The following is a 226,294-nucleotide window of genomic DNA, read 5'->3' as shown; positions in this document are numbered from 1 at the left end:
TGTCGCTTGTCGTAACCGACGTGAGATACTATATTGGGACGCTCTTGCAACTAAGTAGCAAGCTAAAGAGTAGCACTCGAATGCTACCCGGCCCGAAGTCATTCGAAGTGGGCTGACGGCGGGAGCGACCCGTAATCGCCCAACAAGCGTTCGATTGCCCCCAGTCCGTCGCCCCCTGCGGCTACACGGCTCGCCTTCGGAAATTGGCACGGCTTGGCAGCTTCTCATGGACCCCCGGTAGTACCGGGCCGATGCAAATAAATGTCCTGGAGAGCGCACTTGCTTGGCTGGGTGCTGAACCCGTGCTGGTGTCCAGCTCTTAGTCTTCGCCATGATGCAGAAATCGCCAATAAATCAGCTGCTTCTCGCCTGGCTTCTGATCTTGGGCGTAGCGTACGCTGACAAGAACACGATTTGCGACTCGATCATCGTCCATTCCCAGGTCGACATCGATTCTGCTATCGGATCAGGGTGCAGTAACATTGACGGCGATGTCGTCCTGGCCAGCGACGCCACCGGCGAGCTATCTCTTGATGGAATCAACTCCATTGCGGGTGCGCTGCGCAACGAGAACGGGTCGCAGGTGACTGCGATCCGCAACCAAAAACATGGCAAATTGACGGACAACTCATACTACGGGAAATGCCCAAGCTGGAGACTGTTAGTTTCAGGAACCTCCTCGCAGTCGGAGACTGGGCTTCTTACAGAACTACCGTGGGCCAGGTGGCCTTTGAAAACCTGGGTGCCCTGTCCAGCCTCGACTTGTATGAGTTGAACATTCTAGGCGAGTTCCACCTCGTCAATTTGCCTCTCCTTAAGAACTTCACGCAGCGGGGTTCCGAATTTGGCTCCAGGCCGCGCACCATTGAGCTCCGCGACATCGGCGTGTCGAACCTGATGGCCATGCGGCTGCTCAATAACGACTACCGCCGATCCAGCCAGGCCGAGTCCGTCACCATTAGCAGCAGCAGTACTGCCGAACACAGCAACTCCTCTCCCCCGGGTGGCCTCCATGAGATCTACATAAGCCACAACTACACAGGGCGCATCGACCTGGACCTGGACGGCGACGCCGACGTGCATATCACCTCCAATTACGTCGACCGCGCCGCCGTGTCCGGCGCGCGCAACCTCTCGATCGGTGCTAGTCACGCGGTCGGTGAGCTTGTGGTGCGGGACAGCCCCCGCCTCACCACCATCAGCCAGAGCTCCGTGGCGAACCTCGACGTGCAGGACTGCCCGGCTTTCGAGCGGTTTCGCTACATCGGCAACTCCTGGTTCGACTGGACTGCGCCGACAGGAAGGCTCGCGGATGCGGTCGCATCTAGAAGCCTGGTGCTGCGCAACCTGACGAGCATGTACCTTCACCCGGACACGACGCACCGAAACAACGCGACGGACATCGACGGCGCTGGCCACGAGGTTTGGTCCAATGGGTACTGCAAGTACGGCGGCGAGTGCGACCGGTATTACCAGGACTCGAGCACGCGCTGCATGGGCAACCTGACGTCGGTGGTGCTCGAGGGCAACATCACCAACGACTTCTTCGAGGACTTCCTGTTTGCCTTCTGGTCCCGCGGCGTGGCCAAGAGCTTCTTCAGCGACGACGCCAAAGCCCGCACCGACATCCGCTGGCATGGACGCGTCACCGAGCGCTTCGAGATCACCTCGACGGACCCGAGCTTCAACTGCACCGCCATGGACGAGCTTCGTGACGTCGGCTTGTTCCCCGGCAAGTACAGCTGCAATGGAAAGACAGCGCCGATGAGTCGGGACGCCTGGGCCGAGGCGGGGAAAAGGAGCAGTGCGGGAGGAAGGAGCGATGAGGTTGTGGGTAGTATGTTGGGGCTTGCAGTGCTCCTGCAGTTGCTTTTATTGTTTTAATGCTTAGGCTACACGTTTACTATTGGCCATGGTTGATTGAGAGAGAGAGAGAGATACCCCTATAATTTGTTTTACGATGATGTACATTATTGCCTGTACCGGGCAATGACACTATGGTATAAAGCACTCTAATACACAGAAGCTGACCTTCATGACCATGCTTACTAGCGATGCCAGGCGTAGACGGTGATCAACTTACGACCACAGTCGATGGAGTGTTTAACGGGGAATGATCAGCATCAACCTGGCCTGGACCGGTATAACTCGAAGGTAGAGGGCTATTTCTAGCCCAATCCCGCTCCTCGGTGCAATTCGAAACGACCGTGGGTGAGTTGGAGAGCGTATCGCTGCTTCGGCTGGTAAACTGTGTCTGCCATCTCCACACGTTGCCACCGAAGCACTGAGGAAACGTCCATGATGCCAAGGCAAATCCTATGTGCTTCTATTTTCGCCATCGTACGCATACGAGGGGAGACACCAGGATGCATAATGCAATGAAACATTGCCTCTTTCAATTCAACCGTATGCCTTTTGTGTTCTGGATATTAAGGAACCGCCCGGCTAAATTAGGCGAGGGACAGCCAGAGGACGGAAAAACACGACGATGCAGAATTTCTCGCTGCAGAACAATATCGAACTCCAATACTCATGTCGATTACTCCAAGATATAATACAACATCGGGAGATTGGGCACAGGCCTCGCGCGCGTCCAAAGCGAACCGAGGGCTGTCGAGTAGCCATATATAGGAGACGGCCCAATCGCTAGCACCGACATGATTACAGCCTTGATCGATACCTCTGTGACAATTGTCTCGTTGAATGTTGCCATATACTCGGCCTCTGACAACATCAATTCTATCCTCATCACAATAAGCCTCATTGCCACCAACATGCTTCCTCAGTTCTCTCTCGGCGTCGTCTTGGCCTACCTGGCGACCGGTGCTCTCGCGGCCGTGAGCCCCGACGGGACCTGCGGCCTGCTCAAGGGCGGGGCCAACAAGGGCTACACGTGCTTCAAGGAGAAGGCGTGCTGCTCGAGCAGCGGCTACTGCGGCGCCGAGGACGCCTACTGCCTCACCTCGGCGGGCTGCCAGGGAAGCTACTCCAACGCCACATCGGCCTGCCGTGCCCCCGTGCCGGGAACCACCATCTCGGTCGACGGGACCTGCGGCTCCAAGGAGGCGGGCAAGTTCGGGTACAAATGCCCCGGAACGGACTGCTGTTCTGCCGCGTAAGTTTCCCTTCTCTATCACCGGCTAAGGTGTATGGCAAATGAAACACAGTTGACTGATTGCTTCTGGTCTGGGTGGCAGTGGATGGTGTGGGAATACCAATGATCATTGTTCGGCGGCGACTGGCTGCCAGGCGGGTTTTGGGACATGCAAGTAGTAGTAGTGCGACAGGGCAGACAGTGCGACAGGGCAGACAGGCTGCCCCTCAACCATAGTCTCCGTGGCGGCCAGCGAGTGCGCTCGACCCATCTGATCTGAAAATAGAAGTATTTGACCTTGGACCAAATGACGATCGTGCCTTGCAATCCATCATAGTCAGGAACATGCGTTGGTGGTGTCGCGCCAATGCCGTCTTTCACTCACAATTACTCGCGTCAAGAGGGCCTGAGTTGTTGCCTTGGCCAAAACGATTGTCGGTAGCCGCGATCGGACTTGGCATCTACATACAGCATGCCTGCTCGGGCCCGGATTTGCATTTGTTCTGCCTTTCCCCAAGTTTGATTGGAGATCCAAACAACACAGATTATAGACCATAGATGCCGATGCAGGGAAATAAAGCCTTCTTCCTGATCTCCATACAGCTGCCCTGATAACCTTCCCCTGTTCACATCATCCATCGCCGATTTGCTTGGCAAATATGGGTCACTCTCCCCTTCCTGCTATATTCCACAATGGCCGCTTCTTCACAAGCCAAGGCACCAACGGCCGTGCCCATGCCTTCGCCGAATGCATCGTGACGGATGCTACGGGAAGAATTACGCATGTAGGGTCGTTGGGCGACCTCGAGGTGGCACAGGCCCAGGACGCGGGGGCAGTGCGACACGATATGCAGGGCCATGTGGTACTACCTGGCTTCATCGAGGGACACATGCATCTCCTGCGTCTAGGCCAGTCCTTACAGAACGTAGCGTTGGATGGTTGCAAGGACCTACAGGGCATCCGGGACACCATCCGGCAGTATGCCCGCGCCCATCCGGACGTCCCACGGATATGCTGCAAGGGTTGGATGTACGCCATGACGGGTGGAGAGGCGTCGACAAGCCTGTTGGACGACCTGGATCCCCGGCCTATTTACATTGACGAGAAGAGCCTACACTCGACGTGGTGCAACACAGCCGCTGTGGAGGAAATGGGCTTGCAGGACATGTCGGATCCACAAGGTGGAAAGATACATCGCGATGCCTCGGGAAAGCCTACCGGCGTCTTAGCTGAGTCGGCCGTCATGCTTGTAGTGTGGCCTCACCTTGCCAAGGCCGCATCGATGGAGGAGAAGCTATCAGCACTGCGAGGGGCAATCGCATCTTACACTAGCGAAGGCTACACCGGCGCCGTGGATATGGCCTTCGATGAGAACATGCTGGAGGCCGTGCGGGTTTTGCGCCAACAAGAAGAGAAGCTGCCCATCCGACTGGCAGCGCACTGGCTCATTACACCGCGTACGTCAAAGGCAGAGAACTTGGCCCAAGTGGATCGGGCCATAGAGCTGTGGAAGGAGTTCAAGAATGAGTCCGACTTCCGCATTGCCGGCATTAAGATCATTTGCGACGGCATTATCGACGCTTGCACCGCGGCACTGACGGAGCCCTATTCGGCCAACGGCGTCGACTGCGGCCCCCTATGGACCGTCGACGACATCGTGCCCGTGGTCCAAAGGGCCGACCAAGCGGGGCTGCAGTGCGCCCTGCACGCCATCGGCGACCTCGCCATCCGCACCGCCATCGACGCTTTGGAACAAGGCACCACCGCAGGCGGGAAGCGGCACCGGATCGAGCACCTCGAGTTGGCCAGGCCGGAGGATGCGGCACGGCTCGGCAAGCTGGGCATCACGGCGTCGGTGCAGCCCGTGCACGCGGACCCGGCCATCCTCAAGGCGTGGCCGCGGCTCCTGGGTGAGGACCGCTGCGGCCGAGCGTTCGCCTACAAGGAGTTTGCCGACGGCGGCGCGGTGCTGGCGCTGGGTTGCGACGCGCCGACGGCTCCCCATGCCGCGCTCCAAAACATATACATCGCGGCCACACGCCGCTCAGCGCGCGACCCGGCCCTAGGAGAGACGCCCATGATGAACCCGCACTTCGCCCTCGAGCTGGCGGCGGCGGTTGCGGCGGCGACGGCGGGGTCGGCGTACAGCTGTTACCTGGACCAGTGGGCGGGCAAGCTGGAGGTGGGACTCTCGGCGGACTTGGCCGTCGTGGACATGGAGTGGGATGCGGAGAAGCTGCTGGAGGCCAAGGTCAAGCAGACTTGGTTCCAGGGGGTCAAGGTGTACGACGCAGCGGCCGCCTCAGCATGAGTGGATAGTCACAACCGCCCACACGTCTTGCCTGCATAGAAGAGCCGATTCTGAGAACGGCGTTGCTTGCTACATGAATACTCCGGACTTGCCAACATGTACATACGTACCTATTTACTTGGATAGCTCAAATGGCAACACTATTGCTGATCAGAATCGGACGATTGTCTCGGTCACACACCGAGACAAACACCTACAAGTAATCAATAAGCCCGATCATCCAACCAAGCCCAAACTGCCATGGAATGACCAAGGCTTGGAAACAAGGGCCATTCTCGCACCTCACTGGCTTATCACCAACACTAGCCTGCTGCATGAGCCTCCCTCGCGTATGCACTTTTTAGGGTCTGGACCTGCCCATTGCGGTCGAGGGGACATATGGGAAAACATGCACCCCCAGAATGACTCTCCGTATGTGCATGGAGGCTGGTGTGGAGGAGGGGTTTGCTCGATGCCCCGGATCCGTCGCGGAAGACCGATACGTCCGACTTTGGATGGGCAATGGCCCCCCACTGTCGGAGCGCCTCGCGGCCGGTTGCTCTCCTACCAGCCCCTTATCTGCCTTGAGCATAGACACCCAGAAAGAAAGCATCAGATTATGCGGGTGGTGTACGATGGGACATTATTGGCCTGGCGATGGCTTTCCTTCATCGAGAGATAATTACTCCATCTTGACAAAGACGCATACATACATTACATGTATATGCACCTCTTCTATCACGCGATGACCCCCCAACGTGTACCGGGCTGATTTGTCAGTTTCTTGATCCAGGGGAAGCAAAGGATAGCATTCGTACAAGACATTTCCCCTCCTCGTCGGCAGAACCAAGGCGGACGACGATGCTGCAATTAAGTTATCCTGCCTCACTACCAAGAAAACCAGTCCACAATAAACGAATGACAAGCCTTTGTCGTCAAGCAATCACCGTTGGCCTCCGTCTCAACAGCACATCATCACATTGGCAGAAAACAAAACAGGAAAATGGGGCCGGGGCCAAAAGAATGGGAATTGAGCCGCCAAGCGGCGCCGTGGTGGATTCGCACTCGTCGGCCAAGCACCAAGGGAAACCAGAGTGCGGGGGCGCTGGAATACGGGGGATACAGAGGCACTGCCCACTGCCCGCCCAGGAGCGTACGTAGATGCATTTCATACCGGCCATGCTGCGATGCGACTTGAATGACTCCCATAGTTGACGAGAGAGCGATTTCTGCACCTTCGCGATTCAGCTGGGTGGTCCGTCCGTGTCCACGTCCAGGTGTTGGGACGGAGTTGGGTGCTTGGGTGCTTGGGTGCCTGCCTAAGCGACGGGGGAAGGTTTGGTTAGTGGTGGGTTGGGGGAGCCGGGTTCTGGCCGGGGAAGTATCACTTGTCCATCCTATCTTTATTCCCATCGCGACTTCGGTTCCAAGCAACGACTATTGGTTTGGCACAAAAGCTTGGGCATGTAACCATAAACCGGCGGAAACATACAGACGGGATGGAATGGCCAAAGGCATGTAGAAAGTTGGCCTGTCGAGTCAGAGTGTTGGAAAGTTCCACCGGGCAGCACAGCTATTCACCATTCTCAGCCATCGCCATCGCCATCGCCCTCTCTTGCCAGAGCCCCGTACCATATCGCCTCACAATTGAATTGGCCGCATCATGATGGAGTAACGGGACATGGAGGCTTGACGACGACTTGACCACGATTGGAATCCCTCCTGACCTTTGCGCCTCTCCAAGAAACCCCGGAGGTTCTAGCGCCGCTTGGCAGTTGCTTGGAACTTGACCGTCGCTTCTGTTTCGCCTCGCTGCCACGGTTCACCCGCACGCCCTCCCTCCCTGCAGCATGTAGCCCATTGCAAGCCGCATTCTTGCTGATGACGCAGCACCAATGAGAGCAGTCCCATCTCGCCGCTCTTCTGCTTTCCCCCTCGATACACATGGGACGACGTACCTTGGCATCACATTGGCAGCCAGCCACATGATGAGCTCCCCAACTCGGCGGGAATTCCCATTATATTTAGACCGTCCCCGGGTCGGACTTCGACGATTACGCCTATCCCGTTCCATCCTCTCTCACCTCTGACTTCTCCTTGTCTATTTCTTCCCTCTTCTCTTCTTATCACAGTCATCCTTCGTCTAGGAAATTCAAACCACAGGCATCAGGCTGTGTTGCAGTCATACGTGAATGGGTGAAACCGACCAAATCATTGTCGAGGAGTCGACTGAACCTCCTATATGTGGTTTAACCAATGCCACGTCCTCTCCCGCTGGTCGCCCTAGCCAGCAAGACCCAACAACCCTAAACACCCGGGACCCGAGCCACCTTACCGGTGTCGGCGCCCCGTCGCCCCTGACAGAGAAGGGATCTGTCTCCACCGGCGGCACCATCACCACCACCACCGGCCTTCACAAGCCGTCCCTGTCTTTGTCGAATGAAGCTCCCCAGAAACACCCCCACACCTTTTCGCTTGCCGAGTTAGAGACGGCCTTCGGCACCAGCTTTGGCTATGGGCTCACCGGCGCCGAAGCGGCTCGTCGCCTGGGCCAAGATGGGCCGAACTCGGTTAAGGGAGCTAAAGGGCTATCCGTGTGGGAGATTCTCTTAAGACAGGTGTCCAACAGCTTGACTGTAGTACTCTTCATTGTCATGGCATTGTCCTTTGCCATAAAAGACTTCATCGAGGGTGGTGTCATCGCCGCCGTCATTCTGCTCAACATTGTCGTCGGGTCAGTTTTTACTCTCCTTTAGAGCTCTTTATCGAGAACCCAACTTGCAAACAATGACTTGCGCTAATGACAATATCGAGTGCCTAGACTCATCCAAGACTACCGTGCAGAGCAGACGATCCAGTCTCTCTATGCGCTGTCCGCTCCTACCTGTAAAGTAATCCGCCAGCAGCAGATCGAATCGATCAAGGCTGCGGACCTGGTACGGGGCGACATCGTCGTCCTCAACGTCGGCGACATTGTGCCCGCGGACCTGCGCCTCATCGATGGGTTGAACCTGTCGACAGATGAGGCCTTGCTCACAGGGGAATCCCTCCCCATCAGCAAGCACCCCGAGGTCGTTCTTAAGGAGGTGGACGTCCCACTGGGTGACCGCATCAACATGCTCTATTCGGCTAGCACCGTCACGCGCGGCCGCGGAACCGGCCTTGTTGTGGCCACGGGAATGACCACTGAGGTCGGCAAGATCGCCGAGATGCTCCGTGCCAATCCTAGGGCGAAGACGGGGCTGTCGGGTCCCGCCCGCTTGCTTCACCGGTTCAAAAATGGCCTCCGTAGCATACTGGGCCTCGAGGGAACCCCGCTTCAGGTGAAGCTCAGCAAGTTTGCGCTGCTCCTATTCGGTCTCGCAATCCTTTTGGCTATTATTGTATTCTCGGTGAGCCTGTGGGACGTCGATGACGAGGTGCTTATCTATGGCATCTGCGTCGGCGTCGCGGTGATCCCCGAGTCGCTTATCGCGGTCTTGACGATCAGCATGGCCGTCGGCACCAAGGCCATGGCAAAAGGCAACGTTATCGTCCGCAAGCTCTCGGCGCTTGAGGCTGTCGGCGGCGTCACCAATATTTGTTCTGACAAGACGGGCACCCTCACCCAGGGCAAGATGATCACCCGCAAGATCTGGCTCCGTGGTGGCAGCCTTAGCGCCACTGTTAACGACTGCACTCACTCGTTCGACCCCTCGAGCGGCGCCGTCGTCTGGAATAACCCTAATAAAGAAGAAACCCTCTCGCGGCCTCCTTCGTCCGTCTCGCGACTGCCCGACGGCGCAAGGACCTTTGTCGAGTGTATATCTCTCTGCAACAACTCTACCGTGACGGACTGCAAGTCTGCAGCCGCCACTGATGACGGGGGCGAGACCTCCACCATATCCACCTCGGCACCCGCCGCCTGGACTGCTGTGGGCGAGCCGACCGAGATCGCCCTGAACGTGTTCGCCATGCGTTTCGGCCTGAGTAAATTTACCGTCTCGCACTCCAAGGCGTCCGCCCTTCTCGCCGAGTTCCCCTTTGACTCGTCGTGTAAGCGCATGAGCGTTGTATATGGACAGCCCCGCGGCCAGACCGTCGACATCTACACCAAGGGCGCCCTCGAGGCGCTCCTCCCCCACCTCAACGTAACGGAGGCAGAAAAGGAGGAGTTGACGACCAAAGCCGAGTCGCTAGCCGCCGAAGGCCTTCGTGTACTCTGTATCGCTCACCGGACCGCCCCCCTTTCTGATGAATTCGTCAAGGAGCGCGACTTCGCCGAGAGTGACTTGACTCCTCTCGGCCTAGCTGGTCTCTACGACCCCCACGTGTCGAGACTGCCGGTGCTGTGCGAAAGTGCAAGCGGGCCGGCATCTCGGTTCATATGCTGACAGGCGACCATATCAAGACGGCCACGGCCATCGCCCATGAAGTCGGCATCCTCGGGGAACACCTTACGTCCGCAGAAGCCGCGCACGCCACCATGCCGGCCAGCACGTTCGACGCTCTGAGCGAGGCTGAGATCGACGCCTTGAGTAGTCTTCCGCTCGTGCTGGCCCGGTGTAGCCCCGCCACGAAAGTCCGCATGGTCGAGGCCATGCACCGTCGCGGCGCCTTCTGCGTCATGACTGGCGACGGCGTCAACGACTCGCCGGCCCTGAAGAAGTCGGACGTGGGCATCGCCATGGGCCTCAACGGTAGCGACGTTGCCAAGGAGGCGGCCGATATGGTCCTTACAGACGACAACTTCTCTTCTATTGTGACCGCCGTGGAAGAAGGGCGGCGACTCTTCGACAATATCCAGAAGTTTCTCCTGCACCTGCTCGTCTCCAACATCGCCCAGGTCTTCCTGCTACTGATCGGCCTCTCGTTCAAGGACGCGCAGGGCGAATCAATTTTTTCCCTTGTCGCCCATCGAGATCCTCTGGGCCAACCTAATCACGTCGTCGTTCCTGGCGCTGGGTCTGGGTCTTGAGGAGGCGCAGCCTGACATCATGATCCGGCCGCCGCACAGCCTGCGAGTTGGCGTCTTCACCTGGGAGATCATCGCCGACAAGATGGCGTACGGCTTCTTTATGGGTGCTTTGTGCTTGGCCTCGTTTACGTCGGTCGCGTACGGGCTCAGTATGAACCCCCACCCTTCGGCGCTGGGCCAACACTGCAACTCAGACTATTCTGCGGGTTGCGATGTCGTCTACAGGGCGCGCGCGACTACGTTCGCCACGCTCAGCTTCCTGTTGCTGGTGACAGCATGGGAGGTGAAGCACTTCACGCGCTCGCTGTTCGCCATGAACCCCGAGATCTACGGCAAGGGCCCTTTGCCGTGTTCAAGACGGTCTACCGCAACCGGTTCCTCTTCGGCGCCGTCATGGCCGGGTTCGTGATCACGTTCCCCGTCGTGTACTTGCCCGTCATCAACCGGCTGGTCTTCAAGCACGAGGCGATCGGGCGCGAGTGGGGCGTCGTTGTTGCTTGTGTGCTGGTGTACTTGGCCCTGATCGAGGTGTGGAAGGCGGGCAAGCGTCGGTTGGGAGTCGGGGTGCCAGCCTATGCGACGCCACATGATGTAACAGCAAACAACGAACCATGATTTGATCGATCGCGAAAAGGGTCTGGTAACTATACAGAAGAGGGGGATTTCAAACTAGTCTCCCTCCTTCTTTCCTGCTCATAGCAAGATGCCGAAATGGTGATATCGGATTTCGTCTGGAGCGGGAATGATCGCTTGTTTACATTCGCTTCGTTGGGACTTACACATGGAAAACGTTGGTGGGCGTGGCGGGGTTGGATGGTTTGGTGGTTTCATTGCTTGGCAACAGACAACAGAACAGAACATTGGACGGTTCTGGGTTGCTTGCGCACTCGTCTTTCACTTCGATACACTCACTTTGTTTTCTCTGCCTACGGCCGTGTCAACAACTAACTCAAAAGTTTCATACATGATATGATATACGTAGATATAGCATTCGTATACTGTCTTCAATCGAGCAAAGCAGTTGACTCGCTTTTACGGAGGTGATTGACCCTGGAACTGGACTTGATAGCCGTTTGTTGGTGTGATGCTGGGAGTTACATAATACCCCAGTGTAAGGAAGTCTTAGGAAACTGATACGCGTCCTAGTATCAGCAGTAATGGTTGGCTGCTCACCCTCCACAGGCGTTGACGGCCCATTCGACGCCGGAGAGCAGCTGCAGGTCAAGCCGGTGGCGGAGGCGTGCATTCCGCACTCCTCTTGCCCTTTATTAGAGTAGAGGGGGGACGTGGGGTGTTAGTTCGGGAGATTTAGCTACAGATCGGTTTCGCTTTGGGGGCGGGCCCAGCATTGGAAATCTAGAGCCTCTGGGCAATCGTGAAAAGTTACCAGAGAGGGGGAAACCGGAGTGTTGGTCTTGGTGCGCAAGCGCTGCTCTCTGGCCTGCAGGCATGGAGGTTGCGAGGTTGCAGGTGACTGATCAGCTTATGGGCTTTGCCTACTAACATGCTGGCGTGGGCGGTTGTTGAAAGGAGGCGAAGGGATGGACGAGTAGAAAGCAGCGCTAGGTGATTTGAAATCCCACCTCGATGGTAACGGTCTGCGGGCGGTCTGCTGGTCTGGAACTCCAGCTTACCCCAATCATGTATGGAGGGAAGGAAGCACGAAGGGAAAGGAACGCCCCCGTCGCGACACCGCACGCTGCAGGTTGTTTGCTACGGCTGCTTGGTGCAAGTGGCAGATCTGGCTGCGCCTGGCCGTTCAAGCCATTCATGATGTTTGGGCGGGCGATCCGAGGGCGTGTGAGGGATTTTTCCCACTTAGGATGGCGGTTGATTTTTATATCCCCCGTCATCTCGTGAACAGGAAACGAGAAAGAGGTCAGTGGGTTGGGATAGCCTCCACCAGACGGAAATAAATGGCGTAATAGTATATGCATATCCAATATACGAAGAGCTAGCAGCCAGGCCTACTAGCAGCACAGTAGATGTTCACTGTGGCAGGCGCTGCTGGTGCTGGTGGTGCTGGTGCTGGGTGCTGAAGGCCCCGCAATGCAAGAACCCCCCACTACCCACCGGCCACCACCTACAGGAAGATAGTGGAAGTTGGAAGAGTCTACGCGAAACAGTCAGTAGCTACCCACTAGCCCACCTGCCCATTCCGACAACCGATAGCCGACCGATAGAAGGATGGACAGCAAAGGAAACAACAACAACAACAACTCGACGCGGGCTTCATGCTTGCTTTGCCCCGTCCTGGCTTGGGCTGCCCCAATCAGAGAGGAAGCTCGACATATCTAACGTATGATGATCATCATGTTTCGTGAAGGGTGAAGATCATGAAGCGTGGACAGAAGCGGCAAGCCGTCTACCGCCCAAGAAGGGACGAAATATATGCATATGATATGTATGCATGTGTGACTCTACATGCACATGCAGCAAGGCGACTTGCGGGCGAACGTGCGAGTGCGTAACTAGGGGAGCATGCCAATTTCCTTGATATCCCGAAGACGCCAGGCAAAAGGCCAGGGTTCAGTACATACATATCTTCCAGCAAAGGGTCCTTCCTGCAGGTTGGGGATAGTCGGCAAGTTAAAGGCGGCGTCCAGAAATCGAGATGTTTTGTGTGTATCAGGTGGGAGGTGGTTCTTGCATTGAGCCGCATGCTTCCCTGCTAGACCAGCTGTGTCGAATGAGGCCCTCGGAAGAGAGAGAGAGATAGGCTAGGCTAGGCTCGGGGGTGCACAGAACGCACTCTGGTAGGTTGACCTGGAAGAACTGGAGGAGAATGGATACCACGTATTAGAAGAGGAAGAGGCGCGGCGGTGAGTGGACTGCAGTCGCAATGAGTGGCCAGCCCCTGGAGATTGCTCACAGCTTAGCTCGGTTGGCTGGTTGGGAGGAGCAGTGCTAGCCTCCCCTCTCTAACAACCCTGGAAAGCTGGAATGGCAACATTGGACTTGTGAATGGCAACACTTGTAGGAACTAGGAACCAGGACTGTCGGTCTCGAGGTTCAATACTGCGGGAACTAGAGCCATAGTAGGCTCGTGGCCCCCAATGTCTGGGATTCTGGAGGGGCGCTGGGAGAGCAGGAGGGGGAAGCTGATATGTGTTTCTTAAGCAAGCAACCACACACAACACGAGACGAGACGACGAGGCTCCCGGGCCGGCGCAGAGACCGAAGCAGCGACAGAGCACCTGCAAGCAGTTTCTGCAGGCAGCACCTGAGCAACAACCCGAGGGGCGAGGGCTGATCTGAGGTTCTGAGGTGAAGTGCCGGCCTGCTGCTTTTGTGGTTTGATGCAGACAGACTATCACTTGCTGGATGAGGGAAGGGCTTGACCTAGTCGCCGAGTCGCAGGAGGTCTGGTGGTCGGTCGGTCGGTCTTAAGCGCTGCTCATCTTCCTTCCCACTTCCTCCTGCCACCTGCTTGTTTACCTACTATGTACATGCTAACGTGGTAGTATTGTCGTGCATTAGCTCCCATGGTGGGGACACACGATAGTCCCAGGCCAGACCGTCGGCAAACTCTGCGATCTCGGTGCACCTGGCCTAAGCTGGGACCGCTGCGAGACCATCACGCGGCAAGCAGGGCTATCTGGGACCATCTTCCAGCATGGGACGGACCATCGTGGGTTGACACATAGCAAGACAGTATGCGCACCCGCCGCCACTAACTGTAGTCGGACTTACGTCACGTTTGGCTTAACCCAATCCATTCACTTTTATCTCCGTCGCAATCAAATCAGGCATGCCACGGACAAGGGTGTGCTATCAAATGATTTACATACTGTACAACTGTATCAAAGAGTCGACCGAAAGACCGAAGAGAGAAGAGGAAAGAAAAAAAAAGAGCTGCCATCCATCTGGGCCCAGCCAGCTAAGGTTAGCAACCGTTTGGGTGTACCAAGAATCGTGCACATTCTGACCGATCTATATAATTGAGACTTGTCCTGCCCTTTTCCCCTAACCCTTCTCTCTTTTCTTTTCTTCAGTGTAAGTGACGAACACGAACAACTTGGGGATATTCTGTCTGTGATCAAGCGCGAAAGAGAAACGAGAGAAACGAGAGAGAGCTATCCGTGTATTTGTTGTTGTATTCCTGTATCTGCAAGCAAGCGTGTGTGCCTGTGTATTTTGGGTGACACAGACAGAGCAACAACCGTCGTGACTAACTGCAGCTCACCAGCCAAAGACCTGCCTCATCTCGATCCCGGTTTTCTGTCGGCATCTGTGGAAAACGAACAAAAGCAGGAAGGACATAACAAGAAGCGAGACGCCCGCGCAATTTCTTTTCACGTCGTCTCGACTGTACATACTTATTGTTATATCTATTCACCTGTTCCTCCGCTGATTCAGCGCGAGTCGGCCTTTTGCTGCATCGACTGAAAAGTCTTCATTCTCGAAGTTCTCTAACATTCAAGGAAATTCCCCCATTGAGAATCCAACTTCCAATCAGGTGTTATTCTCGTTCCCAGACGGGCCCCGTTTTGAGCGCTACGATTGAACATCCAAGTCGCCGAACCAGTCGAAGAACCAGCAGCCACTATACCACCAAGAGGCAACACGACAACGACTTTCCATGTCTCTAGCCCAACATCTCACAGCGCTCGAAGGTGTCGACCGAGAGGAGCCCCTCGACGTCCAGTCTCAGATTGCCGTGGAAGATGAAGACCTCGAGGAGTGCGCGAGCAAGGTAGGCGGCACCTGGCGCCGCGGCAGCTTCGATGCTTTTGCGCCCCCGGAGACGACCGCTCTTCTACCCCTGGACCCTACTACCCCGCATGTCGCCGCTTACAACATCTCAACGGCCAGGCGTATCGGTAAGTTTCACAACCACCACCCTATCCCAACGCTCCCCCAGCCCCCTGCACTGCCTACATGAGGACGCATTGATGTAAAAAGAGATGCACACTCGAAGCAGATGGTGTCCGGTCGAGATCATGGCAGTGTACACAAAACACAAAGCCATGATGGAACAAGACAGGTTCGACATGCCCCAAAAAGTAAAAGCCAAAAGATTGCTAACAGGAACCTTGCGCCATCAACAGCCCAAGTCATCTTCGCCATCATCGCCTGCTGTTTCGCCTCGGGCATCGTCTTTGGCTTCGCCTCGCTGAAGCCCATCCTCATCGCCGAGGGTGTCTACAGCGAGTTGTGCTACCCGAATGAGCAGCAAGTAGGAGGGGTCACCAAGCGAAGCACTGATGGCGACGCGGTCCCCTGTCCCGAGCAGGACCTGCGCCTGAATCTTTTCTTCATCGCCGCCTCCATCACTTGCAACATGTCGTCGCTTCTAGCGGGTGCCGTGCTCGACCGCTTTGGCCGTCGCTGCTGCTACACCGCGTCCGCCATCTTCATGGCCATCGGCTGCGTTCTCATGGGCTATGCCTTCAAGATCCCCGAGTTCGACGGCTACCTCGTCGGCAACATCTTCCTAGCCCTCGGCGGCACCTTTCTGTTCGTGCCCAGCTACCAGCTCGCCAACGCCTTCCCCAAGTACTCGGGCCTGATTGTAGCCGTCATCACTGGCGCCTTCGACGCGTCAGCCGCCGTCTTCTTGTTTTACCGTCTAGCCTGGGAGGCGTCGGGCGGTTCGTTCGAGCCCTCGCAGTTCTTCTTCCTGTATTTGGTTGTACCCTTCGGCATTCTAATCGGCGAATACACCATCATGCCCGCCGGTCCTTACCACTCAACCCCTCAGCTGGAGCACAAGCTCGAGAAGGTCCAGGACCCGATGCGCGACTTCCACGAGTCGGACGAGGATATGAGCGACGGCGAACTGTACCGTGTGCGCAGCCTGCGGGCGGACAAGCGCCGCGCCAAGCTCGACCGCATCGAGCAGGTGTTTGGCGACCGCGAGGAGCGCGAAGAGCGCGCCCGCGAAATCGAGGACCGCCACAATGCCGCCGGCATCTGGGGTGTTCTGCACGGCCTGCCCGCGCACAGGCAGATGCTGACTCCCTGGTTCGTGCTAATCCTCTTGCTCACGGTCTTGCAAATGCTGCGCATGAACTACTTCATTGCGACCATCCGCTCCCAGTACCGTTATATGCTGGGTTCCGACGATGTCGCCGAGGCCATTAACCACTTCTTCGATATCGCGTTGCCCATCGGCGGCATTGCTGCCACCCCCTTTATTGGGCTCCTCCTGAACAACATGAGCGTCGCAACCATGCTGCTCGTGCTGAGCGCCTACATCGCCGTTATTGGCGTTCTGAACTGCCTACCCTTCGTCTGGGCCGGCTACGCTACCGTCATCTGCTTCGTCCTGTTCCGCCCCCTGTACTACTCGGCGGTCAGCGACTACGCCACCAAGGTCTTCGGTTTCGCCACGTTCGGCAGAATCTACGGTATGCTGACGTGCTTGTCGGGCGTCGTCAATTTCTCCCAGTCCGGCATCGACGCCCTGACCCACGGCCCCCTGCACGGAGACCCGACCCCGGTGAACATCTTCATGGGCGTCTTAGGCTCCATGATCGCCGTCGTGCTGGCGGCATTCGTATACATCCGCAGCCGCCAGTACGAGGCCTCGCTCGTCGTGCCCGAGGAGGAGCCCAGCCGGTTCCCCGACCAGCGTCTGCCTCTCATCCGCGAGTTGACGGCTGAATATGGAACTATGCCTGGCCGCGCTCCAGCGCCGCGCGACGACTAAACTTTGATTTGGCAAAGGGGAAGAGATGCCGCTTTGTGCTATTTTCTTCATACATCTATGGAGTCCAGTGCCATGAAAGAGGGAAATGAAAGGAAGGGGATGATAGATGTGGCTTTGGCCGATAAAGCCAAAGATTTGATTTCAAGGCGTTAACTTTGGCGGTGTCACCGGCGTCGGATTCAATGATGACTGAGCTATGATCTCATGATGGGTTTTTTGTAAGGCGTTTTGGGTGTTACTATACTGGGAACGACAAGACTTATTATGTCATGATGAATTGCATGAGAATAATGCAAACACAAGAATAATAAACAAAATAAAATACAACACTTTGAATTATCATCAATAACTGCTTTCCCTATACCTCATCCTACATCCAGCTTGTCTGTTGCCCATGGCATTTCTGCATAGTCTGAACCAAATCCCGTGGAACAACCAACTGCCTGCCTCACTGCCTGCCGCGTGCCGCAGACTCTGGCTTAGGGCGGGGTCGGTCCGTCCCGTTGGTGCATTCCGAAGTCACGAATGGTGGCTGGCTGAGATGTCTCACTTTGAAATCTCACCCAGCCTATCGGGAACATGGAAACATCCAATAATCGCATGCGGTGCGGGGAGATATATATGTACACATTTGCCGATCAACGAGTTCTACGCGCCCGCCTCTTCAAGCAGGGGATAGGGCACCCAGGCTACGGCGGCAACTTGGGCATATATATTTACACGGAAGAAGAAAGGCTTGTCCTTGCGTTGGTATGCCCGTCCCGCCTTCCGCAATTCTACGCAGAAAAGGAGCTCCTCGCACACGGTGAAGGAATGACTGGGAAACATAGGCTATCAAGCCGGCATCATGGAGGGAGTATGCAATCTCCAACATATATACCGGACTGTCAAAGACAAAAGCGAAAATCCGATCTTGACGTTGCGGTTATCTCACACGGATGATTGTACGCAGTATTGGCTGAAGATGGCAGAAACAAGCGACAAAATCTGACGAAAAATTGCACCACCACACAGAGCAGCAGTGGATGGCGACTGGGCCACTGGTATATTTTGAGGTAAAAGGTTTTGCAGACAAACCCTCTCCTAGCCAGTGGGAAAGTTACAAATCGTCACGGAGCGATAACAAACTTAGATGCACAAAAGTGGGATTTCTTTTTGTTATGTACAAAAGTTGCGACAGTCAAGCAGGTCACAAAGCTTGGGAGTCACTATCTACTTTACAGGAAGTTGATGCCAACACCTACACTTAGGCCCTTTCTCGACTCCTCGCCTCTTCGTGTCACCATCGGTAAACTAAAGTTAAGCTCGAAACGAGCTACGGGGTGCGCATACACAAGACCAACACCGGCAGAGAGGCTGGGGAGGCCGTTGCCGAGCTCTTTGGTGGCCGCTGTCATGCCGTTCCAGACAGCGCCCGACGACATGGTCCGGCTGTTGCTCTCCTTGCCTTCCTTGCCGCCCTTCCCCTTGTTAGACAACGCCACCGAGCGTCCGCCATTGGCGAAAAGCTGAAGCCGGAATGGGCTGTCGGCGCCAGCCCGCGGGAGGGGGATCAGCATGTTGACGCTGCCAGCGGCAAACACATCTCCACCGAGAGCGTCGGCGCCGTCCCGGGGTCCAAGTCCACCCAGTGTGAAACCACGGACATCGGTAGGTCCACCCAGAGTGAAGCGGTCATTCAGCCGGCTGGGCTTCGCACCACTGCTGTAGCCAATCGGGAGAGGGTACAGCATTCCTGCTCTGAAGCCAGCCCCTATGGACACGCCGGAGGGCCTCGTGATGCCTGGCACAGGGACAGGTAAAGCCCCCGAGAATTCGAATTCGCTCTTGGAAAATCCAACATCTCCTTGCAAGGGGCCGCAACCTGCAAGTTCCCAGGCAGTCTTGAGCAGATAGCCGGCTTGCGGAAGCATGGGGTTGTCCCTGTGATCTCGCTGGAAGAGGTATTGTATGGAGCTCTTTACTGAGTCCCCGGCATCGCCCCGCACCGAAGGCGAGGCCTTCTCGTGCAGGCCGGTGATTTGGCGCCAGGCGCCGGTGTAGCCGATCTGGTGCTTGTCGCCCGCGGGGTTCAGCCAGTTGAGCTTGACGCCTCCACCCTTGATGGCCTCCTCGTGGCTGGCCCAGGGCTTCTGAGTGCTGCTGGCCAGCCCCTCGAAACTGAGGCGTAGGTCCGGGTTGCTCAGAACGGGGGCGCTTAGCTCGGCCGTATAGGCGGACCGGGTGCGAGTACCGGCCGAGGCGTTGAGAGCCAATGTCTCGGCGCCGCCGAAGACGTTGCGCCAGAACATGGTGCCGTAGGCCGACCCTTCGGCGTTGCCCAGGTCAGTGCCGGTCTTAAGGTAGATGCGCGATTTCTCACGCACGCGGAGGGCGACGTCGAAGTCGGTCGGTGTCGAGGACGGGTCGGCCTGCGAGGGCTGCGAGAGGTGGACTTGGATGTTGTCGTGGAAGATGTCGAACCGCTGCATCCTGCCTACGGCGTCGCTGATCTGGGACAGCATATCGGCCAGTGTGTACTGCTCATTCTTGCGGCTGTCGACTAGGGGCTGGAAGAGAGGGTCCAAGAAGGACTTTCGGGTGTTCTTGGCTCCATGGATGGCGATGGAAGAGAAGGTGACGGGCAGGGTGCCATTTTGGGAGAGCTGCAAACGTCTAGTTTAGCCTAAGCCGGCCTTGTCTCTATCAAGGAGGCGAAGTAATTGGCAGTACGTACGATGTCGAGGTTGCGAGTCTCGGCGTAGGCTTCGGCTCGTTCTGCTGCCAGCTTCTGGTCGACGGAAGCTGTCTCTTGCTTGAGTGTGCGTTCGAAGGCCTAGTAAACAACATCGAAGAAAGTGGGTGACATCAGCGCAATCGATCTTGCAGGTGCCATTATGAGCAGCACAGAAAAGGGGCAAACACCAAATAAACTCACATCGCTGCTATCAGCAAATGCTTTTCGCGCCATCTTGAAGGGCTGGGCTACCGAAGCAGGTTCAGCTCTCGTATCGAGCTGGAGGTGCTTTTCTTGGGTCCAGCTTCAGTCGGGATCTCGGGTCTATCAATGCCTCAAAACCAATTCATAGCAACATCCGATTAACAGAGCTGAGCCCAAAGCTTGGGTGGGGTGTGGCTGATGCGGGGACGGCGAGAAAATGCCATGTGGCTGGTGCTCGCTGGACTTGACAACTCAGCCAGAGACAGAACCAGAGACAGACACAGAGACACAAGCCAAGTGACACTCAACTCCAGTTCCCTGCGTTTATCAGATCGTCAATCAACTCCATTCCAGGCCCTCTGCAAAGTGGAACAAGTCTACTTCTCCGGATTTATGCCCATCGCAGCCAGTCAGGGCCGGTTTCTCCAGTATCGCCGACGGCGCCAAGTCGCGTGTTCCCTGTCTGTTACCAGCATCCTTGTCGCTCAGAGGTTCATAAGCGGAAGTCGGGTCGTCGCAAGCTGGCTGCTGGTAAGGTAACAGGTATGTATGTTATGGGTCATGCGCCGTCACTCTTCCCTCCTTAGCCCGTAGCAACACAAACGTAGTGCCACCACCCACGCAGAAAGACCCTCCTACTTTACGGGTCCCAGGTCCGTCCCCTACTGAGGTAACGCCGACGTATCACCACCCACCACTCAACAACCATTTGGGACAGCAGTCTGGCTCAGCCTCAGTCATTAACTGGTCGTCATCCTTTTTTTTAATAGATCAGATCAACCAACTCACAACACTCGCCAACAGAAAAAACGCTGCCTCGTTTTTAACTTCGTCCCCTTCAAACCTTCTCTTCTTCGAACCACCTGCATTCCTTTGAATCGGGCGAAAAAACAACAGGACGATCCTATTGTCCGAAAGCCTCCTGCTCCACAAAGAGTTTGGTTTGGACAACAACGTAATTGTTCGGGGCCGACGTCACCTCGCTTTCCCACGTTCAATAACCTGCTATTTCTCGACTCGCCGACTTCTCTCTTGGCTCCCAAGAACCAAGAGTTGACCCGACTACCTCTTTTTTACTCGACGCTTTGAAGATATCTTTGTCGCAATCGACTCGAGAAACCTAGTCACCGATAGATCTTAAATCTCGTCGACACGTCCACCTCTTTTCCAATCGAAAATATCCCAACAACGCGGCATCGTCCAAAACATCGGCAGTGCAAATACCGATACACACCCATACAGATAAACCCAAACGAAATAGCCTTGAATCACCATGGCTAGCAAAGCGGCGCACAAGCGTTTGACGCGGGAGTACAAGTCCATCTCCCTGAACCCTCCCCCTTACATCGAGGCGCATCCATCCGACAGCAACATCCTCGAGTGGCACTACATCATCACGGGCCCTGAAGAGACTCCTTACCATGGTGGCCAGTACTGGGGGACGTTGATTTTCCCCTCCAACTACCCCTTCGCCCCGCCAGCCATCCGCATGCACACGCCGTCCGGCCGGTTCCAGCCCTCAACCCGACTATGTCTCTCCATCTCCGACTTCCACCCCAAGTCCTTCAACCCGGCGTGGGAGGTGTCGACGATTCTGGTGGCGCTACTGTCCTTCATGACGTCTGAGGAGATGACGACGGGCTCCGTCTCGAGCACAGAGCGCGAGCGCAAGTTCCTAGCGGCCCGGTCGCGCTGGTGGAACTCAACGAGCGGTGGCAGCCAGAAGGGCGCCGGCAAGGGCAACGTGAAAGCTGGCGACGGCGGTGCCAAGTTTCGCGCCGAGTGGCCCGAGGTCGACAAGGAGAACTGGAAGTGGATGACGGAGCACAAGATCGACCCGGCCAGCGGCCTATCCGCCGCCGCCGCCAGCTGCGGCCCCCAGCTCGGTATCGCGGCCGGCAGTGGAGGTCAGACACAAGCGGTGGTGGACGCTGTGGTGCAGCGGCGCGATGCAGCTGGTCGAAGCTGGCTGCGGAACAAGTGGATAATAGGTACCGGTTTGATCTTGCTGTACACAGCTCTGGCCCGGTGGCTGGGTTCTGAAGGAGAGAACCAGTCTGGGTCACTTTGAAACGTTTGTATTTCTTGGAAATGGCGTGGCTCTTGGGGAGAAGACAGTAAACAGGAGCAGCAGCATTGATTGCTGAGATAGTTAATGGAAATAGACGGCACATCTAGGCGGGTTGATGAAGGGAAAGGCGTGATAGGATTTGTCACAGCGTGCCGCCTTCATTATACCATATGACAGCAAATGGGTAGCATACGGGAGGTACAGCGCAGCGTTTCTTTACTTTTGCAGCGCGGCCATCTACAAGCAGGCGGTGGCCGAGTTCTTCCTGTATCATTATTTGGCAATGGGTCACATAGCCTTCCTTGCCTTATTCAACATTATTTGAGGTCCAATGTAGGATACTTTGTCATCCATGCCTGACGTGAACAACATGGAAGCTATCTTGTGAATTATCAACGTATGACTACGGAGGCCGCAGCGGCAGCAGCATACGAACATTACTTGTGCATCTCTGTTGTCTTCACCGGCGCAGCCTTTGTCTCTACCAGTATTCAAATGCAGACTCATCAATACTCTTGCTTGCTCGTGTCTTGAAGACAATCAGACCGTGCCATCAACCACCCTTCCAGATTAGGACAATCACTGCCACAACTGCTTCACTGATCCAAGGTATGTGCTCATTATCTTCCAGGCCCCAGAGGACCGAGATGCGGGTACTGCTCCTTCCAACTTCCTGCTTTCTGGGTTTGATTGTTCCATTGATCCCAGAACAAGTGCCTGCCTGCCCACTGAGGCGTTAGGTAAACCTGCAACATTGAATGGAACAATCTCCTTCAGCAACTTTTCATTCACAAGCACTGATTCGAATCTGCCTACTTAAGGTATTTCAGGTGCCTACTGCCTTACATTTCCTGTTTCCGCCAACGTCTCCCTTGGTCAACCTCCTCCGACCATCTTCCCATTCACAACCTCAGCTGACTTGGCGCAGCAATCACACAACCTTTCACTTCTTGAAACAGGAAGGCTCCCTCACTGCGAAAGACTCTTCCTTTCTGGTCTTTTAAGATCATATTCCGACTTCCATTCTGCCTACTACTTGTCAGAAGAGCAATCCCATCACTGTTGTTGCCCATCCTCGAGTTTCGACCAGGAACTTCTTGCCTTCACTACTACCAGCTTGCACTTATCCAGTCTGCAAACACTGGGATCTTTGATCAGATCATTACTGCCGTCTGATCTGTAACCATCTTCACTAGGTACGTATTTTCTTCCTCGTTCGTCATTTTCATTTCATTCACAAATCTGAATTTTCCAATCCATTCCCGTTGCTTTCTCGGCAAATTCTTGTACCCTCTACATTACCTCACCACTACCACCACATCACCACCACTTCCCTTCCACGCGTTGCCACATGAAAGCCGCCGTCACCTCTGTTGTGATTTGTCTCCCTCACTTCCTCCTCCAATGAGGAAACGCCAAACACGCACATGGGAAGGCGTGACCTTGCAAAACACATATTCTAACACATTTCCCTTTAGATCACTTGAGCACTGTCCGAACATTTGTCTCTTCCTTGTACTTGATTCTCACAATGTCGTCTACTCACGTCGAATCGACGTGTCCTTCCCCCAAGAAAGCCGAAGAGCTTTCGCTACCTCATTCATCTGAGACCGCCCAGGCTGCAGACAATGAGGACACGCTCATCGTTGTTCACGATGCTGCCGATACTACCCTTGTTGTGGAAGGCGCCTTTGGTGTTACCACGTACAAGGTCTCCGGCATGAACCTTGCGACTGCTTCTGATGTCCTGCGAGCTTTAATCTACGGCAAGGGAAAACCGAAGAACTCGCCTGGTACAGATGTCACCTTGGATGTTGGTGATGTAGACCCCGAGGCTCTCAACATCTTGTTGAGAATCTCGCACTTCGACTTCGCGGAGGTCCCCAGCGAGCTCAGTCTGGATAATCTCTGTGCTGTCACCACTTTGACATCCAAGTTTCAGTGTACAACGCTCATCATGCCTTGGGCCACGAAGTGGCTGCTTCCTCACGCAGGCCTGCTGAAAGATGAGTCATGCAACGCACTCAACTTCAAGGCTGCCAACATCGCTTGGGAGCTTGGATCCACCAAGCTGTTCCGACAGATGGTCAAAGATATGACAATGAGTGCCAAGGTCGACTCTGAGGGTTACTTGGTTCATACAACTGGCACTAAGATCATGGACTTGGTTCTGCCCGCCGGAATCTTGGGTACGCATTTTTCATCCATTGTCTATTTAACTCTCCCACTAACTCCAGACAGATCAAATCGTTGCAATTCGGACCGACACAATCGACAAAATCCTGACTTCTATCCAAGCTGCATTTGATAATGTCACCAAAAAGACGGGTGACATCAAGTATTGCAAGACAGGCATTGACTCCGAGAAATGCGAGACAATGATGTTGGGATCTGCAGTCACGCAGCTACTGCAAGCTGGCCTGTTCCCAGTCCCTAACGTTGCAATATACCAGCAGAGCATCAATACGTTGGTACACTGCATTGATGGCATTACACTCCATCACTGGGAAGGCAAAAACTACGCTCCCCATACTTCTCATACTGGCTGTGATCTCCAGTTCAAGGAGAATGCAAAGGCGGCCACAAAGGGCATGACTGATCCGCTTAAGGAGGCACACCTTGAGCACTTGAAGAAGCAGTCCGCTGCTTCCGGCGTTGTGGATGAGGAGGAAACGGAGGTTGAGTGGCAAAGCAAACGCACCCGTGTCGTCGATACCATCAGCGGCTCGGGCGAGTTGCTTTCGCGTTCTCGCAGCACATCTCCCAAGGCCAATAGCTCTAAGATTACTGCCAAGAAGGAGTGTGAGAGCGAGTCGTAGACGATGAGAGGCTTTAAAGGAAGTGGGAAAGCGTTGTCGATGTAGAGACGTTGGCTCCCATGATTGATGGACGCCTGCTTGCATGCTTTTGAGGGCGGATTGATAGAGCTCCGCTGTCGTAATCAATCTCAATTTAATTGAGAGCCTTGAGAACCTCGAGAACCATGAAACCCTATTCTGTTATTTTACCTGTGTTGTTATTTCGATCTGGCAATGCTACCTAATTGCGGCTCTGTCATTACGATTTATACTTGATATGCCATAGGAGCTGAGACCAAGGGTGGTCAAATGTGATCTTGTTTTAGCTGTAGGCTATAGGCATGCACTGGCTTCAAACGTGTTTAAACGGTATGAAGAAGCATAGCCACGATCAAGCAGAGGGAGTAAAGTATCAATGACCTGACCTTGATTGAACAAGCGGCTGAATTGGGTCTGTCGTCACGTGGTGTAGACATATTGAACGCACTATGTAGACAGAATATTGATTTCAAAACCATGTGCAGACTAGAAAGCGAGGGTGATGGATTGGAGCTTACGGCAAGACCCAGGTGACGACACTGTTGGCGAGGATCTTCCCGCTCCACTGCTCGCCCTTGGCAGTGGTGTTGAGGGTCAAGTAGATGTCGTTCCCGAAAGTGTTCTCGACGACGACGGTGCGGGTGCCGTCTGGGTTGCTCGTGGCGACAGACTGGATACCAGCGCCGCTGTCGGGGTAAGTGTAACTGCCCGTGCCCGCCAGGACGGTGGCGCCCTTGGGCATGTATCTGGAGTACTGGGCCATCATGTAGTAGTCGACGCTGAAACTGTAGGTCTTGGCGGTGGTGTCGACCACGACGAGCCCGCGGCAGGTGTCGCAGCCGCCCAGGTACGGGCCATCATTGGTGTCGGTGCCCAGGGTCCAGGCCAGGGAGCCCTTAGCCCAGTTTTGCAGCGGACCGACGGTGAAGCTGCTGGCCTGGTGCCAGGGCGTGTGCTTGGACGAGGTCCAGCATTCGGTCATGTACTGGGCGGCGTCGGGGTTCTTGGCGTGGAAGTCGCTCAGAACGGACCATTGGTTGTTGGTGGCGTAGCACTGTGCGGGATCGGATGTTAGTAGTGTTGATGTATTGAATTGGAGGGATGATGATTTAGGATGAGATTGTATGTTCTAGAGGAGACCTCAACTTACGTGCCAGGCGACGGCGTCGATATACTCCTTGGCGGTATCCAGGACCGTCTGGGGATAGGATGGTTGATCTAATTTTAAAAAGTAAAAGACGTCAATCACTAAGCCATTCGAGGCAGGAAGGTTGACCAGTCGTTCGGGGAGCCCATCGAAAGGGGGGGGCGGGATACGGAAAGAGAAGAATGACATACCAGTGTTGTGGTCATAGGCCCAGACGCTGGTCTTGAGCCCGGCCTGCTTGAGGGCGGGGCCGACGTTGTCGCGGATCAACTTGCCGGACTCGTCAGCGTAGACGTACATGGTGGGCATGCCAGACTGCGAATTAAGCGGCTCGTTCTGGAGGGTGATGGCATCGATGGGCGCGCCCTTGGCCGCGTAGGCCTGGATGTACTTAACAAAGTACTGGGCGTACTGGTCCACGTAGGCGTGGTCCAAGTTGTTCTAATATGCGGAGAGAGTGGTAAGCGATGATGATGATGATGATGATGATGATGATGATAAGTCTCCAGCGAGAAGCCGTGGCATATTTGTGCGGTTTGATGGTGATGATGGTTATGACGACTTACCTTCTCAGTCCCGCCCATCAGTTTGCGGTCCAGCTGCATCCAAGCTGGAGGTGCCCAGGGCGATCCCAAGATGGTCAGCTCGGGCTTGAGCTTCTTCATCTCGGCCAGCATGTCCGCCATGGCGCCGCCGCGATCGCCGAGGCCGAAGCTCTGGAAGTCCTTGTCCTCCCGGTTGCCGTCGGTGTCGTCGTAGGTGTAGGCGGGCAGCGCCGACAGGTCCGAGGCGCCGATGGTGTGGCGCAACAGCGAGAAGTCGGCGCCCTCAGACGTCATGAGCTCTTTGAGCAGCTTGGCCCGCTGGTCCGCGGAGAGAGAGTTGATGACGGACACGGTCGCGTCGGTCACGGCGGCGCCGAAGCCCGTGATCTGCTGGCGGCGGCCGGCGGGCGTGTCGTCGATGCTCAGCTCCCACTGCGAGGCGCCGGCGGGCGGAGAAGCGGCGCCTTTCACGGGGGCGTCCAAGGTGCTGAGCTTGTACTTGCCGTCGGAAGAGGAGCAGAAGGCCTTGGCGCCGGACTGTTGGCGGGAGTCCAGGGCATGGCGGCTGGGGACGGCGGCGATGCAGGCCGCATTCAGAGCCCAGAGGGCCAGGCTGGAAGATCGCATCGTCGCGCAATGTTGGACCGAGGAAGACGGACAAGAAAAATGTTGGGGTTAATAAGCTCAACTCCCAGCTCCTTCTCGCTCGCTATCTCGAGAAACCAAGGAATCCATGCCGGCGGGAATCGGACTGTATTTAAGCAAGCAGGCAATAGATGGGGTGCGTGCCCAGAAGGAGGAGGAGCTGAAAGTGAACTAAGGCTAGGGCGCTGTAGTAAGACCTAGGCGGACGGATCGTCAAACCCCCCTTACCCCCAGCTTCTAATTTCATCATGTCAAACCCCGCTAGGGATCGGCAGAGGCGTCCGCCTAAAAAGAGATGAACCTTTCTAATAATAGACCCTCGTCACTGCGGCTAATAAATGCAGATTCTTTGAGTCCCTGCATGCTCGTACCACCACCAGCGCCCGTCGCGGCCGGCGGGGAATTTCGGCAGCCTGTCAGGACCGGTCTGATAAACACCATCCCCGTCGAATAGGGGAAGAGGTATGTTTCCAGCGACCCGTCTCTGGTCATGTTGGTCAATCCGATGCGTTCGAATTTCCCCTTCCTCCTCCGCAAAATCATCTGGCGGTCCCCAGCGAGGCTCAGACCTTCGGCAAAAGCCCCGTTTCTATGGCCTTGTTCGGAGTCTCGTCCTAGGGAGGCTGCGTAGTACTCGTCGTCATTAAGGGCAGGCGGTCCGTCCCAGTCGCAACGTGCGCCTGCGTAGATATCGTTCGTGACTTGGAATAGAACATATGTGTTGCCGGAACGTCCAGCAGCCGCCAGAGTAACCCGACAAAGCCTCGTCGTCATGGCCAAGCCTTTTGGTTGATCGATGCCCTGATAGTTCTCTTCGTACAAGGCCTTGGGAGTAACCTCCAGGCCATCATCATCCACAAAGCACCAGTTCAGCTCTCTCCCAATATACCGCGGAAGCCATGTGACCTCGCCGGCCCACCCGGCCCATGACCAGCTTGGGAAGTCCTTCCGTCTCGTTCCCTGTTTTCTGTGCGTCCAGGCCAGGTCTATAAGTATTTCCTGTGAATCTACCATCTTGTACAACGGAATCCCCCACAGATGGGTGACAGTAACGCCACCAAAGTCGGGGTGCCTTGCCCTCTTGGCAAGCTCCATGTAGTATTGCATCACCCCCAGGACCGCGTTGAGCGAGTCTGACGGCTTTGTCAACTGACGTGCAGTGTACTTCTGTATATCGCTCCGCAGCTCACGGGGGTCAAGCCACGACGAACGGCGTACTTTGGGGACGGAGGTGCCGTAGTCTCCCATGGGCGCATTACCCAACGACAAACCCCGAGACGTGGAAAGACTCTCTGCTTCTCTGGACTCGTCACAGAGGTACAGCACCTGTTGTTTGGTGAAAAAGAGCCGCCGCGGCGAGAAGTAGCTCTCTTGGTAGGTCCAAGCTCTCGTGGCCCATGTCGTCTTTGCAATGACGCGGTCATCGAAGGGGAACACCTGATTCAGTCGAAGATTGCCGAGTTGGATGTTGATCTGTCTTGGTCGGTCAACAGACACACCGGGAAGTCCGCAGTCTGCATCAGAGCCTGCTGCAGCCACAATGGTAACAAATGCTTTGGAGTACACGCGATGCATTTGGTTGAACATGTGCTGTTGGTGCTTGTCGTCTTGATCGATACACTAGGACGTGTGTAAGTAACTGCGTGTTCACTGGTATGTGAAACATCATGGGTTCAGTGTTGACTTACGTGTTTATCGACCCATAGGTATTTGCATCCAAACTCTCTGGTTACAGTGATACTGTCCTGCACCACCTTTGAGCGGCCCTTGGCATCACCGGATGCTGCGGGTGCCCCCCATACATACGAAAGTGCAAAATACTGGCAATCGGGCGGTGCTTCAACCACTTCCTGTGTCTCGCAGTCTATGACTCTCAATCCTTCGGCCTGTTTCTTCTGAGATGCCTGACATCCCTCGTGGCTTGCCACACAGTTTTGGACGATCCCCTTGAGATATTCCACGTCGATGGCACTTGGCAATATGGTACGGGGGTAGGTGTCACCCCGTCTCCCAGCCGCGTTGATAGCCAGGTAGCCCCAGCTATGAATGTTCAGGTGGTGGTAGCCCCATTGGAGGTACCTGGTTGGCACAAAGTGCAGCGTCGGGTATGGGAGTGCTGATCCAGGTTCGAAGACATGGGCCGAGGATGTGCATACCAGTGACCACGGTCCTTTGTCCGCTTCAGACTCCTCAACGGGCATGAGGCCAGGCAGTGCCTGACAGAGTCTGCATGTAGATGCCAGAAGCTCAGATACAGGCCGCACCTTGAACGGGTGCACTTTTAAATTGTAGTCTGTAAACGGACACGGTTGGAACCTTTGGGTCTTCCGCAGCGACCGGCGCAGTATGCTTCTGCAGGTCGTGCAGAGGCCGGTTGTGTCGTACCGACGACCAATGTTTGGGCGGATAAGCTGTCGTATCCTGGCTGGCCATGTTTTGAGGCGACAATTCGTCGTTTCTCCTTTATCTTGTTGTGATGCCATGCTGTGATATGGCTCCTCGTCGACAAGCTATTTTAACAACTTTTTGATCCTTTTGTATTTCGATCCGTTCCATACGGCTGACTTTACAAAACCACAACATCCGGAAAGGGGAAGTGACACCCTCTTGATATACACCCCACGGCTTGAAAAAGCCCCAATCAGAATGATTCCCACGATTTGACGCACACAAAGGGGGGATGACGAATGGGGTATCTGAGTCAGCCGGTACAGGCGACAAGCAGCTTTGACAGCGGCTCGCCCCCAGCCCCCAGAAAGAGTGATGCAGTTCTCAGCTACATGGACTTAGCTTATGACCTAGCATCTCTGCAACGTCCTTTTTCTTTTCTTCGTCAGCACTACATCTGATCTATCAAATCCGCCTTCTTATTCACTTCCATTTGCTTCGCCTTCGTATCAAAACACCCAGCGGACGAAACCCGGCGTTGCCTAAGCTAAGTGGCAAGCGGGTTTATCTTGCCGCGTCTGCCTTTGTATCAAATCAAACCTCGTAACTTCTAGCTTCCAAGGCTAAAGTGTTGGCCTCCCACTCGTAAGGTTTTCGACCGTAGACGATCCAGATTTGATAAGACGCAACTGTTAGCCTCATCCTACTCACTGTTTGAAAGTCAGAAGAGTACATAGGAGGCTTCCTTATACGTACGTGGGGAAGTAGGCGTGTATAGCCGGATTCAGGAGGTCGGCGCGATACTGAGCGGTGAAATCCCCAATACGCTCCTCGGCGAAGCCCAAGCTTTTGAAGAGCTTGTAAGAAATACCTGTGATGTTTTCGTAGAAGCTGCGCCCCCCCACGCGACCTATCTCCTTCTACCGCAAACTTTTGCACCAGGGTCATACAGGCCTGGCTATCTTTCGCTCGACTACGTTGACGACTGCGGGCGCGGCAGGTGTAATCAGTACATGCAAAAGTCAAGTGGAACAAAGAATACTTCCTACAAATGATAAGAAATTGGGCAGAGGCTTACAACCGATTTCTTCAAGCCATTGCTTATAGTGTCTGCTGACACGAAGGTCTCGACCATTTGCTGCGGCACCCTCGTCATCAGCTCGCCCCAACGTTCAAGGGTAGTGCCTAGAGCATTCCATATTAGATAATTTCGCAACTATATACGTTGATTGGGTAGCCTTGTTTGGATTAGTACCTTCGGTGCTTCCTCCATGGACAGTACATCAACGGATGAGTCCTGGTACTCGATCCATCCGCCAGGAGTGAGGTTCTCGAAAGCATGCTCCATGACGACCTTGGGCTAATCGAAACAGCTGCACACATATCTGGTGTGGACGAAGTCGAATTTGCCAGGGCCAAACTCCCGAGGCTCCTTGGAGTCATCCCGAATGAACTGCAGGTTGGCAGGTGGGTTTTCTGGCTGTATCTTGCTCAAGTCGGCGCCGATCACGTCACATTCAGGGTGATCCCGAGCTGGTTTCACCTTCTTTAGTACTGTCTTGCGCAATGGACCAATTGATACCTACCAAATTCCATGGCCCATATGCCTGTTCCTGTGCCAAGGTCCAGAAGCGCGAGGTTCAGGCTGTTGTGTAGCATAAGTCTGCTGGAATAGTGCAGAAAGTCCTGGCGATCCTGTTCCACCTATGGTAAGGTTACATGAGTCGCCGTATACTCGTATGTTACTCCTGTGTATTCTTACTGCATCATTTAAGAGGAAGTATTTGCCCTCCTTATATCCATGATAAGTCCGAGCGTTATCCCCTACGACCGAGTCTGGTTTATTATCAGATGCGCCGCTGGACTCGCGATACCATTCAGACGGGATCCAGGCCTCCTGGGCTACTCCACTCTGGTTTGACGGAACTGTCACAGGCGAGACGATGCCGGACCTGAGATAGTTGGGATCGATCTCTGGATAGTCTTCACTGAGAATGTCTCAAGGCCCCCAAAGCTTGATCTTCACAAAGCCCGACCCTTCCACTATCATTGACGTGAGGCCCCGGTCCACGCTTTGACCCGAGCCATCCGCAGTCTCTTGTTTCTTGAGTTGACTGCGGTAGAATATATTTAAACAATTGGCGGATGTGAAAGAGAAGCACGAGACAAGCTTGAGAGTCTTACAAGGAAGCCTGAACCATCGACTGCGGGGTTTGTGAGTCCTTGGATTTCTTATTCGCTGAATAGGCGACGCGACATATGCAGGGAGGCTGATAAAACCTTTGGTAAGCTGCCAATTGTCACTGCATGAACCCGATTACTGCCCTTATTGCGTGATCTCACAATCCATCCAATTCCAGATAGCCAACGTAGTATCATGAGCAGAACATGTGCTGGATTATCTACCATAACCAATCAACCCCAATAGTGATTCTGCCGCCATCCTCCCATTGGGCAATATACGACCTTCGTTTGACCCTCCCATGTGCTTTGTCGCGCTCAATGACTACCGCGCTCTTTCGCCTTGACTACGTTTCCGAAATGCCTAGTGGCGAACACGCCACCCACGAAACAGCCAAACACCCACTTGAACCAAGCCAAGCTGAAGAGGGGAACGCCGTGCTTTCGGAGAGGCCCCGCGGCGAAGGCGACGGCCTCGATGGCGTGCGCGCCGTACAGGAAGTAAAACAGGCCGTTCTGGACCCACCAGGCGGCATTGATGGCGGTCGGGTGGCCGGAGAGCGCCGTCTCGTACAGCCACGAGCCGGGTGCGATCAGGCCCGGGCGCGCCGAGGCGTACATAACGACGCCCGAGATGATGGGGCCCCAGAGGAGCCGACCCCCGGCGGGAAGGGGGCAGGTGGTGATTTTGACGGGGGCTTTCGAGTTGCTCATGGTGAATGTCTGCAGTTGTTTCCTGGTGAAATAAGACAGTTTGTAAGTTAATAAGGAAGAGGTAGCAGAAAAGAAAGCATCTTGAAAGAAAATTCCAATTGACCCATTCGCCTGCCGAGGTTGTCCAACTAGCGACATCCACTTCGTGCTTCAAAGCGACGACGCCCTGACCACAAGTGGAGAGTGAGATTGGTAATCAAGCAACCAACAATAAGTAATCGGCCGAGGCCTTGATGGCTAGATATCCCGAGAGCACGCAGTTATACGTCGCCAAGATCCATCTTGGTCCGATGTTTCTATACCCAGAGAATATGGAAGTCAGCCAACTGGTATCCGAGTACGTGGTATCATACGTGAATTCCCGCAGTCCAAAGTTGGCCACGCAACTAGAACGTGGACGTGAAAGTTGCAGCTATCGTACGTGCGACTGTCTCTATAGACTGATACTCCTGTAAAGAATAGTGAGATACCATTCATGGCTCACCATCAGAATTGTACCACAGCCTAGTTTTATAGTACCTCAAACTTGAATTTACTCATGCGATGTATAGTGGGCAATATACCATTCAATTCTCCCTCCTTTGCATTCAATCCAGCTGTGTCTGTAACGTTTATAAGTTGATTCTATGTTGGTTCAGGCTGTTTCCGTTCCATATTGTTACTGCCAAACTACTCCTTGCTTAGTAACAAGTCGTCGTCTTCATTCCCGACTACCAAGTCTCTTCAAATAGGGACAGATCTGCGTTTACCCTACATCTGAATAGCCATTCGTCAAGATGCCCAAGCCCAAGAACAGCAAGAAGCCGAACACTGGCGGCGGCGGCGGCAACAACCTCCCGCCTATTCGCGACGTCCTCGACAGCGATAAAGGCTGCGGCACCTATCGTGGCCAGTCCAACAGCATCTCCACCGTGGGAGTTGATCTCCCCGTGTACAAGGATAATAATCCTGCTGGTTCTGGTGCGAAACGCAGCACACTGGATCCCAAAACGTCGACTACGGAAAACAAGACCAAGTTCAAGTCGATGTGAGGCCACTGATTCTCCGTACATCAAACTTTCAGCGGTAATTAAACAGACAGGGGCATGATCATCTATCCTACGCCGTTGTGCTAATTCTCTCCATTGCATTGTTAGGAACTGAGATGAACCAATTCTCGGCCATCGGCAAGGTTACGAGCAGGCGTTCTGGCGTACAAGGGGTGTTTCTTAATGGGTTCATTCGTCATCTCAGAGTCGATTTAGCTTTAGCTGGGGAGGCTTGATCCATCATCTCCTTCCAGCGTGGAATAAAGGCGCGAATTGGGTGTGAAACTTGAAGTCTGCTACATGGTGGCTATGTAACAAACTGCGTTGGCGAACGTGATACACCCATTTCTGTTCTCTGATTATACCACGTCAATGTGAACGCTGTGAATTGTATGACTAATTAACGCTTTCGCTTTTTGCTTTCTTTAAGTTAGCTCTGGATTGGTATTACTTACTCGTACTCAGGTCCCTCAGGTCTGACCGTTGCGACAGCAGAGATGTTGAAAGTGAATGGCCAAAGTGTACCAGGTTCCATAACCACTTCGACAAATATGGATATGAACGAAGCACTACCTCCAGATTTAGGCTTTTTTTCAAGTCTCAAACTCTGTAGTGCTCGCTTGAACCTCATGAGCCAGTTCTATATCGTATTCTTGCGCACCTTGCCCCTAATCCGAACCTATCTTTGCCCCCTTTCCCAGCACTGCTGTTTCTTCCACCGTGCCAAACCCAGCCCTCTTCAATTCGCCTGAGCCGTGTAGTTCCCCGAATCTGACCTTTGACTTCTTTAACTCGTCCGGCAGACTCTGATAGCCGCCCAGGCAAGCCCGGCTCGCTAAATGCTTCAAAGCCTCCGAGCTCCCCACTGTGGTGCACAGAATCTGGAAGAACCCACCACCCGTCGCTTCGACGCCATTATGCAGCAGGGCCGCAAAGCCAATCATAATAAAGGGAAGGAATGCTAGGAGAGCAGCGGCGTAAGCAGCGATGAGACGTGGTGGGTTCTGAAAGACATAGGATTGGATGTAGAGCGTGACTGCGATGTTCGTGTTCCCGTCAGTGACCGTGTCGGCATCGTTGAGCGCGGAGATCGTAATGTTTGTCAGCAGATCTTGGAGGATGGAAGGCGGTAGGGAAAAATAGATGCCATCGTAGTCCATTGCTGTGGCGTTGTAGATGGGGACGGCGAAGGGGGTCCCTGATCATAGTCTTGCCGATAAAGGAGGATTCGCCAGTTCCTGCCAGCAACCCCCAGTTAGTTGGTGCCAATCCACTCCCTGTGGAAGTTCTGGGTAATATACGCACCAAATGACGAGATGACACCTTTAAGAGGAAGAACGAGGGTATCAACCAGGGTCTGCATCTGACGCGCGCTGTATCTGTAGTTCAGTTCCGCGTCCGAGTGTAGGGAGAAACCCGATTTCCCGAGGCGGATCTGGTCGCCTCCGGGCTTCACCCAAACATCATAGAACTCCGAGACGACGGGCAGAGCGGTGGAATTCAACGGCACTCCATCTCTGATCCGCTTGACGGCCACGTTTTGGACTCTGTTTACGTAAGTAATATTGGTGTCGTAAGTAGCCGACATGGAAACGAAGCTCACGTTTAGCAAGGCTTTGGACTTCTGTTCCATGAAGCTCACTGCGAAGACAAAGTATTGGTATGAGCTTGGTCCCAGGAACGTGTGCTTTGATTTGTACGAGTCGGCCATGGAATTGGCAGAGTCAGCCTGGAACTTCGTATTGTAAGCATCACTTTGGTTCAGGTCGGCAAACTGTCTGAGCAACCGCGCCTGATCCTCTGGACTTGGTTTCGCCTCTCGACATAGACAGCTCGGTCCTTTGAAGGAGATGTCGTAGGTGCATTTAAGCCCACAACGCGAAGGATTTGCTGAATACTCGCCATCAAGCAAGCAGCGTTTGACTATCCTCGAATGAGGTGTTTTTTGGCACCCTGAATGTTGTTAGTGCTATATGCGATTACGCAAGTGTTTTATGTTGATTATGATGATGGCAATTCTAACATACTGGTAGGCACCGTCGGTGCCTGCCACAAAATAGGCGTTTGCGAAGAGATCTATAGGTGTGTTCTTCCCCCGAAAACTGACATCTAGCGTCGGAACACTCATCGCCGGGAAGTTGCCGAGGAAAGGTAACATCTGTACCTCCAGCGCACCTGGAGGGAAAGTAGTCGCCACCGAAATCAGCGGGAAAAAAAACCCGAAGAACCACAGTACTGGGAGGGTGCACAGAAGTCCAATATGACGCAATCTCGCCGGACTTGTATTGAGCGAAAAGGCAGCGTCGATATTCTTTAGAGCAAGAAGATCTATGCTGAGATATCACTAGAGAAACTGTACGAGCGCGTGGGATGCTGAGGCGGCGAGGGCCATGCTGAAGACCCGGACAAGGCCGACCGATATATTGGTATTCCAGCTTTGTGGCACCGTGGATGCGATGGGCCAGCCATTAAGGCGATCGAAGTAGACATAGTTAACGACGGCTACTAGAATACCGAAAACGAAACGTCCGATGATTTGTAGAGGCGTTTTCAAGCCAACGGACCATTTGAATGGCCTGTCTGGCGTGACCTCTATCGGAGCATCCTCTTGCACATGACTCAAAGCATTCGGGGCCTTGCTACCACCATAGCTTTTGTGAGGATGGCCGGGCTCCGTGTCTGGCAGTTCGGCCTGACGCACTTGATGATATTCCGGTGCGTGCTGATTGAGCGAAGAAATGCCATACAGTGAAGACTTCGGGCTTAGACTTGATTCAAGCAAAAAAAGAGCGAGTTTGGGCACAAATATACGTGCATGTCCTGTGATATCCCACATTACGACAGGCGATGCGCTTTGCTGGTTTAAATAAGTTATCCCGTGACGAAGTGTACCATCAGTATGCCCAACGTGACAATATCAGAGGCCACCGATAATTTCCACATATCTACCACCAAGTAGTCTGTTGTGTTGGAAGAGCCCAACCCCTGAGATCTCCAAGATTCTAGAATTCCGCCACTGTTGAACCAGTCATTAGTCATCTGTGATTTCAAGTTATGAGGCACTCTAGGAGACGGGGACGATGCTCTCTTGGGCTGATTGAAACCGGAGTATTCGAAGAACACGGACTGCTGGATCCTAAAGTGGCTATCGAGAGCAGACGCTGCAAAAAGGGTTGGTGGGATATGGAACACGGAGGATGATAATAATTATTCTCGCTCTATTCAGCTCCCTTCTGGGATGTCGACGAGCCGAGTTACCATGTTGCAAGCCCCAAATTCCTGTCGTCCCGGATTGCTTTGAGGCTCTGCTATGGAATTGCCAAGAGATGGCCTGTATCGAGACGCCGTTATAAGACTAACGTCTTCCGTTTTTGTCTCATCAGACTACCAAATCAAGCGTGTTATTGGTTCAAGCTATGGACGGTGGGAGGATCATGAAACCGGGCATCTTCATATGACCTCTCATTACCAGGTGGAATGAGGCATTAATACACGATGTCCACAAAAGTCACTTTTACTGTCGACTGTAGGCGTCTGTATGTAGGTAGTTACTTAAAACGGGACTTCTTGCGAGATGATGGCTGGCCGAGACCGGTAGGGTTGCATCGAAGTATTCTTTTTTCCACGAAGCTGAAAAACCAACAATCAATGGATTTTGGCTTGTCTATGTACCAATAATGCTGTCGACGCATATGTAACTCTACCCCACCCAATGAAAGCGCCTGGAAATTCCTGCATCCGTGTAGTAAGCAGTAACGGCCGGCGCGTCCACTGTGATGCTGATTTCGTTATACACGGTGCAATTCTAGGGTGCTCCGAATCGGTTGTTTCAGCGTCTTCGGTAGGTCGATCGATATCAGGCTTTGATTTTGTTAAAGAGGTGGTCACATGTCAAGACGGCCGTTTATTTCTTGCCCTTGGGATGCCAAAAGTGCCTTTTGTTCTTTGAGCGGAACAAACATGAGACGTCGTTGGCGGGGAAAGGAGAGAATGCGGCGCAATAACATCAGTCGGAGTATAGAGCAGGGGAGGGCACCCGTAACCACGGTTGACGGGCGACAGGCTAGGTGGTTGGTTATATTGTAATTGTCATATCGCTTCTTTTTGTAGCATTGGTAGCGAAGCTCATTTATTGGCGGGAAAGGCTGGCCTTATGGCATGTTGCAACATTGCTCCCTGCTCCCTGGCCAATCGAAGGGGTCTAGACCTGGTTGGAGAAGGGGAAATGTTACGCAACCGTTTTTCACAGTGCCATCCCTGTCCGATCCGCAAAGGGCATGGGCCGAATCTCAACCCCTGGAATCCATGATCGGTAAGAAGTGGAAACCGTTTGATATAGAATACCAGACGAACCATTGGCCAACAACGTCCCGCCCGCCAGCTAAGCATGCAGACGGGATAGGTCAGACATTGCGCCCGAAACTTTCGAATGAGACGTGGTATGCATAACGTAACGAGCTGCTTCAACCAAGATGTCGTTCCTTTCGAAACTGGTATCTGGTCCGACGGGTAGAGTGCATTGGGTGGTTGCGGTGCGGATGTGCTGTATGTTGTGTGGATGCTAGCCTTACCACGAAGCGTAAATCTGCCTCTTGAAATCTCGCCGAGTGGTGGAGAGTCTTTGCTTTTTTTTTTGTTTCTGATCGTACGATGACTTGTGGATCGCCGGGGCTATGGGCCATTCTTCCGGGCCCAGAGGCTCGGGTGCTCCCCATGGCTGCCACGGTGAGTCTGCACATTCCTCTTTGGAGTAGTCTTGCCCAGGAGAAGTCGGCCCGAGGGCTTTCACATGGCACGAGGGCCTTCCCACAACAGCCTGAAAGTCAGAGAGGCCATTGCAAAACCTGTCTTTCCAGCACTTTGATGTATGCATCGATAGTAGCAAGACCTACAGCTGAGCACGTATGTACCAACAGTCTATTAATATCCAATCTCTATGAGAAATAAGTGTTCAAGTAATATGTACGAGCGCTTTTTTGCTTTGGGTTCATCTATACCCTTCTGCATGGGTAGACGAATCCCCATGCCTAGGAAACATTGTGGGCACCGTCAAGGCAGTCCAATCGATACTTTTCTCGAGCAACAACGCAGGAATCAAGTCCCTTCTGACCAGCCTAGTGTAATTGATGATCCTTGCTTTCGTGGTTGACCTGAATAGTCTCCTCGTCGACTGAGGAGTCGCTTCTGGCGCGACGGCCGATAAGGGGCTTGAGACCCGGCAGGGACACAACAGTGATGGCAAGCGTCATCTCGAGCATGCTGAGGGGGTCTGGGTGTATCATCGTCAGCTGGGTTACTTTTTATCAAGTCGCAGAGCCACTGCTACGCTGGCGACCAAGACTGAAGGACACTGGACTTACAGACGAGGTTCTCCTGACCCGTGCCGATCTTTAGGCTCGCGAAGCGGACCACGGTAGTCAGGATGGTCAAGGTACCGAAAACGAAGGTGACGACGAGACCAGTCGATGACTTCAAGACGCCCTGGACCAGCAGGATGACAGGAATGGCATAGACTAGGATGTCCGTCAGCTCTGGTTCTGTTTCTGCATTGCGATAGGCGTTCATCTGGGGCATGGAACTTACCGGCGAGGTAGCAGGCCAAGTTGAGCGTGAAGTTGAGAATGAAGGGCTCGGGTGCATAGAACACACTGCAGGCGCCTTCCTCCTGTGACCACTGCACAGACACGTCCTTGCCACAGAAGAAAGTGTCATCCCAGAGGATGGCCAAGTAACACACGCACACGAAGGCGGAGATGCCGTAAAGGGTCCTGCGCATGCCCGAGCTGATGCTGCTCCGGAAAAACGCCCAATAGAAGGCCAGCATGCTGAGCTTGGGGAAGCCCATGCCAAAGTCGTAAAAGTAGTTGGAAGAGAAGGAGATCTGTTCATCGTTGATCAGTTCCATTTTGCTCATGACAAAGGGGTGTTTGCTCTGATCCCCTGACCCCTGACTGGGGTGGCCGTTGCCAAACTTACCTTGGAGAGCTTCTCAGAGGTCTCGTAGTTGTCGAGCACGCCCATCTGGTAGGTCAAAGTGTCGCAGATGATCAGGCCGAGCGCAATCCCGGCCGAGGCCAGGAGCAGGTAGTCGGACCAGTCAAGTTTCTGGCGCAGGCGCAACAAACGGGTATAGACACGCAGCGCGACGAAGACCAGAGCGACGATGAGGAGGATCCATTCTGATATCTATAACGTCCGAGTTGCGATGTGAGTCCAAGCGTGCATAGCAAAAGCAGTCACACGAGCTCACGCGACATATCACTGGCAGAAGTCGAGGGGGCGTTCGCGGGAGCGTCACTGCTGCTTACCATAACATCCTTGCCATCGATGAAGTACGCCATTGTGATCGGCGGGGTGCTCGCAGGCCGTCCTTAGACCAAAAGAAAAAAAGATCTAACGGCGGCTGCAGTAGGGGAGGGAGGGCGATACCACTAGGCGGTGGGTAGAAGAATCATGGAAGCTAACACAAGATATTTAACCGAGGGGGACAAAGTGCTCGAGATCAATATAAAGTAGTAGAAAAGACGGGATCAACAGACGTGACACGGACGCTCCTCCAGGGTCTCCAAAGGCTCTCCAAGTCGTCCAACCCACACAAGGCCCCTGCAGACAAGGGGGTGTGGCAACAGACGACATTGCCCGATAGTCATGGGAAAACTCGAGCCGGCCACACGAAATACAGCGCTGATCAAGCAGTTTATCCGGGGCCAATGGGGCAGCTATGCGGAGATTTGGAAGCAGCTGCACCGAGCTGCATCCAGGTCGTGTGTCTTTCCAGCATGTGTGTGTGTGTGTGTGTCCTTGTGTCTTGGTGTGCTGGCTCTGGGAGCAGCAACGTGCCATTGGGCGAGGATGCAGGGCGCGCAGGGGGACCCCGACTCCCCTGCGGATGCGACCCTCTCTTCTTGTCAGATTGTTCGATGACCCAGAAGAATTAGCGCAACGGCCAGCACTAGGCACCCATCAACTTGTCAACAACTTGCCAACAACCTGTCAACGCCCAGAAGCCTGGACGTCGTAGAAGTGCGAGGCTCTGCATACCCCCCGACAACGTTTTTCCATTTTTCCGTGCGCGACGCATCGCATAGCCAGGACGGCCGACAGCCACAGCCACAGCGACGACGGCAGCCACCGGTCAATCAATCTCGGCCGACGCAGCCAAGCTCGGAGGACTCCACTGTCTGGGCGCATCGAGAGACAAGCTCACCAGGGTCCGTTTCCACTCGTTCATTCCTGGCCCGATGGCCGTGTCGTCTCCATTCATCAATCTATGTACATATGTAAGCCCTAAGCACGCCGCCGGACCGACGGCTGCTCCCAATCCGTGAGCCGTTGCTTCTTCCCCCCTCCCCCCTCCCATCCATCCCATAGTAAGACGAGCGAGAAGCGAGCAGGCGAAACATGATTGGGATCAATCATCCCACACACACCACCGCTGCCCTACTAGCTCTGCCGTGCCCACCCCCTCTGCATCCCTCCGATATCCTTGTCCGCTTACTCGTTACACACCGGCATGGGCTCGCTGAGGACGGGAAAAGGAAAGGTTGCGACGCCTGGCGGGAAAAGTGTAACGGTTCGCTTGACACCTGCATATAGGAGTAATTCATGCATATTAGGAGAGATGAGCGAGTGCCTGAGCTCTCTGCCTGAGCTCTCTGCCTGAACCCCCCAGCCGGCCCGAGGGGGGCGTGAGCGAGGGAAACGGAAGGGGGCGCCCTCGCTTCCTTGCCGCAGTGGGCACGCCGACGTTTTAGCGTACGTACAGGTGACGGACAAGACAGGCCTCTCTGCCAGTCTGCCACTCTGAATGGTTCAGAGAAATTCCTCTTGGGGAGGACGGAAAACAGATGACGACGGACGATCGCATGTGGTATCGTTCGAATTGAGGGCATATTAGAAGCCCGGGCAACCCCATGCTCGTTGGCATTGGCATTTTCCTGTTGGAATGCCATTGCGTTAGAGATGTGGTGATAACTCAACTTAAGCCTCCCCTTCGCGCCTCGTCGTCGAACGACGACCCAAATACGACGCTCCTTTCTATTATTGTATCCTTATTCGTGTGCGTTAATACTCCCTCCCTATGGACCATGCCATCGATGTGAGGGCCGTTGTGGTAAGCAGTATCCAACTTCCCCTTTTTTTCCGCGCTGCACCCTCGATCCGATCTCTCTCCCCGTATGGGTCGGATCAGATCGACATTCTCTATTACCTACTCAGGACTGGTGCGTTCTCGAAAGCTGACATTCATGCCGCAATGGCTTCTCCCCACAGCCTGTTGAAGCCACGCTCATGGCCATCGCCATGGTCTTCGTCTCGATGCGCCTGTTCCTCCGGCTCGGGCTACAGCGGACCCGGCTCACCATCAGCGACTGGCTCATCGTCGCGTCGGCCCTCGACCTCATCGCCCTATTCGCGACCGACGTCATGGCGTACAACCTGGGCGGGATGGCACAGACCTACAACCCGCGCCAGCCTATGGACGACCAGATTTCACTGCTCAAGGTGTCGTTTGCTGGCAACTACTTTTACGACTCGGGCGTCTATCTGCCAAAGATGGCGCTGATCGCCTTCTACTACCGGCTGGTCCCGCCTACAATGCCCAAGCTGCGCAAGCTGCTATACATCACAACGGGCCTGACCTTTTGTTTCTTTCTCACGACGGTCTTTGTCGACACGTTTTGGTGTGGTTCCGATGTCACGGTCAACTGGAATCTTGATGGCACCTGCAGCACATTCGACTCGATGACAGTGACGCGCATTGACTGGACATTGAATCTCATTTCGGACGTTCTAAGTAAGCCGCCCCCACTGTGATGCGTTCCATAAGACTGAGCGAGACTCTAACTGCCGCTAAACAGTTTTCTCGATCCCTTTCCCTTTATTACCCGGCCTCCATATCAACAAATGGTATATGGCCGGTCTGGCAGCGACCTTCTCATCCGGTATCATCACGCTGGGCACGAGTATTGGCCGGTTTGTTACCATGCAGGTCACACACGCTTGGACCAATGTCTGTAAGTAACTTTACCCCTTTTCCACCCAGACCCACCCAAGTACACAAAATCACCCCATGGTAACTCACAATGCTAATCCCAATGTCCTCCGACAGACGTGCTTTCTATGGCCGAGCTGGTAGCGGCCGTTGTCGTGGTATGCCTCCCATCCCTCAAGTCGCTGGTACACCATGGCGCCTCGATGAGCAGCTCGGCGAAGCGCAGCGCCGCCGCCACCAGCCGCACAGGCAACAGCCACATGAAGCTGTCATCGGGCCGGGACCCGTACCTCGTCAGCAGCCAACGTACCAACAACGGGCCCAGCATCATGGCCGGATCGGTGGACGATACGGGCAGCGAGGTCGAGCTCAACAGCCTCGAGCGGCGGTCCGGCGTCATCTACAAGTCACAACGCGTGAGCGTGACGTATGCCAAGCGCGACGACATGGTTTGATATCTGAATTTTGGGTAACTCTTTTTATCCGTTTCTGCGCGTTCTGTGGCCAAATTATTGGTTGGGTTTCAATAAATAGGCAAGTGAAGCAAAAGGAAAGAAAAAGTTTCTATATTAAATGGCCTATATACATCTAATTGTGTGACATTGCTACATTTCAACATGCCTCATCAGAAAGGAAGGGAAACAATGGTGATGAATGAACTGTTACTGAGTCGGCGTACGTGACGTTGATGAAAGGATGGCACTGCTGCCTAAATATACATCTGTTTAGTAATATATTCACCCTCTCAACGTCAGACGGGCTTACATTGACGACTGACAGCACCAGCGAAGCGAATAGCACTGTATTTATGTCACAGTTAGTGTACTGGTTTGATTGCTGTTATACGATGCGTAGCCATTAACCTTTGTCATGGCCAAACACACATCCCCCTCATGTAAGTAGTACATCTACAATGAAGCCCCTACCTTATTTACTTAAAGAGTTAGGAGAATGTCACTGGTGTATTGCAACTATAGAGATAGTTTCATTTGTTAATATCTGGAGTTCTAGATTGTACATGACAAGACACATTAATAGAGTAAAAGGGGGGATGAGAAGAAGTGCTTTTGGTACTCCAGACTCTCCTGTAATATAATAAAACCTAAAATACGTACTAAATAGATTATTATTGAATAAAATGTATTCAATGCTGACACAGGCATCTATGCCAAAAGTTTCATCTACGATACAAATCGTACCTGTCCATTCCTCACCTGTTCACCTGCGTAGCGCCGCTGGACCACTTACTATCCTCATCCCCTAAATGCTTGCTCGCTTTATCGGCTGCAAATTGCGGGAGCCATTGCCACGGGGCGACATCTGTTATTCCAGGAATCCCGAGCCGCCCACCACAATCGTGAAGGTGTTGATGCCGTGTGGGTCACCGTGCAAAATGCACTGGAACACTGCAGCCGCTAGCTGTGAGGTCCTCAAGAACTACAACGCCCTATCCGCTGGGATAGTCAGCCTCCACGAAATAAGATTCGGGTAGACGCACACCTGCGCTGAGCAGTTCTGGTGCTGGATGGTAGTAAAGTCGGTCTCGCGCCTGTAAGCGGCTTGGTGAAAGAGGGCCAAGGCTACGAGATCGGGGTTCGAGCCTCCCTTGAAGAAGATGAGGGAGGAGTTTGTGCCACTGCTGGCTGGTGAAGAGCAAAAAGTTTTGATTGTCGTAGCCCAACTGGTCGACTAGCGAAGATGAGAAGCGTGTTACGTCGAGATGATCTTAAAGTCCGCCACTCCGGCGCCGCCGAGAGTCCTGGGGCATTACTTCGCCGTAGCCTCTCCTAGCCTCGGTAGTAGACTCTAAACCTAGAGCTATGGCACAAGTCACAATTGTGCCGTGTTATGTGTAATTCCAGTAGGTGGGATCGTTATGGTTGACGCTTGCCATAAACCATACGGTGACGGATGGGCACTACCCATAATGGGAACGGGGCCTACGACTGGTATTGCTCGGCATCCAGCAACGGGAACATTATAAGAGTTCAACTTGGATAAACACTACGTTTCGACTCACGGTCAAGGGGCGTATGGAGCATTGGACGGCGGAGTCTGGGACTTGACTTGCGACAGCGAGAAGTTTCTTTGCATTGCGACAGTAAACCGCTTTTTCCGAGCAAGACTGGTGACTTCTGTAGTATGGAATGGTAAAGGATTAGTGGAGGGGTGCTTCGGCATAGGTCTGCGTAAGTTTGGGCTTGAACAGCGCCATGCTTGTTATGAAACTTTCCCTTCTCATTGACTGGGTTAATGATACAAGACAGCAATAGCTGGAGCTAACACTATCTCTTAAAAATTCACACGTCGGAGCAATTACACATGCGCATTTTGCCATTATGATAGATACAATACGGTGTATTAGTCAAAGGGGCCCATAGCTTCCCCTGTCCGGGCCCTCGATTTGTTTTTTTGTGGGTGAAAGCTGAGGCAGCTGCACGACCTCTAATCACTATAAGTTAGGTTCTGTGAAGATGATTCAAGATGATTCATCGGTGATAATATGACGATTATACCAGTCGTGAGAAAGCTGGGCAACTTCAAGAGTGAACGGCTTGAGAAGCAATAGATGCACCGCATGGGAAGTGATGATGGTATTGCGGATGGTATGATGCTATGATGGTACCCGGTATATCAGTGACGAAGATATCACAATCGATGGGAACTAGAGACATGTCGCGAATCATGACACGGTCTAGAGAGTCTGTGTCACTGACGTGGTGGGAAGAGGTGTAAATCGAATTGGTCCCAGTACGGTTTACGGCAACTGTTGCCGCCCAAAAGTGCCTATTTCGGTCTTTCCCAGGACTTTTATTCACCGTTCGATCCGGAAAATAGGAAAGAAGTTGTAAATGAGACATCGCAAGTGCCGGGCGGTGGTTGCCTCGGGAGGTGAGATGGTGACGGGTCTCGGGAGAAATGGGGAGGACGTGAGGACGTGAGGTCGGTCAAGGTGAAAATGATTGGACAGAGTCGAGATCCGGGTAGGACTATATGACCAGGATCACCTGACCAAAAATCCTTGATCATGCACATGTTGCCCTACCATGGGTGACTTTGGTGCACCGTGGGTGACGAAGCTGTGAACCAGGGACTGAAAAGACTCCGGCCGATATGCAACCAATTAATGCAGCGTTTGGTCGGTTTATGAAACAAAGAAATAATATGGCAGTAGAAGTCTTAGGCATCTTGTGGCTTTCCCTGCTTCAAGTCAATAATTCGCGGACCGTCTTCTACTGTGTAAATCTTTGCATGCAATTCCAATTCCGTGCCTGCCTGCTTTGGGTCTCACTAATACTTTTCGATCTCTTCAATCCTAATCCAATCTCCCACTACAAAAACCCCCTCCAATAACCCAACCTCAGTTCTGCAACATCAAAACAACAATCCCTCCCCAACACCATTCAGGAAATATTGTCATCTTTCATCTTCCCTGAATATCGTCTTCGATCACTTCACCGGATATAATTTCCCTCTACCCAGACTTTCTGCAAGCAAGATCATCATGATTGCCCTCATGTTCTGGTTCTTGACCACCTTGGCCAGCACCCTGGTCAGTGGCGCTGCTTTGCATGTGAGTTTTTCTTTTGGCCGCAACGCATTTCACAATATCTTGAGGTAATATTTATCTAACCATGGTTTCCAGCCTGGCGGCAGTTCGAGCAACTCTCACGGCATGATCTTCAGTCCAATGCAGTGGAGTGGCAATATCACTGTTGACGGCCCCATCTACAAGTTCAATGGCACTGTTCAGGTACGTCTTTATCGGGATCAGAAAGAGAATGGCACGCAAGCGGCTTGTCAAACTGACTTCGGCTTCTGCACACAGGAGATTCACGCCCAGATCCTGAAGGCCAACCCCGACTTCAAGCTCATGGATGTCTCTCACAAGGATTCGGTCAAGCCCCATCAACTCACGGTAAGTGTCTTGAACTGGAGACTCACAAGACCTCGTCTTGTTTTTTATACAAATGAAAATCAGGTTTGCTGACAGTTGTGCCTTCGCATCACAGATCAACGACATCCAATGCAACACGCCTCACGATGGAAACTGGGGCTATGCCATTGCCAATGAAATCCAGGACGGTATCAACTACCTCCGGAGCCTCACTGGCGACTGCACTGCGACACCTGGACCCTGCGGCCGCGTCAGCTGCTCGTGGAACAGCGGTATCGGGTATGTGGAACTTGATCTGACCTCGAATACCTACTCACTCCTCTTTGCAATGCACAAACTGGAATTAAAAGCCCACTGGCAATAATTTGCCTCTTCCACTCCAGCTGCTATTCCACTACGGGTGTTTGGAGGGTCATAATGTGGACGTTTTTATGCACCTTCTCTGTTATAACTATAGATTGCTAACAGTTGCGTGTTCTGAATAGATGGTGCTGGAACCAGCCTACCGGTTCCTATACGACCAAGTGCGCCAACCTTGCCGACTACGCCCAGGTTGTCCACGACAAATGTCCTTACCGTCCCAATGAGGTCTGGGGCGAGGCCTACGACGACGCCGGATTCAGTGTCTGGTGTGCTGGCATGGACCATCTGTGTTAAACGCACGTCGTCATTCGTCTCCTTTCACCTACGTCTTCCATGCTTGAGAAAGGGTTCCCGATTTCGAGATTTGCAGGGCCAAGTAGGTTGGTTTGACATACAGTGAGCTGGTTAGATTGTTTAGGGACATGGAACGGGCATGAGCTGGGCCTCTAATAAGAGAGGCTCATCATCATCTTCCCTCATTTGCGATGGATTTGCGGTTGCGTTTTGTTTTTCGTATCAGAAAGTACACACTCCCTTGAGTTCTCTTGAGAAATGACAACATGAGGATTCACCTAAAATACACGCATACACAGTGCAAATTTTTACTTTTGAGATGAAAGATGCGGTGATCTGAGCCAACGGCTCTTGAAATGACGTAAGCCAGTAATTCATGACTCTAGGCCATTTGCATATCCGGTCAGTTAAAGGTTATATTCGGCAAAGCGACCGAGCTGTCGTTATTGCCTTGTCTCTGGAGTGCGGCGTTGGGGTCGGCGGCAGGTCCGATCGTCTTTAATTATTCAAGCCCTTGCCCGGCAAGCCAAGCAGACGGCAACCGGCAAACGGCGGCGTTTCCTCCCCGTCGGCAGTCCTATGAATTCACTCGTCATGTTCCTTGCCGACGGTACTTCCCTACGCCAACCTCAATCGTGGCGACTAAGCCAATGTGGGGGGCTGCTTCCTTCCTACTAAGCATTTTCAATTGACCGATGCGAGCTTCTCGTGCACATCCTGTGTTGCAGAGCACTACTGTGTGTGCTGCTGTCTGGGGTAACATTCTGATCTTTGTGATTGGTTCATCTTGCCATCTTTAGCAAGCAGGCCAACCGTCAAGTCCTAGCGACGTACCTGAATGGTGAAATCCTTGCACCTGCAGGTCTCTGAAGCCTTAGCGCGAACTACTGTCAGGGCCCGCCTGTGGCCTTCCAGGGATTGTGAAACGCCGTTGTTGAACCCCACCGCCAGCAGTTACAGAATTGTTTTGACAAGCCCTTTGGAAGTTCAGGTGGCAAACGAACAATGCTGTTTGTAAGTCAACTCCGGGTTGCCAGATCACAATCGTCTAAGATACGGAAAAGGAAATGATCTGTAACCATCTGAATCTCGGACCCGAAACAAACAACAGGTACATACGGTAGGGTACTACAGCAGCACAGCCAGCCAGCTTGGTCCCGGCTTTAGGTTGCACGGCGGTCACGCGAAGATGATACCAGAAACCGCGCGACGGAGCCGACGCCCAAGACGGTCCACGATCTGCCTGACTTCAGCCCGCGATTTGATACACGGTCAAACCATGCCCATCATGGATGGCATTATCACCCAGGTGTACGCCACCCGGCGATTGGCATAAGGTAGACGCGCTGTCAAACATGCAGAAAGGCGGTGATTGACAGAGTGCATTGGTCAGTCCCATCTCGACGTTGGCTAGGTTGGAATAAGTCGAGACACCATTCACCATCCCTGGCCCCCGCCTAGCCCGCCCCGAGCTGGCCAATAACCGACCGCACCGCCGCTAGCGTTGCATCGAGTCCCAAAGCGAGCCCGCCAAGACTGAAACAGAAGAAAAGGATGGATAATGGAAACAGACCCTCTCCCCGATGAGGGCGACTTGACGATGCGTACTTTGGTTCGACCCGATTTGGGGAGCTGCCCGGCTACTTGTATTGCCATCTTCTCTGGCTGGCTGATCTCCGCCTTGTTTCTTCTCCTTCCTCTCCCTTTTCTCTGCAGGACTGGCATCCATACTGAAAACACGGCACCATCACTTGGCGTACGCACTTCCCGACGTGTATTCTCGGAAGCACGCTTCAAAGTGTTTATATATATAATACATTGATTTTCACTTTCTTATCTTTGGGAAGCTCAATTCGATCACCCGAAAGATGGAGTACAGCAAACAATCCGGCTACCAGAATGTCGCTCTCGCCGAAGACAAAGATGATCCCCGGTCGAGCACGGAAGTTGACGAGTCAGTCATGGGCGACGAGAAGCACTGGCGTCAACACGAGTGCCATCACCACTCTCACGACAAGGAGTCGACGGCCAGGAAGTACATGACGCGTTTCCGACGCTACCGGTGGATCGTTGACACGCTGCTGCTCTGCGTCAACATCTCGCTATCACTGCTGCTGGTCCGGGATTTCTGGAAGGAGAAATCTGTGTCCACGATTCAAGTGGGCGGTGATGTGACTGGACTGGGACCAGATTGTAGGTTTTCGCATACCGAAATGGTTGAACACTCCGTTGTGCACGAGCTAAACTGCGAATGTAGTCCCGACCAAGATCGTCAAGTTCAATGCGGATACGGCCTTCGTGCCCAATGACACGTCCAAGTTCTTCACCAACGAAACGATATCCCAATGGAACACCATGCTACCCAGTATGTCCACCATGCGTATGCTCGAGTGCTGTGGGACGGTATGAGCTAATCGCATCACAGTTGGTTCCGGATGGGGCGAGGTAACGGACGAGACATTTTTTACGACTTCGATGACCCATCAGCTGCACTGCGTGGTGAGTACAACTGCTTATACCCCTCGTGGTAGATGCAGAAACGCTTACATGAGACCGAATAGTTCATGATGGCGCGCATCTTTGCCAGCCTGGAGGGCAATATGACCGAGCGTTTGCCGAGCGACTACCACAGCCATTACCTGCACTGCGTCGACTACTTGCGACAGGGTATCATGTGCTCGGGCGATCTGGCCATGGAGCCGCACGATCAATCCGACTCGGACGACAACGGCCCGCTCGACGGAAGCTGGAACGGCCATCACGTATGCAAGGACTACAGCCATGTCATTCCTTACCTCGAGGAGCAAATCGCCGAAGGCATCCGAAAAGTCCTGCCCATTGATGACTAGGTACTCATCATACCAACCAATCCTCACTTCAATCACTCCTTGTTTTTCGCATAGCGTTTCTTTTTGCATGTCATATGGGCGTACGGTCTTTTCTTAGAAAGAAATCATGCATTCAATCAGCAATATTGCTGCAAGCCAGGATAGCAACCTATCAAATATCAGTTTAATGCAAATAACCAATTGATTAATCTCCCTTTGCCTTTCGCTACGTGGTGTTAGCATCCTATATGGTACACGATGCGTCGCGAAGATGTCTCTTCTAACTGGTACCGGAGGGCGCAGACTCCGAACGCCTGATTGCACTGAATGTCCAATTGTGGTGGATCACCGACGACACGCCCAGGCCGTTCTTACACGAGCTGGTGAAGCAGTCCAGCCACTGGAACTCCTCGGTGTACTATGCAATAATCGGAGCGTATTGCAGATGAGGAGGGCAAATGAACCAAAAGGAAAAAATTTACCAAGCAGGTCGCTTTGACAGGGAATAATAAGAAAAGGAAAGTTGGCCAGCTACGTGAATCGAACTAGAAACTCGCACGTTCCCCAAGTCTCAGTAGTGGGAGAAGGGTTGCGGCATTCTCACCCAAGAACCGAACCGAAGGAACGAATGAATATACATAGCTTCTTCATTGAAAGAAGAGAGGTCAGTATTGAACGTCACTGTAGCAAAAAGGGAAATGCCCACTACTGGAATCGAACCAGTGATCTCATCATGTCGTCGGCCGCGTCCTGTCCTGAGAAAGGCACGATCCTGCTACTAGTGATGCGCTTTACCACTAAGCCAAGCGGGCTTGTCAATCTAATAGCCAGAAAGGTTAGAATTTTGACCTTTACAACACAATATATCCCACAAATTTCGGCGGGAATCATTCTCTCCTATCCAAAACTAGGTTGTCACTGTAACAAGTTCATTCTGATATCAACTTTCCTAGTAGTGTACCTGTATACCTACCTGTATTACAAGCCCCCACCCTCTCCACATTTTAAGGAAACTATGGTTACCGTCATTAATGCACCTGTAGTTTGAGCCAACTTACTACACCCACAGGAACTATACTTGCCCCTAGAAAGTTCGATTTCAATATTGCAACGAGAAAAAAAAAACATGAGTCTATATGCAATGGACCCGGGAAGATAACACTTTCCAGCTTTCGCATACATTCCGATAATTCCTACTACAGAACCAGCAAGTAGATCAATTAATGTATCCGCCCAACTGGCAACGCTGGCAGACCTCGTTTAGTTAAAGTCATGCCACGTTGCTGGTGGGAAGGTTTGCAAGTACGGTCACCTTTGTTTACAGGAACGGTCAGTTAAGATCAGTGTCAGGAGTAATATTTCGGACTGTTCATGGAAGAGGTTGACTACCAGTCATTCACCATTGTCAGCCCTCCAAGTGTCTTAAGAGCTCCCGGCCACGGCCATCTTCATTTTTGTGTCTATGTGTGGCGTGACGTTGTTGGCACCTAGAAGTGGGCCGGGGACTCTTTGGGAGGTAAGTGAAGTGATGCGAGGACTTGAAGCTGAGGTCACCGTCTCGCAGTCACCATTGACTCAAGCCACCCATCCGAGAGGAGATGAATTACGTACTACGCCATCCGTCTGACAGACAGCGTAGGCTTAGAGGCAGCATGGAGGTCGTCGGCGTAGATCTTACCTTTGATTCGGGGCTGGGAAGAGCCTGGTACCAAATTACACTTACCAAGCTATTCCTACCCCCAATAGCAGTTGGCAATTCACATGTTTAACTGCTCATTCACAATGAACTCATGTTTAATGTCTAAAGGTAAGAGATTGGCAGCTTGGCCAACCCATATCCCTTTAGCAAGATTATTGCTTTCACTAAATCGTGCGGTGCATTACGCAGACTGGGGATATCGTATAAAATTTGCATAGCGATGCTTGGATGGTTAGCTTCATGGGATATACTATACCCGTTAAACTTGCTCCAGAAACAGTATACCCATGCTACACAGCCTGTATTATGGATGTATGTATTATACGGTAGCATACTAATATACTGGAACTTACAGGGAGCTGATGTGCCCATGTCTTTCAGCTTGGAGCTAAGACCGATTTTAACTCACATAAGCCAAAACCATGGGTTATTCAAGTAAAGAGTACTCGAGAAATAAATTAACCAGCTTTCACGGGCTGATTAAGGATTGCTGGTTGTGTTGAATGTAAACGGCGTACAAACATTCTACCCTCACAGGGGCTAACGTTGATCCGTGCCGGCGACATCAACGCCTGCGCTCACTCGCTGACTGCCCACTGCTTAGGTGTCTGGCCCACTAAAGCGTACGTACTTACTGGCTTGGCCGTAGGATCTGGCGCGTCGCGCATTTCCCGGGCCACTAATTGATAGATTGATCTGGCGCACGCACCTTCGAAGCTGTCTGTCTGTACCTGACTTCGATGATAGCTTCACCACATCCCCATCTTCTTTGCATCTTGTTCACAGCAGACATGCGAGAGTCGCATCGCGTCAACGACACACGATGCACATCATCAAGCCATCATGGCTAAGCCACCAGGGTGAATACAATTGACTGATCCACGAATGTGCTTGGAATCATGCGTCTCTAACTTTGCGCTCCAGGCGAAAATAAAGATTTCGAGGTCTACAGTTGTCATGTGTCGCCCGACGGCAAGAGGTTGGCGACGGCAGGCGGAGGTTCGTTATAAGACTCACTACCTACTCTCCAGTCGCCGATATGCAACTAACCTTAATTTAACCTAGATGGAAACGTCCGAGTCTGGTCGACTGAAGCCATCTACAACTCCGATGACCGAACCTACACGAAACCGCGGCAGCTCTGTCATATGAGTCACCATCTCGGCACGATCCATTCCGTACGCTTTTCGCCAAACAGCCGTCTACTCGCATCTGGCGCCGACGATAAGATTATCTGCATATACCAGCTTGAAAGCGGCCCACCTACTATAGCAACCTTTGGCAGCAGCAACGAGCCCCCTCCTGTCGAGAATTGGAAGACCTCGCGGCGCCTGATCGGCCACGACAATGACGTGCAGGATTTGGGCTGGTCTTATGATGGGTCTATACTGGTATCTGTCGGTCTCGACTCCAAGATTGTTATTTGGTCGGGTCACACGTTTGAGAAACTCAAGGTCCTGTCGGTACACCAGAGCCACGTCAAGGGCATCACGTTCGACCCAGCAAACAAGTTCTTCGCCACGGCCAGTGATGACCGAACCATCAAGATTTTTCGCTTCACTTCTCCGGCGCCTAATGCGACACAGCATGACATGATTAACAACTTCCAGCTCGAGACTACCATCAATACCCCCTTCAAATCGTCGCCCCTCACGACCTACTTCAGAAGATGCTCTTGGTCCCCGGATGGTAACCACATCGCCGCAGCGAATGCAGTCAACGGGCCAGTCAGCTCTGTGGCCATCATCGAGCGATCGAGGTGGGACAGCGAAATCAACCTGATCGGCCATGAGGGCCCTACCGAAGTGTGCATGTTTTCGCCGCGCCTATTCCACACCAAGAAGCCGGCTGAGAATGGCGCAACCAATGGTAGCTCAGGTGGTTCCCTGGTGACAGTGATAGCGTCAGCAGGTCAGGACAAGACCTTGAGCATCTGGAACACCAACACGTCGAGACCTGTCGTCATCTTGCAGGATCTCGCGGCAAAGTCTATATCCGATCTCGCCTGGACGCCAGACGGACAGACACTTTTCGCCGCCAGCCTGGATGGGAGCATCATTACGGTCAGATTCGAGACAGGCGAGCTAGGATGGGTGGCGAACTTGGAAGAAACGGACAAGGCGCTGTCCAAGTACGGTGCCTCGAGGAAGGCTATGGGCATTGCGGAGGACGTGGATGGTCTGAGGCTCGAGAACCACAGCAAAGAAGGGGAGCGGAAAGGTGCAGAGTCGCGTATGGGAGCTCTGATGGGCGACTTCCACCCTATATCGAAAGACTCGGACACACCTGCAACCAACGGTGTCAAGACTGGCACAGCCACACCAAGTAATGTGGCAACCCCCAACGCGCAACTTGAAGCCGAAGCTAGCAAAGAGCCGGAGAAGGAGAGCACTTCAGCAGCTGCGGAGGCGTCGGAGAAACAAGATAAACGAGTCAACGAGCTCAAGTCACGTGTCACGGTCGGCAAGGATGGCAAGAAGAGGGTCGCTCCCATGCTGATATCTTCATCCGGCACTGGTCAATCCTCTCTTCCACAAACCCAGCTAGTCGGCTCCAGCACCACCAAAGCTGCCCAGAGTGATGCGCCCCAGACCGTACTAGACTTGTCAAAGCCATTTGATGGCTTGCCGGAGGGCGGCCTAGCTTCTATGTTGCTGGGTAACAAGCGCAAAGCAATCCCTCTAGATGACGAGGAAGAAGAGCACCCCGCTAAGCGAGCAGCGACAGGACCTCGGCCTATCGTACGAAATGGTGTCGAGGGACTGGAGCCGGCTATACTCGAACCCCCAAACACGGCCTTGTAGCGACACCGGAATTTCTGCGACCAGCAGTGCTCAACCCGTCCATTGCCATATCTCAAGTCCGACTTGCCGTACCGAAGGTGAGGTCACATATTGTACGACCTCTTGAGCGTGGGGTGTTACTTGGTGACACTAGCTTGGAGGATGCCTCGAAGATTCCAGAGAACGTGATCTTGGAAGCAAAGAATCCGGTTTCTATCCGGGACCCGTCGCACATCACCGCTTCCAAGCGCGGTGATGTGCTCTGGCAGGATTTCCTTCCCCGAGCCATCGTATTGGTGACCGGTAACAAGAACTTCTGGGCAGCCGCTTGTGAAGATGGCAGCCTCTACACGTGGTCGCCCGCTGGCCGACGTTTGATCAACGCCATGGTTCTGGAGTCGCAACCCGTCATACTCGAATGTCGAGGATGGTGGCTTCTGTGCATCACAGCCGTAGGAATGTGCCATGTTTGGAGCATCAAAGGTTTATCATCGCCCCACCCACCTGTTTCCCTTGCACCAGTACTCGAGATCGCCATCCATTCTCTTCAGCCCCACGCCGCAATGCCGGCTCCTGGCGTGACGTCTGCTCATCTCAACTCCAATGGCCACATTATTGTCACACTGACGAATGGTGACGGTTACTACTATAACCCCAGCATGTTCTCCTGGCAGCGCCTGTCTGAATCATGGTGGGCTGTTGGTAGCCAGTACTGGAACAGCAACGATTCTTCTATTGGCTCTCTCCAATCGACCGCTGTTGGGCCGACAGCATCAAAGACCTCAAAGGAAGAAGAGGCCAGCGTCTCAGCCGGCATTATCCCCTTCCTGGAGCGACACACGACGAACGAGTTTTTGCTCAAGGGTCGCGCCTACACATTGCAGCGCATTGTCAAGTTGTTGCTGTCCAAGGATGGCTTCGAGAACTTCGAGTCGAGCGTCAGCATCGCTCACCTGGAGAACCGCATTGCCGGCGCCCTGACACTGGGATCAAAGGACGAATTCCGGCTGTATTTGTTCATGTATGCTAAGCGAATCGGAGCGGAAGGCCTAAGAAGCAAGGTCGAGGAGTTGATGAATGGCCTGCTCGGTGGCATTCTGCAAGACAAAGCAGAGCCAGAGGATGAGGGCAAGGGTTGGTTCAGCACAGGTGACGAGATCTGTGGATGGGACCGCAAAGAACTCCTGAAGGGAGTAGTCATGATCCTTGGTAAGTTCATGCCCCTTTAACTGCTCCATATTGCACGATCACGATGGCTAACCCACCTTCACAATAGGCAAGTTCAGGGAACTCCAGCGACTTACTGTACAATATGCGCGGGTGCTTGATTTGACGGAAGAAGAGGACGAGAGCAGCGACACGATGATCGTAGAAACTTAGATCGATTGCTGCTGCTGCTGCTGCTGCTGCTGCCCCCGCCCCTTTATCATGGCCGACGATGTCGTGGCAAGATTTGTCTTAATTGCGGGCGTTCATTTCCATCGTTTAGTCGTAGGGGAAAAGGGAATGATGATACCTGAGCAGTGCTTCCTTTTGCCTATACTTGTATGTAGAATATGTAGCTGCACAGAGAGTAGCGACAAGAATACCACCGTGGAATAACAGGTTGTCAGTCACCTCCCCGATGCGTGACCTTGTGGCTACTGTGACGCGGATGCCGTATAAGTCAGTGAAGATCTGTTGCCCCATGGCGTATCTCAGTGTCAGGTGGCCATTCCCATAGCCATCGGTGTTTGTAGTCGCCATTCCCCGCCTGTTTGCTTCCCGGGCGCCGCTTGAGGCTTCTGAAACTCGTGCCTGCCCCAAGTTGTTGCTGCTGATGTACCATTGCTAGGCTAGCATCTGTGAAGCTTCAGCGTGCCTACCTCTGCTGGCCTCCGCTGGCCTTCGCCTCCCCCTGAGGGCCCAGCACGTGGTAGTAGCGTGATTCCCTCCATCCACGTGCCCACCACGTTCTTTCCACCCGCCATCGGATGGGGCCAGTAGCCAGACATTCACACATTGTCATCTCTGGAGTCCATCATCTTCGGTGTGGGAAGCCAGCCTTCTCTAGGTAAACTTCCTTGCCAGCATAACCTCCAGTCACTCGTTCACAACCTTCCTAGACCTCGGCGTCGCGAACCTCTCAGCTCGTCGGCGTGGTCCTTGGACTTTCATTTTCATTCGTCACATCATTCCCTACCCAGTCGCTCGTTGATCCTAGTTCTTTTCTTCAAGCTGGACTCGTCTGGCCTTCGTTCTTCTGTTCCCAACGCTCCACATCCCTTTGCCAGTCCTGAGGCGACTGACAGCGCACATCACTCTCGACCTCACATCGACCCAAGTGCACAATATCATCAACGCCTCACGCAGCATCGCTGCCACGTTCGTTTCGCGACGTCCTATTCATTCTTTTCTATTCCTTCAGCATTTCGTGTCTCGACGACTCTTGTTCTTTTCCCTTACTTCCACAAGTCTACTTTGATCGAATTCGTCCAACCTTGGAGTGCCACCTGCTCGTCGCACAAACCACTCCAAGAAAGGCCACAACGTTTCCTTAAAGAACTGCAATTAGCGACAAACAGGAACGCAACTATGCCGCGATCTAAAGGAGGCAATGTTATGCCTCGCCGACCTCAGGGTGTGTTCCTGAATGGCAACAGGATCGCGCTTGTGGACTCGAAGTCTTACACCGATGAAGGTGCTGGTAAGCCTTATTTCCTTGACCACAGAACACTCAACTACTTTCACTATACAATGGCGTCCTTCAGATGCTAAATTGCATAGGTCCCGTCCTCGTCGGTGCATCATCGACTGCCGATGCGCGAACCACTATCGGTTCTTCTCGGTAAGTACTATCATATTGCGGTAGTCGGTTCACTGTTAATGATGTCTGCCTGTTGATAGCCCCCGCGTGCTGCGTAGAAGTTTTGTTACCTTCGGTACCCTTCTGCTCATAGTATTCATGGTCTCATACTTCTCACGCGACGACCCAATGCTGCCGGGTGTGGCCTCGCCTGTGATACGCGTTAATGATGAGCCTACAATGTTCATGCAGCCTATCCCCGAACGCCCCGATGGCTATCACGACGACGGGCGCAAGCAACTCGACCCTCTGAAGTGGCTTGAGGACAACAGCTACATGAATCCTGCCAAGTTATCGAGCGGACGACTCCTGGATTTGCAGTCGTCCCGACCCAGGGCGGCCATGGTCTCTCTTGTCAACAACTCGGACATTGTCTCCATGGTTCACACCATTTCCCAGCTTGAGGCGCGCTTCAATTCACAAAAGCTGCATCGCTATGACTGGGTCTTCTTCAACAACGAGGAGTTCAGCGAGGAGTTCAAGGCTGCAGTCCTTAATGTCTCATCGTCTCGTTGTTTCTTTGAGCGTATCCCAAAGGACCATTGGAGCCTCCCCGGTTGGATTGATGAGGCCAAATTCGCAGTTGCTCGCAAGTTCCTGCAAGACACTGGCGTCGGAAAGCAGTGGCTCGAAAGTCACCACCATATGTCGCGATGGAACGCCGGCCTCTTCGCTTTGGAAAGTCGGCTCCAGGACTACGAATGGTACTGGCGAATCGAACCTGGTGTAAGTTGCCAAATATTTCCTTCTCGTCGTTCTGCACAATACATCCCACTCTTTACATCCATGTCCATTATGCAAAATCCTATCATCGTCGACCCGTATAAGACATTCCAGTTGAGTGTCTAATTTTGCTACTTTGTCTTTTTGGTTCACTGCATCTAGTTTCGATCTACCCGCATGAGAATACACTCTTGAGAGGAGTTTGATACCCAGGTATCTATCTTTTTCCACTGGTAGATTGCATCAGCTAATTAAACAACTCGACAGGTTCAATACACATGCAACATCAATTATGATGTCTTCCGATTCATGCGGGATAACAACATGGCCTACGGGTTCAACATGGCTCTTCTCGAGGACACCCGCTCCTTTCCTTCTCTTTGGGACAGAACGAAGTCCTTCAAGCTGTCGCACCCGAACATGGTTCACCCGGAAGCCGATATGAGCTGGGCTCTTCATAAGCCTAAAGATTCTCAACACATCATTCGCTCCGCCTCCACGCCTGCCGGTTACAATATCCTGACGGAAGAAGAAGAGCACAACAACTGCCAGTTCTACTCCAACTTCGAGGTTGGTTCCCTGGAATATTTCCGTGGCCAAGAGCACCAAACCTATTTTGAGCATCTAGATCGATCCGGTGGCTTCTACTATGAACGCTTTGGCGATGCCCCTGTCCACACGCTCAGCGTCAACCTGTTCCTCCCCAAGCGACGGGTGTGGTATTTCCGTGACATTGGCTATACACATGCTTTCTGTCAGAACTGTCCGCCCCATGTTGAGAAGCTGATGTATGGCCCCGAACAAGATCTAAAGAAGATTCGAGTTTCGGAGTTCAGTGCCAGCCTCCGTCGTCACCGCAAGCAGTTGGACGAACACCGAAAGCATTTTGAGAGAGAGCGCGACGCCCCTAGTCTCTACTGTGGACACACCATTGGTGGTCTGGACCGTGACAACTCCCGTTTGGTTCCATACGACTACAAACAAAAGACACCTTTCCATACCTGCATCCGACTGTGGCTTGGAGGCAAGTGGCTTCTTAAGAAACGCGGATGGTCACGCCAAGATGGAGTTGCTCTTGGCGATGACGGGTATGGTGGCTATCTAGTCGACGGACTGGAAACTGACCTCTTCAGACAGAGCAACACACTCGAAGGCGACGGTTCCGTTCTCTCACCCTCGAGCCAGTGGCGCCCACCTGTCGATAACTCTGAGTCTGCGTTCTCTACCCGACTCTATTCGTGGCTCTACTTTGTCCTGATGACTCTCATTGTGGCCACGATGGCCTAAGATGGACAGTCACACTTATGTCCTGGCTTCTTTCACTCCCATGTTGTCTGATTTGAGCTTTCGAAACTTGTGTGGAAAGTTCACTGCTAATATTGCAGGGTTCTACAGTACATGATGCGTGCAACCTGGCGGCTGGACCATCCTGCGATTTGTATTCTCATCCCACCGGATTCACACTTTGGATTCTTGGTACATTCTGGTTCTCAACAGGTCAGCAGATGAACGTGGTTTCTGTGCCAGGGATAGGCTCATCGATGTATATAGTGATGCATTACGCGAACTTCGAACTTAATGACCTCATGAGAAATGAATGAACTCAAATTAAACATTATTATGTCCTTCACTCTGTGATAGTAGTTACTCCAACCCTATGTTCTCAAATTACAACGCCTGTTCTGTCTTTTAGCAGCGTATCTAGTTTGCAGTCATGTGATCATCGTTGTCGCCAGTAGTGTGTAGATATAATCCAGATTATCCTTTCGAAGGAAAATGACGTGTCATGCCAAAGGCACGCCGACAAAGACTTACCGAAATCCAGATGACAGGTGAATGAAAGGGCACTCAAGATCCGTTGACAAAGGGTTTTGTGCCAATAAGATATTTTGATACGTCTCCCGCTGCCTGGTGGGCCCTGTCCGTCTCTGTTTCTTCGTGTATCTATCTGTCCTTTGCAACAACATCTTGTGGTTGTCACACTCCTTTTGCATTCTGCTTCTCCTCAAGTCGCTTGGTCGACATCGTTCCTTTTTACAACAACACTGTTATCAGTCATTCATTCGTTTCCCTTATTATCGCTCAGTATGTCCCGTACTTCCTTGGACATTGGCAGCTGCCATGCCACCAATAGCGCGCCCTGGCTATTCTCGGACCCTTATGCTTACCAGTATGCCGACATTCCGAGCCATATTCGCCAGATCAGTGCTACACGCCAGGAGCCCCGCAACGCCAAGGAAGGCCAGGCGCTATCTGTGGTGACCACGGCGGTCGAGGCGGGCAGCGTACCCGTATTCGAGATGGAGGGGTGTACGCCGAAGACACCGGCGCCTCCGAAGACGAGCGTTTTGGGGGCGGAGAATACGGAGGTAGATTCGGGCTTGCGCTTCGAGCTCGGGGATAGTAGCACTATCAATGTCGTGGGGGACGGTCTTGCTAGGCTGACGATTACGCCCTCGGTTACGGGAAAGTGCTCACCGGGGTTTCCTGCCTTCGCTGCTGTTTCTTCGCCCCAGGCGCCTGGCTGCCTGCAAATAGGGGGTGGCATCAGGAGTCCGCTTGTGCCGAGTCGTGATGGCGACGGTATTGAGCTATATGTGCCTCCAGTTAGAACCAATACTCCATCTACACCTACTACTCCCACCGGCTCGGGAGGGCTCCTTCGACGCAGCACGGCGAACCGGGCGCCAGGTGTAGGTTCGCGCAGGTTCAGGGCAGTGACCACCATGCCGTCGGCAGCAGTCGCAGAAGCCCGTCTCGGGACTCCGCCGCCTCCTTACCCGACAACGGTCATCCCACCACCGCTGAGCGCCCTGCCGCCGCATCTTCGCCACCACAAGAGGCAGAGCTACTCCGTCTCGTCCCCCATCTCGACACCAACGTCGCCTGCGCCAGCCTCCGATTTGGCCTCGATTCTGAACAATATCCAAGAGGACCACCGACGGGCACGCGACTCAGTCTACGTGGAGGATAGGCGACGCGGGTCGCGGGGGTCTCGGGCTTACCAGAAGTACTGTGATAACAATTGAGTCCGTGTATGTAGGGATACTCTTGGGTATTAGGCCGTGGAAAGTTAAAGTACATGTAGTTAGTTCGTTCGGTTTGATGCAAATTCGATTCCAATTCAACCCTCTTCACTTCGGTTCATGTTTAGCTATTCCATCCAGGACCAGCCTCCTTTTTCTCCGGACCCGTCATCCTCTCTAGACACACAAGCTTCATTGCCGAATCCACATCATTCGAAATCTGGCCATTCTCATGGGTTGAGTTGCATAAGTATAAACATGGGCGTGCGGATCTCGCACCAAACGATTCGGGGCCAAGCATTATTGCATTTATTTTCGGTCAGCAACGACCCATATCCAATCGCTAGCAACCGATCAGCTGGTCATGTATTGCTATGAGTCAGAAACAAGCATTCTTCCAATCACTTGCGCCCAATCCCCCCCCAAAAGTGTTGCTTCTATATTGTATACCCCTATTGGTATCGCTCAAATGCAAGTCAGACTCAATGCAACCCCATCTTGGTATCCGGTGATGCCCGAATGCTTCATAGGGATGCTACTGCTGGCTGAACCATACACTCTGCGAGCCTGATGTCGCCATTTCCAGCCGCAATACGGCCATGTCAGCATTGACGGCTGTTTTGACCGGAACGTTTCATTGATGGCAGCGTGATATAAAAAGTCTGCTACAGGACCCGGCTCCCATCAGAGACCTGAGTGACTCCCTGTCCAGGCGATCAGTCGTTTCATTGCGCTATTTTGGCAAGGCTGAGTCTATCAGAACAATCGTATTACACATCATATTCTGCTCATTGCGTTTAACCACAGACATCTCCAGAAAAGGGAAAAAGAAGAGGAACAAAATCTTCCAAAAGATTGTCACCCAGCTGCCATGGCGTCCTCGACCCTGTACCGAAATGCCTTGTTCAAGTTCCAAAACGAGGCACAAGCTCAATACACCGATGCAAAGACCAAAGGGCTACTTGCTCAGTTCCTCTCGGAGCGCGGGACCCCAGAAGACAGTCTCACTGCGGCTGAGAGACTAAGGCAAAACTCGGCCCAGAAGTACGGTGATCGTCACATCAGCCAAGAGACCAAGATCCCAGGAGTATGGATCCAGAACATCCTGACCAACATCAACAGCTTCATCTCGGTGGGCAACTACGCCATGAAGGGTGCGCCCGAGAGCGTTGGTTTGGCCTGGTTCGCTGTCAAGTTGACCCTGTCTGCGATCCAGAGCAATTTTGAACTTTACGGACTTTTCGGTTCGGGACTCACAGATATCACCGAGATCATGATCATCATCCCCCACTACGATCGACTCTACGATGAGCGGTCGAAGCCAGACTGGAAGCCAAACGAAGTCGTCAACAAGCTTTTCGACGATATTGTCAACGCCTACACAGCCGTTCTCCGCTTCGCTTTCTCCGTCAAGCGGCATATCGAGGGCGACAAGCTCGATAAGCTGAGACATGGCTTCAAGGACTTCTTCGGCGTTTCCAAGGCCAAGTTCGACGGGAGAATCGCCGAAATCGCCTCGCTGAAGAAGAAGGTTCTCGAGGACACGCGGGCGGCGTTTGAGAAGCGTTCCCTCGACTCCCTTGAATCTCTTGGGAATATCACTAGCAGGATGAAAAGCACCATCGATGACATCCACAACTTTCAGCCGATACTGCTCAACCTTCAACAGAGCCAGTTTGAAATCCTGAAGGGCTTCGAGAGCAAGATGGATGGGATTATTCACAAGATGAAAGCGAAAACGCCATGGGACATTGCCGTGCAGGATTTCGAGCGTATCAAGGACCGCCTAAAGGTCGCACCAAACAACACGTCCGCCGCGTTACAAAGGTTGCTTGATGCCAGATTTCCAAATACATGCCGGTGGCTCTTCGGGGATGAAGAGTATCGCTGCTGGGAAACCTCCGGTTCCAATAGCGCCCTGTATCTTATTGGAGCGAAAGGTAAGCTTAGGATCCTGACACTGGGCGAGTGGATGTGAGCTGACAGTTTCTAACTACACTTAGGCAGTGGGAAATCTACCCTTCTGGCTTCAGTTCATGAGCATCTAAGCAGCCGCTCTGGCACAGACCGCACTGCCATTCTGTACGCCTCTTGTGAGCTTGATGCTGGCAGTTCCAAGACCAACAAGGAACCTCCCAAACTTAATACCATCTATTACGCCTTGATACTCCAGATTATTCAGCTCGCCGTTACCGAGACTGAGGATGTTTCACTCCTTGAGAGTTGCAACAAGTTATTTGACATTCCCAAGACCAAATCCGAAAAGGATTCCAAAATCGCCAAAGCCACGATCCAAAAGGATGATTACATACCTGAATTCGAGGACGTCATAACCAAACTTGCCTCCTTACTGCGAACCGATGTTTATATCGTCTTGGATGCCGTGGAGAAACTCGGAGAGAAAGAGCAACGGAAACTTTCAATAGCATTAGAGGCAATCTTCGATGTTCCAATGCATACGTCAACTCAGCGGGTGCGAACCATTGTGGGCTGCTCAGCATCCATGCCATTTCGCTACACGACGAGTGCTACTACCATTGATACCAATGCTAACCATGAAGCTGACATGGCCATGAAGGTCACCGATGCTCTTATGGGCATACCGGGTCTTTCAGAGACTGAAAGGATGGAAGCATGTGACGTCGTTCTTAAAAAGGCTTGCCACAGCTTCGGTTACGTCGTCGACGTCGCTGTTCCTTTCTTGCAGGAGCCCTTCAACAACAGTCTCTCGGAAAGACTAAATAGCCTGCCAGAAGGTATGAAGAGCACATACAAGCAGGCCCTGGAGGCTTTGCCGCCGAACAAGGCTGGTCTTCTTCGCACTGCTGTATCATGGACCCTCTTCACGCCTGGAGGCGACTTGCCAACTCTAGAGGAAATCAGTGATGCTTTCCATGGCGCTTATGAGGATACGGTCGGAAAAGACCGCCACGATGGCACCTCTGCACCCCCTGGATTCCCCATTGTTACCGAGCTATTCCGGAAGCAGATAGAAAATGTCGGTGATCCATTCTTGGCTATATTCAATGAAGATTTCGTCAATCTGCAGGAATGGGATCATATTCCTGCTTTCTGTCTCGACGCTGTGGACGAGCCCCCAGACTACAACGACAGCCACTCGTCTGGGCAGTACTGCGATCGCTGCAAGACACAGGTTTCACAGTCAAACAGCTTGGCGTTCACAAGTAAAAACGAACATCTACAAAGGGCGTTAACCTGCCTTCGTCATCTCAACAATTCCTTGTTTCAAGAGCGCGCTGGACTCCTTGAAAAGTCTGCCGGGACTGAAGACCCCGCCGCCAAGTCGGAACCAACCGAAAACGATATGGTTGTCAGTGAACCCGGCGTCGAAGCCTTCGAGGAACATGAGGAAAATGATGACAACGAATCCTCATGCGATCAGATACCAAACAGCGGTCCCGAACTTTATGCCAAGAAGCCCGGCAGCGACGTAGCCACTGAGACCCAAATCCAGGAAGTGCCCGAAGATAAAGACGACTTGGGTTATCTCACTGACGAGTCTCAGGATGAAGAAGACAAAAAGGAAGCCGAGTCTGACGCAGAAATGGACGTGGCTGGGCACAGTTTCAACAATCTAGCCAATGACGGAAGCCATATACGATACGAGATAGCCCATTGGCCCTACCACTTCCATCGAGCAGAAGAGTTGTGGAACCCAGAGGAACTGAAAGACAACTCCACTTGGACCGAGATTCTCAGGGAGCTTGAGACGCTCACAAACAATACAGTCGCTTTTGAAAATTGGCAGCGCAAGTTTTACACTGCCAAAGTCGACCAAGCCGATTACATGTGTGATCCGGTAAGCCCCCTGCATGTGGCGGCCTATCTAGGGCTCGTCGGCTGGGCTGAGCATCTGATTGCGGAAGGCCATGATCCGAATGGACTATCTGGCGGTCGGACGGCGCTTCAGGCAGCTTCGGACAAGGCCAGTTGTCGCCCGATGCTAGAGCTGCTGCTCAAGAACGGTGGAGATGTCAACTTCGAGTCGGGCGAGTGCGTGCCTGCCTTTCATTGGTGGCTGAGTACTGATTCAACTCTGGAGACAATGCAACTGATACTTGATCACGGTGGAAATCCCACTCTCGTCACTAGCCCAAACCATGGGGGATGGGGTCTGCTACATTATCTGGCCTATAGCGGGGACAGTCCTGAAGCCCTCACTCTCCTCCTCGATCGCGTGCCGGCCGAGTCGAGGCTCGACTTGGTCAACGCCACAACATCAGAAGGCGTGACTCCGCTCCGGATAGTGTTGCTATGGAGAAAGCCTGTGCCCAAGTTACTTCTCAAATCCTTTTTAGATCATGGTGTGGATATCAACTCGGACGACACCGAGTCTGCCAGGGCTTTACAAGTGGCCTGCGCTACTGGCGAGCTCGACTGTGTCCGGTCAATCTTTGAATTTAACGTCGAAGAGATCGACGATCCTGACAACGAGGAGAGATACTGCCCTGCACCAGGCATGCCTCAACGGCCATCCGAAATGTTTGGATCTTGTGGCAGAGAAAGGCGCTGATGTTAACCGAGCGAACCACGTCAAGCGCACGCCTCTACACGACGCCGCCAAAGGGGGTACACTGAATGTGTGAGGATACTTCTCCAGCGGGGCGCCATTGCTCACTGCTTCGATATTCACGATCGGACGCCTTTCTTCGATGCCTGCCAGAGCGAGTCGCAAGAAGCAGCCCATTTGATTTTGACTAATCTTATCCGTGAGGAGGTACCTGCCCTTGAACTCAACAAGCCTACCAAGGGGGGCCGATCCCCATTACGCCAAGCTTCTTCTCGTGGGTTCAACGAAATAGTTGAGTTGGTAATCAATGCTGCACGTGAAGAAGGAAATATCGATAGCTTGGATATTGACAAGCAAGACAACAAAAAGGCCATGAACGCGTTACAACGGGCGTCCATGCATGGCCACGCTGAATGTGTCCGTCTTGTGCTGGGAATCGGAGCGGACGTATCGCTCCGTACGAATGAGAGCAAGACTGCACTGGTGCTCGCATATGAGAGCTGGTCCAAAGTGCTCGACCAACCGGGTTTTGAAGACATCATCTCCATGTTGATTGAGAAAGATCCGGAAGCTGCCAAGGCCGACGCCGAGCTCCACGCCATATGTGCAGTGAACGGCAGCACTCGATTACTTGAACAGCTGCATAATATAGGCACCGACCTCCATCGCCAGGACAGCTACGGCTGGACGCCGCTGGAGTTGGCACGGAACGCAAATCAGGTTGGGGTCGAGTCCTTCCTACGCAAAGGTGGCATGCTACCCTCGCGCTGGATGGCAAATGACGATCTACTCTCAGACAACGGGCTAACTGTCACGCTCACTGCACCGAGAAAACATCTTTGCATATCCGCGGACAAGCCACTGCCCGCTAACATCGAAAGATATTACTTTGAGATCAAGTTCCTTGGTGCGGCCCATTCTGCAGCGACCAGTGGTGACGATGCCATCTCAAACGGCCGCGGCGGAAAAGATGGCGCCAAAAATAGTAGCATTTTTACCAAAGATTCCCAGGAGGGGTGTCCTATTGTCGCGATCGGCTTCTGTACCCTCGGCGGGGCCCCTATCAGCTTCCCAGGCTGGCCAGCGCGCCGCGACGCTCCCTCGGTGCACTCATGGGGCTACCATGGCGATGACGGGGGTTCTTCTCGTCGCGAAATGGGTCTGGGGCCGCTGTCCATCAAGGCCCTACGTACGGGCTTGCCGGCGACACGGTCGGATGCGGAGTTGATGTTGCGAAACGCACAATTTGGTTTACACACAACGGGAAGCGACTGACGGAGCACGAGTTCACCGGCGTGCAGGGACGGTTGTTTCCCGTTCTTGGGCTGCAACATGCGATTCGGTTGGAGACGCGGTTTAAGGGGCCATTCCTGTATGGTGATAAGGCAGTGGTGACGGCGGAGGAGGTGGTGGAAGTTGATGAAAGTTCTGGGAAGGGAGATGATCAGGGGGCGGTGGCTGCGGATGAGGATGCGTGAGGAAATCAAGACAGTAGTTGGGCTTCCACTGTATGGTAAGGCTTTGTAAACAGCAGCCGCACGTTCACGAGTGCAATTGTGATAAATACCTTGTTCTTAACCCCTCTGGATAGGCCTCTTAAGCCTATATCACTATCAATTGCATAAGCTAATTGTTTATGCTGAGTATGGTGGCTTGGCATGTAAAAATCGTATAAAGTGCTGTACGTCTGCGGATTTCATTCACGCGTTGGACAGCTAGTACTATTTGAGAGCAGACTTGCAGATCTGCCCAGAAGATGACACGCCACGTCAGAACTCAGCTGTGTATTTCGTTTGCGATCCGAAGGATACCCACGCCGTAGCCTGTGGTTGGAGACTATTTCACTACCCCTTTTAGCAGACTGGGATGGAAGGTCGAACGTACTTAAAGACTTAATGCCCGGACGTGGGAGAATATATTATTTCGTCAAATCTTGATGCCTCCTGAACTGCTGAAGTGATTATCGGATCTTTTAGGTTTCCTCATTTTCAGGGCAACCGTTCTATAGCGATTTCGAGGTACCTCTTACGAAAATGTTGCTCTTTACATCTCTCTGTCGGCGTTTCAGTCAATCGCGTTAACTAAATTCCAGCAGTGGCGGTCCGGAACGGAGGGGGTCGGATCGGTCTCTCTGCTATACTTCGCCCTCTTCTTCTTGGCCCAGTGCGCGATTCTCAACATCTATGGCGCATTCATCTATCCTAGATTTGTCTCTCCTTTACGTCGTATACCTGGCCCTGCCGTGAGTAAGCCCCAAAGTTCCAGCGGCGCGTGTTTCACATTGACGTGCTATGTGATTCAGGATGGACAATTCTTCTTCGGACAGGCTATCAAGCTCTTCAAGGCCCCTACCCCGACCTCCTTATACACTGAGTGGAGTAAGCAACACCCGGAATCGCCCCTGATTCGTTACCTTACAGTTGGTGGCGGCGAGGTGGTGGTTGTCAATTCCCCGGACGCATTCAAGGATATTATGCAAACGCAATGCTACTCATTCAAGAAGCCGGACCGACTGCGGCATATGGTCAAGGAATTTACCGGTAAAGGGATAGGCATGCTTGAGTTCGATGAGCATAAAGCCCACCGTAAAATGCTCAACGCGGCTTTCACGCCTGAAAATGTCCGTCGGCTTGAACCCATTTTTTCAGCAAAAGGCATCCGAGTTTGGGTCTCTGCTCGATAGGGCCATCGATGTTGCCATCGCCGGTGGAGACGGCAATGGTGTTGCCAGTGGCATCATTGATTGTACTGAGACCTTCAACAAAGCGACGATGGATGTAATCTGTATGGCTCTCTTCGGCATCGACTCGGATAATATCGGCGGCGATGAGAACATTGTATCTCCGTGTGTCACTGGCAAGAAGCAGTACAGCTTTCGTGATGCATACCAAGCCATATTTGCGATGAGCACCATCGAAAGTGTGCTGATGCTGGCTGACAGCTTCGTCCCTCTGCGCTGGTTACCGTGCGAGGCGAATAGGAAATTCAAGACGACTACGAACTGGCTGAACGTGACACTTCATCAGATCATCCAGGAGAGGCGCAATACTATGCTATCCGCCAAGTCTACCGGAAGCCATGAACACTCTCGTGACATCCTGGCACACCTAATCGAGCAGAGCTTGCCCGGAGGTACTGCAGAGGGGATGACGGACGAGTATATGGTTGGCCATGTGAGTTAGGTGTTCGCGGAACAATAAGCCACTGCGAGAATATTCGCTAACCTCGGGGGTTGAAACGACGCTTTCAGCTTCTGTTTCTTCTCTTAGCCGGTCATGATACGTCCAGCAACTCCCTATCGTGGAGCGTATACACGTTGGCGACTCAGCCCGATATCCAAGAAAGGCTTCGCCGCGAAGTACGCGAGCTATCATTTAATCGAATTGCTTCTAGCCCACCATCCTTTGCCGAGATCGATGCATTGCCCTACCTCCACAACGTCGTCCGCGAGGTGCTCCGTGTCTACCCGCCGGCCACCGTCATGTTCCGCCAAGCTGTGAACGACGTGACGGTCCAGGGGTTCCGACTTCCCAAGGGAACAGCAATCGACCTTGTACCAGCCGTAACTTCGATGAGTCGGGCCATTTGGGGGAGGACGCCGACGAAGTGCGGCCCGAGCGATGGGACGCGTGGGAGCCGAGTCCAACCGGAGGAGGGGAAAAGAAGCAGAGGCAAACAGCAGCCCCGTCGCCGTACGCTTACGAGGTCTTCGGGAACGGGCCGCGGGTCTGTCTGGGAAAGCAGTTTGCCCTCATGGAGATCAAGATGTTCTTGTTCGCCATGGCCAGCCGGTACCGCTTTGTGGGCGTCGAGGGGGAGTTCACGGTGGCGAATCCTTCGTTTGTGTTGAGGCCGGCGATGATGCGGGTTCGGTTTGAGAAGCTCTGATAGTAGGAGCTATAGGGGAAGATGAAACGCTAGATAGGAATAGGTTGAGGTCAAGTCGACTTGAGCGATGAATTATCGGCTGGGCATGGGCTGGCAGCATCTAGACCCCTTTAGTCTCCGAGCTGTAGTCTAGCCATGACATCACAATGGCCTGATTTCCCATCGAGTGGTTGGAATTGGCAACCGCCGGGCCATTTTAGCAACTATCAATTGCTGGTTCCGCTTTGCTTTGGCGTTAAACAATGTCGTGTTTTTGGGGCGGCCTGGCAGGGGCTCAGGGGTCAGCCCTACGGCCGGTTTTTAGGGCGCGGCTAGGCGGGCTCTAGCACCGAAGTCCGGAAAAAAAAGAATTAAGACCCCTGCTGCCTGCGTGGCCAGCAGGATCTGCAGCTGGGGTTGGGCACCAAGGAATCGCCCGGGGCACAGAGGTTGTTTGCCCATTCGCTGGCGGGTAGCTTCGCGGTGCCCCCTTGACTGTCACTCATACAGTAGTAACAAGGACCCCTCTTTGTGGTGCTTAAACATCACTGTCTGATGAATAAAGAAATATGCAACATTTGGTCGCCCGTCTTGTTGCGAAACGGTTTTCACGTGCGAACTTGACATAAAAAGAAACGACTTCTTGAAACGGCGGTATCCTTTTGGTCATTTTCTCGATGACTTAGATCCATGTAGAAGCAAATCTATGCCTGAGGTATAAGTATCCGGTAGGCATATATAGAAGGCAGGATTGCCGCAGTAGGGAGCATTAACAATTGCTCGTCATAATAAGGGTGGCGGCTTGGTATCACTTTTCAACAGACCTGATATGTCTCGCCAAACTACCAACAACGATGGCAAAATCCTCATCGCAGGAGGAGCTCAAAACAATGCCAACTGCGACGTTAACATGTCAGGTACCCAGACATATGAGGTAGATATATATCTGAAAACTCTCCTAGAAACAGTTAACATTGACAGTGGCAGGTTTCCATGATGCGTGACAGGCCTGACGAGGTTGAACTGGAAGCTGCAACAACGTCCGCCAAGCCAGAGAGGCCCATGATCTCCATTCAGCAGTTCCATACCAAGGAAGGCATGCTTGTCAAAGTCACTCCACCAAGAGAGCCGACGCAGCTGAAAACAGCCCATGTGCCCTGCGACATAGTTCTCGTCCTTGACGTCTCCAGCAGCATGAACGCCATGGCAACCATCATCGACGAAAAGGGTGGCCCCAATATGAACACCGGCTACACCGTGCTCGACATTGTCAAGCAGGTTGCCCGAACCATCGTGCAAACACTACATGAGAACGACCGGCTGGGTATTGTAACATTCAGCCAAACGGCCCATGTGTTGCAGTCGCTACAGCCAGTGGCTGGTGCGGACAAGGATGGAATTAAGAACGAAATCCATCGTTTGAAGTCCCAAAGGGGAACAAACCTTTGGGATGGCGTAAAGACGGGCCTGACACTATTTAATGCAAATTTGAACACTGACAGAGTGCCTGCACTCATGGTTCTCACAGATGGCGAGCCCTTTGAGTAAGAGAAAACGCCATAGCCGGCAAATCCAGGTGTAAATCTAACATATGACCAGTGAGCCCATCAAGGGCTATGCAGACGCTCTTCGGGCACAAGGTCCTCTTCCGGCGTCCATTTATACACTTGGATTCGGTGACCATATCAAATCTGCTGTATTGAGCACCATAGCAGAGATCGGAGGAGGTTACTATGGGTTTATACCCAACTCCCAAGTCGTGGTAAGTTGACCTCGAGGCCCGCTCATCCCTTGCCAACGTTTCCGACAAACACTGACAATCTCCAAGTGTACCGTGGCTGCGCATGCAGTAGCACATATACGATCAACATTTGCCACTACTTGCCACCTGGAACTGCGTGTGCCCCATTCCGCAACAGGACTTACAATGTCGACAGACCAGGTATTGGTCACGAATCAAGAGCAACAGCTCTTCGCCGGCACATCGTGGTCCTTCCCTTTGGGGAACCTCCATTACGGGCAGTCTCGAGACATATATTTACGCTTCAACGGAACATCCGGTAGCAAAATCCACATCGAGGCGCGACTAACTCAACCATATACAAAAGGGTTCAAACATGTCGAGGCGTTCAGCGTGTGGGCGGCACCGCCATCCACTCTGTCCGAAGACGAGATGTCCTTTCACCGAAACAGAAATCAGATCTGCGAGCTCATTCTAATGCTGTTTCCACAAGACAGCCAAGGATCTTTTATCGAGACAAGCAACCGGGCTAAGCGCATCAACTGGTTCGAAACCTTTGTGCAGCGCCTCGGGGTGGCAAATCACAACGACAAGGGCAACAATCTTCTCATCGAACAGATCCAGGGCCACATCCGAGATGCGGTGTACGCGCACGACGAAAAATGGAAGACCTGGGGACGGCACTACCTGATGAGTGTCTGGTTCGCGCATGCCAAGCAGCTGCGCACCTCGTTTCTGGACCCGGGCGTGGAGATGTATGACGATGATAGCCCGCTGTTCCTCGAGTGCCAAAACAGACTGTTTGAAGCGTTCCGGCACCAAGTCCCGACCCCCCAGCCGAGCCAACCGGACAAGGCGGACCCTTCGTTTTCCAGCGGCTCCCGGACGCTGAACATGACCTCGTACGACGGAACCTCCTTGAAGGGATCACGCAAAGCGTTCCAAAGTACCCCCAGTTCCTCAGGCAAACAGTTTATTCATTGGGAAGTCTTGGAAAGAAATGTGTAGATGATTGGGGGGGAAGACTTTTCGGCTATTGACGGAATGAAAGACCAAAATGATAAGTTGACTGGCGGTTTTGACGAAGACGATGAGGGGGCTATGAGGGGCATGAGCATGCACTAGGAAATAGCGCACCTCTAAGCCCTGAAGCCCCTGCAGAGCAGATTCCACCCAGGGAATGAATGCGTCGGGAAATGTATCGGGGAATTGATTTCGCCCAAATTTGATGGGTCATCGCTATGCTCAGCTTTGGTAGAATCGGATTGATGTATGGATATGACATGACACCAGGTAGGTAGCTACGTGAAGAGTCTGTTCTGTATCCCGCGTTCCCGAACTGTGCCTCGTTGCAGTGGGCTAGCTCGGCCCTGGTTGGGTTCGTCGAAGAAACGGCCGGGAAGTCTAGAATTCGGTCTGTCACATCGATGTAACCGTTTCTCTTTTTAGCTTAAAATGCATTGCCGACGTAGGCTGACGGGGGTGTCGCTAATTGAGACTCTGTGTCTTGGGCACTTCTGGGGGCAACGTGAAATGCGTCCTGAGTCTGGGAACCTTAATATTTTAAAAGAAAGATCTTCGTCTCTGCGCTGCGTCCATCCTTGGTTGAACCTGCAGAAAATGGTTATACGGCGGACAAGCAGTTCGGCACGCCAACCGATTCGTGAAGTTGGCCCATCCTGGCGGTAGAGTTGGACAGAGCTGGGGCGGGAGATCGACAGAATATGCAAGTGCTGGGCCGCCCGCCCGAATCCTTCTTCGGATCGTGAGATTGAAGTTCAAATAAAGAAAAAGAGAAGAAGGTCGCCAAGTCAGCCTTAAAGTACTCGGTGCATCTCCCGATCCCCGAAAAGGATCCCAAATCATCACTTGGCCTGACGAATGTGGAACAGGGAGGGCGAGCCTTGGTGGTGATTGACAGCATGGCGCCAGTTCTGGCCAGCGTCCCGCAGTAAGCATCGCTGCAAGATTCCTATTCTGTCTAGGTCTGTCTGTCTCGTCTGCCCGTATCTGCAGGTCAGAAAGGTGCGAACCCCACTGCCCACCATCCCCTCCGCCAAATCCCATTTGCCAAAAAGAAAAGGCGACTGGACATTCATTTGTCAAGCCCACGCGAATTTCGAGCTGGCCAGCATAGGTGTCGATGGAAACGGAGAGATTTGGGTGGATAAGCCGAAGACGCAAGAAAAGAGATCGCGATCGTGGTGTCGAACCCTCACAGCCTTGGTTTGTGCCAGGCGTGTGCCAGGGTGCGTTCATTGGCGGCTCTTGTATTTTCGCTGCACTAGCCCGCCGCACGAGGACCAGTCTAGAACGCTCCGTAAGGCACCGGCGGGCGTGGTGGCGTGCGCAACGGTCGCTCGTCCCCATTCCCTCTCGTTTTGCGACCGGCGAAAGAAGCAGAACAGACAGAAGAAGAAAACAATCGACTCCCCTTTCCGTCACACAAGATAGTCCAGGAAAGATACAGCACAGCAAGCAGGGCGACGAAAGCAGGATCCCCGAAGCCGCCTTTTCCTCGGCCAATGCAACTTACAGCGCTCTGCGCCATCCACCTCATCTCGGTCCGAGCTGAGTTCGTCGCAATCCACCACCGAGCACGCTTCTTGTGAGGACCACCTGCCATTTCGATGCGCTTCTGACACGGAGTCTTGCTGGGTCGTTATCCCTCCCCCTTGTACCTGAATAGTAAACATTCCTTGACCTTCGACAAGACCATCTTCCGGCCTTTCACGGCCTTTCCTCAATGATATCTTTGGTATCGCGAGACGATGAAGCCTGGCGTCCTGCGGAGGCAGGGGAACTCGGTGCCCCTGTGGCGCCAGGGCGCCCCAATTTCAACTGGCTCGCCAACACTTTTTGTCAGGACAGCTTGACAGAATTCCAGCAATTCGTCCTCAACGTGGACTGGGCCAACACCTCCGTTGGCCCCATCGAACAATGGCCCCAGGAGCTGCGCCAGCTGCTGCGCATGGTCATCGTCGACTCGGCCCCTTGCATCATCTACTGGGGCGAGAAGTTCACCATCTTCTACAACGAGGCTTACATCCCGCTCATCGGCGACAACCACCCGACCGTCATGGGCAAGGACGCCGCCGACGTCTTCCCCGACTTCTGGAATTTCTTCGACAAGATCATCACCAACCAGCGCCTGACTGCCGAGCCCGCCTCGGGCGACGCCTCCATGCTTCTCATGGAGCGACACGGCTTCCTCGAGGAGACCTACTTTGACTGGAAGCTCGTGCCCCTCATCGGCGAGAACGGCGAGGTCATGGCATCGTACGGCACGCCCCACGACCTCACTATGCACGTCATAAACAAGCGCCGCAGCGACTGCGTGCAGCAGCTCACCCACATGATCTCCCGCATTACGAACCTGAAGGACCTCTGGGCCACGACGCTGGTGGGGCTAAGCCAAGACGAGAGAGACCTTCCGTTTGCACTGCTATACTCGGTCGACCAAAAGTCCAGCATGCTTGCACCCCCATCCCAGCCGAATCTGACTTGCCATCTGGAAGGCTCGATAGGGGTCGACCAAGACCATGAGCTGGCGCGTGAATACCTCCACATACGCCAAGATCTAGACGGCTTCGGCCCGGTCGTGGTGGAAGCCCTCGAAAAGGGCGAGATGGTCGTATTAAACTCGGACCATCCCAGTCTCTCAAAACAGCTGCACGGCGTCGGCTGGAAGGGTTTCGGTTTGCCGAGCGGTCAATTCGTCATTGTCCCCATCAAGCTTGAGAACGAGATCACTTCCTTCTTGATCGTCGGCCTCAACCCGTACCGACGCTACAATCAGGCCTACACCGACTTCCTCCGCTACATCGGCGAGGCCATCGCTTCGCAGATCTCCAAGATCCGATTGGGTGACGAGGTGAGGGCTCGGGCCGAATTAATAAAGAAGGCAGAGATGAACTTCGAGAGGAGCGAATGGCGACTCACCAAGTTCGCCGAGCGTTCGCTCGTCGGACTCGCGATTGCCCAGCCCGACCGAGACGTAAGACACCCATCCCATTGGGCCTGACTTCTCGCTCCCCCACCTACGTGCTGACATAAGAACTTATAGATACTCTACGCCAATGACGCGTGGTATAGATTTGCTGGTGTGCCGTCTGGCACAAAAGAATATCCCAAGTGGCTCGAGAACGTGGTCGAAGAGGACCGGGCCCTGGTGGAAGAGTGGTGGACCCGCGTCGTCACCGAGAAGACGGGGGGCCAGTTTCAATTCCGAGTCAAGCAGCCCTTCCGGCAAGGCCATATGCACTCGGAGTATATGACAATCATGAGCGCCGTCTATGCTGACCTGGACGAATGTGGCGAAGTCGAGTCGGTCATGGGGCTTACTATCGACATAAGCGAGCAGAAGTGGGTCGAACAGCAACTCCTCATCCGCACCAAGGAGCTGGAAGAGTCCGAGGGGAAATGGCGGAATTACGCGGAGCACTGCCCTCTGGGTATTGTACGAACCGACAAGGACGGTTACGTGGAGTACGGCAACGATGCTTGGCATGAATACTACGGTTTCACACGTGGGCAGGTCCACGGGCCTCAGCCGTGGTTGCCATTTGTGGATGAAGCCTACGTCGAGCCTTGGAAAGAGTGCTTCCGCAAGATCAAAACCGAAGCGAGCCCTAGCTCGATGGAGATCAAGCTCAAGGACAAGGTGTTCCGGATGGAAGACGGCGACGAGATCGTCGAGAGCTCGGTCTGGGTCCTGGCAACGGGCTTTAGCGAGTTCAAGGCGGACGGTAGCGTGGACTACATAGACTTCTGGGTCACCAACATTAGCGCACAGAAACTGGCCGAGAAGATCCTGACGGACAAGATGGATGAGGCGATCCGGCTCAAGACCCACCAGGAGCGGTTCATCGACATGATCAGCCACGAGATCCGAAACCCCCTCTCGGCGGTGCTCCATTGCGGCGAGGAAGTGGTGGAAGCAATGCAAAAGTGCCTGGACGATATTTCGAGCGTTTCGGATGCGTCCGCTACGTCATCCGACAACGCTCTTGTTCTCGACACTCTCCGTTCGCACCTGGATAGCGCGATCGACTCGGCCAACACCATCATGTACTGCGTGCAACACCAGAAACAAATTGTCGACGACGTGCTTACCTTGTCGAAGCTCGACGCCGACCTCTTGGTGGTCTCGCCCATCCCCGTTCAACCAGTCACGCTGGTCAGGACATCCGTGAGGATTTTCGAGCCGGAATTGAAGATGACCGGGATCTCGCTGACGATCAACGAGGATCCATCCCTAACGGCTCTCGGGGTGGACTACATCCTGCTGGACCCGAATCGTTTCCTGCAGATTGTGATCAACCTGGTCACGAACGCCATCAAGTTCACCAAGAACGCGGCGGTCCGTAACATCGACATCACGGTCTCAGGCCTCGCCACCCCGCCGACGGGCAAGGACCTGGGCGTCCAGTACGTGCCGCGCCGTTACGAGCAGGCCAAGCCGATCACCCCCTCGCACGAGAACCATTCCGAATTTGACGTATGGGAGGAAGTGGTGTACCTATGCTTCAGCGTGAAGGATACCGGCAAGGGCTTGACGGAGGACGAAATGAAGGTCCTCTACAAACGGTTCGCGCAGGCATCGCCCAAGACACACATCGAGTACGGCGGCACGGGTTTGGGTTTGTTCATCTCGCGCCAGATCACCGAGATGCTGGGCGGGCAGATGGGCCTGCACAGTAACGAAGACGAGGGGTGCACGTTCGCCTTCTACGTCCGCACACCCAAGGGTTCCGCGCCTCGCCGCGCTTCGGTTACGGTCGAGCCCATTATTCAGATGACGCGCACGCTGGGCCTCGCGACGGCGGCCGCTCCCTTGGTCGTCGCGCCCGATCAGGACAGCGATACGCCAATCGACTTGAAGCTCGTCCCGCCCGGACCGCCGCCGGGGCTAGCGTTGAAGGAAGTGAAAACGGATCGAATGTTGCTGGTGGTGGAAGATAACCTGGTCAATCAACGGGTCCTATGCCAATTGCTCCGGAAGCGTGGCTTCGTTGTCGAGGCGGCGAATCATGGCGAGGAGGCGCTCGCGTTACTAGGACATGCCTCCTCCTCTTCAACCTCCTCGCCCACGCTGTCACTCACGCCACCCCCGACCAACGACGCGGAGTTACCAAATGGCGATGACGGCGGAGACAGCACGGGTTATTTCGAACGTGACGTTTCGCTATACACGCGATTCGAAGTGATTCTTTGCGACATCGAGATGCCCATCATGAACGGAATCGAATTCACTAAGGCGGTCCGCTCGCTCGAGCAGAGGAAGGAGCTGCCGGGCCACAAGCCCATCATCGGTGTCACAGCCAACGTGCGGGGGAAGCAGATCACGGCGGCCATTGAGTCGGGCATGGTACGTTTTCCCAATGCAGTGGAGCAAAAAGCAGCGAAACTAACAGGTGAACAGGACGGCGTGACGACAAAACCGTACAGAATCGATGAATTGATCGCGCATATCAACCGCGTCTGCGACTCTCAAAAAGCGAAGGGAAAGGGAAAGGGATGAGGTACCACCCGGGGGCCTAGACGGATTTCAAACAACAACAGCAGGACCTGGTCGCTCTCGAGTACACCACATCAAATAAAGCTTTCAACCGACAGAAGTCGTCCACGCACACGCACGTTGCAGAGCCGTGCCCGAGCATGGTGGGCTCAAGTCCACAAGCAATGAATATTATTCTCCCAACAAGAGAACACTGGCGAAAAGGGCTTTGTGGTACTGCCCATCGCATTCTCTTAAGCTCCAAGGTATTGTTTGGGTAGCGATTGGAAGCAAACCCAACCAACTAAGCGGCAATTCAGAGCAGGGGTTATGAACAGGCCAAAACAAGAAGCTATACGTATACGATATGGTTGCGCATAACGAAGGGGTAGATGGAAAAACACCGAGCGAAAAATACGCGTGGGAAATGGGAGGGTCCAGGGTTATGTATTCTATCGGAAATGAAGTCTGCCACGGAGCCACAGAGCTCAGAGCACCAGCGCACCGATGAAAGGGTATGCGCAGAACACCAGCGGTCGGAAATCGCATTATAGAGTGGAGAGATCTCAGGATCTTAGCAGCTATGCATGCATTATGGGTCGCGATACCAAAAATTCTCCCATGTTGGGTATTGGGTTGATTGCACATGTACAAGTAATGAGAGAAAGAGAGAGACACTACATGGGGACAAGACAAAACTTCCAAGGCACTAGAAACATTTCAGTACTGATTCTAATAATACATGTCAATGATACTCACCAGTAGAATTCCTTGTTTTTGTCTTCGCTACCGCCGCCTGTCTTGGCAACCTGAGAAGGGTTCCGAAAGTGGTGATGCAATGGCGTGTGTCCACGGGCGCTCCCGACGCCACTAGAGATAGAGATAGATCCCAGCGCGCGCCAATCGAGCCGCATCGTCGGTTTCTTTTTCCAGGGTCTTTTGCAGCACGGATGCGCGCCATGAACGCGATCGCATACCGTCATAGATCGAGCATGACCTCAACATGATGGGTGCAGGACAAAGGATAGACAGCAACCTCTGCTGGGCATAAATTCCCGAAGACCCCGTAGGCTTACTTACATTCACATGCAACAGTTTTCCTCAGCAGCAAAATAGTCAACAGTATAACCTCAGAATACATCATCAAAATGGTTTCCAGCAAAGGTCGGCGAACAACCAATCTCTCCCGTGTCTAGTTGTACACTGTCCGCAACCATTTGAAACTGACATTCTTTCCTGCCTTTCCCGAACAGGCAAGCCCACCGACCCAGAGCTGCGTGAAGAGCTCAAGAAGGAGATCAAGGCGGAGCCCAACAAGTCCGGCGGTGGTGAGGGCCAATGGGCCGCTTGGAAGGTGGGTGGGCTTACTTTCTCCGTACATCTGCATGCCCCTGTCCACCCTATAACATGCCCTTTAAGGTCGTGTTCTCTCAACAGCACCTGAGTAATCATGCGAGGGCGCCCAGGAATTCAGATTTCGCAGCCGCCAGCCCTTATAGCTCAGTGGTAGAGCGCGTCACTCGTAGTAGGATCGGGTCTTTCTCAAGACACGACCGAAAGACATGACGAGGTCCGTCGTTCAATCCGGCGTGAGGGCATCAGCACTTCGAAACTCTCTTTTTGCCTTTCTGTTTGTTGCTCTTTCCTTGTTCCAAGTTTGAATGAAAGGGAGGAACGGGAGATGCGACCGGAGAGGAGTGGGGCAGACCCAATTTCACGGTTCGGTTTTCGAATTGGGGTTGGGATGGACTGGTTGATTCTTTTTTGCCTGGCCCACATTTGAATCTCCTCCTTATTCTGACACTGACCAAAAACCACACACAGGGCGCCAAGTTGGCCAAAGAGTACGAAAAGCAAGGCGGCGATTACGAGAATGAGGCTGGGTCCAAGAACCAGCCGAAGAAGGGCACGCCTGAGGCCAAGAGCGACAAGCAGAAGAATAATGAGTCGTGAGGCTACAATCACGCAACAAGCACATGAGATACCGGGTTAATTTATAATAATACAATTCGTATAAGAAAAGAATGTCTGATGAGTTGAATAATGATAAACGATGGATTTAACCTAACAGCATTACGTCCCGCGTTTCCCTTCGATATAATAAAACAACAGAAGAAGCCATTATTAGCTGTCGCTGCTCGATGAACAAGCGAGTACATTCCATACTGTGTGTTACTGGTGGAGGTGCCGCCCCATGAACCCGCCCTCCTCACACTCTACACCGGCAATGGAAGCTCTTTCGCTTGAAGCAGCACGTCTAGATATCCCCTTCGAGATGGCGAGGGTTCTTGCCCTTCGACGCACCGGCGGCGGCCTGGTGGAGGGCTAGCGTGCCGTTGCGCCACTTGTAGGTGAACCTGGCACCAAGTCCGAGCTGCACTAGCACCGTGAGCAGTGTCAAGATCGGCAGGATGGCGCTGTAGGCAGCGGCCGCCGACGAACCGAACGAGGCGGCGCGCGCGAGACAGACGAGCCAGAAGACGAAGCGCGCCGCGCCAAGGGACAGGACGAGCGGGGGCTCAGGGCGCGGCGCGCAAACAGGTAGCACTCGGCGGCGTTGGCGAAGACGGTCAAGAGGGAGACGAGGATGAAGTAGACGCACCAGCCGGCAAACTGGGCGTCGCGCGCGAGGCGGTGGCCTTCGCGCCGGTTCCGGTCGAGGACGTAGAGGTTGAGGATGTTGGTGACGAGGTACCAGAGGGAAATGCCCCACTGCAACACCCACACCGGGATGAACCAGCGCTTCTGCCAGATGTTGTCGTATACTGCCATGATTGGTTGGGTTTGTAATGGTTGTTCGTTGCAGTTTGGTATGTCTTTGAGTTACGGATAATAATGTCTACAGGAGCTGATCGAAGTAGGAAGTTATCAATAAGCAAAGAAAAAGTGTAGAACAAATTTAGTTTGATCTTAACGAATAACTATCTTGCTTGAGGTTCCTGAAGGCCCTTGCCTACCCAGATAGAGCTGTGAGAAGAACTTAAATACTCAATATAGCAAAAGGGGGAGAATGGACAGTTAGCTAAGCAAAGGAATACTGCCCCTGTTAGGCAGCAGAATTAAACAGTTTGGTATCCTTTCTCCCAGTAGGGCAGTGCTTAATGCTAACCTCCCTTCGCCTGCATATGCATACATAACTGGCTGTGATCGACCTAGCAGTGCTACCGACAGTGTCACATCGCTCGCTGGTAAGCACTGCCCATCACCGTGAAAGATGAAGACCTAACAAGAGGCTGTCAATGTAGCCATTCGAATGTGGCTGCACAGACCCCTATTCTGTGCCGCAAACAGCATGCGTTGGGTTGACCAATGTAGCGCGTCGCCAAGCTCTACGGCATAGGAGTCGCACGAATAACGTCCTCTGATTAGGGCCTGAACTGCATGCACTGCCCCATTCAGCATGTCCTTGTATGAGCCGACTATGTGGTGTGAAGATTCTTTATAAGAGTTACCTTCGTCAAGGTGGTCTATTTCGATACTCAATGTGACCCCACTGCCCATTCTGCTCACAAAACATTCCCGTGGTCTCTCCTTCGTGTCTGGGAGAGTGGAACCCATTCCTCCATCCTTGAACCATCCTCCTTTACATGGCTTGGGAATACGAAGAAGTCAGTCCAGCAGCATGGTCTAAGTGGGGGGTTGACTGCGAGTGTTTTTCACAATGTTTCGATTGCCCGAAGCAAAGGAGTAGCTCTGGACAACGCCGGAAAGTCGCCATGATAGCGAGTAGGAACCATCTACTCCGATCCTCGGGACACAGGTGGTACCAGCGTGCAACGATAATATCGGAAGTCTAATTATTATGTATTCTTATAGTATCACGCTGTCCTACTCGTACATCTATTGGTCAGAGTCCCCCATAGCTATTCATCGCCAGTCCAAAAACTCGCCGAGCGAGCTAAGTGGCCCGATATGCGCAATATATCCATCTGGACGGATATAGGCATACCCAGATGTTTTCTCCATACCAAACCGACTGTGCAAGTCTCCGTTCAGGTCCGCATACCCAGATTTGGATTCGGAAGCCTCAGCAACCAGCATATGCACCAGAGCCCCATCGAAGACCCTCTCTCGGAATTGCGCCTCCGCACGCATCAGATCGGCCATCGAGGCCTGCCCGTCCGCCGCCATACCTGAGAAGAGAAGGAGGTGATGAGTTGCCGGCGTCAAGAGCTGGTGCAGCCGCTTCTTCTGCTTGCCGCAATCATCGCCCATCGCCATCACCGCCCCGTCTGGCGCGCGGTCGCCCCCGCGCACTACCGGGCTGCCGACCCCGAAGCCGGTCGCCGTTCCAACGATGGCGCTGTTCCGGTACCGCACGCCTAGCTGTGACAGGAAGCGAAATATGGAGTTTCGGCGGGCCTCGTCGTGGTACAGGAGCGGCAGGAGCCAGGGCGCCAGCAGGTTGCGGAACACGCGGAACAGCCAGCTATCGGACGCCACCAGGCTAAACAGGCGATCGGACGACTGGAGAAGCCTCTGGCCCACGGGGCGCCGCTCGTCGTTGTACGAGTCAAGGAAGCCGTCCGGCTTCTCCCCGCGGACGACGTGGGCGAGTTTCCAACCGAGATTTACCGAGTCTTGGATGCCTGTGTTCATACCCTGGCCTCCGGCCGGCGAATGGATGTGTGCCGCGTCCCCGGCGAGGAACAGTCGGCCCTCCCGATAGCTACTGGCCACGCGGTGATGGAGGTGAAACCGGGAGATCCAAAATGGGTCGTATAGCTCACCGCTGCCGGGGGCCATGTGGTCGAACCAGGCTTGGAAGTCCTCGAGCACCGGCTCGTCCTCGTCGTCGGCGTGGTGACCCGGGCGAGACGCCACCACACGCACCAGACCGTCCTTGAGTGGGAACACGGTCATCAGGCCGTCACCCCAGCACACGGCGAAGCGGTCCCGCGGGAGGCTGCTGTTCCGGAGGCGCGCGTCGCAGAGGATGAAGTCTTGAGGGTACGCCGAGCCGTCAAAGCTGATGCTCTTGGCGGCGTGTCGTACGGCGCTGTGGGCCCCGTCGGCGCCGACGACGTATTTGGCGCGCACGACCTCCTCCGCCTCATTAGCGGCGACGACGCCGGCAGTCTTCGTCTCGCTTCCGGTGTTGCTGTACACTCTGCGCAACGTCACAGTGGCGCCGTCGGCATCTTGCGCAATCGATGCAGCCTCGACGCCAAACTCGGCAGAGCGGCCGTACGTTTTCGCCAGACACTGGTCGAGGAAGTGCTCCGTGTCGCTCTGGGAGACCATGAGGGTCTGGGGGAAGGCCGTGTCCTGGCCGGCACGGACATTGGACAGGTCCAGGTCGGCCACCCGGCGGCCGTGGATGTAGTACACGCCCCCGGTGCCTTGGTTTCCGAGGTCGATAAGCTCTTGCACGGGCGCATGGCGGTCGAGGACTTCCAGGCTCCGGCTCTGCACGGCCAGCGCGCGGGACTTGTCCGAGCGCTCAAGGGCTTTGTCGATGAGACGGAAGGAGACGTTTTGCGCGGCAAGTTCGAGAGCTAGGGTGGTGCCCGTGGGCCCGGCGCCTACGATCAGTACATCTGTTGTGGTGTGGACCATTATAGAGTGAGTTTTATTGTTAATCGAGATCGAGTACAAGCGTGTTGGAATCTGTGTTGACGTATTTGGAAATGTTCGTCCTAGGGGCATGTGTCAATACAGCAGACCAGTATTGGGCTGACCTATATATAACGTAGGTTCCCTAAACGAGTCCGGATATGGCAGCTGCCCAAGGTCCATAATCCCGACAATGGATAGGGACTTACCATCCTTACAAGCCGGCGCAGTCAGCCGTCACACCGTGTAAGGCGGTTGCACCACAGCCACTAGTGAGAAAGCGGGCCAGCAAAAGTGCCGGCTTACTAGTAAGCGCCGGCTTTACAATTCGAGAATTTGTCCATTTCCGATCGTTGAGCACAAGACCGAGAAGCCCCGGATTGATTACAAGACACCCTATGTAAGCGGTGCTTTTGAAACTGTGGCTGCGGCACTCCCGCCGGGCTGGCCGACCTTTACGTACAAGGGAGGCATCTCCGACATAATGAATTTCTTCTTCCTTCGGCTCATACAATTTTCATTCCCAGTGAGATCGACCCAGTTCCATGCTCCGTGATGCTTTATGAACTCCCATCGAGCCGTCCTCTTCTAAAACGGTGGGTAAGGTGGAGATGTGAAATCAGGGCCATTGTCTTTTGGGTATGGAAATTCGGTCTCGTCATCGATGCGGGGAGCAGATGCTCCCGCAGACCGGACTATGAACCAGGCCATCCCAGACAGCATTGCCAATAGTAAAGCAAGTGTCCACTGCAGACACATGACCGGGATCCCCCGACGTATCGTGAAAGAAGCATCATGGAGGTCGGTAAGTGAATATTCGAGGGCAGCGGTGGTCATTGTTGTTGCTAATGCTGACGCAATGGATCCAGCTGTCGAAAGCCATAGGAGGAAGATGGCGCAGCGCTTCAGCATCACGAGGCTCGGGGGCTCTCCCTGGACGGCGCTTGATTAAGCGCAGGAGAGCAACCAAACACGCGGTCCCTGTCATAAAGGCAGGTCCTGTCCCAGCCAGGATGGGCAATAACAGCTTAGATTGTAGAGCCAATCCAACGCCCAGCAATCGGTGCACATCTGGGACCCCGCCATTGCCGATTGGGAAAAGTTGATGTTGGAAACTATCCACAGAGGATCCTATGGAAGGATGACAGCCCATCGAGTCGGGCATGTTGCGACGAAGCTGGATGCATATGCCTGCATGGCATCTATTAGCATGTAGTACCGACCCAACCATAAGACCAAGCGGACTCACCTAGATAGCCCACCCGAAGCTCACCAGTATCTTGAGGTCTAGAGCCCCTCAATGATGCAATATATAAAGTAGGGATCCCAGGAGAGGTTGAGATGCACCCAACTAAACAAAGGACTTGGGAGGATCAGCACAATGGGCAATGTACGCTGTAAGTGGGATGGAAGAACTTACTATGGAATAGTAGAATTGGCACGCAAAGAAAAAGGCAAAAGCTTTGGATCTGCACTCGTCCTACTTGGGTTGTGAGCTTGGGTGGTCGGTTAGGCTGAAGTGACTATTACTTACTTGCCATCCTGTTGGTGGAAAACTCGGGTCGATAGAAGTTGATGGGTTGGGAATGCTTTGGGGCTGTTCACGAGCGGTGGCTAATCGGTGTAAAAGTTGTTGAAATACCGGTATGCTTTCCTTGGATCTGAAGGTGCCGTAACGCCTTATATCATCTTCATAGATAGAGTCTACTTAGTGAGAGTTTACTGAATTTCAGAAATACGACGTTGCGGCTTGGTCATTAACGGGCCTCCTTTGCTGGCATGAACAAACATCGTGGCCTAACCGATGACCATTACCGCCAGCATGACAGTCCAGGAAATGTTGGAAGTACCCTTACGCTGCCCTTGTCCATCAATGGCGCTTCGGCGCTCCTCGTCACAATCTGGATAACTCCTGGGGTGGTAGCTCTGCAGGCGCGCGGAAGAGAGGCTTGAAACAAGAATTGAGAACCAACAATAGCAGGGTAGGGTCGGGCCGATCTTCTTGAACTTGAAGCTGGGCCGGCCGAGGCGCTTCCTAAAACGTACTTACGACCAACTTCGCTGTGCCGCACATCTGACGACCCAACTCTCCAACCAAAGTGATGGCCAACACGAGCCGGCCCGCTTACTCATACGCGCACTAGCTGTCTAAATCACCAGGTTGACGACAGCGGAGGTCCGCCTACCAAATACGGTAGGTGGGGGTGAACATGCCCGGCTGGCGTCCCAGCCCCCAATAGAGGAGGGGGTGGTGTGATGTCAGAGCCGTTGAAGTCAGGATACGTTCTTTCGCATCTCATTCCCACTCTCACGCTAATGTTCCAAGCATATACGTCTGTCTAGCCATAGTCCAGTATCGGCACAGTCGGGCCAGAATGGCGTTTATTAGACCCTACCAGGAGTCGGATTTCGAGGCCTGCGCCCACATCGTAAGTCGTCCTGGCTCGTTCCCCTACTCCGCCCCGCACCAGCGCCCCGACAACTCTCACTGCACTCCCGACTTTTACCCCTTTGACCCAACGGCGCAGAGCAAAGTGATGAAAAAAACGAGAAGTCAAGAGGAAGAGTGGCTAACACGGCCCGCTGCCTGGAAAGTGCCGCGCGACCCTGCCCCCATCCCTATCCACCACCCCCATAACCGCCAAACTAGCCCCGTACGTCTGGACGCACCAGTACACCCACCTGTCGCCAACGACATGCCACATGCTGGTAGACGGCCATGAGTCTTCCGACGCCTCTGGGTCCGGCGACGGCAAAGTGGTAGGCTACTGCATCGGCTGCCCCGACGTCTACGCCTTCGCGGAGCGGTACCCCTCCTACATCTCCTCCGTCCTCTCCACCGCCGTAGCTCCTCCTCCACCTGCCTCTTCTCCCTCTTCCACCTCCGCACCAGACCTCGCCTCGCCAGGTGAAGAAGAACCCTTCTGGATCCCTGACGACACCACCCTAACCCCCTCCGGCACCGCCCCCCTCCAAGCCAAGAAACCCAACCCGGCCGCCCTGGTTCGTCTAGCCTACGACCCACGTCGCCTGCTGCAGCTCGACGGCTCCCGCAAAGATCTCTCGTCGCCGCAAGGGGAAGGCGGCGGCGGCTGGCGGGCTACCATGCACATCGACCTGCTGCCCGAGTACCAGCACCGTGGCTGGGGCCGGCAGCTGATCGACGCCTACGTGCGGAGTGTGCAGGCCAGTGGCGAGGACTTTGGGAAAGGAGCTTGGATCGGCATCGCCGCCGACAACGCGGGCGTCGTTGAGTTCTACAAGAAGGTCGGATTTCGCTTGATCACTCCGCCTGTCGCCGATCAAGGACGTAGTGGTGGCGGTGGAGATGGTATCAACATGGTCATCGATATCGCGAAGGTCTGAACGAAAAGGGAAGCAGGCAGCAGCGGTCATGTTCGGTGTCATAGTATGTGTCTGTCATCGGCACTATTTCTTGGTTGACGTGTGTGCTATGTTTACATTTCGATACATCAAAGTGAAATATGCGAGGCCACAAGGGGCCAGGTCCTTCGCCTGCTCAGCCCAACATCATCATCCGAGAACCCGTGAGAGTCCAGGCCCCCATGTGCTCAGTCTTTTGCTCGCCAATTAGGACCAATCCTGTCCCTAAATCAGATTTCTTGCGCCCACAAATATGCAGCGGTATCTTGACAACCAGAATGTCCCTAATACATTGGAGTAGAAAAACAAAGACGAGATGATGTTAAACCCGTCATTCCACGTTGTGCATTTGTGAAACCCGCTCGCCCCATCCCTCACGCAACGTTGATTCTTTTCAGCCCGCACTTGAACTCCGAGACCAGCCCGAACAAGTGCCGAAACTCCCTCCTAGAGCATCATGGGAAAAAAAAACGAAATTACAAGATTGAAAACCAAAAGAAAAAAGACACTAAGGTATAAACAGGTCAAGTGTATATCAGCCAACGCCATTCGTCATACATTTTCGAGGTTGAACGACATGTTCATAACCTGTGAGAGAACAGTCAACCGCACTAGATCATGCCACCGGGCAGAATTGCGCTGGTGCGTTCCCGGTCCTTTCCATTCTGCGTGACCACCATTCTCGAGGCCGGAGGAGCCATGCTCGCATATTGGCCATTGCTGTTGGGCGCGCCCATTGGGCGGTTGAGCTGCATGCCTTGTGCCTCCGAGGCAATCTTGCGCAATTGACGAGTAACAGGCCCAGCTTTGTTCGAGTCGTCCTCGTCAGAGGGCCTTCCCGAGCCAGGTGCAGAACCAGTTGAGAGTTGTGGAGCGCTAGCACTGGCCTCCTCCATATTATCGCTCTTGCGACCTACCAGCGATCCAAAGATGGTCCTAGTCTTAGAAACATCTTGTCGGCGTCTTGGGTTGATCGGCGGCAGTGGTGGCGCAAAGTTTTCCGACTTGCTGTTAGACCTTGAGCGGCTGTTGCCGCGATCTCGGTTGGCAGAAGCTTCGGCGGGCAGCGACACGGTAGGTACGCGAGAAGTTGACATAACAAAGGTCGGTTCCGAAATCTCTCGCTTCTTGACGGGCCGCTTCATGTTGTCATTGAGCCCCGGAACCTCGCTGCCATCCGAGTTAAGACCCGGATTGGGTGTTTTGAAGGCCCGCGGGGATGAGGGCAGACCAGATGAAGGAATGAAGGAGGAGGGCATGGGCGAAATCGGAGAGGGATTGCCCAGCTCCGAGTCTTGGACGGGCCGAACTCGAAGGCTTTGCTGCGTCCTGGCAGGTGAGCTTCCAGGATAGCCCTGCGGTGGCATGTGCGGTGAGCGTCTAACATTGGTTCCGGGCAGACCAGGTGATCGCATTGGCTGCTGGCGAGAATCATCCCTCGAATCCAGTAGGCGGGCTGGCGGGGACGAGCCATTCCTGGAGCGAGTAGGTCGGCTTGATGGTTGGCTTCCGGGATACTCGCGGCTTGAATCAGAGCCGGTTCTGTCATGCTCCATGGGCAATGGGCCCCTAGAGCCAGAACGCGAGCTGTTGGCCATGGAGTCCTCGCTCGGTCTGCGCTGGGACAGGGGCAGAGGGGGCTTTCGGTCCCGACTGGGGGAGCGGTGTGAAGGGTTCCGTTGGTTTGTCGGCGTTGCACGCCCTGTCGGAGGATCAGGGGGGCTACCTTGTGGTGGTACACGGCGCTGTTGCATCTCGGCTTCCTTTAATCTCTGCAGCTCGCGCCGGGCTTGGCGGAAAGCACGGATTCCGGCATGTGACTCGCCATTGCCTTCGGACTCGTTTCCTCCAGACACATCCACTGATGGCTCCTTGACCACATCTTCCCTCATAGGGGGCAATCCAGCAGCCTCGTCGTGTGACTGTTGGCTAGGGTGGCCCGGTGATGCAGGTGTACCGAGCCCGAGCATCTTAGCGGCCTTGGACGGTTGTGATATCGAACCAAGACTCGACTTGTTCCTCAACATTCCAAATGGGGCTGTTTTCGGCTGCTGGGCACTTGTTGATTCCCTGTCTTGAAGGGCCAGGTTTGTCGTCGAGCCATTATCGGACTCAACATATGATGTGAGCCTTTCGCGTACGCGCCGAGCACCGTCGGCCAGTTCACGTGCGAAATCCTCCGCACCACGAGACTCTCTATTGGCAACGGACTTGTCATCGGGGGCTACCATCAGCTTGTCAACGTCAGTAGCCAGCCCAGGGGCGGTACTGTCATGTGAGGGATTCCAAGACACAGTGTTGTTTACAAGGCCCTGGTACTCATTAATATCATTGACGTAATGCCTCTCGTTGTCTTGGGCGGAAGTAATGCCGTAAATTGAAGAGGCTCCACTGTCTGACCGGAGATGCTGACGGACCATACCACTGAGGCCCGCTATGGCGCCAGGGCCAAGAGTGGGAGAGTCTGCTGGCGCGAGTTGCGACTGGGGTGACAGAGATGAAGGAATGTCCATGCTTGGAGACGGCTCCCCATCTGACCTTCCGGAAAGAGAAAGGGGTGTGGGCAAGGCACCTTGTCGAAGGGCGGGGTGAACAACGTCCGCAGAACGCTCAATATGCACTTCAGGGCCTCTGATTGGGGATGCTTCGGAGTCATCGAAAAACGTGGGAGATCTGGGCTCTTCCGCAACTGATATCTTGCGGAGCGGGAGTTCAGTCCTAAGCTCATGCTGCTGTGGCGTTGAAGCCGCCGATCCGTGTGAGGCATTAGACTCGGTTCGGACACGCTGGGTTGGTGTATCACGACCTTGCTGAAGTTGGAGCTGGCGTTGAGCGAATCGGGACTCGTCGTACGGTTGTGATGGCTTCTGAAAGACACCCAGAGCAGTCGCTTTGCCTCGGTCGTTGGGTCCAATAGGCAGCGCGGAGATCTCTTCTGTTTCGCTGATTGGGGGACTCAGAGGTGGCACACCTCCAAAATTGCCACGGCTGTCACTTCCGCTGGTGCTTGGCACTCGGATTCCCAGGTCCGGTGTGCCAGCCCCAGATCTCGACGTACTTGGGCTCATGGATCGCAGCTGGGGGCACTAGCCTTTGCCATAATTCTGCGGTCTCCAAAGAAACGGTCCGAGAAGCCAGTTGTTGTGGGAGATGGTGATGCTTGTGCTAGGTCAGGAGTCCGCGCTCCCAAGTTGCGCTGTCGGCTGAAGGTATCCATTCTCGACAGTGCCGAGCTTTGCTGTTCTTGCAGGTCGTTATTTAGACCGGTTTCGTAAAGGCGGCGGTTACGTGTGAAAGACCGCTCCAAGGCAGGTGTAGAGCTGGCGGAAGTCGTGGCAGTAGAGCCTCCCTGCCAATCTTTAACGGAAGGCGTAGGCTGCTGTGATGTTATCGAGGTTGCGGCTGTGGAGTTGCGCGCCATGGAAGGTATCGAAGAGGTGGTAGAATTGGTTTCTCGCTTCCGGTTGTATGAGGTAGAGAACGGCGATTCGGAGCGTGGGTACGGCTCCTCCAAAGAAGGCCTCCGGGAGCCTTCATCACCATTGTCACTGTGACCTTCTAACGACTTGCGAATCTGCTCATCACGCTTCCATTTCTGGAACGCCGATAAAGCAACATCGTCGTCGTACAATGCCCTTCCACTGATTCCCCCACCTCCGGCAGGAATCTTATAAATCTTCTGCCTGCCGCCAAATAGGTTATTACCCTCAGTAGGCTTAGCCCTAGTCATGACGCTGCCATGGGTCGAATCGTTGTCTGACGCGTATGAATCGTTTCGGGCGAAAGGGGCGCGGATCGACTCGACTTCCGCTATGTCCGATAGGCCGCCGAGAGCAGAAAGAGCACCAGCCGGCCCGAAATCCTGCATCCTTGACTGTCGCTTCGGGAAAAGCACACTATCATCGAGCGCCTTTCCGATCTTAGTGCTTGGGTCGTCTTGCTCTCGAAGCATTGAAAATCGAGCAGAAAGGCCAGTCATCAACAAGCTGGTACGGAAGTCATCCGACGGCGGGAGAGCCGAGGAAATATCGATCTCAAGTTTCGGTTCCTCCGGTGCCTTCTTCCCTTTCCTGAATCTGAATCCTGACGACTCCGAGTCTTGTGAAGGCCGAGGTACGGCGGCGGCAGCGGCCTCCTCCTTGGCCTTCTTCTTAGTTCTGAATCTATTCATCCTGATGGTGGGTATCGAATGTGGCTGGGTGTGGTTGTGTGGATGGGTGCGAGCTGTCAATGTCCGTGGCGAGATTGACTTGCGTGGACCGCTCTAATAAAGGAGCTACAGATGCAATGATGTTGTTTCCATTAAAGAATCGAAAACAAAAAAGGAACTGTAGAAGCGGTCGACCAATAAATCAAACGTGCCCGGGATACAGGCACAGTAGCCTGGGTTGGGCGGGATTGCGGAATGCCTATAATATAGAATGACACGCTTTAGTATAGTCTCTCAGGTTTCAAATGTCAGACTTCGCAATCGGGCTGGTGCATCGGCAAATGAAGCCGACTGGCACCTCGCAGCCAGTGTCCATGGTAGGAAGACTCCCACTTCGCGGTGCAACCACATGAGGGCCGTTACATGGTATAAATCTGCCAGTCGATTGACAGGAAGGAAAACGATTGGGTCAATTACCTGTAGGCCTGCCGGCTGTAACGAAGCTGTTTCACCTGCTAAGCTTATCTTTGTTTGTCACAAAATAAAGCATGAAGTTGGGCGACGGGGGCGAGGTTGACGATCACACAGCCCAGCTCCGGATGCAAGCTGCTAGTTTGATGGGCGGAGGTTTTTCGTCCCAACGTAGAACAGAAAAACTCTTGGAGCATGCGCTTGAAACACCAAGATCTGGTATATCTAGCACTCGTCGCAAAACGATGATTCGAGGCCTGGTCCAGTGGTTCCCCTATTTTTCGCAGTTGTCGTCGTTTTCGTCGCCGGTCTTATTCCAAGGAGTGAAGTTGATTTGTGTAACGTGGTGCAGAGTCCAATGGTTCCTGCAGAATAGGCGGGCGACAGCTGAGACTGCGTCTTCTGGAGGCCGGAAGTACGGTTTTGCTGGAATGGAAATGACCAAATGTTGTGATTGGGCTCGCTTTGGATGCCAGAGAAAGTGGTTGTAGTACGGTGTTTAATGATGTGTCGGAAATTGCTCTGTAACCAAAAAAAAGACCCGTGTTTCTGGTGGTTGATCGCTGTGTTGCTCGCTTTCTTTGTCCCGCGGATCGGTTTGGAGAGAGTGGTTCGTTGAGGTGGGTGCCAAGTCGGCCAAGTTGGATGTGAATGAACGACTATGGGTGAGGGTTTCCGAGAAAGAAAATGGACGGAGTAGGGAACGGAAAGAGGTGGTAGGTATCGCCTACAGAACAAACGGCAAGAGGAGGAGAGAGGCGAGAGGCCGGACAAGGAGCAAAAAGTCTGGTAGACATTAGACTCGGTCGATGCAGGCCACTCAGTCAGTCAATCGATTTGCCAATTGGATTGGACATTTGGACCTCCTCCAAAGTGTGGACTTCCAATCAACGGAGGTGACAGCGAGACTCGACCCAAAATGGGCGACCTGAGCGGTGGAAATTGACTAGGGACTGGGGCCCGACTGGGAGCAAGGATGGATGCTTGGGAGAGAGATTCTTTTTTTCCCCTGCCAGGGGTGGGAGGGGCGTGCCCGAAGTGATGGATACCTCTTGGGTCGGGAGCGCGGAGGGGGGACACACTGTCACGTCGGAGTCACTGCACACGCTCTAGGGCTCCAATCCTGACTGCCACGCTGCCTATCGCTGGGCCGATCCCACTGGAAGATGAACTATTTGAACGATAACCCCCCATCGGCTGCTACGGAACTGCATGATCGTTATTCGGCTGGCAGAAGCAGAGATGCAAACGCAACCGCTGCCTACTATCCATATGTACAGTACGCGAGTGATACGATGGAAGCTTTGGCCGCATCGTCCTATGACGAACATTGCCGCAAGGTCATGGCACCATAAGACGTTGTCGTACGCAGACCCGAAAATGCCCATCAAATTGAGGCCATTCGTTCGAATTACATCATGTCAACTTGCCTGAGCGCCTTCTTCTGGGGGCGGTGGGGTGGACGTTGGGAAAGGAAAGACGGAGGCCGAGACATAACAAACGCCCCTTCCTCTTCTTCGTCCCTTCCTTCCCACTTCCCTTCCAATCTTCTTTTCTTTTGAGTCTAATTTTCTTTTTCATTCGCATGTCTTTTCCCCAGTGAGACTCGCATGACCGTGGAACAAGGTCTGCATTAGTTGGCGACAAGAGCATAAACCCCTGGCGATTGGTTCAAGCATGCTACGAATATTCCTTATTACTGGAAATCGATCGGCTGTGCATACATTGCATCGACCTCGCAGCTGTGCACAAAGATCAGCTCAGCTGAGCTTCTAGGTAACCATCTTATCTCAGCATGACGGCCCTCGTACTGTAATAGAAACCACGTTGTCAGATACTTTAGACGAATGCAATTTTTGGGAATTTGGGGGTTCAATAATCCTTCCTCCAGCCTCCTCCAGGCGTGATGCCAATACCACCGTTGGCAATCAGGGCTTCAGCAGATTGGCTTTTAACTCTTCTTGTTAGCGCCCGTCTCGCCGTTGCTTTCCCACTAAAACCGCCCAAGGCTGATAGGTCTCTCTGCCGCCTGTTCCTCCCCTGCCACCTCCCTCTGTTCAATCCTCCGCAGCCGTCTTGTCTGACACCTGCATCTGCAGATCCTTTAAAAAAAAATCCTATTTATTTTAAAACCAATTTAGTGACCGAAATCTGATATCACGTTTACTAGGCTTACCACTATAGATTGATGATTCTATTCAAGGGACCCAAAAGGAAGCGGCAGTCAAGTCGTCGGTCCCGCAGCGCGTGGAGGCGTCGCTCGATGGATCTAATGATGGCCTCCACCAACTCTCCGCCAGCAGCTGGAAAATCGGTGTCCGCTTGAGCAATCTCCCCGGTCTGATAGGCCCATTCTCTTCCCAAGCAGTTGGGATTCGACGATCATGACTTCAACAGTTCACACTATCGTATGTATGCCCACAGCCATGTGTCCTGCCTGACCGGGTGGGTTGTCCTGGCTTGTCTGTTGTCCTGGCTGTTGAACCATTCGTTTCAATCATTGCTCTTCCTTTCATCTGTATTATTGCCCAACCTTAGGCAGCCAAGTCGTACAACTATGCAATGCCATTATCCACGGCCTCGAGAGTTAGCACTTCTTGTTCCAGACCCTGTAACAGGAGCAATACGAGACTGGATGTCACCGGTGGCGGCTACACAGGGCGGTGCGGCTTCTTGGCCATGCCGTGACCGAGACAATGCTCCAGATCCGGCTCAAGCCTTCACGTAGGCGAGGTTGTGCCAACCAACCGTTTCTCTCTCCCCCACGTTTGAAGTTTGATGAGCGTGGGAACAAACGGTTGCAGCCCCTCGTCAGGAATAAGAAAATACTTTTCGTACCTGGGTACGCAACTCCCCGGGCCATCACAAAACGACGTAAATTTTCTCCTCTTCCCTTGATTGTTTCAGACCGACTTGTGGTTAGCCAAGCATAGACGAAATCCTGCGAAGTTTGTTCTTGGTGTTTGGTTGCCTCTGTCTGTGTCTCAGATATGCAGGTTATCAATCTCTGTGGCGTATTCGGATCCCTCCACATCCTTTCCTCCCTGGGAGGTCCAGTTGTGGGAAACGATACAGCGAGCCACCGTTGCATACAAAAATCTCCCTGTTCATGTCACGACGCTGTTGCGTGAGTATCCAGCGCACGAATGGACTGTCGCAATAGGCAAATCAGATGGAAGAAAGAAACAGCTGACAGAACTCCAACAGCCCATGACCGATTAAAAGGCATGTGGCAGAGCTGCAAGGGCCCACCATGCATCGTCCATCACAGCGGGTCGGCATTGGCTTCCGCGAGCCAATAGTGCTGATGTTCCTGACGCTTTACCCAAGACGGATCCCCGTCGGCCATCTTCCCCCTACCCCTGAGTCGGGCGGGTATCCACGTTACCACGTTCTTGCTATGTACTTGCCGGGTTTCTTCTTCTGCCACCCCCTATCTTTTCCAGCTTTCCAGCGCCATGTTCACACATGCTCTGGTCACTGAACTGCTATCCTTGTTGTTCGCCCTCGGGGACGAGATGAGTGCGAAAGTTCGAAATATTGCTAGTTGCCCGCTCGATGCCCTTCTCAATTCCCTCGATGCAGCACGGCATCAATGCGACGCCTAGGTCTTGGTCCTGAACGCAGATGAAAACGGGCCATGCAGGGTGCTGCAGCGACAAGGGATAAGCTCTCAGATCTCACAGTTCTACCCTGAGAATCCTTGCTAGGGATTTTGGGCATGTTTCTCCGTACCGACTCCGACGGTATGCAAAAACCACAGCGTCGCACCGTGTGTATTGCGACTATGTACTAACACTAGCATAACACACTTGAGCAAGACGACCCTCTTTGGACGTCGACATAAAACTGTCTTCCGAAATGTTATCCTTCACTTTGGCACTTTGACCGAAATGAGTCTTTTCTGTGGATACTGCCTAATCACAGCCGACGACGACAATGCCGCCAGGCTCTTTAGTCCATCTAGTCAAAACACCAGCGGCAAGCCATCTGTCGTCTGATATTGCGGCCAAAAATCTGCGTCACCAAGGACAGGCCGATTGGGTCTCACAGTCCCCGGGGTCTTTCTTCCTTTTTGGTCATTGCAGTCCGTCATCGTCATCAACCCAGTGTACTTTCGTTATGTTGTACATCTGTTTTGTTCTTCTTGCTGCCTATCCTGCGTATTCCGCCTTTCTGCTCAGCGATTGGCTAATGCCAAGGATTCCACAGCTGCTTGAACACGAGTCGGTACCTTTCGAGTTATTTCCAGCGACATGTCGATCGGCGCTGGCCCTGCATCGTATAGAATATTCCTTCCTGTTATGTCAGCGTTGACCGGGAGTTTCTATCGCCCCAACAATATGTACAAGATAATGCGAAACGCGAAGCATCGAAACGGGCTGGAAAATATCACGTTTCCGCCCGTCTTCGGGACAAACGGGTCTTGTCTTTCCCTTCCATGCAGCAAGACTGGTCGATGTCTTCCCCGCGCATCGACCCGCTTCTTGCATCAAACGGCATGGGCGAGATAATGAAGGTGCGACATTTATGTTTAATTTTCCGTCTGTCCCATGATCACAGAGGTGCTCCGGGCGCTGCTACAAAGCAAAGCGGGATGAGAACGACACGAGCAACCACAACCGGCCATCTACGATAGCAGGGAGAGGGGAGATGACCAACTTTGAAGCAAGGGAGGGGGTGTCTAATTCCGAATGTCAGTCGATTTGCAGCGTACCATTGACATCCCGCGCCGGCATCTTGCATATGATTTCCTGCTTCTTCAACCATCACTAGTTGTTTGCTTCATACCATGCAGACAACTCTTGATTACCCGGTTCTTCAGCGGGGAGGCACACTTGCAAATTGACGACGGCCGCAGTCGGGTTTCCTGGCCCTCTTCCCTGGGATTGATTGAGCGCAATTACCCATTCATGATTCCTCTCATTAGGGTAGGCCATTCGCCGCAATGCTTAAACAGCAATAAACGCACACACCCCTACCCCTGTCATTTGTCAATTTGCGGAGATGAACCTCTCCTAATTTCGCTACACCAACCCAAAACCTGGCGCGACGACAGTGAAGCCAGTTGCCAGTGTTGTGGGAAGGAAGCCTCATCTTTCTTCCAAACGCCCGGGATGCACTAGGTATGACGACGCCTGCAAGCCTGTTTAGCTGACTGCTGTCTCTTGCCTAGCATCTGCAGCCTTGTAGGTAGCTCGCAGTCCGGTCCGGCGGCGCGTCGTTCAGCTCTCCCCTGTGGCTTAATTGCAGTGGCAGAAATGGCGATCGATCTGGCTTGAGCCATGTCCACGGTGTGGCTTTGGAACTGGCTTTCCTCGGGAAGGTGACGTCTCGAACTGTTGCCATGGCCCGATCTGTTGGGTTGGTTTGGCTGGCTTCCCTCTTCTACAACAAGTATGTAATCTCGATTGTCTTGAAGGATAGACATTGGGAGCCAAGGACTTCTGCAAGGACCAGGAACCACTGGCGCTGGCCAGGCTCGGACACAACAAGGTAAGGCCCGGTTTATTGAGGTCAGGCTAGGGACCAGGGCCCAAAGCCGTTCCAAGGACTCTCCGTGTGCGATATACTACGTACATACCCAGCCTCTACTAACCACACCTGACATACTATGTATCTGGTCAGCTAGCCAGGACCTTTGGCAAGGTCGTGCTGGGGGGGGGCGTCCAGCTCTTGCTGATCAGAGGTGCGTTCTCGCCATCGTTTCGATCTGGAATGCCATCCATGACCATGACCGGTTCGTTGAGCACGTGTGCACGGCTTTCCGTTGGTGGGTGGGAATTACATATTGGGATTAGAGTGCTCGTGGCCAATGCTTCCCCCTCTCTCTTCTCCATACGATTACGACCTCAGCTTCGCTCTCTAAGCTCGGTCGCCGGTTGATGGCTGCACGTGGAGAATTCACTAACTTCAAGACAAGCCTAACTCGGGTCAACTGCCCAAGTGCGGTCGGTTGCAATGTAAACAAATTATACATTTGTTGGTATTGCTTGGGATAAAAACAAGAACATCCATCGTCCGAAATTGAAATTGGATTTCGGAGACAAGCAATGAAGCGCGGGGTAGAAAGGAAAGATGGATCGTTCACTCCCTCTGCATGCATGCACTTTGCCTGTCTGCCCTGAAATCATACATGCCGCAGGGCCTCGGTCGATGCCGCCTTGCTAATCCAATCGTGAACCCCGAGTGCATGAGAGCACACTGACCATATCGCATTTTGAAATTGCATCTGCACCCAGTGCCACCCGAGTTGCAAGCGGCTGCTGCACTGCATTGCAGTAGTTCGTGACGACGGGACGCGTGAAGAGAAATTGAGCTTGGGTTAGTCAAGTAAGTAGTAATTGACAAGTCGACATCGCCAATCTAATCTCCTTTTTGTTTTCTGCAACGGTACGCGAAAGAAACGCTCATCTTGCTCTTGTTTTTAGTTTTATTCTTATTCTTATTTTGCCTTCGTTTCTTCCGTCTCGTCTTCCTCGTCCGCCTCCCTTTCATCTTACTCAGCATCTCCCGAGTTTCTACAACTTGCTTCGCGGGAAACCAGCCCCAACTGGACCCTAAGTCGTCTAGCAAGATGAAGCGTGCGGGCATTGGTGCGCAAGCAAGGCGAATTCCACACACACACACACCACATACAACAACGGGGGGTTTTATTTTGTCTCACGCTCCCTCATCGGGTAATTCTTTAGACCTCCCGCCCTGTAAAGAGCCCCGAAGGACGGAGAGCTCTTTCTGGTTGAACTGACTCGTAAAGCACGTACAAGCGCCCGTTCCTCTGGCCGTCTGGGCCGTACAGCAATTGATGTTTGTGGCCGTCGCAGGTTATGTAGTGGCGGGACGAGGACTAGCTGGATTGGGGTAGATTTTGGTGGTCTGGGGAACGCTGCCGTGTCGAGTTGCCCTTTTTCTTTGGCGCTCTCGGACCATTGCGAAGATTTACGAAACTGAACGTGGGCTGTTACTTACATCACCGCTCTCGACATGCAATAGAAACATGGCTCTATGAATTGGTTTGGCGCAGTGCGCACGCATGTTAACAATCAAGGCCTGTCCGGACGCACCGGAAGGACAGAGGTGGCAAGGATGGACGTGTCGTGATTGAATTGCCTTCCTTGCGGTTGAGTCGGGTCAGACAAACCTGTGCCATCCCGCCCGCCTCCTTTTTGTCAGCAACTTCCAACCGGGGAACGTCCACATTCCGCTCCTTCTCAACACTGTCGATCCGCTCTACCGCTTCGATGTCGTCTCCCCCTCTGACTGAACTGAGCGGTGTTCCATGAGAAAACGTGCCCTGGCTCTCTTCCTGGCACCTTCCTCTTTCGGTGCACTTGACTCACGTACACGCACTAGACAGGCCGTTCCGGGGCAGGCGTTGCTCTTTAGTCAGGTACGCATCAACGTGAGATAACGGGGAGGCTGAGTAATTTTGTCCTCTTTCTGTACCGTCGGTCAATGATTCGATATTCTCACTTTTGAATAACTCGAAAGTAATTCTATAGCTGGCATGTAGACACGAGCACAGACTAAATCTGAATCGGGTGTCTAGAGACAGGAAGCGGAGTTTCCCAACATGAAGTTCATTGTCTGACGCTCCCAAAAACCTGTGATTGGAGTACAATGTGATGGTTCCATGAGGGTATAGACTTTGGCCGATGCAAACGTGTCGTATATTTCTTTCCAGCGTTCTCGGTTAGCTACAACACCTTGATAAGACGTCCTGTTTCCTAGAAAGGGGCTCGCTCACTTGTGAATATAACTGAGTGTGTTCAAACGTGTATTCTGAATGCCATCCTTGGCACCGCATCTTGATCACCTATGTACATCACAACAGAGAACCCATATCTTTCTGCTTTGACTACCCACAGCTACGTGATGTTCTCAACATCGGTACCTCCCACCAAAAAGGGTTAGGGGTGCATAGGGCATGGTAACTCTGTTCCCGGATCCGTTCAAAGACGACGTCTATCCTCCACCGCCCTGTTCACCGTGAGGTTAATCCGTGACTTGGAGGCGTGGTCAATTACATAAGCCCGGTTCGTTGTCGTCGTAATAAGAATGCCCTAATGATATTTCATTGAGTAAATAGTTGTAATGAGGATAAGCCAACTCTCACATGGTCTATTTTGGTTGTATCCTGTCTGCAAGTAAAAGAAACTGATTGTAGAAGGAGAATTACAAGGACGCCTCGGTGCCTCATATTCACTTGCCTCACGAAGGCAGCCATGATCGCATTGAGCTTGAGCCAGGACGCGGATCGCCCCGGCAGGATCAGGTTCTGGAACTCGTTTTCGTTCAAAGAGGTGCGCTGCACGCCGCTGATGTCCCTCAGCTGCATCCACCGCGTAGAAAACAGGCAGTAAGCCGCCAGCATGCCCCTTTAGAGCCATGGCTGACATCTCTATCCATCCCGACCCCTTTTACCACCGGTTGTACAACTTTGCAAAGCCCTGCATGAACACTGACTCTCATAGGGAATACATAACGGAAAGTCTCAAACATATCCATCTCCCCAGCTCACATTGATAGACCCGGGGGAATAATGGCTCTTACCTCTCAGACCAGTCCCTTGTAGGCCTTGTGTCGTATTACGCAGAGCTCCAAGAACTTTCTGTTCTTGGTGAGTAGCTTCACCATGGTATCCTCGGGTGATGTATAAAACTCGTAGTAAGATTGCTCACCTGGCGCAGCTCGGCTTCCGACACTCTCACACCTTTCTCGGATTGGATATAGTGAGTGTTCACGGTATATGACCTGGATGATGACATGTGTCAACTACAGACAGCCGAATAGGTTCGTGTTTACTAAGCCATTTGATAGTCAGGCTCATGGGTTTGATGTCTCGATAAGAACGAGTCGTACGTGTTTCATTGTGCTTCGTTTCGCAGGTTTACTGAATGGACTTCTCCCCACGCTAGCTGGCAAATCACACACCCTACTTGATTCCACTTGGGCCAGGTAGGTATATGGGCGAGCAATGCCTCAAGGGTCGAACCTGCTTCTCTCCTCCACTTGCTCCTATTTTTAACTGTTCCGTTTCAAACGCCAAGCAACTGTCACCCGGGCAGTTGAGAAGAACCCACATGGCAGTGGAGCGGGATGAGCTTGAACTCACGTTGTATGGCGTTGGACGAGGAAGAAAGACGACCTTTTCCATCCCATCGACATCACGCAGAGTCAGGGAATGTGGACATCGGTTCTATGCGGCGTTAATGCGTGGTGGCTGTGCATCAACCTTATTTGTGCACTCGAAACATGACATCTCAGGGCATTGCACTCTGTACGCCACATTCTCTAGCCACACACCTATATATAGCGACGGCGGGCTTCGAGATCCCCACTTGCCCCCGGATCAAGCCTCAGCTAAGCGGGCCGACCACCCCTATGTAACTGCCGGCCCCGTTTTCGACACCACATACTGAGTCGCGGATGCCGCCTTTGACTACACAGTTCGTCATGCATGCCGCTTGAGTCCTCACTACATGGTCCGGCTGCGGTTTGTTTTCATAGAACACCGCCTTGTTTCGAGTATAGAGTCTTTGATGTGTTACTGTGGCTCACTACTATCTATAGCTGGACATAGCAACGACAAGATGTGACAGGAGGTGGAAGAAGGTGTCTATATAACCTTCGACATTATCCCTCATCTCCTTGAATCCCCTTTCCTCACCATCTCATTCTACATCAGCTTTTCTCTTCTACTTGATACCAACACCAGCAACTTCACTTTTCTTGATTTCTTTGGCTTGCCAAACAACTTTTTCATTTCTTCCTCTTACTTCCCAGAGACTCCTTGACGCTTTCTCTTACGACCGGACCTATCAAAGTCCACCTTTACCGCCGTTTTATCAACTACACTCATAACAAGCTCTCCTCCCCCTCATCCACCATGAAGTTCACTTTCGCCATGACCGCAGCCCTGGCTGCTGCCGTGCTTGCCGCGCCCCTTCTGCCTGCCGGTGCCACCGTCGAGGCCCGTGGTCTCGACCAACTCGTCAATACGCTCGCAGCCCGCGATGTTATTGTCCAGGACGCCGCCGTCAAGCGCGACGTCGAGGCATTCGGCGTCGACGGCGAGGATGAAACGGAGGCGGCAGACATCGCAGCGCGCAGCAAGATTGGGGACATTGCCAAGAAGCTTGGGAACCTCGCTAAGGATAAGGGCAAGAAGCTGCTCGGCCGCGACGTCGAGGAAGCAGATGTGGAAGCGGAGGAGGCGCCGGAGCTGGAGGCCCGCGGCAAAATCGCCGACTTAGCCAAGAAGTTGGGACAGCTGGCAAAGGACAAAGGCAAGAAGCTACTCGGCCGTGACGTGGAGGAAGCGGAAGCGGAAGCGGAAGCAGCAGAGGCTGAGGCGGCGGCGCTGGAAGCCCGTGGCAAGGTCGCGGACTTGGCCAAGAAGCTTGGGAACCTGGCTAAGGATAAGGGCAAGAAGTTGCTCGGCCGCGACGTGGAGGAAGCGGAAATGGAAGCGGCCGAGGCCGAGACGGCGGCGTTGGAGGCGCGCAGCAAGGCTACTGATTTAGCCAAGAAGCTGGGTCAGATCGCGAAGGACAAGGGCAAGAAGCTTATCACCCGTGACGAGGAGGTCTCCGAGTTGGCTATCCAGGAAGCTGCCCTGGAGTCTGTGCAGGAATTCGAGCGAAACCAGCAGGCTTCTTAGGTGCCAGATACGTACCTGTTACGGTTCACGACTGCGAAGCGTCCAGCTTCGTGAACGACTACCTCTAGACAACTTCAATGGTTAGGCTTTCGGATTTTTGAAATAAAACTTGACTCGTTCCTCATCTCTCTTAGTGAATATGAAAGTCGAGTGCTTTTTGAAGCAGCCTGTAGTCCCAACATAAGTCAATGATCGTCTTTATTCAAGGAAAGCGTCTGCGGATTCCTTCGGCTGACGATCCCAAGCGTCCTTCCACACCCTACGGAGTGCCCTGCGGTATGCGATGCCGCCGCTCCATTCTATCCACAGGACGTTATATAATTCATACTTGTCCAGGTCCTTGATTTGGGAAACTTGTGCCCATTCTTCCAAGCCATTGTGGTCCGATGAAGGTGACGTACGAGTTTGCGTATATGGCACCCATTTGTGACAGATGCAACGGCTTGCTGACAACATCGTCCTGTATGACGCACAGCCTGTTTACCCAGAGGCAGTCCACGTAAGTGCCATGGCAGCTGACATTGTTTTGGGAAGGGCATTGGCCAATACGGATGACGCAAGCGCGCCGGGAGCCTTGAGACGGAACAAGTTGGCTCGAGTTGACTCCTGAACGCCTGGAAGACGTCCCCAGACATAGCTCAAGGCCGCGTACTTGACTTCTTGGCGGACAGAGAAGTCAACATCGGCAATGCATTGCGTCGAGTCTAAGACCTTCTTCTAGCTTGGACACTATCAGCCTATAGAAGTTGCATGCCGCCTGAGTCTGGCTGAGCTCGGAGAATGTCCTTATTATTCGCTGGAGCTATTCCTTTTGACCCCCTGCTGCGCTATTTCCGGCTTCAGTAGTACTCCGCGCTCCAGCTGCTCAACAAGACCAACCTGAAGCTTGTCCTTGTCTGATTGTCATACCATAGGCCGGCTGCGGAGGATGGGATATGGAGCTCGGGGTCACCGGCGTGACCATGCCGGTAAGTGAACCCGTTCATTCGTAAAAGACCGGACAGCTTTCGCTACCACTGCCAATCTCCAGATTATCTACTAGGCCATCATCGTCTGGAAGGGTCAGCGGGATGGCACGGATTAGAATGTGGAATAAAGGGGCTAATGCAGATTCACGTGCCCGCTCCTCAATAACTATTAGACTCCTCCACAAATTAGCTCCGCAGCATGATGGGCTCCGGGACGTTTGCTTTCCGAGGTGATGACGCCCAAAGTGAGATCTTGATGTCGCGGAATTTCGAGGAGAAAGGCTCCGTGGTTGTTGAACGTATCCCTGAAGACAGCAATGTCTCCTCTCCCGACACCACCAGGATTCAGAAGTTGAGAACGCTGGAGCAGAGTAACGCTACCATATTGGAAAGTCTTCAGGAGCACCCGGGGAGTGTCTGGATGATTTTGCATCAAACCGCCCAGGAGAAGTACTCCAGTGCGGACAAGTGTGACATCGACCTGTCATTACTGATTAAATGTGAGAAGGGCACGATACCGCAGCGAATTGCGAAGCGCTCTGCCCTTTTCACTTTACCTGGAGGATCAAAGACGGCACGTCTATTGCGTGGCCAATCGGCGGGATATTCAGGCGAGGGCCACATATTGTTACTGGCTCTCTGGGACGTTGTCGGAATTAATGAGGAAGGGAGGCAGTGAGGTGAGGCACGGTAGATGAAGGTGGGCGGAGCAGTGACCAAAACGTCCCCCCAACCTGTCAGCCAAGTAGGGGGGACATTTGTCTTCTACGTAGGATCCTGACTGCATGCCTAGTAGTTAAGATCGCCCAACCTAAGCCCCGGCATCGACCCTGGCCACAAAACCGATACGGGGTCTTGGCCAGAGTCTGTTGTTAATAATAGCCCTGGTAGTTGATTGGTTCCTGTCATCCATACACACGTAAGCTGCTCATATCTCTACAACAACTTAAGCGAAACTCATTTCAGCAGGAGATCTAGCGATGTTTATGAGAAGGGGGCCGAAGTTGTATTAGTAGTGGTTGCAAAATTGCAAAAAGATCTGGCCTTGAGCGAGATTCGCCGCGGTGGCTTATGCTGACCAGACATATTAAACACGCAACTTGGCTTACTATTACTCACAACAGCCCCCAGCGTTCAAACCAACCAATCAATCCTGTAGGGGGTATTACAGAGATTATGAAGGCATATATCTGTGACTCCTGCCCTTAATCTCAGTGACTCGAGGATCATACGGAGTTTCAGCTCTCTTCGTGCATGAGGATTTCGCCCTAACGCGTGGAGAAAGTGCCAGAGTGCAGGTGTGGATAGCAACAGCACCTTGAATCTGTGTGCACCTCAAAAAATGTGCGACAACGATGGCGCAGGGCCTCTCGAAGAGTCCTTTTCTCCGTCTCCGTTGGATTCAAGTTTGCCCGAGCCACCTCAACGACCAGCAGTAGCTAATGCAGGCTTAACGTGTGATTGGGACAGGCGCAACTCTGATTTGTGAATCGCACTACTACACTGTTGGAACGTCATTCGATTTCAGCAATAGAGTATAAATAGCCTCCAATTCTCTCGTGTATGGTATGGGAAAGATGACGAGGCTCAAGAGGGGCCGGGCTGTTACGAAAAGGCGAGGCAGTGCTGAGTAGCGAGAATCAGAAATGCCAAGAGAAAAAGGACTGAAAAACCATCATCGCCGTTGTTCTCGCATTCGCATCTTCCTTTGGTGGGTGCTCTTAAATGGGTGGATCCTCCCGGAGTTTGGGAACCGGAAAACACACACGTAAGCATTTTTGGCTGACTGAAGATCCGCGGACGGATTTCGCATTATGATGGGCGGGCGAGCGATTGCCGGGGTCAGAATAAGCATACTTGGTTGCAATAGGATATGATTGGTCAGTTCGTACAAGCACTGGGTTGCGTGCCGACTTCCAGGTCCCATTAAGCTGCTGCCTACACTTGGTACATGCTGAAGACCGGTAAGACGCAAGCATGGTGGTGGCTTGGCGCTTGGCTATGGGGCTGTTACAGCTTCAATGGGTTCAGCTGGGTGACTAAGCCGTGTAAGAAGTCGCTGCGCCCAATGAGGAGACGGCGTGGTTTGTCGAGATATGCTGCCGGATCCTTTAGCGAGGGGCACTAGCAGAGATGATCTGACGCTTAGTTTCCTGCGCCCGGGAACAGTAATAGAGGCTGAGGGAATCCTGCTTGCGTCAATACACCCGGGCCACGTTTTACTCAAACACGGTGTCCGCGGAGGAGATGCAGAGGATGACCCGGCCGATGCAATTATGGATCTGGGACTCTGCTTCTCCATCATGGCTGACAGTTGGGGGAGATGTTATAAAGACGGCTGACGTCCGCCGACTGCCGTCAGGGTATGTTTCATCAGTACCGGCCCATCTCGCCACTTTCCATCCTACATCTCTGACCAACAGATCGCATAACGATTTGTCGACTTCCTCGCTCTCGTCGGCCGCGTGAATACAGCTTCCGACCAGCTTTCATCCCCTTGCCGAGTAACCAAGTATAGAATACCTGACCTGGATCGGGCCAGCACACCGCAGCCACCATGGTGTCCGCCTCCGACTTCACGCCCGTGTGCGGCAAGGTCATGAGGACCTCGGAATGCACGCCGCAGACATGCTGCCTCAAGATGGGCTACATGGACTACCTGCCGACGCTTCCCGGCAACATTGTGTACGCGGCCCTGTTCGCCGCGATCCTGTTCCCAAACTTCTTCTGGACGATCCGGTCGCGAACTTGGTCCTTCGGCGTGTGGATGACGCTAGGCCTGCTCGGCGAGATTGTCGGCTATATCGGAAGAGTCATGCTACACAACAACATTTTCAGCTTCAACGGCTTCCTCATCTACCTCGTCCCCTTGACCATCGCGCCCGCGTTCATTACCGCCAGCATGTACCTATGCCTGGCTCGCATTATCCACGTGCTCGACCCGGCCCTGCGCTTCACACGCCTTAAGCCCATGACCTACACCTGGACCTTCGTCACCTTCGACTTCATCGCCTTGGTACTGCAGGGAGCGGGAGGCGGCATCACGGCCACAGGCAGGTCGGACAAGAAGACGATCGATTTGGGCGTCAACATCATGATTGCCGGTCTCGCCTTCCAGGTTTTCTCACTTGTCGCCTTCTCAATCCTCTGCCTTGACTTCGCCTGGCGCCTACGCAAAGGGCAGCGTGAGTGGCGACGTGCCTCGGTGGACACTGTGGCCGAAGACCGCTTCCGTGCCCTTCGTGGTACCGTGGCCTTCAAGGGCCTTGTGTGCGCGCTCGCGGCGGCCGTGGTGCTCATCATCGTTCGGTCCGTCTACCGACTCATCGAGCTGCAAGACGGCTTCAGCGGCGAGCTGGCCAACAACGAGCTCATCTTCATGATCATCGAGGGGCCCATGGTCATCCTCGCTTGCGCCGCCCTCGTCGCCTTCCACCCAGGCCTCGCGCTCAAGGGAAACTGGGACATGAATGGTTTCGCACGCCCGCAGCAGACCAGCGACAGCAGCACCAAGATGGCTGCTCTGGGTGGCTCGTCGGGCTACGGGTCGAGCATCGACGCATCGCAGGTTCTAGACTCATCTCGGGAGGAGCCGGGGCGCAATTACCGTCAAAACGGGTATGAGAATGTTCGACTCTAAGCATGTGACTTCCCTTCTAGAGGCACGCTTTGGGTGTTTCCTTACTGTTTCTGTGTCGTCACAGCGGGGGTAGCTGTTGATAAGGGGTGAAATGATTTGGCGCGAGGCGTTCTGGACAGGCGGAAGACAAGATGAAACGTGATCTTGGCCGCTTTTTGTTTTAGAATGAGGGTGTATATCGGATATACGGCGCTTGAACCCCGCGAGTGGTTCGCGAAGGGGGAAAGCGATGCGACGGCGTATGCCGACGGTTTAGACAGAGTACATAGTTAGTGATTGATGATACCCGCAACGCGCGAGATACGAAAATAACCACAAGGTTCCTTGGCGATTCACCAAATAAGGTGACGGGTGCGAATTGTTTCGATTGTCCTCATGCCCGTCGCTGGGCGTCGGCGTCGGCGGGTGACTGTGAATCTGTGTGGGTGTTTGGTTTGCCAGCCTACGCTCCAACGTCCTTCTTGGCATCCGTAGGTGGCTCATCCGGAAGCTCGACCATGGCTCCCTGCCGAAGTCAAGTCTAATCAGAGTTTTGTTCTAGTTTCAGCTTGGCAAAACGGGCGATCTAGGCCAAGTCTGAATGCCAGGGCCCCCAAGACGTCTCTATGTGACAGCCAGAGTCGTGGAAAGAGCGAATGGATTGTGCGCGATCACCGCATGACGATGAGCGACGCCGTCTCAAATCTCGGGCATCGACCCATCCAGGATGCCTCTTACGATGCCAAATGGGCAGTGCTCTTACGATGGGCCATGCGCCTCGGGCCCCCATGTGATGGAGGGATAGATGAAGAATATGGAGGAAGCAAGACAGACGAGAGAAGGATGGCCGAGCTCGCTCTCGAGTCGCGCTGGGCACTTTGGATATTATGTATTTGCATTCCCCAATGGAAAGGGCAGCGTCCAGTCAAAACGGTCCCCAGAACCGGGCCAAGAAAAGATAAAGGACGTGGGGTAAATGCAATCAGTGATGGAAGAGGGCTGCAGCTGCGGTGGTGCAGGACAAACAGGACAAGCAACAAGAGAGACAAGACGAGCGTAATGCATGCACCATCGTCGCAGCGCTAATCCCCGGATCTGCACTGCGACGCTGCCCCTCGAGTCGTGTCGTGCCATTCGCTGGGCTGTGCAGGCTTGTGGGAAAGTGTGCTGCAAGCGCTGCTTGTTCATGCGGGGTAGCGCAGTTGTTAGGCTGCTAGGCTGCTAGGCCTGCTAATTCCAGCGGCCCCAAGGCCGGCCAAGCAGCAGCACCAGTGATTCGCCGAGCACGCAAAGTCAACCTCCCAAGACCAAGGCCAAGGCGGAACCCCCTGCTGCCTCTAGTCCAATCCAGTCTTGTCAACCTTGGTTCTCTTGTCTTTACTTTTTCTCTTGGCACACCTTGGCCCTCCCCTTTAGCCTTTGGATCGTCGAATGACGTGGGATGGGGTTTTCTGATGCGCAAAGGGTCCCTCCGGATTAGGTGCCATGCTTCTTGACCGGGGACAGCCATGTAAGATGATCTTGCCCACCACCGGCAGACCGGCGACTTGCGGGAGCCTGCCTGCCTAGCACAGCGAGAGCGGGGCGAGAACAAAGAAAGTTGAACGAGGATCGAAGAAAGAGGGGATCGATGAGACGAAGAGCGGCGCGCAAGGCCGACCACATGCGTTGGGTCGTGTCGTCTATATAGATGGGCGAAGAATCCCCCCTTCTTTGCCCAGAGTTCTGCACTCCATCTTCATCCCCTCGAAGCAACACACACATACTCCCTTCTCTCTTGACATCTGATTCTCATCTGTCCCCGTGTCCAGCTGCGAGCTTCTATGACCACGAAGCAATCCGACAGCAACATAGCGCCATCTTTCTGCTCGAGCTACTCAGACATCTACCGTCCTGCGTCATCGCCAACGAAGCAACGACGTAGACACACACTACCTATCCAAGCCACTTCCACCACCGCGTCGCTTTCCATCATGCCTCCCTACTCCAAGTACTGCTGCCAGTGCGGTGGAATGCTCGTCATCAGCGACAAGTGCGCGGCCTGCGCCCACACCGAATGCACCAAGTGCTTGTAAGAAGAAGAAGAAGAAGAAGAAGGCTCTACTAAGACGAGTGAGTCAGCCACCTACCCACCCAGCCCGTTCGTCCGAAGAGCCACCCCCACTGACGCTAGCAACAACAGGTCGATGTTTCGAAAGAAAAGCATCATATAATGATACCACCGATTTGGGGAATGGAGTTTACGAAGCGACACGGGGTTGGTGCATGACTGCTTTTCTATTTTGGTTTTCTGATGACTATCTATGATGTATCCATGCGCTACGGGGGATTGGGCCACTGCTATTCTGGCGTTCTGCGATCAGTGCAGTGTAATTGGGAGCAGCTCGCCTTTTGTACAATTCAGTTGGGTAGTTATCAAATGTGCCCAGTTCTAGCTATTCGGTTCTCATGTTCTCAATTCTCCAGCGTGACTCAATATCGTCGCTTCCTCTCTCGAAGCGAGTAGCGCTCGCGCCGTATGTCAGACTCTGTCTGGGCATGTTCTCGCTTTATGCCTCGCGGCTGATAGCTGCCCGACCGATCGCCGTCACCAATCACCTCGTGGTGGGAATCGTCGTGGCGGGAGCGGCGCGAGGGGGAGTGCGGTGAAGGCGAAGGGGGAGTTTGCGCGCGAACGCCTCGTCTTCCAAATAGTCCTTCTGCGACGGACGAAATCTTGCCCTTCACGGCGGAAGCGGCATTGGAGACCGGGCTCAGCCAGCTCAGGTTCGACATGTTCCTGGCGAGGCGCGGTCGCAGCTTCTGCTCGCGGAAGCCAGACGCCTTGGACCACTCCACCATCTCCCGCATGGACTGCAAGTCCTTGCCGTAGTGCTCCAGGCTGTAGAGCTTCTGGACTAGGTCGTCCACGCCCTGCTCGTCAAGGAGCTCGTCGCTGTCGTCCGATTTGGACATCTCCTTGTCTAGCACCTTGATGCGATGGCCGTACATCTCCTTGCTCTGCTTCAGGGACTCGAGGCGCTTCTCGTTATTCTTTATATCCTCGCCACAGGCATTGCAGTGGCTGATCTGGCGCTTCTCGTCGTTGATCTGAAGATCCAGGTATTCAATCATGGCGTCATTGTAAGGAGCAATGCTCTTCTTTTTGAGATACAGCCCGAATCTGATGGCTGCATCTTGGAATTCCTTGAGTGACGCCTCCGACTCCTTGATTTTTCTCATCAGAGCCTTCGACGCTTCCCTCTTGAGAACAACATCGGATGCATTGGCATCGAGTTTCGCTTGCACCTTTGCATCAATATCTACCACCGTCCGCTCACTCTGCATATAGCGAATGTGCAAATGTTGTTGCCAGTGGTGTCCGCATTTTTGGCAAAGGCTACTCTTCCCATTCGCGAAGGCCTTGCAATGGATCAAGTCGGCGTGGCCCACAACATCCTCGTCGACGCTACGTAGACTGCATGGGTCATGGCACACGGACCTGTAAAGGGGTCTTTTGACGCCAGCAACATCCACCAAATCCACACAATCGGTATGTTTGCAGACCGTGCGAGGGAGTGACAACCGCTCCACGTCGATTTCGATGCGCTCGAAATGGAGGGAATCTTTCAAGTACTGGCCTTTGGATCTTACTGAATTTAGCTCCTTGACCTTGTCCCCATTGAGCCGAATGGTCCGCTCGATGGAATCTGTGATATCCGCCATGGGCTGCGTCAGCTGCGCGATGATTTCGCGTGCCCGGTTGATACTCAATGTGCTTTTAACCCGATGTGGCTCCAGAGACTCGACGTGTTCCAATAGAGCTCGGGTCTGTTTGGACGATCGGTCCCAGCTCCGACGGAAGTCCTCCAGGTTGTTCATGGTATATGCAGCCTGTTTCTTCGCTGCGAGGCATCGGAAACTTTCTGAGTCAAAACAGAAGACGTTCTTGGGGGTTAAACAGAGGCCCAATGACGCATGCTTGGACAAGAGATTCTTTAGTGGCTTCATGGAATCGCCCGGCCCGTAGTTGGACTGGCGCGTATTAGTGAAACCCCAGACGATGTTTCTGACAGCATCACGGTGGAGATGGGTTAGAAGCTCCTGGACGCAGAACTTGAACACCACATTCAAGCGAGCAGTGTTGGGCTTCAATAGGATGATGACACCATGCAGATTGGATAATCGGTTCAAGGTGCTCAATACTTTCGACATATTGATTTTGTCAAACTCTTCGCCTCGTGTATCTCCGATCCCAGGAGTATCAATTAATCGGACGAGACGATCACCGATCTGCAGACGGTAGACGGTAGGCGACTGGGTGGCAGATTGTCCTGCCGAACCATCCTGTTCTTCGTCGTCATCCCCAATCTTGACATTGCATTCCACGAAGCCATCCTCAGGGCGGTTTTCATCGAAATGCTGGATCGTGAATGAGCTGGGAATAGCATATTCCAGCTTCTCATGATCCATGGCGTCGTCCAAAGACTCGAACATCATGTAATTGTAGAAGGTATTGATGAACGTGCTTTTGCCCACACCCGATTCGCCAAGTACAAGTATATTCATATCCTTGTAGGAGCTGAGGGAGACGAGGTTTGACTCCAGCTCTTTGCTATCCCAGTGGACGAACTTCTTACCATGTACCTCAGAATTGCACTGCCAGGTGTAACTGGATGTTTCCGTGCGGCCGCAGTCGCAATAGAAGAAGCGATCATGATACTCCACAATACACCGGCAGTGATAGCAAGTCCAGTCGTGGGTCAATGATTTATCACAAGATGGGTGAGGGCATGGCAACCTGACGAGTCGTCTTTCGTGAGGTGCAGGTTGAATTTCTGAGACCTCCGACTTAATCGCGCGTCGCATGAAGCATTGGTCCACCAAGTCCATAGACTCCAGCATATTCACAGTCTTGACTTCACCGCTTCTGTAATGCGATATACGGGGCTTTGAGAAGGATAGTTCGCCTGGCTGGCATTCGGCTACCGCCATAGTGTAGTCACCGGAGTTGCGGTTGAGAAGTCGGGTAAAGACATCCTGACTTTCCTTCCATAATTGGTCGTGTTTCATGTCTTTGGTGAAGAAGAGGACATAAATGCTGTTGCCCATGGAAATTGCATCTTGTGCATCCTCGTAGTCCAAATAATAACCACCACGACTGGCAAGAGCTTTGCGCAGGCTCACATTGTTGGAGACCTTGGAGATTATCTCCTTAGTGCGCTGAGGTGAGTTATTGGAGTTCAGATGATAATCTAGCAATTTCTCCAGAGAGTCGCTTGTGCAGAGTCCTGCTCGCAATCGCTCGATGGTGGCAGAGTATCTCGTGAGAAACTCTTCCTTGGCGCGAATAGCATCCATAAGTTGGGCGGTCGTTGTGTCAATACTCTGGGTATGGGAATCTTCCAGCATAAAGTCGATAGAATCGACACCTCGAGTAACAGCTTGGATCTCCGTTTCTAGATTGTTCCACTTCTCCCAAGTAAAAATCAAATCCTCCACGACCCAGTCAGGAGGTTGGCGTATGGTTCTTATAGGCCAATCCTGGAAGCTATGGAGTCTTCTCAGGTACTCGAGAGGCAAAAGATGATATGTTACTGGGACGCCACGACCATGGTCAGCCTTTCCCAACCATGAAGGGACCCGACGTATGAACATCTCGACTGTGGCTGGTTTGACTCCACTCAATTTCTCGAAGCTTTCGATGTCAGAGAAGAGTGTGAATTCCAAGTCATCAAGATCGAGTTGAGGAGTTACATTGGAGGACTGTCTGTGAGCCCTTTCGCCAATGCCTCCCGCGAAGAGATGGTTGTGTTGGCAAAACATGGATTTGACAACATCCAACTTCCCCAGGATGTCTTGCAGTTGATCTTCTGTAGCTGAGGAAGCTTGATGGGCTACCAATATGATCTTGATACCATATGTGATACCTGTAACTATATGCGTCGAGCGGTTGTCTGAGATAGGTGCTGTTGTGATGTGGTTTCGTAGCTCTGGGCTGAATAGGTTCAGACAGATATTTTCGGTCACGATCTCGTAGAGCACAGCACCCTCTGGTACGCCCTCGGTGTGCTGGAAGTGTTCTAGGAACCCCGCGGACCCAGTAATCGTCACAAAGCCTGCAAGGACGCTTGCGGCAAGATCGTTGCTAACACCGAAGCTGGACAGCCTATCTTTGATAGTAGCAGTTTTCGAAAGCTGCACTCTGTGTGATCCAATCTTATTTACACCCATAGCGGTGGGTGGGGGATTTCCTTGGATGATATTGGCATTGTGGAAGGTGTCTTTGTGAGCATCATAGAGAGTGCCCAGATCGGCCACTTGCCCGAGGGCAGGCCGTGTATGCTCGAGCTCAGGCGGCATGCTGAACTTGAAGTTGAGAAAAGGAAATGGAGATCTGCATGCCTTCGAAGGAAGGAACAAGGATTGGCGATGAGTTGTTGGTCGGTCCTGTAATGTCCAGGTTGTATTTGGGAATGGGTGGGAAGTGGAAGCTATAACTTCACAAGATGTTAACCCGTGGTGTGGTGAGGGACAGGTGATGTGGTATGTGAAAAATGTGATGTGGGAAAACTTTATACCTGATGTGACCAGCTGAAGCCGCGAAATCGAGGGCAGCTTATGAGGTGCTGCGAGAAGATGTGAAGTTGTGGAACCAAGGTGAGAGTTACTCTCATCTCAAAAGGCCTGCCTGACCTGTGAGAAACGGGTAGATGATTTGGTTTGACGGGAAGCGAGAGCGCCTCAGCAGATTTAGATGATTGACGTTCCTCTCTCGAGAATGGCTTTGACGAAGAAGATGGGTAGTAGACAAAGAGAGGTGCGTTCCAAGAAGAAAGACGCGAGGGGTTTGCCTCAATATTTACACGTTCCGGAGGAAGTGGTGGAAGGTGGCTATAGAGGACAAATAACTGAGACTTGCTTTGGGAAAGAGAAGGGTTGAGGCCTGGGGATTTTATGGGAGTTCTTTTGTGACTACCCAAGCCTTTTGAAACCAGGCTTGTGTTTTGAGGTAGGAGGAAGGAGAATCTACTTGAACTAGTGGTTTTTACCTTTGTTGGCAGATACTGTAGTTGTGAAAAGCTGATGGAGACGTGATGATGGCACAGAATCAGGTAGGTCATTCACGTTCTGGGGCAACCAAGATATTTCTATAATTTTCAATGTCAAAATTCACAGCCAACTGCTTCAATGGGTCTACATGGGTTCCAAAATTACCTCTTTCACGCAAGCTGACTTGGTGATGAAAATTAAATTAAACACAAAATTTGCTTACAGTATATACATCAAGAGTTTTTGATATTTTGACGACAGTTGCAACCTCATGTCAGGATTTCTCCATTATATTTATACATCATAGAATTGGGTAGAAGACGTGGCCTTCAATTTCTTCATATCAGCTTCTTCAGGTTTATAATCCGGATCAATACTGATCTAAGTCATCAATCAAGTTTACAATACAATGTTCGGCAAACCCCATCCGCATTCAAGTTTCTATGAAGAGAATGGGTCCAGCATGTAGTCCAAGAACCCCCTTTTTGCTTTTCGGGGAGTGTTTTAATTTGCGTTAATTAAGATAATTCAAATAAAGAATAATGGATTTGAAATAAATAATCGACGATGCAATAATGAATATGCATAACAAGGTCCGGCATTTCGTTGATCCTCCGCATCACCAGATGGGCTCAACGGCGTGCGCAGATGGGCCAAGCCCATCTCCGTCGGCGGTTTCGCGCAATCGCCATGGCCGTCTTACCAAAGCGTCGGGTCCGAAGTTGACGACCACTACTGCAGCCACCATGCATTTTAGGCCTGAACAGTGTGTGGTGGCTTCAGTAGTTCAATGCGTTTCGTTACCTTGAGGGCGCCTCCAGGCCACCACCAAAAACGGAGGCGAGAGTAATCAGAGGCGAGAGTAATCAGAGGCGAGAGTGATCAGGACCGCGCGGGTATTTCCAAGTTTCTTTTACGAAGAGTGCAGTCAACGTGCAGCGGCATCGCATCAGAGGGGGACTTTGGGGCCAGACCTCGACTCAGCTCCCAGATTGCCAGCCAGTGAAATCCATCACCGCCTAAATATGTGGGCTCCGCCAGCCCTACAGGACCGCTAAACTTGGCTGGTGGGGTGCCTGCCTCTTTCGGTGGTAGGACGCAGCACCGCAACACCGTCAGGCCGCGAGCGAGATGACAGTCCATAACACCGAAAGACCGAGGACACTGGAAGATGCAAGCTGACTGCACTACACCTAAGGGCACTAGGGATTGATGACATGTATAAATTCGACAACCCACGGCCACGGCAACATAAGCAGTTTTTGTTCCATCTCTTATCTGCTCTTCGCACTACTCACCCTATGTGCATCGCTGCGAAGCGCTCCCCTCTCCGAGCTATACAAACTTCAACGGCCCTCTTGCTTTCAGTCAGCCAGCAACCACTACCACCCCATTTCAGCAACTCATCGCTTCCCCATATACCGCCACCGCCCGACAAATCAGCCGCCGTCTACCACCGCTGCTCAACTCATCAGAAGACACTCATCAACACTAAACCCCACCGCCGACATGCATGCCGCGCAAGTCCAGAGCTGGCCCGAGGGCCCCCGCTACGTCTCTATTCCCACTCCGCCCACTCCCGCCGCTGAAGAGCTTCAGCTCCGCGTCCTGGCCGCCGGCGCCCACAACGTCGTGCGCTCGCGCGCCGCTGGCACCCACTACAGCGCTAAGACGCTGCCGCACACGGTTGGCATGGACTGCGTCGCGCGCGATGAGGCCACAGGCCAACTGTACTACGTCACGTCGCTAGCCGACACCTTCGGCACATTTGTGGAGAACATCAACGTCCCCCGGAACGGCGGAAACGGTGTGCTGGTGGTGCCCTTGCCGGAGGGCGCCGACCCCGTCGCCGTCGCGGCAAGCGTCAACCCGGCTTTCAGCAGCTGGATGGCCATCGCGGCGCGCACCAATGATCTACCCAAGGATTGGACCTGCCTGATCCTCGGCGCCACGAGCGCAAGCGGCCTCCTCGCCGTGCACGCCGCAAAAGCCCTCGGCGCGAAAAAGGTCGTTGGCGCCGCACGCAGCGAAGCGTCCCTCAAGTCCATTGCGGGGCTCGATGACCACGTCGTCTTCGAGGCTGCGGAGAAGGATCCGCAGCTGCTCAACGCCGTCGAGGCTGACGTTGTGCTCGACTACGTGTATGGCGACGTCGCCGAGAAATTCTTCGCTAACTTCAAGTCCCGCAAGCCCGTGCAATACGTCCAGATTGGCGTGCTCTCGGGCCGCGACGGCATCGCCCTCCCAAGCGGCATCCTGCGCTCCACCAACCTCACCATCCGTGGCGCCGGCGGCGGCAGCTGGAGCATGGGCCAGCTCATGAAGGAGCTGCCGGTCCTGGTGCCGCAGCTTGTCGGGTGGCCAGCCCTTCCTACGACGAAGGTTGAGCTCAAGGATGTCGAGAAGACTTGGGAGGATAAGTCGCTTGAGGGGCGAGTGGTGTATACTCTCTGATATTAAAATTATTAGCCGGCGGATGGCGGGTGTTTCGATGGAGAGTTGTCATTTTCTACAAACGATAGACACATGACGTTAAGTTTAGAGACTCACTTCATTTTCGAGCCCACATAGATACTCATATGCAATCGAAACTATCTCGATATAGTGGTCACTCTGTCATCACTTTCCTATTTATAGTAAGCATGCGCATGTGTAACGTTGTATCGTTTTTATCGTATGATGCGTCCGCTACTATTCGACCACTGTGATGCAACTGCATGCGCATATTAACTATATATAGCCATCGCTGTCTATTTAGCCGCTTGAGACAGCCAGGGGATGCGTTCCACATCAATATACAACTTTGATCTTATTGGTGGCTGGATAGATACATTGACTCGTCATCATATCCCGAATTGGGATGTAATACTTTAATTATTATCATATAAACAACCAAGTTGACTTGTCTCAATCATTATATCAACGGGATTCTTTCGCCATGGTATGGATAGAACCTCCTAAGCAGGCTATTTATTTTCTTAAAGCAATCCTTTGCCTGTGGCTGTATCGGATACTACGCAATAACGAAAATGAAGTATCCCTTTCTATCTCTGTCGGCGCTTACGCTGCTCTGCCGCAGCGGGGACGCCATCCATTCCGACACAGTCGAGTCAGGAAACTCGTGGACCTGCGATGCGTCCCGGGGCATCGACATCAGCTTCACGCCGGCGCCCGAGCACCACCAGATCCTCGTCAGCTTCCCGACCATATATATGGGTGTCATGCCGCCGGCCCACGGCTATCCGGGCGGCGAATCCAACGTGGGCTGCTCGGCGACCGTGGGCTTCGTCGACTTCGCATCCCAGCGTCGGTTCGCCATCGCCAATGTCACATGGCGCGCTGACAATGGCCTGGACCTCCCGAAAGGGGCAGACTTGTATCGCCTTAATGCCCAGGTCGAGTATCGGATTGAGCGGTCGATGGGGACGACGCCGATCAAGTACCCCATCATCAAGGACTTGAGTTTGGCTACTATGGTGAGTAGACTTGGTTTCCCTAGGTCCAAGACCATTGTGTGATAGTAACGTGAGGATCAACTAATCACATTGCTTATTATTAATTAGCTCAATCTGGAGATTGATCCGGCACTCGGCGACGAGGCCCGTCTGGGGAAATTCGAGTATACGGCCGAGAATCCCAACCTCGTTGTAAGAGCAACATAACTGGGCAGCCGACCACCTGAAGTACGGCTCTCGCTAAATATTTATGTTAACCAGTGGTCGGAATGCAAGAACGGCTACATGGGCAACGTCACAAAGATGTATTTCGCCATGGGGGCCCACACTAGAAAAGGAGGTACCAGCCCCCGTAAGTGTACCCAGCCATCGATAGATATTTGTGGCCGAACCACCTATTCTCGATAGTTTGCTAATGAACCAAATGTAGCTGGATGGTCTATGGACCTCGGGCTTGTCTGGGAGGACTGCTACCCGCCTGACGAACACGGCTGGGGGCAGACCATTATCAACGGTTGGGAGAGCTGCACCTATCGCACAACGAATCAAACTTTAAACGATATGTTACCGGACGTCTTTCGCAGGGAGAAACAAGCTTAACTTGCAAAGGGGTGGTTTCGGGCTCTGTAATTTCTGGTGCAAGGGTATCAAATGTGCTTCATTAGTTTGCAATTATCCGGACCATTGATGATTGGATATTTCGGGTGTCCCCGCCGCGGGGACATTTGCGATGTGCATCACTATGACGCCCCCAACACGACATCAGATGAACCTACACTTCTCTTTTAACGACCAAACGCTCGGCTGGGGTGGCGGAATCGAGAACACGAATTGCTCCAACGAAACATCTATTTCTCTCATATGATCAACATCCACCACTTGATAACTGCATGTCGCCCAGTACCTTCCACTATTTGCATCTTGGAAACTTGAAGATGACGAACCGAGGGATTGACACCGGCACCGGTCGGCCGGAGGATTACATATCCAGAGTTGAGACGAAAACGGATCCAACTGACGATGGAGGCCCAAAGATGGCTGGTCTCCGAAGTGTTCAGAGTGAACCGCCACCACGAGTACGTTCAAAGTGATCTTGATGTGGACCAGTATCTAACATGCACCATAGGTCAAAGCCCGCCGCGGTAGCCTCCTGGATACATTCAAAGATGTTCTCAAGCCTGGCGATATCCGGGCTGCAGAACGGCAGCCAAAGCCGAGTCAAGGAGGTGGCGGAGAAGGGGGTTGTTAGGGAAATCCACCGACAAGATCAACAATCAGCAAACAGGCTGGCACACCAAACCGCAGCAACCGAACCAGACCGGCAATCCTTTCGATTCCGCGCTCTCGGGCCCTGACTACCACCACACGCCCGGCCGTCACCGGAGCCACGGGGTCATGGACCATCTGTTGGGCCGCAGCCGGGACCACGACGATAAGAGCGGCATCATCGGGTCGCGCAGCCAGCGCGCCGATCTGGGTGCTACCAAGTCCGGCTCAACAAAGTCGAAGGGCCCCGGCTTCGCAAGTGATGAGCAGAACTACAGCTTCGAAACACCCGCCCGCAGTCGAGAGGATCCTCGGCGTAGTGCCATAGATGCGGTCCCCCGGGTATCGGCATTGGACTCGGAGGAGGCGATGGGTCATGAGTTTTCGGTATGTCCTTATGTGTTCACTGCCCCTTTGGCCTCTGACATGGACTCAAGAAGCCAATGCAACAGTACTATCACGGATGTAAATATGTACTGAAACTGTGTTCACCGCTAGACTAGAGACGCAAGCGCGTTTGAAAGAAGGAGAGAGAAGAAGGCCGGTGTTACCTCACCACCAAAGGGGAATGCATCAGCGGGACGGGAATTCGTGGACTCCGGTTTGTATTAGTCGAGGAGCTGGCTGATACTGATATCGATGCGTTTGTGCACACAAGCCAACATTGGGCACCACTTCAAAGTTGACTAGGTTGCTCATCAAAAGTTGTTTGACAGGTTTCTATCATGGTTCGGTTTGTTTTGATGCGAGGGGAGACTTGCACCGCCCATGCACCCCTGTTGCCCGGGGACAACCTTAAAATCGGAAAATTGTGTTGATCGGAAGGAGCAATCGAATAGACAGCAGGCACGTGGTGGTGCTCCACCGCCTAATTCAAGAATTGGCATTTCTTGGATTTCAGACTACTTACCAAATTTAATCCCGTTCGTTTCTGCCTGCTGGCATAAAGCATGTTCTTTTACAACTCAGCAATGTACTAACAAGCGTGACAGTCGAAGAAGCATCCATATTACAGCGAGAAGCAGTATAACAACAACTCAAAGCCACACTTACGTCCTCTACGACTATACTAGACCAATCATGGAGCGCCTGAAGGAGAACATGGTGCTAAAAGGCATGAACAACGTCCACAGCGTGAGTCGCAGGCGTTCGTTACCATGCAACCCGACTATCCACTGACCACACAATGCTCAGGGCTTGGGTATTCTTCTTGGCGCGGGCCGCATCTCCGCCAACACTTATGAGAAAATCCTCGCTTTGCTGAGCGACGACGACAAGGACTCTGCGGCTTCTAGAGAAAGCCACTTAGCAGGAGACAAAGAGCCCAGCTCCGGTTCGTGGCAGAGTGACAACAAACAGGCACATCAGACTGATCAGGACCCGGAAATGTCGCTGATTGATCTTCAACATGGAATGAAGTGAGTACTGAAGGTTATGATGGAATTCAAACGGACCAAAGTTTTGTTTTTGTTTGATATATTAGGCACGGACTGATAAAGTCTTCCCGATTCAGCAACATGACTGTCGCCGACCGGCTTTCCGGGCGCCGCAAGCCCAGATCGTTCACATCAGACGGGGCGGTCTCGGCGGCTGAAGTTGCACGATCGCCTGACAGCAGCAGCAAGATCGTGTGTCCATGGTTCATAAGTCCAGGGTATCGGTGCCGCGAGCAGGAAAAGGGGCGCTGCGCCTGGGTACACGAACACATACCAGACGGAACCAAGGATCCCCTAATTTGCCAATTCTGGGCGGAGAACCGGTGCAACAAGAGAGAGGGCGAGTGCCAGTTTGCTCACTACTGGTTCGTTTGCAACTCTGCCCTTTCAATATCAAAACTATGCTGACTTCTCCCTCCTGTTGGGATAGGGCCCAACACGGGCAACTCACACGGGTGCCTGGACCAAAGCCAAAGAAGGGTCAGAATAAGTCTTCATTGGAGTGGCAGTGATTTGAGCCAGAGATAAATTACAACCGACTGGCTGGTTCATTGCTCAATGGCTCGGTCTATACGTATGGGAACAGCCCTTTGCAGAGTGGAAAGCGAACACATACGCCATCGGCGAAATCCCATCTGAGTGACAAACAAACAGTTGATGGGCTTCACTGGAACTGTGTTGGGTCTTTTAAGCAGCCGTTACATAACAAGTCATTCACCGATGTGATATCTAAGTCACTCGCTGTCAAAGGAGCGAAGCCAACTTATTATTAGTGGCATGCAGCTAGGATAAAGCGTACATGACCTAGCCCATGAGTTGTTCTTTCTGTCTATATGTTTATATCTGATCACGTCTTCTAGCCGACACATTTCTCAAAGCACTCGTAACATGATGTGTGATACTACCGAGCCCGAGATCTCTTATCATACTTCCTCCTCGAAGTTTGTCTGTCCTGCTAATGGTGGATTACACACCGCCAATTCTTCCACACCATGGACTTTTATCTCAGGCTTCTTTCGGTCTCATGGGCAAGAGTGGCTGGACAGCATTCGGTTGGATGACCAAGACGTTGAGAAATTCGGGTCGAAGGATGATGGAAAAGTCATATCACGCGAAACCAACCTGGTGGACTTCCTGGTGGATGACAACTGAGTGTACATAAGCATGCAGGCTGACCTGCGACGGGCTTGGCCAATGCAAATGCGAAATATAAGCAATTTGCGTACATACGTACATATGTAGATAGAATTGGTGATGTCCCTGTTGCCAACAGGTTGATTGACCGACGAACAAAGACAGAGGTCGTTGGCGTTGGGGTGATGCGCTCCGGTCCGCGCGTATCTGATGACAAGCCACTCTCCGATCATGGTCCAATTACCCGTTGTTCTAGTCGAAGTCAATCGTGCACAGTCTCCGTCTGATCAGACGTGCCTGATTGATGACAGGCACATGCGAGCATCACCCAGGCGGATGAACTTAGAATGTATGCACGCGCGATAGCCGCTTGCTGATTTTGAAATTGCCATCTGATCCCATCTGATCCCATCTTGACTCGATTGATGGGAGTTGGGAGTCGTCGCAAAGAGTCACGTGACGCCTGTTAGTGTCCGATCTCCGTCTTGGTTCTGGACTTGGCAGTTCTCTCATTACGAAACGTCCCACCAATTCGACCCCTCCTCCACTTTCTCGTCTCCTTCCGACCCCCCCTTCCGACCCTCCTTCTTCATATGCCGTTTCCGGGAATTGTCCCACTGCGACTTGGCTGAGGCTGGCGGCGTCTCAGATTTTGGCTTTGGACCAACCGCCAGCTGAATTGGCATTTTGACATGTGCGCACCCGCGTCAACGGCACGCGCGGTCTTTCCCACTGTGCCACACTTCCCAGGATTTCTTGATTTGTCCATTGTCTTCTTACTTCGGACGGATCTCGCCCCAATTTCCAAGATTCGTCTCTCCTGGGCTTGCGCTGGGCTCGCAGTAGCCCTGCAACCCTGCAGTAGCTTATCTGCTCCAAAGTTCTCGTCCCAAGGTTCATCCTAGACCTGTGGCGTGCTGTCATAGGTCTGAGCAGAAGTCTGATCTCCGGACATCAAAAGAGGAGTCGGGGGTTGTGAGGAGACGATGGGATCTCCTGCCGAAGCAGAGGGAAGTTGCGATATGCGACGCCATTATTGTCTAGCATCATGTATCCACGGACCATGTAGATCAGGAGACCCAGTGGTTCATTCATTCGGTTTGTTTCTTCCCTTCTCCTCACGCAATTGAATCGCTCTCTTTCATCAGTCTTGCTCTTCTTTCGCATTTCCTTCTTCTTTCAATCACATATCGTCTCTTGGATAGAGTAGAGTGCAGCTGCTGGTTCAAGCGAACAAATATACATATACCCCACATCACATACTACCCCACGATGTCGTTGACGACAGCATCTACGAAATGCCTGGATGAGAAGAAGGGCCAAGAACAGACCAAATCGGCATGGTTCCAGTTCCTCAAGGTATGTCTCGTAACCCAGCAATCAGAGAGGCTTTGTTTGCCTGCGAGAGCGAGCTAACGGCCCGCTTTCTTGTGTCTGCAGTCCGTCATGACCTTCAAGGGCGACCTGACCTCCCTGACCGCGCCGCCCTTCCTCCTCGCTCCAACCAGCATCATCGAGTACTCGGCGTACTGGGCCGAACACCCCAGGCTCTTCGTCGCGCCCGCGCTCGAGGCCGACGCCGAACAGCGCGCCCTCAAGGTCCTGCAGTGGTTCCTCAGCACCCTCCGCGAGCAGCACGCCAGCAAGGATGAGGCCGGAAAGCGCAAGAAGCTGAAGCCGCTCAACCCATTTCTGGGAGAGATCTTCCTAGGCCGTTGGCACGACGACTCAGCGGGCGTCACTGAGCTCGTCAGTGAGCAGGTGTCGCATCACCCGCCCAAGACGGCGTACAAGATCTTCAACAAGGCGCACGGCATTAGCGTAAGTGCAGCCCTTGGCTCCCTGTTGTTGCGCCCAATAGCCTCAATTGCAAGACTAACCCATGTTTCTACCCAACAGCTCGAAGGCCATGTTGCGCCCAAGGCCTACTTCTCCACGACTATCAACATCGAGCGCAAGGGTCACGGCGTGCTCCACATCGACCGCCACGACGAGGACCACCTGATCACCATGCCGAAAGTACACGTCGAGGGCATCATGACGTTCCAAATCGCACCCGAACTGAGCGGCGTCTCGTACATCCACAGCAGCTCCGGGTATGTCTCGCGGATCGAGTACGCGAGCAAAGGGTGGCTACTCAAGGGCAAGAGCAACTCGTTCATCGCCACCCTGTCCAAAACGTCCGAGCCGTCGAAACCGCTGTACACTCTCGAGGGACAGTGGAACAAGTCGTACACGATTAAGAAGGGCGGCGACAAAAGCAAGGCGACGGCGACGGTCGACCTCGCAAGCCTGCGCCGCACGCCGCTGACGGTGGCGCCCCTTGCACAACAGCACCCGCTTGAGTCGCGGCGGGCGTGGCACGCTGTGGCGGCCGCCATTGAGGCCAACGACATCCTGGGCGTTGGTCGTGAGAAGAGTGCCATCGAGAATGCGCAGCGGGCGCTGCGGGTGGAAGAAAAGAACGACGGCCGCGTCTGGAACCGGCGCTTCTTCCGCGAAGTCCGGGTGATGGACGACCCGACACTAGCCCGCTTCGTCGACGATGTGGCGCTGCAGCACGCAGAGGGCAACGGCAACGACGATGTTGAGGGGATTATGAGCTGGAAGTTCGACGAGGATAAGTACCGACGAACCGTCCAGAATGCGGCGGAGGGCGTCAAGAGTCCGACACATACCCGGTTCGACTCTGGGATTGGTATGATTGATGATGAGATTTTGGTAGGGGCTTAGAAAAGGAAAGAAATAAGCTACCAATTCTGGGGTTGGGTTTGATAACGAACATATAACGGCCGATACGGGATGATAGGTTGCTTTGGCAGTATTCCTTGGTGGGTTCGGGGTCTTTTAAAGGTCATGGCAACTAGATGTTGACAACTCTTTGACATTAATGCATGGCGTACTGATGGATATTGTTTTCCCTGGTCGGGAAAGATTGTGTCATTGTTTATACCATTGAAATACAATTGAGAAATATAATTATAAGAGATCTGCTCAACTAAATCGCATATGTATATATCCAGACCCTTTGATTCTTCACACCCTCTCCCCTCCACTAACTGGAGCTGGTGTAGGAGGCACATCACCTGCACCACCCACGAGCTCCGTACCTGCCTCGCGACGAATGCGCGCAATCTCCTCGGGCGGAGGAGCCACCCACTTGGCTGACTTGGTAGGCGGGACATGTTCGACATACATGGTGTCTATCTCCTCCAGGGTGCGGCCCTGACCCTCAAGGACGAAGAAGTAGACGAGAAGGCCTCCCAGCACGTTGCAGGCGGCAAAGACGTAGCCATAGCGAAAGTCGATGGCCGAGGTGATGAACGGGGTGAAGAAGGCGATGAGGAAGTTCCAAGTCCAGTTGCTCGCCGTCGCGAGCGCCATGGCGCGGGCGCGGTACCGGCTCGGGTAGATCTCGGCGATCAGGGTCCAGACCATGGGGCCCCAGGTGGTGGCATAGCCGAGGATGAAGAGGCAGGCGAAGACGATGAGGATGATGCCGGCCTGGGGCGTCGTCTCGGGGTTGTCGCGGTCCAGCTTGAAGTGGCCGACGGACGCGAACACCATGAAGCAGATGAACATCCAGGCGCTACCCGTCATCAGCGACTTGCGGCGGCCGTAGTGCTCGACGAGGTACAGGCCGATGAAGGTGACGCCAAAGTTGATACCGTTGAGAATCATCTGGGTCACGAAGGAGCTGATCGAAACGGAGCGGAAGATGGTCTACGACCACTGGTCAGCTTCTTCGGAAATGTCATGTGCCCTACCGTGTCTGACTTACCGTCCCGTAATAAAAAAGTAGTTGGCGCCCGTAAGCTGCTGGAACATCTGCAGTAGCATGCCCAGCGCAATGCGGTACGACATGCGCGGGCCCTTGAACATATCGAGCAGCCCCTGCATGGCGCCCTTCTGGACCTGGGACTCGGCGCGGAGCTTGCTGCCGATCTCCTCCATCTGCAGGTGGACGGCGTAGTGGTTGGCGGGGGCGCCGTAGACGCGCATGAGGGTGCGGCGAGCCTCTTCAATACGGCCGCGGCGGTAGTCGAAGCGCGGGGTCTCGCTGAACAGCAGAATGCCCAGCCCGAGGATGATGGTCCAGAGCCAGCCGAGGCCGATGACGATACGCCACGACGCCGAGCTCTGCCTCTGATGCGTGTAGGTGCCATAGTTGAAGCAGGCCGCCAGGAAGATGCCCAGCGTGATGAAGAGCTGGTAGGTGCAGACCAGGGCGCCGCGGATCCACGGCGGGGCCGTCTCGGCTTGATACATGGGCACCAGCAAGCTCAGAGCACCGACGCCGAAGCCGGCAATGAGGCGACCGGCCATGATCTGCTCCCACACGGTTGAGGCCGCCACTTGGATGACGAAGCCGACAGACACAATGATGGTCCAGAGGCATATGGACCAGCGCCGGCCGATCTTGTCGGCGATGGGCGCCGCGATCAGGGCGCCAACCAGGGTGCCGATAGATAGCAGAGCCACGATGAGACCAGACCGCGTGTTGCTGAAGCCCATCTGTCCATTGGGCGGCTGCGGCGAGCCGAATCTGGCCAGGAAGTTGGGCATCTCCAGGAAGCCACTAATCTGACCAGTGTCATAGCTAGAGGAGAGGAAACGATAACGATACCAATCAGCACGACTACTTGATAGTGCAATCGGGGGAATGGACCCGGAGCGAAGAGTACATACCCGAAGATCAAGCCACCCATGGAAACGAGGGCACCCATAGCTATGGAGCGCCCCGTCAGCCGCTTCAGTGGCGAGTAGTCGAGGGTCTCGGCGGTGGCCGGGCCATCGATGTGGCTCGACGCCTTCTCAGGCTCATTCTTGTCGACGTTGACATGGTCGAACGTGACATGCGTACTCATTCCCAGCATGCTGGGCAAGGGTGGCGCTCGTGGCGTCTTCTCTAGGCTAGTTGGGCCGGCTTTTGAGGTTGGAGCACATTGGGGATGTGCCGTACAAAGGGCAAGAGAAGAGCCATGGTGGGAGCTGACATGGGCCGTTACTTATGAATTTGTCTAAGAGGGAGACGGGAAGCAGTGGTAGGCAACTCCTGCGCACTTCTTTCGTCATGCAAGAGAGGTTTCGGAGAGTTTCCCAAGCCCAAGCCGCGGGGCTGGGGCCGGCTCGAGGGGTAGGCTCCTCCTCCCCCATTGGATTGGATCAAATCCTCTCAACCAAAATCTCATCTCATCCTCCCCTCTGTGCGACTGTGTGGACGGGTTATGCTATGCAGGGGTGCATGCGCCAGTCCGAAGTGAAGTTTATCTACCGTCAAGCTTTGGGGCGTCCGAAGCGCGTCATCGGTTCTGCGGGTTAGCCTGGACTAGGAGTCCGGAGAAGACGGGATCCCCAGAAGCGAGACGTCATCTGCTCCGATGCGCGCCAGTCCATCCGTCACGAACGTCATCTGCGCCAGAGACAGTTCCATATATAAGCATGGTGCTACCTCAGAGAATCCCGGCCCTTCTGCCCTTCTGTTCTCCTTTGGGGGCAATTCGGTCCTTTTGTGAATCATCCTCACCGCCGCCAGTCAGCATTCGTAACACATCATCTTCCCCTCGACTACTGCATTCTCGAGTCAATCCACGGGCATGTCTGATCTCAATAATTAGTTGGTTGGGGATGGTTGGAGAATCGGGGAAACCGGGCTCTCTTAACTCAATTCTAGCCGTCGCCCAGATTAATATGAGGGGTCGACTGTCACTGTTCGACATGCACTAAAGGTAGCATAAGCTTGGATGCGTTTTTGCATATGCTGGGCCTAATTGAACGTATTGTGAGCTAGCTAGAAAATAGGAGATCTTTCCGGATAAACCAAAGACACCTCAGCCTTCTGGAACAAGGCAGTGCTCCGATCCTTCCAGCTCTTTCATTAGGTCGTGGGATCGCCTTTGATGCCGTTATTCTCTGAAGCAGCCGCAAGATCTGCAGAAGTAACAGCGGTTTGCATCCCAGCTTCGATCCGTCGCTGTATGGAGACATTTCGCAGACGAAGGGTTTCGGCGGGCGTAAGGTACAGCTTGATGACGAACTTAGTCAGCGTGGAAAGCACCCAGATGGTTTAGTTCATGCGAAAGAGAGGTCATGTTTGGCTTACATATACTTCAGTGCCAATGAAATGGATAACAAGGCCAATCCACATAGCGATTCCGAAAGAAAGGTTCATCGACGTCATCTTCTCGGCCACATTTCTTGAATTTGACCACTCCGCCCGTACGTGTACGCGCTGTTCCGAGTTCTGTTGTGAGAGCCAAGCCTCGCACTCGGGATATGCCGCAACGGTCTTGTTGTCGTCATTGAAGAGCCAAGCGAGCTTGTCACAAGGCTGGGAAAGATAGTATGTCCCAGTCATGGGAAGGATGAGGAATGCGAGGAAGAAGATGATCCGGATCGTGATAATAGAGCCGGCCTATAGGTAGCGATGCAATGGATGATAGTTAGTACTTATTCCCAGCCAGCTAAATAAATATAGATCACCAAAAGGAAGCAACATACCCAAACCCAAGCCCTGATCATCCAGGCTCTGTGCAGGTCGATCCGTAGACGTTTTATGTTGACATAAGCCATAAACATGGCAAAGAAGAATGCTATTCCGAGAAAGCCGGCGGATGATTGAACATCGAGCTGACCTCCCATCGTTGGTCTTGTAATAATGAAGCCTCCAGCGATTCCCACGAGTGCTAGGAGGATTACCAGATAACCATTGACCCGGTGGACAAGGAGGGCTTTGTAGCGTACCATCGGAACGAATTGGACCAATGCTAGCATCCCACCGGGGAGGACGCCAGCGAGATGAAGGATCATCCCAATGGAATACAGAGGCTGTGATAAGTGAAAGCACTCTCCAGGTGCGGCAGCACTGGGCTTGCTTCGGTCGGGGTTGCACATGACGCCGTAGAAGTTTAGATATTGGAGTCGCGCCAGACAGAATCCGAGCATGGCGCCGGAAAGACAGAACCACAAGATGAAGTTGTATCCCTTTGAGAACCCAATCGGATTGTACACCTGGCGGGCTAAGACGGCGAAGGAGCCCATGTCGGGCAACAAAAGGACACTTGTGGGAAAGAGTTTGATGACGTTCGTCGAAAACAGTTTTATATTTGTTCTGGCAATTCAATTATCGCACGAGGCTGCATCTTGACTCATCGAAGAGACTCTGATCAGACGGGCAGTGTGATCATTTTATATCATCAAATGTTCAAATATACAACAAAATTCCTTCTACGCAACTACGTGTTCATGGCCAGATTTAAGTGTGATAGGATAGCCAAGCGGTATAATGAGACTTGTTTGGGAACTCGGACTCGGATTAGGGGTTGTATTTGATCGCCCCTTGAGTCGATGAGGGTCCTATCTCTGCGGTATATTGCTGCCTATTTGGGAATTGGCTCAATGGCCTTGTGGCCTATCAACGCTCGCTTATGCTTATCAATCGTAATCCCTGTAGACATTTGTAAGGTACGTGGCAGTTCCTCCGGTCCCAATGTTCATCCACGTCTCTTCCTGCACTCCTTGGCAATACGTAATATCCCACCTTGGAGTCAGCTAGTTGAGTCAACTCAGATTCGCAGTCACGGCTGCCTTTCGGCAATGTTTCCAACTTAACACAAGTGCTGCAGGGCCTGTCCACCTCAAAAGCTAGAAGTCACCTCTCAGCCCGTGAACCATATTCCACCTCGTCTCGAGAGCTCGCCCAGATGGTGGGTGTACCAGGCCGTTCCAGGGCCTGTGGAACGTGTCGCAGGAGAAAAAGGGCGGTACGTAATCTTAGCCTCTACAACGCATTTCCAGCTTTGGCCCTCTTCCTACACGCTAGGTAATTGACGCATCTAACCTAGTGTGATGGCCGACGTCCCGTTTGTGATCGCTGCGAGCAGGCAGGGTTGGTTTGCAGTGGCTATGACCGACAGAGGGTGTTTTTGAATCATACCCAAGCAACGACTGGGGTGAGCGGTGGCTTCTCATCAATCACGTACCGGAAGGAGTACGGATTGTTATGTCAGCAGACAGAACGCGCCCAGAATGTTGTTAAAGACACGGGGATGTGCATTGCACTTCCTGCGTCACTTGCCCGGACCGCGTATAGCGAAGCAATCTTCAGCGTATTCCTGGAGCATTATTTGCCGCAGTGTGGCCATCCATACAGCTGGGTGGAAGCGCTTCTGCGTCTCAGGGACAACGTACCAGCTGTCCGGTTGGGCTTCGATGCCATCAGCCTTACTACGATCGGGATGCGAGATAGTCATCCGACGCTGATACAAGCAGGTCATAGTTCTATGACCCCCGCCCTGACGGAGACAATCAAAATCGCAAATGATCAGGGTCGTACTGCAAGGACCAGTATCCTTGGTGCATCAATGATGCTGTCCATGTTTGAGGTATGGCTGCCGCCCGTCTACGACCAGCAGGACTAGGGAGATGAGGGAGCTGATGATGAACCTATGATTTGCAGATCCTGATTGGTACACCAAATCATGTCGAGCCCGCTCGCGCTCAAACTTGGCTCGTACATGTTCACGGACAGCTCGATATATTAGAAGAAAATGGCCCTCACGAATATCGCGAAGGCATTGGCCATGAGCTCTACACAGCTGCCCGAATGGCTTTGGTGAGTTCTAGCAGCCTCCGGGAGCTTGTGTCAGTGCCCTGTGTGAAGTCTGGCTGACAAGCCCAAAGATGATAACAGGAATCAAGAATCGCAAGCGGGTCCCTCTCTTGGACAAAGAAGGTTGGGGCACTATACCATGGGAAGTCCATGCGAAATCCCCCAAAGATAGACTGATAGATATCTGGGGAGAGGTTGGTGGTGTCTTGGAAGACGTAGACTCTGCCCGAGCAACTGCAGATGCAAACAAGAAGCGAACCTTGAAGAAGCGTATAACACTGGCCGCTTCGGTTCTCCTAGCACGGCTGCGAGACTGGCACGGGGAGATGGGCCCTCTCATGGAGTTCCGCGATACGAACGGGGACGTTATTGCCATCGTCGGCCGAGAGGACCTGATCCAAGCGGACATTGCCTTGATGTATTGGACAACATGCCTGCTAGTCTCTTTCACGACGCATCTAGTAGCCGATGGGTCCGATACACCACTACCCTGCACAGATCCCATCATTTATATCCGTTTCATCACGGCAGCTATGCCATACTTCTGGCAACCAGCGGCCGGCCTACTCGGTGTACAGGTCACAAGCTTCCCGCTCGCTCTTTGTTTGCACGTGCTATGCGTTCTTAGAGACACCAGAACAACCGAACTTACAGGATCTGTCATGGAGCTGTTTAGACAACAAGAAGGCAAGGCAAATATAGCCGGATTTCTGTCAAGCATCCAGATGGATATAGGAGACTTACACTGGCAGGATAAATTGGATTTGCTGGGGCTAAGGCATGAGCCAAGAGCTGAGCAACAGGACCTTGCATGCCATATGGACTTTGTTGAAGCACCATTCCCCAGCTAGGTGAATCATGGTTACATCATGGTTTCAGGACGCCTCACATATTCATCCTATTAAAGCAGTTGTCGACTGCTTGCAAGTGAGAAAATGGCTTGCTTCTAACTTGCCTACCTACCGGCACAAATGTCAATAATGCCGTGGAAATGTATTTTGAGCTAGTATTTCAGGCTACCAAATCATGGCGAGTGCGGGGGAGTGACTATACGGACTTCACTGCTGTTGTTGGAAGCTGACCCCCCTCCCAGTTGATTTCGGTCCAATTCTACTCCTGATTGATTGTAGTCGTTGAGAAGCCTGTGATTATCTTTGCAGAGAGAGTCCCCATTATCTCTTAGATACGTCGTGCTCTCCACATTTGGCTGACAGTTACCATCGCAATGATCGACTATGATTCTTACTGTCGCCAAGATGCAGTCGCAGCGCCTGTAGCGGGTGATGGTGATTGTGCACATGTTGTCGGGGTTCGAGATATTTGAGTATGGCTGGTGTGGCCTGGTTGATCCAAGCTTCCCGTACAAGTTTAATACAATTTATATTCCTTAAACGAGTCGGTCGTATATGATAGGTTAGATTCGAGTATACAAAGAGATAGTTGTGGAACAAACTAGATATCGCAATTCTTTTAGGCCCTTATAACTTTTTACTCTGGAGACCCTACGCTCCTTTTCTTTCAAGCTCCTTCAATTCAATGCATACAGAAGAGTACAGACTTAATGCCATCCGTGATCCATAAGAAATACCCGTTAGCCAGATTGAGACACTAACATGCAGCTTAGCATGAGGTATATATTAAAGCAAGGACTGCTTTAGCGCGAGAACGAAAAGGTGACCTTTTTTCTTAGAGACCATTGATTCAAGACAGACAGGTAGGGTCAGAGTAGAGAGTAGAAGCCATTCACAGGACTTCACGTATTAATCATAGGCACGTGCAGAGGAATATTCTTAGTTAGCTTACCGAAGTATGAGATCGCCCAATTTCTCAAGGGCCTGAGGTCCAATTCCGGGAAAGGCCAACCCACGCCATATATGAAAAGTTGATCGACGTTGTTAAGACAATCTCGGACCGGTGCACTGGTCGGTGTACAATCCCAATTTGCGCCAAAGCATTGCCTGTCCAAGCTCCCAGGCCCATCCCACCCTTTACTACGGGGAGGAACCAAATCACATGCCGGACAAGATTCATATGGATAGCACCAACATGGAGCCAAAAATGGGCCAGATCGCCTCCCACGTGGGTGTAGCCCAAGGCCGACGAGCATCGGCGTCACTGGCGGCGGCGTGGACGGGCCAATCCGGAGACGGGAGTGTGGTGCGGCGAATGCTCCGGAGGCTCGAGGCAGGTATTCCTTGACGACGATCTCCCCAAACCGGACGACGACGTCGACGTGCACGAGGTCATCTCGCGATATTGTGGGGACGCGCAAGCACGACGCTCGACGATAAGGCGCCCCACCGCCACTATGACCGCCAGCAAGCCCACACGGACCCTGGCCAAGCTCCACCGCCGCCCTCGGGGAAACCACTGGACGAGCACACGTATCAGGGCGGACTGGAGGAGCAGCTAGGCAGGCAGGCAGGGCAAGCACATGTTAGTTTTTCTGGGCTGCCCGCGCTGCGTTGGCACACATATGCAGGTCCAGCGTGGTCGGCCCAATCAGAGAGGCGGCAACGTACGACGGGCTCGAAACGGCCAGAGTGCCAATCAACAAGCGGTGTCCCCGTCCTCCCCCTTTTTCCCGACTTATCCAGTCTGAGAAAGGTGGGGGCATTGCGTCTGAAGTCGACTTCAACTCTCTTTTGCCCCTGACCAAAGCTTGCCTTACCTCGCTCACTACCCCTCCCTCTCCTCACACCGCAAAAACCCATCAATCCCATCCCCAACGATGGCCGCACCCATCCCAGAACCCGCTGCTCCTGCTGCTGCTGCTGCCGCGGCCACGGCGGCTGCCCAGGACACCGACAGAGGACTCGCCGGCGTCGTCCTCACCGAGCGCGACCTCAAGCTGAAGTTCAAGGCCACCTTCAGCGAGGCCGTGACCAAGTTCAACATCAAGGTCCACGAGCCCTTTCTGACAACGACCAAGCTCAAGGCCTCGCTGACGCGCTTCATCGACGACCTGGTCGACGACGACGGCCAGCCCGTCGAGTCCACCGACGGGCCGCCGCGTCGCATCGTGGAGAAGGTCGCCCAGTACTGGGCCCAGGAGTACGACTGGCGCGCCGTCGAGGCCGACCTGAACGCGCGGCTGCCCCAGTACACGACGCTGGTCAAGACCGAGGGGACCGACTTCAGGGACCCGATCCCGCTGCACTTTGTGCACAAGCGGTCCGCGAGGCCCGACGCCATCCCGCTTTTGTTCCTGCACGGGTGGCCCGGGTCCTTTTTGGAAGTGGAGCACATCCTCGAGCCCCTGACCAATCCCGAGTCGCCCGACCAGCCGGCCTTCCACGTCGTCGCCCCTTCCATCCCGGGCTACGGCTTCTCGCCCGCGCCCCGCCGGACCGGCATGGGCTACCGGCAGACGGCCGCCGCCTTCTCCGCCCTGATGCGGCGCCTGGGGTACGACAAGTACGTGTGGCAGGGCGGCGACGCGGGCAACTTCATCGGCCACTTCCTGGCGCTCGACTTCCCCGACCAGGTCGTCTCGGGCCACTCCAACTTCTGGGTCGTCCCGCCCAGCGCCGAGGACCAGGAGCGCCGCGCCCGCCACGAGACCAACGAGGACGAGGACTTCGTCATGGCGCGTCTGGGCCGCTTCACCGACGTCGGCTGGTCCTACGGCCAAATCCAGCAGACCAAGCCCCTCAAGCTGGCCGCCGGCCTGACCGACAGCCCCGTCGGCCTCGCCATGTGGATCTACGATGCCTGTGCAGGCGTCTGCGCCGACCCAGAGGTTTTGTTCGCGCCCGAGCGGCTCATCACGTGGACCATGATGCACTGGATCCCGGGACCGTACGCCGCGTTCAGCCTGTACAAGAACGGACGGAAGGTAAGTTACGAACAGACCAGTAGTGCTTTGTTGTAAAGAGCCCGCGGCTAACCACGGACTTTTCTTGTCTTTTTCTAGGATGGTGTCATCTCCACCAAGGGCGTCCACTCCATGCCGTTCGTGTCGCAGCCCATGGCCATCTCGCAGTTCCCCCTGGACCTCTGGTACCGCACGCCGTTGGAGTGGGCCAAGCGGACGGGCAACGTGGTGGTGTGCGAGCGCCACGACCGGGGCGGCCACTTTGCGGCCCTCGACGCGCCCGACCTGCTCGTGGGCGACATGCGCCAGTTCTTCGGCGACCGCGAGCTGTCGGGGACTCAGGTCTTTGTGCCGCCGCCCATCCGGACGCGGGGGGGCGTCGGTCGGGATGCGGGAGTGGCATGTGCGATAAATACCTAACCACGGGGGCTGTTGTTGGTGGGCGGCGTCAGAGCATGGAAATGTTGATGAATGAGGATGTCGTGGGTTGCGAGGTCCAACCCCGTATCATGGAAACGAACGCTTGTAACGAACGCATTTGAGATATGGTATATTAGATTGATTAGTGTAACTGCGTATATTGTATTGGCTATTCCCTGTTCACTCACTCGCCTGGTCTCTAGTCATACCAGATGACATTGGCGCAACATCCGCCATCCGGGATATTCACGCGCGCCACGTCCCTCGCCGTCGTCGCAACCACCCCTCCATCCCCTTCCGTCCTCTCCATGCGCCACATCTGCACGTACCCCGTCCCGACGTCGGTCATGGCGGCCCAGTCCTCGGACCACGGCGCGGGCGAGATGGCGTTGGCGATGCCGTCGAGCGTGGTCGTCGGCACGCGGAACAGCTGCTCCGTGATGGCGCCGCTCTCCCCGTCCAGCCGAAACGCCGAGATGAAGCCCGGGTGCGGCGCAAATGGCGGCTGCGTGGGGTCTTTCCTGCGGCCCGTCCACGCGCGCGCCGTCGCCCACAGGTACGCCCCCTCCGGCTGCGACAGCATGACCTCGGCGGACCAGTACGCCGCCGGGTCCGCCCCCGGCGGCAGCAACGAGTGTCGCGACAGCTCCTCGGCCACGATCCGCAGCCTCTGGTCGATCGCGTACGCGACGACGACGTTGGTGGCCTCCATGACGACGTACAGGACCTTGCCGCTGGGGTGCACGACGAGGTGGCGCGGGTGCGACCCCTTCTGGGCGTCGGGCAGGTCGTAGCGGCCACGTAGTCCGACCACGCGCCCCGTCCCGTCCGGCGACAGGAAGTGCGCCCACAGCGCGTCCCCGTTCAGGTCTGCTGAGTAGATGGTCATGCCGCCGTCGGACGGGTCCAGCGCCAGGCCGTGAATGCCCGAGGTGTTGCCGTACCGCCATGATTGCACAACCTCCTCGAGGATCCCGCCGCCGCCGCCGCCGCTGCTGCCGTTTGCTGGTGGTGGCGGGGTCGTCGACAGGGACATGGCGCATGCATCGGGTCCAGGCCACGAGGCCGAAAAGACCCGCGGGTACTGCGGATGCGGCAGCACGTACGCGGATGTGCGATTGAAGCACGCGCCGGCGGCGGCGACGCTGTTGCGGAGCTCGAGCGTCACGTTTTTCGTCTCTTCAATCGTAGCATGGCCATTGCCGTCTGCGGAGCTGGCGTTCGCAACGGCGACTATCACTTCGTAGCTCGCAATAGCGGACTTGTTCAGCGAGGCCCCGTAAACGTTGGTCCTGTTGGCGTCAAAGGCGATCCAGCTGTGCGCCGAGTCGGCCGTCATGTTGGCCGTGACCTCGAGCCTATACGGGGCCTCGTCATCGAAGGCGAGAGCATAGAGGCGCGCGGGCGGATACAGGTTGCCGATGAAGAGGTGGTGGACGCGGGCCTGAGTCACCACTCCCATCATCGTCATTGTTGTCATGGTCGCCGTCGCTACCGTAGCCAGCCATGATGATCGCCGTCGAAGTGTCCTTCTCTTCTTACTGGGCGAAAGAGAAAAGGCCATATCTTCATGGACAGTGCAGGTGAATGGGGCTCAAGTTTGGTATTGCACCCAAGATGTATAAGTCGTGCTCCTCCGTGCGGTAGAGGGTTTCCTCCGTATCTTGGGCTTCCTTTGACTATCTAGATCAAAAATGAAGTAATGCAGAAAGTGGGAAGGGAAAGAAAGAAAGAAAACGCCCATTGGCATAACCACAGGTTCAATTGATATATCGATCGTACAATTTGGACGGGCGGCGGGTGCATTTGTTATCATCTGCCCCTCCAACTGCCGGTATGTGACGTCCGTTCTTGGAGCGTGAAGTAGCAGCCGCCCACTTCAGGCAGAACAAAGAGAAGATGCGCTGCGACACTATCGTATTGGGTGGTGATAAGAGACAAAACAGACAGACCCCTCATAATCCAAGCAAAGAAAACGACTGATCCCATCAACCCATCAGAGAAAGCAACAGCGAATCAAGCAATGCAATTGGTGAGGGAAAATGCAAATAATATTACAACATATGTTCGCTTCCTGCCACAACCAAAAATCAAGATCGTCAATGTTTTTGCCTTGTCCGCTAATCTTCCTAGAAAGCGCACAATGTCTGGCACAAGGCAAGAAGCCCTATCCAGCCACTTCATTTTATAACACCATGCAAGTGGTTTGCCTTTCCTTTGGCTACTGACGAGATGCAGCCAACACTACAACTGTTTCCTGGCTAATAACATTTTGACCAAATGCGGAACAACAAACGACACATGCACAGCCACTCGAGCTTAGTTGCCATTGACAACCTTGTCATCGTGGGGTGCGGCCACGACCGAGTATTGCCCACCTGCACCCGCCCAGGTAACAGTCCTTCCCCGCAGCGCCGTGTTGTCAATAGGGGTGGGCACCTCAATATCGTCCAGCGTTCCTTGGCCAGTTTGGTAATTGGTGGAGAAGCCCCAGGAGTAGACCGTGCCAGACTCGGTTATCGAGAAGTTGTTGTCCGTACCGGCACAGACAAAGGTAGCCTCCAGATCTAGAGTGGGTGTATTAGTCATGTTGTTCTTGGTGAGGAGTATCGCTTTCGCTGAGATAAAACAGAGACTTACCTGGCAGTGCCAAGGGCTGTGTGAGAATTCTAGGCTTTCCGTTGGTGGGATCATCATCATCGAAGATGGCGTTGTCTTCCGTGAACACTTCCTTCTCCTGTCCGGTTTGGTGGCCATCAATTCGGCCCCAGGTGAGGACCTTGCCGTCCTTGGTACACGCGATAGAATGATGCACTCCGGCAGACAACTGCTTGACCTTCTTATCCTCCAGACTGGAGACCATGGTCGGATGCTCAATCATGGCGTCCGAGACACCGGCCCGGTCGCCAAGACCGGTCTGGGAGAAGTTGTTGAGACCCCAACCCCAGACTTGACCGTGGTTGTCAATGTAGAAACTGTGGTAGGACCCGGCGGCAACATCCACGGCGTAGTGCTTCTTGGTGAATTTGCCACAGGGCTCTGGCTTGAGCCCGGCTTCGGCATGGTGGCCGCGTCTAGCAATGGTGCGTCGTCCCAGCTGGAACTGACCACCGGCACCCCAAGTGAAGACCTTTCCGTCCTTGTCCAGGGCCAAAACGTGGTTGGCACCAGCGGCGAGTCTGGTGATGTTTCTCACCTCCGGGATCAGGGCTGGTGTGGGTTGAACGCGGATGTTATCGGTGAAGCCGATGATGCCGTCGGTGCCTCGGAAGGTACCCCATGCATAAACGTAGCCGTCGTCGGTCAACACGAAGGAAGCAGAATCACACGCAGCAACGGCCGTGATCTTGGCGTCCGGATGCAATGCGGACAGGTTGACCTCACCGGGCGTGCTCTCATGGGGGGTTCATGCCGCTGTCATCGTCATCGTCCTCGTCGGACTCTTCGTCATCAATGTCGCGAGTACCTCCCTCCCAGTGGGTATCGCGACCGAGGGCGTGGTCATCGTTTTGACCCCAGGTGAGAATGCGATTATCGTGTGTCAACGCGACAGCATGCATACCACCACAGGCCATCGCCACCACGCCAACCTTGCCAGCATCGAGCTGGTGGTTGATACGAGGTCTCTTGACATCGATAGGCTTCTTTCCCTCGTACTTCTTGGGGCCCAGACCGAGCTCGCCAGACGAACCTTCGCCGAAGACGAAGACGTCCAATTTGGTTGTGGGAGCATGGTTGATGACGGGATTGCGCTTGAGGAGAGTGACAGGCTTGGCCTCCTTCTTAGGGGCGACCTTCTTAGGGGCAGTCTCTTGTTTGACCTTCTTCTTCGGCCTTTGCTCTTCCTTAGGCTCTTCCTCGCTGCTCTCTTTGTCTTCCTCCTCGGACTCGTCGACCTTGCGCTTCACACCGTTGGTCTTGGCCGCAGCCTTAGCAGCCGGCTTAGCAGCAGCCTTGGGTTTGGCGGCGCTGGTCTTCTTGTCGCCATTTGTAGCAGCTGTCGCCTTTGTCACCTTCTTGGGAGCGGGAGCTTTCTTGGGGGCAGCGGCGCGCTTGGCCTTGGTTGGGGCAGGGGCTGGTGCTTCGTCTTCTTCTTCGTCCACTTCAGACGCGTCACCCTCGGACTCGTCGACGGGGGAGCTGGAGCGGCGCGTTTTGACGCGGCAGTGGCCTTCTTTGTGGCAGCAGCTTTGGGTGCGCTCTTCGGCGCAGGGGCCTTTGTAACGGGTTTTGGTACCGGAACAGGCGTGGCCTTTGGGGCGGCAGCTCTCCTGGGAGGCATTGTGTGGGTTCGGGTGTGCGAAGAAACAAAAAGTAGACAGCGGTGAAGCCAGCTACTCTGGAATTGAGGATGGGGGTTCGGACGAGGTGTTGACGCGCTGGGCGCGTGTGTAGCGAAGCCGCCGGGGATGACTGATAATGATGGCGCAAAGGTGCTGATGCGTCGCGCTCAGAAACTTTCGAGTCTTACGTCAGGCAATCAGGACCTATCTCGTACGACGGTCGCTTGATCAGCAGCCTCAATTCAACCTTGGGACTCGCAAATGTTGTTCTTCGAAAAGAACAGTTGGAAGGGGAAGTGTGCAGAAAGGTAGGAAGACTCAAGAGAGAGACGTTGAATATTTTGTCCAATGGATAAATGGGAGTTGGGTTGGTTAGTGGGTGTGTGTGTGTGTGTGTGTGTCTGATGTAGTAAAAGTCGCGCCTCAGTAACAATTTTTGCTGCTGCAGGGGTAAGCTGGGTACCACTGAAGATTAGTTCCGTATTCCCAGGCCTGAGGAACCGGAGAATCAGGTCAGGTTAGTTCGGTTTAGGCTTGGTACTGGCATTCCAGTGGAGCAGGACACAATCCCTTCTGGCCCTTCAGCGCTCCGATCAGCCGCCTCCTGAACCGGCCAACCAGCCATCCAATGAATCCTGCAACGATCCCCACACAAGCTCTTACCGCCTGCCATATCCTACAGCCGTTGACCGACGAGCAAAAGTTCAAAGGCGCAACTCCCCGAGCCCCCTATTTACATCACCAACACGCCATGCGACACCATCGTCAACATGGCGCGGCACTGGCCATATCCTACCACGTGCGGCCAGAGAGCGACGCGACAACTGCAACGCTGCAATCGCATCCGTAGCAGAAAGGGATTGTGACTAGATGACCCAATGCCTGATCGCAAATACGTAGAAAAGAATACCATTTGGAACCTAATCATTGGCCTTGAACGTTTAGGCAGCAGTACAGAGTATCATCTGACAAATCGGGCTGCTTGGTCAGCGCCAATCATCGTCCAATTATGTTGGCTGCTACCCACGGGCTGCATCACGGATTTGTCGCTGCATTCGGTCACGGATTCAATAGCATGTCGCATAGAAGTGTAGTCGCCAAAAGGCGCAACAGATTAATAATTTCTGTCTGCGGGCTAGATGACCCTGCATGTCAACGCCAACCAAATGCGCCCCTCTTGCCACTGGTATCAATTCTCAATCCGTACCCTTAACGCCTAGTTCAAAATGCTTCCTTTTTCGAGTTTGTTTTGGTGCATGTCCATGCATCATAACTTGACGGTCCAGCTTATTTCTTGGTGGTGAAGTCGGTCTCGTTAGGGTTGGCGGCACCGCCAGTGGTGGACTTCTCGCAGGTGCAGGCGTCGGCAGGCCGGGAACCGCAGGCGCAGGTCGAGCCGGCCACGGGGGCGTTCTCGGTGCCAGATCGGTCGCAGTTGCACTGGCCGGCGGGTCTAGCGTGGCAAGAGCAGCGAGCGCCGGCGACCTTGTTCTCCGAGGCGGCCTTGTCGCAGCTGCAGTTAAGGGCCTTCTCCTTTCCGCACGAGCACTTGGCTTGCTGGGCTGTGCAGACAGACGTTGCGTTAGCTTCTCTTTGTCCTGAATGTTTATCCATCTGGCTGCTCCGTTCCGTGAAGGACTTACCACAGACGCAATCGCCACCGGTGGCCTTGCCGCAGCAGGTGGAGGAGGCTTGGGCGACTTGAGAGGCCATGATGATTTGTTGATGAAGTTTCGGAGTCGGGAGACGTGGAGGTGGTCCAAGAAATGCAGGGCAGAGTATGCTTGAGGAAGTAGAGTGGGAAAAGCTGTGAGATTGGTCGTGTGATGTTGGGCTCTCTGGAATCCCTATGGCTGGGGGATTGGCTGCTTCTTATGTAGGCTTCGGCTTTGGTATTACTGGATATGGAAAGTACGACTTACATCACTGTTGGCCAGGGTTCTCTGTGTCATGCCAATTACCTTGTCGCTCATTGGCTGCTAGTGGAAGCCGCTCCAGGTACCAGCCAATCAAAGCAGCTCTGATTACACCCAACTTCAACGCTTGTGCATAAGAGAGGGAAGCTTTATCGATTGTCAATCCAGGTGCTCCGGAGGTCGCTCGAATTACTGTCGAATGTTCTCGGCATATAACTGCCGTTACTCAACCGGTTGGCCCAATTCGGACGCCAGACTCTGCCTCCTGCTTCGCCCGCCCCCAGTATGCACGATAGTGACAGTCTGTTATTATAGCCAGAGAGTGGGTTTTCTCTGACTTGAACACCGATTGACGGTCTGTCCAATTGTCAGCTCGGGCACGCCCCGCACCGCCGCCGATAGGGGTCGGCCAAGTCTCCACTACTCTACCCCTGAACCACATCGGCCACCGCAAACATTCATCCCCGTCCTAAACCCATGTGAGATTTCAAAAACGGACTCTTTAGTTCTCAAGGCACCCTTCAAGCACAATTTTGTTGATGTGGTGGTCTCGGGATCTAGTTCTGGTTCAAAAAAGATGTCACGTTGCGCAGCGAAACGCCTATGAGCAATAGATTAGAAGTGTCGAAAGATAAATACCGTCGACAATAACAATTTAGATACGAAATCGAAGGAAACATGTCTAGAAATGTACCAGATATATAAAGATCATCTTGTAAACCCCTCCACTCCCCATTTCCATACCCGCTTGGCCTCGTTTGATATCCAGCTTGACACCATAGGTACCTGATCTCCTTCCAAACTAACACTTTGCTTCCTGCACGCTCCCTAAGCAGATCCGAGAATTCCACGTACACTGGATCCTGGTAAGAAACTGAATGTCGTCTTTACTCTCAAGCAGATTGATAGGTGCGCTTTTTCTCACGCATCTGCTGCCGTGCCACTGCGGCGCCTCTTTGCGTCCAGAAGCCGAAGGCAACGAAGATTAAAGTCGCGATGAGCTCTGGCAAGAAGCCAAGCAATACTCGGATAGGTAATACCCCATTCACCGGGCTCACTACACTCTTGTATTAGCATACGGCCGCAGTGATTGAGCGATCCGATATGGGAGACTGGGGAGAGTCGAGTATTAGTAAACTGAAGGCCTAGTACTCACGGTATGTCTTACGTGTGGTTAAAGCAACCAGCGTATAGAGTACACGAATACCAGTAAATGGCAGGGAGAGAACTATAGAGAGAAGGAGCTAGAACAATGTGATATGGTTATCAGTAACATCATCATTATCATGGCCCTCGATCGGTTGATCTCAGTTCCCATAGTGATACCATAGAACAACAACCACCTACCTTGTTACCGGAGACGTGCAGCTGAGTTTCAGGAGTGGACTGGCCGGGCAAGTAGGATATAACTGTCCAGATGCAAAGCAAAACCCACGCCACCGTAAGTAGAGCCATGCCTGCTTTAGTCAGAACAAGGTCGTTTTCCGTGGGATTCGCGCTCTGAAGAGCCGAGGCGCCCGATGCGACCATTGCAACGCCGGTTGTAACAAGAACATGGAAGAAAGCCACCATGGTCCACTCGAGCTTTGAGTTGTTAACTTTGTGGTATGTTCGACTAGAGCATATGATTTAGATTCAGTATTCTAGCCTTAGTTGAGAATACATGAGAATCCCAGGAGTCTGGTAACATCTTACGCTTCGTGAAGAATGCCACATGTTGCCAGAAGCAGTGGTGATAGGCCGATATTTGAAATTATGGATGCCGACGAAGTAGAGTTGATGGACAGGACGCCGTTGACGACACGAAGGGAAGTGAAAGCGAAGAGGTAAGACCAGCCGAGAATACCGGATGGTGCATGACTGAAAATAAGGTATATAGAGGGAATGGCCAGGAGAGCATAGATGGCCAGCTCGGCTGTCGCAAGCCCGTTGGTTTTGGCCATCACGACTTGATATACTGGGAGTACGACGGGGGAGCGTCGTTGGGCGAGTCGTGATAGGGGCGGTAATGGGCAGATTCGTCCTCTTCTTCCGCAGACTGGTGGGCGTCGGCGTTCGTTCGGCGTTTCTTCTTGGAGATGAAGATAATGCCTATAACTGAGGAGACGAGTAATGCCAGGACACGCATAATAAGGAGATAAGATGTACAGTGAGTGGTAGGTCGTCGAAGAACGAAAGGTCGATAGAACGAGAAGGGGAACACTTGACTGAGTGTACTGGGCCTCAGGTTCTTATTCAAGTCCAAGTCGCCGTTCCGGGGAGTTCAAGGTGTCACTGAGGTACCGTACCTAAACGACGTAACAAGCTACCTGTGAAGGCTCAGTGATCCCTAGCCCAGTATCAGCTCCGCCCTGAGCGAGACCGAGCATCCCTGCTACTATTCCCTGGGCTGATTGGTCTGTTTTGTCTAGCTTCGATGCACATCTGACATAAGATCAACGGCTCCCAGTTGGTCTACTTGTACTAAACTTGCTTTTGATATGCTAGGGACTTAGCACATGTTCAATGCAACATTTCATTCTTCAAAAGTTTCCTCTCATCCCAGCTTATTTTCCAATCCACCTCTTATTGGCCGATGCCTCCGCTCCATCAATTCACCCTAGCCACTAGCTCGTTTCTGCCTATAAAACGTATTTTTGCAGTGAGGACTGATGGGCCTCTTGAGCACCCGTCTTGGGCCTCATGGAGACGAGGCCCTTCGGAATGGTATTATAGCTTTAGCCCCCACTCGTTGGGTGGTCAGTGTAGGGCTGTACTGACGACGACTCGACCGCATGTTTAGTTGCGTCCCACGGGGAAACCTGGCCCTCCCACGGCCTACGCCTGGTCTAGGCAAGCTTTCATCGCCCACTGTCAATAGCGCTTGTCTGAACTTGATCTTACTGCTAATAGAAGTTGCACGCCACCTCAGAAATCAGCCTCCAGACGTGAATGATACGCCCTTAGAATAGCCGCGCATGTTCCGAGGCACCATGACCTCCTTAGAAGTCTCTTATGACCTGGTGAAGCTGACTTCGTCTCTGGTATTATGAACATCATCACAAATTATATTTCAACGAGTCGACTTGGGCCATCGTGACCTGCATAGCCAAAAGAGGTGCAAGTTGGTTTCACACCATCCCGCCCCAGCATTTAGAAATTGCATTTGTTCTCATCATTAGCAATATGATTTTGATGTCGCATGGTATTTAAATAGCAGGCCAAATAGATAGTCTTTTACTTACTAGTATAATATAGATAAGTAAGTAAAAATATAAATATCATTAATGTCTTAACCTTCTTACCTTCTCTTCGCTCTCACGCTTCGTAGTCAGTTCGACTAGTGCTTGTTTGGGTCATACTCTCTTTGAAACCTTCTTTTCGTGTTTTGTTCAAATTACGATATAGTGAACACTATTCCTGATACGTTCTCCTTTTTTCCACATGCCAACTTTTGTTACTGTTGTAGACTCAGCCCGGTCCCACTCTTAAAGATACTGTCCTGGTAAATATAATCAGGACAACTGTTACTGCTCCCGTCTTCTGGGCGATTTGGGGACCCAAGCCTGATAGGCGGGCCCAGAGAGGTGCGAATCTGTGAGGTCTCGTTCCTGCTGTTGATGCCGCTTCTACATCATATCAACCGCCTCCATTGCATGGCCGACCCACCAGCTCCAACGGTATCCGCATGAGCCCGTGGTACCGAGGCGGCAGCGCCCGGTAGATGGCGCGGACCTCGCGCGCCGGTGTGTCGCCAACGCACCACAGCGCGCCCACGTGTATCATCAGAGCGAAAAAGTGCGCCAAGAGCACGAGCGCCCGGGGCTCCTGCCACTCCACTAGGTCCAGGAAGAGTGGCGGCACGAGGCATGGGAACGAGAGCATGCCCCGGCAAAGCAGCAAGGCCGGCTGCTGTTGCGTCTTCCCCGTGGTGGTGTCGGGCGCGGGGCCGTCTATGGCGGCTTGGATCCGGTGAAGCTGCTCCACCGCCCCGATGTAGGCGTGGAGGATCTCGGGAGGTTGAGTCGCTTCGCCGGGTATTGCCAGCATGAGATGGCTAAAGGGGTTTTTCGTGCCAAAATGCGAAGTCGGCGCTGCCGCCGCCTCTGTCGGGACGAACTGCGCCGTCGGGTATGAGGTGATGATGGTCAGTATGCTCATTGGGTTCTTCGTTGTTGGGCCGTTTACATTCTCCTGGACTGGGGCGCTGGCCAGCACCAAGACCTCCTCGAGGACGGTCCGGGCACCGCGTGCGATACGGAGCCACTGCATGGGCGGCGCGTACGTGCTAGGTGCATTTTCGTCATTCTCATGCATTAGCAGAGGTCGGTTTCCCAATGTGGCGAAGGCATCGACGAGCAGCAGGATGGCGGTGAAGCCGGCAGCGTCAGCGTTATGCGGGCCCAGCTCGCTGAGGATCGGGCGATAGGTCTGCAGCGCGGCGGCGAGTGAGGCCTCCCGACACGCTAGGAGGCCCTGGTATGCGTCCTTCTGGAGTTGTCCTTCGCTTGCGGCAGTGGACAGAAGGTGCAGCGCGGCCAGGGCAACCATCTCGTTCCAGAGCGGCTTATGGGACAACGCTAGGATGGGAGCCTGCACGGCGAAGCAATCCCGGACGTCGGCGGCGTGGCTTCCCGGCAGTGTTGCGCTCGTGGCCACAGTGAAGTGGTGGAATGCGCGGAGCTCCCAGTAGTGGTGATCTGTACGTAGCGATGGCTGCTGTAATCTAGGATCAATGGCTGGATTTACAGAAGAGGGCTGAGGTCCTCGTGTCTCCCGACCACCAGTTACTGTTGTTGTTGTTGTTGTTGTTACTGATCTGTCGTACTCGCAAGTGACATCATGGCGATGACAATTGTTCTAGTAAGCCAAATCAATACTACTGCATCCCCACCTGCAGCACGTTGGCGGCATTGCTAAATTGGAAAGACGTACGCAAACAGGCCGAGATTCGTCACACTGTGGTACGTTAGCGGAAGTGCATGGCATTGCGGCTGTGTTAGCCGGGTTGGACCAACCTTGACTCGTCGGGCGCGGCACCGGCGGCAACCTGTGCGCGACTTGGAGTGATACAGTCTGGGCATAGCGACGCGCCGCCGACCAGGATGCATACGATGACGACGTTGGGCAGGAGGGAGCGCGCGCGCGTGGGTGACGGATGGTAAAGGTGTCGAGCAATTAAGCTCACTCGCCCTGCAACTCGTCAGCTCGTGGACTTGAGCGAAAGCGAGCATCCCTGCTAGCTCCAGAGGGGCCTGGTGTGGTTGCAGGCTGACAGACGGGACAATTGAACCCAAGTTGCTTAGAGAAAGACGGCAGCCACTCGGGTCATTTCATTGCGTGGCACCGTCCTCAGAGCTCAGGGAGACTTCGGATGGTACTAGCCGTAGCGGCGGCCGGGCCATGTGATTTCTCATTGATACGGACGTGTGCGGTAGGGAGCCGGCCGGTGGGTTGGGACGGAGAGGCTACGTGAAGAAGTCGGTTTCATTGGGCGAGTGGTGAAGAGAAGAAGTGTAGCGAAGCAACCGCTGGTTGTGTTTAGTTGGCCCAAGCTGGTTCTGTGAGTTTGAAGGCGTGGGATTGCCGCACGCCGATTGGTTGTGAAGGAAAAAGAACGGTGGCTTTCTTTGTCTTTGAGCTCGTTAGCTGGGGTAATTCGGCCGAGTTGATCGGCGTGCGCGCACTTATTCTTTGAGAGTGAGACCCTCTTTCCATCTCGAATTGCCTGGATCATGGGCAGGTAGCTAGGCATCCTTCGAGGAGGTGAAGACCGCTCAATCGTTCAACGCACGCGTGGCGGTGAGTCTTGACCGCATGGGATTCTGCAAGAATGGTCTGGTCACGACACAGTCCGGCGGGTGGGATGGAACTATACGGCAGTGGCCTGACATAAATATGAATTAATCCTCGCAACAAGCAGCGAGATATGTCCAACTTCTCCTTAGAGAAATACGCATATGGCACATTTAGTATCTTGCAATCGGCGGAATTACAAGCCACGCGCCACAGGCGCGACCGCAATCGCAACTACAACCACGCCCAAGGTTTAGGGCCCCTGAGTACATCGTCAAGAGCAAGAAATAACCTTTCAGCCGCGGCCCTTTAAGCGAGAGTTGTCTTCTTCGCGAGTGATAAGAGGGGCTTTGGGAGGTCAATAACGAACGTCTGCCATCTTAACCTCACCGTTTTCCCCTCTCTCCCACCTTTAGACACACATTCTATACCCCCTTTCCCTTTTGCATTTCATAAGCCAATAAGTGAGGCAACAGCTTCTTTTCAAGACTCGATGCATTGGGATCTATTGCTCACAACCCAATTGTTCCACGTTTGTTGACCTCAAGCCGAAATTCTCCCACTCGGGTTTTCTTCAAGATGTCGTCGGCATTTGCCAATCATCAGAGATTGACCCATGTGAGCCAAATGGCCCAGCTCGAGGCCATTGTGGTGGTTCCAAACCCCCAAGCTACCACAACAGGCACTATCACTACCCGGGGAAGGTCAAGCAGGTCTCGACGCCACCGAGCTGCTACAACGATAGCAGCAGCAGGGCCACAGCGCCCATCAAAAAACCCAAAACAGAATGAGGATGCCATACCCGAAGGCGGCGACGATTCCTTCTGGTGCCAGCCGACGTCGCCGGTGAAGGAGCTGCAGGAGCCGAAATACTACCGGGTGGCGACCGACATCCGAATTTCACTCAAGGGGCCGAACCCGACGCTCGAGACCGACTCGGAGGAGTTCAAGAAGCAGGCTAAGGAGATCAAGAAAGACATGCAGCGGCTGTCACGGTACTCACGGCGGCAGTACAGCAACCCTGCGACGCTGGCCGAGTACTCGCGGCTCCAGCTGGCGTCGACGATGACCACAACCAACCCCACCTCTACAATCGCAGTGTCACAACAGCAGCTGTCGCAACCATTGTCGCCATCGTCGCCACCGCCCAACCTCCAGCCGCAAAGCCTCGAGGAACTGCAGCACGAGCACGAGTTCCGGCGGCGGTTCTCGATCCAGGAGGCGCACGATTTCCTGTCCGATTTTCTACAGGTTCACTTCGCCGAGCACCGTGACCTGGTGACGGTGCGGACATCCAAGACACTCGAAGAGGTCAAGATGATCGGCAACGAGGAGGACGTGGCGAGCGGAGTGCGCCAGTGCCGCCGGCTCTTCAACGCACCCGTGATCAGCGATCGTGTCGGCTCGCTCCTATATGAGGAGCTGCGCCAGGGTGCGGACCTCGACCACAGCCACGAGTGGTGGCGGTGTGTTCACGATGATGACGACCAAGACTACGACTACGGCAACGATGAATATGACGAGATGAAGCAGAAGGGAGCAACGAAGATGATGAAGAGAATGACGAAGATGACGGCCGATGAGCTGCGGCGGCGGCGTGACGAAGACTTCGAGCGGAGCAAGGCCAAATTCATCGAGATGCGGCAGCTGGCGACACCTTTTCACAACAGCGATATCACCACCAATACCAACCCTTACGGGCTCTGCAGGTGTGCGCCGATGGGAGGTCAAGCACCGTCGATGCTTGAGTGCATCGTGTGTTCGCCGCTACCCCCAACGGCCGGTCGTCGGTCCCCAACAACATGGGGACAGTTCGATCACGGATAGAAGAAGAGGGAGAAGAAGGGGGAGGAGTCCGCGTCGCGGGATCCGTTGGAGGGCCGGAAATCGGTGGACGGTCTGCTGAGTGAGGTCAAGAGGCGGACGTGGCGCGGCGCCGAGTACATTGTGGCGTCGCTGGCGGCTGGTTACCAGTGAATTGTTGGATGGTGATTGATTAGTAAGTGGGTGGGACAAGACAAAGGAGCTCGCGGGGCGTTTTATGTGAATGGGAGATACCACAGTAGAGTGCTGCGACTTTCGGATTAATTGTGCGCGGTGGTTCTTTGGACTTGTCGTCTGGAGGATTTCATCTCCGGTTGGGATACTCCGTACCAGAGAAGTCATTCCCACTTTCAGGGGCCAAGGCCCCTCTGGCTTTAGCGAGCTTGACGAGTCAGTGCCAGCAAATAGCAGTAAACAGCACCTAAGCTAGAACACAACCACCGCACGCTTTTCACAAGTAACGCGTTGCATTGAATGAGATACAGATGCTAATAAGTGCAAAGCCAGCTGCATGAAGAGCTCATTTGAGGCGGCCCTCCAGCTGGCCAAGCAACGCCGCACGGAAGTCGTCGCTCCGCTTTCCCGGCCTAGTACGGGGGACAAAGCCCCCTCCAAAACGACCAGGGCCCCCGATTCGCGGGAAAATGGTAGCTGACCCAGCGAGCCCACGCTCGTCCGTTCATTCCGCCCTCTTGCCCCTCCGCTAAGCATCGCTACCATCCTTTGGCGCCATGGGAACGGCAGTGGCACCACTAAAGCGCCTGCTCCCAGTCCGGGATGGGGAGATGGGACGAACGGGAAAACCCAGGACTTCGGGGCTGCTGTGCTCGACACGGACAGTCAGCAATGCAAATGCGGAAATGGTTCGATGTGCTCGCGCTCCGCGAACGCGGACCGGCAGTACAACGCAGGAGAGAAAAACATATATAAGGACCAGATATACCCCCCTCCTCAACTATCGCCTTGGGTTGCCTGACGCGCATTGGTCCCCTGTACAGCATCAATCACCAAACGTGCTGGTGTCAAATCACATCCGACACAATGAAGCAGTTATTCGCCTCTAACCCGTTGCTGCTCCTTGCCGTTGCCGCTGCCGGTACTGTCCAGGCAGCGGCGTCGCAATGGCAGAACGTGCGCCTGGGCGGCGGCGGCGGCTTCGTGCCGGGCATCGTCTTCCATCCCAAAACGGCGGGCGTGGCCTACGCGCGGACTGACATTGGCGGCCTTTACCGACTCAACGCCGCCGACGACTCCTGGACGGCCGTGACCGACACCATCACCGACCACGCCGGCTGGCACAACTGGGGCATCGACGCCGTGGCCCTCGACCCGGCCGATGACCAGAAAGTCTACGCCGCCTTTGGGCTCTACACCAACAGCTGGGACCCAACAAACGGCCAAATCGGTCGCTCCGCCGACCGCGGCGCCACTTGAAGTTCGCTGACTTGCCCTTCAAGGTCGGCGGCAACATGCCCGGCCGCGGCACCGGCGAGCGCCTCGCCGTCGACCCGGCCAACCCAGACATCTTGTACTTTGGAGCCCGCTCGGGCAAGGGCCTTTGGAAGTCGACCGATGGCGGCGCCAGCTTCGCCAAGGTCGACTCTTTCAAGGCTGTGGGCACCTACGCACCGCAACCCGGCGACTCGACTGGCCTCAACAGCGACATCCAGGGCCTCACCTTTGTCACCTTCGACTCCACGTCCGCCGCGCTCAACGGGGCCACCTCGCGCATCTTCGTGGGCACGGCCGACAACAGTACGGCCAGCCTGTACGTGAGCGAAGACGCGGGCGCCACCTGGTCCGCTCTCAAGGGCCAGCCGGGCAAGTTCTTCCCGCACAAGGGCAAGCTGAGCCCCCAAGAGAAGGCACTGTACATCTCGTACGCCGACGGCACGGGTCCCTACGACGGCACCAACGGCGCCGTCTACCGCTACGACATCGCCGCCGGCACCTTTAAGGACATCACGCCCGTCCCGGCGGGGGATTCTCTTAACTTCGGCTTCGGCGGCCTCGCCCTCGATGCCCAGAAGCCTGGCACAATCGTCGTGGCTAGCCTCAACTCGTGGTGGCCTGATGCGCAGATCTTCCGCTCTACCAACTCGGGAGCTACGTGGACCAAGCTTTGGGAGTGGGCGGCCTATCCGGAGATGACCCTGCGGTACAAGCAAAACGTAAGAACTTTCCTACGTACATTACCACATGACTCTCCTCTCTAAACTCTCATGGATCGATCATATTCCTATTTGTTGTTGTTGCTCAACTAACACTCTTTTTCTAGGTCTCCAAAGCTCCTTGGATCGGCCCGGGTTTCCTCGACAACGACACTAAGGATCTTGGTTGGATGATCGAGGCTCTTGAGATCGACCCCCACGACAGCGACCACTGGCTGTACGGCACAGGTCTGACCCTGTACGGCGGTCACGACCTGACCAAATGGGATACCGCCTCGGAGAAGATCACCATCGAGTCGCTCGCCGACGGCATCGAAGAGACTTCGGTCCAGGACGTAGCGTCTGCCCCCCGGCGGTAGCGAGCTGCTCGCCGCCACGGGCGACGTCGGCGGTTTCACGTTTGCTGACGCGAAGTCGCTCGGCTCGGCCCCTCAGAAGAACTGGATGGACCCGAAGTGGGCCACCAACGTCGGCGTCGACTACGCGGGCAAGGCAGTGAAGAACGTGGTCCGCATTGGAAACTCGGCCGGCACGAAGCAGATCGCCGTCTCGAGCGACGGCGGCGCCACCTGGGCCGAGCACCCGGGCGCCGACACCAACGCCAACGGCGGCACCGTCGCGCTGTCGGCCGACGGGAAGGTGACCGTGTGGTCCGCGGCCTCGGGCAGCGTGCTGCGCTCGCAGGACCAGGGCGCCTTTGCGCGCGTCGCGAGCCTCGCCTCGGGCGCCGTCGTGGCCTCGGACAAGCAGGACGGGTCATTCTTCTACGGCGGGTCTGGCGCGAGCTTCTTCGTGAGCAAAGACGCGGGCAGCTCCTTTGCTGCGGGCGGGAAGCTGGGCAGCGCAAAGGCGGTAAGAGACATCGCAGCCCACCCTACCAAGGCGGGCGACGTCTGGGTCTCGACGGACGTGGGCGTGTTCCACTCGACCGACTTCGGCGCCACGTTCACGGCGACATCCAACAGCGTCACCAACACGTTCCAGGTCGCCCTCGGCGTGGGCAGCGGCAGCAGCTGGAACGTATACGCCTTCGGCCACGGCGCGGCGGGAGCCCGGCTGTACGGCAGCGGCGACGGCGGCAAGACGTGGACCGACATCCAGGGCGACGTCCAGGGATTCGGGTCCATCGACAGCAGCAAAGTGGCCGGCAGTGGCAATGTGGCGGGGTTGGTTTACGTTGGCACCAACGGGCGCGGCGTGTTCCGGGCTACGGTTTCGCTTGGCGGTGGTGGAAGCCCAAGCCCTGATCCGTCGCCAACGACGACTTCAACTCCCCCGCCCCCGGCCACTACTTCGGCACCCGTGACCACCACGCTGGTGACTTCAACTACCTCCAAGCCCGCCGCCACGACAACTACCGCTGCTTCGGGCCCCAAGCAGACCCAATTTGGACAGTGCGGGGGACAGGGGTCCACGCCGGTCGAGTGTGAGCCGCCGTACACTTGCCAGAAGCAGAATGATTGGTACTACCAGTGTCTGTAATTATAGGGCCCTACAAAGAAGAAGAGAAATGGCCAATTGTACATAGTTAGCCTATCAATGTATATAAATTCGTGAGCCAAGCCGCTCAGTATATAATTGGTTAGATTTAACGTTTTCCCTAGCTTTGTTTTGGTCTTGTCTTAGGGCGCCTGGCCTTGGCTGAGAGCTTATTTCTACTTCTGTTATAATTGTATTGATACAGTGATTACTATCAACTCTGCATGATATCTAGAGTTCTATTTTTATGCTTCAATCAAGCCTTGCCAGTCGCGATATGAGCAGGGGTCATTATTGAAATTCATATCCCTCTATGATATTATGACACTGTGGAACCAGCAATTGATACTTCGGACACTGGAAGGCAGTAGGCTGGTTCATAAAGGGGTTATCAATCCATGGTCCCCGCAGACCGAACCCCAAAGAAGGAATTAAAGTGATTGAAGAAAAGGGAAGAAAATATTAATTACCCATGTTCAGATATACCGGTTTAATCGTTTTATTCCAGGAAGTATTGGCTTGGCAGCGTAAGCATGCTTCATTTCGTTTCGTCTTGAAGTCAAGCTAAATACTACAAACTAAAATAATGCCCAGCATCAATTTTCCAAATTGTATATATGCAAGTGAGTCTCATGTATATGCGATTAAAGATGCTACTATAGATTGCACAAAGAAAAGCGTCTTGACGGGGCCTGGCGAGGGTCAGGTCCGCCTTGGAGCCACACCCTCGCCAACGTTATGGAAAGCCAACACGCCGACCGAGCTGCCTAGGTTCGTTACCGGATTGCTCGATATGGCCCAGCCCATGTCCACGCTACCGCCCTTGCCGGTATTCGCGTTCGGGTGGAGGCCGGGCTGGGCGCCGAGGCACCCTTCGCAGAGTAACGTGTACGTCAGGAACGTGCTATTGACCGACGTGCTCTTAGTGATAGGCTTCGTCGAAAGGTTACCGGCGACCTCGGGCGGGTTATCCTTCTCGTTAAGGACCTAGCGAAAGAACAAAACGATGCTAGTTTCGTCGGACCATGCTGCATACTGGAACACGTGGCTATCAATCTAGCCGAAGTATTGCACGAAGGGAGCTTGCTGGCGTGATCTGACACTGACCCATGATGGTAACAGAATGGAATGCAGCGACATTGTATACACCATTTCTTATTCCCACTTCCGAATCATATAACAGACTTGCTCAGCAGAATTCGAACCCCGCAAGCGAGGTCCATGTCCTTGGTACCGTTTTTGTCTTATGATAATCTCCATCCAACCAACCCCAACATAGTTGAAGTACCGTCAATGGCAACATCTCAAGACGTGTGAATAAGATGAGCTTAGCAGGTGAATTGGCACGAACGCAATGAAGAATCGTGCCGAGTTGCCGCCCAAAACCGCTTGACTTGGCTCCCAAATTGGCCACGATGCTATTTTGGCGGACGAAGAAACAATCTAAGATGTTTATTTATGTTTCTGCAGTCTTAGCCACAGCGACGGCAATGGCTGTCGCATGTCCAGTTTCCCTATCGGGAAGGGCTGGGATGTGGGATGGGAATGGGGATGGGAATGGGGATGTTCAATGTTCATGTTCGATGGGGTGATGTCGCAGTCTGGGGTTTGAGGACAGGGATCCAGGTTGTTGTCTGATTGCAGCCTGTCAGTGGCCACGAGTATAAGGATGTACTGTACATGGCGCGGAGCCGCATGCAGCCTGGTGTTCGTTCGGGTTAGGCGTCAAGCGTCAAGCGTCAAGCGTCAAGCGACAAGCAAGCATCATTCTCCATTTGATCTGGCGGTATGGCAGATATCGGCTGGACTGTGGGGTTGCAGCCCGGCCGACAGGGAATCCCAGTCGACATCATGTAGCCAAGATTCGAATCGCGCATATCTGGAAGCCTCTATGTACACGTTCCAGAGCGCTGGTAACCAACAGCTGGACTGGAACGGTAGCCGATATCACCAATCATCGCATTTTCATTGGTGAATTGGAGATGCAGGCGCTTGGAGGCGTCGGGACTGGCCCCTGTCCCGAGCCGGCAGACTGCAATTTCCAGTTGGCTAGGGGAGGATGGGGCACTGGTTGGGCCTCTGAAGGCAAGAGCTGGCGAGGGAAAAACGTAGCTCCGGCGCAAAACCGACCAGCCGCCCCCAAACAAACATGGTATGACGCACGGGCTACCGTCGCCTGGACACTCTCGTCCAACTCGCCTCGCAAGGCAACGAAACACTCCCAACCAAGCCGTCGACCCAACTTCGATTCAGCCTCGCGACCACACAAACCCGGGCAGACCACACGCTCTTTACTTACTTATGCCCTTTTCATCCTAGATTGCGGCCAAGGGATGCCTGTCCCCGTCCGAAGCAATTCTTTTCTTGAACCACTTCACTCCGCGACCAAGGAATAGCCAACCGCCGTTATGGGTGTCTGCGCATCCTGCCTTGGTAGCCGCAGGCAGGAGACGACTCTCGATGAGGTTCGATCCGTCGCATCCCAACAGCAACCATTTGTGCTGCTCTGCTAATGTTGCTGCACTATCGCCAGGATGACGTTTCCCGCCTGCTGATCGACGACCCGAACAACTTCCAATATGGTAGCTTTAGCGACCAGAATATGAATGCCCAGACAGACCCTCTCGAGTCGCAACGCGAAAACGAGGCCGTTCAGAAAGTCGTCGCGAAAACATCAAAGTACGTTGCAATACTGGGAGCGTCGCGCGAGGTGCATTCTTTTGACGGGTTTGGATTTGCCGCTGACAAGCCGTCTCCAGTAATCTGGTAGATATTTTCGAGATTGCTCCCCAGGAGACACAGCAAGCACCGCATGCAATGCTCTCTGGCCAAGATCTGCAATTATCCCGCTACCAGACCATCCTGGCCAAGCTGTCCACCGACGACGAGTTTGCATCTGTCGGCGCAATGCAGGGTCAGCTGGACTGGACCAGCGATGACGATCTGCCCGAACTGCAAGGCCAAGCCCCAAGTATCAAAGATGGCGTCGGAAAGCCTCTGGTGGGGACCTTCTCTGATGCTGCCGCAGCTGCATGAATTGAAAGATATCACATTCACGTGGGCTGTCGTCATGCACAAAATCCCCGCCACCATAACGCAAAAAGATTGCCCCAAAGCGGCTTAAGTAGGTACCATCGGTAAAGCACACGCTACGCTACGATTCAGGAATTATCCAACGGGTCGGTCAGTCTTCTAGTTGCAGCCAATTGTGGCTGTCTGTTGCGGCCCGGACTGCTGGTCGATGGGGTTGCGGATGGGGCCGCTCCTCTGTGCGACACACGGGTTCGAATTGGATGGATCTTTACTGCACTTTCACCGCTGACTGGCCATTACACAGCCAATCATTCTGTTCTTCTGGGTCTCTCTAGCCGTGAGATCCATTAACTTGTAGCCACGTGCCCGCTCACTCCCCTCCTGAGGATGGTGGAGTTATATAAAGAGGCACGCAGTTCTAGCACACATTCTCCTCTGTCAATATCATCTTGTTCTGGGAAAAAAAGAATCGCAGTGGTCTCTTTCCCAAATCCGACTGTTTGGGTTGATGTCTGCAGGATACCATGCATGTGGCCGAGGGTTCAGTGGCTTACTGCTGCGATACTTCATACGCACAGTACTGACTTAACTGGAAAGGCGGTGCGGAACCCTGCACAAGCGACGGGAATCGACCACTCAGGTGGAACCTCGGGTATCCCCGACCCATCGTCGTCCACTCTCGTCCACCTTTGTCCACTTGGCCGCAGCTCCTCATGCCATTGAATCTTGCGAGTCGCTCCAAGTCCAAACTAGGCCAGGGCTTCTTTGGTCGACTGCCTGATCAGTCTGGCGACCCCTCCGCTTCATGTCCACGAATGGGCGGTTTCCTTGACTTTGTGTGCATCTGCTGAAGAATTTGCAACCCTAGCAAGTGTCCGATCTCCCCTCCCCCATACACTGGCCGCCACGGGCTACGTCTACCGCGGATGATGCGCCTGGGAGAACTGTGCAGAAAGGTCTTCTGGCCACTTCCCCGCTCCTTCTGCTACAATTCTACGCCTGGGGAAGATGGAAAATACCATATTGCCGTTGGAGGTGTCGAATGCCGCTCGAAATGACGAACAGTGACGCTGTTCTGTGGCCCCCTTGGCGCACGACGAAACATCCTTCTCACCCTAGCGACGCCAACTCGGCAAGCAGCCCATACAGACGCGGCTTTTTGGGATTGATATTACACAAAATGAGGGTCAATCTACTCGTTAGAAAAGACCGTTGTCCCAGCTCAAACGAAACCCCCAAATCCAAACACATGACGCCGAAGTGCCAGCCCTGTAAGTTCCTACACAACCCAACTCTTCCACTCCTGATTTCCTTGCCTTGTTGAAGACTGACTAACATCCCGAGCCCGACCAGAACACTCAGATCTCCTCGTGGACTTTCTGGTAGTGTTTTTCATTCAGTTCCAGAACCGATTTTTCTACATCATCCAGATCCTTCTCGGCTTTCTCGATCGTCGCCTTTCGATTTCCCTCCTGCCGCCATCGAGTTATGTCGCTTGACAGCTTGTTCCATTTGCGCTGCTTCTTCTCGATATCTTTGCAGACCTTGCATATATCTCCTTCGAATGTGGTTTCGAACACCAGTTTCATGCCGCAGGTCTCGCCCTGCTCGACACTCGACGTCAGTATTCTTCCTCCGAGTCCACGACACATACCTAGCGACGGCACTGATGATGAATTAACGAACCGTACGGTATTCCTTTGAGCACTGCTGCTTAAAATGCCCCCACTTCCACCATCCACAGCTCCATCTCGTTTGTTGGAAGTAACACATTGTGTAGCTTGAGGTGTATAGTGTTGGCTATAACGGTCTTTTCAGGTCAGCCTTATTAAAGTGGAGACACCATGGCGCATATACTGACTGCGAACTCAACCTTCTACAGGTTTGATCGATAGGGTTCTTCCTCCTCTCATACAGGCAATAGAGGGCCTTTGGTTGGTTTCATGTGCCGATGCTCGAGATGCTGAAGAGGCCATATATGCTCAACAAACAGGACCAGGGAGCACCTTCATACTTATAATGCGACTTCTTCTCATACACCCCACGCCGCTGTTGGTTCTCTCCAGAAGCATCTGTTTGTGAGGCTTGTTTGATAACAAGCGTTTGGCTAAAGCGTAGCCCAACAAAGGGAGATCATTGATGGTGGAGCAAGCCGAATTGGTCGGGTCTGATTGGATTGCTCAACCATTGCCCAATTTGTTTCCCGGCCTAGAAGAGAAGCCCCCTAATGAGGTGCCACGTCTGTTCAGGACCGGGAAAATGCCCCACCCTGCCATGCCATCACCGTCCAAGTCAAGCTGCGGGTATTAGGTTAGGTATACTCTTGTACAATGAACTTGACCGGTGCCCGCTTCTATGTACATTGCTAATCCCCCATTTCTTCCCAGGGCTTGGTAGTATACTTCTTTGCCGCCACGGTCCACATCGGATCAGGACATGGCGTGCGCTTGCTTGCACCTGCTTCTGGTATGCATGGTTGATCCCGTCCGAACCAGTGGCCCCTCTCTTCCTAGACCGCGTTACACGGATATGCCATGCAGGCTATCAAGTTTAGACGCGGTCCAGACCTTACCTAGCCTGGCCGGGAGTGTGCTGTCGTCAGCAAGCATGTTTGGAAAGTAGCAAGCATATTTGGCAAATGGCAGACATGTCTGGCCAATAGTAGACATGTTTGGCAAGTCACGGGATACCAACCTTTCAACGTCACCTCCAGCTCCTGGTAGCCATGGATATATTTTTGTCTTATATCTGTTGCCGCATATCACAACGTCGAAAAGGTATATATCTCACTTGCGTCTTTGGAACTTTTCACGCTTGGGGTGGGCATTCCGCAGTACAGGGTTGAACGCCCGCAGTGTCACAGTACGGCATTGCCACCTCAGAAACTGGCAAGGAAACTCTTCCGAGGAGCCCGTGGCAGATCCGAGAGCTATGGTGAGCAAAACCTGTGTGCTATCCACCTTAGCAAGCCACCCTCGGATCAAACGATATTGTTCGTGATGCAGCCCAGGAAAGACCTTGCAGCCAACACTATCACAGTACATCTACAACGAGAGTATGTCCGATATCCGCAATACTCGTCGACTCCATCGCCTCCATCGCTCGCAAGACAATATCGAAAACGTACCGTATGTCCGTACGATGCCAGGTGACAACACACACACACATGACATACACCTTACGCTCTGGGGACTTCTGCATTAGCGACTTGGTTTTCCTCATGCGCGGTGACGGAGGCAATAAACCCCTGACTTGGACAACAGTCAGCCTTGTATTCCTCGGCCACCACCAAAGGTCCAGATAAGGCTCATGCTCCTTCCAACGGGGCTAAAGACCGTCGGGGATGGGGTACCTTTACATTTCACGTGGGTAGCACAGCTTGTGCCTGCCCGGAGGTTCTCTTCGATCTACAATTCAGTCCCTAGTTGAAAGGGGACGAACAGGGACCGGGAACTTCATGAATCCGGTTAGGCAATGACCAACGTGGCCAGCAGGCCTATTCCGCAGACCAGCCCACTCCACATTGCCATTCGCGGCGTATCTTGGGCCGCATCAGACGTGGGATGGTGGCGCCCGGTATTTCTTCATTATTACATATGTTTCATCCCTAATAATACTGGTACCTGGCCCACACGGATTGACTCACAGGATACATTGCGTCACAGCATACACCTACCTATCCGGGATTGGACGACCGATCAACCCCCTCAAACACAGCCTCGCCTCTCGGTGACGCATCTATTCGCTCTGCTCGCCAACTAGCGCCAGCTATAGCTGTAAGCAAAACAAACTATCTGTTGTCATCTGGCCTTCACCGCTTGTCAGCCACGGTGTAACCATGTTTTGTATACATGCAATAAATTCAGATATGGGTGTGCTCTCAGCAAATCTCTATCCGGCCTTGGATGGATGGGCTTCCATTAGGCTCAGATCCAAATACCTCTCGCCTCCTCGTCCTCGCACAAAGAACGTTTCCGTCAACATCCTATTGACTACGCGGAAGAAGCCACGATTTTGCCGTGTAAGCATGCCGGGGCGCCGTGGAACGTGATGCCATGACACGATTTCAGTGCATATGCCGTGAAGCCATCCATGCGGCAACGGGCCCGCGAACCGGGATCTCCCCATGGAACGCCATTTTATCAACATAGTATGCCCTTCTTGCAAGAAGGTCTAGATGCAACTGCTGGGTATGGAAAAAGCACAGCGAGAGAGGCTTATGCTCGGTGACAAAACTGTACACCACATATTTACTGCTCATTTACGGCATCACTGTTCGACAAATGGTGCCCAATATAGCCCATCATGTAATAGTGGAAGGATTTTGTTCAAACAAACGCTCGATCAAGTATGCAATTCGCGTCTACAGACAGTCTTTTGGGAAGGAAAAAGGACAAAGGAGAAAGAAAAAGGGACTTTCTCCTCCCTCCCTCGGTCTTTTCCTGGGCTTGGCCGACCTGGGGCCTGTCAACACACTCAAGGCCGCTCAAACGGGCCATGTAATGTTGTTTTGGCCAGCCAGCCTAATCTGGCAGATATCGGCCGGTCTTGGCCGCGCAAGTTCGAGAACCCCGTATATATCGGCCTCATTGCAAGTTAATCAAGTACATGTTTCATGAGATTGACCATGCTGTTAGGGTCGTATATCCACCGGGCCTAAGGACCACCACACAAGATGCACCGCATACGCCTAGCCAATGACTCCAGCTAATATCAAGTAGCAAGCGGGATGTTTTCTGCACGGGATATGGAGGGGTATTTTGCGTAATCTTGTTGCAGATGCTCCGTCATTCACCCGCATCTAAGCCCCGTTGGATGATGGGGAAGACATGGCCCAATGGCCCAATGGAATTCCGCTCGCGAGCACCCGACAGCACCAATGCTCGCTTCAGCGGCCCCTCTTATTTCATGCTTTCAATCAAGGTGCTTATTGCGTTCTGGGAAGGGAACGCTGCTTGGACTGGGAGAGGGGACGAAGGATGGTGTGTGGAAGCACTACATCTTTAGGAGAAGCCCGGGCTCCACACACCCCTTCTGCGAACATGTTCGACTGCAGAAACGGCGAACGTGCTGAGGCTGCTGTGTCGGACGTGTTTGGTTTCAAGCCTCCTCCCTCCCACATAAAACCTATTGGCCACATGTATCAAGTACACAATTCGGGCTGCTGCGGGATGCGCCAGGGTTCCCGCCCCGTCGACCACTCGACCACCTCGACCGCAACAGCGACCCCTTCATGTGGAGCTTCCACCCACACACCCACACACATTCTCTTTATGACACACACACACACACACACACACACAACCAGAGGGATTCATCGATGCCCCCAGGAAAACACATGGTAAAACACCCACCCATCAGAATATTAGCCGATGAAGAGGCGGATCGAGGGTTCAGACCAGTTGGAAGCAATGGATAACTTCCCGTGACGAGGAAAACCGTTGAGCGCTCAAGACACAAAAGCCAAGCCCGTGCTCTGAATTCGATGCCGTGTCACCACACAACTATATTTATATTCGACGCCATTCGCGGAACAGCCCCATGAGCCTTGGATGGACAACGCGCACTCAACCTAGCGACGAGCGCTGATTCCTTCGCCTACAGCGCCTTCACTCCTCTCCTGCCCCTCAACCTCGTATACACAAGCCCGCGGCAAAGTTTAATCTTCGATGGGGGGCATCCTCCAGCAAAGGGAGAAAGAAGGGTAGGCTTCTCTGGCTGGCTGGGTTCCTCGGCTCTTGTGCCTTGATTGCCCCATCGTCCCCGTTGCCTCGATCTTCCTGATTGGCAGGGGATGAGTTGTCCATGGAGAACGACGAAGTCTTCTTTTGTCTTTTTTCGGAGAGAGCAGGGCAACTGATTGGAACGGCCATACTGACGGCTGTTTTACTCCTCTTATTGCTACGACAAGCCTGCCTTGCCTGCCGAGGGTACTCCTCTTTTTCCCTCCTTTGGCCCTCCTCTTCTCTCTCCCTCCAAGCCATCCTTGCTATCTGGAAGAGCAGGGTTTACCAGTGCAGAAGGAAGAAAACCTGTATAGAAGCTGCTTTCTCTGTTGTCCTGTTTAGCCTCGCACCCTCCACGCCTACAACCCCTGTAGTGGTGGGATCCGGCAATGCACCCCAAAGAAAGGTTCTGTGAAGAAGGGGAAACACCTACACAGAACCTTTCCGACTTGGGGAAGCCATGGAGCCGCACTCCGGTGCTTGCTCAATTGAGGCCCAATCGAGAGGACGTTCATTCCCAACCCCGTCTCATTGGGCGCCGGTTTCTCCTCACGGGAAGGCATTGCTGCTGCTGCAGGGTTTTCACAGCAGAAACGGGGTGGCGGGAGGAGAAGGCGGCCGGCCTCGAAATATGCAGCCTTTTATGCGACCCCTTCTTAGGCCCGTGAGCCTACCTCTCACCTGAGGGCGCTAACATGACTAGGGAGCCACTGAAGAAGGAAAACACGACAGAAACGGAATGTGGAAGGGAAAACTGCAATGGGCGTAAGAATGGAAACTTCTTCGTTTCCTTCCTTGCCACGAGGTTACTATTTCTCCGTTTTCCCTGCCGTCGACGCCGTTACATACATGGCCCGCCCAGCACGGCATAAGAACCAAACCAAAAGTTTACGACACTTGGAACATATCAGCATGTAAGGTACAGCGGGACAATTATCCGGTGGATGAAGAAAAGTGACGAGTATGTCGGTAGCCAAGAGCGTATTTAGGTAATTGTGCCTCGAGGCTGACCGGGTCAAATCTCGAGACATTTTAACCATAGACAGCCCACCCATGTGAGACATGCATGTAGTCGGATCAGGGGGTAGTTGATTACATAAGGGCTTTGGAAGGGACGATCCATTGGAATGGCATCAGTGGTCAGACACATGACATGACATGGACCCTTCTCAAGCTCCCGTGCGCCGTTAGCCTGACCGGTACACTCGGTCTATCAGGGACTTGGGTGCTCTAATGCATGCCTAACGCTTGGTGGCAAAGCACTGCGGCTCGTCAGATGCCGCCAGTGGACGGAACATGGCTGCAAGCGACCCCCGTGTACTGCGTCGTGCCGGATCTCCGATATCAAAGTGAACAGGCAAAACGCGGAACAGCAGCGTCCAAGGCGAGGCGCGGAAAAGGACTTTTATGTATGTATGTGTGGTGGGACCCCTTCTGGGACCTCTTCTGGGGCCTCTTCTCGTACGGAAGGACTGGGGTGGAATTGGGTCGTGATGTAGCATTTCGCTTTCCCACCGATCGGGCGCGCCCACATGTGGAAGGACACCCGCCATCTGACAAATTGACAGGCGGGGACATCCCGCTTTTCCCTTCCCGCACCCTACAGTACGTTATACCCTGTCGCCTGTCTCCTGTCCGGACCGCACCACCTTCAGTCTCGTGACGATGCAGTGTCTGAGTGTGCCACTGTGTAATCGCCAAGCAAGCGTCTCGTCCCGTCTCGCGTCCAGAAGGGCATGTAGAGGGGCAACCGGGTTGGGGCGCGCGGCTGGCTAAACTGCCCTCTCTAATCGCGCGCTCCACCGGCAAAATCAACTGGGCTGGAGTGCGCGGCTGGCGTGCACACTGTGATATAGCACCAGACTGCGCCAGAAATAGCGCACAGCTACCAAACACAACCCCACTAAGGCCCGAAACACAGTACCAAGCTTACTGTGTCAGCATATCGGCGAGTCGAACCATTGCAGCAACGACTTCTCTACAATGGCACAACATCGCTAGAACATGATGTAGACGGCCGAAGTATATAGCATAACGGAAATTCAATAAACAATACGATTATGCTTTTGGATCAACCCGCGGGAGTTGTCAAGACGGAAGACCCGGCGAGATGGTCCTGAATCATCCCGCATGATCCCTGCCGGCGGATGGTATCAACTGCTGAACCTGTGACGCATTAAGCGTCTGGTTTTGGTCTCGACTCGACAGGATGGATTAGATCGAGAACGCCCACCCACCTTCTTCTTTTCTTGCTTCGGCACAGCACCACAGGCATATGCATATCCTTTCCATCGCCCTCAACCGCCTCAAGCGTCCGGCCGCGCAACCCAGCCTGGCATCAATCAACTTGGCCCACGGCTCTTGATGGGTTCGTCTGGAATGACAGCGCGCCCGACTTAACCGCGCATCTTAAGCACAGGCATCCGTCATCTTGATGCGCTATCCTCTGCCTTCCTCAAGCCTTCACCCCGCCGCGCCTCGACCTTCTCTTTTCAGCTGTTTGCACATGGACACACCTAGCCACAGCTTTATGTCCGCATCCAGTCCTGCCTCCTCGCCTCACTGAAAGCCCGGCATAGACCTGCGGACTAACCTTTACCACGTCGAAACCCACACCTGGCACCTCCCACACCTTGATACTTCACCGACAGGTGTTTAGGTGTCAACGCAGCCACCTGTGCGTCCCGATGCGGAGTGTGCTGTATGAACGAACTATTGACCGGCTTGGCGGCCCTCGGTAGACCCGGCCATCGCATCTGAATCGCGGTTGCATTTCCCCTCTTTGTCCTTGCGTCTTTTTCTTTGCCGCCATCTGCATATGTCTTAGCAGGAGCCAGCTGGCGCTGCGCGGACCAGGGTATTTCAGGTGAACAGCCTCTCGCGGATACTGGAACCGCTCCGCCGGCGGAGAAAGGATTCCTTGGACGAGACGTGACACGACACGACACGCTGTCGTCGCTTCTGTCCAAGGTTTAGCGCAGGACATCGTTACCTCAGCGCGACGACTTACCCCCTCTTCGTTGTCGCGAACGCGAGCGCGCGCCTGTTCGCTCTATCTCTCTTACTGCCTAACAACACCTTGGGATCGCTATCAGCCGGTCACCCTCCCCTAGCCTAGGTGCGCGAGGCCGCAACGCGATCACTCCGAATATCCGATGAAGAGAGCTCTTCTGTCTTCATCACTGTGCAGCGCATACCATCTCATCACTGTCACGGTTACTGCCACGGCTGCTGTCACTGCACATCGCAGCATCGGTACGCAGCCAACTGACTGCATACCTTACCCAGAAGGGAATACGACCTCCATCTAGTATCCATCAACCGAGCAAGCAAGGCTCACTCACAACTCATAGGCGCCCAGGGCCAGGGCTTCCTGACTAGCTATTTCCGTATTCGCTTGGCGCCGGCTGTAATTCCCGCCACAGGTCCAGGTTGAGATCGCAGGCCATGACGAGTTCAAGACCCTCATCGCTTTCAGCAGCCTATTCTGCCGAAAGTGATAATGCTACCACACGGCCAGAAGAAGGTCATGGCGCTGGCCAAATTGCCTCTCTGAGTCCCGCGATGAGTAGCGATACATCAGGAGCAAATCTTCCAAGTTCCTGTACTTTGGGGGATCAATCTCCACCGTCTTTGCCAGGTCAGAATGTTGGCGATCTGGGTCACAGTAGGCCGCTTGCAGTGATCTCTAGAACAGGCCAAGTTTTCCCCTGGAGGGATATGCGGGCAGGAGCGGGCCAAGCCGCGGCCACTTTGACTATGGCTGGATCGACGCACGTCAATGCATGTTGTCTACTTATGCCTTCAGACGATGACGCCCAAATCAAATCAGGCGCTGCGGATAATGGCGACATCGAGATGCCGACTACCGCCCTACCCAGGGCATCAACATCATCATCCTCGGCTATAGCGTGGGTGGAGGGGAGTCTGGTGGACAGGCGGAAAAGCGGTAGCAGCATCCTCGAGCTCGATAGCTTACCTAACGAAGTACTCATGCATGTCCTGAGCTATCTAGATGTGTGCGATCTACTGGTTACGTCGAGGGTAAGTTGGTCCACGTCTCTTTCCAAGGTGGCTACGCTTGTGACGTGGTCGAGGCACCCATGATTTTCCCCTATCCAACTTTACCGAGGTGCGAGCAATTTCCTCTCCGATGTGCCCCTTTCGTTCCCCGGTTCCTTGAGCGCCGAGTTGTGCGACCTTGAGGAAGCCCAACATAGTTTCTCATCGCCGTGAGATTCTCAAGGCCTTGCGCTGTAACCACTCTCCGAGACACACTTGAGTTAAACCTGAGCTCGTGTTACCCCTATTCGATTTGCCTGCGCTGCGTCCCATTATCTCCTACGCCTAGCGTTTGCTTCTAGTGCAGTCTAGGGCACGGATTCTATGAGGCGAGTAACGCTTGAAAGCTAACTCGACGAAAACAGACGAACCGTCACTTGCGCGCCCTGTCTCTTCATCCGTTGCTCCATAACCTCCGACTGCGCCGGGCCCGCGCCTCTCTCCCGCCTCTGCTGTTCTCACCCTCGCGGCCGACAATGCGCGACTTGATCGCCAAGCACATCTTCCTGACGCACACGACGCAGATCTCGCGGCGGCTCGCACGGAATCTCGTGGCAATTCGGCTGTCGCGGCGCTTGCCGTTACGACCGTCGGCTGAGACGCTGGTGCAGCGCGGGGTGCTCCCAGGGGAATGTGTACCACAGTCTCGGCAGGGACAAGGACCAGAGGATGGGGTACGGAGGGTGGTAATGACGGTGGCGCCGGGGCTCGTGGCAAAGAAGCGGGCGGTTGAGCGCGAGCGGCTGAAGGATGGGCTCCGGCGTTGGGTCGGCGGCGTCTGGACTGGCGAAGTCCGGGAGCGCGCGGAGGGGGTGCGGAAGTGGGAGGAGAAGGCGGGAGTCGGGCGCGTATGGCGGCTTAAGAGGTTCTGGGAGCGGGTTGGGGGCAAGGCGGCGGAGGAGGAACGGGTGCGGGCTGCATAAGTTAGGCGGCTTGTTCATCATATGAGGGTGTTTGGGCTCCGGGACCGGACTGGGTTGGGTTATAGGGGGTGTTTACTGCGTTTTCGGATGGCGTTCTGGCATGGCTCTGGGTGGGGAGGACTTATCAGGGCTTCTGGGAATGGGCTCGGCTGTGCTGGTACACATTCTTAGCTACATACATATGTCACGATATCTGATGTTGTTCTAGTTGTCATTTGGTTGTTATTGTCCGCTAATTGGCTGAACCCCACAGAGCCACAGCCGCTATAAAGCCAGGCGTCAGCCCCGCTGGGGAGACCAGGCTAAGTGCTAAGCTGCTAAGCGTAGGCGTGGCCGACCTTCCCCAATTTCGAGATCAGCGTCACTGCTCAGCTTCCAAAACTGACATCAGCTCCATTTGACAATTGACGCCATACCCATTTTTAAATGAAATGAACCTCCATAGCAACCGAGTCGCGACCATCAACAATTAAAACCACACGACGATCCGGCCTCTCAACCACAAGGGAACCAAAGAAAGACAGACCATTGCTTCTCAACTTCCATCTGATGTGACCAAAAAAGCAATCCCATCCCCAAACCTCATTTCCCAAAATCTCCGACTACGCAATTTGCAGGTCCCACGTGGACAAACCGAGCATCAGCCAATCCCTGCTATTCGCAACACCATCCCAGTGCGAAATAAGGACAAGAAAAAAGGAGCAAGCAAGCAGCCTGCCCATCATGTCGGATGCCCGTTCGCTCCTGCGCGCCCATCGTGCCGCCAACCGCATCGAACATCCTCATGCCGCCTACAGCGATGCCGGAAAACTGCTGTGCAAGCTATGCCACGAGGCCGTCAAATCAGAGACCCTCTGGGACACCCACATGCGATCCGCGGCTCACCGACAAAAGCTGACCGCCCTTCAACAAGCACAACAACAATCCCAACAATCCTCCTCCAGCAGACCCGCCACAACAGCGCCCACAGAAAGCGAACCGACCACGATTGCTGCTGCTGGCACGACGACGACGACGACGATCAATCACAAGAGGAAACACGGCGTCGATGAGGACGACATGGATATGGAAGATGTTGAAGGATCGGCGGCGGGTACAGCAGGCGCCGGCGAGGATGGCGCCAGCAGGAAGAAGAGGAGCAAGACCGAGGCGGGAGGAGCAGGAAACAGCACACCGCCCTCGCTGACGAGGCAAACGTCCAACACGCCGGTGCACGGCGTCGAGATCGCGATACCATCGCGGCCCGCCACACCGGGAGTGAACGGCCGCTCGCCGCTGATCGGCTCCGGCTCCGACTCGAACTCGACACCTAACACATCGGCTCCTGCCTCCACAGCACCCACCGCCCATGCTGCCCTTGCTACCGGCGCTGCTACTTCATCCAAATCCGTAGACGAGGCCGAATGGGCCCTGTTCGAAGCCGAGATCGCCGTCGACGACGCGGAGCCTACCCCCTCGAACCGTCTGCCCCAATCTAGTGATACGGCAGCTATCATATCGGCGCCGGCCCTGACGGCGGACCAGCTGGCGGCCAAGTCACAGGAAGAGGAGAATGAGCGGCGCAAGCTGCGGTTCGATGCCGAGCTGGCCGATGAGCGCGAGGACGCGACGAGGGCGCTCGAGGACGAGTTCGACGAGATGGAGGAGCTCGAGGCGCGCGTCCGCAGGCTGAAGGAGAAGCGCGAGGAGCTGCGGAAGGGGAGCTTGGCGAACCTCAGGGGCACGGCCGCCGTTCAGTCTACTGTAGCCAAAGCGATGGCGGCTGGTGGCAAGGAGAATGGTGGAGTAGCGGGAGAGAGTGAGGATGATGAAGAGGAGGATGAGGAGGATGACTTTGATGATGGGTTCCGGTTTCGGGTTTGAGATCAGTCACCAAAGGTCTTGCTTGACTTGACGGGTATACTCGAGGCCGTGTCAACTCCATCGGGTTGTTGTTTTATTCTTGCATCCTAAGGGGTTATGCATTGTTCGACAATCGCTTTGGTTCTGTCTGGTGATGAGACGTGGATCAATTGCTGTTGGTCATCTGTACAAATAGGAGCGAGAAATAGATGAAAAGAGAGACACTGTATCCTCTTGTTGGCGAAAGCACTACTTTTCCTTTCACATCTCTGCAATATGTCACCGGCCAGTCATTTAGTAGTCAGTTGGCTAGTACATAATTAATATCTTGAATATCGCCTTGGCAGCCATCAAATCCGCCATGATTTGGCTGAGGTGCAGAGCTTTTGATTGGGATAGAAGTCGCCCCAGGCCATTTCAGTGGCCTCTCTTTACTACGGCTACTATATGGCATATTGTGATTCAAAGGAGGTTGAAGATAGGATCTTTGTAGATGCACGCTAGCACCTCTGACAGGGGGTACATTGCACTTAATCACATGACTGTTAGCTCATGCGGCTTCTTGTAGGCCATATGCCGTTAGAGGCTGAAAAGCGATGAGGATTTGTGCATTGGACAACTGCAACTGGTCTTCTCCCGCTGCAGGAACGCTCCAGGAACCCGAGACTGTGATGCTTTCCTTTGCCCCTATAATTTTTCGGTAGTATTTATGCGGCAAATGGATCTGCAATTGAAGTTGAAATAAGGTCGGTCAGCCCCAACCTTCCCCACGGCGGGCGCTAGCCTCTACATAGTCCGTGCATTGTTCTTTTTTACCGTCCAGTTCGTTTCCGCATCGCTGCTTGCCCTGCTTCACTCAGCCTTTCAGCCTCGTGCTTCATAGATGTCCAACAAACGGGCTCAATTGTGATCCTCCTCCCCACGAGAAGAAGCGATGCGTTGACATCAATTCAAAACATATCACACAATCGCTCCACCCCTGTCGCAATGGCAGATCAGAACGAGAACCAGGAGATGGAGGACCTGGACCAGATCACCTCGACCTGGCCGCGCCCGCCACCCTTCTACAAGGACTTCACCGCCGACAACCTCGCCCGCCTCGCGGACCTGAAGCGCGAGCATGCCGAAACGACGACGGATCCTCCTACCTCCTCCGACAAGAATGACGCTATCTCCCAAAGGCTGACAGGCCTGCCGCCCAATCTGCGCAGCCTCCAACCGCCGCTCCCGCCCGCTGAGGGCGCCTGGCGCGTCTTCGGCGACCCGTACCGTCTCGTGCAGCCGCTGCCGAAACTCGAGGAGGGTGGCGAAATCCGGCCAGTTGTCACCAACGGCGGACTCGCCTCGGCGGCGGAAGACGATAAGCACTTTGACCGCGCCACGGTACTTAAACGCATCGCCAAGAGTCTGCTATTGAACTTTTTGGAGCTCACGGGGATTTTGAGTCAGAACGCCATGGATGTAAGCAGTCTTCTGGACACCTTCTCTTTCTTTGGCCTTACCTATCTCTCCCGGAATGTATGTCTAATAATGAGGAACTATGAAAAACAGGCTTCCGAAAAAGTCAAGGATATCCGCGACCTTTTCTACAACTTCCACCATCTCATCAACGAGTACCGTCCTCACCAGGCCCGCGAGTCACTCATCGCCATGATGCAGGCGCAGCTCGACCGCACGCGCGCCGAGACGACAGCCATCCGCGACAGCAAGGAGAAGGTCGAGCGCCTTCTGGAGGGGCTGAGCAGCCTCAAGATCGATCACCAACAAGAACAAGAAGCCATGACTGTTGCCGACACAGCTACCTCTGCTACAGATGGACAAGGTATGGGGGAGCTCGAGGAGGAAATGTGGGGGATGATCGTCGAGCCTGTCGTTTAGAACACGCACGGGGACGACATTGGTGGTTATGGTGGCTTTGATTCATTGTTATTTGACTGGGGGTGCTGAGGAAGCCGTTCCCATGACAGGCGGCGAGAGGCAGTGATTAAGAAGGGACCACAAAGGTATACTCTTCAAGATATACTCCCCAAGACTTGTTTTTGGACGAAGGGGGAAGAAGGAATGATTGATAGCATTGCGAGGGCGTTAACTATGGACATACGGCTTTTTTTAATAGGGGCCCTGGGTAAGGGCTATGCACGCGCAAAGAGAATGACGAGGTTTGGCTTTCGTGAATCAATTGCACTATCGACCTGCTCACACAGTCTGTCTGGTATATCTATTCTTGACATCAATTCGTATGCGTCCGGACCGTGACTCCTAATCACTCGGTCAACCGAGTAAATATTCATGTCGGCTTCTCGTCGAGATCGTCACCCCCTCTCATCATGGGGGCTTCATTGCTTAGTTAGGTTTGCCGTGGTTTACATGACGGTGCAGGGGATGGGGATGCAGCAGCACTCGTAGCCGTCGCACTCGATGCACTTGGTCTTGCCCTCGCCGGTGGGCTTGTTGACGATGCTCTCGATGGTGGAAGAGGCGGCGCTGCCGGGGCCGTTGCGGTTGACGAGCTCGGAGTGGGAAGAGGCGCAGGCCATGATGAATGACGGGGTTGATTGTCTGGTGGTGTGGAGGTTGTCGGTTGGCTTTGCTGACCGCCAAGTTTCTAGTTAGTTTGGATGCACCTTCGACGACGGGAGGCGGGTATTGGAAGGATGGATCAGTGTGGATGTTGACGTACTAGTGAATGTAAAGTGTACAGTGGGCGGCTATTGACTGATGGAAGCCGAGAGGATAACTAATGGGAAAGAGTTATATGCTCTTGAAGAAATAAGATATGGCAGGTCAAGATCAAGTTGTTGGGTTGCGACGCAATTGCTGTTCAAGATTCAAGGCCATGCACAGCCCCCCGGAAACGGGCTGTCGTCATAGCCTGCGCAAGTGCCGCTGACGGCCAGGTTACTGGGCAGGTGGGGAGAGAAAGGGCACTAACTAAAACGCCAAGGACAGGCATCAAATCAACAACAACAACAACATGTCTCTGTACATTGTAACATGGCAACAAATTGAGGCCGACATCGATGTCGCTGCAATTGGAGGCCATCCGTATCCTGGCGTGCGATTGGTTTTCACTAAGGCACCCCGCCTTTGAACTTCCGAACGAGACACCTATCGATCAGGCTGGGGAAGCTTGTGCTAGACACCATGCGACTTCTTCACACCAAGGATCTGACTTGAGAGGAATTTATTACCAATCCACCGCATATGCCATTCTGTCGCTTGGGAAGATGACGAGGTTCTCTTCGCTGACGTGGCAGACGTCGAGCGGACTAGGGCAAAGGCTGGGTTCGCTAAAGTCCAGCAAGCATGCCGAAAAGCAATTCTTGAGGGATTGGATTGAATCTGGATCGGCACCTGCTGCATATACAGGAGCTCCTCGGCCGAGCTCACCGAGGCTCTAATTTCCATGTTCCTGTGGCACGAAGGCTCTGTTGTCTGCTTCGCCTACATATCCGACATGCTTCCGGATGAGGAACTGTCGCATGGCTTGAAAAAGGCGCGTTGGGTCACTAGGGGATGGACACTACAGGAACTAATCGCCCCCAAGGTCATCTGGTTCTTCGACCGATGCTGGCACAAGAAGGACGGAGATGGCGGCATTTGTGACATCACCGAGATCGGCTATGATGTTCTCTTTGAAAAACGTCCTCTTTCGACCGTAGCGGTATGCCGGCGAATGTCCTGGGCTACTTCGCGCGCGACAACAAGAATTGAGGATAGAGCTTACTCCCTGCTTGGCATATTCAGCGGGAATATGCCAGCAATCATAGAGTTTTTGCAATGTTCTCGCCACACCAACCTACTATATCAGGCTGCCACAATCTCGATCCCGGCCTCAACATGAACCGATCTCGCTCATCGGCGGGCTGAGTAATTTCTCTGAGTCCTGATGTGTAATCGGGACGGGAGCCAAACCGACCTTGTGGCTATCATCGACGGTGTTGTCCTATCGCAGAAAGTCGCGGTTAGCGTGTCTGTCAGTCCTGGCACCTTTCCCGGGCTGGGTGACGATCCTATGGCCAGGGTTCATGTTGTGCGAGTTAATAGTGATGTAAGTTTCTTGCGGGAACTGTCTACTTCCTTCTCCTAGATGAATGTTTGGTAGAGAGCTGTCTCGCGCACGCCATGGATTGGTAGACCGCCGAGACCAGTAAATAGGTGTTGCATATTTTACTAGTTACGGTGAATGCAAATGGGGTTGGTGGACTGGGGTCTTTGCACGCCAAGTTGGACCTGTAAAGGGTACCCAAAGCCTCTTCTGGATTGAAATGCAATGTATTATGCTCTAATTGCAATTTGCGTCAACAAGATGTTGCGACTTGAGGAAAGTCACGATGTGGAAGATGTCTGCGTCACGGATAGACCCGCCGCTAAGCGGAATGTGAGCAACTAATTTTCTCGGCTCATCGCGTCATTTCTTTCTGCGCTCAGGGGCCGTTCGCCCGGGATGCTTGTCCCCGCAAGCCCATGGACAAAAAAGAAGCTGAAACAGAGCCAATTGGTTTGGTAGAAGGGAGGGTAGAGCATCTCTTTCGTTTTAGATCTGGATCTTTCATTCATCTTGCTTTTGTTTGTGTCATCCCATCAGAATATCCGACATGCCGGTCGGCGGCGCTGTCAAGAGGGTGGCCGTGATTGGGGCTGGGCCCGCGGGTGCCATCACCATCGATGCTCTGGCACAGGAAAAGGTGTTTGACACCATCCGCGTGTTCGAGCGTCGCGAAGCGCCGGGGGATGTTGGTACATTCCCCAACCCTCTTCTTTGGCCTGATACGGTCGGTACATATCAACGCATCTGCTGACCAGTTCACATGATCAAAGGCTTGGCGACGAGAATGCGCCACCGCCTTTGCTTTCGAATTTCGAAAGCTTGGCTAACCGGACTGCCGATGCGCCTCTGGAAGACATACCAGCGTTTGCTGGCGATGGCACGGCTGAGAAGGAGGATACGAAGAAGGAGGCGGTGCCTGTGCGGACAGCTAGACCCAAGCGACACCGCTGGACCGAGCCGCACATCTACCCGTACCTCGAGACCAACGTCTCGGATGTCGCCATGCAGTTCAGCGGCGAGCCCATCGCGGTGGAGCAGAGCGCGCGCTCAGTCGCCCTGCACGGCGCCGACACGCCGTTCCGGCACTGGGACGTGCTGCGGCGGTACGTAGACGGGCTAGTCCGCCGACACGAGGACGATCACGCGGTAGGTGTCTCCTACAGTACGACGGTGGAGAGGGTGGAGAAGGTCGGGCACGAGTGGAAGGTCACGCTGCGGAAAGAGGAAGACGAGGGAGAAGAGGACTTGTGGTGGGTGGAGTGGTTTGACGCCGTCGTCGTTGCGAGCGGGCATTACTCGGTCCCCTACGTCCCGGCGGTCGAGGGGCTGGAGGCGATGCAGCGGGCGCGCCCAGGGAGCGTGTTGCATAGCAAGCACTTCCGGGGGCGCGATGCATACCGGGATAAGGTGAGCCCTTCACATACTGCTGGCAGTTACCCAAAGACATGAAAGGCTAATGATGTGGGATTGGTGGTGCTAGAATGTGGTTGTTGTCGGAGCTTCAGTTTCGTAAGAACACTCCCTCCCTCCCTGGTTGAGCCGCTTGATCAGTGCTGAACGGGGCGGCATTTGACTAATCGTCTACAGTGCAGCTGATATTGCCTTTGACGTCGCCGAAGTCGCAGCGTCGACGCACGCCGTCGTCATCGGTCACACGATGAACCGGTACTTCGGCGACGGCGCCTTCCACCACCCGCGTATACACAGATGCCCGTCGGTCAAGCGGGTCACGGTGACCCCAGTGACGAATGCCACATCCATTCCGAAAGCGCAAGTGGAATTGGTGGATGGGACGGTGATCCCAGACGTCGACCACATCATCTTCGGCACGGGCTTCAGCTGGACTCTCCCCTTCTTCCATCCCTCTTCTTCCTCCTCTGAGCCAAAAGTGCCGGTGGTGCGCAACAACCGCGTCCCGGACCTTTGGCAGCACGTCGTCTGGCGCCACGACCCGACGCTGCTGTTCGTGGGCGCCGTCGGCGCGGGGCTCACTTTCAAGATCTTCGAGTGGCAGGCCGTGCTGGCCGCGCGGCTTCTCGCAGGCCGGTGCCCGCAGCTCCCCTCGCGCGAGGAAATGGGGCAATGGGAAGCCGACCGCATCCGGTCTCATGGCGATGGTTCCGGGTTCACACTAGTGCACCCGGGGTTCGAGGCCTACTTCGAGACGCTGCGCCGGCTGACCAGCGGCGAGGAGGGGGAGAGGGAGTCTGAGGGAAAGGGAAGGCAGCTGCCTCCGTTCGACCCGGCGTGGCTTGCAGCTTTCATAGATGGGCACGAGTTGCGCAAGCGGATGTGGGAGAGGATCAACGCGGAGGCTGCAGCAAAGCAGGGTCAGGAGATTTCCAATCACCGCAGTGGTGATGCTCGTCCGTAGAGAGAATGTCGAGATAAGACCTGATTGTGGGGATTGTTGATATTCATGTGTGATGTCGTCGAGGAACAATAGAGCAGAAACATATAAACAATGCCAGTAGAAGATATGGAAAACACATATGTCTGTCTCACCTTCCCTAATGCAGCAGCGCGATACGCCAGACCGACCGGAACCCAATCCATGCATCCGACAACCCCCGATTTCCACATTGCTCCAACTGATCAAACTCGAGACACTACAGCCACCCCGGCAGATAGCCTAGTATGCCATAAAAGCCTTCAGCGTGGCCGGGTCCATAATGCCGTCCTCGGTCATGCGACCCTTCTCCGTCACCTTGTCGCCCACCCGCTCGAAACGCGCGAGCGTCGGGACGTTGTTCACGTCCCACTTTGTGCGAAATACGTTATCGCGCTCCCTCCATCTGTCCAGTTCATCAGCATCAGAAGGGGAAGTTGAAAAGGATTGTTAAACACGTACTCGGGCTTCTGTCCGACTTCGACGAAGCTCACTGTAGGCGCGTCGTCTGCAGCGAAGGCGGCCTCGATGTGTGGCACTGTTAGGTCGATCGCCGTCAGCAAGATGTCCACCCCTTTCTTCGCAGTCGGAAGAGAACTGTCTTTCAAGAAGATGCAAGTAGGCATAGACGTAGAATGCTCAGGAGAACTTACACGAAGCTCGGACGTCGGGGCACCACGACTCGCCGGTGGCGGGGTCCTTGGACGCGATGAAGAGGAGGAAGACGGGCTTGGGCGAAGAGAAGCTCAAGGCGTCCGGAGACGCGGGCAGATCGAATTTCCTCTGGATGGGCATGTTGAATTGTTGTTTCGGTGGTGTTGTGTGAAGGATGTTGTCTTGTTGTTCTTGGAGTGCGTGGTTTGTCTAGATACACCGCCGGAGAGAAAAAGTGGACTGGGAAAGAAGCTTCTCGTCAAATCTTTCCTCCGCACCAAGCTGAGAAAACGAATGGTGATGTTCGGCCATCTTTCATCTCCCGGCCAAGGCGACGGAGAAACTGCTGGGTGTTGGAGTTGACTGCTAGCTGCTTCGTTCGTGAGACATCAGCAGGTTACACATGCAGCTGTTTTCCTAGATTCGACGTATCTGCGATTGGCCCTCGGGGGGCTCCCATTGGCTCCCACGATGACACCTTCTTAATGCAGTAACAGTTGGGATGCCAATTCGGAAAGCGACCGACTGCCTGAGTCGGTGGGAGTGGGGATTGATTGGCAATGGGGGCATCTGCCCAGATTGCTGTGCAGTAAAACAAGCATGTGGTCCCCTGAAGCCCCAAGCCTAGGGAAGCCTAGGGGACGCCTAGGGGACGCCTAGGGGACGCCCAGGGGTCCCCGTCCCCTGTCGGCCCCCTGTTCTCGATGCCGCAATTGGAAGGAAAATAAAAGGCACGACAGGGCTTGTGGCCAACCAACTGCGAGGCGGTTACCACATTCGACCACAAGGTAGCTTTCTTTTCCCAATCATGCGCGACAAGTCGCTTCGTCATCAAGACTGCATGGACCCGGCTAAATGTCAAGATAACGCTGCGACGCAATATCGCTTTAATATGTCTAAGCCATGTCATCTGCGCAATGCCACAAGAAATGAAACCTCTCAGCCAAAACGTCATAGTCCGTAACCCCGCCACCCCAGCGGTGCTGTTGCTCCTGCGAGAACCTCACGATCTTCTGCGCCAGAGGGCGGTGCGCCGCTTCGTATGCCCTGGACGCGTCCCGGAAGACGCGCGTGATGTCGGAGTCCGTGGTGTCGTCGGCGGGTAGAGCTTGGATTCGGGCGTTCCATTCTCGGACGAACTTGGCGACGCCGATGATCCCCGTCGACAGCGAGCCGGCCATGTGGGGCGTCATGGCGTTGGCGGCGTCGCCGAACGTGGTGACGTTTCTGTTCGTGAAAGCACCCAGCTCGCCCAAGTGGAAGAGCTCGAGACGCTGATACGTATGATCCATCATCAGCTAGCATTAAGTAAACAAGAAACACCATTAGCTCGCAACCCCTTGTTTGTTCAGATGTTCGTCTGCACATTCAGCGCCAGGAACTGGCTTACATTGAGCAAAGTATCCACCCTTTCGCTTCGCCCGGGAAAGTATGCCAGTATACTCTCCTTCGTGGGCCTTGGGGGTCTACCGAGATCGTTTTTCTGCCGCTCGGGTTCGAAGCAAAACGAGGCGATGTTGATGCTGCGTCCCTGCTCGATGGGGAAGACCAGAACGTGCCACCCCTTGGTCCCGATGAACATATACTGGCCGCGCACAAATTCTTCGCCAACCGCCTGCCTCACCAAGTCAGCCGGTGCCTTGCCCCGAAACGAGAGGCCCCCACTGTACTCAGGGAGCCGGAAATCGAGCCCCTGCAGCGTGCGGCGGCAGACTGAATGGATGCCATCGCAGCCGAATACGGCGTCGACGTGGTCTTTGGTACCGTCTTCGAAATACAGCTCGAGCGAGTCTCCGACCTCCTCTATCCCGGTAAGCTGTTTGCCGTATTTTAGCGGCCCTGCCTTGGTAGGCATATTCGCGTCAAGCAGTTCTAAGAGCGCTTCACGCCCAATCCAGCCGTGGACCTAGTAAAATCATATGGCATATTAGTTCAATACGGGAATAGGCAGGGGAAAGTGGAACTTTGCTTGCCATGTTGTCCGGCATATGCACGTCCGCGAGCATGCAGTCCTCGGCGGCGGCCGAGTGCCACCACTTCATCCATGAGGGGCCGAGAAGGCAGGCCCTCTCCAACTTGGCGGCGAGCGCGGCGTCGGCGGCACGTAGCGCACAAAGTACTTGCGGGCCCAGCCCGTAGCCGAAGCCCGGGCGCAGCGGCGGCGTCTCGGCTTCGTATTGCACTAGCTCGATGCGCGGATGGGACAGGTCCGCGGTGCAGGCGAGGAGCTTGCCGATGGGGCCGGAGCCGATGATGGCGATGCGGTACTTCTTGCCGCCGCCGTCAGTTTCGTTGTTGCAGTCTTTGTTGGCCATTGTTGGTGATGGCTGGGGAGAATATGGGTGTTAATGAAGATGTACTCAACGGGAAAAGGCCTTGGAGGAACTTTGACTGAGTGGTCAGTGTGGTGGAATAGGGGAGGGCAAGATCATCTACATAAGGAAGACATTTCGGGCTTGATGCAGTTCTGCTTGAAATAAGGTCGTACAATATTTATGCAGTCATAGTGCCACCCTTATGCAGTATCCTTGCAGTCTCCTTTAATTACCAATCGGCTACCCCGGTGGCGCGAGGGCCGGTCTCGCACCCTGGAAGTCTACCTACCAAGAATCGTGTCTTGGCTATCTCGCCAAACAAAGCGTCGGATAGAAACTTCTGTGCTTAACTGTTCTAACGCATACAGATTATTGATGAGTGACTTCCTTGGGCTTAGTTGATACTTCTCTAGCATTTGGTGAGGAACAATATCATCAGCTCTGAACTTAAAGTTCGTAGACTACATAGATATCAGCTATCTAGCACCTGAAGTACAACAGTGTTATCCATGGCCGTAGTGCGATCAGCCAGGGCCACCGATGGGGATGTGGGATTCGCCACCCCGATGTGCCCATCTATCATCCTTCGCTAAAAGCCCGAACACGGAAAAAGAGGCTGTTGCCTTTACCGGTTTATCCACGAAATGCAGTTGATCTAAAGGGAGCAATCACTCCATCGCCGCGGCCGCGACCTGTATCTTTCCTCGAGTGTACGGAGACGTCAGTCTGTACCTGGATCTTCCCCTCAGTGCCCTGCATGATCAGCTGTTGGCTCCCCTCGGACAAGTCGTCCCTATCGAAGCTGGCGTAGGGCCCCGAGGGCTTGGGCCCGCGCTCGATAGATTTGAGGTCGCTGAGGTGGATGTCGGTCGTTCCGCTGCCGCTGCCGCCACCGGTTCTCCTCGAGTTCGACTGGCTCGCACCGAATCCTCCCTCGTAGCCCAGGACGTGGACGCAAAATACTACCCAGCCTTCTTCTAGTAGCTTCAGCACTGTCGGGATGCAGGCCGCTATGCAGGCAAAATTGATCTGAAGCTGAGAGACGATCTGGCCGAGGGACGAGGAATCTGGTATGAAGAGTGTCCACATTAGCTCGAGTCTGCCTTTAGAGTCATCGCCAACATTTTGATGACTCTCACGTGTTATATCGTCGCTAGAAGCGGCTGCTCTGATCAAGGTCCAAAGTCGTACAGCACCCAACACTGTTTCTCTAGCATTCTGTCAATAATGACGACCAGTGATTGAATATTTGTTGCAATGCATACCCAAGTGCCAGGACTGACATTATGGTCGCGATGACGCTCTTCCGCTTGTATTGGATGCTACCAAACACCATCGTTGTCATTAGCCCCCTTTTCCAGCGACGCACCAAAGAAATCTGGTTGTAGTGGCAATTCACTCACGAAGCAAACAGCCACCAAGGGAGGCCTATCATGACGACCATGGCCACCATATCTATGATGGCGTGTAGATACCAAAAAGGGGGCAAGAAAAAGCACTTGGACTGGTCTTGACTCTTGTCCCAGTTGCTCTCGATGTTGGTCCCACACTGGAAGACGGCAACCAGAGACGTGGCGATGCAGTACAAGCCCATGTACGCTGCAAATATGGCGCAGAAGGTGTTGAATGCCCGCATCTGGGGTGCCGAGATGGCCATTAGGAGGAAGACGGAGGCCATCTTGGAGATAGCGGCGGTAAACTTGTACCTGTTGGGTGTGTTTGATTAAATCCCGGCGTCAGAGAGGGCTTGAAAATGACTCGAGATATATAGGCAAAGGATAGTTTCGTAGTACGAACAAGACTTGATAAATGAAGAACATCTTCAGCACCTCTAACCTCTGTGGCACGCTCAGCTGCTTCATGTGAAGCCCTTGGCCCCATTTCACAGCTGATCTGGTTAGTGTATATAGACCACAGTCAAGTGACCACCACCCATAGAGCACCTACCATGGAACTGTACTGCAGCAAGGGCAATAGCGTTGATCTAAACCGTCGGTATCAGGTACGTTAGTCGCCCAAGGTTTTGGTCGGTCTTCTACCTACGTATGAGAAAAGAATAGTCGTGTCTGACACCACGATCCAGTAGCCGGGTTCACCAAGAGTTGGCCTAGTCGTCTGGCGTGGTGTACGATATCTGCGTCTTCCCCAGAGCCGCATGAAGACGACTAGAGTTACCAGCGCTGCCATGACAGCGGCTAGGACTTCGATGGTGTCCCCAAGGGGGTTGCTGATGGTTGGCGGGTCACTTTCTGCCATGGTTGTTGCTATCACCCAGGCTGATAGCGCGAAAAGAAGAACATCTGCGCTTCCAATCCTGCCATCTGGCGTCCGGGGAAAGCCCACTTTGAAGTAGGAGAACTGTGCCCCGGCAGGAGACACAACCGTCCCCCGGGCCGTGACTTTCCTGCGGACCAACGAGGTTGGTTTGAATGATGATGTATCATACACAAGGGCTCTCTGTTTACTGCACTCGGATTGACCTGGGAATTCCCAACCAACAGCGGCACATTCGTTGCCAAGGCTCTGGCCTCGTGCCTCAATCCAACCCCCCTTTTCATAGCAGGCAATCCCCTGTCAGGTAGGGTTGCATCGAACCTGTCGTTCTCAGCGGCCTGCTGTTCCGGCTTTCCGGCGCGAGGGACGGGAACAAATGTGACCTGTCTCGACACTAGCGTTTAGACATATGCAGGCAGGCAGGACAGCAGGCTTCATTTCCCTTCCGGTGATTCGGTTGAAACTAGGTTCGTAGCCGAAATGCATCTGATATCTGACAGCTTGTCACCCTCGACTACTGCTCGACCCCGGACGGGAGTGATCGGGGCTTTTTTTTCTTTACTAGATGCGCCGGAATGCAGGAATCATGGGATGTGCCGAGGGTACTGCGGACTTCCCCCTGCCTGACAACCACCCTAGCTGTTGCATACTCGCCCAAACCATGCATGCGTCTTGTACCTCCCCCACGCTCACGTCCGCATAATGTCACTCGCTATGACCGAAACATGTCATCCAGGCTGCAAAATGGTGAGGGGCTTTTTCGATAAAGCGTCCAAGCAAGTTCCAGTTATGGTGCATGTAATGGTGATGTCGCCACCGAGTGCGCTTCAGCCTCCGTAATAATGGTTACACATGTTGCACACCGTGCTCGCCCGCAGGATTTCTGTCCCTGTCACGAACCTTTCCTCGCCTATATATCACTTTCGGTCTTCACCGAGTCTTAACTAGCCTGATAATCCAGTGGAAATTGTGATCAACTTGTCGAAAAAATACGAGTTTTCCCCTCCTTTTCTTCGCCTCACTACCATGGCGACAACGGCGTTAGAAAAAGACGCAGGCGTGGATGGTTCTACCCCTCCGCATCCGTCGCCCCTTGCCCCGGTGGCAGTTTTCGACGCCACGCTGTGCTCCAAGCTCGACTTCAGGATACTCACGCCCATGTTCTTCCTCAACTTCCTCTCTCTCATGGGCCGCACCAACATCGGCGCGGCGCTGATCCAGAAGCTGCCGGTGGACCTCCAGATGGACGCTACGAAGACCTTTTTGGCCATTGCGATGCCTGTAGTTATGCTCATTGTATTTGAAGTGCCGAGCAATCTCCTAATGCGGTGGCTGGATGGGCGGTTTGGGTTATCCTACATGCGATATCTCAGTCTCATTACCGTTGGCCTTGGTGAGTCGTTCTCCTATTCTTTCCCTTCTTGGCTCACTTTGCGACAGAATCCCCATTAACCAATGACTAATATCTTGTGGGTTATAAGGAGTTGTGACGCTAGGTCAGGCATTCGATAATTCGTACGGCGCCCTCCTCGCGACACGATTCCTTGTTGGCATATTTGATGCTGGCCTGATGCCCGGCTGCGTCTTCGTCTTGTCGCTCTACTACCCGTCGACCCACCTGCAGTGGCGCCTCTCCATGCTCATGGTTTCCAACATCATCAGTAACATTCTTTCCAACATCCTGGCCTTCGGCATCGCCCAGATCCACAGCTCCAACGGCTGGCACGGCTGGCGCTGGATCTTCCTGATCGAAGGCTTGCTCACTATCACGATCGGTCTGGCCTGCGTCTGGTCTGACGTGGGCAGGCCGGAAAATGCGCCGTTTCTATCCAATGACGAGAGGATGGTCATAGACACGATGGTCGAGTCCCGTAAATCCACCATCGGCCTGGCTGCTGAGGTCAGGGTCTTCTTGTCAAACCCCCTGAGCTATATCTGGACGGCGCTTTACGTGTTTACTTGCACGACTCTCTATTCTGTGGCTATTTTCGCACCTTCCTTCATCCAGGCTTTCCATCGCGAATGGACCGTGCCTCAGATTCAAGGGCAAGTCGTTCCGGTCTTTGTGGTCGCAGCGGCGCTGTGTCTGATGATGGGGTGGGTAGCGGACCAAACAAATCACCGATGTGGCTTTGCACTCTTCGGCTACATCGTGACAGTAAGTAGCCGTAGCTTGGCCCCCTTGCTTTCCTCTCTTTTCTACGTCTTCAAATAACCGACCTAATCATCGCGTGCGTGTGACTATCTAGATAACCGGATACGCGATCTTACGAGAGACCAACCGGTTCAGTCCCAGCGTACAGCTTCTCGGGCTATATTTTGCCTGCATGGGGACATATACGTCGCTCACAATGATATGGGCCCTCACCTGTCTCAACTCAGTTACGCCATTCCAGAAGGCTTTCGGTTCTGCCTTCGTCATCGGCTTCGGCAACGTGGGTGGGTTCATCTCGGCTTGGATCTTTCGCTCGAGCGAGGCACCGCACTACACGGCCGGGATGACGGATGGTCTCATCCTGACCTGTGCTGCTGCCGGGCTGACAATTATCGCTTGGTGCTATATCCTGTGGCACAACCGAAGCATTACGGGGACCCAAGAGGATGGCATTGATGGCTGGAAGACAGGCCGTGTCAAGAGACTTGTCGCATGAAATCTATTACAATCTTTGAATAAAACATCCTATAATTGCTATCGTCACAGTCCATTAGTTGCCGCTAAGTACTCCACACATGATCCAATGGCCTCTCGGATTGGTGGTTGCAAAGCATAGATTCTCAATCTAGTTCATACATTGTCGAGATCCCGCTCAACAACCAGCGCATTGGTCCTGAGAGAGAAGTGGGATATTGAACTATTACAGCCAAGATTCGCGGCGCTTGTGAGTATAGCTTAGCGGAACTACTTCCCAGGCGTCGGGGCGCGCGCCGCAGAACGCAACAACACACCAACGTCGCCTGGGCAGCCGAAGCAAAGTATTTCTTAGCACATACCTGAGCCCGATGTGTCTGGCACAAGATCGTATCGCGGTTAATCAGTGCAGCATTCTCACAGGATTCCCCAAACACGCCGAGTACAAACGCCTGGACTTCGTGAACTAATGCTCTTAGAGGGCTCGAATATCACTTTTGCGGGTATACCTACAACAACTATTTATTTGTTGAAGACCAAATGACAAAATTAAAGAATGGAAATGGGGAATCGGCACCTCACAAAAGCCGTGCTGTCGTGGTTGATGTGCCGAACTTCTGTTGTTACTCAACGCCTATTGGCTGGCGAGCTTTTGACGTGATATTGCACCATACTTGCGCCGTTCAGATAGCGGGGACCGCATAACCTGCTTGGACGAGTTACAACACTCAAGATAACGACAGAGGACAATTCTGGGGAACTTGATCACGAATTCTTCGTGCAAAAGGCGTTGTCACTTTGAATTGGCTTGTTGTGAGCAGTATCGCCCGGGAGCAATAGGCCAAAATGTGTCCCTTGGCATGGCATTATCGCGGTCCTGGTCCGCACAGCTGGGTCTAGGATATGGCCTTGATCAACAGAACATGCATATCGATCAAGATAAGGAAATTTATTACAAGCAACCCCTTGGCCCCGGCTGCTTTTGGTGTGGCTCCCCCTGGCCCTGCGTGATGAACATGAGAATCCTTGACGCCATGCTGCATGAGCAGCTGGACCACCATGCAATGCCAGTAGCGAGAAAACGTTCAGTATATAAGGAGTCCTAGTGGGCACTGATTCTGATGTTGGGCTGTATTTCCTGTTGTTTATCTGATACATTCCTCTTTCGAATCTATACCCCCTTCGCCATGGCTGACGGCCACAAACCCCCGCAAAGCGTAACCTCCAACAAAGGAACCGATTCCGCTAGCGACAAAATACCATTTCCCTCGGACCAGGGAACTACTCAGGCCTTCGCCGATGGGGGAGATATCCGATTCTACGAGCCTATTCCCGAATACGAAGGCTATCATCGCTATGATCCGAAAGAAACATGGACGCCAGCAGAAGAGAAACGACTAGTTCGAAAAGTAGGTTTCTCGGTCTATCCTGTTTATATACATTTCGTTATTTCCCGGCGTGCTCTCTAGAAGCTGATGCCAATCACGGATCGCCCCTTTTTACGCCAGCCCCTGACACTATAACAGCTCGATTACAAAATTTGCTCCTGGGCCTGCCTCATGTTCTTCGCACTTCAATTGGATCGAGGCAATATCCAGCAAGCTCTATCGGACGGCATGTTGAAAGACTTGGGGCTTTCAACGAACCAATACAATACCGGCATGACGATATTCTACCTCTGCTTGTGAGTATACTTCTTCTATGCTCCTATCAACGACTCATTGAAACACGGAAGAGAGTCACCAGTCAGTCTTGTTAACGTCAGGCAGTATGTGTGCAGAATTACCGTCTCAGATGATCTCCAAAAAACTCGGCCCCGATGTCTGGATCCCGATCCAGATGACTTCCTGGAGCATCGTCGCCTGCTGCCAGAGCCGCCTAACAGGCGAGTCCTCCTTCTATGCGACGCGGGCCCTCTTGGGTTTAATCGAGGGTGGATTTATCCCCGATGTGATCCTCTACCTCAGTTACTTCTACAAATCTAGAGAGCTGCCTCTCCGCCTCAGTTTTTTCTGGGCCGCGTACATCTCCACCAACATCGTCTCGGCCTTCTTGGCGTACGGTATCCTCCGTCTGCGCTATATCACAGACTGGGCTGGATGGCGTTGGCTGTTTGCCCTGGAGGGCGGCCTGACAGCGGCCATTGGTATCCTTTCGTGGTTCTACCTACCGCCTTCGCCGACCGAGACAGCCAGTTGGTTCCGGGGCAAGAACGGCTGGTTCACCGAGCGAGAAGAGAAGATTATGGTTAATCGTGTGCTTCGAGACGACCCTGGAAAGGTAGCCTTTTCATTTTTGATTTTTGCCGCCAAGGCCAACTTTTTGTCGACTTACCTGCTAACACGTTAGTTCCAGGGAGGTATGCATAATCGGCAAGGACTGACCCTGAAGCTCCTCTGGGAGGCCCTGACCGACTATGATCTCTGGCCGATCTACATATACGGGCTGGTCTGGAACATCCCGGCGACGCCCATCACGGCCTACCTGACAATCAACCTGAAGACGTTGGGATTTGATACGTTCCAAACCAACTTGCTCACCGTCCCCGCCTACTTTCTATTCCTGCTCCAAGTTATCTTCTGGACGTGGGTCTCGGAGCGCATCAACAACCGGTTTCTCTGTGTCCTCTTCACACAGATCTGGTTCTTGCCCATGTGCATAGGGCTAGAGGTCCTGCCAGCCACTGCAAGTCCGTGGTCTTGGTATACGCTGAGTATACTCATGATTGGGTGCGTGTTGAATGTCACCATTGACCTAATGAGAGACCGTTTACTGACACTTAAATGCCCAGTCACCCTTATACACACGCTATTGTAAGTAATGAGCCATCGAAATATTTCGGTGACTCGCTACGCGGTGTCACATGACCAAAACGCTAATAGTGCATCAGCTGGTTGCGCTTACGTCACGCAACGCAGGCACCGTACGTACCCGGACGATTGGGAGCGCCATCTACAACATGTGCGTCCAGGCCGGGAATATTATAGCATCAAATGTACGTCACCCGTTTCTTTATCCCCCTAATTGGTCGTATACTTTTCTTTCGAGGTGGGATTTCAAGGCGGAACTGACCAGCGAGCGAATCTACAGATCTATCGAGACGAGGATCGTCCTTTATACCGGACGGGCAATAAGATCCTCTTGGGCCTCGTATCGTTCAACCTTGTCTGGGCGATTGGGATGAAGTACTTCTACACCTGGAGGAACGAGAGCAAGGAAAAGGTGTGGTCTGGTATGACACGAGAGGAAAAGAACAATTATCTAGAGACGACCAAAGACGAGGGCAACAAGAGGTTGGACTTCAGATTCGCTCACTAAGGACAGGATTACCTTGTTGCAATGATCACATGCATGGCGTGAGATGGGATAGCACCTTCTTTTTCCCAGCCCATTTGCGCCTCGCATAAAAAGCAGACCGATCTGGCTCCGGTGACGATGGTAAATCTTCCTGCTTGTTTGTCTCACACCTTGCAGACGGCTGAAGGCACGTCCAATAGGGACGCTAGGAATACTAGATGTGGACTGACGTGTGTTGTTGGCGCTAATGCTGTGTGACATCTAGCCACATGATTGGCTGTCCACCTATCGGGCAAGACCACCATTTTCTATTACGAGTCAGCAGCTCTTGGCATAACTGTATAAAGTTTTGTATAATGGCTTCTAGCTTCGTAAGAGGCGGCCAACGCTCTTGACCCCTAACACAGCAGAGCGCCACTCTCTATCCAGCTTAGTAGCCGGCCACCCGTCCTACCAATTGACGCTACCCTAGAGTAATTGTAGTAATAATCGACGTTAAGAATAGTGGGCAGAGCGAATTCGGCGGATATAAAAGGGCTACTTTTGTCCGACCATGTGTGAACGAGGAGGACGTGGTCAAGCAGCTAGTATCACTTTTATTACAACATCCTCACCACCACCACAAGTTCACACATATCACCAACATGAAGAACCTTCTCGTCTTAGTTACCATGTACTTTGTCGTCTCAGCAGCAGTTTCAGTTGCCGTTCCTCTAGCCGCCCAAAACTCCGAGTCGCCCTGCACTACTTGCAGCCCCAGTGCCGAAGTGAAAAAGTAAAGGTATGTCAGTTGTGAAACTATTTGGCACCTGGCGATCCAGAATGAATCAACTAACATTTGCTCCAGTGGTTGTTCTAAAGTTGTGACGAGGAGTCGGCTATCAAGTTAGATTAGCTCTGGACGGTGGAAATGATTGGGGATTGCTTCGACTAGAAATGCAATCATGCATTCATGGTTGTATCACCTACTTGCCGTTTTCACTATCAGTCACCTTTGCAGCCAAACCGGGTGAAATGGCTCAACAATATAGTTTATCATCTACCTGGTCATTACCCGGAGTCCTCGTTTTCTATTCCCAATAACCTGGAAAGATGCCCCCTTTCAAAGGAGGTTTGTAAATGCCAACGCCGTCAATGACCTGCCTCCTGTCTACTTGGCTTTACGAGCCATCGCACGAGCCTGGACGGGACCACGCCAGTCGGACCAGAGCAGTCACACACAAACTTCGGTTGAGTACGGAGATGTTATCGACGTGGAGGTAAACGGATCGGACTGGTCATCTACACAGCCGCAGAGCCGCATTCTACCCACCTTCAGTGTGTCAGATTGACGTGATAACCAACTACACCACCAAACCAATGACAAAGGCGAGATATCTGGAGTTGGCAAGCGACCAAATCCTGCCCTTGTCGAATGTGATTTCGGCCCTCAAGGAAAACCTTTTGTCACGCGGTTGCTTTCTATACAAATACAGGATCCTATTTGACATAATACGTGTATGCTGAAAGCCCCAAGCGTGATGATTAACTATGTGTTTTCTATCGTCTGAGTCGCATTACCGTCAACGACCTTGAGGAAGCCGCGGCACAGGAATGACTGCGCCTTCTCGTATCCTTGACATTGCTTGTTCTTTTTCGGTTCGATGTCAAGCTGTGAATCCAAGAGAAATGAAACCTTGGAAATATTTAACTCATGGGGCGTTCGTTTCCGGCAGAGCTCATATGACGCAAATCTCCTCATTGTGTTCCCATAGGACAAGCACATTGACATGGTTTTTCACTCCCTCACTTTCAATAGTTCAAAACTACAGCAACTACCAACAGCATGTATGATCAACGGAGGTCATATCATGAGCGATCGCTCCATCATCCACACCCTGTGGCCCGGCGTCTCTTCCAAGTTGCAGAGGCGAAGGAGTCCAACCTAGTCATCTCGGCAGACTTCACCGACACCAAGTCACTTTTGGCATGCGCCGATGGTAAGGGAGCGTGCGGCACATCCTTCGCGCTAGAGTCTCCTGTTTGCTGATCCAATCCCAAGAACTTGGTCCATACATCGCCGTTTTCAAAACTCACATTGATCTCGTGTCCGACTTCTCGGACGCGACTGTCCAGGGGCTCAAAGCCATGGCAGCGAAGCATAACTTCCTCATCTTTGAGGACCGCAAGCTCGTGGACATCGGCAACACGGCGCAGAAGCAGTACCACGGCGGCGCCCTGCGGCTCTCTGAATGGGCCGATCTGGTCAACCTCAGCATCCTCGGCGGCGACGGCATCGTCGACGCCCTGGACCAGGTAGTCGTCCGCAAGGACTTCCCCACCGCGACGGGCGCGCCTTCCTGCTGCTGGCCGAGATGACGACCCGCGGTAGCCAGGCCACGGGGGCCTACACGGACCGCTGCGTCGCGCTCGCACCCAACTATCCGCGGTCCGTCATCGGGTTCGTGGCCACGCGCGCCCTGACGCCAGCCGCCACAGGTGCGGATGACTTCATCGTCTTCAGCACCGGCATCAACATGGATGCGCACGGCGACAACCTGGGTCAGCAGTACCAGATGCCCCAGTCGGCCATTGCTAAAGGCTCCGACTTTGTCATTGCGGGTCGCGGCATCTACGCGGCCGCCGATCCTGTCGCGGCGGCTACTGTCTATAGAAAGGCGGGCTGGGATGCGTACCTCCAGCGCATTTTGGCTGGGAAGTAGAATCAACGACAGGCACTATTTTAGCAAGCACACCATTATTCAAGTCGCATGGTGATATGGGAATTACTTGCACTTTCAGGTTGACTTCTTTTCTATACAATATCAGCCTACTTTCGTGCCGCCAGCGCCGCCATGGCCTCCTTGTCAGCGGTCAGCAGCTTCTGTATGGCTGGCCTGCCACTGACGCGGTCCCACCAAGCGGCCACGGCTTTGCGGTTGACAATTAGATCTCCATATCCACACGCGAAGAGTCTCTGTACTAGAGGAATGTAGTAGATGTCGATGAGTGTGAAGTCCTTTCCGGCCATGTAATCCCTTTGCTTCAACACGCCCTCGGCCACGTCGAAGAAGGCCTCGACCGACTTCAGCGCACTCTCCACGACGGCCTCATCCGCGGGCAACCCCATGAACTTCTTGGCGAATTTCTCGAACCCGATCTTGCTGGCCGGGTCGGCAAAGTAGTGCATCTCCTCCGACTGCGCCTGGTCAAAGGGCCACAGCCTCCAGGTCCGAGTCCGGAGGCAGAAGCGGCAACGAATACTTCTTGGCGAGGTATTTACAAATCGCGCGGCTCTCATAGAGGGTGAAACCGTCAGCGAAGGTGACAGCGGGGATTTTCCCCCACGGGGTGCGCTTCATGTGTTCTGCGGACTGGGTGCGAAGGCGTTAGCAAGATGTTGACAATGTAATACGGCAGACTTGCCGACGGTGAATGGCGCCCACTCACCTTTTGTTCCCCTTTCTGCAGATTGACTATGACCTGCTCGTAATCGGTGATGCCACCTTCGGCGAGAGTCAGGCGGACGCGGTCCGTGTTGGACGACCCCCGGCCACCGTAGAGAGTGAAGACTGGCGACATCTTGGAGCGATGCAGGAGTTGTGAGACGTATCGAGGACTGTTGGTGATAAACTTCGTCATGTAAAAGTTTGGGGGAGGAGAGTGGTTTGGGGTCATCCGCCTTGTATGTTAAATAGATAATGAGGACTGTACCTGCCCTGGGCCGGAGAACTAGGTCTTATAACTGGGCATATGGGTTGCCCAGTACACTCTCCGTTCTAGCTAGCGCTTACGCCTCCTCGAACTAGAGAACCTGGCTACTAGATAGGCTAGATAGGTAACCCTGAGGGACGAAAACCTTGGGGTTCGATAACATGTGGCGTGCAGCGAAGGATTCCGGACCTTGCAATGGCCAAGCCGCTAGGCCACTAGGCAAAAGCGTGGTTATCATTTACCCACGACAGATTTCGCATTATAACTCGTAAGTCTAAGTCACCAGCGCAGCAGATCATAGCACTATGAACGGGATAGTATACGGGCTCGACCCCATCCTGCCGCTTATTGTCAACGTTGCTACAGCCTTTTTCCTTTCAGTCGGACTTGACCGATCCACAACCGCCCTTTTCTTCAGTGGTTTCAAGAAACTCGGTAAAAAGGCTCAGGTACAGTCAGACGTGGAGAAGATAAAGGATTCAGGTAGCTCCACCGGCCGTCGACGACGCCAACGCCACCTCGGCGTTTACCTCCAGTTCGACGCCCGGCGCAAGGAAATCGGCACCAGCGAGAGAGCCGAGGTCGTCGACCGCGCCCTGGCCCAGGTCGGGCTCGCCGCGCACGCCACAAAGGTGGCCGCGTAGCGGTCCAGCGGCATGAAGCACAAGCTCTCGCTGGCCATCGCGGTGCTGGGCGACCCGCCCGTGCTGATGGTGGACAATGAAGTCGGTCGCGGCGGCGCCCCGGCGCTGCGTGCTTCTGAAACGCACTCGATGGAGGCGGGCGATACGCTCGCTACCCGCGCCTCTATTACCTTCAGGCGGCTGCTAGCCGTCGGCATACCCGGGAGCTGCGCGAGGCGTACAGAAACGTGTACCACCTCCACCTCGTCTCGGTGTCGGCGCCAGTTTCGCCCCTCAGGGAGATGGTGGCCTTGGAGTGGGTGACGGAGACGTTCTCGAGCGCATGATTTTAAGGCGCCAACCTCGGAGGTCAGGTCCGGTTCATCCTACACGCCGGTTCTTCGCAAGCTGCGACTGTAAACGGTCCTGGGGTTGAGCATACACAGGACTTGACGGGACATCTCATCAAAGTTCTGGAGCAGAATAAGTCGATATTGGATATTAATTGCTATTCCATCGATGCAGCTACAATGGAGCGCGTGTTTATGAGCGTAGTTAAGGACAGCGATGCCCCTGAGGATGCCGACTGGCGCTATGCTATTCGTTTAGCGTTATGTCGTTTTGGGTCGGATAGTAAAAAGGCATATCGTATAGCGCCACATTCCGTTGGCCAATAGAAGCATCACACACGATACACACATACCAAGGGCAAATTATTAATAGAGGTTGAATAAAGGAAATGTTGCAAGTGCCTATTTGTCTTTGTTTAAATAAAAACAGATCTATCTTACTAGAGGCCTTGTAATAGATGGGATAAAGGGTCATTGAAAAAGAACAATAGGAGAGGGCTGGCCCTCTCCTTCCGAAAACGAGGTATATAAGTCAGCGCACACAGCAACACACACCACGTTTGCTCTACTGGGGAAACAACTAATCTACTAGACCACCTACGATTCAACTAAAAGGGATAACGACAAAATTAAAGAGATCTCCAGAATAATCTGAGAGAAAAGCAGATCGACTAGGTGCCAAGAAACATGCAGAAAGAAGATATTGACAATGCAGGAGGGGCTGCTGACTCTCGGGAGCAAAGTGTACCCAAGAGAAGACGACCGGCAGACGACAGTGAAGGCGGCGAAAAGAAGAGAGTTAAGACGCCATCGCAAGAGGCTTCCAAGAGGAAGCGAGACGCGGAAGACAATGAAGATGGCAAAGACAAGGCCTCTAAACGTAGTAAGCCTCCGCCACCTTCAAAAAAGGCCATACTGAAGAAACCCATTGTTACAATGATAACCGTACCTGGGCAATTCACGGTGACCTACAAGGACACCATGACGATAACCGCAACGGGAGCCTCTATAAGCAATGTTGGCAATCCTAAAGACAATGATACTCCTTCGAAGGGAGTGAGGTTTTCGGAGCAGGAGGCAGACAAGGAGAAGGTGAAGAGGGCACCTAAGCTGGGCACCTCCGCAGCCACCAGTAACTGGAACAACAGGAACCCTGACGAGAAGCTCGGGGACCTTAAAATCCGAGAGCGAGAGCGAGCGCTAAAGCGTCTCAACGAGGTTAAGAAAAAGATTGAAGGCAGTTTTCGTGATCTATACGCGAAGTGTTTCGACCCATACGAGAAAGCATACCTGGACACAAAAAAGGGAGAAGACCGACGCGACCCCAAGATCGCCCAGCACCTCGATACTATCGAAGGCCTCTTCGGACGTCGAGACAACGAGCGTGAGGACCTTCGCCGGCGCGTACTGGCCTGTAAAGACCCAAAGGTTTGGGCCGAGGCGGACGCTATATGTCGTCGCATCCGGAAAGACGAGAGAAGCTGGGTAAAAGATGGCCCACCGGAGGAACAGGCCCAGGTCTTGGCCGCTGTTCTTCGCAGCATCCCCATCCTAAGTAGTCATGTCGACAACAGCGAGGCCCGCATTAAGAAGGAAGCTGCTCGCGTAAGAGCCGACATTCGCCTTGAGAAGACTGGAAAGAGAAACGTCGAGACTCGGCACTATGAGGTACCGCTGGATCGGTTCGCTGCAAAGACATTCAAGTCCATCGAGAAGACGATCGATACTAAGGACGTCAAGTCCGCCAAGGAGATGCTCGAGCGAGCGGAAGCCCCAGACGAGAGCCGTGGAGAGGGCGAAGGGAGAGATGACAACGGCGAGGATGAGTCGGACGATAATGCTGAGTATGTGCAGCTTTGAAGATAAGTAAGACCTAGTGAGCGTGACGTAAAGAGCGTGATGCAGTAAAGATCTCACCCTTTCGGTTTTTTTGGGTTTTGATTGTTGTTTATAAAGTATAGGCTGTAGAATAATATAGTCAGTTCTTGCATATTATGTATAATTATCAGTGAGCACCCCTTCCGACCCTACGCTAACTAAATCCGGGTTCTATAGTAAGTTCTCGTTTTCTGCCGAATATGAGCTTATCTTCAATGCGCCTATTAAGGTATTTCCTAAACAAGTATTGTTGGGTCTGGCAACCTAAATCTTGGGACTTCGTCAGGGGTCGCCCACAAGGTCTAACACCTCCCCGACCTTACACCAGCGGCGGATTTCCAACGGAGTGCCCTCGTCGGCGCCGGCACCAACTCCGATGATGTTGTCTAGCTGCTGCTGCTGCCGCTGCGTCTCCAGCTCTAGTCTGTGATGCCTGTGAATGCCCCCTGACCATAGGTACTCTCGTAACTGACGATCCCGGTCGGAAGTTAAAAAGAATAATTGGGGGGAGGGGGTGGGGAAGCACTGCAGTGTCATTCGTATAGAGTATATTAGCTAAGATTCCTGCGTTGAAAACTATCGAGCGGAGTATAAAGTCCCGACAGCCTAGAAGCATGTGAACCGCCATCGCCAGCCTCATCGCAAGAATTACAAATCTCGAAGGTGCCCGCGGCGCAGCAGCATCGATATCCCCCACCAGCGCTGGCATATAGTCGTCACGTGTTGTGCACGGAAAGCAGGGGCAGAGGGTGTTCGACGCAAATTCGATAGTTGGCTTCTACCAAACATAAACCATCTCCTAATCAGAGTCGTCATTGATAGTCGCCCTCGCCCGGTCCACGGCCGTGTCGCCAGGCATGCGAGCCTTGTCCCCAGCCGTCTGTATGACCGGAGGTCTGTAGAAGACAGTCTCGTCATCCTCCGCATCGAGTTGCATGAGGAAAGTCTCCCACTTCTCGATCAACTAGTAGAGCAAGCCAAATATTAGCCAATCGGAAACTCCAGAAGAAGAAAAACCGGATGCACGTTGTGGTGCGTAACTACTTACCTCCTTTTGGGCCTCCACCGCGCTCTCCAGGAAAGTTTCCACGGCACTCTTGAAATCCTCGACCTTCTCGCGCTCAAAGCGATCGAGCTCCGCACGCATGAGACGACCCATGTCGTCGAACAAGAGCCGGGCTTGGTGCACCTTGCGCTCCGCGTCGGCAACCTCGGCGCTGACCTGGTTGAGACGATCCTGCTGGGACTTTCCTTGGCGGAGCAGCTTGTCCTGGGTGGTCTTGCGCTTCTGCAGCTCCGACTCGGCACTATGCCAGCTGTGGAAGGCCTTCTGGCGCTGGCCGAAGGCTTGTTTGACGCTGCCGATCAAGCGGATGTACTCGTCGATGATGATGCCGAACGTAAGGACGTCCTGCTGCGCTTGGCGGTCGTAGACGTCGCGTATCGTGATCTGCAGCTCCGAGAGGGCGTCAAGTGGGCCGGACAAGGTGTGGCTCAGCTCCACTGTTGACAGAGCATGTAGAGAGGCAGAGAAATCGCCAGCGGCCTCGGCCATGGCCTTGCGTTGGCTGACCATGGTATCCATCGACTTCATCAAAGCCTTGAGTTGGTTCTCGAGGGCATCCAGATAGACGCGACGGTCATGGAACCACTATTAGTCTGTTAATACATGCATGGAGGTCGCAATATTCAAAAGCACTTACATCATCCTGCTCCACAAACTTATTACTGCTCCCGACACTGATTCCGAGGGAGCCGAAGACCCCCTTGCTCTCGCCCGGAATCGGGTCTCTTCGCTCCTTGTGCTTGATATCGACATTGAAGGACTCGCTTTCGAGAAACAGCTTTAGGTCAGGGTCGTTTTGCAGGGTAGGATGAGCGGCAATCTTGTTGCACATCTTCTCGAGGGCAGCACGGCGCGATTCGACGAAGTTGGTGTCAAACCGGTTCAGGGCCTGCTTCTCTGGTGGAGGCGGCACGACGACACCGGGGTTGTTGCCGTGCATTGTGGTGTAAAGCCACAAGAAGTCCCGGTATCGTCGCTTAACCTCAAATTCGGGCTGCTTGTAGCCCTTGGATGTTGTCCTCGTTCGCACGGAATAAACGATATGAGAGCTCGTGAGATCGCCGACCTTGTGCGGGTCGCCGACACTGATGTGGAAGCTCGGCTTAGCCGCGGCCTGCTCAAGGCTTATGCTTGGCTGGGTCGTGGTTCGAATCGGGCTGGGCAGAGCGGCTTGCACGGGCGGAGGCGCGCGGGGGCCTGAGGGAAGGTCTGCATCCTCTTCTTCATCGATGTCGTGGGGATCTTTAGGCCCAGCCTTCCGCTGGCCGGCGGCAGGCATGGTGGTGCGGATGGTCATTTGCTCCTTCTGAGGCGGTACAGGCGGTTCATCGGACGGGACATCCGCACCAGTGGCGGCATTGTCGCCAAGAGGGCCCAACGGACCGAGAGGATCGTCGGCTTGGAGGGAGGTAGGCTGAGCCTGTAAGCGTCGTACGGGCTTGCGCGGCCCTCGAGCGGCAGGAGACTTGACATTGGATTGAGAGGCTTGGGAAGCATCGGTCTCTGACGTCTTCAGTACTGAGTCTAGATCAGGGTTCGCTTTCGTTAGTCTGAGGTCGGCGATACAGGTGGGTCAAGTCGGCTGAGTGCATCGTACCATCTTGCTCGAAGGGCGGCTTCGAGGATTGCGACGGGACATCTAAACGGGGTTTAGTATGGCAATAGAGTGCGGAATGGGCCAATGGCTTGAGACATACCACCCCAAGGCGAGTCGCCTGCTTCTCCCAGATCCATGGCGATGGTTTGCGTGCTTGGTTGTTGCTTTTGGGCGTGGCCAAAGGCGTCGGGTGAAGCTGTTGTTGTCGATTGAAGGGCGAGATATGAGATGGGCGACAGTGTCGTCAGAGGCAATTGCAATTGGGGACAAGCCCAAGGCTGCCACCATAAGTCGGCAAGTGGGAGGGAGCTCGGGCCACGCACTGTGGGGGCGCAGCATATGAGAGCCAAGCAATATTTCTAAGACATGCTGCTTGCAATAGTGCCAGTGGGCGCCAGTCCATTGGAAGATGGAAACATGCAACTTGCATCTTCTCAATAACCACCATTGATCTTTTTTTTAATCATGTTACTGGCGATCCGTCATATCATGTCGGCTGGGAGTTGAACATGACTTACTAGCACGCCGAGTGACAATCAGCTAGTCATTGGAAAGCCAGTCATGATGTGGTTGGGTATAAGGCGCCTGACTCACTTGATCTAACATAATCGGTTGCAGGCTGTTCAGCGCATCCAGAAACGCGTAAGGGGAAGGTCATGGTAAAGTATACAGGGCTGGACGATGCTCTTGTCCGCTGCTCCACTTGTGATGCGAGCCTTCAGCTTATCGAAAGATTTCCTTCGGCAAATACCTTCTGCAGTCTCGGGCGAGGCTTTGGTAGCTGTTGGAAGGTGTCTCAATGGCAATATCAAGGTGGATGTGCTCTAGGTTGCACCTGTTCAAACCCAGAAGCACGAGATCAGCACCAAGCGCTGTCAGGCTCTTGGGAACGCCATGGACACCAGCTATCTATTGGGTTGTCAGCTTGGCATCGAACCGAAAGAAAAGAACAAAAAGTAAAGGGTGTGAGTATATCCAAGATTCTTTAGCTTCCGCTATCCTCTATACTCTTTTTTTGAACGCGTACATATTATTTAGCACAACATACTTTCAATTTCTTTTCTATTTAGCGAAAGTGAATACAATATTCAATAAGATAAATTCTATATTAGACTACTTTCATGACCTCCTACTAGTGGAGTAAGGAGTGAGCCGGGTAATAACATCGATCGACATCCCCAAGTATCTAATGGTGTGATGATAGGGATCGACGTATTAGGGGCGAGAGAATCTCAGCATTGTAACGAGGAGTCATCGATAATCATGAGATATCGAGAGTTGCTCACTGGCGACGTTGGGAGATTTTGTGACGAAGTGATCAGACGAGGATTGCTCTTGGGGATCCGTCTCATCCACCAAGAATAAGAAAGAAGTGCTGGGTACGAGACAGAAAAATGAACGACTTAACAATGTTCGTTCCCACATAGTCAAAGTATCAGGTGGACTGAAGAACACCGTACCGGCTGGTACCAACCTGCCGCAGAGCATACACAATCACTTGCTTGATTTAACGGGAATGTTTGTATTTGCTTAACACCTACTCCTTCGTAGAAATTTCATGGTCACATGAAGATGAGGCAGTGGCTTGTTGATAAGTTTTTCGCACATGGCCCAACAGACGTACAGCAGCCGAGGGAGGCAGTGACTCGGATATTTAGCACCAATGGGAAGAAGCAAGCGGAAATCAATGTCAAAATACTGGCCGTGCTTGCTTTATTTAGCCTTGCGAGGATCTGCACCAGGCCGAACAATCATCGTTACGTCCTACTAAATACACAGTCGTGAAATCATGATTTTACCGCTCTAGCGGTGCTCGAAGTTTGGCTTTCTTTTCTCCAGGAACGCACGCTGGCCCTCATGGCAATCCTGCACGTCAAAGGTCGCGTAATACAAGGCTTTCTCGTGTACCATACCCATCTCTAAAGTCGACGACTCCGCTGTGTTTTCAGGGGCAACGTCAGTCCTCATTCTCCCAAATTCCATAACAACGGCAGATTTGGGTTTGACTCACCTGTCAGTACGGCCTGCTTCGCTATTTGCGCCACCGGGCCGGACAGGGCCGCAATCTTGGTGGCGAGCTTCATGGCCTCCTCCAGCACCTTCTCCTTCGGGAACGTGCGTGTCACCATACCCAAGCGCTCGAACTCGGCCCCGGAGGCAGGCTCGCCGGTGAGGATGAATTCCATGGCCTTGTGCTTCCCGAGGGCCCGGGCAAGACGCTGAGTGCCACCGGCACCAGGGATGGTACCAATCTTCATCTCTGGCAGACCAAACATGGCATCTTCAGCCGCGTAGATCATGTCGCACTAAACCCTTGTGTTACTAGGCTGTCCTAAACGATAGGGAAAGGATGACACGTGATATTGTGTACTTACTGCCAATGAGATTTCACAGCCGCCTCCAAGCTACGGGTAAATGTTTATCAGTACTCACACTTACGGAAACGTGGAATATAGGAGTAGGGATTTCTCACTGCAGCTCCCACCACAGCCGCAATGGTGGGCTTGGAGAAGCGGGCAAATGCGTCTGTGAGGTCTTTCAGGAAGTTCCTCCGATGCGCGGCGGCGGTGGTTATGGCGACCAACTCTTTGATATCCATACCGGCTGCAGCAAGTGACAAGGGAAACCCCACCAATTAGCTAAAAGTCCGTTCACCGATTGTTGTTGCTACTACTCACCACAGAAGGGGCCCTCGGGCAAGCCGGCGACGACAACGGCTCGCACCTCGGGCATGCTGTCCAACTCGCGCAGGGCCACGACGATGGTGTCTATCATGGCCTGGCTGAAAGCATTGCGCTTGGCCGGCCGGTCCATCTGGAGCACAGCGACGCCATGCTCATTGGCCGAGACCTTGATGTCGTCGGTGGTTATTTTGGTGATCAATTGCATTGTGACCTGACTCGGGAGAGTTGTGTTGTGTTGCTGCTGCCGGGTTATTTCTAGAGTGGCGGTGTCCAATGCTGGTATGCAGTTTCGTTGTTGGTATGTTTGATGGACTCGAGGTTCAAGAATCTAATTAAAAACACGTCAATGGCTGAGAAACGAAATCGAGGCTGCGACCCCTCCATGTTTACCGTTTACTGCGGCCATTGTGTTTACTGCGTTCCCAGCGGCTCCCCGTCTTCCCCCTGGATCCCCCCACCAGCTCCCCACCCACCACGAACAAATGTGCTACACAGGAGACAGGTATGCAAGCCACTGTTTAGGGGGGGCTGTTAATTGCTTTTGCTTCTGGCCAGAGATGGGGGCATTGATGTTTGGACCATGTGATGTCAGCCATGTTGCATGAACCGGCCGAAAGCTCGGGAGAATCTTATGCCCTGTCTGTCGCGACACTGCACCCCCCTTCTGCAGCATTTCTGCACCCCCCTCCCCTTTCTGCTCTTCATGCTCTTCTTGACTCTTGACTCGTCGTGGCTGCACGCAGCCTCGGGAAAATAGGGAAGGTGCTTGTCGCCCATGGACATGTTGTTTACCTATCCAGGACCCCCTCCCACATTGGTAACCGCTGATTCATCCACTCGTGGGCCCCACCTTTTCCTTTATTTAGCAGTTGACACTCTTCCCGCCCGGGGTGCATGCAAGTGATTCGATCATGCAGATGTGAGCATGATTGCGTCGTGCTGCAAACCGGTTGGTTAGTCAGTTGCCGTCTTCAGATGAAGACTTTTCATTCCAGTTTCAGTAGGAACTTTCCAGAGAAGGTCGAAGAATTCCCAATCGGGGTCGGGGTATCCTGGCGTGAATCTAAATTCCGCCCTGCTCCAGCAGTAGCGTTCCGCCCAATTCGTTCAGTCCTGAGAATCGTCCCGTCCCAAATCTCTGAATTAGGTTCATCGGCCGTCCGATGGAGTGCTTGCTGCTTGGCGGCTCTCGCGCCCCGTATCGCATCCATGTTCGGACTTTTGCCCACCAATGGGAACTGAAAAGGGCGCGACAGGGCACCACGGGGCGCTACGGGGCACTACGGGCACGACAGGGCACCGGCGACAGGGCACTTAGAACCCTGGGAAACCCAGCCAAACACTGAACCTAAACCACCTGCAACCCTAGCTGCTTCTAGGTCACTGCCTGAACGGCCTACTGCCTGCTAGCTTCATGTTTCTTGAAACGACGTCGCTCCTTTGTCCTGCTCCACGCCACGTGCAAAAATCTCTCCTTCCACCAACCAGAACCAGAACAGGCTCATGAGTTCCCTACTAACGGAGGATTGTGTTTCAACAACGCAGAAATTTTGCTGCAGACCAAGTCGCCTTGTCGATCCTTCTCACCTGCATACCACTTGCTCTCGTTTCTGTCGCGCAGCCTCGGCTAACTGGCCCTCACGTGCGCTGGAAAGTAGCAACTCCTACCGATCCTTTTCTACCCACGGAATTGGATAGTAGAAACATATTGCATTCTCAAAAGATGTTGCGATATTACGATACCCCATCAGACTCCAAGCTCCCCCAGGAAAGAAATCACCATATCGACAAGCGTTGCTTTCGCTTAGCTTAGCGCATGGCGAACTGTTCGTTTGAAGTCGCGGCCGGGGATCGAGTCCCCAAGTGCCGAACATGCCACTATTTTCAGCCTATATGGTACGACACGACGTCACGCTAAGAAGACGGATGGAAGGGCTTTGAGGCGAGAATACATCTACGCTCGCGTCCAAAACCGGCTGTCGCTGGAATAGTGTAGTAGCCCCGGCGGCCCTAGGCGCAGGCGTCCTAAGACCCCGGGTGTGGACCTTTCACGCCAGGCATGCATATATAGCCTCACATATATATATACACGTTATGTATAGGAAAACCGACCCCACCGTCGGGGCCCAAGCCTACACAATCTCGGCCGTGAGCTAGTGCTGGCCCTTCGAGGTAGATCTCTCCCTATACGAGCGTTTGTGCCTGGCTGACGTCGGAACCGTTTCTTCGGCCGTGGAGCACGGCGGGGACGGAGGCGGGGCTTTGAAACTGGTATGATGATTTAGAACCCCCTTTGTGGAGAGTAAGCGCTACGCTTTTTAGATTCGTACGAGAATCCCCCAAAATCCCGGGTTCCGAGGGCAGTACCGAGGGCTGTGGTTCTGGACCGTGGTCCAACCCTTCTGTCACTGTAAACTGTTACTCGAGATTGACAATCGAATTCGGGCGGATCTGCCTAGGGCGAGATTCATCCAAGCCGGGCCCAGATGTGCAAAGATGTTCTAATTACCGGCAGCCACAACGTGTATTCTCCACGTGCAATCTCAGACATTGCAACATCGTATAATGTCCGGCTCCAGTTGCCAAACCAAGCCAAATTATCGAGCACGCTGCATGCTCGTCACATATTGGGGAGGGAAGTCCCAGGCAGAAGACAGGTCGGTTATTGACAATGGCATCGCGAACCAAGGCAGTCGTGCCGTGCCATGCATTCAGTAGTGCGTGATGGCGGTTAGTAAACAAGTTATCAGCACGCAGCCAAGAGCGTTGCCCCGACGTGAAACGGGGAGCCCCAGTGGTGTTGCAAGGGGACAGGCGGAATTATACAATTACGGCATAGAAATCTAGGCCAAGCCTCTCGAGACTTGACAGAACTGACAGGAACACATTGGGTAGTCCGTCCGGGCCAGGGCAGGGGCGAACACAAGTCCCACTCATGCAGGGACGGCGGCATCGTGGTTCGTGTTGTCGCACCAGACCAGCTATATCAGCGTCTTTTGTGAGCTACACCCCCTCCCCCCCAGTAACCACATCGGCTCCACGCATTCTTTTTGGCGATGCACTGGAGGAAAAAGAAAGAAGCCACAACGAAAAGAAGGATGGAAAAAAAGCTTCTGTTTCAATTTCAATCTCCGGGGCCATGATGATGACATGCCTGATTCGGCCGTAGACGTACTCGGGGCAACCGTTTCCATTCCAGCCCCGGCAAGATGTCGTAAAATTTCGCCGTCTCGACCGTCAGAATGTCTTACAAGGAATAATTGGGATTTGCGACATGGAATCTCCCGCACCATGATCCGTGAGTTTAAAATGGACCAGGGTTCCTCTTCATTTCCTAGCTCACGGGGATCTCCTTGCACATCGTGGGTCTGTCCTTCTACTAGTCAGTAACGGTAACAGCAACAGCAACATCAAACGCATAGTACCATAGCCTCGACCATACACAAAAAGCCCCCGTATTGCGGCTCTTCTTGCCCCTTCCTCTTCTTCTTTCCTCTCTAGGTGCTGTTGGTTGTGTCGTTGTTTTACCACATATCGTTCGTTTCTTTCTTCGTGTTCAGCCAATTTTCGACTGCATTTGGAGAGAGTTGGTCTTTCATTTGGAGACTCTCCGTTGTCGAAAAGCTTAATAATGGCGTTCCATTCACTAGAGAAGCTGTCCCCGGGGGATCAGCATCTGTTTAGCCAATATGGACGCGGGCCGTCCATCCCCTTGCAGCACCGGACGGTGACGGCGGCCTTCGAGTCGATCGCGGGCACCTTCCCCTATGCGAAGGCGGTGCGGGAGTGCTTCGGCCAGGAGAGGACGCTCACATACGCCGAGCTCGACTGGCGGTCCAACATGGTGGCCAACCACCTCATCACAAATTACGACCTTCAGCCCAAGCAGCGCGTCGTCTGCGTGTACTCCCGGTCACTCGAGATGACCATCTTCATCCTCGGTGTCCTCAAGGCCGGCTGCCAGTACGTGCCCATCGACGGCTCCGTCATGGTCGAGGAGAGCCTGCAGCACGTCATTCGCGACTCCGGCGCCCCCATCATCCTGTGCCTGTCCAGCTTCGAGGAGAAGGTCGAGCGCAGCATGCCCCTAGATTCCGACGCCACCATCGTCGCCATCGACGCGCTGGACCCCCTCTGGCGCCGCGGCGACACCAGAAACCCAGAAATCTCCATCGGTCCTTATGACGGAGCGTACGCCATCTACACCTCTGGGACGACTGGCGCGCCCAAGGGTGTAGATGTGACTCACGAGGGCACCTGTAACACCCTGCTTAACGAGCCCGGCAAGCTGGGCATCACAATCGGCACGAACGTGTCGTCCGTTCTGATGCTTGGTTTCGATATGTGTACGTGTAACCTACTCTTACCCTCCCTTGTTAAGGAGCCCTCCATACTAGAGAACTCTTTACTGACAATTATCGAACATTTAAAGGCGCCTGGGAGATCCTCGGCACACTGATGAACGGAGGTTGTCTCAACCTGCGCGGCTCAAGCGGCCGTGGCGGCGACAAGGATGTGTGGGCCGCGTGTCTCAGCCGATCAGATGTGGTGATTGCCACGCCCAGTGCGGCCCAGAAGTACCTCCCTCGCCACGAGGAGTTCCCCAACATCAAGACCATCGCCGTCGGCGGCGAGCCGTGTCCCCTGACTCTGGCCCAGGAATGGGCCCCCCACGTGCGGTTCCTCAACGTCTGCGGTCCCACCGAGATATCGATCCTGAACACGGCACACACGCATAAGCTCGGCGCTAAGCTGACGATCGGCCGGCCCAACCCCAATACGAACGTCTACATATTGGACGAAAAGGAATGCCCTGTCAAGATCGGGGAGCCCGGCCTGATGTGGGTGGGTGGTCTTGGCGTCACGAAGGGTTACCTCAACTTGCCTGAGCTTACCGCCCAGCGTTATCGCCCGGACAAGTTCACTCGCGACGGCCGCATGATGTTCAACACAGGCGATCTTTGTAGGTGGCTCGACAACGGCGAGATTGAGCCCCTGGGCCGCCAGGACGACCAGGTCAAGATCAACGGTGTGCGCATCGAGCTTGACGGCGTCTCGGCCTCGGTCGAGTCGTTCCGCAATGTTGCCAAGGCCTGCGCCCTCAAGATCGGCGAGCAGCTGTGGGCGTTCTACTCGTGCCACGGCCACGTCGACGAGGCCGACCTGAAGATTCACCTCGAGGGCCTCCTCGCCCATTACTCGCGGCCCAAGCGTCTCATCCGAGTTCCCGACATGCCCATGACCCCCGGCGGTAAGGTCGACAAGAAGGCCCTCCGGGCTATGGCGGAATCCACCCAGCAGGAAGAGCAAGCCGCGAAGGCTGCAACCGAAACGCTCGCGACCCCACCGGCCACACCGCCATCTGCGTATGTTAACAACAATGGCCAGCAGTTCCACCAGGATAACGCGAACTTCCATGACGCTAATGATATTAGTCTGAGCGCCCTCGAGAAGGGCCTGGTCCCGGTCCGCACCAAGAGCAACGCCACCAGCGTCAAGAGTTACGACGACCTCGAGGTCGAGAAGGCGGCCATCGAGCTCCCCCAGAAGAACGGTTTCCACGGCGGCCGCTATGTGCGCCACAAGCTTTTCAACGCCTACCGCAAGCTGTTCCTGTTCATCTTCATGATCAACCTGTTCGTCTTCATCGGTCTCGCGGCCGGCGCCAAGTCGGGTCTGCCTCTCGACGGCATCGCCAACGCCGTCGCGGCCAACCTGCTCGTCGCCATTGTCATCCGCAACGAGTACGGCATCAACTTTGTCTTCTGGCTGGCCACGCGCGTGCCCAAGTCTGCACCTCTCTGGATCCGCCGGCACTTCGCGCGCTGCTACCACCTAGGAGGATTGCACTCGGGCGCCGCCATCTGCGCGACGGGCTGGTGGGTCATCTTCGCGGTGCAGTCGACCATCTACTTTGTGCGCAAGGACGAGCTGCAGCACGTCAACGTGCCGACCGTGGTGCTGACCTTCCTCATCTTGGCTATCCTGCTGGCCATGCTCATCATGGCCTACCCGCGCGTGCGCATGGTCATGCACGACCAGTTCGAGTGGACGCACCGCTTCGGCGGCTGGACGGCCCTGGCCCTGGTGTGGGCGCACATCGCCGTGACCAACGCCAGCGTCTCGCCCGAGAAGCCCCTCGTCAACAACCCGGCTCTCTGGATGGTGGCCGTCATCTCGTACACCATCATCCTGCCCTGGATCCAGCTCCGCAAGGTCAACGTCCGGCCCGAGCCCCTGTCCAAGCACGCCATCCGCCTGCACTTCGACTACTGCACCCCCAAGCCTGGCAAGGGTATCCGTCTCACCACCAAGCCCCTGCGTGAGTGGCACGGGTTCGCCACCATCCCGATTCCCGGCAAGGCTGGTTTCTCGGTTGTGGTGTCGCGCGCCGGCGACTGGACAGGCCAGATGATCGACAACCCCCTACCAAGCTCTGGACGCGCACCACGCCCGCGTCGGGCGTCTTCCGCATGCTCCCGCTCTTCCGTCGCGTCGTGCTCGTCGCCACCGGTTCGGGAATCGGCCCCTGCCTGCCCGTCATCCTGGCGCGCGAGGTCCCCGTCCGCGTGTTCTGGTCCACGCCCAACCCGGAGACGACGTACGGCCGCGAGATCATCGAGGGCGTGCTCGCCACCGACCCGGACGCCGTCATCTGGAACACGCGCAAGCAGGGCCGCCCGGACATGGCCGTCGAGGCCTACCGCCTCTACAAGGAGAGCGGCGCCGAGGCCGTCGCCATCATTTCTAATGCCAAGGTCACCTCTAAGCTTGTTTACGACTTGGAGGCTCGGGGCGTGCCCGCCTTCGGTCCCATCTTCGACTCTTAGAATGGATCGACCCTTCAATCCATCTGGGCTTCCTCCGCCTTCTTTCTCTTTTCTTCTTCTTACCTATTACGAAGTTAATACCTTAACTTTTATTTTTCGATGTACAATATTCCTTCTTTGTCACTTTTCCCGAGGGTGGGCAGGTGTCAGTACTCATGAGAAAAGGTGTCCTGAAACGCGGTGACGTCGGGCGGTCCTCTTGTGGCACTTACTTAGCGTGGCGTATTTTGTGTGTTTTGGGTGGTGTCACGTGGTGCTGCCACACCCCGGCAAGGCAGCAACCGTCAGCTGTATCTGGCCAGCAAACATTCTTTCATATATATTACTTAGGTTTTCCAAACAATTGAATTGATATTCCAATAACTGAACATGGACCGCCACGATGAGAAGCCTCCCTTGAAACCCGAAGACGACGGGCATCCGCCTGTTGCTGCTGGCTTACCGTCGTATCAGGAAGCCACGACGGGCCTGGCGCAGCCCCCACCAGCTTACCTTGCGCCAGGCAGCAGAACCCCCGGAGCAGATTCCGCCATCGCCCATGATCCCGATGAGAAGAGGGCCGGCAGGGCGTATGACGATGCGTCCTCGCCGACAACCCCGTCGCAACCTCTGACTTTCAGCATCTCTTTCCAGAGCTCCTGGCTGCTCCAGAAGAAGATACACATCAAGCCTGCCGATGTCAGCGGCCCCACCAATTCCAACACCACCAGGTGGGAGGTCGACTACACGTCCAAGTACAATGCCACAATGAACCGACTAGAAGGCGCAGGTGCTGCAACCACAACACCACCCCCAAGAAACGTGGCGACGTTCAAGTTTCCCGAGTTCATCGTGCCAAGCGCTTGCGGCGTCACTATCACCTTCATGCCGCACGAGGCCGAGGATCCCAGACATGCGTCGCCCACCGTCCGCTTCATGCACACGACAGGGATGGTGACCACTAAGTACGCCCTCGACTTGCCAGTGATGCGGAATACGCGGTATGTGTGGCAGACCTCGTATAGAGGTAGTGACGACAGAGGTGGTGCCGGCCAGACGCAGGGGGACGAGAAGGCACGGCTACAGCAGCACTTCTCCATGGCGGAAAAGGGCATACATGCTGGTGTTGGTGGTAATCCAACGACACCACCGTCTAGAGCCCAAGCACCATCCGCTTCCTCTTCTCGGTCGGTAGCAACAGCGCCAGCATTCGACTTCAGCAACCTCCTCTCGGACACCTGGACCCCGTATACGACGCAGTACCTAGTCAATGATGAGCAGGGCCATACCCACGTGCTCGCCCGGTACACGCGGGCAGCGCCTTGGGCTAGTGAGAGGGGTAAGCTCGAGATCTTTCTGAGTAACAAAAGGGACGACGGACTGCAGCCGAAGTTCTTGGGGGCCGCTCTCGTCGAGGGGATCATCATTTCTTGTGCGGCCATGGTGGGTATGCAGGACCGGCTGGGGTTGGCGTCTTCGCTGGTGGAGGCCTATGCGGATAATTATGTTGGGAAAGGAAAGGGCAGGGCATGATTCTCGCTTTCTGTGTTTCTGTGTTTCATGATTTCTCATGAAGGGCATGGCAGATGAATATTTCCAGCTTAAATCAAAGTGTTAAAACTCGCGTCATGGCCACACAGGATGTATTTTTAGTTTCACTTATTCCAACCTAGTAACGCCTTAGAAACACTTCAACTAAGAGCTATGCAATCCACTAAATTGGCTCTATCGAGGCTTTGCTAGGGATGATCCTGCACGTTTCAAGATGATAGAATGAAAGATGGTTGCTCGTGTCAAGAAACAGATCGATCGAGCCATCAACGGTTGATTATATAGATGTGCCGGTGGCCGGCTTGGAAAGGAGTGCAGTAAAAGAGAGTCGGACCGCTTGCGGGAAGTAAATAAAGTTAATGAAGTGCCTTTGTAAGTGGTGCTATAACTGGGGGCTTTGCTTTGTTGGGCCTCATGACGGCAGTCCTCTCTTTGATATCCCTAGTCCTTTCACCGGGGTTGCCACCAAGTGTCCCTATATTTGGATTCTACCGCAAGAGATTACATGGACTTGGGATCCTTAGCCACTGCCCAACGAGTGAATAGCAATTACAGGGATATATTGCCCCAAGATCTCCAGTTCCTTCAGATCCTAATAATAGAGAAGGGTCAAGGAGCTCATCTAGTTTATCTTCTGAACGACTTTCCAAATCAAGAAACATGGCTTTCTTACTCTCTCCAATACTGGTACTCCTCTTCCTCGCCGACATCTTTAGTGAAGTCAAGGCCCAAAATCCAAACCCGCCCACCGCCTTCTCGGGCTTCCCGACTGTTGGGTCCATCGTTAACGACTGGAAGTTCCTGGGGTGCTCAACCGAGATCGACGGGCGAGCTTTGACGGGCAAATCTTACTCCGAAGACAACATGACCATCGACAGCTGCCAGGAGTTCTGTACGAAAAACAACTATATGCTCGCAGGCCTTGAGTACGGCCGCGAGTGTTATTGCGGGAGGTTTCTGCAGCCGCCCGCCGGCTACATCTACCAGAAGGACTGCAACATGCCGTGCAAGGGCAACGAAAAACAGATGTGCGGCGGCAACTCGCGCGTTTCCATCTTCAACAACACCCAGTTCAAGGGGCCCTCGGCGCTCAAGACGCTTCCCGACTCGACCTGGACCTACGTCAGCTGCTACATGGAACCCCTGTACGGCCGCGCCTTGTCAAATCTGATAAAGGCCGACGACCGCATGACCGTGCCCCTGTGCACGCAGGCCTGCCAGGGCGCCGGCTACGCGTACGCGGGGCTCGAATACGGCCGCGAGTGTTGGTGCGGCGCGGACAAGTCCCCCGACCTCGAGGACGCCAGCGACCCCCAGTGCGCCATGCAGTGCGACATGCCGTGCGGCGGTGACGCTAATTCCATCTGCGGCGGGCGCGGCGCCATCAGCATCTACAAGGACAGTGCCAAGACTTCACAGAAGATGAGGAGGCATCATGGCAATGACCATGGCGATTACCACGACTACGGCCACGGACCCATCAATGCCGACATCGGCGCTCGCAAGGGGCGCTTTGTCAAGGTGGTCCGGCGGTCGCCCGATGGGACGAGGCAGGTCGAACGCGAGGAGCGGGTTTCTTTGTGAAAGGATGTTGGACGATCGAGGGGGCATGTAGGACAAAGATAACGAAGGGCGGGTGACGGTATTGGTGGGTGGTCTTCGGAAATTATGGTTGAAAGTGTGAACAAGGGATTTGCAGAAAACGGTTTCGGGTCTCTATGGTCATCTATTAGTTTTCCCGCACTTATAATTGATGTAGTCTTTTCAGGAGGTAAAACACCAAAACATTGCATCTACAGCCTTCGGAGAGGTATGCTGTGAGGGCCGGCAGTCCATTCTATATTGTTGCCCTATTAGAATAGTAGTTAACTTGATTATATAGTATATAAGTCGAACTACCCTAAATCTCTAATGACTACTCGCAGCCATATATATCGGGATCGTAAGTTACAGTGACGACAGCGAATGTTGTTGCGGAATCGATAGCCTTAGCAAATCGTAATACGCTGGCGGTGGTGTTTAAAGGTGTGCTAGGGGGTTTATGTGTATGAAAATAATTGTCACTTGCAAAGGGCAGTAGTTGCTGCTAATAACTTTTGGAAGAAAGAGTAACTACGAGGAAGCCTACATGCGATAGATACATTTAGGCGCATCCAGAATATATCAGTCGAGCGTCTTCCATCTATAGCTCATTTTAAACCTTGTCATGGTATATACCCGCCCGCCAGAGAAATTACGATAGAACTTGATGGAATAAGGGGTGGTTGACATGAGTAAGCAAAGAGTATATCCCTAATAATAAAGAAATCATACGCTCACTCCTTTTACCTGAGTTCTAATGGACCTCAGATAACCAGAGCGTGTTTCAACAACCTTTAAGCTGAAACGTACCTTCACATATTTTATGCTCTGAAATATTCTCGAGATTTCTCGAAAGAGGCGTTATGTCTAGCCCCAAACACTGTCATGTTCGTGATCAAGCCTTTGACTGCTGTTTTCCAATATGAAGATCATAATTCAGGTACCTGGGGCAGAAGTGTCCCATCGTTGCAAATCAGTTGCTATTAAAATGAGGCCATCCCATGACTTTCTATGTCTTGTCTGGCCCATACCCAGACAAAGTCATTCCCAGCAACACCCACCTGGGGACAGAGAATCGCATAAGAGTATTAAACATCGTCGAGATAATACCCTCGTCATGGCTCGTGGTCAAAGAAGGTGGTCCCTTGCAGAGGAGAAATGGCTCGTGAAATGCCTCACCAAAGCGGTGGTGGATGCTCCGTCTACCGACCACCGTTTCGGCCGCATCCGAAATATGGAAGCCATACGCGAAGAATTCCGCGCCGGAGGATATGGCGACCGCTCCGATGGCTCCATCGGGTGAGTCTGCCAGGCCTTCTTTTCATGGTGTCGTTTGACTCCAAATCCCATTCCCATTGCTTGCAATGTGATAAGTAAGGGCGTGAATAAATGCTGACTATTCGATTCTCTATTTCCTCTTCGCAGATACAGGGTCAAATGTTTGCGCAATCACTTTGGGTACTTCGCCCGTGACGTCCCTGACGACGTCAAGGAGGCCCATGATAGTCGTCGTCTGATCGAGTGGATCTTCAACAACTGCGATCCTTTCAGTGAAAAGAATAGCGACCAAAAAGACGAGGTCCATGGCGAAGCCATCAAGGGGAAGCATGCCGACAACGCCAATGGAAAGGATACCGGGAAGGAGGAGGGAGTCAAGGAGGAAGGAAGGCCCGGCCAGAAGGAGATGGCGGCCGAGACGCCATCGCAGTACCAAGGGTCCGAGAAAGAAGACAGCGTCACCGGCGATTCCAGCGCAACTCAGCGCAGCAAGCAGCAGCTCCAGCAAATTAAGCAGTTTTTCACCATAATGGCCAATTTCACTAAAAAGATGAGCCAGGAATTACAGGACGAGCAGGAAAACATTGCTGCTGGTTCTAAAATCGACACGGACACGGCGAGCGTCGAGGAGTCCGATGATCGGTAAAATAAGACGGGCGTGAAATAGGAGGCGGGACGATATCCAAAACGATATGATTGGTACAGCATCACCGGAAATGATGATGTCTCTCGGTGATGGGTATGAATGAACAACCGGAGATTTCTCACTGCGATTTACTCTTGAAACTCTGGCCCCAGTCTCCCTATGTATGACGAAGAGTCACTTGCCGTTGTCGACAACTAAGAAGGAAAGGGACTATTCTGGTTCTATAAAATCGAAGGAGATTTCTGGATACGAATGTGTTTAGGAATATCAGGACATTTTATATTAACTAGGAAATCTTAATTAGCTAATAGGCGGTATTTAATATTAATAAATAATATAAAGGTTTCGTTTTTATTTAATTAATAGCTTAACATTAAATTAAAGGATTAAACCCTTTAAAACTACTAGATCTAGATAGAATTCTATAAGAGTAGCCGGCGAGTATATAGCCTTAAATGGAAGAATGCCTAGGTACTGGGAGGTCGAACCTCACCTGTCGTGGAAGGATTAGATGAGAATACCATAGATCATGGTGCTAACTCGATTTAGTTGTTTGTCTACCGCCTAGCAAATATCCTTATTATCGAGATTATAAGCGAGAACGATAGATTACCTCATTACTATCCGAGCTTTCACCTGCCCCAAGCATGGTCAACCGATGACCGTGACGGGGGTATCTGTAGACAACGCATCACCGAGGAAAATGCAGCTGTTTCCATAGAAGGCCGGCGGCTGTTTCATTCCATTCGATGCTGGTCCTTACCGTAGTCATCTCGCTGAGGAATAAAACATAACTAGGATTCCCAGACCTGAAATAGTCAGAATTCACCCTCGGTACCAGCCGATAGCCGGGTATTTGGTATGAATCTGACAGAAACCCGTGAGGTTTCCGGCAGAAAAGCGGGCCTGCGGTCAGAGATGCTGAGTCGTACATGTGTGGCGGAGACGGAATATCTTTTGAGTGCGCAGAAGGTTTGCAGATTGGAGGGTGGCGGTTAAAATCAGTGTCTCGAAGCGTTGAGCTACGAGGTCATTTGGGTATCTTGTTCTTCTCCTTCGCCCCTAACGCCGTTTCGACCCTCTGCCAACAGAGTGACGAGTCCTTCGATCTCGTTCCAGATCTCCGTCTCCATGTCGCGCTCGACCTTGTTGCTGCGGCTGTTGAGCCAACCGACCTCGACGCCGCCGATGCGGCCATGACCGTCGGGCTGCAAGGCCTTGCTCTTGTTGGGTTCGCCGTCGCCGTCGCGGTTGCTGCCGAGGTTCACGGTGCCGGCTTCCTCCAGGCCCATGATCTGACGCTTGATCCCGACGTCGACGGAACGCAGGGTACGGACGAACTGGTCCATGGACTCCTTGAACACGCCCACATCCTTGTTGTCGTCGTCATCTCCGTTGTCGCCGGTCATTTGCGCGTCGTGCTCAGTCGTCGAACTGTTCTTCGTGATGCTCTGCAGTGCCCTGCCGACCGTCGGCAATAAGCTCACTATGCTCTGCGGTAAGGGTTGAAGAGTCAGTGGGCGAGTCTACGAATGGTAGTAAGACGCAACTGGACGCGCAAGACATGCCTTGTCAATGTCGGCCAGCTGCTGCATGCGCTCAGCTTTGGTAAATGGCACGAACGGCTCTTCGCCTCCAGTGAGATCCTGGGAGTTCATTTTGCGACAGGCTGCTACTCAGGTCGCTCGACGAAACTAGGAGGATTGAGAAAGAGCGTCGTGGACCTCCAATCCCATCAGGCTCAGGCAGGGAGTTCAGGTAGGCGAAACCATGGGTAGAAGAAGTAGACAGATGTGAACATGTACGAAGCCAGCGAGGTCCAGCCGCATGCATGTGAGGTTAAGGAATTAAATTGAAGATTGAAGAGGGATGAACACATCTGAACCCCACAACCCACGGAGATGGGGGTGGTTGTGGCTGAAGGTGGGGGCGATTGTGGGAGGGACGGAGGGACTGGGTACGTACAGAGTACTGAGTACTTGATTACTTTCCGCCTAGCGCGTCGCGTCACTGCAGGTTCATTTCAGCCTCATCAACCACCAGCGATTGATGACTGTCCATCCATCCATCTGTCCATCGTCCATCTGTCCATCCGTTAACCCACACGTTAATCCATCACTTCGTTGGCGACTTGATCAAGGACCATATTCTTCCTTTCTCCAAGACCAAGGGCTCTGGTAGTGCTTCTCTACACTGCCGGCATGAAGGGTCGTCCATGAGTGGCTTGACACCAAGCTTTGCTGAGAAGGCGGACCTGGAATCTTAATTGGCATACGCCTGTATATATATTCAGCATTGGCGAGCACACCTTCGGCAACTCATCATCCACGACAAAAATCTCTCCCCGACCATGTCCTCGTCTAATCATGCACCTGCGGGTGGTGTTGGTGCTGGTGCTGGTGCAGGTGCTGGTGCTGGTGCAGGCGCAGGTCCCAGTACTGGTACCAACTTCAACAATCAACAACAGCAATCACAGCCTGCAACCACGACGTCTGGTGCGACGACAGCTGCTCCAGCGACGGCGGCCTCGACTGCAGCAGCTTCAGGAAGCGCCAACTCCTCTGCTCCTGCAAATAATAATAACCTCAACCAAATTGTAAGTTGATTTGCAATTGGACTTAGCATCTGCCCTGCATCTTTCACGCTTTCACCCTCGCATCATATGCATATCTATCTACACGTATATTTGCACAAACCATCTCATCTTGGCCTGCATCGCTACCCTTGGAGAGACGCATCTGAATGCCATTGTCACCCCTCACCCTCCCCTCACTGTTGGACCAACCTCGTTCGTCGTGGCGTCAAACCAGGGCCCTGGTCCGTTTGAAGCCCAAAGAATCAGAATGTGGACAACTGCAACTGCCACTGCATACCCAATCTCCCCTGGGTGCCTATGTCGCTCTTGTTGGCCACCCATTCCTCTCGAAACCGCCATGACGAACACCCTTCGTTCACCACCTCTGTCTACCCCTCAAAATGCTACCCGCTATGCTGCTCTGTCTGATGCTCTGTCTGATGCTGCTCTCCTGCCAGCAGACAGACCACGATCTACGCACGGTTACTATGATATTGGGGAGCTAACCGATGAAAAGGTAACGGACTATCTCCTTAAGAGGGGATACACTCATACGGAGGCTGTCTTCCGCAAAGAGGTACAGAACGTTGATCCCAGCGGACGCCCACTGAAGAACAACGACGAGATGGGTCCCAAGAAGTACATGCGCTCCTTCACCCATCTCGAGAAGTGGGTGGAGAACTCGCTTGATCTCTACAAGGTATGTTGTCTATATTTGGGTTTCTATGCCCATCTGGCTGATGTTTCTGGCTAACCGCTTGTTTAGTTTGAGCTTGGCAAGATACTGTGGCCCATCTTCGTCTATTCCTACCTTGAGCTGGTCGAGGGTAACGACCTTGGGGAGGCCAAGGAGTTCATCGACACCCTTCATGAACGCTTCGTGAATGTTCATCGCGATGAGGTTAATAGCCTCAAGCTGGTCACGCTCCCTGCTCACGTCAAGGAGAACGCACTGGCCAAGCTGTATCTGGAGAACAAGTACAACATCCCACTTAATAAGTTCGTCGTCGGCACTCTGATGACCTTCCTCGAGAAGGATGAGGAGCAGGGTGGCGCTTGCCTCCGATTCCTCCTCAACAACTACTGCAAGATCGATGCCGTTTCTCGGGGCCCCATCGAGCCGTTCAGCTTCGAGGCCATTTACCGCCGCGCTCGAAACATGGATCTCGATGATGTTGATGCTCAAGAGGGCATCCCTGGAGCAGGCACAAAGACGGGCGTCTCGAACCGCGACATCCTTAACAACAAGGCAGCCCTAAAACTCGGACCCTTGCCAATGGATATCGAGCTGCGAACCGATGTCTTGGCTGAGCTCGAGGATGAGGACAGAATCAACCCCCCGCGTGATGGTACCTCAACGCTGGTAGACGAGTTCAATCAGCTGCAACCCATCAAGAAGGAGTCGGCGGATTCGCCTCAGCGTACCGACATCCCTTACCCGCCTTCTCGAGCCAGAGACGTTGTCATGGAAGTGCAGAAGGTCCGCGAGAACCGCGACCGCTTCCGTATTGAGGGCCGAACGGGCGGTGTCGGACCAAGTGTCTCCGTCTGCATGTTCACGCTCCACAACACACTTGGAAAGTAAGTTGCATAGCGCGCCTATGGCATACAACAGGATCCACGTTGCTGATTGATAATACGCGCAGTGTCTCAGCGATGGACTTTTCGAAGGACCAAGAGTTGGTTGCCGTCGGCACTACCGATTCGTACATTCGCGTTTGGTCCATGGACGGCAAACCCTTAACTTCTACTTTGCGTACAGAAAAAGGACCTCAAGGTCAACAACCGCAAGCTCATCGGCCACTCTGGCCCGGTCTATAGTGTTGCCTTCTCGGATGCTATTGCCAACCTCGACCGTAACATTTACGAGGGCGAAGGTCCAAAGCCCGAGACGAATTCCAAGCTACTTATCTCTTGCTCTGCCGATGGCCAGATCCGCCTGTGGTCTCTCGAGGTTTGGTCTTGTCTCTGCATCTACCGCGGCCACGATGGTCCTGTCATGAGCCTCCAGTGGGGGCCACATGGCCATTACTTTGCCAGCGGCGGGTGGGATAAGACGATCCGCATCTGGTCGCAGGATCACGCTTCCGCTCAGCGTCTTCTCGTGGGCCACGATACTTGTATATCTACGCTTACCTGGCATCCGAACGGCGCCTACGTGTTTTCGGCTTCTGATGAGTCTGACAAGTCGATTCGTATGTGGTCTGTCAATGACGGCAAATGTGTGCGCGTCCTGACAGGCCATGCCGAATACATATCCTGTCTCGAGTGTTCTCCCAACGGTAAGATCCTCGCTTCTGCCGACATTGGTGGCAACATCTTCTTGTGGGATATCGAGAAGGCTGTCCGCATCAAGCGCTGCCGCGGTCATGGCCGAGGCGGTATCTGGTCCATGAGCTTCAGCGTCGAGAGCAACGTGCTCGTTTCCGGTGGACACGACAACACTGTCCGGGTCTGGGATGTCGAGATGCCCCCGAGGGTGTCAAGGCCACGGCCCAGACCGACGGGGCGGACGGAGCAGCCAATGCGGCCAACGGAGGAGTCGAGTCCAGCAACAAGACGTCGGGCTCTAATCAACAGGGAACTGGCAGTGGTGGCGCAGGTACTTCCGGTAGCACTGGTAAGAAGAAGGGTAAGGAAGTAACCATTACGCCAGACCAAATCAGTGCCTTCCCGACCAAACGCACCCCGGTCAAGAAAGTTGTCTTCACGCGCATGAACCTCGTCATTGCCGGTGGTTGTTATGAGCCGGAACTGAAATAGCCCGGATGCTTACATACCTAGCCTAGGTAAATAAGGGCTGCGCTTCTTTTCTCCATGGGAGAGAAAGGTTGGATGATGCGCCCGACTGGCATAAAACATAGCGCTGTCATGTAATCGCTTTTCCTCGTGATTTACGCCGCTACCTCGTCGCCGTTGTCGTTCAGGTATGGCGGCGGTGCGGAGATGGATACCCTACGAATCAAATCAATCCTGCTTGCTTACTGGCGGTTGGAGTTTGGGCGCTTATAAGATGACGATAACATACATTGGGAGCCGTTTCTTGGTTGCCCCTTCACGCTTTTTTTGCATTTGGCAGATAGACATTGATCCCGGATCTAATATTACGAACAGAAAAAACCAACGAAAAAGTCTTCTCCCATGATAATGCTATGTGTTGCGTGCTCTACGTTGGCCACTTCCTGACGTTACCACATCACTAGTCGGCAGGCGATGCACAATATATAATGCTGTGCTTAAGCAACATACTATCTGTCTCTCCTACACGCCCTAAAGATTTATAAAGAAATACTTTAAACTCCGAGTCACATTAACTATGTAGACTAATTGGTTTCCCTAAATGACCTATCGGATCCCTTATTTTATCATTTTTCTTGTCCCTTTCTTTTTTTTCTTTTCTTTACTTGATTTTGTTTTCTAATCGTCATCTGCCGCGGGCTTCTTCGCCCGCTTCTTCGCACCACCCTTGAAGTGCTTCTTGCTGCTACCCAGCACGACGTCCTTGGGATCCATGCCCGTCTCCAGCGCGACCATGGCGCGGGCCTTGCGCCCACTCAGGTGTCGCCCGCCCGCCGTCTCGGACTGTCCCTTGCCCTGCTCCGTGTACTTGTAGCTGAAGGGCATGGCCATGTGGCCCTTGTTCTTGGCATCCCGCGCGAAGAAGTTCTTGTCGAGCCGCTTGCTCTTGGAGCCTGTGGGCTGGGCTAGGATCTCCGTGTCGACGGTAGCGTCGTCTGGGTGGTCCATGGCGTCGAGGGCCGCCATGAGGATGGCGCGGCGCTTGGGCGGCAGGTGCGCCGAGTCGTAGAGGTCGCGGTTGAACTCGGCCGTGTCACCGTCCGCGTACTCGGGCGGGGGCTCGACGTAGAGCAGCTTGCCCTTGACGTAGTCCTTGAGGATGGCGCGGGCGGCGCGGGACTCGTCGGGCTGACCGACACCTTGGGTCTGGAAGCCGCGGGCCTTGGCGTACGATGACAGCATCTCGCTCGCCGTAGGTACACCGTTGCCGCCCTCCTCAATGGGCCGCGTCTTGATGTGGATGCCGTAGATGGCCTCCAGGAAAGGCTGGGGTATCCGGCGAGCGACCAGGCCGCAGGGGCCGCTGTACTCTCGGAGCTGATCAATGGGCAGGACACCGTTGCACACGAGATCCGCCTTGGTTGTGGCGAAGTTGGGGAACACCAGACCAGGGCAATCGCACAGGATGACTTTGTCGCTGAGGTGGATTGTCTGGAAGTGCTTCGTCTTACCAGGGGTGGCCGAGACGGACACCTTCTTGGCGCCGATGAGAGCGTTGATGGTGGACGACTTTCCGACGTTAGGGTATCCGACCAGACCGATCTTGAGCTTCTCGCCTGGGTCTGTGAGATGTTAGTTAGCGCACGTCTCTATGTTTACATCCTATCTGAGGGGGCCAAACTCACTGTCCGGGTCAGCTTCCGGAATGTGTGCCAGGAATGCCTCCTCTAGCTCCTCCACAGTCAAGATCCTAATGTCCTCATCGTCAGACTCTTGGTAGGTAGCACCACCGTGCGTCTTCCCTTCATCCTCGCTATCCGATCCCTCCTCCTCGGAGTTGTCGCCCTCCTCGGAGGACTCCTCTTCCTGTGCCTTCTCGACAAACTTCCCCTTTGCGTCTGCGGCTTGTTGGTTAAGGGGGCCGTCCCACTCTGCGGCCTCTCTTGCCTCGATCATCTCTTTGGCCAGAGAGGCCGAGAAGAAACGGTAGGCGATCTTCTTCTCTTTGAAGTATTGCGCCCACACGCGACGCTGCTTGGTCGTCATCATATCTGCCTTGTTGACCAGCAACAAGTTCTCCTTTCGGCTGTCGACATCCTTGACGTAACCCTCCAGATCGGCGGATCGGAACATGAGGGGGTTGCGCGCATCGACAATCTGGACGACGAGATGCGAGCGCTCGATGACACGCCACAGCTGGCGCCAGACCTCGAGGTTGCGCTCGAAGGGGGTCATCAGCAGATCGTTGCTCTCCTGCAGCTCAGCCAGGCCGCGGCGCCAGTCCAGGAAGCTCTCGCGCTCCAACTTATCCAGCTCCTCGGGCGTGGTGGTCTCGTCCCAGTGCGGCCGCCTCGGGACCGTCAGACGCTCCTTGTGGGCCTTCTGCTTGTTCTTGACGGCGCGCTCCTCGTTGGCGGACAGCAGGTAGGGGTTCTTCTGGTCGGTGTGGATGATCTTGAGGTTGTTCATCTTCTCGGCGGTGAAGTCGGTGTCGGCCAGCTCGGCGGTGGCCAGGAACTCGTCCATGGCCGACTGCTGGGTGACGGAGCGCATCTTGACCCATGACGCCTCCTTCTTGTCGTTGGTGATGTACTCCTCGCCGGTGGCATGGTTTGTTCGAGTCACACCCGTCTTCTTGCGATCGGAACCCTTGCCCTTGCCGAAGCGGTCGTTCATCAGCGAGTTGCCGAGGCCGACGGAGCCCTTGGACTTTGCCAACACCATGCTGGGCGGTTGGTGGGGGTGAAGTCGGGTATCGGTTTTGGAGGGGAAGTCAAATACTTGAGACAACGACGAGACGAGTCGCAATCAGTGGTCTTGTATTTCTTAAATAACTATCAAAGCTCTACCGTCGAGGGGCTGCCGGCAAAATAGAAGAAAGTGGGAGAGAAAGAGGTTCCAATGTTTTGGATTGAAACTTGGTGATCCCGTGCCTTTGGTCTTCTTGTTCTTGCAGGTGCAGGCAGACTCGCTGAATAATTGCCCTCCAATTAATTTCCTATGACCGAACAGAAAATGGAGGGGCAACTTCGACCCAACCGTGGATTGCCTGAACAAACTCCAGCGCGGGGCAAAATTCTCTTTTTTTTTTTCTTCACTGTCCACTTACTGGCGTCACTCACCCAAAGAGCCGCCCGATAACGAGCGTCGATAAGCCCTGCGTCCCTCTGGGATCCAGCGCCGGTGGCCTGTAAACCCCACCAAAACTTTTCTAGGGTGCGACGGCAATTAATTCAGGACAGCCCATGTGCCATGGATGTGTCGATTCGGGGCTATCTATTTCTCTGTGATCCCATACATCTTGTCTTCTTGGTAGTCTCGACCACGACGGCCCTCCCAATCACCGCCGAATACAATTCACATCTCGCCCATTGGTGGTCGCAACCATGCCCCGCGGCAAGTGGATAGACAAGAAGACGGCCCAGCACTTCACGCTGGTGCATCGTCCGCAGAATGATCCCCTGATCCACGACGAGGCCGCCCCCTCCATGGTCCTGAACCCGACCGAAAATGCCAACGCCGCCCGCAAGTCCAAAGCCCTTAACGATCTCGCCTCCGAGCTCGGGTCCGACGCCGACTTCATCCGCGCCAACGAGGGCGAGGCCGCCACCTACGGTGTCTACTTCGACGACACCGAGTATGACTACATGCAGCATTTGCGCGACCTGGGCTCCGGCTCCGGCGGCGCAGTCTTCGTCGAGGCCAAGGACGAGAAGTCCAAGGGAAAACAAAAGGAGAGCTTGGCCGATGCGCTCGAAAGGCTCGAGGTGGGCCCTGGCGAGCAGAAGAAGAAAGAGCTGTTCGACGACGAGATCCTGCCGTCCAAGAACTTGACGCGCAGGACGTACCAGGACATGCAAGACGTGCCCGATATCATCGGCGGACTGCAACCCGACATGGACCCGCGGTTGCGCGAGGTGCTCGAGGCTCTCGAGGACGAAGAGTACGTTGACGAGGACGAGGACATTTTCACCTCTCTTACCAAGGACGGCAAAGAGCTGGAGGACCACGAATTTGAGGAGGAAGAGTGGTTCGACGACGAAGAAGACGACGCGGGCTGGGAGACGGACGGCACCGCAAAGCCCGACAACGAGTACAAGACATCCGGCGCCGACGACGTGCCCGACCTGGTGCCCGTCCTCAGCGCCGAGGAGGCCGCCGAGGCTCAAGACCAGGTGGGCGACTGGATGGCCGACTTCACCAAGTTCAAGAAGGACCAGAAGAAGTCGGGCGGTCGCAAGCTAGGCGGCCCCCTTCAGCCTCGGACCTGCAGTCCTCGATCCTCAGCACCACGACCAACGGCGGTCGCAAGAAGAAGCGCAAGGGTGCCCTGACCAACCCCTCGGCCTACTCCATGACGTCGTCGTCGCTGGTGCGCACCGAGCAGATGGGCATCCTGGACGCACGCTTCGACAACCTCGAACAAAAAGTCTACAACAAGGACGACGATTACGACGGCTATGCCGGCAGCACGCTGGACGACGACACCAACTCCATGATCTCGGGTATTTCTGGCATGACGGGCATGACGGGCGCGAGTAACATGTCGACTGTCACCGGTCCTATCCGCAAGGATTTCGACTCGGTCCTCGACGAGTTTCTGGGCGGGCACTCCACCTTCAACAAGAAGTACTTGCGCAAGGGTGGCTACAAGAGTGGAACCGATCAGCTCGACGAGATCAGAAAGGAGCTCGGCCCTGCGCGTATAAAGGGGAAGACGGCAGCTGCGGCGACGGGCGCCGGCTCCGGCTCGAGGTCGACGGCGAAAGCCAGGTCAAATTTCCTTTCTTAAAAAGGAATAACGGACCAAGATTGCCAAAATGAACTTTACATGCATGCATATAGAAATGAGTCAAGATAAGATACCACACAACATACAACTCAATTTTGATCGTGATGTTGCTCAACCGTTCATATGCGTAAGCCTTTCTCATGGTGTCCGCCATTGTAGTCAGTTACGCCCGCTTCTTTGCATAGTGCATTATTGGGCGAAAGTTCAAATGGAAAGGGGTAAAATAGGGGGATCGCTAACGTGCAACCCCCCAAGTTACCTCTTCCCACCTCGAGCAAAGCCCTCAAAAGCACGCAATCCTAATATCGCATACTGTTACACTCAAATAACAGACAAACAAGCAAGCACCCAGGCTCGAATCACGTTTTCATCGGCATGACGCAGTTAAGTGTATGTTTGTTTCAATCGCTCGTTACAATATACAAATTTCGCCAGACGTAGGGGGTTTATCTTGACTATCTCCGACGACGAATGGAATTATAAAATGACACATAAAAAGCATGCGCAGGGTAAAAACATGATACGCACACATAGTACGGCGGCTTCTTGTTGTTGGACTGGCATTTGACGGGTTTGTTTCGCTCTCCAACCCGTTTTGCCGCCTTCCATTTGCCCATCCCCCTTCCCACTGTGCCTCTGTAACCAAAGAAGCTCATTGCGAGCTCCCATAAGCCTCTTCCCCATAGATGTGTCTTTCTCTCATCTATTCTTCGCTTGTTGTGTGTGGTTAAACTACTGACGCTTGGCTATTTGGTTGGCAGAAATATATGAATGCTTTGAGTCGCTGTAGCAGCAAATCCCTCATCCAATCCATAGAACAGTACAAACATCATTAACGATGTTTATTCCGTTCCCATGGAATCTGATCTCCATCTCCTCCTTTCCCGACTGTTGAGGGGAGAAGAGAACGTCGATGGCGATCGAAGACCCCAGTGCGCGTTGATTATTCCCACTCCAGCGATCGACTGAGGCGCCGCCGTCAAGCCGCGGAGCGTCGTGAGAGGTAGGAGCAGGCGTGGCGGTAGAAGCATAGCAAGAAGAGGAAGACCTTCCTAGCGGTGTCCGTTAACTGCCGGCGTCGCCGCTGCAGCCGCCTGCGCCGCTGGGTGGGTAGGCGGGGGCTCGGGCCCGTAGGTCGGTGCAGCCGGCGTCGTTGGCTGTTGTTGTTGTTGGAACCCAGGCAGACTGCTTTGCAGAATCACTTCCTCCTCGGTATCGTCGTCAAACTCGACCTCCTCGCTGCCAAAATCCCCTTCCTCTTCCTCCTCTTCCTCATATTCGTATTCGGATTCCTCGTCCCCCTCTTCTTCGTCCTCCAGCTCATCGCCACCGTCGTGGTCGTGAACCTCCTCCCCTTCCTCGGCGTAGCAGCTGTCTTCTACGGTCCCCTGCATGCCCTGTGGTATGCCGCGTCCCTGTTGTTGCATCTGGTTGATGATAGAGGTGAGTTTCTCGTTCTTCTTGCGGATGTCGTCGAGTTCTTTGACGTGCTTTTGGCGCTCGTCGGCCATTTTGACGATGTTCTGGTTCCGGGCCTCGACCTTGCGCTTCAGCGTGTCGTTTTCCTTCTCCAGCTTCTTGGTCTTCTTGCTCATGTCCTCCATTTCCTTACGGAAGGTCAGGAACAGGTCGTTGCTGTTGTTCAGCGTATCCTCCACCTGCGGTACGGCCGAAGAGTTAAGGGTCAACCCCAGCGCTTGGTTGAGCAGGAGGGAGGAAAGATCGCTACTTGCCTGTTTGAACTTGTCGACGTATACGTTGAGCTGGTTGCGCAGTTCCGTCTCCGTCTTGGAAAAGGTGAGGACCTGGCTGTTGAGCTGGCGACAGCGCGTGCTTTCGCTTTCGGCTGCCTTCTTCTGCTGTTCGTAGCGCGCCATGTTCCATTGCACCTCGATTTCCTTGGTGCGCATGAGCGAGTGGTAGTGCAGTTCGCGCAGCTCATACTGCTCGATAAGCGACTTGAACCGATTCTTGAATCTGTAAAGAAACCCCGTAAGCAGCCAGGCTCTCCCCACCAATAGGTGTATAGGACGTACAAATCTTCCACTTTGGTATTCATGACCTGTTTGCGCGGGTTGTCCTTCTCCTCTTGGTAGCCCTCGAGTGTCTTGAACACCTCCTCCATACGCTTGTCCGAATCCTTGCGCAACTTGTCGTGGGCGTCCTTTAGGCTGCGTTGTTCGCCCTTGAGCTTATTGTTATCTTTTTGGAGTTCTCGACATAGTTTCTCCAGCTTCTCTTTCAGACCCGTCAGCTTGGAAGCTTCGGTTCGACTGGAGTCCTTGTCCTTCTGAAGTTGATCGGCGCGCTTTTTGTTCTTTATACTGTCTCGCTCGTGACGCTTCATTTGGGCAAATAGTTCAGACCATCGTTTCGTGAGTAGATCGATCTTCTCTATATCATTCATCTTGCCAGAGGAGCTGTTCAGAGAGTTGTTGAGATCCCGCGTGTGCTTACGCACTTCGCGCTCTGCATATTGCGATTTCAGTTAGCCTCCGACATGTTCAAATAGAACAAGTTGCGCAAATGCGCCGCCTGATCTTGTGGGTGCCGTGTCGACTAATGTAAAGCATAAGGTAGTCTGAGTCCCACGTGCGGTCTTGTCTCCAGGGTCCATTTCCATCGTTTTCCCAAAGCTCTCCATGTCATATCAAAAGTTCATGGTGGGTCGGTCGGCAGACACAGCATGCGAATGTGTCGCGTGACAGGCCGCAAACGGAGAGTCGACAATTCTCGGGACATGGAGAAGACAGGGCACGAGTAGCATCGGCCAATGGCCAATCGGCGTGGGCATAGAACCTGACGGGGGAAACCACCTACCTATCTCGGCTTCTTGTTCTCTTTCGGCGGCGGTATCGACCTCGAGCTGGGAAATCCGAGCAGCAAGCAACTTAGACGTCTCGGAGGAATCCATCTTTTTGACCTTGTTTCCTTTCTTGTTGGCGGCGGCGGCGGCGGCATTCGGGGTCGGGGCAGGGCGGGGGTCAGTGTGATGATGGTGATGGTGGTGATGATGGTGGTGGTGTCCGTTTAGCACGCCGTTGGCAGCATCGTCGGGGTTCGGGTAGGCAGCCGCAGCAGAATTCGAAGTGCCGTTGGGAGGCGCTGTTGCGGCCAGCGGTGCTGGCGTCACCGAATTCGCCGTGGCCATAGTGCAGCGAGAGTATCGGCGGGCGCAGGCGTGGGGGGTGGTGGGAGACACACCCAGGTCAAGTCATCGAAGGAGGATCCTGTTCGTTATGCAAAGAGGGCAACATCAATCGAGTCAAGAACGCCAAAGTATGTACGAATGCAAGTAAGTATGGATGTATCAGTGTATGTAGGGTATGTCGTCAAATCTCTGTTGGGTGTAGTGCAACCTCTCAGGAAAAGGGCCAAGAGAAAAACGTGGTGGTGGAGATTCCGAGAGAACCTGAGTCGAAGTCTCGGGGGGCCTGTCGTTGGCTGCTGTTTTCCCTCCAGCTCCAGGTACTCTTTTTTCAATTCGTTTAGCACTCCAGCACTCCCTTTTAGCTGAGGGCAGGCGCCTTCTTGATTGAACTCAAACCCGCTAACCAGTAAGCAAGCCCAAACCCAAGCCCAGGCTCCTGGAAATCGACGACTGCCTGCACTGAAATGCTACTCGACAGCGCCACCCACTGAACCGAATCCTTGGGAAAACGGCTGCAGCAAGTCGACAATCTCGAGTGCAATATAATGGTATTTATTGGTATATGATTCGTGTACCTTTCCCTACTTGTAACGAGGAGAGAACCTGCACTTCCTTGGCCCGGCGTTTTCTTCTTCAGATTGTGAATTAATACCTACCACCTACGTATGACATCCACTCCCAGCAAGCAACCCAGCAATAGGCACATGTCTTTCAAGACATGATGCATGACTTAGGCGCAGGAAGAAGAACAGTGAACCGGGACTGTGGATCATGAAGAAATTAAGCGGCCTGGAATTGGCTTTTTCTTCTGTTTTCTCTGCTCTCTCATACGTGACCTTTCGGACAGAATGCAGAGTGCACTGCGTTCTCGTGTAACGCGCCCTATTCCATTGGGCATTGCATCCGCCAACCCGAATGACCTTGGCTTCATGTACTGTAAGGTTGAACAAGCGATCTGGTGCTCTTCCAGCCAGCCAGCCGTGGGGTTTCATCGACGACATTGATTAATCTCCAGGGCCTGTGCGGTCATAGTGCGATAGTGCGTGCACCCCTCGGCATATCAGAAGTCGACAAGCATACAATTCGATAGTTGACAACACCATCTTCGACGCAGCCAATCCGGAGCGTCTGCGACAGGAGTACAATCGGCCCTCGATATTCACCCTCGGGAGCATCCAATTCTGATGTAGGGCTCGGCTTTGGGCTTGGCTGGGGGTCTGGCCGTTCCAAAGTTGATTTGTCATTGGCAGATAAGTACCTAAATCGAAATGTACCTAAGGTATGTCATATCGGCCTATCGGTGATATGCTTGAAATCAAGAAAGGCGACCCTGCGTCATCCATGCCACTCCATGCCACTCCATGCCACTTCTTTTTTCCCAGATGTGGCTAACGCAGTGGTAAGCTCCAGCTAAATTTCATCCACTAGCTGCTGGCGACCGACTGCGTGATGGTGTACATCACACATCCTGCCGTCCATGGTTGCGCCGGTTTCTTTAAGGCATCATAGAGTTACTATTTAATTCTTGATTTCTTTCCTATCTTGCGCCTGTAGATTTACCGTTGGCCGATAGACTATTGAAGATCGGATCAGAAGCTGAAGAAGATGCTGCGCAGTGCGGCCAACGCGGCTAAGGGGGCAGCAAAGAAGGCTGTGACTGAGCTTTCCAGCTATCCCAAGCCCGGCGAGAAACTCCATGGCTTCACTCTCGTGCGAACGAAACACGTGCCCGAGCTGGAGCTGACAGCACTGCACCTGCAGCACGACAAGACGGGCGCAGACTATTTGCACATCGCCAGAGACGACTCCAACAATGTCTTCTCCATCGGCTTCAAGACGAACCCGCCGGATGACACAGGCGTCCCGCACATCCTCGAGCATACAACTCTGTGTGGCAGCGAAAAGTATCCCATTCGCGACCCATTCTTCAAGATGCTGCCGCGGACGCTGTCCAACTTCATGAACGCTATGACCGCCTCGGACCACACCTACTACCCCTTTGCGACCACCAACGCCCAGGATTTCCAGAACCTCATGTCCGTCTACCTCGACTCGACCCTACACCCCTTGCTGAAGCAGACCGACTTCACGCAAGAGGGTTGGCGAATCGGCCCTGAGAACCCACGCGTTGCCGAGAAGGAGGGCGAGGCAAAGCCCGAGGACAGCAAGCTCGTTTTCAAGGGAGTTGTCTACAACGAGATGAAGGGCCAGATGTCCGATGCCGGCTACCTGTATTACATTCGTTTCCAAGACGAAATGTTCCCGGCTATCAACAACTCCGGCGGCGACCCTCAGAAGATCACCGACCTGACGTACGAGCAACTCAAGAGGTTCCACGCTGATCACTACCATCCCAGTAACGCCAAGGTCCTGACCTACGGAGACATGCCCCTGGCGGACCACCTGAAGGAAGTAGATGCCCGGCTGTCTGTGTTTGAGCAGATCAAGGCCGACACCGAGAACAAGACACCGATTGACCTCAGTAGTGGTCCCAAGGAGGTTTCCGTCTTGGGCCCCATCGACCCATTGGCAGATCAAGACAAGCAGTACAAAACCTCCATATCATGGACAACAGGGGAAACGGGTGATGTGGTGGAGTCATTCTCTTTATCCATGCTTTCGAGTCTTTTAATGGATGGGTACGGTTCGCCATTGTACAAGGGATTGATCGAGTCTGGACTAGGCACAGATTTCAGCCCCAACGCTGGTTACGATAGCCACGGGCGGACTGGAATTTTCTCCGTCGGTCTTACAGGCGTTCAAAAGGAGGATGTGGCGAAGCTGAAGGGCGAGGTACAAAAGGTGTTCGCCGAGGTTCGTCAAAATGGGTTCGAGAGAGCCAAGATTGATGGTTATCTGCATCAGTTGGAGCTCGCCCTGAAGCACAAGACTGCCAACTTTGGTCTTGGGATTGTGCAGCGTATTCAGTCCAAGTGGTTCACTGGTGTTGACCCGTTCGACTCGCTTGCCTGGAACACTATTATCGAGGCTTTCGAGGCCAATATGGCCAAGGGCAAATACCTCGAAGGCTTGGTGGATAAGTACTTCATGAACGACAACACTCTGACTTTCACTATGGCTCCGTCTGAGACTTACAGCAAAGATCTCGTGGTCGAGGAGGAAGAGCGGTTAGCCAGCAAGATTAAGGAGGCGACTGCTGCAGCCGGAGGCGAGGCCGAGGTGCACAAGTACCTGGAGAAACGCGAGCTTGAGTTGCTCGTGGAGCAGGGAAAATCAAATACCGAAGACCTGAGTATACTGCCGACCGTCTACGTCAAAGACATTCCGAGAGAAAGGGAGCGTATAGAGGTGCGGGATGAAACAGCCCACGGCACCACCATCCAATGGCGTGAAGCCCCCACAAACGGTCTGACATACTTCCGCGCCATCAACACCTTCGATGGTCTTCCGGATGAGCTCCGAGCTCTGTTACCGCTATTTACAGACTCCATCATGAGACTTGGCACCAAGGACATGACGATGGAGCAGCTCGAGGATCTGATTAAGCTCAAGACGGGAGGAATCTCTGTCGGCTACTCCAGCACCGCATCTCCGCATGATTTCCACCAGGCCACCGAGGGCATTGCTCTCCGCGGTATGGCGTTGGATCGTAATGTGCCAGAAATGTTCAACCTGTTACAGAAGTTGATTCTCGAGACCAACTTTGAGAACCCAGATGCCGCCAAGCAGATCAGGCAACTGCTCGAGGCGGCCTCTGACGGTGTTGTGAACGACATCGCCTCATCCGGACACTCTTATGCCATGAGAGCTGCCGAGTCGGGACTCACCCGGGAAGCTTGGTTATCAGAACAAGTCTCTGGTCTGAGCCAGGTGAAGCTTATTACAAGCTTGGCGGGAAGGCCGAGCTCCGATAACTACGAGGATGTCATCGGAAAGCTCAAGCAGATCCAACAGTTCGCCCTCGCCGGTTCGAATCTGCGCACCGCCCTAACCTGTGGCCCGGAAAGCGTTAGCGCCAACTCGAGCGCGTTGTCCAAGTTTATGTCAAACCGCCCGTCATCTCCCGTCAACTTTAGCAAGGCCCAGGCAGCTCCGTCTATGGGCCGCGATATCAAGGCCTTCTACCCGCTGCCCTACCAGGTATACTACGGCAGTTTAGTGCTGCCCACGGTCTCGTACACGCACGCCGACGGTGCGCCGCTCCAGATCCTTTCGCAGCTCCTGACACACAAGCACCTGCACCATGAGATCCGCGAAAAGGGTGGTGCTTACGGTGGCGGCGCCTACATGAAGGGCCTGGACGGTGTCTTCGGCATGTACTCGTACCGCGATCCGAACCCGCAAAACACACTGTCGATCATGCAAGGTGCGGGCCGCTGGGCCGTCGACAAGCAATTCCAGGACCAGGACCTCGAGGAGGCCAAGATCAGCGTCTTCAAGAGCGTCGACGCGCCCCGGTCCGTCAACACGGAGGGCATGGACCGGTTCGCGAGCGGCATCACTGAGGAGATGAAGCAGACCCGGCGGACCCAGATGCTGGACGTCACCAAGGACCAGGTCCGCGAGGTGGCGCAGAAGTATATTGTCGATGCTCTTGCCGGCCAAAAGGAGCGCGTCGCGTTCCTTGGTGAGAAGAAGGAATGGGTCGATGGGGCCTGGACGATTAATGAGATGAATGGGGTAGCTGCTACTTCCGAGTGAAGAATGCGTCGATTATATCGAACGGTAGTGCCATCAACGGTGTAGCATTCATGCCAGTCACCCATTCTAGATTTGAGGGAGACGGCTGTTTACGTGTACATCATGTATGATTTCAAGAAGATATACCCACCTCCGAAATGTACGATATATCATGGCGGGCGGTCGATGGCCTGTTTGGAGGGGAAGGCTTTCCCCGTCAGAACCATGACACAAGACGCAGCAACATGAAAACCCCCCAACTGCCCTACAGTGAGTGAGAATGACATGGTGATATGCTTTCAGCGTTCAGATACGATACGTCTCTTTGCTGGTCTTGTAAGACCGTTCCATAGCATTGAGATCACAAGAGCAACGCAAGAGAAACCCCCCTTCGTCGAGGCAGCTTGGCTCGGGTTAGTTCGTGGTTTTACAGCCAGGAACAGACCCAGCTGG

At 53.8% G+C, this 226,294-nt stretch overlaps 84 protein-coding genes across 84 annotated transcripts; 49 read left to right on the top strand and 35 right to left on the bottom strand.

The window, feature by feature from the left end:
• Nucleotides 1-331: 331 nt before the first annotated feature.
• PG998_004813 (uncharacterized protein) lies at nucleotides 332-1,884 on the top strand (the record flags this gene model as incomplete). The annotated part of the gene is made up of 2 exons (XM_066871631.1): nucleotides 332-576; nucleotides 708-1,884. 2 exons carry the CDS (start codon nucleotides 332-334, stop codon nucleotides 1,882-1,884), a joined length of 1,422 nt encoding a protein of 473 aa, XP_066731728.1.
• An 890-nt stretch (nucleotides 1,885-2,774) lies between these two features.
• PG998_004812 (uncharacterized protein) lies at nucleotides 2,775-3,273 on the top strand (the record flags this gene model as incomplete). The annotated part of the gene is made up of 2 exons (XM_066871630.1): nucleotides 2,775-3,115; nucleotides 3,198-3,273. 2 exons carry the CDS (start codon nucleotides 2,775-2,777, stop codon nucleotides 3,271-3,273), a joined length of 417 nt encoding a protein of 138 aa, XP_066731727.1.
• Nucleotides 3,274-3,753: 480 nt separating this feature from the next.
• On the top strand, nucleotides 3,754-5,406 carry PG998_004811 (uncharacterized protein; the record flags this gene model as incomplete). Its single annotated transcript, XM_066871629.1, has 1 exon — nucleotides 3,754-5,406. The coding sequence occupies one exon, from the start codon at nucleotides 3,754-3,756 to the stop codon at nucleotides 5,404-5,406; it is 1,653 nt and encodes a 550-aa protein (XP_066731726.1).
• Nucleotides 5,407-7,577: 2,171 nt separating this feature from the next.
• On the top strand, nucleotides 7,578-10,342 carry PG998_004810 (calcium-transporting ATPase; the record flags this gene model as incomplete). Its single annotated transcript, XM_066871628.1, has 3 exons — nucleotides 7,578-8,119; nucleotides 8,207-9,710; nucleotides 9,776-10,342. The coding sequence occupies 3 exons, from the start codon at nucleotides 7,578-7,580 to the stop codon at nucleotides 10,340-10,342; spliced, it is 2,613 nt and encodes an 870-aa protein (XP_066731725.1).
• A 19-nt stretch (nucleotides 10,343-10,361) lies between these two features.
• On the top strand, nucleotides 10,362-10,957 carry PG998_004809 (potassium/sodium eff; the record flags this gene model as incomplete). The annotated part of the gene is made up of 2 exons (XM_066871627.1): nucleotides 10,362-10,480; nucleotides 10,537-10,957. 2 exons carry the CDS (start codon nucleotides 10,362-10,364, stop codon nucleotides 10,955-10,957), a joined length of 540 nt encoding a protein of 179 aa, XP_066731724.1.
• A 3,967-nt stretch (nucleotides 10,958-14,924) lies between these two features.
• PG998_004808 (uncharacterized protein) lies at nucleotides 14,925-16,997 on the top strand (the record flags this gene model as incomplete). Its single annotated transcript, XM_066871626.1, has 2 exons — nucleotides 14,925-15,165; nucleotides 15,394-16,997. 2 exons carry the CDS (start codon nucleotides 14,925-14,927, stop codon nucleotides 16,995-16,997), a joined length of 1,845 nt encoding a protein of 614 aa, XP_066731723.1.
• Nucleotides 16,998-18,214: 1,217 nt separating this feature from the next.
• Nucleotides 18,215-19,947, bottom strand: PG998_004807 (uncharacterized protein; the record flags this gene model as incomplete). The annotated part of the gene is made up of 3 exons (XM_066871625.1): nucleotides 18,215-19,642; nucleotides 19,714-19,812; nucleotides 19,915-19,947. 3 exons carry the CDS (start codon nucleotides 19,945-19,947, stop codon nucleotides 18,215-18,217), a joined length of 1,560 nt encoding a protein of 519 aa, XP_066731722.1.
• A 1,243-nt stretch (nucleotides 19,948-21,190) lies between these two features.
• Nucleotides 21,191-21,988, top strand: PG998_004806 (ubiquitin-conjugating enzyme; the record flags this gene model as incomplete). The annotated part of the gene is made up of 1 exon (XM_066871624.1): nucleotides 21,191-21,988. One exon carries the CDS (start codon nucleotides 21,191-21,193, stop codon nucleotides 21,986-21,988), a length of 798 nt encoding a protein of 265 aa, XP_066731721.1.
• A 1,531-nt stretch (nucleotides 21,989-23,519) lies between these two features.
• On the top strand, nucleotides 23,520-24,807 carry PG998_004805 (uncharacterized protein; the record flags this gene model as incomplete). Its single annotated transcript, XM_066871623.1, has 2 exons — nucleotides 23,520-24,177; nucleotides 24,230-24,807. The coding sequence occupies 2 exons, from the start codon at nucleotides 23,520-23,522 to the stop codon at nucleotides 24,805-24,807; spliced, it is 1,236 nt and encodes a 411-aa protein (XP_066731720.1).
• A 532-nt stretch (nucleotides 24,808-25,339) lies between these two features.
• Nucleotides 25,340-27,144, bottom strand: PG998_004804 (glucan endo-1-6-glucosidase BGN16.3; the record flags this gene model as incomplete). The annotated part of the gene is made up of 4 exons (XM_066871622.1): nucleotides 25,340-25,879; nucleotides 25,976-26,043; nucleotides 26,164-26,413; nucleotides 26,539-27,144. 4 exons carry the CDS (start codon nucleotides 27,142-27,144, stop codon nucleotides 25,340-25,342), a joined length of 1,464 nt encoding a protein of 487 aa, XP_066731719.1.
• Nucleotides 27,145-27,447: 303 nt separating this feature from the next.
• On the bottom strand, nucleotides 27,448-29,363 carry PG998_004803 (HET-domain-containing protein; the record flags this gene model as incomplete). Its single annotated transcript, XM_066871621.1, has 2 exons — nucleotides 27,448-28,782; nucleotides 28,851-29,363. 2 exons carry the CDS (start codon nucleotides 29,361-29,363, stop codon nucleotides 27,448-27,450), a joined length of 1,848 nt encoding a protein of 615 aa, XP_066731718.1.
• A 933-nt stretch (nucleotides 29,364-30,296) lies between these two features.
• PG998_004802 (uncharacterized protein) lies at nucleotides 30,297-30,898 on the bottom strand (the record flags this gene model as incomplete). The annotated part of the gene is made up of 3 exons (XM_066871620.1): nucleotides 30,297-30,470; nucleotides 30,629-30,709; nucleotides 30,806-30,898. 3 exons carry the CDS (start codon nucleotides 30,896-30,898, stop codon nucleotides 30,297-30,299), a joined length of 348 nt encoding a protein of 115 aa, XP_066731717.1.
• A 1,151-nt stretch (nucleotides 30,899-32,049) lies between these two features.
• On the bottom strand, nucleotides 32,050-32,445 carry PG998_004801 (uncharacterized protein; the record flags this gene model as incomplete). The annotated part of the gene is made up of 1 exon (XM_066871619.1): nucleotides 32,050-32,445. One exon carries the CDS (start codon nucleotides 32,443-32,445, stop codon nucleotides 32,050-32,052), a length of 396 nt encoding a protein of 131 aa, XP_066731716.1.
• Nucleotides 32,446-33,221: 776 nt separating this feature from the next.
• PG998_004800 (uncharacterized protein) lies at nucleotides 33,222-33,476 on the top strand (the record flags this gene model as incomplete). Its single annotated transcript, XM_066871618.1, has 1 exon — nucleotides 33,222-33,476. The coding sequence occupies one exon, from the start codon at nucleotides 33,222-33,224 to the stop codon at nucleotides 33,474-33,476; it is 255 nt and encodes an 84-aa protein (XP_066731715.1).
• A 665-nt stretch (nucleotides 33,477-34,141) lies between these two features.
• PG998_004799 (uncharacterized protein) lies at nucleotides 34,142-34,633 on the bottom strand (the record flags this gene model as incomplete). Its single annotated transcript, XM_066871617.1, has 1 exon — nucleotides 34,142-34,633. The coding sequence occupies one exon, from the start codon at nucleotides 34,631-34,633 to the stop codon at nucleotides 34,142-34,144; it is 492 nt and encodes a 163-aa protein (XP_066731714.1).
• Nucleotides 34,634-34,728: 95 nt separating this feature from the next.
• PG998_004798 (uncharacterized protein) lies at nucleotides 34,729-35,106 on the bottom strand (the record flags this gene model as incomplete). The annotated part of the gene is made up of 1 exon (XM_066871616.1): nucleotides 34,729-35,106. One exon carries the CDS (start codon nucleotides 35,104-35,106, stop codon nucleotides 34,729-34,731), a length of 378 nt encoding a protein of 125 aa, XP_066731713.1.
• Nucleotides 35,107-38,587: 3,481 nt separating this feature from the next.
• PG998_004797 (uncharacterized protein) lies at nucleotides 38,588-39,814 on the bottom strand (the record flags this gene model as incomplete). The annotated part of the gene is made up of 5 exons (XM_066871615.1): nucleotides 38,588-38,742; nucleotides 38,834-38,986; nucleotides 39,057-39,354; nucleotides 39,450-39,659; nucleotides 39,782-39,814. The coding sequence occupies 5 exons, from the start codon at nucleotides 39,812-39,814 to the stop codon at nucleotides 38,588-38,590; spliced, it is 849 nt and encodes a 282-aa protein (XP_066731712.1).
• Nucleotides 39,815-41,774: 1,960 nt separating this feature from the next.
• Nucleotides 41,775-42,920, top strand: PG998_004796 (uncharacterized protein; the record flags this gene model as incomplete). The annotated part of the gene is made up of 3 exons (XM_066871614.1): nucleotides 41,775-42,267; nucleotides 42,332-42,487; nucleotides 42,583-42,920. The coding sequence occupies 3 exons, from the start codon at nucleotides 41,775-41,777 to the stop codon at nucleotides 42,918-42,920; spliced, it is 987 nt and encodes a 328-aa protein (XP_066731711.1).
• A 3,050-nt stretch (nucleotides 42,921-45,970) lies between these two features.
• Nucleotides 45,971-47,020, top strand: PG998_004795 (uncharacterized protein; the record flags this gene model as incomplete). The annotated part of the gene is made up of 4 exons (XM_066871613.1): nucleotides 45,971-46,039; nucleotides 46,112-46,384; nucleotides 46,479-46,642; nucleotides 46,849-47,020. 4 exons carry the CDS (start codon nucleotides 45,971-45,973, stop codon nucleotides 47,018-47,020), a joined length of 678 nt encoding a protein of 225 aa, XP_066731710.1.
• Nucleotides 47,021-48,888: 1,868 nt separating this feature from the next.
• PG998_004794 (uncharacterized protein) lies at nucleotides 48,889-49,869 on the top strand (the record flags this gene model as incomplete). Its single annotated transcript, XM_066871612.1, has 4 exons — nucleotides 48,889-49,213; nucleotides 49,278-49,385; nucleotides 49,446-49,519; nucleotides 49,582-49,869. The coding sequence occupies 4 exons, from the start codon at nucleotides 48,889-48,891 to the stop codon at nucleotides 49,867-49,869; spliced, it is 795 nt and encodes a 264-aa protein (XP_066731709.1).
• A 2,501-nt stretch (nucleotides 49,870-52,370) lies between these two features.
• PG998_004793 (HIR1) lies at nucleotides 52,371-55,710 on the top strand (the record flags this gene model as incomplete). The annotated part of the gene is made up of 5 exons (XM_066871611.1): nucleotides 52,371-52,407; nucleotides 52,472-52,546; nucleotides 52,613-54,347; nucleotides 54,485-55,539; nucleotides 55,607-55,710. 5 exons carry the CDS (start codon nucleotides 52,371-52,373, stop codon nucleotides 55,708-55,710), a joined length of 3,006 nt encoding a protein of 1,001 aa, XP_066731708.1.
• Nucleotides 55,711-57,355: 1,645 nt separating this feature from the next.
• Nucleotides 57,356-59,185, top strand: PG998_004792 (uncharacterized protein; the record flags this gene model as incomplete). The annotated part of the gene is made up of 2 exons (XM_066871610.1): nucleotides 57,356-57,901; nucleotides 58,166-59,185. 2 exons carry the CDS (start codon nucleotides 57,356-57,358, stop codon nucleotides 59,183-59,185), a joined length of 1,566 nt encoding a protein of 521 aa, XP_066731707.1.
• An 800-nt stretch (nucleotides 59,186-59,985) lies between these two features.
• PG998_004791 (uncharacterized protein) lies at nucleotides 59,986-60,927 on the top strand (the record flags this gene model as incomplete). The annotated part of the gene is made up of 1 exon (XM_066871609.1): nucleotides 59,986-60,927. One exon carries the CDS (start codon nucleotides 59,986-59,988, stop codon nucleotides 60,925-60,927), a length of 942 nt encoding a protein of 313 aa, XP_066731706.1.
• An 868-nt stretch (nucleotides 60,928-61,795) lies between these two features.
• Nucleotides 61,796-65,458, top strand: PG998_004790 (uncharacterized protein; the record flags this gene model as incomplete). The annotated part of the gene is made up of 2 exons (XM_066871608.1): nucleotides 61,796-62,864; nucleotides 62,928-65,458. The coding sequence occupies 2 exons, from the start codon at nucleotides 61,796-61,798 to the stop codon at nucleotides 65,456-65,458; spliced, it is 3,600 nt and encodes a 1,199-aa protein (XP_066731705.1).
• Nucleotides 65,459-65,827: 369 nt separating this feature from the next.
• Nucleotides 65,828-66,730, top strand: PG998_004789 (uncharacterized protein; the record flags this gene model as incomplete). Its single annotated transcript, XM_066871607.1, has 1 exon — nucleotides 65,828-66,730. The coding sequence occupies one exon, from the start codon at nucleotides 65,828-65,830 to the stop codon at nucleotides 66,728-66,730; it is 903 nt and encodes a 300-aa protein (XP_066731704.1).
• Nucleotides 66,731-67,463: 733 nt separating this feature from the next.
• Nucleotides 67,464-69,343, top strand: PG998_004788 (cytochrome P450 3A5; the record flags this gene model as incomplete). Its single annotated transcript, XM_066871606.1, is given in 4 exon segments — nucleotides 67,464-68,075; nucleotides 68,104-68,628; nucleotides 68,706-69,017; nucleotides 69,032-69,343. Coding segments are annotated over 4 exon segments (1,761 nt in total), but the record flags the coding sequence as incomplete, so codon positions are not given.
• An 808-nt stretch (nucleotides 69,344-70,151) lies between these two features.
• PG998_004787 (uncharacterized protein) lies at nucleotides 70,152-72,071 on the top strand (the record flags this gene model as incomplete). The annotated part of the gene is made up of 4 exons (XM_066871605.1): nucleotides 70,152-70,256; nucleotides 70,310-70,866; nucleotides 70,922-71,084; nucleotides 71,151-72,071. 4 exons carry the CDS (start codon nucleotides 70,152-70,154, stop codon nucleotides 72,069-72,071), a joined length of 1,746 nt encoding a protein of 581 aa, XP_066731702.1.
• A 1,738-nt stretch (nucleotides 72,072-73,809) lies between these two features.
• Nucleotides 73,810-77,586, top strand: PG998_004786 (uncharacterized protein; the record flags this gene model as incomplete). The annotated part of the gene is made up of 3 exons (XM_066871604.1): nucleotides 73,810-75,060; nucleotides 75,130-77,433; nucleotides 77,488-77,586. 3 exons carry the CDS (start codon nucleotides 73,810-73,812, stop codon nucleotides 77,584-77,586), a joined length of 3,654 nt encoding a protein of 1,217 aa, XP_066731701.1.
• Nucleotides 77,587-78,710: 1,124 nt separating this feature from the next.
• PG998_004785 (uncharacterized protein) lies at nucleotides 78,711-79,515 on the top strand (the record flags this gene model as incomplete). Its single annotated transcript, XM_066871603.1, has 3 exons — nucleotides 78,711-78,726; nucleotides 78,816-78,916; nucleotides 79,387-79,515. 3 exons carry the CDS (start codon nucleotides 78,711-78,713, stop codon nucleotides 79,513-79,515), a joined length of 246 nt encoding a protein of 81 aa, XP_066731700.1.
• Nucleotides 79,516-79,819: 304 nt separating this feature from the next.
• PG998_004784 (uncharacterized protein) lies at nucleotides 79,820-80,334 on the bottom strand (the record flags this gene model as incomplete). The annotated part of the gene is made up of 2 exons (XM_066871602.1): nucleotides 79,820-79,979; nucleotides 80,033-80,334. 2 exons carry the CDS (start codon nucleotides 80,332-80,334, stop codon nucleotides 79,820-79,822), a joined length of 462 nt encoding a protein of 153 aa, XP_066731699.1.
• A 1,095-nt stretch (nucleotides 80,335-81,429) lies between these two features.
• Nucleotides 81,430-83,121, bottom strand: PG998_004783 (FAD binding domain-containing protein; the record flags this gene model as incomplete). Its single annotated transcript, XM_066871601.1, has 1 exon — nucleotides 81,430-83,121. One exon carries the CDS (start codon nucleotides 83,119-83,121, stop codon nucleotides 81,430-81,432), a length of 1,692 nt encoding a protein of 563 aa, XP_066731698.1.
• A 2,372-nt stretch (nucleotides 83,122-85,493) lies between these two features.
• On the top strand, nucleotides 85,494-86,484 carry PG998_004782 (uncharacterized protein; the record flags this gene model as incomplete). Its single annotated transcript, XM_066871600.1, has 2 exons — nucleotides 85,494-85,547; nucleotides 85,714-86,484. The coding sequence occupies 2 exons, from the start codon at nucleotides 85,494-85,496 to the stop codon at nucleotides 86,482-86,484; spliced, it is 825 nt and encodes a 274-aa protein (XP_066731697.1).
• A 629-nt stretch (nucleotides 86,485-87,113) lies between these two features.
• PG998_004781 (uncharacterized protein) lies at nucleotides 87,114-90,673 on the bottom strand (the record flags this gene model as incomplete). The annotated part of the gene is made up of 3 exons (XM_066871599.1): nucleotides 87,114-89,508; nucleotides 89,561-89,579; nucleotides 89,626-90,673. The coding sequence occupies 3 exons, from the start codon at nucleotides 90,671-90,673 to the stop codon at nucleotides 87,114-87,116; spliced, it is 3,462 nt and encodes a 1,153-aa protein (XP_066731696.1).
• A 10,330-nt stretch (nucleotides 90,674-101,003) lies between these two features.
• Nucleotides 101,004-102,750, bottom strand: PG998_004780 (HET-domain-containing protein; the record flags this gene model as incomplete). The annotated part of the gene is made up of 6 exons (XM_066871598.1): nucleotides 101,004-101,348; nucleotides 101,514-101,640; nucleotides 101,802-101,858; nucleotides 102,188-102,262; nucleotides 102,307-102,490; nucleotides 102,696-102,750. The coding sequence occupies 6 exons, from the start codon at nucleotides 102,748-102,750 to the stop codon at nucleotides 101,004-101,006; spliced, it is 843 nt and encodes a 280-aa protein (XP_066731695.1).
• A 173-nt stretch (nucleotides 102,751-102,923) lies between these two features.
• On the bottom strand, nucleotides 102,924-103,378 carry PG998_004779 (uncharacterized protein; the record flags this gene model as incomplete). Its single annotated transcript, XM_066871597.1, has 2 exons — nucleotides 102,924-103,235; nucleotides 103,307-103,378. 2 exons carry the CDS (start codon nucleotides 103,376-103,378, stop codon nucleotides 102,924-102,926), a joined length of 384 nt encoding a protein of 127 aa, XP_066731694.1.
• A 1,933-nt stretch (nucleotides 103,379-105,311) lies between these two features.
• On the top strand, nucleotides 105,312-106,394 carry PG998_004778 (uncharacterized protein; the record flags this gene model as incomplete). The annotated part of the gene is made up of 1 exon (XM_066871596.1): nucleotides 105,312-106,394. The coding sequence occupies one exon, from the start codon at nucleotides 105,312-105,314 to the stop codon at nucleotides 106,392-106,394; it is 1,083 nt and encodes a 360-aa protein (XP_066731693.1).
• Nucleotides 106,395-108,845: 2,451 nt separating this feature from the next.
• Nucleotides 108,846-112,715, bottom strand: PG998_004777 (uncharacterized protein; the record flags this gene model as incomplete). The annotated part of the gene is made up of 1 exon (XM_066871595.1): nucleotides 108,846-112,715. One exon carries the CDS (start codon nucleotides 112,713-112,715, stop codon nucleotides 108,846-108,848), a length of 3,870 nt encoding a protein of 1,289 aa, XP_066731692.1.
• Nucleotides 112,716-114,914: 2,199 nt separating this feature from the next.
• PG998_004776 (GroES-like protein) lies at nucleotides 114,915-115,859 on the top strand (the record flags this gene model as incomplete). The annotated part of the gene is made up of 1 exon (XM_066871594.1): nucleotides 114,915-115,859. The coding sequence occupies one exon, from the start codon at nucleotides 114,915-114,917 to the stop codon at nucleotides 115,857-115,859; it is 945 nt and encodes a 314-aa protein (XP_066731691.1).
• A 575-nt stretch (nucleotides 115,860-116,434) lies between these two features.
• PG998_004775 (uncharacterized protein) lies at nucleotides 116,435-116,923 on the top strand (the record flags this gene model as incomplete). The annotated part of the gene is made up of 1 exon (XM_066871593.1): nucleotides 116,435-116,923. One exon carries the CDS (start codon nucleotides 116,435-116,437, stop codon nucleotides 116,921-116,923), a length of 489 nt encoding a protein of 162 aa, XP_066731690.1.
• A 1,103-nt stretch (nucleotides 116,924-118,026) lies between these two features.
• Nucleotides 118,027-119,199, top strand: PG998_004774 (uncharacterized protein; the record flags this gene model as incomplete). The annotated part of the gene is made up of 3 exons (XM_066871592.1): nucleotides 118,027-118,104; nucleotides 118,178-118,513; nucleotides 119,119-119,199. The coding sequence occupies 3 exons, from the start codon at nucleotides 118,027-118,029 to the stop codon at nucleotides 119,197-119,199; spliced, it is 495 nt and encodes a 164-aa protein (XP_066731689.1).
• Nucleotides 119,200-119,206: 7 nt separating this feature from the next.
• Nucleotides 119,207-119,548, top strand: PG998_004773 (uncharacterized protein; the record flags this gene model as incomplete). The annotated part of the gene is made up of 2 exons (XM_066871591.1): nucleotides 119,207-119,260; nucleotides 119,321-119,548. The coding sequence occupies 2 exons, from the start codon at nucleotides 119,207-119,209 to the stop codon at nucleotides 119,546-119,548; spliced, it is 282 nt and encodes a 93-aa protein (XP_066731688.1).
• A 2,420-nt stretch (nucleotides 119,549-121,968) lies between these two features.
• On the top strand, nucleotides 121,969-123,429 carry PG998_004772 (oxysterol binding protein; the record flags this gene model as incomplete). Its single annotated transcript, XM_066871590.1, has 3 exons — nucleotides 121,969-122,055; nucleotides 122,137-122,517; nucleotides 122,596-123,429. The coding sequence occupies 3 exons, from the start codon at nucleotides 121,969-121,971 to the stop codon at nucleotides 123,427-123,429; spliced, it is 1,302 nt and encodes a 433-aa protein (XP_066731687.1).
• A 303-nt stretch (nucleotides 123,430-123,732) lies between these two features.
• Nucleotides 123,733-125,573, bottom strand: PG998_004771 (uncharacterized protein; the record flags this gene model as incomplete). The annotated part of the gene is made up of 3 exons (XM_066871589.1): nucleotides 123,733-124,393; nucleotides 124,478-125,296; nucleotides 125,386-125,573. The coding sequence occupies 3 exons, from the start codon at nucleotides 125,571-125,573 to the stop codon at nucleotides 123,733-123,735; spliced, it is 1,668 nt and encodes a 555-aa protein (XP_066731686.1).
• A 1,001-nt stretch (nucleotides 125,574-126,574) lies between these two features.
• Nucleotides 126,575-127,737, bottom strand: PG998_004770 (uncharacterized protein; the record flags this gene model as incomplete). Its single annotated transcript, XM_066871588.1, has 3 exons — nucleotides 126,575-126,733; nucleotides 126,800-127,111; nucleotides 127,198-127,737. The coding sequence occupies 3 exons, from the start codon at nucleotides 127,735-127,737 to the stop codon at nucleotides 126,575-126,577; spliced, it is 1,011 nt and encodes a 336-aa protein (XP_066731685.1).
• Nucleotides 127,738-128,744: 1,007 nt separating this feature from the next.
• PG998_004769 (C6 zinc finger domain protein) lies at nucleotides 128,745-130,158 on the top strand (the record flags this gene model as incomplete). Its single annotated transcript, XM_066871587.1, has 3 exons — nucleotides 128,745-129,080; nucleotides 129,155-129,310; nucleotides 129,379-130,158. The coding sequence occupies 3 exons, from the start codon at nucleotides 128,745-128,747 to the stop codon at nucleotides 130,156-130,158; spliced, it is 1,272 nt and encodes a 423-aa protein (XP_066731684.1).
• Nucleotides 130,159-131,353: 1,195 nt separating this feature from the next.
• PG998_004768 (uncharacterized protein) lies at nucleotides 131,354-131,720 on the top strand (the record flags this gene model as incomplete). The annotated part of the gene is given in 2 exon segments (XM_066871586.1): nucleotides 131,354-131,386; nucleotides 131,397-131,720. The coding sequence occupies 2 exon segments, from the start codon at nucleotides 131,354-131,356 to the stop codon at nucleotides 131,718-131,720; spliced, it is 357 nt and encodes a 118-aa protein (XP_066731683.1).
• Nucleotides 131,721-132,038: 318 nt separating this feature from the next.
• Nucleotides 132,039-133,544, top strand: PG998_004767 (uncharacterized protein; the record flags this gene model as incomplete). Its single annotated transcript, XM_066871585.1, has 2 exons — nucleotides 132,039-133,145; nucleotides 133,224-133,544. 2 exons carry the CDS (start codon nucleotides 132,039-132,041, stop codon nucleotides 133,542-133,544), a joined length of 1,428 nt encoding a protein of 475 aa, XP_066731682.1.
• Nucleotides 133,545-133,743: 199 nt separating this feature from the next.
• PG998_004766 (carboxy-cis-cis-muconate cyclase) lies at nucleotides 133,744-135,024 on the bottom strand (the record flags this gene model as incomplete). The annotated part of the gene is made up of 1 exon (XM_066871584.1): nucleotides 133,744-135,024. The coding sequence occupies one exon, from the start codon at nucleotides 135,022-135,024 to the stop codon at nucleotides 133,744-133,746; it is 1,281 nt and encodes a 426-aa protein (XP_066731681.1).
• Nucleotides 135,025-135,863: 839 nt separating this feature from the next.
• On the bottom strand, nucleotides 135,864-137,826 carry PG998_004765 (GDP/GTP exchange factor; the record flags this gene model as incomplete). Its single annotated transcript, XM_066871583.1, has 4 exons — nucleotides 135,864-136,111; nucleotides 136,185-136,936; nucleotides 136,986-137,619; nucleotides 137,670-137,826. The coding sequence occupies 4 exons, from the start codon at nucleotides 137,824-137,826 to the stop codon at nucleotides 135,864-135,866; spliced, it is 1,791 nt and encodes a 596-aa protein (XP_066731680.1).
• A 1,288-nt stretch (nucleotides 137,827-139,114) lies between these two features.
• On the bottom strand, nucleotides 139,115-139,540 carry PG998_004764 (uncharacterized protein; the record flags this gene model as incomplete). The annotated part of the gene is made up of 2 exons (XM_066871582.1): nucleotides 139,115-139,389; nucleotides 139,471-139,540. The coding sequence occupies 2 exons, from the start codon at nucleotides 139,538-139,540 to the stop codon at nucleotides 139,115-139,117; spliced, it is 345 nt and encodes a 114-aa protein (XP_066731679.1).
• A 1,124-nt stretch (nucleotides 139,541-140,664) lies between these two features.
• On the bottom strand, nucleotides 140,665-141,686 carry PG998_004763 (uncharacterized protein; the record flags this gene model as incomplete). Its single annotated transcript, XM_066871581.1, has 4 exons — nucleotides 140,665-140,855; nucleotides 140,912-140,987; nucleotides 141,091-141,358; nucleotides 141,439-141,686. The coding sequence occupies 4 exons, from the start codon at nucleotides 141,684-141,686 to the stop codon at nucleotides 140,665-140,667; spliced, it is 783 nt and encodes a 260-aa protein (XP_066731678.1).
• Nucleotides 141,687-143,361: 1,675 nt separating this feature from the next.
• PG998_004762 (C6 zinc finger domain protein) lies at nucleotides 143,362-144,566 on the bottom strand (the record flags this gene model as incomplete). The annotated part of the gene is made up of 2 exons (XM_066871580.1): nucleotides 143,362-144,461; nucleotides 144,551-144,566. 2 exons carry the CDS (start codon nucleotides 144,564-144,566, stop codon nucleotides 143,362-143,364), a joined length of 1,116 nt encoding a protein of 371 aa, XP_066731677.1.
• A 1,531-nt stretch (nucleotides 144,567-146,097) lies between these two features.
• On the top strand, nucleotides 146,098-147,495 carry PG998_004761 (uncharacterized protein; the record flags this gene model as incomplete). The annotated part of the gene is made up of 2 exons (XM_066871579.1): nucleotides 146,098-147,273; nucleotides 147,346-147,495. 2 exons carry the CDS (start codon nucleotides 146,098-146,100, stop codon nucleotides 147,493-147,495), a joined length of 1,326 nt encoding a protein of 441 aa, XP_066731676.1.
• An 888-nt stretch (nucleotides 147,496-148,383) lies between these two features.
• On the top strand, nucleotides 148,384-148,776 carry PG998_004760 (glycoside hydrolase family 74 protein; the record flags this gene model as incomplete). The annotated part of the gene is made up of 1 exon (XM_066871578.1): nucleotides 148,384-148,776. One exon carries the CDS (start codon nucleotides 148,384-148,386, stop codon nucleotides 148,774-148,776), a length of 393 nt encoding a protein of 130 aa, XP_066731675.1.
• Nucleotides 148,777-148,811: 35 nt separating this feature from the next.
• PG998_004759 (glycoside hydrolase family 74 protein) lies at nucleotides 148,812-150,995 on the top strand (the record flags this gene model as incomplete). The annotated part of the gene is made up of 3 exons (XM_066871577.1): nucleotides 148,812-149,513; nucleotides 149,621-149,808; nucleotides 149,873-150,995. 3 exons carry the CDS (start codon nucleotides 148,812-148,814, stop codon nucleotides 150,993-150,995), a joined length of 2,013 nt encoding a protein of 670 aa, XP_066731674.1.
• Nucleotides 150,996-151,694: 699 nt separating this feature from the next.
• PG998_004758 (cellobiose dehydrogenase) lies at nucleotides 151,695-152,132 on the bottom strand (the record flags this gene model as incomplete). The annotated part of the gene is made up of 2 exons (XM_066871576.1): nucleotides 151,695-151,979; nucleotides 152,100-152,132. The coding sequence occupies 2 exons, from the start codon at nucleotides 152,130-152,132 to the stop codon at nucleotides 151,695-151,697; spliced, it is 318 nt and encodes a 105-aa protein (XP_066731673.1).
• Nucleotides 152,133-153,400: 1,268 nt separating this feature from the next.
• On the top strand, nucleotides 153,401-154,028 carry PG998_004757 (uncharacterized protein; the record flags this gene model as incomplete). Its single annotated transcript, XM_066871575.1, has 3 exons — nucleotides 153,401-153,457; nucleotides 153,526-153,671; nucleotides 153,752-154,028. 3 exons carry the CDS (start codon nucleotides 153,401-153,403, stop codon nucleotides 154,026-154,028), a joined length of 480 nt encoding a protein of 159 aa, XP_066731672.1.
• A 1,355-nt stretch (nucleotides 154,029-155,383) lies between these two features.
• PG998_004756 (uncharacterized protein) lies at nucleotides 155,384-155,798 on the bottom strand (the record flags this gene model as incomplete). The annotated part of the gene is made up of 2 exons (XM_066871574.1): nucleotides 155,384-155,629; nucleotides 155,712-155,798. 2 exons carry the CDS (start codon nucleotides 155,796-155,798, stop codon nucleotides 155,384-155,386), a joined length of 333 nt encoding a protein of 110 aa, XP_066731671.1.
• A 7,751-nt stretch (nucleotides 155,799-163,549) lies between these two features.
• On the top strand, nucleotides 163,550-164,736 carry PG998_004755 (uncharacterized protein; the record flags this gene model as incomplete). The annotated part of the gene is made up of 2 exons (XM_066871573.1): nucleotides 163,550-163,795; nucleotides 164,179-164,736. The coding sequence occupies 2 exons, from the start codon at nucleotides 163,550-163,552 to the stop codon at nucleotides 164,734-164,736; spliced, it is 804 nt and encodes a 267-aa protein (XP_066731670.1).
• A 723-nt stretch (nucleotides 164,737-165,459) lies between these two features.
• Nucleotides 165,460-166,599, top strand: PG998_004754 (uncharacterized protein; the record flags this gene model as incomplete). The annotated part of the gene is made up of 1 exon (XM_066871572.1): nucleotides 165,460-166,599. The coding sequence occupies one exon, from the start codon at nucleotides 165,460-165,462 to the stop codon at nucleotides 166,597-166,599; it is 1,140 nt and encodes a 379-aa protein (XP_066731669.1).
• Nucleotides 166,600-167,565: 966 nt separating this feature from the next.
• Nucleotides 167,566-168,456, top strand: PG998_004753 (MED7-domain-containing protein; the record flags this gene model as incomplete). The annotated part of the gene is made up of 2 exons (XM_066871571.1): nucleotides 167,566-168,039; nucleotides 168,130-168,456. The coding sequence occupies 2 exons, from the start codon at nucleotides 167,566-167,568 to the stop codon at nucleotides 168,454-168,456; spliced, it is 801 nt and encodes a 266-aa protein (XP_066731668.1).
• Nucleotides 168,457-168,710: 254 nt separating this feature from the next.
• On the bottom strand, nucleotides 168,711-169,115 carry PG998_004752 (uncharacterized protein; the record flags this gene model as incomplete). Its single annotated transcript, XM_066871570.1, has 2 exons — nucleotides 168,711-168,801; nucleotides 168,946-169,115. 2 exons carry the CDS (start codon nucleotides 169,113-169,115, stop codon nucleotides 168,711-168,713), a joined length of 261 nt encoding a protein of 86 aa, XP_066731667.1.
• Nucleotides 169,116-171,176: 2,061 nt separating this feature from the next.
• On the top strand, nucleotides 171,177-173,003 carry PG998_004751 (uncharacterized protein; the record flags this gene model as incomplete). Its single annotated transcript, XM_066871569.1, has 4 exons — nucleotides 171,177-171,314; nucleotides 171,413-172,036; nucleotides 172,110-172,138; nucleotides 172,217-173,003. The coding sequence occupies 4 exons, from the start codon at nucleotides 171,177-171,179 to the stop codon at nucleotides 173,001-173,003; spliced, it is 1,578 nt and encodes a 525-aa protein (XP_066731666.1).
• Nucleotides 173,004-173,261: 258 nt separating this feature from the next.
• Nucleotides 173,262-173,813, bottom strand: PG998_004750 (uncharacterized protein; the record flags this gene model as incomplete). Its single annotated transcript, XM_066871568.1, has 3 exons — nucleotides 173,262-173,424; nucleotides 173,481-173,556; nucleotides 173,672-173,813. The coding sequence occupies 3 exons, from the start codon at nucleotides 173,811-173,813 to the stop codon at nucleotides 173,262-173,264; spliced, it is 381 nt and encodes a 126-aa protein (XP_066731665.1).
• Nucleotides 173,814-174,568: 755 nt separating this feature from the next.
• PG998_004749 (FAD/NAD(P)-binding domain-containing protein) lies at nucleotides 174,569-175,987 on the bottom strand (the record flags this gene model as incomplete). Its single annotated transcript, XM_066871567.1, has 3 exons — nucleotides 174,569-174,970; nucleotides 175,063-175,578; nucleotides 175,637-175,987. 3 exons carry the CDS (start codon nucleotides 175,985-175,987, stop codon nucleotides 174,569-174,571), a joined length of 1,269 nt encoding a protein of 422 aa, XP_066731664.1.
• A 633-nt stretch (nucleotides 175,988-176,620) lies between these two features.
• On the bottom strand, nucleotides 176,621-178,243 carry PG998_004748 (uncharacterized protein; the record flags this gene model as incomplete). The annotated part of the gene is made up of 6 exons (XM_066871566.1): nucleotides 176,621-177,197; nucleotides 177,271-177,309; nucleotides 177,391-177,693; nucleotides 177,785-177,875; nucleotides 177,935-177,971; nucleotides 178,031-178,243. 6 exons carry the CDS (start codon nucleotides 178,241-178,243, stop codon nucleotides 176,621-176,623), a joined length of 1,260 nt encoding a protein of 419 aa, XP_066731663.1.
• Nucleotides 178,244-179,287: 1,044 nt separating this feature from the next.
• Nucleotides 179,288-180,912, top strand: PG998_004747 (uncharacterized protein; the record flags this gene model as incomplete). The annotated part of the gene is made up of 3 exons (XM_066871565.1): nucleotides 179,288-179,654; nucleotides 179,743-180,419; nucleotides 180,511-180,912. The coding sequence occupies 3 exons, from the start codon at nucleotides 179,288-179,290 to the stop codon at nucleotides 180,910-180,912; spliced, it is 1,446 nt and encodes a 481-aa protein (XP_066731662.1).
• A 1,165-nt stretch (nucleotides 180,913-182,077) lies between these two features.
• Nucleotides 182,078-184,208, top strand: PG998_004746 (uncharacterized protein; the record flags this gene model as incomplete). The annotated part of the gene is made up of 7 exons (XM_066871564.1): nucleotides 182,078-182,299; nucleotides 182,417-182,574; nucleotides 182,660-183,170; nucleotides 183,246-183,619; nucleotides 183,682-183,703; nucleotides 183,781-183,885; nucleotides 183,939-184,208. The coding sequence occupies 7 exons, from the start codon at nucleotides 182,078-182,080 to the stop codon at nucleotides 184,206-184,208; spliced, it is 1,662 nt and encodes a 553-aa protein (XP_066731661.1).
• Nucleotides 184,209-186,012: 1,804 nt separating this feature from the next.
• PG998_004745 (orotidine 5'-phosphate decarboxylase PyrG) lies at nucleotides 186,013-186,889 on the top strand (the record flags this gene model as incomplete). Its single annotated transcript, XM_066871563.1, has 3 exons — nucleotides 186,013-186,166; nucleotides 186,229-186,482; nucleotides 186,542-186,889. 3 exons carry the CDS (start codon nucleotides 186,013-186,015, stop codon nucleotides 186,887-186,889), a joined length of 756 nt encoding a protein of 251 aa, XP_066731660.1.
• Nucleotides 186,890-186,996: 107 nt separating this feature from the next.
• On the bottom strand, nucleotides 186,997-187,748 carry PG998_004744 (Glutathione S-transferase; the record flags this gene model as incomplete). Its single annotated transcript, XM_066871562.1, has 3 exons — nucleotides 186,997-187,365; nucleotides 187,388-187,540; nucleotides 187,617-187,748. 3 exons carry the CDS (start codon nucleotides 187,746-187,748, stop codon nucleotides 186,997-186,999), a joined length of 654 nt encoding a protein of 217 aa, XP_066731659.1.
• Nucleotides 187,749-188,359: 611 nt separating this feature from the next.
• Nucleotides 188,360-188,721, bottom strand: PG998_004743 (uncharacterized protein; the record flags this gene model as incomplete). The annotated part of the gene is made up of 2 exons (XM_066871561.1): nucleotides 188,360-188,629; nucleotides 188,695-188,721. The coding sequence occupies 2 exons, from the start codon at nucleotides 188,719-188,721 to the stop codon at nucleotides 188,360-188,362; spliced, it is 297 nt and encodes a 98-aa protein (XP_066731658.1).
• An 819-nt stretch (nucleotides 188,722-189,540) lies between these two features.
• On the top strand, nucleotides 189,541-190,713 carry PG998_004742 (uncharacterized protein; the record flags this gene model as incomplete). The annotated part of the gene is made up of 1 exon (XM_066871560.1): nucleotides 189,541-190,713. One exon carries the CDS (start codon nucleotides 189,541-189,543, stop codon nucleotides 190,711-190,713), a length of 1,173 nt encoding a protein of 390 aa, XP_066731657.1.
• An 817-nt stretch (nucleotides 190,714-191,530) lies between these two features.
• On the bottom strand, nucleotides 191,531-193,531 carry PG998_004741 (vacuolar sorting protein; the record flags this gene model as incomplete). Its single annotated transcript, XM_066871559.1, has 5 exons — nucleotides 191,531-191,695; nucleotides 191,780-192,382; nucleotides 192,435-193,321; nucleotides 193,395-193,436; nucleotides 193,495-193,531. The coding sequence occupies 5 exons, from the start codon at nucleotides 193,529-193,531 to the stop codon at nucleotides 191,531-191,533; spliced, it is 1,734 nt and encodes a 577-aa protein (XP_066731656.1).
• A 1,666-nt stretch (nucleotides 193,532-195,197) lies between these two features.
• Nucleotides 195,198-196,283, bottom strand: PG998_004740 (ClpP/crotonase-like domain-containing protein; the record flags this gene model as incomplete). Its single annotated transcript, XM_066871558.1, has 5 exons — nucleotides 195,198-195,331; nucleotides 195,406-195,700; nucleotides 195,770-195,799; nucleotides 195,868-195,998; nucleotides 196,073-196,283. The coding sequence occupies 5 exons, from the start codon at nucleotides 196,281-196,283 to the stop codon at nucleotides 195,198-195,200; spliced, it is 801 nt and encodes a 266-aa protein (XP_066731655.1).
• A 3,426-nt stretch (nucleotides 196,284-199,709) lies between these two features.
• PG998_004739 (non-ribosomal peptide synthetase) lies at nucleotides 199,710-202,908 on the top strand (the record flags this gene model as incomplete). Its single annotated transcript, XM_066871557.1, has 3 exons — nucleotides 199,710-200,424; nucleotides 200,511-202,459; nucleotides 202,513-202,908. 3 exons carry the CDS (start codon nucleotides 199,710-199,712, stop codon nucleotides 202,906-202,908), a joined length of 3,060 nt encoding a protein of 1,019 aa, XP_066731654.1.
• Nucleotides 202,909-203,277: 369 nt separating this feature from the next.
• On the top strand, nucleotides 203,278-204,420 carry PG998_004738 (uncharacterized protein; the record flags this gene model as incomplete). The annotated part of the gene is made up of 1 exon (XM_066871556.1): nucleotides 203,278-204,420. One exon carries the CDS (start codon nucleotides 203,278-203,280, stop codon nucleotides 204,418-204,420), a length of 1,143 nt encoding a protein of 380 aa, XP_066731653.1.
• Nucleotides 204,421-205,098: 678 nt separating this feature from the next.
• PG998_004737 (uncharacterized protein) lies at nucleotides 205,099-206,022 on the top strand (the record flags this gene model as incomplete). Its single annotated transcript, XM_066871555.1, has 1 exon — nucleotides 205,099-206,022. The coding sequence occupies one exon, from the start codon at nucleotides 205,099-205,101 to the stop codon at nucleotides 206,020-206,022; it is 924 nt and encodes a 307-aa protein (XP_066731652.1).
• Nucleotides 206,023-207,427: 1,405 nt separating this feature from the next.
• PG998_004736 (uncharacterized protein) lies at nucleotides 207,428-208,592 on the bottom strand (the record flags this gene model as incomplete). The annotated part of the gene is made up of 2 exons (XM_066871554.1): nucleotides 207,428-207,796; nucleotides 208,557-208,592. 2 exons carry the CDS (start codon nucleotides 208,590-208,592, stop codon nucleotides 207,428-207,430), a joined length of 405 nt encoding a protein of 134 aa, XP_066731651.1.
• Nucleotides 208,593-208,965: 373 nt separating this feature from the next.
• On the bottom strand, nucleotides 208,966-209,601 carry PG998_004735 (uncharacterized protein; the record flags this gene model as incomplete). Its single annotated transcript, XM_066871553.1, has 2 exons — nucleotides 208,966-209,436; nucleotides 209,494-209,601. 2 exons carry the CDS (start codon nucleotides 209,599-209,601, stop codon nucleotides 208,966-208,968), a joined length of 579 nt encoding a protein of 192 aa, XP_066731650.1.
• A 1,275-nt stretch (nucleotides 209,602-210,876) lies between these two features.
• PG998_004734 (WD domain-containing protein) lies at nucleotides 210,877-213,281 on the top strand (the record flags this gene model as incomplete). The annotated part of the gene is made up of 4 exons (XM_066871552.1): nucleotides 210,877-211,218; nucleotides 211,285-212,064; nucleotides 212,281-212,964; nucleotides 213,018-213,281. The coding sequence occupies 4 exons, from the start codon at nucleotides 210,877-210,879 to the stop codon at nucleotides 213,279-213,281; spliced, it is 2,070 nt and encodes a 689-aa protein (XP_066731649.1).
• A 654-nt stretch (nucleotides 213,282-213,935) lies between these two features.
• Nucleotides 213,936-215,981, bottom strand: PG998_004733 (GTP-binding domain- HSR1-related protein; the record flags this gene model as incomplete). The annotated part of the gene is made up of 2 exons (XM_066871551.1): nucleotides 213,936-214,879; nucleotides 214,943-215,981. The coding sequence occupies 2 exons, from the start codon at nucleotides 215,979-215,981 to the stop codon at nucleotides 213,936-213,938; spliced, it is 1,983 nt and encodes a 660-aa protein (XP_066731648.1).
• Nucleotides 215,982-216,643: 662 nt separating this feature from the next.
• On the top strand, nucleotides 216,644-218,049 carry PG998_004732 (low-temperature viability protein ltv1; the record flags this gene model as incomplete). The annotated part of the gene is made up of 2 exons (XM_066871550.1): nucleotides 216,644-217,490; nucleotides 217,517-218,049. 2 exons carry the CDS (start codon nucleotides 216,644-216,646, stop codon nucleotides 218,047-218,049), a joined length of 1,380 nt encoding a protein of 459 aa, XP_066731647.1.
• A 1,052-nt stretch (nucleotides 218,050-219,101) lies between these two features.
• On the bottom strand, nucleotides 219,102-221,200 carry PG998_004731 (uncharacterized protein; the record flags this gene model as incomplete). The annotated part of the gene is made up of 3 exons (XM_066871549.1): nucleotides 219,102-220,026; nucleotides 220,086-220,518; nucleotides 220,870-221,200. The coding sequence occupies 3 exons, from the start codon at nucleotides 221,198-221,200 to the stop codon at nucleotides 219,102-219,104; spliced, it is 1,689 nt and encodes a 562-aa protein (XP_066731646.1).
• A 1,605-nt stretch (nucleotides 221,201-222,805) lies between these two features.
• Nucleotides 222,806-225,862, top strand: PG998_004730 (peptidase M16C associated; the record flags this gene model as incomplete). The annotated part of the gene is made up of 1 exon (XM_066871548.1): nucleotides 222,806-225,862. One exon carries the CDS (start codon nucleotides 222,806-222,808, stop codon nucleotides 225,860-225,862), a length of 3,057 nt encoding a protein of 1,018 aa, XP_066731645.1.
• Nucleotides 225,863-226,294: the final 432 nt, after the last annotated feature.

This window comes from Apiospora kogelbergensis (assembly GCF_038363985.1).
Source record: "Apiospora kogelbergensis strain CBS 113332 chromosome Unknown utg000003l_segment0_segment0, whole genome shotgun sequence".
Classification (NCBI taxonomy): Eukaryota; Fungi; Ascomycota; class Sordariomycetes; order Amphisphaeriales; family Apiosporaceae; genus Apiospora; species Apiospora kogelbergensis.
Note: the sequence above shows the minus strand (reverse complement) of the source record. Positions and strands in the feature narration are given on the sequence as shown.